Source organism: Takifugu flavidus, chromosome 20 (assembly GCF_003711565.1).
Source record: "Takifugu flavidus isolate HTHZ2018 chromosome 20, ASM371156v2, whole genome shotgun sequence".
Lineage (NCBI taxonomy): Eukaryota > Metazoa > Chordata > Actinopteri > Tetraodontiformes > Tetraodontidae > Takifugu > Takifugu flavidus.
The window spans coordinates 872798-1111262 of record NC_079539.1 but is presented as its reverse complement, the minus strand read 5'-3'; the positions used below and the strand labels follow the sequence as shown (position 1 = coordinate 1111262).

The 238465-nt window shown below is 48.3% G+C and overlaps 7 protein-coding genes and 1 long non-coding RNA gene across 22 annotated transcripts; 3 read left to right on the top strand and 5 right to left on the bottom strand.

Moving 5' to 3' along the window:
- Positions 1-2054: 2054 nt before the first annotated feature.
- Positions 2055-27000, top strand: LOC130517165 (uncharacterized). Its single transcript, XR_008947647.1, has 4 exons — positions 2055-2758; positions 3932-4010; positions 23776-23934; positions 26249-27000. It is a non-coding gene; the product is annotated as an uncharacterized LOC130517165 (long non-coding RNA).
- An 8017-nt stretch (positions 27001-35017) lies between these two features.
- Positions 35018-121774, top strand: unc5cb (unc-5 netrin receptor Cb). Of its 4 annotated transcripts, XM_057018828.1 has the most exons (17): positions 35018-35662; positions 84980-85210; positions 90151-90294; positions 94306-94409; positions 103566-103746; positions 105025-105192; positions 105431-105595; positions 108844-108900; positions 110709-110900; positions 111807-112169; positions 114376-114463; positions 114630-114801; positions 117114-117347; positions 117872-118021; positions 118097-118261; positions 119164-119342; positions 120180-121774. In XM_057018828.1, exons 1-17 carry the CDS (start codon positions 35551-35553, stop codon positions 120337-120339), a joined length of 2865 nt encoding a protein of 954 aa, XP_056874808.1. In that variant the 5' UTR covers positions 35018-35550; the 3' UTR covers positions 120340-121774. The 4 variants fall into 4 exon arrangements, with proteins under 4 accessions (XP_056874808.1, XP_056874810.1, XP_056874809.1 ...); XM_057018830.1 differs by lacking the exon at positions 105431-105595 and having other exon boundaries at positions 35020-35662; XM_057018829.1 differs by lacking the exon at positions 108844-108900 and having other exon boundaries at positions 35020-35662.
- Positions 121775-122548: 774 nt separating this feature from the next.
- Positions 122549-149601, bottom strand: bmpr1bb (bone morphogenetic protein receptor, type IBb). The gene is made up of 14 exons (XM_057018856.1): positions 149187-149601; positions 146653-146695; positions 145161-145300; positions 130010-130282; positions 126278-126440; positions 126077-126179; positions 125742-125844; positions 124759-124855; positions 124550-124694; positions 124223-124415; positions 123845-124142; positions 123594-123769; positions 123375-123505; positions 122549-123279 (listed from the first exon to the last, which is right to left on the bottom strand). The coding sequence occupies exons 4-14, from the start codon at positions 130095-130097 to the stop codon at positions 123154-123156; spliced, it is 1623 nt and encodes a 540-aa protein (XP_056874836.1). The 5' UTR covers positions 130098-130282; positions 145161-145300; positions 146653-146695; positions 149187-149601; the 3' UTR covers positions 122549-123153.
- Positions 149602-150349: 748 nt separating this feature from the next.
- Positions 150350-170279, bottom strand: pdlim5b (PDZ and LIM domain 5b). 6 transcript variants are annotated; one of them, XM_057018849.1, is made up of 13 exons: positions 170024-170279; positions 167356-167461; positions 162219-162370; positions 157864-157894; positions 157119-157633; positions 155065-155207; positions 154621-154648; positions 152884-153047; positions 151520-151700; positions 151005-151185; positions 150779-150899; positions 150591-150706; positions 150350-150495 (listed from the first exon to the last, which is right to left on the bottom strand). In XM_057018849.1, the coding sequence occupies exons 2-13, from the start codon at positions 167452-167454 to the stop codon at positions 150406-150408; spliced, it is 1821 nt and encodes a 606-aa protein (XP_056874829.1). In that variant the 5' UTR covers positions 167455-167461; positions 170024-170279; the 3' UTR covers positions 150350-150405. The 6 variants fall into 6 exon arrangements, with proteins under 6 accessions (XP_056874829.1, XP_056874828.1, XP_056874832.1 ...); XM_057018848.1 differs by lacking the exon at positions 170024-170279 and adding an exon at positions 168408-168428; XM_057018852.1 differs by lacking the exons at positions 157119-157633; positions 170024-170279 and adding exons at positions 156223-156245; positions 168164-168289.
- A 1532-nt stretch (positions 170280-171811) lies between these two features.
- opn4xa (opsin 4xa) lies at positions 171812-185205 on the bottom strand. 4 transcript variants are annotated; one of them, XM_057018861.1, is made up of 12 exons: positions 185113-185205; positions 177305-177387; positions 176400-176439; positions 175839-175974; positions 174813-174970; positions 174539-174742; positions 174295-174466; positions 173745-173906; positions 173520-173627; positions 173261-173435; positions 172982-173119; positions 171812-172905 (listed from the first exon to the last, which is right to left on the bottom strand). In XM_057018861.1, exons 4-11 carry the CDS (start codon positions 175970-175972, stop codon positions 172994-172996), a joined length of 1239 nt encoding a protein of 412 aa, XP_056874841.1. In that variant the 5' UTR covers positions 175973-175974; positions 176400-176439; positions 177305-177387; positions 185113-185205; the 3' UTR covers positions 171812-172905; positions 172982-172993. The 4 variants fall into 4 exon arrangements, with proteins under 4 accessions (XP_056874841.1, XP_056874840.1, XP_056874842.1 ...); XM_057018860.1 differs by lacking the exon at positions 185113-185205 and having other exon boundaries at positions 177305-177588; XM_057018862.1 differs by lacking the exon at positions 185113-185205 and having other exon boundaries at positions 174813-174946; positions 177305-177586.
- A 2943-nt stretch (positions 185206-188148) lies between these two features.
- gdnfa (glial cell derived neurotrophic factor a) lies at positions 188149-194416 on the top strand. The gene is made up of 3 exons (XM_057018864.1): positions 188149-188965; positions 189669-189899; positions 191837-194416. The coding sequence occupies exons 2-3, from the start codon at positions 189695-189697 to the stop codon at positions 192391-192393; spliced, it is 762 nt and encodes a 253-aa protein (XP_056874844.1). The 5' UTR covers positions 188149-188965; positions 189669-189694; the 3' UTR covers positions 192394-194416.
- Positions 194417-196402: 1986 nt separating this feature from the next.
- LOC130517157 (WD repeat-containing protein 70) lies at positions 196403-220403 on the bottom strand. Of its 2 annotated transcripts, XM_057018853.1 has the most exons (18): positions 220315-220403; positions 219803-219856; positions 219636-219719; positions 219451-219556; positions 219203-219368; positions 218440-218499; positions 217905-218038; positions 216854-217007; positions 215220-215296; positions 210414-210588; positions 204011-204110; positions 203528-203612; positions 203307-203445; positions 199816-199916; positions 199600-199679; positions 198335-198451; positions 196854-197016; positions 196403-196547 (listed from the first exon to the last, which is right to left on the bottom strand). In XM_057018853.1, the coding sequence occupies exons 1-18, from the start codon at positions 220337-220339 to the stop codon at positions 196460-196462; spliced, it is 1908 nt and encodes a 635-aa protein (XP_056874833.1). In that variant the 5' UTR covers positions 220340-220403; the 3' UTR covers positions 196403-196459. The 2 variants fall into 2 exon arrangements, with proteins under 2 accessions (XP_056874833.1, XP_056874834.1); XM_057018854.1 differs by lacking the exons at positions 219636-219719; positions 219803-219856; positions 220315-220403 and having other exon boundaries at positions 219203-219358; positions 219440-219556.
- Positions 220404-220624: 221 nt separating this feature from the next.
- On the bottom strand, positions 220625-235854 carry cplane1 (ciliogenesis and planar polarity effector 1). Of its 3 annotated transcripts, none has more exons than XM_057019229.1 (47): positions 235746-235854; positions 235272-235376; positions 235058-235193; positions 234857-234976; positions 234528-234760; positions 234354-234451; positions 234126-234282; positions 233938-234041; positions 233621-233803; positions 233168-233417; positions 232896-233078; positions 231985-232754; positions 231701-231891; positions 231539-231619; positions 231303-231458; positions 231019-231186; positions 230587-230946; positions 230291-230508; positions 230056-230211; positions 229778-229919; positions 229587-229696; positions 229364-229513; positions 229168-229279; positions 228736-229042; positions 227450-228508; positions 227141-227289; positions 226989-227065; positions 226840-226904; positions 226245-226698; positions 225812-226165; positions 224830-225435; positions 224580-224747; positions 224406-224492; positions 224257-224323; positions 223949-224134; positions 223793-223863; positions 223483-223723; positions 223139-223386; positions 222964-223060; positions 222703-222852; positions 222544-222583; positions 222282-222416; positions 222014-222191; positions 221879-221934; positions 221516-221683; positions 221293-221417; positions 220625-221210 (listed from the first exon to the last, which is right to left on the bottom strand). In XM_057019229.1, the coding sequence occupies exons 2-47, from the start codon at positions 235350-235352 to the stop codon at positions 220810-220812; spliced, it is 9648 nt and encodes a 3215-aa protein (XP_056875209.1). In that variant the 5' UTR covers positions 235353-235376; positions 235746-235854; the 3' UTR covers positions 220625-220809. The 3 variants fall into 3 exon arrangements, with proteins under 3 accessions (XP_056875209.1, XP_056875211.1, XP_056875210.1); XM_057019231.1 differs by having other exon boundaries at positions 222730-222852; XM_057019230.1 differs by having other exon boundaries at positions 224839-225435.
- Between the last annotated feature and the right edge of the window lie 2611 nt (positions 235855-238465).

Genomic DNA, 238465 nt, shown 5'->3' with positions numbered 1-238465 from the left:
TGTCTTACGTTTCATTATGTTCCTGACGTTATTTATTAAAATTCATTTAGCTAATAACGCCCACGCGCGCCGCCCCTTTTCCCAGCCACGCACCTATTCTCCTGCATTCCGAGCGACTCCGTGTCCCGGGGTAAAACGGGAAATGTTGAAAATTCACTGGAATATGAAAAGCAATCACATTTTCTGTATCAGTAAGCAGGTCTGTCATAGCTGGGGGTCATTCTCGCTCTCCTCTGTTGCTTGGGGAGGCATTTTATAAGAGCCCCCAAGGCTCACCTAGTTAATTAAGTTTTCCTGCTATTAGAACGATGGAACTTGGGATTTTTCTGGCAGCACAAAGCTGATTCTCTGCTACCGCTGAAGGTCTGATAGATGCTACTCTGTCTAGCGCTAACTAGCGCTAACACGCCACGGATGCTAAATGACCTGAAGGTTTCTGGTTCGGCACTGGAGTCGAGAGTCTCAGTTATTGTCCCAGTGTTGTTGTCCCTCATTGTTGGTGGTCTTCCTTCACATTCTACACACATTCAGGCAAATTGGCGACTCCAAATGGCCTCTAGGTGTGACCGCACGGAGTGTTGAACACCGAAGGCTCTCCTCCCCTCACCATAATTAGGAACAGGTGAAGACATTGTCTCTTTGCCCAAACCTCTGCTACTGTTTTACTGTTGTTGATATGGTATTTGTGTTTCCTATGGCAGCATAATCAAGGGCGCCCGTTGATGTTTACAAGCCTTTAACTGGGCAAAGCCTCTTCTTTTTGAACCAAAACAGATAAAACAATAGCCAGGCCAAAAAAGGGGTCTTTGCTTTCCAAACGATAAATCAGGGTTGTTTTCTGCACCACTCTGGTGTCTCCAGTCAGACAGAGTGGTAAAATAGCTGCTGCTCTGGGAGTTTTGGATCGGAAATCAAGGAGCTAATCTCATGAGAGGAAGAACTGAGCTCCCGGGAGGAGGAAGACGCCTCTGATGGAACTTTTTTGATGCATCAAGCGGATTCAAAGCAGCCGCGTCTGAATATCTGCCATCCCGGAGTCTACCTGGGCGCCTAAAGACGTGGGGAAGGTGTTTTCTGAGGGCAGGGTCCTGGTTCTGGGTCAGCGTCTGCAAGGATGGGCCGTTGGGCTTCTGTGGAGGGGGAACGTGCAGCAGCTGCAGGTTCATTATGTAACACAAAATGATCTAAAGTGCCACGTGTAACTGACAGAGGCCTGTTGACGGTGTAATTGTGCAGGATTGACTGGCGTGCCGTGCGTGTTTCTCCCACACTTTCTTGGCTCCAGCGTTCCAGTTTTGGTTGCATCTGCACCTTCTGCTGGCTGCTCACATGAAGCAGATGCCCCTGGAGAAAAGATGGGCGATGCGGTTTCCCACCAGTTGCAGCGCAATTGCTCAGGGCTAGGAGTTAAAATTCTTTCTAAATTTCACGGGGGTTTGGCACACTTCCCACAGAGCAACTGCTCCGCGGTTCTGGGCACAACGGAGGAACTGGGGCAACTCTCAACTGAGGCAACTTCTGGGCCTGACAGTGAAACGCGTCCTGAGTCGACAACAGGGGCAATAAAACTGTCCCCGTCCAGTTTATACGTCTCGGCAGGACGCAGCGGTGGCTTCAGTGGGACGAACACTCACTCACATGTGCCCACTATAGGAGCCATAAGAGGTGCGCCATTTAAAATGTGCATTAGAATAATAACGTGGTGTCAGCAGGGAAGATAAAGAGCACATTGCCGTTAGCATCGCCACCTAACTGGTATTAATCAGACTCAGTGTTGCACGCCACTTCCTGTGTATCCTAACGTACGCTGGATTGGTATTCCAACAAAGCTCGACAGTGATGCTAGATCGTAACGTGTCCTCACCTCCAGCGGGCGGCCGGAGAGTAAACCGAGGCGCAAACGCACACGGTTACAGTTGGAAAGGTGTCAGGTGGACCTGATGATCAGCGCCGTGCACCAGAGTAATAGATCTGTTTAGCGTTAATCAATGTCGCTCACGGGCTCATTGAGCAGTGCACTCAGCGTCCCGCTTTTGTGTCAGAGAAGCCTTTTAATCTAATTGGACATTAAACTCCTGTCATTATTTCTCATGCTGGGAGACGTATTTATGGCTCCCCCGCTCGCTTGTCTTTACCTTTTCATTACAGCATGCCAGTCTGCATCAGCCAACTCATTAAAGGAAATGAATCAAAGGAGAAAGCTGATGTGTGTCTGAAAAGTGTAATTTAATAAATGTGTGCGCGAGGCGGCACAGCTTCACACATCATTCATGTTGTTTACAGACTGCAGCGTGCTAGCAGGTGAGGGCATTTTAATAATCAAGGCTCTTTAAAAAGGCTAGCATCGCCGGCTGCATTTTAAAACAGACGCAACGCGGGGTTAGCGGTGCAACATCAGTGATCCCGGCTTGATGCTTCCGCATTGGCGTTCCTGCAGGAATGGGGCAGACGTGGCATTGGTTGGAAAAGATATAGAAAGACTTCCTGTTCCTCAAAATGGCCGCCTCTCAGCAGGAAACGGGGACCTTTTCTGTCATCAGACGCGTTCAGCTGCAACTGTCGGGTTGTGACAGTGATGTTCTTGGCAGCATCAGAGCTGCAGATTACAACAGCCAGGTGACAGAAATGACCTTGAGTGGGGACTTTTCCACCCCCCCCCCCCACCTCAGCTCCACTCTGACTCAGACACACCCACCTCTCACCTGCTTTCAATCAGCCTGGCTCAGTAGAAGGACTCCTGCTCTTGGCTTCTTCACAGGTGAGGCTCCAGCACTACCTTTAGCTCTTCCTCTGCCTCTACTTTTAGCTCCTCTCACTCGCACTGAAATTCCCACCTTGTCCCTGATCGTTTTGGCAATCTGAAAAGTTTGTCGCAGCGTTTCATCCCGAGGTCAAATGACCCTGCAAGTGAAATTGGCGGCAGGACTCGGCTCGGCGCCCGCTAAATTACCCGATGACGTTGATGCACCGCGGCTCTTGTGGCTGGGCGGCCTGTCAGCGGGTCGTCATCGTGGAAGCTCCGGGGCTACGAGAGCTGCTCACTTGGGTCTCAATTCAGCAAAGATTTTTGCTCCCCTCCCATAAGATTGGCCTTCCTGTCGGCCCCCTGAGACCGATCTCTGAAGGGTAGAGATTCTTGTTTGTATGTTATATCAGCGTCCACAAGAGGAGCAGATTCGGCTGCAGATTTCGGCTACTGTGCTGGCTAACACAGTTATTTACGGCCATATTTGGCTATACCTGGGGCGCACTGAGTGGCCTTATTATGGCCTTATTATGAACTCTGATAAACCCTCAGAGGGTCTCCAGCCCAGTCGCTGCTCCACCGGTGCCCTCCACCTCCCGCGGCACACCCCCGACAAAAAATGATGATGACACTGATGCCTGACGATGACAATATAGTCTCAGTTTATTTATACTTGTGGAGCTCGGAGCTGCTCAGATGAACTCAAAGCTGATCTCATGGCGGGAAGTGAAGGCTCACAGACGCGTGATTTGCGAACAAAGATTTATTTTCAAGAAGGTGTTTAGACCAATTTCTCGGAAAGAGCGGTCACTGGAGCAATAAATTTGGCCAACTCGCCAGGGCAGCATCGCCCATATTAACCACGGCGGAGGCAACGAGAGCAACAGCTTCAACGAGCCCTCTCCAGATTAGCCAGCGACTTCATTAGCGCCCGGACGTTGTTCAAGCCTGTATGTGTTGAAAGTTGTGACTATATAAAGGTGGATGCTGCATCGCGTCATTATTAAAACAGCAAAAAACATCGGCACGAAACAACCTTGTATATTGTATAACAGTGCACGTCTCTATAACTGATGACATCACCAGCCTTCTATTTGATGACATGAAAGGGCTTGTTTGTGCTAATCAGACATGGAACATTTTGCAAGCAACAAGAGGTGACGTGCACCATGCTGTTATTTTCAGAGCACAAAAGAAACGAGGGGAAAACGGAGCCCAGCAGGACGCCGCTGCAGATGGGTCGGCCTCACCCGTCTTTGGACAGGTCTGTGCAGCCTTTTTATATCCTCCTCTATGAGAAATAATTAGACCAGGGTTCTTGCTGTTCGCCGTCCTGTTGCAGGGGCTTTGCTTGCACAGAACGCCCCCGTCTGACTTCATTGTTGGGCCGAGCAGCAGAGAAAAATGTGAATGAATTCGGGCGCTTTCTTGTAAGGCGAGACCGCTCCAGAGCTGCATGTGACAGAGCTGGAAGGCAAACAGCTGCTCTCAAGGAAAAAGCCAGGGGGATGTTTAAATGACCTTTATAAGATGGCAGTTTTCACCACTTCCAACATCACAGCATCGTCCCCACGTGAAGGGGTCCATGCTGGCCCGCATGTATGTATCAGTGAGATGTTCCCCCAGAGCTTACGGTTCCGTTAGAGGGCCATTATATTGTTTAAAAGCTAAAGCAGATGAGGCCTTATAATGAGGAAGACGGTGACAATAGTGTGGCTGGAGGGTCTCAGAAGACTCCCCGAAGACTTGGTGCACACGCAGGCGAGGAACACCTTTTCATGGGTGTTTAAACAAGCACTTTAAATGGAAATGTACTTGACACTTTAAGAGATGCAATCATTTGGTGTTAGATTTGAACTCAGTTCTCCTCTAAATGTCTCCCTGTATCTCCCCCCCCCTTCCTCTCATCCTGCCATGATTTCTCACCTTTCTCTCCGCTCCTCCCCCCTCGCCACCCACGCTCTCTTGTTCTGGAATACTCCGGTTCACGGTGCGTTTTACAGTCTGTTAGTGTTGTTCTTGGGTCTTGTTCATTCTCAGAACCGTGGAAGTGCCCCAGGAAGGTGTGAGGAGGCACCTTTTATAATCTATTATAGGTTATTTACCGCAAGCCTGGCTAAAGATGGCTGATTTCCTATTTTCCCAACTGCAGAACTTTGGTTTCTCTACCTTCGGTGTCTCTAAACGGAATAACCACGACGGTATTAAACCTCACACATGCGCCTCTGCTCCATCGAGGCTGCAACTCCCCATCTGTGTGAGTGAATGTGTTAATGCATGAGCAGGTGGCACCTTGCATTGTCACCCACTCGTGTATGAACGTGTGACTGCACGTCACGTGTCGCGAAGGCTTTTAGTAAGTGCTCGGCGCCGTCCTCCTCCCCGGTCCTCCTCCCCGGTCCTCCTCCCCGGTCCTCCGCTGCTCTCCCATCTCTCGCCCTTCTTCGCAATCTGTCCGCGCATTACAACAATTACAGCCTGTGAACATTTCATTAACCTAATACGCCTTGGCTGGGACGGGGAACATTGTTGTGCTGAGCATACTGTTTTCCTCGCACCCTCATTGCACCAGCCCCTCCTCCCCTCGCTAACCTCGCACCCCCCCCCCCCCCTCTCCCGGCTGTCAGCTGAAAAGCAGCGAAATTAATTGTGTTTTTGTCCTGTGCCTTCTTCACAAATTAACTTATGAGACTTCCCTTGTACGGTCATTAAAGGTGGCAGTGATTCAGATCTTTCCCTGCCGCGTCTCGGGGCTCCGTCTTTGTGTGGATTCAAACCTGCTACCTGCTGCGTCCTGCACGTGTTCTTGATTCGGAAAGCGAAATCGCGCCGCGGTTGATTGCAGCTGTAACGTGAAGCTGCGCCTCAGAAAGGGGCTCTTGAAGTTGGACGTGCACGTCCTTTTACAGGCCTGGGTGAAAGCCGAGCGGGCGGTGACGAAGGCTGCTCCTCTGTGCGCCGCTCCTTTGTTCTTTCCCCGCCGTGGCCTGTCATTTAGAACAGTCTGTTCCACATTAACTGCTCAAGAGGTCAAACCAGCTTGATCATTAGCCCCGCACAGGGCTCAGTCTCCTTCCTGCACTTTTACACTTGTACTATAGCCCCCCGGACACCCCCTCAAATCCACGGCTGTTGTGATCTATGCCGTGTAATAGTGTCGCACTGCTGTATTCTATGGAGCAACATCCAAAAATACAAACTGGCGCCTTCACCTCCATCGCGGCTGTAAATCAATTAACCCTCACATGCATTATTAAAATGACAAATCACCTGAAATAGAGCTATTATGGTCATTTCTATCATGAATTCATAAACGTAACAATATGGTTAACAGCCTGCTCTTCTCTCCTCCTCTTTGGAAATGGAGCCTGCTCCTCCGCTCCCCGTGCCTGGTCAATCATATACACTTTGCATGGGAAATTAATTCCATTATTAAACATGGCGCACTTCAGAAATTTCAATTACCGATGGTGGCGTGAGGAGGAGGAAAGAAAAAAAGACTAATGCTTGCTTACTCTAATGCATGAATATTATATGAGGCCAAGAGAGCAATGGCGGCCGATGGCGGCAGCAGTCAAGAGTCTGCGGGTCCATTTATATACATGACTCCTGGCCAGATGGCCACCGCAGACAACAGGTTCATTTATGAAGTCTACTTATGCAGCGATGAAGAATAGAAATGGATTAAATTGGTCGAGAGCGCAGTGACTGGGAGCTCCGGAGCATAATGGCCACTCGGCGTTTTGGGTCAAGAGGTACAAAAGTAAAATGTTTCATAAGTGGGCAGCTGAATTAACTCCCCTGACCTGTTCGCTTCCTACGGCAGCAGTTTGTAATACAAAGCCCAGTGTTTGCTGCTACGGCCCGATTAACTGTTCCTCCGCGACACAATGTTGAAAAAGGCGCTCGGGGTTTTGTGCCGTCCGGAGGTGTGCAACATGAACGCAAGAGAAAAAAGTGGCTCGTCCTGACCCCCGCAGAGGACAAATCTTGTCATTTGTGAGTTCCGGGTTTGCTTTTTTCCCTGTGTTTTTGCCGACTGGAACTCTTTCCAGTTGGGTAAAATGTCCCCTGCTGCTATTGAGCCGTGAGCCTGAAAGGGGGAGAAAAAAGGTCAAAGCAATTTATACGTGACACACAGAGTTTGATAGCTTCGTCTTCGCCTCGGGGGGGCCCAGCCTGATGCTCTACGAAGTACACACGCTCACCTGCAGGCGGCAGAAAAACGCACGCCGGGGCGCGGCCACGTGCGCAACAACCGCCATCTGCATCAGAAACGGAGGGATTTAGCGTAGCTGCCTTCATGCTGCTGCTTGTCTTTGTGTGACACGGAGCAACAGCCTGACGAGGTTAAACAAAGGACTCATTTCTTATTCAAGAGCCGTTCCTACAGAATCTTTAATGACAGGCGCAGATTTATATCAGCCACTGTAGGTTTACTTTGGCCTGCAATGGAAATTAAACCACCATTAGGCCCATGTGATCTGGGTCGGACCCCCACGGCCCCTGAAGGCTCCAGCTAAGAGATTTCTGCCTTTCATAACAACATTAGCATCAACCAAGCTACCAGAATCTCTATTCTATGTTATTATCATCTCATCTAAAGCAGGTGTAGATTCACATCTATATAAATCAACGTGTCAGCGCGCGACAAAGGGGGGTAAAAAAAGAATGAAGACCTCAGGTAGCTTGACGGCGTCGCTGCCTGCTCCGAGCGAGACGTAACAGATGAAATCGTCCAGATGTGTCGTTATTTATTGTGCACATCTGCCTGGGTTAGGGGCTACAAGGCGGAGACGTGTGAGCGAAGGGACCGGGGGGCAGGAGCTGCCTCCATAAATACCCATCATGCCAATTCCACAGTGATTTATGGAGAGTCTCACCAAAGCAGGGAACAAACGACCTTCACACACGGCTATCAGAGGAAGATATCAGTGGACAGTGATTCCCGTATCGTCCCTCTGAGCCTCCAGGACACCCTCTTGGGCTGGCTGTGTGTCTGTGCTCAGGTGTGTACGTGTGTGTGTGACTGAGTAAAACTGACATTGAGCTGGTCCCCGGGTCAGAGGAGCGCTGCTGGTTGCATTCCACATGTCTGTCTGTGATCCTTTTACAGTTTGTTCCACAGAGCCAGTGGAAAGATCCAATAATTACCTTCTGATGTGATCTCTGCTGGCAGAATGCCCCCCCCCCACACACACACACACACACACTTTTATTAACTTCTTGTCCAAAAACTTTCGACGGGGGATGAAGCTGGCCTTGGCGGCGTGGAAGCGGCTGCACGCGACGGACGTCTTGGCCCAGCAGTGGCTCTGATTCCCGTCAGCCTGTCGCTCACCGGTCCCACCGGTCCTGGACGCAGGAGAACACGCTGCTGTTCTCACAAGTCCAGATGTCTCGTGTCACCGCTCTTTCCATTTGTCTCCGGCTGGGTCGTCCACATGCTCCGCCTCCTTCAAAAACTTTCCGTTCTGGCTTCCCGAGAGCGGCAGGACACGTTCTGGGCTTCGATGCCTTCGGTGATAGAAGATTCACACTTAACCCAGTGAGGGAGCCCTCTTCGCTATGTTGTGCACTTATTTGCTTTTCATTGTCAAACTCGGATGTCCCAGGTCTCCCTGCATGTCTGTCCAGACTTCCTGTCCTGCAGGACCATCTTGATCCCGCAGACAAACGGCAGAAACCGCTGGCAGGATTGTAGCGCTCGTTTGGATAAGCTGCATTTCCACTGGAGGAAAACTGCACTTTTCATGCAAATCCACTGTGCAAAGTCAATAAAGTGTTGAGGCATAAAGAAAAAGGCCCGAGAGGAAGCGGGAACGTGTTGTTACAGGGGCCCTCCGGCTACCGAGGCCTGCCTTCGTTCGACGATTCTTGTCGCAGAGACCGATACGCCTCTCGGATCTACGGATCAATGCTGCTCTCTGGTCGGAATTTTGGAGGATAATCGATATCGATAATCGATAATTCACCCTCCAGCCGCCGCGGCAGCAGCGGCAGCAGCAGCGATGTTCTCTGGTGTCAGTGTCCAGGGGACGAAGGGTCTGGCACGGCTCTGTCTCCTGTCCTCGTCTATGAATTTATAGCGGTGTGAAATGCTGCTGGAGACCCGGGTGTCTCATCTGTCAGCCCTCTTTACTGGAAGCTCCTGACGCTCCAGTCCACAGATCACGAACCCAATTAAAGCAGGCAATCTGTGTAAAAATTATGATTCCAACAGTTCGCCGCCATTGGCTCGGAGCTCATCGGGCTCCACCTTTATTACCATTACCAGTGCAACCTGGTCCCAGGGAGGACTCGGGTCATTTTTTTGTGATGCTTCATGTGATTTATTAGCCTCATATGTGCAGAAAAGTGGACAGAGGCTGCTGCCACTGCCTGCTGGGAGCAAAATAAACTGCCGCTCCATTATGAGCTCTCTGATCCTATGATGACAGTATGATAAAGACAGAAGATATACGGACTCGTTCAACTTTATCTGTGCTGAACTGGGAAGGGGGGGTCGTTTAAAGCCTTCCAATGAGGACACGCGGTACATCTTAACTCTGCCTTTCAACGTGGGTGTCACAGTGTAGAAACTGCTGTGCATGTGTGGAAGCAGGCTCAGGTCGGAGCAATCATGCCGTTCTCCTTGATTGCCATAGGATGTTTTTAGATGCAGCAATCTCATGAATACAAGTTATATAACAAATAGGAAGCCGCGCTGCCCAGGAGGGGAGGAGACGCCGCCATTGTTCCATTTCAAGCCTGTCAGTCTGACTGATGACTTCTGGGCCTCACATCACTCCTGTCTTTTCTTTTCATTGTATTTATGATTTGAAGTAGAGGAATTACAGCACAGACGGTCTGCAGCGGCGGCTACGTTTATTAGAAATCCGCCTTTGTCATCGGCAGGGTTCCGTCTCCTTTATTCTGAAGAGCATTTAAACAAGGCGCCTGCATTTGAATGTTTCGGTTCCACAGCTGTTTTTCTCTTTTCACCCAGCTCATATTATAGTAGAAATGCATATGATTCTTCTATTTCTTTCCTGTGAGCCTCCACTATCTGCTTGTTAACCACGAACAGATATGTTGTCCTCAGACAGGCTGCTGAGCATATTGCAGTCACACAAATTCCCCCAAACTGTTGTCCACTGTGATAAAATACCAAGCCCAAATGAGTTTCAGTGAGTTAATTTCCCTGCTAAAGACATTAATTGATGCCAAGGGCTGCCTGGATGGAAGGAACGGTGCATTAATCTATCAAAAACTCGGATGCGTGTCACAGGAAATTGAATATTGCACATGTAATTTATTAAAAACCTGCTAAAACACTGTTGGACTGATTAGAGACTCGTTCTGGAAGTGATGTTGTGCATCAGTCCCTGCCTTCATTCAGTCACACCTCCTCTCTCAACGTGTCCCATGATAGAAACATGACACATTTTTCTTTTTTTCTTTAATTTAGCCCCAGACAGAGTTAATGGGATGTAATGCTCCATTGGGTTTTTTGTCCATTTAATTGTCACCTCTCTGGTCCCTCCCTCAAACCAAACTTTCCATCATCTATTCTTCTGGGACGCAAGCCTGGAGGAACTCTTTCAGGTCCTGATTAATGGCTTTCGGATAAGAACATTGCTCGCTGGGTGATATAAATTTACAGCAGCGGGAAACTAAGCAGCCGGGTGCATGTATACAATTCTGACGGCTCCAGCAATGACGATTTCGTTTTATTTTTCTTGTCATGAGATCAATTTTCCAGCTCTGGAGATGAATTCAAGCAAAAGACGGCGGCCCAAAGTCACCAGGGAAGCTTGTCTAGAGAGCTGTCAGACAAATGATCACACATGAGCACCCCCACCGCTATTGGTAAAATAAATAGGAGATGTTAAGTCATTTTTACATAGGCAAACTCCCACGCGTGTGCACCCAGCCACTCACATGCATTAAGAGACCCATCTGGTAGCTGGTGCGAGTGTAGCACTCAGCGGACCCTGATTTCATTATCTCAGCTTGTTCTCTGTGACCCGGAGAAAAGTGACATCTGATTTACCTCAAGATCAATTTGTATGTAAATCAGTGAGAAACTGGAGGGCAATAGAGGGATGGCGACACAAAGGCTGTTCCGTGGCTGCTCAGGCAGCCTGGCAAGTTTTGGTTGCCACAGTTTAGCCCACAGAGACACTAATGGAGCTCATTGAAGTAATTCGTCCCTTCGGTCCACGGGCCACGACCTCCGAGTAGAGACCTGCACAGGCGACGCTGCTGCCTTTTTACATCAGCGGCGGGCAATTGATGTTATTCGCCGTTTAAGGCTGGCATAATGGTCTTCGCAGGGGCTGTCGATGCTAAAAACGACTGCAGAATTGTTGTGACCTTCGTACAAAAGTGGCATCTTGAAGAGGCCACGTGGCAATCATTCCTGCATTAGTGGGCACCCTGCACTCCCCTGCCTGTAAAAGATTACAGCCTCATTGAGAGAACACCTTTTTTTTTTATTTCTGCATGATGAATGCCTGCGCCTCGCAGATATTTTGGTCAATTTCCTCCCCCTTCATTCGAGACCCAAGCAGGCTCCTCCTGAACTTTAATGGATCGCATAAAGTGTCGGCCGGTGCCTGGGGGCGTGCGCTTCCCTCCGCCAGACAGAGCGCCGTTATCTTATATTTCCATCGCTGGTCCACGCCGGTGTGATGCTGTTATCTGACAGTATCTGACATTTTAATGGGCTGCTTCTTCGCTTTTTGATGTTATTACTGCAAAGATCAAAACCAGCTCATACGTTTCACTGAGAACTGTGATTCACAGCCTCAGGTGATGTGAGGAAATGGCTGTTTATTCTGTGTACCTTCATGGATGATCACATACGTGTCTTCATCTCTTTACAGAGGGAGCTGGAGATGTCTGTGAACATCTTACTTATTGCGTAATCTTCAGAAAGGGTGTGAGGATGAGCCCTTCCTCCTCCACCCTCCTTTTCAGTAGTTTTTTATTTTTAACACGCGTATCGTCTATAAATTAGGCTGCAGGTAGTTTCATTTCACCGCGTCATAAGCTGTGTCTGTGATTAAATGGCTACGGCAGCTCACGCAGCCGAGATGACACCAGCTGCACCTTTAGGACCATGGGAACTGACCTCACCCCTTTAAAGGATCCTGATTTGGCCCGTAATTAAACACGTTCCCTCTCTGTGGAGCTAGTTTGAACTAGAAGCTAGCAAGCTGCATCAACATCGGCTTCATTTGAATCTCTGCTCTACTCTACGCTGCAGCACATCCTGCACACACCCCCCGACACCTGCACACACACACACACACACACACACACACAGTTGTAATAGGCTGTTCCGCAGAGCTGTACAGAACACCGGCATGGTGGACCGCGTCCTCCTCAGGCCATTTAACTCCTGAGGTACCACTCACTCTTGCCTGCCCAGGGGATCTGTCAGTGCTTCCCGCCACACACACACACACACACACACACACACACACACACACACACACACACACACACACACACACAACACACACACACACACGCCCCTGTAAGGGCTGATGATGACCTGTTTCATTTTATATCAGCCATAAATTTCTCCATTAGCATCTCTGTAGGGCACCCAGAGAGAGTTCAAGCTCCTCAGGATGGAGCATTTTTTGGCTCATCACACAGGAACGAGTGACTCTTCTGCTCTTTGGATGAGAGGATGGACTTTGTCCCCCAATCACAACAGAAACACAAGCTCAAGGGCCCCTTCAGGGAGAGACAGGTTGAGAAACGGAGCAAAATGTGGCGATCAGTATCAATAATCAAAACGCCAAACGGCTGCAGTCGCAGGAGAAGGAATAGCTGGAAATCCAATTATTGGATTTGTTTGTCCTTGCAAAGATTAACAGAGGGAAAAAAACACAAAAAACAGTCTCGCAAAATGATTTTCACCCAGGCGCGGCGTGAAAGTCGCATTTCCAGATCTCTGCCCCTCAGAGCGAATCCAATAACGGCGGATCTCTGTTGGTTCATATTCGTTATTTTGCCGCTCGTGACCGGAGACGCTCAGCCCTCGTTTACACTTCTGTCTGACTCTGCAGGAAAGTTCGACCTCTTACAAAAACCGTCACCGCTTTCCACAACAAAGAAAAGCAGTCGATGGATGTTGCTCCTTGACACTGGATTAATCTCTCAAACTGTTTTGACAAGTGACCCTGTGGGGGGGCTACTAATGTTATGGTAAGGGACCCTATTTAAATATTCGACATCTCTCTCTCTCTCTGTTCCTATCTCTCTCTCTCCCTCTCTCTCCAAACCCAGTGATCTAATTATTGCATGTTAAATGGGCATCTGGTAAATGGTGCATATAATGATGCGCTTCCACAGAATTAAGTGCCTGCCTGCCCTGCTGCTGGGGCTAATGCACAAATTGGCCCTTCCTCTGTTTCCCCCCCGTCTTCCCTTCCGGGGGGGTAACACATCACAGAGACATGCCTCAGGTTCTTCCTGGATTGATGACAGCAGATCGAGGTGGCTTTCTCCCCGCTAAGTCTTCTTCTGGAGGAAACATAAAGCGCAAGAGGGTGCAAGAGGGTATAAATTCCGCACAAATAACGGTATATTCGCAACAATTACGGCACAAGTGAAATTAACAGGGGTTCGGTGACATTTACAGCGACTTAAATGACAAATTTACGATTATTCTCATTTTTTTGGGGGGGTGAAATAACATCAGAACCGATGTTGTCAGCAGGCCACGCATCCCTCATCGTGTAAATATCAGCGGTGAGTGCCATGTCGGCTCCGTGGCAGTGAAGCCTCCGCAGTGTCGCATGACATTTATCTATATCTGCTGCCAGAGAATAACCTTTCTGAGTTATGAGAGGCTGCCCGGGACCGCCTGTTCAAATGTCTTAACTCATCGGATCATTATCAGAACCCTGGGGAGGAGACTTAAGGGCACAATCTGTGATTTAAGCAGAAATAAAGAAGTATCCCCACGCTGCCAAAGCCAGGAATGCTAGATGATGATATTTATGTTGACGTTAAATCAAAATCACAGGTTATTTTCACACTTCTGAGGGTGTTTCTGGCTCTAAATTAAAGGCCACGCAGCTGTTTGAGCTCATAATAACCAGCATGTGGGTGTTCTGTGCTGCAGCTTTGTGTGAGGAGATGCTTTGTCTCCTTCACTACAGCTATAATTCATCGCTGTGCCTCGAGGGGGCGCTATTTTTACCATGCCATTAGGGAGAGACTGGGAGTGTGTGAGAGGCTTTCATTCTGTCTCTCACACACATACTGATGGAAATTTAGAACTCAAAATGTTTAGAAATGTGCACTTCCACCCTATCTGGATTCAATTTCCCCACTTTTGACGACTCAAAATAAAAGCACATGACCTTGGCCCCGGTGATTAATGACAGACTCGAGGATATCGCCTATGTTTCATGTCTCATTAATAGTCGGGACCATTTGTCATAAGCTGCACGCTTAAATTAGGCATCATTAACGACGGCAAGATTAGAGGATAAAGAGGGTTTGTAAGAAGGACTAAGAACATTTATTAACACGTTTTACACATGCGCTGAGCTCCGAAGTCTGCGCATGATCGCGATCACGAATCCACGAACATAAAGCGATTCATTTCCATTTTGATGAGCGTTTTGGAGGAATCTGTGAATTCGAACGCTTACGCCGGTGCCCGCCGCAGATGGGCCATAAAAGGGCCTCGTAAAGCACTAAGCAAACTATAATGTTTCACAGTTGTGTTTCTTAACCCCTGCCTGTGTAATTACCACATCATTTCCACCGAGAGCTCCAACATATAGGTACGCAAATAGAAACCGGTATTTAAAGATGAACAGAACCATACCATAAAGAGTAGAGCAGCGGTAATTAAAAGGGGATTAATTTTTGAACAAAAACAGAAGTCGGGAGCCCGAGTGGCGTGGCGCTGCCTCGCTCCCGTGCCTCGTCTGGCCCGGTCCGTAGGCCTCGGGGCGACGGGGAACCGAGCGGGGCCGAGGAGCAACAGACTGGAGCTGTACACTCCAGTGCTCCTGCACGCTGAGGGCAGCTGACGCTCGCCGGTGCTGACACAGACACATCAACGGCCCAGAGTCACAGAGAGACCGGGTCGCTCCAAGAACCTGCCTGTCCTCGCCACGTGTCTCACCTGTCTCCCAGGAGCGCCGCCAAGGCTCTTGGCAACCGGGACGCTGCATGGGTACATGCTTTGATGCGCAAAGACAAAAGGATATCCCACGTTCAACACACACACACACACAGTCAAAGCAAACAAGCCTTCCATACTTGGTTAGTCATGGTCCAACAGAACTGTTGAAGGGACCACATGTTCTAACCGCATGTATCGATCATGTCTTCTGACCTGAAGTGGCAGTTGCACCGGGTTCACCGGCTGTGCAGCCGCACCGGGCTGGATTAGCAGACAGCAGGCCCGACAGCTTGGCTTGGCGCTCTCCTGCGTGGCTGCCATCCTGCCTTCAGCCCTGCAGATGCCACCTCGCTAGTGGGCGCTGGGAACGTGTTCTGAAAGGTGATGACACTCTGCTGCTGGCCACTTCCTAACTTTAAAGATTCACCCTCCTCGTAGTAGCTGTTTACGAGGACTGTAAAGTTTTCACTGGCGCCGCTGGGCCCCCGTCGAGTCGGTATAAAAAAGGACGGGAATCGCTCCCGAGTCCGATCGTACTAGGTCGCAGTTGAAGCATGTCGCATCCAAAAAGCCACTGAGCAATTTTTTGCCGCTGCGGTAGATATCACACCGGCATTATCGCTCGCCAGGGAGCGTCTTAGCGAGGAATTTGCTGCTCAAGGTCGCTCTGGTTTACAGCGCAGACAACAATAACAGCGCCACAAACAAACAAGTCCGACATGGAAACCGAGGCCCTGCTCCGGTTCCTCGTGGGAGTCTGTATGTCTGCACGCACCACCGGGGAAGGCACCGCGAAGGTCACCTTCGCCGGCTCTCTCGCGACTTTACCTGCGCTCCACCGGCGAACAGGAAATCCATCACCTGGCGCCACCCTGGTAATGGACTCATTTTTTCCTGGTTGTCGGTGAGAGTCACGAGGGACGCAGGTGTGCGGGAGTTCCCGCGTGGTGAATAATTGACCCGGCGCCAGGGTCAGGGGACACGGGGAGGGGGTCATTGGGGCCAATGACAAAAAGGGCGCCCCCGAGCACGGTGGAAATGTAGGTGGACTTGAAATGTAAGATTACTTTTCCAGTTTTGCGTGAGTGAGTCTGTCAAGGCAGAAGGTAGAGTCATCCAAACTTGGGAATCTGGCTCAGAAATACCAGTTAAGACCTAAAAGTCCCAAAGTCCCCCCGTACCGCTGCAGAAATACCACTAAATTTCACATTTACACGTGATTTTTCTCATTTTTTCCCTTTAGTTTTGCATTGACGGGCGTGTTTAAACAGCATAAGGCACTTTTGCTCCTGCAGAACGCAGGAGAAAATAGAGCCGATTCACAGCCGGTTAGAAAGTCAACAGTCTTATTCCCCCCAGTCGAGCGCGGGGTGGATATTACCCGACGTTTTGTGGATATTAACGCTCAGCCCAGTCTTGCAGGGTATTTACCCACAGGCCACGGGGTCCCTGTGTTTATCCACGTGATGCTTGGTGGAAATCTGTGCATGGCAGCAGATCTGGCACACCATTGGGAAACAATGTTTGAGACCTGCTCTCTCTCTCTCTCTCTCACACACACACACACGCACACGCACACACACACACACACGCACACACACACATTTAGATATGTTGATCTATACACAAATATCACCTTTCATTTCCTTTATACCCCTTCCTCTCTTCTTTAATTATAAAGGGTTTTTAAAAAGGGAGAAATTATGAAGCCCACTGCAAAGATGTTGTATTTTCACGGTGACTCTGTGTGACCTAAGTTGCTATTAGCGCCGGTGCAAACACCAGAAACACGCCGATGAAAGATTTGCATTGTCTGTGAGCAGATTTGTTAGAGCGCCTCCTTATCTAAATGAGGAGGCACCTCCTGGCCCTCCTCTAAATCCAGCGCTGGCTAATGTAGCTGCTAACGCCACAAAAGCGCTCTGGGACAAAACAGGAAGCGTTCAAAAAAAAATAATGGGAGCAATATTCTAAAACCTGCTTGATAGCAGAATTACCCTTCTTGATTTAAGCCCCCTAATAAAACTGTGATTAACTGCCTCCTAAACCTGTCCAGCTTTTAAGTATTCCCTGACTATTAATCAGTCTAAGAGCCAAATAAAGAGCTTCCTTTCCTTGTTGATCTGCACCTTCTGCCGCTGTTCCCAGAGGTGTAATAAACTCATTTGTTGTCCAGAGTTAAGATTGTCCTCTGAATCTTTTGTAATAAGGCTGTTGCCGCGGGGGCTTCTGCTTTGCTTTTTGCATATAAGGGTTCTCCCGCTCTTGATTAAAGGAACATTCACGATTAGCTTGTTGCTCTGGGAAACAGAAACATCCCAGGCCCTGGAGACAGCTCCCCAACTCTTGTTTCATCGGCTCACGATAACGCACTGTTTTCAGTGAAAATCCAGGATTGAATATAAAGAATGGAGCTGTGCAGCAGCGGCCTTCTGCTGGGAACTGTGAGTCAGCTTTCTGAAAACTGATGATTAATACAGGCGTCCTGTTCAAAAAGATCTGATCGACACAAACGTAGGCGCAATATTATACATCTGATTAAAAATATTAATATGGAGGGTCTGTGGTTCATGTGACGCCATAACACAGTGAGTTTGTGGGAAATGATAATTCTTCTAGAAGAGCTCTTAGACTGGAGGCCCAGGCTGCCGAGCGCTTCGTGATAATCTACCTTATCGTGTCCAGCTGTCTGTATGGAGCCCAGCTCACAATGCGCTCTGTGCAGAGACCCCACACTGAGGCGGCCGCGACCGCGTCCGCTGAGCCACCGGCTGCAGGGACGAGCCGGCCAGCTCGCCACAAAGGGGCCGTTCCAGAAGATCCAGCCGGCGCTGGCTGGATAGCAGTGAAAGTTTCTCCTAAAGAGGAAGATGCTGAGCTGCTGCTCTGCTCACGAGGGGCGGACAGAACGGGCACACTTACAGTGCCTGATCCTGGCTCTGACTTTATCACATTTGGCCGCGAAAGCCGATTAGTGGATTTCAGCGCGGTCTGGTGGAGCGGGGACGGTGCGGCTGTCTTAGCTCTCCTCCCAAAAGAACTTTTCCGGAGGAATCCAAAAGACTGAGAAAGCTGTGAAGTAATGGGAGTAATGGGTGTAGGGTGAGGGAGGGAGGATGAGCGAAGGAAGTGAATCATCACATCCAAGTGGGAAAAAAAAGGTTCTGTTAGAAATAACGTCCTTAAAGTGAACTGACCAACAGAAGAGTCTCAGATGTGCCGACACGGTGGCCAATTTCAACACACGATATTGTCGTGCCATTCCTGTGCACGTGTGATGGATGCAGCAGCTCACGTCCTGTCCAACGTGTTCCAGACGCCCCGAAACGCTCCGCGCCGTGGTTGGGAAATACCCAACAATAACATAAAACATACGCAGCATGTGCACATCGCATTAATGCAGCGCACGTCCGTCCAAATGCTGAGCCAGTTCCCCGTCATCAGCATGTGGACACGACGCAGACGCCCCGACTGGCACCAGTTTGGATGTGATAGAATTCATGAGGACGCTTTGTGGAGTGGAGGTCATAAAACTGCCATTGATTTGCATCTTACTGGTACGACAACAGCTCGTGTCTGCAGATATACGGGCCTTCAGTGGTCCCCCCCCAGGACTAAAATGCTTGTCTGCGCGCGCTGCAAATATGCTTTTATAATGAAACTGAGCGTCTCTGCCCATTATCGGCGCTGGAGCGGCTCATCCTCCTCCTGTAATGGAGCGGACTTATCTTGGCGGTGGCTTTGCATGAACAGAACAATGGACCCCCCCCTCCCCCCGAAGTTACCGGGACTGTAGAGGATGGTCAGAGACTTGGCGCTGTGGCGTGGGAGGAGAAGCGCTGGTTCGAGGTTTCCTTCTGGGCTGTGACCAGATTGTAATGGTGATTAAAAAGGTAATATTCTGACTTTACGCAGCTGTTTGTGCTCCCAAAAGACAGACTTGAATTGATAAATCCAACAAACACATTAGCCATTCAGACAGCAACGTCTAGCTCATCTGCATAAGTTCGCAATAGAGATATTTCTCCCTTATTGTGAGGCAAAGAAGCTATTACAGGTATTAGAAAAGTCTTTGTCATAGATTAACTTGTCCCAACTATAATTATTTACAAAGCAGGCCTGTACAGCATAATAATCTCAATCTGCTGACTCTGCAACCATTCATTTGTATTTAAAATACTGGTATAGTGGCGCTGCTGCCTCCCAACCACCCTCTCATAGTGCACCAGATGGATTTGGTAGGTCGAAAATGGGTTTGTTTGCACCGCGGCCTGACGCTGGCGGTAGGACAGACCATCAGCCAGCCTCTGCAACATTACACTCAAATAAATTACTCTTTTAAAAGCAAGTCCCTGCTGTAAAAATCATCCCTCTGCGCTCAGGATTTAACAGTACTAATAGATCTTGCTGCAACAGTAGACCTTTAGCAGGTCTTCTGAGCATCACTCATGCTTTCCCTCCCCTCCAGTGAGCGTCAAAGTGCTGCCACGTGTAAATAAGACCATCTGTCTCCTGCTGCGCCGCGAAGAATTCAGCCGCCGCTGTGGAAGCGGATCGGAAACTCTCAACAACACCTCATTTATTTAAAGCAGGAATCATCTCCAGTAAAAAGAATCGTTATCGACGAAGCGACGTGTGAGATTTCCTCCTGTCATGCCAATTAAAAGCAATGATGTCACCAGATTATAGTTTTATAAGCACTAATTCAGCTCTGCTTGGTCCATTTCGCGGCCCCCCAACAGGCGTCGGTTACAAGGGAAGAAGGGAAATTCCAGCTTTTTGGCAGATAGAAATGCAGCTTCACTCACGCCAGGCTCGAACGTTGCAGGTATGGGATGTTTGACGTGTGCATCTTTGTCTTATGGTGGACATTTGATCAATAGGTCAGCTGGACTTTGACATTGGTGCCAAATGTAGATGAAATTACCTGGAATTGTTCTTCTGGTTCCCGCCGCAGGGGGACGGTGGCGGCCTGGACCCTGACTTTTGAACCCTGACCATCAGTGTGATTTTCTTCCTCACATTAAGATCTTTTTTTTTTTAAAAAAAAAAGACAAACTCCCTGAAGAGAGCAGACATTTGGACCTGGAAGTGGTTCCAGACTCGACTCTCACCTGCGTTAATAGTCGATGGAGTGTTTTTGGTGCAGAGAACTCACAGCTTCTCTCATCATCGACACATTTCCACAACGTTCTAAACAGGTGTTGCGCTTTTAAGGCTTTTACCTGTTAATGAATCACATTTGCGTTGGCTTAATAAAGAGAGTCGTGAGCTGCAGCCTGTTTCTGTGGTTGGGAGCCACTAAGTAACATCTTTATTCCCCTATTGATTTTAGATTTGAGTTTTTTCATTTATTAAAGAGATTTACTGAGCTGTAAATGCCTTCATACAGCCAACCATAACAATGCATCACATGACAACCCTTCAACACTTTATCATAAACAGTTGCACTTTAAATGCAGATACGCTTAAAAGGCACCAACAGCTCCAACAACTGTTCCAGCCTCCCGGATTTATGCAGGAATCAATGACCGTTAATGAATTATTCCTATATTTAGTTTTCAGTGTAAATTCGACCTGTTGGCCTCTTCTTTGACAAACGTCTGAAGCATCCTCAGGATGAAATACTCATTACCCAGATTGGATCTATAGGGGAGTTGAAAGAAAAGGTTTGCATTAAAGACCTCCAATTTGTTTAATTAACTCAGACATTTTCTTTTCCCTCATATCATAACATCAAATTAAGGTTTCTTTTAATAACCCAGTCTTGTTTTTCCAATATGAAAAGTTTCTGACTGTCAGGCGAGATAGGTCCTCTTAATTAGTCGAAACTGACTCATCCTGCAGTGTTATTGTGTATAATTAATAAGTCGAGTAGAATAAGTGGAACATGGTGTGTGGGAACAGGATCCCTGAATTAGAAAAGTGGAATAAAAATGTCAGGATTCTGTTTCAGGCCATCGTGAATTTCTGCTTTGTCGCCTAATCCTCACCTCAGAATTAACTTTTCATGCAAGCTATGCTGCGCTCGCTCTGCACTGCAGTGTGCTGAGTGTGTGTGTGTGTGTGTGTGTGTGTGTGTGTGTGTGTGTGCTCGCGAGAGAGAAAGACACCCTTAACACACCTAATTGCCTAATTGTTCTTTTTTCCATAGAAAACTCCTAATCTTTCCCATCCGTGGCTGTTTTTATGGACCACTAATTGATTCACTCTTCCCATCTTTTGGTTCCCGTATCAAGCCGGCTGTCAGGACGGGAGATGGGAAGCACTGACAGATTCACTGCTGCTTCAGCCGATCTGATGTGTGGAAGAAAGTGGATCATCTCCCAGGCTGCAGGAGCGAGGCGCGTCTCTGCCGAAGAACTCCTGCCATCAGAAACGCGGGAAAAGCAGGAGGAAGAAAAATAATGTCATCATTTCAGGTTGAGCTGCGCTGCAGAGAGGATGCAGCCTCCCTTTAATCACCGATGGTCTTCAGCTATATTTACACAGCCATTTCTGCCACTCACACGTGGGAAAAGATCAGTTTGCGTGACATTCACCCTCAGCCTTTAAGCATCCTTGGTTTTCCATGAGCACTTTTTGCCTGTTTTATTACCTCAGTTTATTTACATCCCTCTGTGATTGATGAGATTTATTTATATGCTCGGGCAGCTCATTTGACTCTCTAATAATGTTAAAACCTTCGGTTAAAACATGTAAACTGGAAGGATTTGTGGGTGTTAGGAATGGACGTCCGTGACGGCTCATTTTCCCTTTAAAAAGCTAATGTGCTTCACTAAACGGGCCCAAAATAAATGAGGAAACAAGCAGCCATAAATAGGCGGAAATGGCAGCGTGATGAATGCGAGCGAGTCAAGCTGCAGCAGGACGGTAACGGGATGACAATAAGTCACTCCTGGACAGACTCACACCCGGGTTTTCACGTGGCATCACTTTTAATATTCCGGAGACACAGTAACTCAGCTCCTTCCTCCTCAGTCTGCAGCTGCTGCGGCGCATACTTCATTAGAGGGCATAAAACTACACTAGAAACAACAGTAAAGTTGTAATCTATTGTGCCATAAACTTCGCCGTCCTTTGCGAGCGCCACGAAGCGGCGAGCGGCTCCAGTGAAGGCTTTAGTGGAACGTCCTCTTGGCGGTACATAAATTAGCAGGAGGACGCGCTTCGGCTCGGTGTGGGACATTATGCAGAGACCGGACCCGTCGCTGCCGCAGCATTATTGGGATTAATGCCGCGTTTCCCATCCTGGAGAAGTCGTCCTGAAAACGCCTCTCGTCCTTTCGCTCATGCAGCCGCTTTGACCTAATTGTGGCTCCTCTCGGGCCCCCACTCATCAACGCTCCCCTTGTGCATTTAATCGCCAGCGCTTGTGTGGATTTGACAGCGCGTGTCCTGTTGGGTTGGAGGTCTGGGGCTCATCTGTGCCACACAGCCAGTGTGCACCCATCAGCCGTTGCCGTGGCGCCGAGGACCAGCACGCATCCATACTGCATGATGCTGCGGGCTCTCGCTGCCTGCTCTTGCAAGAGCCCTTAACGAGCAAAGTCACTGAGTTATTTAAACTGGGACAATATGCAGTTACAGGTTCTCCCTGCCTCATTATGCCGTCTCAAAGTTTAGACCAAATGTCGGAATTCTTGAAAATTCCCTTTTATTACTGCTACGGAGGGAGTATGAGGGAAATGAAGTGAGCATGAGCTGGCTGGTTCCAGTCCGGTAAACACTCATCCAACAGGAGGAAATGCAAAGGTTCAGACTTGAACCTCAAGGTGGCAGCCACCCCCTCTGGGGGCGCCTCGAATCACCCAAAACACCCCGACAGGCACCCAAATAGGACCGACTGTTTATTTCAGTTCATCCCTTTAAATATCAAATGTGCACCTTTCAGCATATTTTGGCTTCTGGATGCTAAAATTGATGCCTGTCCTGGAAAAGGTTTGACGTTTTCCAAATAATCAGGATAGAAAGAGCCAGTTACGTTAACGTTACATTAAGATCCTTTTCTCCTGAGAGGCTCAGGTTAAATGGTAACTGTTTTATATTTTGAACATTTCCTCCTGCGTGTCTGGCTGCGCTCGGGGCTTTAAACCCTCAGCCTGTGGCCAAAAGCAGCTGCCTCATGTCTCCTTCACTCCTCTCGGAGGTTGATAAAAGTGTCCAGAAGCTCATGACGACAGTCCAGAGCTGAAATCTGATCCAACCTGCTCTCCAAACCTTTTCCACGGCCATCTTTCAGAGTACGAGACTCAAAAACAGATCCAACATTTAATGATTTTAGAGCTGCACGCGAAGAACCGATTCTCCTGTGAACACGTTGATCTCTAAATGTTTTTAAAGTATCATTTTGCCTTTTTCCTCTCGCCGATATCATCAGATGGCAGCTGTACGCTGCGATTCCAGCCCATCGGGAGGGTGACAGACATGCAGAGCACACACACTCCAAGAAATTTCACACTCTCAGGCAGCTCTCATCTTAATATTCAGCAGGGTCAGGCTGCCAAGAACCAGATAAAAAAAACAGAAAGGCAGAAAACATGCACAATGTGCCATCTGGTAAATTATTGTCCTCCATTCAAGCTGGAGTTTTCCCACAAACGCAGCCTCGGGCCGGAGGCGAACGGTCCCAGCGACACCGAACAGGTCGCACGAAGGAACAAATGGATTTCTGTAATAAAATCTTATCTTTCTGCCAGTTCTGAAGGTCCTGTAAGGAGCCTTCTTCACCAAAGCCGCTGAACATGAAGTTAATATTCAGGCAGGAGCGATTTTGGTTTGCTGATGTGTGGAAAAAAGGGTGATCCCGGAGACGCTCCGGTGCTCGGATATTCCAAGCTGCAGGATGGCCACCCGCCTGAATTCCTCTGGTCTTGTTTTGCAGGGTTGGGAGATTCAAACGTGACCCATAATTGGATGCAAAGGGCCCAGGAAACCGGCTTCTTTCCCCCTCAGGCGAGTCTCTGATGGACGAGCAGGAGGACGGGACGGATGAGGCGGGGGGGGGGGACCCTGAATGCAGCATGCGAGCGGTGGGAATGAGGTGGATGCATCTGATTTACATTTGCAGCTTTTAATTGCCTGTTTTTGAGTCAAAATATGGGAACTTTGTAGCTGTTTACATTGCCAGCGCCTTGTGTTCCTCTCCGATTAGGAATTCTCGTTCCGTTTCAATCGTCAATCACTCTGACAGTGTGAGAGCAGGAAGTGCAGCTGCCACAGAGGGGTTTTATTTATTACTCCAAATATGGCTTAAATTATAATTAAGGGAGCCATGGCACCTAAACGGAGGGACAAAACAGTTTCTGAACACTCATCTCTGGATTTACAGCAACAAACATGATAGAATTCCCCTAAACAACATCCCATAATTCCACACCTGAGTGAAATGTGGTCACTCGCGCCTTTGTGACGGTGACACCGAGTGTTTACTGACAGTGTTTGATGTCCCCTAAATCAAATGGGCTTTGCATGAAATATGTCACGCACACACACACACACACACACACACACACGCATGCATCAGGAGTGGAGATCTGGAGATTTAGAATATGATTCGGAGCTGGAAGGATCTTGGAATCCCTGTGATGCAGAATTTAAAAGAAGCCTCGGTGACACACGATCTGCTGATGGAAACGTGCCTCAAACCCGGAGCCTCAAACCCGGAGCTCTATAAAAAGATCAGACCTGGGATCATCTTCAGTTCAGCCTGAACAAACCTTAAAGGGAAATCCCACCAACTCCACGGCTGCACGTATTAAAAGTCAAGTTTAATCCCAGAATGAAGAAAAGAAAACCTCCATTCTCCACAGAGACGGAAGTCTGGTTATTATTTTCATTAGGATTTCTTGTTTAAGGTGCTTTTACTATTTTTGGCCATTTTTCTCTGGATCTCTTGGTGATTTTTCCTGGAATTTCAGGTCCACCACTTTATTCTTCTCACATGGATACGTTTTAAGCTAATCTTTTGTTGGGGATTAGGCTTTTATTTTGAAGGGATAAACTCAAAGTGGTCACAATCAGGTGAGTATTTTAATATATCTCCGTCAGGTGGAGCGGGCACACGTGCAGACACTTCCTGTGTCACACACTTCCTGTGTCACACACTTCCTGTGGCTGCACGTGCCGACAAAGCGGGAAAACAACAGAACTGAAGTCAGAACTCAGAACCTAAACTGGCAACCCGACTGATGTCTCGAAATGAAAGCGGCGAGCGGCGCCGCTCGGTGACTTTGGAGGCGGTTGTGAGAGCTGAATGACAGAGAGGAGGCAGGGAAAATGCGAGCGAACGGCGTTTCCCCCCAGGACTCAACATCAAAGCGTCACCAACAGGAAACACAGTTAATCTCCCTTGTCTTCCTCCCCGGTGGGGTACTGAAAGCACAATGAGCAAAAAAAAAAAAAAAGGGCCAAATGCACCAGGTTTGTAAAAGCAGAGATAAATTGCGCACAAGCAAAAGTGCACGCCGGTGAATCCAAAGACACGGGCTCCATTTTGTCTCTCACGCGTGGATTAAGCTAACGGCGGCTCCGGCTGCAGCCTCCTCTTTCCTTTCTCTGAAATGTCTACTTCAAAATGCTTGTCTCCCTCCCCTGGGATCGCAGATCTGTGAGTAACTGTCTCCAAGTGTTTACAAGCACGCCGAGGAAGAATAAATTCCAGCTTTCCACATATCAGAGCGGAATCCAGGCGTGACGCGGCGCTCGGAGCTGCACTGACAGAGTGGAGGACCCAGCCCAGCTTAATGGCCCTGCTCCTCTGAAAGGAAGCTATAATTAAAGCTAAGTGAGCAGATGCTGAAACAGAAGCTTTTTTAGATAATAAATGTGGTTTTGAATTTAACACCTCGGGGAAGAGGAAACTTATCTAAATGACCCCGAGGCCCCGGACACTTCTACAGTACGGCGTAATGCTGTAAGAGGCGGTGACAACACCCTCCTCCGCTTCCCCTCCACTCCCAGCCCGCTGGCTAAGGTTGAAACCCTTCTGTCTCCGGAGAGATTAAGTTACTGCACTTAAGTGTAGCAGCGCTGTTGATGAAACCGAGACCGGCGCTGTTTTCATTGTACCTACAAGGCAGCTAACGCCAACAGCAGGAGGAAGTGTGGGAAAATGAGAGTCATGAAAAAAAGACTTTACTGGCGACGTTTGCTGGAGAAAACTGTGGAAATGCAAAGTGTTTACCGGATTTAATGAAGGAAAATGTTTTAGCTTTATTAGCTCATGCTAGTTAGCGATATAGCTAACAATTGAGATGGAGAGAGTTTACTTTGAGGTGGAAACAGACAAAAATGCACAATAACGCTGGAGAACGAGGCGTCACTTTTAGGTTTCTTATCATTTTTCTTAAATTGAGAGTTGCGGAAAGACCCCCTGCTGACCTGGCGCAGAAATCACCCACCCTCTTACCCAGAAGACACCCCAGCCAGAACCTCCTCCCTCCTGTCGGTGAGCCTTAAAGAGAAGCAAGAGTCTCCCAGCAGAGCTCGTCTCAGCAGGGGTCCTCTGGAAAGCTCTCGGGCGCTAATCGGATGCAGGAAAACCAAAAAGGAAAACAGAATAAAGCCTCCTTTTGTTTTTTCTCCCTTCGCAAACTCCCCCCAGAAGTTCTTCTTGAATCACTTCCGTGATCTTTTGTTTTCACGTGTTTGGAATCACCCCACAGATCGGAGCGTCCAGGTGCTACACTATTCCCCTTCCCTGTGGGTAAATATTCCTCTCCCAAAAAAAGGAGAAAGAAAATCAACCTCATTACGTTGAACAAATTGGATTTGGGAACATTTGCTTTTTGCTTGTTATGGTGTTTTGATTTGTTCGCTCCCTCCGTGAAACAGCGTCCGCTCATTGCCGCGCATTAAATTCCAGTCTTTAAATAGATTTATGGAATATTATGCTGTATGTTCAGCGTATAAAAAGAAATCCCCACTTTACAAAATCTCCCATTAATGGTGTGTTTTTGCTTTTACCTTTTGACTGCAGCTCATTTGCCAAAGAAATGCGATTAAGTCCCGTCTTTCCTTTAGCTGCACGTTTTTGTTTGCCAATTTAAATCCGTACCTATGCGGAGCGTTTTATGAGCTGCATAATTTAATAAACCGTGACTGTGTGTTTATGTGTGTTGTGTTTGTGTGGGGGGAGCCAGATTGTGCCAGTGTGTGTGTGTGTGTGTGTGTGTGTGGGGGGGGGGAGTTATTGATTTACATTTTTCCTGCTTGGTTTGCATATCGCCTCCCTCTAGCAACAAGCTAATAATGAGACAAGCCGCTCGATTTTAGAGGCAGTAAAGGCAACACACAAACACACACACACACACACACTCACCACGCGTGACCTACTGATGCACAAACACACCTCTGCACACACACCACCCCGGAGGTACCACAGGCCTCTACGGTGACCGGACCCTCCTCACCCCCGCCGTTCTCCCTCCCCCATCTGTGCTGAGCAATGGGGCTGGGCTGGAGTTTAGCTCGTCGACCCCGCCCGCCGCTCGCCACCGAGAGCGCCCCCCCCCACCGGGATGCTCTCTGGGAAACGTCTGCGCCACTTATTGGAATTTCCGTGAAGCGTTTCGGGTTTCAGAAGAACGCGATACGGCCTTTTAAACGCGTCCTGTCGCGCCGTCGTTGAAAGCTGAATTCAACTTTGGCCACATTGTCCCGACAGCTCTCAGATGTGTGTTTCTCCCTCCAGGCGGCTCATTTGTGCGTCACCGGAACGCTGAACGGAACGTTTGGGCCCTTTGTTGTCCTGGAAGGGGACGTTTCTCCTGCAATAGCTTCAGAGTGGAATGTGAAGAGCTGTAATGGATTCCTGTGGAAGCCTTCGTAATGTGTGTTTACAGTAGCTTTCTGAGTCTCACACACACACACGCACGCACACACAGTGCTCATCAATCATTGTTAGCAGACAGAGTTGACGTCCCGCTCGTACATCATCTCGCGGGCCTTCACCTCGCTGTAATTCAGACGCCGGACGTGCATCTGCGGCGGAAACTCGAGGCCGTGCAGAGGACAGCATATGGACAGATCAAAGCAGCAAAGAAAGGGGGAGGGGCTTGGGTGTCTGCGCCATCAACAGACTTTAAGTGAGTTAGATAAAAATGCGATGGGGGAAAAACTCTCAACGCTTGAGGTTGAACAACAAGAAGCACTTTTTGGTTGACTCGCGATTTTCAGTTTCCAACCGACGACATGTGAGAACCGCTGTGGCTGACGTGCACTCAGCAGCACGTGCACTGAGGACATCTGGGGCGGGCCTGTCGGGGCGTCCGTCAATATCTGCGATGATTCTTCACCATTCCGGCCTGGTGATGCAAACCGACAGAGGTCTCCTCATTGATCACCTACGAGTGGCTTTCAGCCCATCAATACTCTTTAAAGCACCACTTAAGATGGACAACATATGTCTCCCTGCTGTCTCGCCCCGTCCCGCCGGCAGATACCCACAAACCTACATAAAACCACGTAAAGCCTGAAATATGAGACGCCGAAATGCAAAAGAAAAACTCAAGTCAACATGAATAAAGTCATCAGAGGAACTGAAGTCGCTGCTACCGGCAAAAAAAACACAGGCAGACGCGATATGGAGTCACACAGGAAGCGTTTTTTCAAATCGAGGAGAGGTTTCGTGATCAATACAGTCGCGTGAGACGGATGAGACGCTGATTGGCAATAGCTCAGGGTAAAATGTCCTCTGGTGATGAATCTGCTGTCGCCTGACTGACAAACACTTCATTTCCCCCCAAAAAGAAGACAATAATGCTGGATGTCAATTAGCTGGGTTCGTTTCTGGTGTATCTCTATGTCCTCAAGTCCCATAAAGCATGTCGTGGAGATGAATTAGCTGATTTACTTCAGTTTATTAACGTCTGCATATTCAAGAGAGCCACGCGGATGCTAAAGTGTGGCAGCTAAAAGAGCGGCTGTAAACGGAGACTAATATATGGGAACATTATTACCTGCTGTATTAAACGCTGTCTAATTAGAAGAATGCACCATTGCAGATGATTAAAATGCAGCAGAACGAGCAAATATCACTCAAATGTTTTTTTTACTTGCAATTGTTTTAGCTCAAAGTTCATTTTCTGCCCAGTGACGAAGGTTTGAAATGTCAAAGAACACAAACTCATAAAGCGCCTGAGTCGTTTGCTTCGCTTTTCTGACATTTACGGTGAAAGTGCCACGTTTGTCCCCCACGTGCGAATCGTGCACGTGAACTCCTCATGTTCTAAAAGAGGAGAGGCCGAAGACGGAACCAGCGTCCTCTGGCCGCCCTTGACACACTTCCACAAGGTGGACACGCTGACCCCATCAGCCGGTGCTCCGCTCTTCACCCCACTCCTCGGATGCATCTATCTCCTGGTCCCCCGTGCCCCCGCAGCCCCCTTCAAGTGCCTCGACACAATTCGCTCTCTAGCAGTGATTAATGCCTGTTTACTTCAGAAAGGCCAAAGCGTTTCCCTGCCTGGGAGGTGGAGACCGAAGGGGGGTAGCAGAGAGGAGGAAGCGATGGCGGCCGGGTCGACGTATCGATGCAGAGGTGAGCAGAAGATAATCAGAGGCGGGTGGGAAAGGCCGCGGAGGAGCCTCAACTCGTGCCGCGTCGGAAAAAAAGAGGAACGGCTCATCTTTCAGAACAGCTCCAGTCTTGGTTAAACAATATTTATCCTCTCAGTGGCCCGAGGACACCGCTGCACCGCCGGCCTGGAACCGAAAGGGGGCAAAATTCTGCCGCTAAAGGTCCAGAAAAGTCCAGAAATCAGTCCATCTGCGCCATCACCACCTGAGGACACACTGTGTTGTGCTTTGATGGAAGGAATATGGATGATATTTGGTGCTTTGGTGTAAATAAAAGAGCCACATTAGCCCAGGAAGTATCAACATGGCCAGAGTTCCTGTCTGGTTGGGGAGTTTGATGTTCTAGTTCTACCTCTCGAGCAACCGAGCACGTATTTCGGTCCCGTTGGTGCTCACGTGGGGGCGAAGCCTGCCGAACGTCTAATCTGGGAAGCTACGGACGGATGCTGAGTAGAGCAGAGCTTTGATCCCACGGCTGCAGCCGCGCCAAACCAGGTCAGCCGAGGAGGTGGGAGACTTGCGCCTGGTTTGGGGGGGGGGGGGGGGGGGGGGGATCTGCTCCGCTTCCTCCGGGCCTGCTTTCCAAACGAGAAGTGGGAAGTAGCGGCGGGTGGAGGCCTGGCTCACGTCAGCGGTTGCTCCGGAGCAACGTTGGTGGTCCAGAGCGCTGCGGCTACCATCACGCCGGCCCTGCTGGGCGCCTCCGTCTCAATGGCTGGTGTGAACGGCTTCAGCCTGCTTCCTCCCACACGGAGAGCTCGGTTTATTCATTTCATTGAAACCCAGATATTCTCTTGTCTTTCACCTTGGACAAAAAAAGAGACAAAAAACCCAACAAATAAAACATCCGCACCGCTGATGTTAATTAATTTTATGCAAAACAATCAGTTCGGAGGTGTTCTTTGAAAGTAGGGAATTAAGTTTGGAGCCTGTGTGTTGTTAAAAAAGAGCAATTAAATGTAACGTGGCTCTTTTTTTTGTTATCAAAGCAGCTTTCAGACTGATGCTGGTAAACAGTGGCAGCGATGGAAGGAAAAAGCTCCGGTCCTGCGTGTCGATTGTGTATCTGTCATGTAGAAACACACCACTGGCAGCCGCGGGTTCGCCTCCGTGTGTTTTACAGGGTGACTCACGACGGTGATGGACAGGCAAATCGATGTTTTGACTTTGGCCGCTGGTTTTTCTCTTCCAGGAGGAGAGGCGGTAATGGAAGAGGACAGTAAATAAGTGGAAGGTTCTTGACAAATGAATCCATTAACATTTGCCTGTGTCGCCTGGCGAGCAGATTTGCTGTTTTATGGAGCAGGAAAAAAGAGCTAGTAAATCTGAGGGCGCTGTAAGGGTGAGGAGCTGAGAGCAGCCCGGGGAACACATCTCCCATGATGCAGCACTTTATCTCCGTCCCGAATGGCATCTTTATCTGCCTAAATTAAGTTTTGATTCCTTGCCACATACGGAGCTGCAAATCACTTTTAATGCGGGTATCAAGAGCAGCGGTAAAGTGCGGCCAAAGAGACGGAAGGCAGCTTCATTGTGCGCCGCCGCCGTCACCGTCCGCCACGTGCCCGCGGCTCACGGTGACAAACAGAGAGATCGGCGCGATCATGTCGCGCCATTTGTCATCTGTCGGCATGGCGGCTGCTCTGCAGCTCTGCGGCTGCTCGGGAGATCCACCTGTGACTCTGCGCCAGGAAGAAGGACACCCCCAAAGGTGACTTAATTTATAGTTGTGATTCATTTCCAATTCCATTTTCTCCCGCTGATGTTTATCTTTAAAATTAGAAAAAGGAGCCGAGGCCTGTTGTGTGTGTGTGTGTGTGTGTGTGTGTGTGGGGGGGGGGGGCTGGAGCTCACGGTGGAGCCGCATTACATCGGCTCGACATTATCATCAGTCTGCCTGCATATCTGGGTGTGTTTGTCTGCCTATCAATCTGTCTGTCGCCTCGGCTAATTGATCAACGGGCCGGCAGGAGAGACGGCGGCCTTCCCGGCGCTCTAGCGTCTCACATGAGGGAGGCTGAGGAACATTTCTCTCTACAAGCACGATAAGCTTTTGCGGCAACAATAACAGCAATAAAAACAGGAGCCCGGATGGAGATGCCGGCTGAAGGCGGCGGCGGCGGCAGGAGCAGACACAGCCTGACCCTTTTAGCCTAGCATGCTTAGCCTCCCCTTCAGCAGACGCCTGACCAGCTCCACTCGGGGTAGATTTACGTGCAGAGTGGCGCCTCGCCCGATCATGACGCCTCACAGCGTCTTTGCTCATTTTAAATCTGTGACTCGGCACATTTATTTATCGTTTTTGCAGCGGTTTGAGGCCGCCGGGTAGCCTCTGCTGAGAGGATCATGCTCGTCCCGTTAAATAATTCATGCCAATCTTTGCCCGTTTCTTTAATTCTTTCATGAGGAAAGCCGTTAAAATAAGAGCAGGAGGTAGAATCCCCTCAAAGCTTATTTACACATTTGCAGCCCCCCCCCCCCCATTCACACCGAGAGTCACTTAACCACATGTTTACCTTTTCCCGAAAGAAAAACGGAGTGAACTCATACACTTCCTCTTTTGGAGGCAATAAAGTTGAAATACGTGAAATACACAAAGGCGCCATCCATCTCCTGGTTCCTTCCATTTAAAGCAAGCGGCGACTCGGACCGTGACTCACACATAAATAAAGCATAAACTGTGGAGACAAAGTTCAAGGATTCTGTTCCTTTAAAACGGGCCTCTGATTTAGGGCGTCTTACGCTCGCCGCCGAGGATTCCAGGCTCCACGTCTCACTTTGGGTCTGTCCCAGATTATTATTTTAGATTCCCGGAGCTTTAATCAAACCTAACGTGTGTTTTTTGGTTCTAAATGAAAACGAGAGCAGCGACAGAGGATAAAAACATGTGGAAGCAGTGATAATCCATGCAGGCTGTGCTGGGGGGCCCCGATAGCTTTCAGAGCCCCCACCTGAGCGGCTCCTGACAGAAGAAAGAGCCGCTCAGCTCGGAATAAAGGAGCGCTCCAAACAGGACCTTTCAGAGAGTACACCCTCCGATGAACTGGGCTGGGATGGGCCGCCGCTTTCCGCTCCAGTCAGCAAGGAGCGGGAAAATGAGGCGACGGGCGCCGGCACCGGCTAAGGAGCGGAGAAATAAAGTGTGATCTCAGGAATCCTGCCGGATGCGCACGAGGCGGCCTCTGGGGTCACGCTGCATTATTTAAATGAACACATGCGGGAAGATAAGATGCCATTTCACTCGCAGACGTGGCTGCGGGATTTTTTTTTAGCCGCGGCGCTGACCTCCCTCTTCCTCCCGGAGCTGAGCCGCTCTTCATATCTTAACCGAGCAGAGCACCTTTGGGATGATGTGAACCGCGTTGATAGCGGGATGAATGTGTCACTGTGGTATCAGCATGGGCGAAAACTCCCAAAGGACTGTTTACAACACCTTGTTGAATCCGAGCTTCCGCACAAATAGCAAGAGGAGCTAATCGCCGCGCGCACGCCGCGCTTTATATAGCCTGTGAAATATTTCCTCTGACCCAAAACACAAACATGGCCGCCGTCCTTGCCAAGAATTAAAGCAATTTCCCGCATTTCATATCTGAAATTGAAATGTCTGGCAGGGAGCTCCTTTTACACGTGTTGCTCCTCAAATTAGATTCATATTTTGAAAGTTATCGCGCTCCGTTTCCCTGCAGACGGCGTCGAGCTCATATTTCAGCTTAATCATGAGATATCAGGACCAACGTGTCAACGTTTGTCACGCATATGTAATGGCTCATCAGGAATCACCGTGCGTGTGTGTGTGTGTGTGTGTGTTTGTTACAGGCTGGGATTATTGATCAAGCCTTGCGACATGTTATTTACTACTTCTAAATAACAATTAGTGGCAGAAACGAGGGTGAGTGCGGAGCCCGTTTGGATAAATGATGTCTTCCGGCTGCTGCGGCTGCACTAATTAATGAGGATTTATGTTGAGAAGAGGCCAGAAAACAGAAACACCTGTTTGCAACACTGGACAGAACCGTGTTTCTGCCGCGTGACGCCAGCTCGGCAGGCAGAAATGAGGGAGCGGCGGGACCGTTTGAGACCCAAAAGGTCCCCAAAGGGCTCAGAAAGTGGACAAATCAGTGAAGAAATCGACAGAACGTCCCTTAAAATGTAGTAGAACGCATCAGCATTCAGGATTTAACATTCCGTGCATTAAGCTGTGGTTGTTATTGTGACGGGGAGACACCAAATGAGCAAAAAATGAGATTATGCCCAGCTGGAATTACTTTATTGACCTTTTGCAATAACGTGGCTTCCATAAAGCCGATGGTTCCAGCCGACCGCAGACATATCGGCACCTGATAATATGCTATTATTGAACCTAATTATATTTATGTGCATTTTGGGCTCGTAAAAGTAACAAAACTCTGCTGCTAAATGCAAATATCAGCCAAAGTAACAACCGTCCAGCCTGGGTGGTGCTGGGGTGTGTCCCAGCAGGGCTAAACCCTGATCAGGTCACCAAGCAGCACCCAGGATGGAACCCAGAACCTTCCCGCTCATGATGATGCCGATGCGGATCATCGCGCTGATGGTTCGACAGCACGAAGGCGCACAAACATGCAACCTCCTCCTGCATTTGGGAGCATTAGCCAACATTAGCTTGTTGAGTCTTTGTGTTGCTGATGGGACAAGATGATTGTTGCACCTTTAACAACACTAAGTAATTGAATCTTACCCTTTAAAATTCGCACACTACTTGTCCTTCCGTGTTTAGATGCTTCCAATTATGGGTGAAATGCTTTTCTGATCCATTTTTGCACAATAGAGGCCCAAAATATCCCAGCTTTGAATGGCAGCTCAGCCCACCACACAACACCAGATAACTATGGTTGATCCCTGACATTACTGGGGAGAATTTAGAATCCAGTAAGTACATGTTCTTTGAAACGTCTGCGTGAGGCCGTGTTGGACAGACGGACAAACGCAAAAGGTTCATATTTTCTTCACTGCAAAGCAAATAAAAAGGCTCTAATGACACTTTGGTGCCAACGAAAAATGCAGACCAGAGCTCCTCCTGTTGTGACCACATGCCATTCCGGAAGACTTGGACCACTTGCGCAACCGGATTGGGCTGCAGGCGCCGTCTCCCAGCAGACCACAAAGGAAAAATCTGTCAGGAAAGTGAGGACAGAGCAGCTCCGAGGTGCTTTTCCCATTTTCCATTTGTGCATCAATCATCCATCAATTGTGTGATCAGAATGATGGAGGGACCCCAGAACTTTTAATGACTTGGACTCATTTAGTGACATAATATAAATACAAACATAGTTGCATGAATATTGTTTATCTGCATGGCCATATGCCCTATTACACCAATTTAAAATCGACCATTTATTGATTCACCAACAATCTTTCCTTTTTTAGAGCAGATATAAAGGGAATGGTGCTATTCTTTGGGAGTTTAGGGCTCCGCATTTCCTGTTTTTCCCGGTCGGAGATGGTTGAAATCCAGACTTTTCATTAATCATGCAGCTGACAGATGCCATCCATTCCCCGCCACGTCCGGGCCAGGTTTTGTTACAGCGCCGCCACTCGCCGAAGTACTTGGATTGGCTGGAGGAGGAAGGTGGCCCGCAGAGACGTCTCCCCTTCCCCTGGTTCAGTCCCGTCAGTGGAGCGCAAGGCGAGGCGCGGCGCACACACACGCGTGATAAAGGTGCGACTCACCGGGGGACTTTTGTTTCTTTGCTGCGGGACGATTCGGAGCATGAATTTGCCACCAAGACGTCGACCCACGTCTGCAAGCACAAGTGAAGCTGGCCGGTGAGAGACGGAGGGAGGCAGGTTTGAATGCAACATCCTCCCCGGCGCAGCGCGATGCACCCGCCTCTCGGTCCATAAACTGTCACAGTGGTTCCGCGCGACTGCAAAAAGACCACAGTCGGATCTATTTCGCGCAAAGCTTCTCCGTGGCTGTGTGGATTTCTAAGGGGGAGATTCCGCCCGCGGCGCGCAACAGCGAGCAACATTAGCGCGCACTTGAGCGCAATTTCTCCGTGAGCCGGACTTGCCTCAGACCGGAGTTTGACTCCTCGTCATGGGCGCACAAACTGCTAAGAAAGAAAGAAGAGTGACGGGATCTGCTGCTGGGATGCTGAGAGGGTTCTGGTTCCTCCTGGTTCTCCTGGGAGACTTCGGAGTGGCTCAAGGTAAAGTTAACCTGCTTTCCTGACCTGGCGAACTGCTGAAAAGTTCTCGCAACTCCCGGAGATCGCGCACACGACAAATCAGGCTTAGACCCTAAAAATACTGCTCACTGAAAATGATTCCTGTCTGCATCCCTGTCGTGTACAGGAGGGATAATAATGATCGTGGAACTCGTTTCAAGGCAAAAGCAAATACCAAAATATGAGAAAAAACCCCATAAAATTTATGTGGGAACAAGATGACGTATTTGAATTTATGATTTTTCAAGATTTACAAGAAACACCCAAATCAAACTCCGTGTTTTGGGAGCCTGATGAGCAGCAGATGCTCAAAGGCACAACAGCCTTTTTAATCCTCATTAATCTGAAGTTGGACCCCACTGAAAATGGCCTGTAATTCACGGGATTAAAGGCTGAAGGTGCGCTTGAGCTCCATCTTTAGTCAAGAATTAGATTTGAAAAAAAGAATCCAGTACTTTGATTTCTGTTTCTTTGAAGCGTTTGGGCTGATCTTTGTCGAAAACCAGAACGCAGCCGCGTCTCTTTTTTTTCATTTTCACTAATAATGATGGAGCCCTTTGGCTTTGTCTGCGGGCGTCAAGTCCTGTGCTGAGCGGTGGTCTCTGGAAAGCGGCTCTAGGCTGTCAGGAAGGGAGAGCGCAGAGATAATGGCAACACCTGAAGACATCTACTGAAGCGGCTCTCCCCAGCCAGACTGTCTGTCTGTCAAACAAACGGGATTTGGAAGGAAGCCGCCTGGGCGAGAGCGAGCGCTCGTATGTGTTGTGCCTCTCGCTCTAAGGTAGGTGGTCTGCTGCTGCTGTTGCAGAGGACCGGGCTGCTTTGTGTCTCCGGGAGATGAGGGGAGACTTCTTTCCCCTTTCCGAGTCGGACCCACCGGGCGAGACCTGCGGTGCCGTGGCGTTTCTAAAATAAGAGCCTTAAATTTGAGGTCCAGCAGATCCCAGACAGGGCCGGCTGTCTGTGGGCAGCCTTATCTGGCTGCTCCAGAGCCTCCTCGCACTCCTGCATAGTTAATGAGCAGAGAAGGAGAGGAGTGGTAAGAAAATGGCACAGGTCTGGTTACTGAAGGGCAGGTTGAGTTGACATAATACCCTCCCCAAAACCCCAGAGGGTCCTGTGTCATTGCCTGGATGGGAATTGGAACAAGGTCCTTTTCTGTCCATTAAGAAGTCAATACAGCAGGAGAACATGGTTTGAGACTAATTAATGGACCCTGCTATTTTGGGGCGCTGATGAGCTCCACGCGTCTCCAAATCGCTGGAGATTCGCCTCCTCGCTGCAGAGCGACTGGTGATTAAAGTGGCTCACTTACCCAGATGTAGCAGCACGCTTGTCCTGCATAATTTGTCCCAGGCTCCTCAGAAAGCAAGAAAACCTTTCTCACGTTTCTTTTTGCCTTCTTTCCCTCACGAACTTGCTGGGTACGACTTGCTCGCGCCCCCATCTGCAGGCAGGAGTGAGCGCTGGGAAATGAGAGTGCTCATTAACCCGCTGAACTCTTGACAAAGAAGACAGGTTGAGACAGATATAAGCTGGGAGCTGCCAGAAAGGTAGCCGAGAGCTCAGTGGCAGCAGCTTGATTGGAAAGCCTGGGATGCAGGAACAGATGTACTCCTGCTCTTTTTGGGGGCGCGTGTGCAGCGTCTGTATCTGTGAACACGCAGCTTTGAAAGTTTGATGAAGGACGTCCCTTTCTTTCTCCCCAAATGTGCAAAAAAGGGGAAAAAAGTGTCCTCAAACGCTGTTTCAGCTCCTTTGGGTGTTTTCTAGTTCTCCCGAGGGTGAAGCTGAAGTGTGTGTGTGTGTTTTTACCTTTTCTTCACCCACCTTTAAAACCACTTTTGCCTTATTTCTGGGAGGGTTCTGCTCCGTCCTCCGGGCCGGCCCGCGACGGAGCAGCGCGGACGTGTACGCGGCGTCCAGATAATTCTGACATCAGTCTTCCCGGGATTGCTTCAGTTTTTCCGCAGTCTTTTCCTAACCTCCGCCTTCCTGCCTCGGCTGTGCTTTTCCTGATTCGGGATGACGTCTAAAGAGTGACTCTGCGGCGCGTGAAGGTTGACGCTGCTCCCTCGGCCTGCGAAGCTAAAAGCGAATGTTATTCCTATGGTTATTATTTTAACAAGCTTCCCTGTGGCCTGACAGCTCGGCTCCTTGGGGGCCACTAACATTAGAACCACCGCAGTCATTCTATAAACAGGGCCCGCGTGCACAATGAGTGCATTGTGTGTGAGGAGGAGTGTGTGCACATTACCTCCTCTGAGCTGCCGGTATCACACAGCTACACTCCAGCAATTTCATGTAATTGAGCAGAATTAAGATTCAGTAACACCCTCCCTCTGGCGCAGGTGGAGGAAGCGGTAAACGGGGTGTTCGCGGCCGGCCGGTGCCGAGAGGGGTCAGGGGTGCGAGATGGCTGCCAGCCCGTCCATAGGCGGAGCGAGGCGGAGTGATAATTACTGTGAAAAGTGGCTGCTGAGTTTGCCTTCCCGCTCCATTTAATGTCATATACTGCTGTTACGGGGGGGGACTATACATGCGCAGCTATTTTGAGGCTGGGGAGCAGCTCTGCTGGGTGACACCCTTTGTTGTAGGGCTGCGGGAGAATTCTGCCACCAGCACCGTCGCACACAGGCTTCCTTCACTACCATCCTGAATATTCACATCATTTTCGGTTGAATCTACAATATATGTCAGGAATTTGAGAGAGCGGTTAAATATTGTACTATTTGACTGTATTCATTCCCCCTCTGATGAAAGTCCTGGTTTTAAGTCTGTCAACAGCCAGGATACTTGTCATGCAGCTACCGTGGCCCCGGTCTTGGCAACCTGCGGGCAGGAGGATTAAGGTTTTGGTGCTTCAACTGGTGCAATTAGCTCTTCCTCTTATTTGCTCAGTGCTTCTGGCTCATTCACTGAGCGGCACAGTAGATTATTTTAATGCTAATGTTGATCCTAAGGAAGGAGGTAAAGCTCCAGCAGCGAGCTCGGAGCAGGAGGTGGGTGGGAACTAGTTATCAGTTTTGTGGATGTTTATCTCTCCGGCATTCGCCCCGGCCGGAGCGCACGGTCGGGGGTTTCCAAACAGCGACGGTCCGACACATCCATCACCAAACCAAAGGCATTCTGCTGTAATCAGCCCAGTAAGACGCGAGATTAAATGTGTGTACAACAAGGCGGAGAACAGAACCGCAGGACGGGCCGGAGTTCTCGTGTTTAGGTGACGCGCTGCAGTGTCCAGTTACCAGATGTGAGCGGTTAACCACAGCAATTCTGCTGTTTACTCAGCATATTTATGCTCTCCGACAAGCCTGCTAACGTCAACCGGGAAACTTTTCCCTTTCAAGCGCTCAAACTTGGAAACTGGAGCGTAATTACGATCCCGGCTCCCCCTCCTCTCGGCCAGGAAACGGGCCGCGACGGTTTGGGAAATAGGTGAGTGCAAGGACACGAAGGATGGGATGGTAAGAGGAGAGGAGAGGGAGAGAGGGGTGAAATCATGATGGGGCAGGGCAGACGGGGAGGAGAGGGACTCATTAATCAGCCCGTCTGACACCCTCAACTACAAGGGAGCTTCATGGTGCAACATTCTCTCCTATTAGCGTTCCATTAGCAGAGCCCGGCGCAAGTAGCTGCACTTGACAGGCAAGACTGTGTCCCACTGGCTGACCGTGTGTGTGTGTGTGTGTGTGAGAGTGTGTGTTTGCTGGGAGTGCTGGGAGCGTTGGGTAAGTCAGAGTGCACCGGGGTGGAAATGACTCCGACATATTGCGGCAAGTTTAGCTTTTTTCGGCTTTGGTCAGCAAATGAAAATAATTACATAAAAGGTCCCGCGTTCAATTATGCTAGCGGATAAGATAGTGGCACGATGATTACGGAGATGATGATGATGGCGGTGACCTGATTTCCCACCTGCCACGTCCCCCATCCGCCTGAAAATGGTTCTTCAGATTGGAGATGGCTGATGCATTAGCGGAACAGTCATTCCTCATTCAAAGGCTTGTTGGCCTCTTACTCGCCGAGAGCCCTGTGATTACAGGATCTCAGGCGTGGGGGTGTCGACCACTGTCCCTGCTCTTGATCTACAGTTCATATATGATTAGAGATCAGAGTCGAAAAGTGGCGGATGGAGGGGAGGGGGCTAGGAAGGGAGGACAGAGCCGAGGGGGGGAGAGAGAGGAGTGATTACGAGTTAAGTGGCCCTTCTCATACAGCAGGGCTGACAGAGCACATCATGAGTGAATTTAAGTACACACTCCACTCCTGCCCTTTCATTTGGCTTCACGCCCCCCCCCACGGTGCTCAACCGCTAATGTCCCTCTGCATTTTTTGCGTCGTGAGCAGGAAATTGGCTGCGGGCATGTCGGCGCGAGGCAGGTAAACACGAAAAGACGCTTAGACCAAAGTTTGATTTTTTTGCATTCGCGGTTGTTATTGGTTCCCGCTGCGTGACAACACCTGGCGATTTCACAGCAACCCAGCTGACGCCATCATCATCATCATCATCATCATCATCATCATCATCATCATCATCATCTGCCGATGCAGCAAAAACCGGCGTCCTGCGCTGCCGTTGTGCCTAGCAAAGCGGATAAGCGCACAAAACAGGCAGCGTTAGCGTGGATTTACGGGGGACTGCTGGTACGTTTATGTATGTGCGCGGACGCTGTAAAGAAGCCTCAGGTGCTGCTGATCAGGAAAATCACTGTGAATGCAGTTCATTTCCTAAATGTGCCTTAACACCGCTCCCACTTTCATGCTTTCCCGGCCCAGCATGGAGCGCGGAGCAGTCTGGCTAACTATGCTATGGATTCTGACACGGCACAGCGAGATGAAGGAAGCTCAGACTCCGGGGTGGAAATTTAGGCCAAGCATGCCCTGCATGCAGGTGTGAGATTATCCTGGCTTAGTTGGGTCACACATGTCTGCGTGGCCGCCCGGAGTGATGGAAACACACTTTTTAAACGTCCTCCAAAACCGGGAGGAAGTTCGCCGCTGTTTTTCCACGCCAGCACTCAGATCAGATGCTTGCTAACAGTCTCATTGGTAGATGTGAAGCTACGGTTAGCCGCTGCTGAAGAGGAAACAGACGAGTTTTGATCAAAGCTAACAAAATACGGCTAATTAAATTAGCTTCAGCAGCTTGCTGGAAACAGTAAGATACAGGAGATACAAGCCATTGATAGCAAAGCAACAATATATCTCGAGAATCTCACGTAAACCGAGTCTATTCGAAGACGCCGTCAGCTGGCAAGGTGACAGAATCCTCCAGATAGCGTCACCTTGTCTTAAAATCCAATTCTCCGTCGCCTTCGAGGTACCTTTTGATGTTAAGGCCGGCTGTATGTTGGACTCCGATGAGAACGGGAGGTGATAATGAGTGAGATGATATCAGCGGTGACTCAACACCTGAGTCACGCGTGCAGCCAGGAGGCTCTGGCAGTCACCTGGATTTCCACATCCCTATGGAAATGCGGGCTCCTCGCTGGCGTCGCTGCCTGTGACTGACAAAGCTAAACCCTAAATCCAGGCTTCGCCCCATTTTCTGACTCACGGCCTCATCGACTGAAGCTCTCCTGAAGAATCGGACTGGTGTTTATCTGGAGCCATCCGTTAGCCTAGCTAACGTCTCCGTCGTTAAGGGGACTTTTTAGGTCTCTGCAGGGGCTGGGGTGGGGGTGGGGGGGAATGTTCGCTCCACCCCGTCTTTTTCTGTCAGATCTCTGCAGCGTGATGAGGAGACGTGGGTTTCCAGACGCAGCACTAATGTCTGGCCGGGGCGGCTTGTGGTCTGTGTATGTCAGCGGAACAGAGGTGGTGGTCGGGGGGGGGGGTCGTACGAGGGGCCGACTGAAACACGAGAGCAGGGAGACCCACACTGGCCATTTCCTGTCTCCACTTTATCAGCATCTCACCCGCTGTTATTCCCGCTCCTAAAGCATCTGAGGAAAAGCTGGCCGCAGATAAATGTTTGCGCCTCCTGGTTCTTTAAGGGCCTCCGATGATCGACTCTGGCCCCGCCCCCCCCTCCCTCATCGCCGCGTCCGTTTCGAGATGCCACGACAGAAGTTACGGCCTCCGGTTTACTTTAGGGTTCCTCGGAGATGGCGCCGGAAGGACAATGCTTCTCCTTGTTCCTCTTTTACAAGACATCAGAGGCGGCAGCAGGGACCGAGAATAATTTGATTCCTTCTTTTGTCAGAAATAATTATTCCTTCTCATTTATTCATCCGGGGGAATCGGAGGCCATTTTAAAAACAAGCCGTTAAAACAGCGGCGTCCTTTACCGCCTGCACTCTTTCACCTCTTATCACCTCCTGCAATATTTTCCCCGTGACTCACATAATTCTGCGGGCTTCTGTTTTTCCCTCGCCGCTGCGCGCGTGCACGCGGCGCCCGTCTGCGCGCGCGCGCGTTTGTGTGTGTGTTTATTCAATAATAACAGAGTCTGAGAAAGTCTGTTTCAGATAAATCTGTGAGACTCCCAGACCATTCATCCCCAGGAAATCAATCTTTCTCATAATTCCCCTCATTTTTCTTCCATCTGTTATCTGCAGAGCTGCCAAACACACTTTTAAACAGGGCAGGCCATCACCAGAGGGCAGAATTAAACGTACGTCGCCACGCCAGCCTGCAAAGTTGTTGTTTTTCCCCAATTAAATGAGGTGCTAAATTAAAGCTCCGCGACTGCTATATGCTGTATACAGTATAACCCCCCCTCCCCCCACAGACCAGTTGAAATGTTTGGTGTCGACTGGTGGAGGTATTTGATGAATGGCTGCTTTTGTCTCTTTTGTGTAATTGGCAAACACGCCGTGGCGGGAGGCAGTCTGTAAAGGCAAGCGTTCCCGCCGCCGCCGCCGCCGCGCCCCCTCCCTGTGTGACCTCTTTTCTCCATTTTGGCTTTTGGTTACTGTGAGTGCAGTAATGGGCTGCAGCGTGCTGTTGGGTGTCAGCACTTTCCTGTGTTTGAACTACGTGTGTTTACGCCCGTGTGCCGTATCTCCACCATCAGCCTCTGGTGGCCCAAGTGCTGGCAGACAGCGTTTAACTGGGGCGGGCTGAATGGTCTCATTTAAATGGGGCCCAGACAGAAGCCCCACGGTGAAAGGTTACTTTATGACCGCCATCATATAAAATCCGGCTCCTGCAATTTGCGTGCTCGCCAGAGAAGCCGAACTGCACCGGCTTTTTTTTCATCAGGGCTCCTGTCAGGGAAGCAAAAAGTGCTGCGAAAGTTTAAAAAGTGCCAAATTAGTGGGTTCCACGCCGCTGGGATACGTGGCTGCGCTGCCTTTAATTTGCATGCATTCCTCCTTTCATGAATAGTGGATATGAGGTTGATTATGAGAGAGGGCAGCGCGCGCGGCTCGGAAAGTTCACCGCTGGAAATGTCAGAGTCGTCAACGAGCTCAAAGAGTCCGACGGCGCCCGTCCGACACGGTGTTCTAACACAAGAGACAACAGAAGCAGGTGTAAAGCTGCCCCAGCACGTGACATCGGAGGATGAAAGTGGCCTTATTTTAACACACTAAGAATTACGTATAGCACAATAAAGCGTGTTGTAATGATTGGTCGGTCCAGAGGAGCCTCCCGCCGGGGCGTTCGGCCCCATCAGGGAGCTCACCAGACAGTAGGCAGAAGGTGAATAATGGTTGTTGCTGAGGGGAATGTTCTGAAATGCAGAGAAAGACGTTAAAGACGTTAAAAAGAAGAAATCTGAATCCAGGTCAAATGTCTAAATAGGGCCCGCTTTGTGTACAGACGAGCATCCTGGATCTGATGTTCTCACAGTAAACACAGCTTTTGTTTGCTGCTGGGGGCTCAGACGTGCGCTCCACATATTTGCTGCAGACTTTTAACATTAAGTGAATGTTATTATGGGAAGGGAAGTTAGATGATGTCGACTAATGACTTACAAATAACCCGATGTTATCCACGTGTGTCACGTGACTCCATCTTGTCTGAGCTCCATTTTGGGTGATTTTGAAATTAGCTCCTGTACGTAGCCTCTGAGCTTTGAGGAAGAGAGACTAACTGATCAAAATAACTCATTAAACTAGTCCTACCCCGCGCCAAAGTGAGCGTGTGAAGCGTTAGCACGCCAGTAGCGTAGCAGTTGCTTGCAATGTCCTAATGTGAGCAAAAGACAAAAAAAAAACCTGTGTGAAAAGCCCCCACAGAGCTGTTGTAGTGAGTGTAAATAAGTAATAGAAAGTAATATTCTGTCATTCAATGGTAGCAGTTTTATTTTCTGCTTCACGGGAAAAAGCTCAGTAGCCGGCAGACGAAAACCTCTCAAGGCAGCAGACGTGCAATGACGCGTCGCCCTGGAAAATACAGACTCCTCGGGGCCGAGTGGCTGCTTTAGAGCAATGAGCGATTCTGCTAGCGTGCCCACTGTTTTACAGGAGGATCGCTCGCAGGTGGGTTTGTGCGACTGCTCCCCATCGTGGATAAAAACTGTCCAGAAAAAGGCCCAAACTGGGTTAGCGGCCAGGCCTTCAGTGTCCCGCAGCTGCTCTGGAGCAGCACAGCCTCTGGAAACGGATCCGCCACGCCGGCGATGCTGCAGCATGTGCAGCGAAAACCGATAATTCAGCGGTGACACGCACCGCGCACGGGGGTTCCCGTGGCTTTTAGGCTGACGCGGGGTAAGCTGATCTGTCAGGTAGAGTCAGAGGGGCGGGAGGAACACGGGGAGGGGGCGACACAGCAGGACTTCTGCTGCGGAGAGGAAGCAGATAAATCGTACCTCCCGACGACCTCTCGTGTTCAAATTCCACTTCCTACATTTAGAGCTCTGCTAAATTAACGTCTCTTTTCCACAGCCCCCCTCCCCCCCATTCCAGAGTGTTGAATTCAGCAACCTGCGCCAGTGTGATACCTCGCCAGGCGAAGAGTTTAGGCACAATACCACGCTGAGGTTGGAGAGAATGAGACAGATATAGCATAACCGACGCTAAGCCGCGTGTTTTCCCCCTCCGGCTGAGAGCATCCAGGCACATTAACCCACGGCTATTCCAGGGCTGCTTTGTGAGGCTTTATTGTTCGTGGAAACTCGGCAAAAGTCTGGTTACTGGCAACAATGCTGAGCAAACCAGCGTTACTGTAGGAACGGGAAGCTTTGGGATTTACCAGCTCACAAACACGCATAATAATCCATGTGAGATTTGGTGGAATCAGAACCTCATTGTTTGCCTCTTTACGGAACGCCAGATACGGGTGGAATGTGGTTTTGACCACCTTTTTTCCGTGTTTGCAGTTTGAGGAAGGAGGCACGAGGAGAACAAGGCGGGATATTTACACGGAGGCCTGGGTTTGTTTTAATAAGATCGTGACAGAATGCAGCAGAGGCACTGAGGCATTTGGAACGGCCGCGTCAGATCCAGGGAGCGTCAGATCCAGGGAGCCTCAGATCCAGGGAGCGTCAGCGGGCGCCCAGTCAAAGCGGCTCCGACACTCGCCGGCACCTAACGAGGGCCGGAGCAGGAGGACAAAAGTGATCAGCGCTTTGATGGATGCGTCAGACGGAGGGGATGTGGCTGTCTTACATCCATCAGCGGTTAGAGGTTTCAGCCGGTCAGCCTGTCACATCCAACTCGGCTCCTCATTCCCGTTTTCCTTTTCGCTGTCTTTTCCCATTTTGTCTTTGAGGAAACTCGGTGTCAGATGGATAAACATGCTGTCGGGGGCCCAAATAGAGAATTAAGTGTTGCTGAGGGGCCCCTGTGTGCACAGATCTGTGCCCTGCATCAGGTGGTGGTGGGGGTGATGGGAGGGGGGGGTCTCTTGGGAGTCAAACGGACATCTAAATTCAATCAGCGGAGGAATAATGCCCCCTCCCCGCTATATTCAGTGATACAATTATGGGCTGAGCTGCGTTAGCCATCTTGTTGTGATTTTATGTGTTTACATGGGGGGGGGTGTTTACTGGGGAAACTGCTGTGTGCCCTCCCCCCCCCCCCCCTTCACATTTAGCTCCCGGAGAAAAAGAGCCGCTGCGAGATTTAATTTACTTATCGTCTCTGGAAAAGGCGTTAGAACAATTCGCTAACTAGCAGAATCAGCGCGAGCGTAAAAAAACCAAACCAAAAACCGTCTTCAGAGACTCGAGGAGGTAAAAGAATATTTGAGAGCCTTCTAGTGATTTCCTCTCAAAAAAATACTCCAACTATTCATCGGTTTTCTGTAATCTGTTCCTTCCACTAATTGAATCTTTAGACCATTACTAAAGTACTGCGCTAAATAGATTTTAAGCAAACATATCTTATATAGTAAAATAGCCTTTTTTACTGATTGCTTCCACAATCAGGCCCTTGAATTGTGTGCGACTTTCCAAAACAAGCCAAATTGAATCATTTATTTCCCATTATTTAAGTCCCCTCCGCCGGCATCTTTGTGTTTTCCCATCAGCGATGCGGTAATACGGTTGGCGGGGTTAATCTTACTGATGGTCGCGCTGCCGTTTTCAGGCTCCGGCACTCTGTTTTATTGATGCGGCGTTATGCGCAGTGTTTTGACCATTGTTTACTCCACAACATGCCACTTGTTATCTCCGGCAGCAAATGGCCGCGTCCTTCCCAATCTCGTCTGGCTTTTGTCCGCCGCCGTCTTTTTTCCCGCCGGACAGGGAGCCATTTAGTGCAAGGGTCAGGGTTGTAATTGACAGCTACCACTAAACAAATCTGCCCGGCTCGGCGGTAGACCGACCCCACCTCCCGTCTCCTCCCGCTACTCTAATCTAACTAATGCACCCGTGTGTGTGCTGGAAAGTGAATTAAGCGTAGAAAACTCAATACCTGATCCATATGACAGAGCTGCCTGCGTGCACATTAGCAGTTTCTCTGCAGCCTCTGTAATTGTATTACACAAGTTGGTTGCTCTAATGATCGGGCCTTACACACACTTACACACTCACACACACTCTCCCTGTTGTTGTTAATCGCTGCCTCGGTTGGCCCCCGGAGGGGAACGGCGGGCCAAGAACAGAGCGCCGCAGAAGGAGGATGATGAGACGAGCAGATCGGCATCTCCGCGCTGACGCGCCATAAAGTCGGAGTTGTTCCCAACTTTTCGACCCGCTTTTAAAGCTCTGTTGTCGGGCTCTGGTGCTTCTAATCAGCGCCTCTCTGGGTGCTCCCACTGTGCGGCCCTGTTTTTGCACCCCCCCGCCTGTGCGCCGTTGGCCGTTCGGCCTCTTTCCACAGATGAGTTTACACTCCCTTCTTCTTCTCCTCCTCCCCACTAATCTCCCTTGACCTATAAAGACCCGGAAGGTTAGAGAAATGTACATCTGTAGCTTTGCCGTATGCAGCAGATGTAGGTTTAATGAACAATATATTTGATCCCATGATGTAGTTAAGACGTGCCTCTAATAAATCTCCGTTTATTGGACTTCTTCGCTGATAGCCCTGGAAGATACGAGGAGAACAAAAGGACTGCGGGGGTGATTAAAGGGGCCGTTGTGTTGATTTGCTGTGGGTTGCCAGGCGAGCAACCATTCGCTCCGTCCTCGCTAATGGAGACTTCGGTTTGAATTCACAGAGAGGCTCTTTAAATTTTTATTCCTCCTAACAAGCTGATTTATAATGATGAGCTGCGGACTTTTTCCACCGCAGAAGGACATCTCAAAGAACCCTGGGAAGAGGGGGAACTATACTTGCTACAGGCATGGGAGAATCCAGCAGATAAATGGTGAAAGATGACCTCCCTGTATAGCTTAGCTGAAGGCTGGCAATGTATAGATGTCCTGTGTCTTCCTCCTTGACCTCTGCATAGCCGCTAAGGTCAGGACTTCATATTCCCAGCTCCCAGAGTCCAGTGATACCCTACCTGCCAGATGACGCTCCATGAGAACAGGGCCAGTTTGTGTGCGTGTGTGGAAATCCCTCAGGGAGGGCTTGACAGGGAGCAGGTCATCAGATATGCCCGTGCGCGTGTGGGGGTCCGTGCACGTGCTCAGAGCTCAGACGGGCAGCTTTATCACGCTTATCTGAAAGGTCACTCCATCACTGTCGGACCACACTTTACAGAACCTCTCTGTGGTCTCCGAGAGGAAAACTGATCCGGGGGGGAATTAAAGAGCCCACAATTGAGATGAAGCAGTGGAATTTGGTTACAGCCGTACTAATGTCATTGTTTCAGCATGTTAAAGAAGATCGGGATGAGAAGTTCCGGGAATGGAAGGCGGTCCGTGATGAGGCCGTTTATGCTTGGAAGCGCAATAATCGCCAAGTGGAAAAAGGGTGGAGGTACACACTCGTCCCCCCGCGTCTTCCATCCACAAGACAAATCCGTGCCTAACACTAATCCCACTGGTTCTGCCCGTTGTCCCTCCTCCTGCCATCCCATCATCCCTCACCAGGTATTCCTCCAATGCCAAAAATCCCTGTCTGACGCTTTCTCTCCTTCCACTCATCCCGTCGCCCACCTCTCCCTCTGTTTGTTTTCACTCCTGTGTCTCAGTGACATTAGCCGCGGTAATCCGATTGAGAGCCCCTCACACCCGGAGTTGGGCTCCGTGGGTCTGTGGCGTTTCCATGGGGATCGCATGGATTCCTCATTAAGCTCATTAAAGCTCCTTATTAAAGCTCGTTAAATCCCATCCTGACATGGTGGCACAGCTCCTGGTGTCCAACTCCCAAGAATAAAAGTCTGCTTACAAACTCTCAACCGCCGCGCACGAGCGGCACTTTGGTGGGTGTGATTAAAGCTGAGGGAGCCCCCGGGGTGTCCCCGGCTGATAGCAACAGAACGAAGGATGATCCTGGGAACGCCATCGCTCAGTCTGCCTGCAACCAAACAACCTTTCCGCTCTCGTGCAGAACTTCCCGTCACGTCGGTGAGTGATGGGTCGGAGCCGAGTGTGAGGTCTGGGGAACAAGGAATATTTCACTTTTCGCTCTCTCGCACACATAATGAACCGTGTCACTGTGCGACCTTTGACCTCTCTCTGAGTTTACACGCCGATTCCAAATATTGTTCTTCGGCTGTGAGGGGGAACAGTAAACCATGATGTTTTAAAGCTCTTTTGGGGGCTCAGCGGAACTGTGTGTGTGTGCGACGGACAGAAAAGGAGTGTGTGTGTGTGTGTGTGTGTGAGAGGGAGAGAGAGGGATGCCTCTTGCAACCTGAATCAGCCCTTTGATGCTTACTGAGCTTGACATCAACAATGTGGCCTTTCACAGCCTTCACCCACCTCTCAGGAGTTTACCAAGAAAACACACACTAACACACACACACAGCTTCACACCGGCGCTCCCTTCTTGTATTTTGCCGTTTGGTTTTTGTAGCTTTTTGTGCCCGTCCACAAAGAGCTTCGACAGGAAGGAGGAAGAGCAGGAAACTGTCGTAAAAACTCGAGGATATCGGGTTCTCTCGCTGCGTTTCGGGAAGTTCCGCTAGGTTTCCCCAGCGGAATCGGCAAAGCTCAAAGATCTTGTTAAATCCTCTGCCGAAATTACATTGTAAACACCAGAGAAATAAAAAAGATATTGGCCTGAGCATAGGGAAGAGCCGAGCGATCGGGGCCAAAGGGAAACTAAAGACGGTGAATGTCTAAAGTGCTCCCTTGTATTCCTTTGTTTTTTCATTTGTTCCAGTAAAAGGACGGAGATCCCTCCTTTCGCGCACCCCCTTACGTCAGCCTCCCGACATCAAGGGTTTCAAACTTTTAAATGTATCCTCTGTCACAAGGACTGTGGTTAAACTGTCAGTCTCCTTTAAATGAGGTCTGTTCCAGATGAGCGCTGAAACTCTCGTCTGTGGGGGGGTTGAAGAATAGCCTGCAGAGGTACATCCATCATCCACATCGCTGTTAATTTCGGTGACATATAGTATTAAGTCAAACATGCCCAGCTGTGTGTGAGAGGAATACTGGACGTGAAGTCAGTGTTTCCGTGTTTTTCTTCACTCCGGTTTTCAGCAGCTCATGAAAGCGGATGGTTCCGAAAAAACGGTTCCGAAAAAATAAAAGAAACGAGAGCGATTTGAGCTGACGAATGGTCTTTCCAGATGTTTGGGGAGCATAAATGATGAGATGTTAATGTCTGCCCTGGTCAGGCTTTGGTGGCCCCGTTAGCATCAATTAGCATTAGCCCTCCAATAATGTGGGAATTATGCAGCTCGTGCGCTGAGATGTTTATGGAAGTTGGCAGGACTTGACAGAGGTGAAGATCTGACCCCCGGGGCTGGGCCCTGTGCCTCCTTTAATGAGATAATCTGAGAGCGCAGTGATGACCCTGATACTGGGCTCTCTAAACGGTGCCGCCATTAAAGCTCAACCGCAGCTGCATGTTCCGAATGTATAAGAAAAGACAGGGTTGCTCTCCCTCGTCTTTGTTTCCACTGACCTCTCTTCCAAACCAACACCGAGCGGCGGTCAGGACGCCGGGTCCGTTCCCTCTGACTCCCTCCAGTTAAACACTCTGCAGAGGGCGAGCTATTTCCTGAAGATGAATAGTACCGTGTGATGAGGGAAGCTAAATACATCCAGTCATTTTCCCATTCTGCCTCGCCGACTGCTTCCTGTGCCTCTTTGCCACGTGGACGCGAACCCATTACAGCAGTTGTTTGTCTTTTTTTCCCCCCTCAGCGGATGATTTGTGCGGCCAGACCTCAGCCAAATGAGTAACCTGGAGGTCGAGCCAGATGAAGCTCTGTACCTACCGAGCGACAGCAGAGAAAGGAAGCGTTCCTGATTTAGAACTTTTATTTTCTACTTTCTTTCATTTTTAATGACAGTGCTGGACCGCGCTGTCTGTCTTTAACCCTTTTCATCTAGTTTGTGAGAATATGTACATAGCAATTTGGCTTTTTTGGACAGAAACATAACGTCCTGTTAGCGAATCCTACTGCGACGCTCCGGAGGGAGCCTTTTTTATTTATTTTTTTGCTTAATATCTCTCAGGCGAAGCTGGAAGTGGCCTATCGGAGCCAAACCAAATTTCCAAAATGGGATTATGTGCCATATAATTGAAGATATTTATTGCATGACCACTGCCACCTTTGTGTCAGCAATGCAGCGCAAAAATGTTTGAGGCTGAATCATGATTTTCTGTGCATCGTATTGAGTTGCTCAATATCCAGACTCAGCAAAATATATTGGAGGCATTAAACACGCAATCTAACACGGCAATAAAGTGCTTTGACCAAAGGGTTTCTACTAATATTGATACATTTGATGGATTTATGTACTCTCGTAAAATGATTTTATCATTTCCAATAGACTTTTATATGAAAACTATAAACTTCCACTTCTGGCAGAATGCACATGAACGTTATTGATAGTTTCTTTAACGGGACCGTGCAATTATCCCAACGAGACAGGTGTAGTATTTAGATATTTTAGTTGACCTACATTTTATAATAACGTTAAAATGCTTTTGCTTTGATTGGAACATAGTGGAGATAGTTTATGGTTCTTAATATCTTATAGCTATGACTGGACACCAGGTGCTATTGTAGCTTTAAAAAGAATAATACAGCTTTTTCACGAGGAGCGTGTCCGATTTTGGGGTTTCTAATGTAAGCGTTGGCGTCCAGCTGGCAGTTTGGGTAATGAACAACATTAGGCGACCTATAGAATATACGATTACGGCCGTCGGGGAAAAGTTAGCAAGCGTTCTATTGTATTTTGGGCGAAACTTTGGAATTACTCAAATGTAATCAATTAGCAGCAGAGTTCTAATCGGGTTTGTTGAAGCCATTTCCCACTAAAAGTGCAGCAATTACAGTAATGGAGGACATACAATCCTTGTGCTGTCCAGTGATGATGTGGGGAATCACATTTTCGCAGCCTGTAAGCACTCCGTCAAGGAGGCTGCGAGGAGAGCGTTTGAGGTCTGCCCAGCTGCCGACTGGCCGCCTGTCTGCACCCACAGTGTCCGTGGTCAGAGGCTCATATTCCAGTCCTTCTGACTTGGGTGGTTTGCTTTGATAGCCGGTGCTGTTTACCGCTGCATGTCCTGGGGGCTAACTGGGCTCAGATCCCCCTCAGATGAACTGAGGAGTGAGGGAAATATTCAACACAGCTGTGCTTACTCTGAGGGCCGGGGCCAGGGCCGGGGCCGAGGCACGCTGCTACGCTTCCAGGTACAGGAGCTCCTCCTGCCTCTGAAGCCATCCACCGGGAGCCTGTTTGCATTTATAAAAATGTTTGCTCGTGTCCAGAAATGAGAATTTCCCCGGTGGCTTTGGAATGGGATCGTAAAGAGAGAAATTGAGCTGGATCGTGATAAAAGATTTGTAGCAGGTAGGGAAGCAGCTCACCCAGGAGCGAATGTGCCAGGGAATATAGCGGCAACGCATTGGCAAATCAAAGGTAGCCGTTTCTGAGGACTCTGGTGGGCAAACGATCTCTCGGTAAATCTCACCCGTCTCTTCCTCGAAGCTCAGGTGAATGCAGAGATCGTACCTCATTTTTGGCCACAGCCATACGTCTTCTGCTGCTTGAAGCGCAGTCCCGCTTGAATAAGCCTTTCTCTTGTCTTTTTCATTCACTTTAAAATGCACGCGTGACAGCGAAGCATTCAGCTCCAGCTCCTCTCCCAACATCAAGATCTCCTCACAGCCGGCTTTGTTGCTCCGACCAATTTACCATTTCTGTGCGCCTGCACACGGACCTGAGGCTGGCAGCGGCGAGGGAGACAGCCGTGTAATGAATAGAGGACACGGCGAGTTATTTGGCAGGATGGGGCAGATGGGCGGGGCCCGCGTACAGTACGCTGTTCATTTGCAGAGTTTTGTTTAGTAATGTGGAAACATCGGTGAGCTGCCAATAATCAGGCTCATCCGGGTTGGTTCTGTATTAAACCGCCGCTGTGACGCAGGTGTTTGTGCAGGATTGCATGTGATTAGCACCGGATTCTTAAATTCGGCAGATTAATGTATGTGATGTTTGCATAAGATCCATATCCTCATGTCTTGGGTGCAGTAATATAGATGTGTAGACATTTTACCCCCTTTAATGGGCAAAAATGTCGACTGATGTTAGTCTTCTGGACATAAAAAATGCATTTTGACTGATGATGATTGCACAATATCCTGACTGCGAGAAGCCATATGTGATTTTAATCTTGTCATAAATGTAAAACACATTGAACTGACAGCAGCCTGAAGCAGAACATAGAACAGTTGTTTGTGAGGGAAGTGAAAAATCAGCATTGAGCCGCTGCGTGTGTGTGTGTGTGTGTGTGTGTGTGTGTGTGTGTGTGTCCACCCTGCACGCTGTGTTGCTGGCGCCTGGTCCTGCCTGTTCATCCTGTACCCCTCTGTTACACCAGCCCTCCCCGTACTCCCAGTATTTCCACCAGTTCTCTCCATCCCAGCTCAGCCTAGTGTGAGTTCTGGCATGTAGACCCTCACCCCCCCACCCCTCCATCCCCATTCCTCCCCCCACCCCCGCCATCTCTGTGGCCTGGCTGCCCAGCGGGGGCAGCCTGCTCACCTCCGGGGCAGCTGGCATGCCTGATGGCCCCATTCATCAGACCCGGGGGCAAGAGTCGGGGGGCCCACACTGCAGAGTAGTGCTTTGCATCGTGGGCCTTGTTGTTGACTTTATTGGGATAGTTATTAAATAAGCCATGATGACAGGGAAGGCCGAGGAATGCTTTCAACCTCCTCTGCAGGAGATGTGCTGCACAAACGCTGGGCCTGGATGGAGGGGGGACACGGGCAGCAAAACAGTCATTTATGTAAAACACAGGAAAACAGGCAGGCGGATCTATTTACCAATACGGAGATGTTTAGAAAATGAATCAGGAACTGACACATTAGGGAATAAGCAAAGGTGGTGAGAAAGGCTGTGGAGAAAGGCCGCAGTTTGTCTCTGCAAGACAGATGACTCGCCTTGGGCGAAGAGGCCCGCGATGTTGAGGCTGGTGGTTGAATGGCTGATGACTGAATGGCAGAACACCTCCTGAGCTTGGCCATTAACACACTCGGCACAAACATACAGAGTCCATTGAGCGTCCCAGCAGGGAGCGAGGACACAGCCTCTGGGCTGGGGGCCAGGGGAGGGATCCAAAGGGCAGTGGAAGTCTCCCCTGCAGCTTCATATACAGCCAGCAGTCAACTATTGGCATGGGAAAATCCAGCCCTGCACCTCCGCACCCTCAGCTCATTGAAGCCCAACAGTAGCACAGACACAGTCTGTGTGTGTGTGTGTGTGTCTGTGTGTGTGTGTGAGACAGAGAGAGCGCGAGAGAGATTCCCTTGACCCCAACCCTGCTCCACAGCTGTTGAACAAGAGAAGAGGAAAGCTGGAACACCAGAAAGCAAAAGCAGGACACGGAGAGAATAGATGCCAAAGATGACAAAGCTCCAGTTTAATCCCGGGAGGCGAGAAGAATGACTCAGTGACATCGTTTTGGCGAGACTCTCATGTCTCCAAAGTTTAATTTCACTGCTTTTATTGCCACATTTATCATTCAGTTCTTTGTGTAAGACTTTTATGCTAATTCCCAGGACCCTCTCATGTACAGCCGTACCTGGGATGTGCAGCTGTAGCGCAGCATTGTTAGGGACCATTAACTGAGGGTCCTGCAGAAGACCAGACCCACTTATCTTTAAAATGTAGAACATGGCCAGAAAAAGCAAACAATTAAGCTACTCTTTGGAAAATACGGTTGATTTAAAAAAGAAAAAAGATCTTCCCTGTTATTTACTCCACTTGGATGAGCTCCAATTACAGGCCCTTAACTGTCAATCATCACGTCATTCCCGGCGATTAAATCGGCCTCCAGGTGCCAAAATGGAAAAGAACCAGAGCCAATGCGGCCCAACGAGCCCTTTTCTTCTCTTTTCCTGTAATCTCAAACACATTTTGGGGCGTGCGGGCCTCTTTCTTTGACACTTTGCGCATCAGCAACTTTGCATTTGTTCCTCTTGTCTCACAGAGGAGCAGCCCGGCCAGCGGGGTCGCCGCGGCTGGGGCCGCTGGCAGGTCTGGGGGGGGGGGGGAACAGCGAACGTAGACGGGGCCAAGTTTCCCATGACAAAAATGACCCACATAGTTGCTCCTTCTCAATAAACAAATACAGCTGCCGGCGTAATGAATTGCACTTTTAAGCAAGTGCACATGTTCAAGAGCTCATTTGCTCTTATGCTCACAGGCAGACCCCCTCACCACCCCCTCCCCCCCGACTGTCGTTTTTCATCCTCGGCTTCAGTCTTGTAATTATCTTGTCAATTAACCTGGAGGTGGAGGGATAAATGACACACTTGTCTGCTTCTCCGATGACACGAGCACTTCCTGTTTTCTTCCTGACTTTTAAATCAAACCGCAGGTGAAAGAGAGCAGAGTGTGTTAAGGTGTGTGTGTGTGTGTGTGTGTGTGTGTTTGAACCAAGAGGTATTTTAACTTCATTTGGCGGATAATTTCAGGCTTGCTGTTACTGCTCTGCTTTTTTTTTTTAACCTCCCGGTGTGTTGGTCCTCTTTATTTAACCAAGGTTTTTACACATGTTTATATATATTCTACGCCTTCCCCCTCCCAGACGCTTCTGCAGCGTGATGAACACAGGAAGCTGCCCGTCCGTCTGTCCGTCCATCAGATGCGGATTCTTCAACTCGTAGTCCACGGTGACTGTTGAATCGATGCCGGTTGCGGCGCTTTCATTTTCAACGGCGACAGCCGCGTCTTCCTGAAATGCCGTGAGGGGAGATGAGTAACCGAGCTGTATTTTTCATTTTTAACAACACGTGGAGTGAAACGGCCCGTGGCTCGGGGATTTGGAAGAAAGAGAAGGAGGCCGGGAGCGAGCGGGGAGTGATGCGCGCCACGTTTAATGCACTCGTGTCCGAGACGACAAGAAATCTGCAGTTTGAAAACCCTCCACGGGGACCCCAAGGACATCACACCTCCAACTTAAAATGGAACATCTCTGTTGTGGGTTTTTAAATATAAAATATATATCTGCTGTTGCAAACCCCTCCCTGTTGAGATACTGCGGAGGGCTCCTCTCATCTCTGTGCCCTGTTTTCCAGAGATAACTTTGAATGTAGATGGGCGAAAACATGCTCGTGCAGGCGGCGGAGATGGATAATCAATGAACGCACTCGTTATTCCGTATCAGCTGACTGGATCTCTTTTGTTAAAACATGTTTGTTTACTGACAGGCTGCCAGTGACCGATGTGGAAAAAAGTCTCTCAGTCGAAAACAAAGCACAATAAATATGCTTTAATCCAATAACCTGGAGCGTCTGATGGTAAATGCAGAAAATGGTCACATTAATATTTGTCAGAGCCAAAAAAGCAAATGCATGTCGTGTATATGCAGGATTCGAGCTGTTGAACTAAAATTGCATAATTAATGTGTAATTACCCTCTTATTACTGTGGAATCAGCAGTTCCTGTCACCACTCTATCCTTGCCACAAATTTGACCACATAGTTTCATGACTCAGAGCATCGCCAAGTGGAAAACACAAAGCCATAAATCGTTGTTCAGTCGACCTTTATTGAATATGTGAATATTCACACGTGTTTGGGAGGAAATTTGAACATTTACTCTTATTAATCAGCTTTTTTACCACCTCAGCAATAACTCCTGACTCCGCCCCACCAACACTTGACCCCGCCCTCACACTTGACGAAGCACAGCTGTGACGTCACGGCCTCCGTCCGTCCGTCCGTCTGGCGTGTACCTGCCACTTCCCCCTCCGGTGACGCTCCGTCGCTGGATGGGCCTCGGAGTCTTTGTGGAGTGAGTGTGTGTCCGTGTGCGTGGGGCCCGGTTACCCATGTGGAAGCTGATCTTCGCTCTGAGTGCATTAACACTAGCGCCACGCGTGCACGTGCGTGCGCGCCTGTGTCAGAGCATGGTGCGCTCCTCGCAAATCCTCCAGGTCATGCCACTTGTGTTCAGAGTGAAGCTTTCGTGAGCTCAACCTTTTAATATTTTAGAGGCTTGTACGCCTGTTAACTTAACCTCAGAGTGACCTCACTGATGTCGGGCCAAGCTCCGCCTCTCATTTCCCTCTTTTCCTTTTGAACCTAAAAAATATCAGCGCGACGACTTGGTGCACAGAGACGCAGTTAATTTATCATTATTGATCCGCTGGTTGGTCCCAACAGGCCCAGCGAGGGAAACTGGGATGTGTTGGTGATATAGTCTGTTCTTTTCTGTGCTCTAAATATCTGTTCATGTTTACTTTTGGTACATCTAAGTGCTGTAATTACTAATGAGGCTCCTGAATGGAGTGGGTTCCCTACGCCAGCTGTCTTTTCTCTTCCTGTCTGTTTCTTTGTCTGAGAAGAGATTGATGGACAATAGATTGACGGAGAGCAACAATGGAGGGGAGAGAGAACAGCGAGATGCAGATGAAATGCTTCTTCGTCTCTCTGGACGGTGAACACGCGCCGTGTTCTGGGGACCAGTACAGCACCGTCACGTTGTACTGGAACAGAATAAAGGGAGGCGGGAGGGAGGGAAGGGAGGAAGGAAGGAAGAGGGATTGGAGGGATAGGTTTTGACGTGCCTCCTCCCCTCCCCTGAGCCCCCCCCCAGTCATCCATTTAACCCTGCCACCGCGGCTGGTGCAATATTAATGCCCTTAAACGCAGATGAGGTGAAAATGTGTCTGAAGGAGCGGATCCCTGTAGGGAGGGCAGCTGCATGCAAGCACGGGGTTATGAACACACACACACACATTTACACACACTCACACACTCACTCACTTCCACATACACAAACTCCCTTTCCACATTCTCAAGTATTACTAATTCTTTTTAGGCAATTTCCATTCAGGTGTTCTTTACAGCCAGATGTACGGACGTGTAGCGTCTCTCTATTATATGTCGGCGATTCAATAGCGCGTCTGCTGAAGTGCTGGAGCAGCCGCTTTTAAAACAGAAACAGGTTTAGCTGTGATCTAGGGATCAAGATGTGTTTATTTGAAACCTTAAACCGGCTCAAATGTGGGCTTTTTTTCTCTAAAAGCGCCTCCTGCAGGCTTGTGAAGCTGCACGCCGCAGAGAGCGTTGATCCAAGGGGAAGGGGAGACGGGTGAAAGGTGAGGAGCCGGGGCAGGAAATCGATGCAGGCCCCTTCATCCTGAATAATGAAATAGTTGGATGAAAAAGTCCACATGATATTTTGAGGAAATGGGTGGTAATGCTTTTACCTCTGACGGGCTAAAGCGGTCAGGTGGTTTCCATTTGTGCAAACTGTTTAATTAAACATTTGCGTTGGAGGCCAGCAGACATTACAGCGACATAATGCTAACATCAGGCTAATATATTCTGAATTACCTTAACTTCTAGTGATGTCATCTCCATTTTAGTTTGGCATCTTTGGGTTAAATAACAGTATAATATCGTGCACTTTTGAGATTTTGTGACATTATATTCTATTTTTACATTTTGTGTCATTTTTACATTTTGCATTAGTGGATAAGATCGATCTGCTCTGTTTTAAGCAAAGCAGTTATGATGCTAATGTGCTCATAATGAGAGTGCTAACAGATTTGAAGCCATGTGTGCTCCATCTTAGATCGGAACATTAGTGTGCAAAAGCATTTGTGCTAAAAAGGGCAGAAACATTAAGTTCATGTAAAACCAGCAGCTCTGCTGTGTGATGAGTTCATTCATTTTGTAAGTTCCTTTTTACAGTGCAGTAGCTTTAGCACGCTAGCGCTGATAATGCCAGCAGGATGCTCTCTGTCATGCTTGGGAGATGGTCTGAAGACAAACTCAGTGACACACTGAAACCTTTTGAATGAAAAAACTTCAAATGAGTAATCAAAAACATAACCTTCCAGATATGACGTCTCTATAGCAACGCGTTTTTGAGCAGAACAGCTTCTGCAACATTTCCATTTTTCCTTTTAAGCGGCCACATGCTGCCCTCTGGATGAGCGTTCTATGTTGTAGAAAACCGGGTTCCAGTAACAGCGAGAGCTCACACCAATTTATTATAGTGCCTTAGTTGTGGGGAAAAAAGTGTCTTTGAGCTCCCTGGGATTGATGGAAGGAGCTGTGGCGGCGATGTTGAAGGGCGGGGGGAGGGGTCAATGCCGAACAAGAGAGAAGGGCTTTGGGGAGACAAGCAATTCTGCAACGCTCTGCAACCTTCGCTGTCACTGGAAAAAAGAGATTTTTCTGTGTCCCAAATACTGATCATGAAGTCTGCATGAACCTTGGGGAGCGCTCTGCCGACACCCCTGCCCTCCATTGGCTTCTCTATCTTTTGCTTGGATGTTAATTGCCAGAGCTGGGGAAGGAGCGGAGTGTTCTGTAGGGCATCGTGTCAGATTTGAGAGTTCTGCCGTGTTCAGAGAGCCTTTCCGATGGGTGGGGTCGCTTGTTTTGGTCACTGGAATGGATGAGGTCATCCCTGCAGGCTTGTAACTGTCCATAAAACTTCTCCCACCCTGGAGACCAGCGTCACACATCCAAAGCAAACAGTTTAAAAGCGTGTTCGACCCCACAAAAATGTAAAACTGAGTGAGTAGGTTCTTCTGTACAGTGACCGGTGGGTGAACTCTCGCGTTCTGTCTCCATCCATGCCCTTTACTTCTCACCAAAAGCAGGAACACGCGCGCTCCTTCTCTCACGAGGACGTTTGCTGCCACGGCGACGGAGGAAGGGTTAATACGACTCTTAATATTTGATGTGCTGAGGGTTTGCTTTTCATCGTGCTCTCCCATTTCTGCCTCTCCGGCTGCGTTTCAGGTCTTGTTTAAAGGAAGAGACGATGCGTAATCTGCTTAGACCATTGATTCATCTCTCGATCATCTTGAGTTTCCTTCTGTAACCCTACTCCAGCCTATATGTCTTCACAAGGCATCCTCTCCAATGTTTGTCCACAGAGGTGCTACATATTCAACGAGAAGCCCCCAGAGAGCCAAGACCTCCTGCAAGACCTCCTTGCCCCTCAAATTAATGTTCTGTATCAAAATCCGTATCCATGCCTCAATACTTGTACTGTTTTTGTTGGAATACTTACATTTACACAGCTTAATTTGATTTTTTTGGGTTTATTTTTTATTGTCATATGAAATGTATCCGCACAAAAGCAACAGACTTGAGTGACTGGTTTCTGTCTAATTGGTGGGGGGTGTTTTTGTCAGCAGACGTACAAAAAACCTAAAAAGAAAATGCACACGTACAGTATCTCCTCTAAGGAGGTAATTACCCCCTGCCGGGCAGGTATGGCCGACGATCCCGCGCTCCGCTGTGACGGGGCTCCCCTCATTTCATAGAGAGTTGTCAGTTTTATTTATTTATTTTATTTCTTTCGAGGATCCCAGAGGAGTCTGTGTTTGATGCCATTGTTTGCTGCGGAAGGGTAGCGCCCAAATAATGGGTGGAGGATCCTCAGCAGGGGAAGGTAAACTGAAAGTGACACCAGGGTGGAGGGCTCGGCGCGATGCCCGCTTCCTTTCAGCACTCGGGCTGAAGCTGCGGACCGTTACGGCTTCGGGAGCACGAGCGAGGGAGCTCGAGAAGGCAGAACTCAGCACCGACCCCCCCCTCCAACACAACCCCACCCTCTTCCCATTAATCTTTTATATCCAGGGCTAAATATGAGCCGAGCCGATGTGACGCTGCGTCTGTGCGGGGGGCAGGCGGAGCGGGAGTGGGGGCCTGTTGAGGTTAAGTGCTCTGGTGTCTGCCGCTCGGGGACATGAGGAGACGAAAGAAGGAGGTGTGTGTTCTGGGGGGAAGATTGGGGGTGGGGGTGGGGGGGCGAATAAGATGATCCCACGAGGGGAGTCCTCAACGCCGGGGCAGTGTTGGCCTGGTGCCACATGTGGACTCGCATGAGATACACGCGGAACAAAAGCTGAACCCGTCCAGATAGTTCTGTTCCTGTCTTTAAACATCCCATGTTGTGGCCATGCTAATCCAGGAGGCCATTTCCTCACACAGCAGAGGTTTCCGGGCTATCGTGGAGCTTTGCGGGGCGCTCATGACAGAGGCTGCCTGATTCTCTTGTTCTGGGAACGCACCAGTAACTCTGGCTGCCTCTTACTCCGTCGCTCTGCACCTCTTGGTGCGGCCCGAGGTTCCCGCTGTGACGCTAGATTACCAGATGCAGAGTGGAGCCCGCACTGTGTGCGCGGCGCACGCGGCCCAGAGCACAACGCCGCGCACGCGCGCGCGGGCGGTCGTATCGAAATAATGGAGAGAAAAATCAACATTGTTCTCTGGCACGCTCCATTAGAGACAGCGGATTCCATAATCGTATTCATTTTCTGCAGCTTTTCTTAATAAAATGGAATGCGGCTGGTATTAACATAATGCTTCTTAACATTAATCTGGGTCATTAAGGCGGACTGACGCCGTCCCCAGACGTCATTGGAATTAGGGAAGAACCAAGGAAAGAAAAGTGTTTATTGCTGTAGTAATGTGTTTGCCCCCGTTTCCAGATGGGAAGTGCTGCAGAATCCCAAAGAACCCTAATGTATCTGGAAGCATCGACGCCGCCAAGCGGGTTTTGATCTGCTGCTGTGGGTGTAAACAACTCATTAGAAGGAGAGCAAGATGCCGCCTGACTGGCAGGGACAGCAGGGGTGCTGCCGATTGTTGGGAAGGTGTTACCTCTCTATCGCTATCTCTCCGTTCTTTGCTCTTTCTGCTCCACTTTCATCCACTCATCAGCCACCAGAGGCTTCCTGGGAGTCACGGGGCTATAATTGTGTCTCACCTGCACCGTCATGTCTCTCTTTTCCGTCCTTTTACCTGCAGATCTGAACCTCATTTCAACTCCCCCTGTTGCACGTCCGCTTTTCTATCTCTCCGTTCTTTCATCCCGTTGTCTTACCTCCACCTTCCTCTTGCTCGCCGGGCTGCCTCCTCACACGTTCCTGAGCTCTTAATCAATAACCGCGCCGCTCTTGCTCAGCGTATCCTCCTCCTCTCCATGTTTTCCACTTTGAAGCTGATGTCAGACAGAGCTTCCATTTTCACTGGGCTCCGTCACTCAGGAGACGTGACTCCCCCGTGTACCCCTCTTTCCTCTCCACCTACGACAACTCTTCAGTGCGTTTGCGGCTCGATTCCTCGCTCGCTTTTCCCTCCTACGAGCGCGGTAACAAAGCAATTCCGCGGCCGTCCAATTTCCCTGTCTTGACCAGAGAGCTGTGAATACGATCCCCCTCGACGATGTGGATTACTGTGAAATCGTGAAGGATGTGGAGTTGGTGCTCACATGATCACTTGCAGCGCGTGGTGTGTGTAACATTGGAAAAGACGGGACAGATCAAACGGCCCGTCGTCACGGCAGCCATTGTTTACTCAGAAAAGGTGGCTGAGACGCTCAGACCTCCTTGGAAGCCGAAGTTCCTCTTCCTCTTTTCCTAATCAAAACAGTGTTTTCCTGTCTGAGACGCGACTCAACGCGTCACCGTTTTGATCGCTTAATTAGACGCTTTTATCAGTCTGGCGGCGTTTGAAACCGGTCCAAAGAAGACATCTATGCATAGAGACTCGCTCAGGTAAAATTAAAGATGAGCCAGTTATAATTTAGCACATTAAAGATTTGAGGCGCCTTTTCTCTTCAAGGCACTTTGATGTCTGCAGTATTTTGGAAAAATGCCTGATAATTAGTGCTCCCACACAGCCGGAAGAGTTGCCATTCCTGATGCATTGATTGGAAGCGCACGCTAACGAGTCCTCTGGTCAATAAAAGAGGAGCTTTTAAATGTAGGTTTTACATTCTCAATGTCAGTATTGATCTCCTGGCTGAAACCTACTCCTGGTGTTAGTCAGTAAAGCTGTGCCTTGAGTCCTCTCCTGCTAATATTCATTCGACTCAATGGGACTTAATACCAGTTTGACTGGTTTCAATTCACTTTCCTTTTACCTTATCTGGATCCTCTTTTCCTCTAACGGTATGTTAAGTTTCGCTGCCGCCTGTTCTCGCTGCTGCAGGCACTCAGTTAAACTAGGATTAATGTCTCTTTGTCCCCCTGACTGGCAGCGCCGAGTCTGAGACGGACCTGAGAGGCACCGGACTCCCATCAGAGCAACCACATTAATTAACTTGTTTAAACAAACTGGGGCGCGGGGGCCGAGAGAAAAGCTTTCAGCCCCTTTCGGAAAGCCATTAAAAGGAAGAGGGAGGGGACCGGGTGACACAAGAGGGGCGGCGAGCACTTTTGTCAACGGCCTGGAACCTGACTCTTTTGTATATGATTCTGTGTGTTTATGTGGTGGGGGGGGGGGGGGGGGGGGACTGAAGGTCTCTGTGTTTACGAGGCGGGTCGGTCAGGAATGAGAGGCTTTCTGAAGAAAGCCAGAGCTGAGCCACTTAACTTCTGACCCCCTGTGCACCGAGCTCAATCAGAGATCGCAAACAGAGATTCTGGTGAGAAGGAAAATCCGGAGAGGATAAACAGACGCCTAAATGCACCTGAGAGACAAGTCCAGCCTTTCCTTAATGGCACCGTTTCAGAACGTGGCCCCACATGTCGCCAGAACTGATGTTTCCTCCTACGTCTCTGTTAGGATCAGCGTCATCTAACAGGAAACCTGCACACCTCCACGGAGAATCGGCCTTTCCAGGGTTTCACAGGCCATAAAAACTTGATACTGTCAGTCATTTTTAGATGATTTGCGTCACACCGATTGGTTTGGACTGTCGTCATGATGTTCCAGCTGCATTCCGAGGGCCTGTTGTCAGCAGCCAGCTCATTGTTCTTCACTTCTTTACAGTCCGCAACCCCTTTGCACGCCCTCCCTCGCTGATGGGGTAAAATTGCAGGATTGCTCAAAATGATGTGAGACAGTGTATTTACTCACAGAAGATTGCCAAGCTGCCCAGTTACGGTCAGTGTTGCTGAAGTGAGGAACTCAGTAAATCATATTGATGTGACGTGTCGTGCATATTGGCACATTCTGAACTAATGAGCTCCACTAGCAGCGGCTGCAAGGAAGGGTGTCACCTTTATCTTCCTCAGTCCCTGAATTCCTCCTCTGTGTGTGTGTGTGTGTGTGAGTGTGTGTAATTAGACACAGGATTATTTTCCAGTAAAGATGTTTTTATTTCTCACACACCAGCGAAGCCTCGCCTTGAGGATTTCGTGGTGCTGAGAGTTAATAATAGAAGTGTTCAGGTTGAGCAGGGGCAGTTTTTCCTTCTTTTTTCGGATAAAAAGCCTCCACTCAGAATGTGGTGGACAGTCACTGTCACACAAACACACAGCCTGGGTGGAGGGAATGGTGGTTCCCGTGGAAACAAACGAAGCTGCTACAGTATGTCGCATTCAGCTTGGCTTGAATTTGCACTCACTGAGATGTTGCTATCGGATTATCATCTCCAAATGTTGCCTGTTTGGTGCACTTGAACGTCAGAGGAAGTGGCTGCTGGCGTTTGTCACTGAGAAGAACAAGCCAGTGAAGTCACTAAAAGCCCCACGCTACCGGAAAAATCGCAGGTCTTATCTCGCTCGGTTGTAAACGCGCAGAGACCTGCACATTTTCTGCCCTTTTCTGCTGCGCAAAGCTTTTGTTTTCCGGTTGAGTGACGGTTCAGTCGAGCTCCATTTGAAATCGGCACATCACGGTAAATCTGAGTGGAACTCGGTGTGAGTGGCAACAATAAAAGATGGATAAGTGCTGCTTGAATCGTCTCTTTAAGGAAATCTGGGCTGGCCGCTGCGCATTGATAGAGAAGGAACTGTTGCACGGACACTGGATGGTTAAAGATGGCGGAACACACGAGGGGCAGGTTGGGCTGACTAATGATTTGACGTCAATTCAAATGGCAGATTTGCCAGTAGAGGTCTCAGACGTGGAGCTTGAGTGCTCTGGAACCTCTACTGGAGCTCTCTCTGTCATTTCCTGTGGTGGCGCTTCCTCTTCCCTTAACGACTGCGTTGCCTCTGTCTGGAGGCTGGAGGAGGCAGAGCCGTGGCTTTGACCCGATGCCTGAGCAGCAGTCCTTTACTTCAGCCTGCAGCCCTTCTCTGCCGTGGACTGATGTCTCAGGGGCACCTCGGCTCCTTCATCCACCCTGCTGCTGCAGTCAGCCAGGCTAATGGAGCCACTTACTGCCCCCTTTAAATCTTAACGGTGCTGGTTAACCCTTTATTGATGTAGCTCGACCTTTCAGCTGCCTGCAGGCCGACCAGACTGTAAATCTACTACCTGGACTTGATCAGCTGCGTACAAGGAGGCTTTGACTGAAGGCAGGCTTGGTCATTAGACAGAAAGGAAGAAATGACCGTGACCGTTTGTCAGAAACTCTCTTCAACTGTTTCTTTTTAGTGTTTCAGCCTGCATGCCAACATCCAGTTCCTTTTAGCCCACGGCATGTTGCCTTTTGTGTGTTTCCGTGACACGTTAAAGCCCCCCACGTCTCCGCATCAAATGGTTCAGCCTCAGTGGCGGTGGGTAATCTGATCACACAGCTAAGACGTATACACATTAGCCGTAATCTTTCCGAGCACCATCCACTGCGATATGAGCGAGAGTTAAATGGGAAAAAATGAGAAAAGTATGTAAGAGCAGTCGTTGCGAGAGAACAATGACAGGCATCTAGATCATACTCCTCGGATCATTTCCTCTTCCATATTGGAGTTTATGGTTTGGAGATTCTCCTGCAGTAAAGACGCATTTTCCGAGGCAGATGTTAGCTTTTGATTGATTTCTTCTTCTCCACAGATTAGCTCGCAGATGCTGGCTCGCTATCCCTCGACTGTTTGTAGTAGGGAGACGGTCTAATGCCTTAAACCCATCAGAAGAGCTCCCCTGAGGCACGAGGAGATGTAGACCAGAGCACTTGTCCAAATATCTAATAACCCATCTTTGGTCTTTAGCCCACATCCCACCCTCATCACTCTCGTCTCCTCTCCCCCCTGAGGCCTCGGTGGGGGAAAATGTGTTTACCTAAAGGAAAATCAGCGAGGTCGTACGCAATATCGCAGCTGATCTCCACTGGTATTTACATATCTGTGCAAGTACCTCCAGAAGACAGGTGGCCCTAACTGCTGCCCATTAAACACCACAGCCCCCCCCCATTCCATAGGGCAGCCGTATTCTGTTACCTCGGGCCACATTGCTCTGATGGTCTGGGCCATGTTAGCCAGCTGTCAAATGAAAGGGGATAAATCACACAAATGAAAACAAATAGAAGCAGGTCTGCTTGACTTAATTAAAGCCGGTTCCCATCCCCTATAAACTTTGCTCTGCACTACATACTTGACAGTGCACCCGGAAACATGTGTTCCTCCCGAATACCTCCCTTTTCTGAAACAGAGCCATGTGTGGCTGTAAATGGGGGGGGGGGTGACCTTCAGGGGCTCAAACGCTTTCATCAAGGGCTTCGTTTTCTTCATCATCTTCAGGAACGTTGCCTTCGTTGTGCAACCAGGACGGCTCTCCACATGTGCCACATATTTGATAAAGACAATGTGTTGCATTGTTTCCACTTACATCCAATCCAGGATTTTGACCATTTGAGGGAGGGTGGGACACATTTCTGGCTGGGAAACATGCAAAATTTATGTGGAAAGTAATTAGATAGAACAGTAATGGCGTAGTAACAGTATAATCAATGCCTATAAATTATGCTGGGTGGATGTTGGAAAATATATCGAAAATGTATAGAAATCTAATCAGTGAGGCTGCAGAATTGCAGTTTTGATAGTTTACATGTAAATGTTGTTGGTTGATTTAGCTTATCTGCAAAACATGCTGATTTTTTTCTCCTTTCTGTCTCCCTCCGCCTCTCGTCTCCCTGCCTCCTCTGCCTCCGCTGCGTGTAGGTAAGTACAATCACACAAACAATCTTTTTCTGACACTATTCGGGGTATTTCCAACCATCTGAGGCACTCTCAAAGTTCACCGACATGAATAATTCACGCCTGCGCCAAAAGCGGCGCTCGCCGAACTTGCGTAACCGCGGAGCCAGACTAATGAGCGCTGGCTGGCTACTAACTTAATGAGATGTTCGCGCTATCCTGCGCGGCATGTGTCGCTCTACATTAAACGCGCGCCGTCGTTTATATTATCAACTCTGTGTCGCGGATAATTGCAATAGCGGCGAGGGAATGTCGAGAGGAGTGGATGGAGGATTTCTCCTTCTCCAGTATGATGAGACATAAGTGAAACCATATGGCCCCGACTGCAGTTATGCTGTCGATGTCAGCAGCACATCCTTATCTGTAGACTAAAGGAAAATAACAACATACCACTCGTCTCCTCCCCGACCCCCACCCCGTCAGAGGACCCAGAGCTTCGCCGGTTTCCGGGCCTTGTAGAGTGATTCCGCCGTTGCACGGTTGGCGGCGGGAGTGCCTCCCAGCCGCGCTGCTATCTGCTCAGCCAGAATGTATCTGCACACATCTGCACGGGGAAAACAGGAAGGCTCACTGACCCGTGGACCGGTTCAATTAACATTTGCCAACGACACCTGCTTTCACCAGCACAGCACCAGTGTGTGTGTGTGTGTGTGTGTGTGTGTGTACCGCTGGTATAACTGCTCTCATCCATTAAATATTAAAACATAAGGCTGAGAGTGCACTGGGGTAGACCTCTAGCTCCCCTCTGCTCATCAAAAATGAAAGGATGGCAACTAAAGAGACCGAAGGAAAAAGGATTTTACACTAGCTGGAGGAAGTATATGAAATTTCTGGGCAAAGCACTGGCAAAAGAGGTGTGTTATTGTACTGAAATATTAAAAGATTGCGAGGCAATAATTAAAATCCCATTGCGTTTGTGTGGCCCGGCGTGTGCACGGGACGGGCCGTAGACTTGATGACACCTGCCGACCAACCGGGGCGCGCTGCAGAGAGAAGACAGATAGCGCGCGGTGAGACGAGGGCCAGAGGTCAGAGAGTGGAGCCACCCAGCTCGTAATGGCTTTAACCTCTGACTCTCAGCCGTGTCCTGTCGTCTCTTAATGCGGCGTGACTGACAGCTCGGCGGCGCTCCGCATTCTTACGTCTCCGTCTTGAGTGGGCAGAAAAACTTGCTGGTAACTTTAACCTCCGGACGCTGGCAGTCGCCCCGCAGGACAACAGGATTCAAATTGTACGTCCTTGCCCATGATGATTCCTCGTGAAATGCTTTGTCGCCATGACGCAAGATGCTGAAAGTTTATTTCCAGGGCGAGCCCCGCTGTAGCAGAGCAGCTAGCTTCCTCGGAGCCCGGCCGTCACAGCGTCGCCTCCGCTGCAGCCGAGGACTTCAAACGCGCCTAATTGTGATCTGTTTGTTTGTTAATGTGCCCCTTGTGTGGTGCAGTGGGGAGCAGATGTGCCTGATGAGCTGCGTGGAGCGGCAGAGATGAGAGTTAGAAGTTGCTCCGTGCATCAGCCGCACGGGATGAGCAGGATGCTGATTCTGATCAAACGCCGTCCTTTTCCCTTTTTAGAGACGGAAAAGATTAGGAAGGAATGAGTGGAGTCCCGGCACCTGATAAGGCCGTAATAAAAACTGAGAGGAGAGGAAGAAGGGGAAGGGGTGTGGGGTGAGATGTGATGGGAATGAGGATGGATCTGCTGTTGAGGGATGGAGGCATCTGCAGCGCTTCCTGGCCTCTCATCTGACCCCGTGTGGCGAGGCCTGCAGTCCTGCATGGAGGTCGCGAACCCGGAGCGGCGTGTGTTGGGCGCCTCGGGTTTCCGCCGCACGTCGATCCGGATCTGTTTTCACCTGCGCTGCATCTGTGTTCCGCAGATTTTCATGATCCAAGGATGAATCCCTGGTCTGGTTTCAGTTTCCAGCTGTTGCCACCATAACGTCGCACTTGAATGTACGCTAAACCGTGGACGCGCAACGACGAGTCCGTTCGGTTGTGGTCTGGAGGTGGGCCTTTACCACAGCAATCCCTCTTTTTTCCATTCCTTTGCTTCCCTGCTTGACATCTTACGAGCCTGTGGATAAATATTTAGCGTGTGTATTGTTTAATGGAATCCATGCTTGCAAATGATGATGCGTGCAACACGACACACACAATAGCTCACTCGTGGAGAATAGTTTGTCTTTCCTCCCCTGCAGTCCCGCCCTGGTGGACCACGGTCTTGTTCCAGGTCCCTGGACTATGGTGGCTTCGCCACATAAACGCCAGACTGACGCACTCAGACACTCGGGCCCTTTTTCTAATTAGCATAATAATAAATGCATGTAATTTGCTCCGCTCGCTCCCCGCTGAATTGACAACACTTTTCTTAAAAAGAGGAAACTCGTCGTCTCGTGCTTCTTCTCCTGTGTGCTTAGGTAAACACTTGTTAATACCTCCCCTCACAAATGTAGAACTACATAAACAGCCGGGGTTTATGTGGATTTGTCTTCCTCTGCGTCTGCCCTGATAAGGCTTCTTTCAGCTCCCCTCCCGGCTCTATTTAGGTGTTGTTACACCAGGTGACGGTGAAGACATTTACATCTCTAATACACACTTTGATCTGCCTGTGTGGTCGTCCGCGTCGCTACTATCCAACCCGTTGACTGAAAGAAATAAAACTGTAATTGCTGGGTAATTTCTCAGCATTCATATGAGTATTTCCACGTACGAGAACAGAAACTCCGGATCCCTCCAATGAAAACACAGCTCTCGGCCGGCCGGCGTTTGAAGGCCACACGTTGAAATAGCTTTTTATTCCCTCTCCCAGATATCTTTCTGACAGGCAATCTGCATGCAGGGCAGCGTCCTCTGTCTTCTGTGGTGGTCATTTGAGCGTTTGATGGTGTGTTTCCTCCATGCGTGGTCCTGCAGCGTGCAGGAGATAAGGCCAGCGGACAGGTTACCGTACAGCCGCGCACGTAATGCGTCCTGTGGGAGAGCTGATATGAAACCTGCAGTCCAGCCATGTGGTATATTGCTTTTAATATAGCGCTGCTGACGCACTTTGCATGATATCTAAGCGTGTTTCGAGGGGCAGCGTGACTCGGACTGGTTGGGAAAAGCAGGATCCAGTCTGAGGGCGCGGCGGATCGACGGCGCATGTGCTGGAGATTTACCACAACCGCGCTGCTGGTCCGAGCACAGACGGAGAGAATGTAAATATACAGCAACACACACCGCCCACGTGTGTTTCTAAACCCCCCCCCCTCCCCCAGAGAGCTGGCGTAGCCCCGATGCGTTTTATTACCCCTCCTACCTTTGAAGATGGAGCTCCACCAGATTCAATGTTTTATCCCCCCCCCCCCAGAGAGATCTCCCAGAGCCCAGTCTGGATTTTGTGGTGTAAAATTTGAAGAAAAGTATGTGAAATTCTGCACTAGACTCACCTTCTTGTGAGAAATTTACTGAAATAGATTTTCCACAATGTTTGTGTAGCACCACCATCTGCTCCTTTATTTCAGGCGCTTTCTTGGAGTTAAAAAAAAGGGTTTTTGAAGTGCATTCATGCACATTATAATTTCGAGATATTGCCGTTTCCTGTCACATGGAAGGGGCGTGGCCATCCTTACTGTCACTGCATAGTAAAAGAAATTTAAAAAAATCAAGATTTTAGTTTCTAAATGTGATAAATATAATGTTAAAAATATTGATATACTGATATAAAAGGACCATCATTTCAAAAACAACCTCCAACAAGTCCCACAAGGTGTTTTCGTGGAATTTATTATACTTTTATGTATCATAATGTCAGACAAATTGGCAAAATGCAAGTTTTGATTGAATCGGTCCCGTGGAGGCCGATTCAACCAGTGTGATTATCGCACAAAAAAACAACCAAAAAAAGAAGTTATGATAATGTTTAGTGTAGACGGGGACAGTGGCGCTCGCATGAGCAGATCCGCCATTAATCATTCTGTCGGGGCAGGGCCGGAGAGGGGGGGGCGGCGATGGGGGCAGTGACAGTTTGGCAAGGTGATGTGAGCAGAACTACCCGCCTGTGGAGAGGCCCCTCCCCACAGCCCCCATATCACGCCACTACCTCTCTGCCTCTCTCCTCCTCTCAGCAGCCATGTTTCATCCCTCTATTTAGGGACTGTGTTTACCCCCTGGCCTGTATCTGCTGGGCCCGGCTGTCACTCACACCGCTGTGTGTCAGGCTGCACATATCATGGGGAGATCGGATATATTGAATTTTAAGAGGTGTGGTGTGACAACTGATATACTACACACACACACACACACACACACACACACACACACGCACACACGAATACAAACAGTTTTATTGGAAAGCATAACAAAGTTTATTTCTCAGCAATTGGTTGCAATTTCATAAAAGTTATATGATCTGTGAGGCTCTACGGAGACACGCTATCTTTCCAACGTGCTAATGTGCAGCAGCATTTTCTTTATTCAATGTTTGTGCAGAAAGTCTTGAAGCAGACAGAAGTAGGAATTTTTGTGATGTTTAGCGACCAACAGATGTTTAATATCGTAGCTCCTGTCACAGATTACACACTGGTCAGATCTGCCAGTCACCTTTGCACCGTATATGTGGCTGAATGCGAATAAATGAGGCTTTTTTTTAGCGCATAAGTAGAGAGTATTGACACAGATTTCATTTCTGCATGGCTCAGAATAGACCTTCGTTTTTTTGAGGCGCTACAGGACCTGATAACGAGTGTAGGTCATGTCCAAAATCCTCCTCCGATACTCTGTGTTCGCGTGGTCGCCAGACATTGTGCTTTTCTGTGATTACTGACTAACACGATCCGACAGTAAATGTCACCGCGGCGCCTCTTTGTCACAGATGTCGAGCGGAAACCTTTCATGTTATAAATTCGGGTCGAGGATTACATGCTCTCTAATGGGATGAGGGAAATTTGCACAACTTTGATTCGTAAAAGCGTTCCAAAGGCAAGTAGGTTGACTCAAAAAACACACTCAACCGGAACAAAATGAGGATGAAATGGAGTGTTGGTTGACAGGGTTTCATGTAATGATTAACCCATTTACGCCATCTTTAAAAACCCTACCGGGGAAACATGGGATGTTTGCTTTGGGTGTGACCGCCATCGTGATCTGTGGGGTCCTGATATGGGCTGGAAACAGCGGTGGTCAGTGCTCGACACGCCTTCCTGAGCGTTCCCCACCCACCCGTGGACGCTTTGATCTGTTGCCGTGATGCGCCTGTATTAGTCTCAGCCTCATCCACTGGCTGCTGGCTGTGTGTGCACGTACACTACACACGTGTGTCTTAATTTGCGACCAAAGGCCGTGTGTGTAGGAGTGTGTAACGGCGACATCAAGGGCTCGCCATAGACAGGAACCCTACGGAGTTGCATCAGCGCGGGCGGCGAGACAAACCGCTATCTGATGTGGGTCTAAATGAAGCTTTCAGTTTATTTCTTTAATCCAATATATAAAACAGCATGCTTCTTATAGCTGAATAGGCTTTTAAATCTAATACAATGACGGTAATTTCCCTGTTATTTGTTCCCCCTCGCTCTCGTCTGCTTCCTGTCTCCTCCCAACGAGTTTAAACGCCTGCTCTGAGAACAGAGATCAGTCGCGGGAAAGCCCAACAGAAGCCTTCAAGGGCTGCGGATCATATGCAGAGTCAAATATTTGGGTGTGAAACGGCAGGGAGGTGTGCGCAACATATCTTTTTCATCCCTCCTCCCCAGATGAGGAATTGTGCAGCTGTCAGAATACGTCTCTGGGTTTTGGGGAATGTGTCCCAGCAGGTGACAGGGTGAGATACCAGAAGCTGATTATATTATCCCTCACAATTCATGTTGCACATGCAAAGAATCCCTTCTCTATATCGCCCGTCCTCAGACTATTACATTTACCACAGGGTGGTTGAAAGCAAATCGCTTTGAATGCCGACAAGGCAAAAGAAGCTAAACCTAAATTAATTATACAGCACAAACGTTTGTTGTAATATCAGCAGTGTGTTTAGAGTCCAAATCAAATTTATAGGTTAGATGAAATCGTTGCGCCTGCCATTGATTACACTTAGTTCCTCATGTTTTATTGCTGTCTTTAGTTAACGGCAATTATTACTTATTAGCGCTGCGCTGGTTCTGGAGCTGATCGCAGTTGTCAACCAACTACAGAGATTGTGGGGGGTAAAAATGGAGAATAATAATAATAATACCTGCCTGGTGTTTAAGTTCCTGCTCCGTCTGGTGCTTCGGTCTGCATCGCCTCCTCTTTGGTGTTACAGATATCAAAAGTTTCCTCATTTGTATGTATTTCCACCGAAAAAAAAGATGCACCTTCAGAACCGAAGCTACCTCGAGGACCCAGGAGAGCACTCCAATTTTTATTAGCTTGCTGCGGCGCGCTAATAGCAAGACAATTACAAGGAAAATTACACAGATGGAGGATAAAATTACTACAGGGTGAATGTCACAATGTGGAGGAAAAGCAGGAACATCTTCCAACAAAAGATGGAGGAGCTGCGGAATGTCTGCAGTGATCTGCTGTACGTGGAGGGAAAAGCTGGACGGAGAGCATTTGTAAGGAACGGAGGTGCGCTGGAAAGAACGTGGGAACAAACTCTTGTACATTCCCAAATTTACAGCCAATTGACTGGCTCTAGCAAAATTTACAAGAGCACTTTATCTCCATTTTTTTTTAAAAAAAAACAACTTGACAAGCCTGAGCCTGTGCCAGAAGAGCACTTTGGGGATATTTCTGGAGGAGCTGCAAAGATTTCTGGAATAAAAAGACACCAGGGCTTGGAAACGGGCAGATATCTGCATGTCACCTTTAATCACCGTAGCGTATAGTGTCCATATTAAATTGTGCTACACTCATTTGCACTGAGGAGTCTGGTTTTATTTGGACCGAGGATCATCTGAAACCAGGATAATTGGCTGAGATTCTTTATGTCTGCTGCCTGCTGTCGTCTCTCCGCTCCAGTATTTTAGATATCCGCCATTGGGGAGTGGTTACGGGATGAATATGCTGGAGATGAGGAGGGGCGGCCGGGACTATCGGTGGCTATTTATCTGCGTTTGCCTGCTGATGGTGGGGAAGGTGTCCGGGTTGGACTCGGGCTGAGCTCCGTCCTTGAGGCTGAGCAGAGAGGTTGAGAGTCAGACAGATGCCCTCAGCTTACCGCAGATCATTTATGCATGAGGAAGATGGAGCTGGGAAAGATCCTGTTCCACCGGACAAAAGGTCAAAGTCGGTGAAGAGGACGGAAAGACAGCATGAGCCGAGGATGCAGTAAAACGCAAAGAGGAGGATGGAAATAACGGCGGCGTGCTGTTATGTATCACTCTGTCTATTCGAGTGTGTGGAAATGTGGATTTTCATGCATATTTTAGCATTTGAAACTCATATTTTATCACTTTAAAACAACACCTACATCCACACGAACCACCTAAACCACTCGATAGATTTTATTATACCAGACAGATTTTTAATAAATCTGTTAATCGAAAAAAAATCTGTTCAGGTGCCAAAGTTGAAGCTTCAGATTTTGTCTGAAGACTCGTTCAGCCTTGCGTTTCATATCTCGCTGCGGTTTCCACTGAAGCAGATCCTTCAGACGATTCTTTTTAAAGCACCACCTAGAATATTCTCTGAGAACATGTGAGAGTCGTTTCAGATGACAGAACTTTGGCAGAAGTGCAGAAAAGCGCACTTTTATGGTGCGTAATCGTATGTAATTATGTAGTTTATTTTACCAGCTAAACAAAAGCTGCTAGAAATAAATACATTCCATTATTGCCTGAAGGGATTCAAAAGAGGAGGGGCTTATTCCGAGTGCACGGCAGCTCACCGTCTTTGGTCTCACCCTCATCTACGTCCTAAAACCTAAAGGAGCTCTTCTTCTTTTGACAAATCCGTTTCTGTCAGTGCAGTTTGAATTAGAGGTAACGCTCCAGATCCCAGAACAAACAAAGGTGTGCGATCACGCTGATCTCTTTATGGTTGTGTGAGGTTTTTTCTGACCTTTGTGAGCAGAAGGGACCTTTTAAGGGCTGGGGCAGTAGCTGGGGCAATAGCTGGGGCAATAGCTGTGCTGGTGGTGATAGCGAACACTTTGACCAAAATACACACAGTATACATTATTCAGTGCTTTTCCCCGGGTGTTTTTCCTTCTCGTTTCTCGCAGGGACGCAGATTTTAGTGCAGATTTTTGATGTGGAATTTGCTCACGTAAGGTCGATTCTGCTCCGCTCAGGCGTGGCCGCCTGAATGCTTGTTGTGGCTGAAAGGTCGGGATGTTGTGGCTGGCTGTGCCTGTCTCTGGGCACCCTGCCTCTGTCGGTCCACGGGGGGGACCAGCTTGCTCTTCCTTGTTGCCACGGTGAAGGTAGCGGCGAGGGTGTGTGTGTGTGTTGTGTGTGTGTGTGTGGCGGCGGGGCGGGGTGGGGGGCTGCTTGCTCCTCGTTGCCCTTGCATTATATGTGGTTGACCTATTTCAGTAGTGCGAAGTGGAGACGGAGAGAAAGCCGGGAGGAGTACAGGGCAAAATCACAGGCTGACAGTGGTCCCCTGGTGAGCAGAGCTGGGTGTGTGATTGCCTAATGCAGGCGCCCCCGCCACCTCCGCCCCCTTCACACACGCTCGCCCGCTCACACAAAACAAACACGCACACACCACCAGGCCTCAATCCCACCAACTGTTTTCGCCTCTTAACACGTCCATTAACAGGTGTGAGGTCCGTGCGTGCTCACGCATGTCTTTATGAGCGCGCGCGTCTCACCGGGACACACCTCCCAGTAAAGTCACCTGAGACGGCGCACGCAACATGGATTTCCATGCATGGGATGGCACACAACGGAGCCGGCTCTTTTTAAAATATTGACTGGGAACGTGAGGGCTCACGAGCACAAGGCCAGACCACTTGTGTTACCCGAGGCGAGTTTGCACCCCCCCCCCCTCCCCTTTGTGTTGCTCTTCTTCTCTTCTGTCTCTGTGATTTGTAGCAGCAGTTTAGCGTCCAACTCTTTCTTTTAGTGTTTCGGTCCAATTCAAAGCACAAAGAGACTTGGAGCAGGTCAGCAGAATCAGATCACAAGTGGTTACTGAAGATTTATCTGAGATGCATTCTGGGTGCTGGTCTGATCTCCCGTCGCCATGTCAACCGGATATAAGGAACAGTCCTGATATACCCGATCCTGCGATAACGGGGCTGAAAAGGGTCAGCGCAATATGATCCAGTACAATAGCTTCAGACATCAGCTTTACTTTTATCATTCCTGCCAAAAAAGCTGCACAATTATTGTGCATCTGTACAGCTGGAAGCTCTCCGCCCATCCATATCACCCCACATGTGACTCGAGAGCAGAGATATCAGGGAGGGGCTGCCATTTGGCTTCGCGAGGATGCAATCGATCATCTGAGCTGGGTATGGTGTAGTGCACTGCATAAGAGCCAATGTGAATCTGATATCCCAGCCAGCGTGGAAAAGCAGCTATGCCGTCCCTCTGCGAGCCAACTGAACCATTTGAACGGCCCGAGACAACCGCTTTTTGTTGTTTTTTCCCTCCCGTTGCCAAGATTTGCAGTGATATTAGGTGGAAAAGTCTCGGCGTTTTGCAAGTCAGGGAGGCCAGTAAAACCACAGCAGGCCAATGCGTGCCAGTATCAAATGTGTGCAGTGTCTAACCTGTGTGCAGCATCCAGCGCCTTGTAGCTCTCCTGAATGCTTACAAAGCTCTTTTCATTTCAGGCATAAGCTCATTAAGCATCCTGCTACCCTTGAGTGAGTGTGCAGGAAGAAAACAGTCCTGCTATTGAAACAGAAGGGAAAATTCTGCTCTAAATAAGAGTTGGATTTGCTGCAGTTTAGCTGCAGCAGTAAATACGCATGAAGAGAAAGAAACCAAGCCGATATGTGCGCTTAATTAATTGCCGCACATGCTGTGGAATAATAATCATCATCTAAAGGGTAAAACACTGAACATACATACATGTTACCGGGGTTAGCTTTAGGGTTGGTCAAGGCTGGCACTCAAAAAGGAATGCAGGAAAAACCAATGGGGCATTTGCAGGAAAAAAGACCATTTGATGTCATAGCGACAGCTTTTACAGCGTTCAGATGGGTCACTCGTCAAAATCTGATTACAGTTCAGCCTTTCGGGGTTTATTAGAGCTTAGTTACGCTAGCAAGCTTCATCTGCGTGTTTGGAAATGTCATGGTTTTTTTTTCAGTGCCCCTCCCAATGCTTTCTACACAGTAAGTGAAGAATTAGCATGTTGTAGCACAGTGAGATTGTGTAATAGTATTAAGATTTTAACAGCATTACAGCCATATCTGACGCTTAAGCTGTAGAGTTCAAAGCTGCATAATAAATGGCTGGGAAAAGGGATAAAAGTTTGGCTTTGGTGTGTATTTGTATGTGTCTGTGGTGCCAGATGCAAGTGTGTGTGCGTATGTGTGTAGGTGCACGTTATAACCCTCAGGACCAGCTATGGAGTCATGTCTATCAATTGCCTATTGTGGCTGTGGTTTTGGGTTTACTATCAACGTTGTGTGTATGAGTGTGTATATGTGTGTGTGTGTGTGTGTGTGTGTGTGTGTGTGTGTGTGTGTGTGTGTGTGTGTGTGTGTGTGTGTGTGTGTGTGTGTGTGTGTGTGTGTGCACGCAGGGGTGCATGTATGCCCTTTAATATATCACCCCCTGCTCTGCCTCTGCTAATCCCGGGGCTAAGATTTATGATTCTGCATTACATCTGCCTTGTCACATTAATTCATCCATCACACAGACACATGTACACACACATGCAGTTACACCACCAAAGCCTGTATTACCCATGTTTGGTGCATTACCACACACGCTAAACCCTGATCTTCTCATCTGCCATTCCATCTGAGGTCGTTATGAAGGGTGCCGGGATTCGGGTACTGGGGACGGAGAGGGGGGAACAGTTCCAGAACTTTTGAGGCACTTCGTTGCTGCTCAGCAGTTTGATTGGCACGGTGACAAGAATCTGATTTGTGAATAAGGAGTGTGCACGACGGTGGCGCGTGTGTCTCAGGGGACCGAACATCGCAGCCGCAGTCATGGGGAATAGACGGTACTCCGAGGACCGTGACACACTTCCAGTCGATGGTGTCCTGCTGATGCAGTGCTGCCTGGAGTGTCCTTCATAAAAATTCAAATCGTTTCAGGATGCATATCTGTCGGGCTATAGTGTTGCTGCCACACGGGCCGACGATTATCTGCCGATTGCCCCAGCGATTATCCGTCTTCTCCAGCTTTACTTTTATTTGAGAAATCGGTTCGCTTCCAACGGGTGTCTCCATCTGCTGATGTCATTGACTTGCAGGTAGTGATGAAAGACCTCTAAAATGTCTTCCATATGATCTTCAGCTCGTGTAAACGCACGGATAATTAGCACGGCTCTTTACAATATGTTCCGTGTCACATGGCAGCAGGAGTTAAGAATAACCCTCACTTGTTAGCGCAGAAGGGAAATTGCAGCACATTTAAACTCACACCTGCATATTATCAGTGGCCGCAGCTCCCCAATAGAGTATTTCTCTACATTTACGCAAAGAAATGAAAGACCAGGCGTTACATAACGAGCCTGCCGTCCCTTTGACCTTAATATTCATCCACTGTTGACTGGGAAACGCACTCATCCTGCTGGGGAACATGCTCTGCTGAGCACATCTCCGGTAACTGGATGCTAAAATTGATTCGCATGCCTTCATTTTCTCAGATTTATAACCCTTTTGTCTTTTCCGGTAAGGATAATTAGCCAGGACTTAGTTAATGGTCACGGTATTGATTGTGGTTACTGATCATTTTCAGCGAGTACTTTACTGACTTTACGGTTTATTGTAGTCATCTTTTCGATGAGACGACCCGGACTTGTGGTCTTATCTGCTTTGCATTCTGATCCTTTGGCCTTTGAGCGGTGGCAGAATGAGGCTGCCTGCTGCTCTGGGCCAATTAGGCCAAAGTCGAGGCATCGCATCGAGCTATTGGGCACAGCGAGGGGTCACAGAGTGCGACACATCTCCTCAAACGGCGGCCCACCAGTCGACATGGGGTCGGCCGATTGCCCCGTCTTGCTTCAGGCGCCGAGGGGTGTGACATGTGACGAGTGAGTGGGCATGCCAGTCTGCGCTGAAAGGACCGGTCATTATGACCGCAAGTGTAGTCAAGCGGGAGCTTCCGATACGCAGCGGCTCCGCTAAGACCACGCTAAAGTGTTTGTGCATCACTGGCTGTCTGTGGCGGGCGGCGGGGGGGGCGGGAAGCAAGCAGGAGCCCAACACGCTCCAATATTGACACCTGTCATTGTGGCCTTGAAGCAGAAAGGCAACAAACACAAAAGCGGGTATTAATTGGGGTTCTCTGCCGTGGATGCACATTGGAAGGCCCTGTTCCACCTCTGCAGAGCCCTCCCTCACTACCTCTCAAGGAACCATGTCTGCTCCACACCGCGCCGCAACGTAAATTAGTCTCGGGTGGTGACACGGCGCTCACTGGGTAATTTGGACAATGGGGCGTTTGACAACTCACCCATCACAGCTACAGCACCCCAGGGAGCCAGCACTCCTCCTGAGCCTCTCTCTCTCCATCGCTCTCCTTGGGCTCTCCTCTCCTCCCTCGTCACCGATGAAGTGACTCTCTAAGTAGCAGCATCATTCTCCAATCAAGCTCTGAAATGGCCCCTCTTCCAGGGGGGGGGAAATGTGGGGCGGAGAGGACAGCGGAGGAGCAGGACGCCCGGAGACGGAGCACAGACGCATGAGGAGAGGGCCAAAACAGCCATTTTCATATCGCGAATGCAGTTGATTCACACACAGATAAGAGCCAGTTGATTCGATTGTGTCGTCCTTAAATACACTGTCACGCTCAAAAAAAGCCAACGTGTTTGTGCAGCTCAGACGTTGAGGAGAAGACCCTGATAAGGCGCCGAGCCGTGTTTTTCCCCTGACTTTTTGAATGTTTGCAACATTAAATTCCTTCCGAAGACAACATATTGAGCCGCGCCTGTCGCTGTCCTTTTGACCTTGCCTTCGCCGGCTCAGCGATGTGATTGGACCGACAGTGGCCAAAGCTTAGCGTGACACCGGGCAACCACCAGCTGCCTCCTGCCAGAGTGGACCGAGTGAAGGTCAGATCCAAGCGCTGGAGGAAGCGTCCAGACAGCCCACAGTGAGAAAGACGCTCTTGTCCTCCTCTGTGCATCTGCTCTTAAATTTACTGTAAAAAAAACCCTGAAAATAAAAGATTTACCTCTAAAATAAAGTAGTATGACCAGGAAGCTGAAGATCATATTGAAGAACAGTCCTGCTCCCAGACTGGCTCTTCTGGACCGAAACGGCTGCATTTTACTGCAATGGGCTCAATTTGTATAGATTATTTTTTTTCCAATTACTGTGTGCACTCTGGTAAAGATAACTCTATAACGCCACTGTGTAATGATTGAATTATTCATTTATCTGTGGTGTCGTTGGTCTGCATCAGGACCAGGAGCTGTGAGCCGAGACACAACTACCAGACTTTTAACTTTAGGGAACACGTGCTTGTTTTTTTCCTTTCCTTTTTGCGTGCGCGTGTGATGGAAAGATTCCCTGGAGGTGAAATATGACTGTGCTTAGCGGCACGCATCAATGGAGGCACTCTGATAGGATGGGGGGGGGCGAAGGATGGGTCAGTGGGCCAGAGAAGTAATCAATAAGTACCTGCAGCCGCCGAGCGTTAGATGGGGCCCTGAGGACGATGTGTGTGGACACATTAGTATATAGAAGCTACTCAGCTCAGAGGAGACAGCTGTTCCTCATGAAGCTTCTGGAGGTTCTTAAAACAGCGGCCTTATATTGATCTGCAGCGCTGGGATGTCTGGAGCCAATACGTTAACGATTGATTAACGTCCGCTCGATATAACGGGAAGTCCTGCTCGGTGGATGTGATTGACATCGTATTTATCCCGCTTCAGCTGCCACGACAGCTGAGTGGTTTATTATTCTGCTCTGCCGCTCATCTGCAGCCGCCGCCACTCCCTCCGCGCTGCAGCTTAGCCGAGCGCCGCCGAGTAAACCTGCAGACCACCGGTTGCCAGAGTTGAGGAGCAGAGCGACGAGACAAATAAACACAAAGACCGTGGAGGAGGAGGAGGAGGATGAAGGGGGCAAACAGGAGCGAAGACGGAGATTTCCGCTCCTTGGGAGCAAAGGGAAAGATTGGCCGGGTGTTGACGGCGCTCGCGTCTGGACTGTAAATCTGCATGAGCGCAGATAGATGAGAGAAAGCTTATCTTCCACAGTCCCGTCAGGCCCTGGAACATTATCACACCCACTCACACACAATATGGAGAATATAGGGGATATGTGGAGGAGGCACAAGTGATATCCTGAGTCTGGAATGTTCTTTTATCGGTTTGCTGCGTTTAATAGCTTTAGAACTGTTGTTTTGATGGACAAAAATGAGGCTAAATGACTGAACGTCTGTAGAAATATCTTCAGATGTTGGATGTAAAGCCTTGTATGTTCAGATATGGGGATGGTTTCCCCACACCTGTGGTTTCCATCCAGAAACATGATCCCCGATGTCGCGTCGCAGATGAAGCCGGATTGAACAGAACATTCCGGTGCGCTTTGAAACGCTACGCCTGCTCACTCCGGAGATATCCGCACAAATCCTTCTACGCCTCCAGCTGGCGGAGTTCCAGAGCATCTTTCATGCTGAAATCGACTTTGGCTCCTGTTTACGCGTGATGTCAATGTGTAAAATTACAGATGCTTTTATGGTCCGAAATGCATCCGTGCAGAGGTGATCCGGGAGCCGGCGGAGCCCGAGATGAAGGCAAGGCGGCCTGAAACCACCGCCGATGATGGCTGAAGGGCGGTGGATGTGATGCTGATGGTTGAGCTGTAGTCGGGGGCTGATCCTGGACGTGTGGAGGAACCGTGAACTATATTGGCTGAGTGATCTGATAAAAAAAGGGGAATCGATCGGTCCGAGCGTCAGTCATCAGACGGTCCACTTTAAACCGCCTCTGAAGCTGTCAACCACAGCGATCCTGGTAAAGATGCACTTCATTTGTAGACGAGACCAACATCAAGAAAATTGCCCGTTTCATTCTTCTGATATCTGCTGCTCTGATCTCTCGGATGTGACATTAATGTACACAATGTAGAAGCGGCTCATTAGTCTGGGCCGTCCTATTCATTTCCTCCAAATCTAATTTGATGATGTCATAGCAAATCTACCACAGGCTACTTGAGGCTGATATCAGCTCCCTTTCAGGCCTGTTAAAAGAAATCTTGTGGAAGAATTGAGCGCAGAGCAGCGTTGGCTAATTGGAAGCCTGCTGGTGTCTTTGCAAGCTGTTTACCACGTTCTGAACAGGCTGAACAGTTTGCCTGCTCGCGCTCCCATAATCCCCCACATTAGAATTTCTGTTTGTTTTGGGTGTGGGCGTAGCACGCTTACACCCTGCGTAACAGTTTTCACGTTTATGTAACGCACGCGGGCTTTTTATAGACGCGCCTCGTTGCGTGTGCACGTTTCTCTTTCAAGGACTTGTGTTTTTGGAGGTGCCACGTGCGCCCGTTCGCCTCTGTCCAACATGCAATCATCCCCACATATAGCTCCACTCCCCCAGTTAGGGGAGTAAAAGCCAAAGAAGATCTGGTTGCCAAGCCTTCACTCCCTCTCGCTAAGCTCAGATTGATTTAATTAATTCCTCTGCTTATTTAATTTGCTTGTTTCAGCCCATTTCTCCGTCCTCTACCTGATGAGTTTGATGACAGTGCGGGCATCGCACACAGCATTCCTTCATTAACTTTATTTTGACGCCCTGCAAACACAGCTAATTTCTCTCTGCTGCATCATTTTGAAGCTGGGATGTGGAGCCGGTTTAAAATTCATCTAATATTCAATTTGGATTAAAAAAAAAGAAAGAAGGAAAACACAGAGCCGACTGTAGGAATTAGGAAAACTTACCCAATTACAGAGCAAAATGCAATTTAAATAAAACCGCTGCAAGGACATATTTCATTAAAGTTTAAACACTCAATATCGAGGCAATTTCTGACTAAAATCAAGGCAGAGAATTGCAGTTACTCGGGAAAAAATCCATATTGCATATCAAACAATGTAGTCATGCTGTATTAATGCTCCTGTTAAAGAGATATGATACTATAAAGGAGAGGCAAAGTTATTTCACAGAGGCCGGGGAGGCTTGTTAACGCGCTGCTGCGATTGTTAGCAATTATTATTAGCTGTGGGTGTGTAGCAGTGAAGGCTGCGTCGCCTTGAACAGAGTGAAAAAGGGAAAAAACTTCCAATTTTAATCACAAATCTTCTCAATGAATATGAATGAAAGGACAAAATATGCTTTTGCTCTCAGTTTCCTCCTCACCAGGGACGGGAGAAGAAAAGATTTCAGGGAGGAAGGAATGCTACCACGAAGTGTGTTACATACGTGTTGTTTCTGCACATGGGATGCATGCATCCATGCGCGTGTGTGCGCGTGTGCGTGTGTTCAATCCCCCTCCATCCAAGTCTGACAGAGCAAAAGAGTGAAGGAGAACAGACGGAGAGAGCGGAAGCGAGAGAGAGATAACAGGAACAGAGGGTGAACGACGGCTAACACAGTCTTTAATGACTTTCTTTGGCTCTCTTTGCCTGTTTCTGGGTCAGGGTCCCCTGGCTGAGGATGTGGGTGGACTGAGAGCTACAGAGCAGAAAAGAAGAGATTAAGCTAAGGTCTTCTGAAATGGACTATACATTAAAGAGTCCATAAAGTCCAGATGAAAGCGGGAAGGCGATCGTTTGCCTTGTTTATTTTCCTGCAGCACTTTCAGGCGGCTACTGCTCAGCGTCAAAGGTCACTTCGAACCTCGTGGCTTCGCTCAATTAGCAGCAAGTGTCGGGAATTTTTCGGATAAAAGTCAAACCCGCTAATGATTCCGTTCCAAGCTGTCACAGCTGGCGAGGACCTCTCGGTTTTAGTGAGAAAGAAAATGGCAATTTGAATATTTGCCACAGACAAACGGACCACTCTGGGTTGGCATTATGGATCACATCATGCAGGGGTAGATCGGGGTGTGCATCGTGCCCCCCCCCCCACCGTCACCGTCCGGAGAGGCGCAGAAACAAGAAAAAAGGGATAAAACCACAACATGCAACCAGACCCTGCAGGTTCCACACAGTAGAACCCCCCCAAACTTTGGGCCTGGTTCCAGATAAACATCATTGCCTAACAACATACGCACACTGGATCAAAACACCCTTTCATAACTACGCCGACAGGTTGCTCCACCCACCCACACGGCGAGGACACCTTCAGCCATTCCCCGATTGCCCCCCCCCCATCCCTCCACTCTTGCCCTTTCATTTCCTGGCAATCGGCTTCAATCTGCTGCAGGTATGGAGGGAGAGATAACATGAGAGAGACATCGTGTGGAGATATCTGCCCAGCTGAGACATTATTTGGTGCTCCTGCAGCATCCAGCAGGCAGACAGCACGGCACCGGCGCGTCCACACAGGACGGCCAGGCAGGCTGATAGGACAGAGAGGGATCGGCCGATAAACTCTTTTGTTATCTGGACAGTCTGTCTGTCCGTCTGTCTGTCCGAGCTGCTCTCGGTTCCTTCCCTTTCTGGTTGTATCTCCGTGTTCCTCTGCGTTCCTCCTTTCACACTGGTGAATAATTGATGCGCGCCGATTCGCTGGTAAGAATAGAACAGTTCTGGAGGTGACAAATGGGTTGGTGAAATAGGCTGCGCCCCCCCCCATCGCTCTTCAAAGAGTTGGAAAGTTAGCCATGCTTGCTCGTGGGCGTGCACCCCTGCCTGTTTGTGCTCACGGTGGTTTGCGAGCGTTTGCTCGTGTTTGTTTGCAGGCGTGCGCGCGCGCGGGCGAGCGGCGTGCGTGTGATTTAAGACAGGGAGATGAAAGGCAGTTGTAATTACAGGGAAGCATATCTGTCGGCTGCAGAAGTATCCGAGGAATGGCACAAACTGGGCCAAAAGCCTGAGGTCATTAGATCTGCTCCGTGCGTGCGCGCGGCGTGCACGCCTGTAATCTTGTGTGTGTTTGAGGGGGAGAGTGACAAAGCAAAGAGAAAGAGGCACTCCGAGCGAGAAACAGGGAGAGAGAGATCAGCTTATGACTTTGGTTCCTCAGAGTCAACCTCTGAACTCTGCTTCTCATTATTGCCTCTGCCAGGCTCTCCGCTCTCAGCAGGAGCTGCTGGCGGTTCACTCGAGCAAGGCCCGCTCTCTGTAAACCCGGAGAGGAATCCCAGAATTTCCTCTGCTCTAAAATACACTTGTGTAAACATTCCAAAATATCAAATGATGGGGATTTCAGTCTGCGAATGGCTAATCCGGTGCATAGACGGCGGTTATAATGACTCCCACTGTCTCTGCCCTGCTCTCCTTTCGCTCCCAGCTCATCCTTCCTCTCTCATTTCTGCCGTTCGTGTTTATTTTCTCATGTCCCCCCTCGAAATTCCCCCCACTTAATGTTCCCTGCCGTGTCTTTCTGCTGTGTCACAGTTGACGATGACTTCATCGGTCTGGGAGATCTGCCAGAAACCTTCCCGTCGGACCCCCCGGAGCCGCTGCCGGTGTTTTTGATAGAACCAGAGGAGGCCTACATAGTGAAGAACAAGCCCGTCAACCTGTACTGCAAGGCCACCCCGGCCACTCAGATCTACTTCAAGTGCAACAGCGAGTGGGTCCACCAGAAGGAGCACACGGTGGAGGAGCGGGTGGACGAGAACTCCGGTCAGTATATCTGCAGGGGTCAGATCGGCAGATAATAACAAGTCTTACTGGGAACATCCCAGTGGATCTTTGCTCACCGTCGAGCACCACCAGAACCACAAATCTTTGTTTGCGCAGGTGTGCACTCGTGCACTTGTTTCCCAGTATCTAGAGAAAGTAAAAGGCAGTGAACCTCCAGCAGGGCTGGTTTCGACCAAACGGAGCGCCTGAAGGCAGCACGGCCATTATACACAACAGGCCGGCCCTGATTGGCTGCTTTCAGATGCTGGTTTGGAAATTGAGTTCTTTCTGTTGCCCACAGGTACCAATCACTGCGCATTTACCCTTTTCATCCTGCTTACACACACACACACACACACACACACACACACACACACACACACACACACACACACACACACACACACACACACACACAGCCCTATTTACACACGCTCCTTTACTTTAATGTTTAAGCATGCCTTCTTTATATTCCCGCTCTCTGGTGTGTTGTATCAGAGCTAGTTAACAAAGGAAAGGCTGTCTACATGAATTATGGGAACAGAATTGTTGGAGCACAGCGGCAGCCAGCAAAGGGAAGCAGTGAAAAGCGTTTTCTAACCTGGAATCACCTTTAGTTTTAACCTTGTGTACTTTAGAAGGAACGACGGTTCCTTTTGAAGAAAGGAAATGATGCGTTTGAGTTTTTGAGTTTGGGAAAGGCGAGGGTGAAGGTGGCGGTGGTCCTCCGCCTTCGTGTCAGGAGGTTCTGCGCTAAAAGCATCAACACGGAGAACAACCCACGCTCCATGGCCGCGTCCTCGGGCTACTCGCTTCACCGATATTCATTCATATGTGCCTTCTCGTGCACGCACGCAGGCGGCGCTCCTCTGGGTCCTCCGCTCTTTGATTTCCCCAGATTGACAGCAAAGAAACACAGATAGAAACGGGTCAATACCAGCGACTGCGTAGCCCCAAGAAACGGGATCCGTGTCTTGCCGCCGCTCCCCGTCCCGCTCGGCTTCTCCCTCTTTTCCACGCTGGTCAGGATGTTTGTTACGACAAACAAAATGAGACAAAATGAGATTAAAAGATCCCAAATGATTAAAAGACAGCAACCATTGTCCCTTGGCCCCAGTGTTTGTGTTTATTGCTTGTTTTGAAATATATTTGAGGTTCCAAAAGGGTTTTTTTCCCCCTTCTGAAGTTAAAACCACAAGAATAATTTCTTTCTCACAGTATTTTTTAGTCCTCATCAAAAGCAAAACACAGTTACAATTACTCGTCCTTCCCAACCACTACTGGAAGGTATTATGTTTGATTCTCTTGCAATGTGGCTTTTTAACAGACAAAAATGCTCAAAGTGAAACCAGATTTCCCACAATTGTGACTTAAATCTGGACTGGGACCAAACTGCAGCCTCTGTGTGTGAGTGTTTTATGTAGTTTCATTGTAGTTTTATGTCTGTCATGTGTTGTTAGTTAGAAATAATAACTCCATCTTCATTCTAGTCCTTATTTTAACACAAGTACGCCTTTTAAAGAGAGAGAAATAATTTTTACCTATGGAGAGAGGGTTCACCAGTCTCATCATTACCTCATCGCATCAACGGTACCTGTTAGAGGTGCAAATTGCGCAACAGCACCGAAAATCACTTAATCCGCCAACAAAGACCCAATGATCTTGATAATGAGCTTTACAGTGAAGCTTTCTCAGGTTACTTTCTGAGGTTAGTTGCATTAGAATTTGAGGTCTTTCCCACATTTTGGGGTATTTGTTTGCGGACCTGTTGTGATGCTACATTAACCCTCCTCAGTTTGCTTCCTCCAGTCGGAGAAAGAAGCATCACCCACCTTTAGTTTAGCTTTATCCCACTTGTATTTAACGCTGGTTGCCACTGCTTTAATTATTGATTTCACTGCTCAGCACAACAAGCGTCCTAAGTCACTATTTACTTTCAGAGTGGATGATTAGCATAATAAATCATCCTCAAGCTAAAATGCTCGTGGCGGACCGTGAGTGGGACCCTGGGACGCATAGTTCAACACGAGAAATAATCAGGACATATGAAAAAAAAAGCCAAATGAGACATAACAGTGCTGGAAGGGGGTCGGTGGGATGAAGTTTCGATGAGATTGTTTGTGAATGGTCTTGGGTTTCACATCCGTGCTGGGCTGCTCTCCATTTATCTCAGTTTAAAAGCAGAAGCTCTGCCCCTGATACCAGACTGAGCATTGTTCTGAACAAATGAGCAGCAAATTAATTAGAAGCTGGAGCAGCTAGTTTAATATACACAGGAGACGTCTCGTCACTCTCTAAAATGAGAGCTGGAAGATCAAGCGGGAGTGCTCTTCATCAGAGAGTCGGAGCACTTTCCTCCCATCGTCCTCCAGTTCTCCTTCAGTGACCAGTGCCTCCAGTTCTTCTCAGACAGTCTGATCAATAATGTTTGATACCATTAATAGGGAGCAGCTAGGCTAGCTGGCTCTAATGACGGCACTGATAATGAATCATCTTCAATGAGGTTCTCCGCTTCAGCCGGCTATTAATGGAAGCTATTGTAGAACCATTTCATGCCATTAGTGGCAGCACAGACGGGCCTAAAGTAGCTCCTGATGAGAGGCGTTCTTACGTTTCCCCTCTCGATTGCAAATGGAAGCCTGCGTCTGCTTTCTTTTTCCTGCTGTAACGTTACACAGCGAAAACACATGAAGTCACCGGGTGAGGTCAGCCGGCTCTGCTGAGACCTCTGATCTTCTGCTCGAGCGATCCCTGTGATGGGCGACACATCGAGCTTAATCCGACTTCAGAGGCAGCCGTGAAGTCACTCTTAATGCAGTCGAACAGCAAGTCGGCGGCGGCGTCATGCAGTTTTCGGTAAAAGTCTGAAACACCGGCTGGAAAAACTTACCAGATTATGACGTCTGTCTTACACCTGCTCTTACGAGCGTCTGTGGTTCCAGTGTGGATTTGGCCTCTGCTGGGGCCTGATTTTAAGGGACTAGTTGATGATTTACCTCAATTAAGCGCAGCAAACAGGCTATATTAAACACAGAACATACAAGTGACTCAATATTAGGTTGGGTTTTGTTTTGGGTTTTAGCTTTTTACTGTTTTTAACTCCGCCAGAGACCTTCGCAGACACCCGCTGATGCACGCGGAAGCGCACACAGCCGACATGGCTGCTCGTCAGCCTGTCTGTGTAAATAATACATGAGAGTTAAGCTGGCGTGTGGGACGTGTCTCTACTCGGAACAAGGAGGCTGTGTGAGTGCGCTGAACCTGAAGGGAAATTCCACGTTTATTTGCTCGAGACTCTTCTGTTCCAGAGTAACCAACCTGAGGAATTGGTTTTTGTATGTTTTGAATAAAACTGTTGTGAGAGCTAATGGGCACAAAAAGGCATTTATGGGCCTTACAGACACCTTTCAGCTAGTAACCGTGTCAACCACAGCCTTTAGTTTAAAATCATTGTGAATCCCAATTAAAGTCTGCTTCGTCAGTTCAGACCGCGTCATTTGCTTATTCTGGGCGAGGATCAAAGGGCCTCGTGTTGGATCGATATCTTTCTTGAATCTGAGTAAGTAGTGAATCATTTTCTAATGAATTAGGTTTTCGGAACGGTTGGATGAACATCGAGCCTCCGATGAGTCGCTGACCCGTGACGCGCCGCGTGATAAATGACGCCATGGCAACGGCGCGTGGTATTGCTTAGGTAAGCTGGTTTACGGGGAAACAGGTACCGCAGGAAACAAAAGCTCTTTTCAAAAGGGCATTTCAATCAGTGGCGCAGTTAAAGTCACAAAACACAAACAGGATTAAATGGTAAATGCGTTCTAACAGCCAGCAAGTCACCGTTACAAGATTTCATCAAGCGTAATATTGAGTAAAGGAAAGATAATTCATGGGTTTCTTGTGGAAAAAAGGGGTCGGCTAACGAGAAGCTCTCCGCTAATCGGTCGTCGTGCACACAAACCCCCCCTGCTGTAGGACGGTGTGCACGCTTCAGCCTGAAATGGCACCAACACAGGTGAGCTTTTGTAATTCTGTCAGCTAACAATGAGCAATGGGCGCGGTCGCAGAGGAAATGCAGCCGCGAAGGAGCGTAATGATGACGGCGAGCGTGACTTTGGCAAACATCAGCGGGTTGGCAGGCCGGTCACGCCGGCGTGGAAACACAGACGATGCCCCTCCAGTAATGACCGCAGATAATTGGAATGTGACTGACTTTTACATGATCGCTGCTCAGTTACACGCACAGGAAGGCTCCCGACAAATGTCAGGCCAGAAAACGGGAGTAATAGAGCAGAACACGAGGGGAAGACGTGGCGGATGCCGGCTGGAATCCTGCTCGAGCCTCGACACTCCGGGGATAACTTCTCATTTTAAACCCAAGTGTTAATGGACCACTTTCCATAGGCATCCCGCTCGGGTCGGGTTCAGATGCTCACGAGACAAAATGGAAGCGTTCATTCGCTCATAAACGTGTGGTTAATTCAAAGGAATTCTGTTGGTTTCGGCCGGAAAGGGCAATGCTTCATTATCCATACGTGCAGCCTCTCCTCTTCTGGAGAGGCAGCTGTGGGTAGGAAGCATTTGTTTTTGGCCCTGATTTGTTTATTTGGGCTCCGGCTCCCGGATGAGCGGCAATCAGCAGGGTTAGCAAATAGGATTGTGTTCGCCATGATGCCGAGAATCCTCCCCCACAGGGCCCGGACCCAAAGGTTTGGGATTGGGAGTCGGTGCCAGACTGACAGACGTAGAATCACAATTAGGCTGTGTCAAATCCGGTGACACGGCTGCAGTGTCAGAATCTGGTACCGAGGTTGGCGCCGATCCCTCCCAGGTGAAGGAAGGCGGCGTTTAAAGGCGTGGACGCCGTGAGTTTTCCCCGCCGATGCTGGCGGACGGCTTCCGGGATCGCTCCCCGTTGTTCAGCCCTTTTCCATGTGTCCTCGCAGGCTTGGTGGTGAGAGAAGCCAGCATCGAGATCACACGTCAGCAGGTGGAGGAGCTGTTTGGGCCCGAGGACTTCTGGTGTCAGTGTGTGGCTTGGAGCTCCGCGGGGACCACCAAGAGCCGCAAAGCCTACGTGCGCATCGCCTGTGAGTATTCCCATCCCGCGCTTCATGGCATTACTGGGACTTTATCTTGTTTCTCATCTTTGTTTTTCCTCTCTAAGCAAAAGCTGCTGCCTGCCAAGTAGCTGCGTCTCACAGAGACTTGTGTATCGCCGCGGCTTTATAGATTCTGGAGATAGAGGCAGTGAAATAAACGGTTTACTAACGTGGGACTGGAGTGTCCCTTTGAACCTGAGCTGAGAGAGAGGCTCATTTTGGAGTCTACAGTGCAAAACTCCACCACAAATCTGGAGAACAGAGGTATCTCCAGGAGCGTGCACACATCTAAGAGGCTGCAGAACATGTTTATGCTTGTGCTCCCCTGTTTTCCTGCAGGTGGTCCTCATTTGTTCGCCAGCGTGTTTGTCCTCCCACTGAAACCCAGTCGTCTCCCAGTAATGAGGAGCCTTCCGTTGCCTCTAAAGTTTGGGCTCATTTCCTAAACTCACCAGAGCATCTGCCAGTCAAAATCTGACAAAAAAGTAACAAAACCCCCCAAGAATTCAATGGCGGATACGGAGTTACATAACGGCTCTCACAAACTCCACCTGAAGGAGCCTCTTTATGGAGGCAGCTAGCTCATTTCAAATTGAATGACTCAACAAAAAGGGAAAAAGTCTCTTGACATCTATTGTACAGCAGAAAATAGAACCAACATAGATGCTCACTGGCCACCCAAAGTTGTCCATCCATTTGTGACTCATGTGGGTCCTGGAGCAGAGTCCATATGAGTGTCAGTAGGCATCGGCACATCCTGGTCGGTTCCTTTAGCCCGCTCAGTCTGATCCACCCCACAACTCATAGATTTAGTGTAAATGCAAATAATATTCTGTGAATAAACCCAAAGGTGTAGAGTCGAAGCTAGAGTGGGAATTACTCCCATTTGAGCCCAGCACGATGCTGCCGTGTCTCTCGCCGTTGCTCTTTTTAAAATAAACCAATTTTATCTAAAAATACCGGTGACGGGGGGCTTCAGCGGTGTACAATGCACGACCTCTCTGAGCCGGAGCTCCAGCGTATCCGGCTGTGTTTGTTTTGTGTGTGCAAGAGTCTTTTTTGAATTCAACATGTACGCTATCGCCCAGCCAGCAGCAACGCTTCTGATTACTGCCTCGGCTCTACCGGCGCTGAATCAGACTCACGCCTCTCAGTCTCCCACTGAGCCCACTCCCGCTGCTCCACCTCCTCTAATCACCCATGATGAGCAGCCTTCCAGTGCTGAGCTATCCCTCAAATCACAATGGACCCCTCTTCCCCTCCCATTAGCCTCTCCTGAATGGATTAGCTTCTCCGCTGGGCTCTCCCTTTTAGGCCGGTTCCATGCCAAAGCCGGCCCGTTAGGCTAATGGAACCTGCGTTTGTTTTCCTCTCCTCATGCACAGTTTAATCAGCTGGCGGTTGGGAATCAGCGCTGGTGAGTGAATAGGTTGTCGCGTCGAGGGCCCCGCCATTAGCCCCGGCTGGGTTAAAAGTATGGTCAGAACTTCCTCTCATTGGCTGGTAGCGTTTACTGCGACGGATGAATTTTGATTTTCTTGTTTACAGTCTCGTCATTTTTACAAGGAAGTTCGTGGCTTGTGTAATTGAGCACGACATGCAAACATGTCCGCCGAAGCTAATGATTGTCACGTGTGTGTTCCTCTGAGCCTGAGACGCCGACGTGTTTGTCTGCTGAGGAGGGAATGGTGCAACTCCCACAGGAATGTCAACTCAGCTGGTCCCACACCCTTCAGGGTCCTGCAGCACCACGGAGGCTGACAAGAACTGAGTGGGAAGCGCTACACAAACCCACGTCCTGAAAAATATACAGCGCAAAAGAAATCAGTTTCTGTGGTTTAGTAAAGAAACCTAAGAGGACAGGCGATGTGTGTAGACGGGCCTTGGCAAAATTTACAGTCAACCAACTTTTTAGAGGTTATTTTGGTTTATTTTGGCAGTTTTCCAAGTTTTAAGAAAAAGAAGACAAAGAAAAATACGCATCAACAGGCAGGAGCTGTCTGAAGTCGCTAATGCTAAGTGGCTAAAAGGGATAAGGAAGCTGGTAGAGCTCATGTGACTTCAAAGTCACCTGAAAAAAGGTTCTGTGGGCCTTACCGTGTAGCCCTTGCACCAGTGAGTGCCTGCTGGGTGCTGTGGTCTTCTCTAAACCACCAATTGGCACCAAAAGCTGCCCACTGAGCAGCCAGACTAGCACCCAAAGACCTGCTCACTCGCAGTTTTATTCGTCTGAAGGTGGATATTTTTGTGTTTAGCAGACGTTTCTGACTCTGCTGTCACCTGTCATCCCTTCATATTATAGTGCTGACACCAGTTGAGCATTTTTTCCACTTCAAATGCTCCCAGTTGAGGTTGTGTTGCTACCTCTCCTCCCTCTTCTGTCAGAAGATAAACTGAATCTGCCACCGAATAAAATTACAACATAAACAAATTCCCCTGCAGCCATTTCCTCTATTAATTTTGTGCCGTGTGTTTACCAGAAATAGCTTTTAACACTCACCTTTTTCTGCTTTTATAATACTTGGAAATTTGCAGCGTTTTGACATGTTGCCCCGGACGCTCCTACTCTGAAGTGCAATGAGAGCTCTCACTGAATTAGTTTTCCAAATGATAAATGAGCCTAATACAACTGTGTTTTTGGAGTTTCTCCTTTTCATGCACGCTGGAGTAAGCGGATCCATTCGTGGTTTTCACCATTTGAACTCGTTTTGATCAATTTCTGGGCTCAATCTTTGGCAACTGAAACCAAGGAAGCCGCTCGGTCCCTCCAGACATGAAGGAAATGTCATTTATTTTCAAAGACGTGGGTGCGCTTGAACATCTATTATCCCCAGCAGCAGTGGTCCTAATGGGCGCCTGTTTGGAGCTTTTTAGGTTCGAATTCCAGCGTGTGATCCGTGTCAGCGCACATCTGCTGCTGTGTTCAGGCTCGTTGGCACGTCCGCTCTCGCATGTAAAGTCGGCGCTTCCTATGTTCCATGGGGTAAACCCAGAAATGACCCGGTTTTCTGCACACAGTTGGGTCCGTTTGAAAGAAAACCAGTGGGGTTGGTGCTGTGCTCAATGCCAGCGAAGAAAATGTGCGTCTTGTTTCCGCTAGACTGGTGAAAATGCTTCTAACGTGTGCGCTAATGCGCCTAAAAGGCCGATGGAACGCTAACAGTGAAAGAAGCCTGGAGCCCGCGTCCTGTGTAGCGTCCCCTGTTTCTGTGTTTTCCCTTAATCTCGGAGTGGGCGTGTAAAACAAACAGCTACTGGTGGCGCTGATACCGTAGACTCCAGGCACCGAGGTTGCCCTGTGAATGCGTCTTTATTCCAGCCATCTCACACTCTCTCTCTCTCTCTCACACACACACCATCTGCCTCTCTCCTCGGGGTTGCTTCCCCGCCGTCACTTGCGGCAGGAGTGTCTCCGGGTGTCAGCGGGGCGACCTCTTGGCGCACACTGAGCTCAAGAAGAACAATAAACGCAGCAACCGCCACGTGGTTCCTGTAAAAACAGAGCCGGGACCTTCGCGATGCTAGCGTGTAATACTGTTGCAGCCTACCACCAGAGGTCAGAGGCTCTTCGGAGCTTTACCGTAACGCACGTGACAGTCCCAGCAGCCCGACGCTCAGCCCTTCGCTGCCCTTGTGCTGCGTCATACTCCTCGCTCCCGTCTCAATCTCTGCAGCAGCAGACGCGACGCGTCTAAAGGGCTTTAGGTTTCAGCGTAGCGCGACACTTTCAGTAATCCTGCCCTGTCAGCTCCATCATTCCCTCCCTGCGCCGCTCCATCAAGGCCTTTCAGCCTCAAAAATATCGTTTTTCATCAGAGGGCGAGTGATCTCATCCTGTCTATCTTACTTTCCATCTGCTGCAGGTGAGTTTATCTGGACGCTGACGGGGGGGGTAAACCTCAGGCGCACTTTGACTTTTAAATGCACGTCGATATGTGGAGCAGACGGTTCTTTTGTTGATTATTATCCACACCTTTTATCCGTTTGTGTTTCTCACAGATTTGAGAAAGACGTTCGACCAGGAACCTCTTGGAAAGGAGGTGTCATTAGAGCAGGAGGTGCTGCTCCAGTGTCGCCCACCTGAAGGCATCCCAGCTGCTGAGGTAAGATCCCGCAAGGCTTCAGCTCAGCAAGCACTTGCTTCCTCCAAGGGCTCCAGTTTTTGTCTTTGCAAACCTTAATGGGATGTTTACGGTTGCTATATTTCATGATAAAATCATTTAATGCCACGTGACGATGTAATCTGCCGCTTGCAGGACGTTGCCTCATTTCAGCGGTTGTAATGAAATAACGCTGAATAAATCGGACACAGTCCAGCTCGCAGATAACGCCATTTTTTCCGCCGCTGGCTGGGCTATTTAGGCCGTTCGGGTGGTTTCTGGACGGCGGCCAGCCGCTGCATTTCGGACCGTGTGGAGAAAATTGTAATTATCTGCGGCGGTGGAAAAAGAATAAGAGCAGCAGTGTCCCCGTGTTGCCTGAGCCCAGCCAGCCTCTCCGCCCCGCTCCGCTCCGCTTCCTGCCTGCCTGCCTGACAGTAGCACGCTGTTACGGCTGCGTTTGAAAAGGATCTGTTGAAATTGCAGCAGCATAAATAGAGGATGAAAGGGGGGTTTGATAGGTATGGGGGGGGCTTTTAGGGTGTGGGGACTGAACTCTGGAAAGGCTTGTGACTGACCTGGAAAAGCTGAGTTAAGTGAGTGGAACTGCGCGGAATTTATCCTCCCTGAAAGCGCTGACAGGCTAAATGGACTGAAGTTTGGGACGGTCCAGGCTGATCCCGCCGGTCGCCGCCTCCTCCCGCCGCTCTGACAACTCTCAGTCAGCCCTGTGTTAGTTCAGTGCAGCGATCAATCCGGAAACATCTCTGGTTTCTGTGGAGTTGCCTTGGCAACCCAGATGTAAAGTGAAGGGTATAGGAGACAAGTTAATAGCTTTTTAAGTGTGGATTAAGGTATGAAATTGTGTGTAGTCAAGTAGAACCGCTGCTATTTTATTGGTATTTGAACACCAAACAATCCATCTCCTCAACAAGTTGGGGGGGTTAAGAATGGAGTTTAGTTAAATTCTGCCCTGGAACAGGAAGAGGATATGAAATGTGATGTTCTTATCTTCTCACAGGAAAAAAAGCAGAGCTTGTTTACAGCTCTCTGGGCCGGCGTCAGATTCTGCCGCTAAAATCGATGAGTGCTTTCTTTGTCCGCCTCTCCTCCCCGTGATCCCGCTGAAATTTGATGTCTGCGTACGCACGAGGATTTTTCCTCCCATTAACTACGCACACTTACCTCACGGCTACGAAAAGACAACACTTTCTTTCCACAAGTTGTTTTTCCTCCCCTCCCTTGTTGTTTTTTTTTTTTTTTTTTTTTTTTCTGAAGGCAAACACAGCTGCTTCAGTGGAAAGAAGGACAAACCCAATCCCTCGCTCTCGGCCTGGTTTCTCTCCTGTATTTGCTCGCCAGAAAACGCAGCTGTCGCTACATATGAATCTGCAGCGATCGGCCGCGGCCATTGCGAAGGAAAGATCTGTCACAATTTACTCCGAGACAGAAATATAGAGAGGCGAAGGGAGAAGACATGTTGAGGTTTGAGGGGGGGGGGAGGGTTGCAGCCAGGGTTGTCAGGGCTCCAGCGGCCTGTCAGCTCCCTCTGGGTTTCCTTGTCAGGCCTTTGCCTGGCGAGGCAGCAGGATGGCAGCCTGGCGGGACGGCGAGCTGCGGCGGGGCCGTAAAATCCCAATCTTTATGGCAGTTTTGCAGGGTTGCGTGTGATGGACGTTCCACGCTGCTGGAGGGTTACAGAGATGTTCTATCACATAAAAGACACAGATGACGCACTGATTGATGTCACCGGTCGTGACCGGAAGGGCATTAACAGTCCTTCAGCTCAAATGTGGGAAAACCGCTCGAGCCCTTAACGATCCGCCGCCGATGTGGAAGCTGCTCTTTGTGTTTTTCTTCAAGTAGCATAAAAGACGTGTGATTTCATGGTTCGTAACAGCTACAGTCAAATGGCTGTTTCCATTTCCACTTCCCTGATGGTCCCCATGTTTATAGCAGACAAAAAAAAAGGTATTTTGTTGGAATCGGCCATTTTTCATCAGCGCTTTTTCTTCGCCCACATTCGACAGACTCAAAGATCGCAAATTGTTTGTTTTCATCTCCGGTTACAAAGTGCCATTTGATGTTATCCAGTAGGAGCTCGGTGTTTCCCTTTGCCTTCCCAGTGTTCAGATGATTTACATGACGGCTCCTCGGGACGGTTCGCCGCAGTAACGACATTCTTTCATTCTGTTTAGGTGGTTTGTGGGGTCTGCGACTGCTTCCTGGGGGGGAAATAGGACGAATCAGCGTGATTACTGTGGTGATGATGCAGCTCCGCTGTAGAACCAAGGAGTTGCCATCCCACATCTCTGAGCTTTTCACATTTAGAGTTGTTTTTGATAAGGTATGCGCCCTTAATACGTTCTTTAATACGTTCTTGCGCAGGAGCTTTTCAAACACCCACGGACGGGCGGCAGGAATTTATTTTCACTGTCCTTGTGAGCATTAGCCACGGAGCTTTGGCCTCACACAAGTGAAACACAGACAGTTTCTGGAAGAGTACAAAGATTGAGTCGTGCGGCATGTTGTATGGGCTGAATATATTAAAACGCCGCGCTCCCTTAAAGATCATTGTTACACATTTCCATAGTCATGAATATTTGATACACGCTTAATCAAGAGCAGAAGGAAAACGTAACTGTTGGGGCTATTCTGGGAAGAAAAGGAGCCGTTTGGCAGGAAAAGCTCAGTTCCGTGGGCTCACGTGCTGTCTGTTACCCATAGACGTGACAGTAAACGTGAAGGGATGGAGGACTTTGGGTTCAATGCCGATCCCTCCCTGTGAATTCCTCCAGGCTCTTTCATCAGCAGGTAATAGGCCCCTGCGCATGTAACACGGGGCCTCTTTTCATAATAAGGATGGCAGGCTCATAAAACGGACTTAAATCTCCGTTACTTTATTGTTCCTCACTTTTTTTCCTTGGCAAGGCCCTCCATCCCTGTCTGCACTGCTGAGCGCTTGTCACAGCCCTGACGGGAAGACAAGGGTTCAGGGGTGATGCAGTGCTGTGAGCCGCTGAGCCCGTTTCCATGGAAGCCGGATTTTCATTCGGGCATCTCCTGAGTCAGCCGGGGTCCTGCCGCGTTATCATGGGTAACGAGTCATTTGCGCTTTGCGGGAAGGAGGCTCCCGCTGCCCCGATTAAGTCCCCGGCTTTACCGAGAATAAAGCCGGGAGACACAAAGACCTTTACTTCAGAGTTTCATTACTGAGTATAAATCGGTCAGATGAAGCGAGACGAGACAGTGTGAAGTTTAGGGTTTCATTTTAAAGGTTAAACCAAAAAAAGCGTTTCCATAAAAGTTCCCTTCGCTGTTTATCTGTAAACAGCTGTTTATCTGTAAACGGTGTGTTTTGAAAGCCATAGCAGAAGGAGGAGTTGTTTTGTCCTACTGTAGCCTGTCACCAGGGGGCGATGGAGTTCAGCTTCTCTACCTGCAGGCTGTCTGTGAACGCTCCAAAGGTCATGACCTTGGCTTAACCAGCAGCAAAAGAAACCAGATAAAAAAACAACAAGATACAAGAAGCAACACAAACTGCCCATAGCTTGTTTTTAGATGTTTTTTTGATGAAATATCAACTCTTCAGCTGAAGAAAGGTCCACTATTTCTCAGCTAAGAGGGGCTTGTATCTACTTACTGTAGCAGCTTCAGACAAACCTTTGTCAATAAATCAAGTCTGTGCAATGGGACAAGGAAAATAGTCCATTTGAAAGCATATCTAGGCTGAAATGCTAAAATACATTTGGAGTCTTGGCTTCCAAGCTGAGCTGCTCATCACTAGACAGTTTATATGTAACTGAAATTCTCTGTCTACCAACCCATAACCAATAAAAAAAAGGACCTTTATGAGATGACACCACCACAAATGCTACATTAGCATCATTGTGCTGAATCTAAGTTATTCATTGTGTGTGAATCCACTGAGGCAGGAGACGTGATCAGGCTCAATTCTCGTTCCATCGCTTTGCAAATGAAGCCGTAATGACTCTCATCATCGACTGTTGTGTTGGAAGAAAGAAGATCTAATCCCGCTTGGATAGTTTGCACCCCGGCATCCACCTTCTAGCCACGGCGAGCCATTGAGACGGCAGCGATTACTGCTGATTTTGTCTCGATCCGGGTAATAAGGGGAGGAAACAACAGTTCATCAGGTGACCTTGGTGGGAAAAAAAGAGCTGTGTGTGAGTATTAATGAGCAGAGGGGACAGGAAGCTGCTCCTCAGTCAAACAGGAAGCGTGTTTTTATTAGCATTCCCCCAGGATGGACGGCGTAGGGAGGCCAACTGGTGTCCCAGTCTGCTCTGTGGGCACTCGCCTGTCACTCACCGGATTTTCACGCTGTAGATTTGTTTTACTCTAACGGCTCAACAGTCGGAACCGTTGTCCTCGGAGGCCTTTCTCGTGTTACAGCCTAGCATTCACGTGTAAACCCGAAGGGGGAAGGTGTTCTTGGTTCATATCCTCCATCAGACCACCTCGGAGGTGGAAAAGAAAGAAACATTTGTCTCAATTTGGTTTCAGCTTTTTGGTTTTTTCCTGAGTTTTCTGCTCTGCTTTACTTGACTATTGATTCTTTATTTCAAACAGGCATCCGGAGTCCCACTGAAGGTGATTTGCCAGGTTATATCTTAATGAAAGAGGAAGGAGATTTGGACGAGAGATCTCTCATTTTGGGATCAACTGTATTTTAATTACCTCCCAATGATTATTGAGCTCCTCGCAGCGAACCCAAATGAGTCGATTCCAGTCTTCCTCTCCTTCTGAAGGTTGTGTTATCCCGCCCGCTCACAGGACGCTGGCATCTCGCTCCCTGCCTGCGTCTGCCTCTCTCCCTCGCCGGAGCTTATTATCTAAGCTTTTCATAGATTCCGGAAAAGATTTTTCGGGGAGGGGAGATCAAGGGCAGCATGTACAGTGAGGTAACATACAGACTTTGCAGCTTTTCAAAGCTGCAGCCTTGGCAACAAACTCGAAGCCACTGTAAATATTTCACACAAAATCTGTTTGCAACTGCGGCCAGCTTGTGTTTATCCTCCCCGCCATTGATCTGCTGTATTCATTCCTTGAGAAAAGGGAATTTAAGTTGAATTTAATTACAGTCGTACTGTCTCATCCACAAGGAGGCCGTGATACAAATTGAGGACCGCGATAACAAAGCGCTAGCTGGTTGAGGCTGGTTTTAAACACCCGTCACCTGTCTGCAGCTCCGTCTGCAGGTCCATTGACGTGCACGTGAAAAGCACGTGGCTCATTCCCTCATAAAGGGACAGAAGAATCCGTCTTTTTGAAGGTGTGTCTGACGTGGCTGGAGCAGACCTGAGACAGGGTTTTCTTCCCATCACCGAGGATGCAGAGCTCACAATGACTTCTCTGTAGAGGAGTCGTGCACATTTATGTAAGACATTTTTCTCTCTCCCTGTTCACACCCACCCCCCTCCTCCCCCACTCTCCGCTGTACACTCTATTTTCTGACACAGCAGCCATGACTAATGACGGGTTTCGCCTTCCACCATTTCTTAACAAGTACGTAGGTAGCGTACAATGAGTCCTGTATACTGGCGTTGCCATAGCAACACACGCAGGGCGTACACCCATGGCTCTGTTGGGCGCAGACCCAGGACCAGTTTAATACTGAGGTGACTGATGAGGAAAGTTGAAGGCAAAAGTCAGCGGTGCTGCTCTACCTGTGGCAACATGAGCAGGTAGAGGGTGAGTGGGGGTAATCCCAGGGGGATTACACCTAAAGTATGATAGTGGGGAGCAGAAATATGCTGCCAGATATAACCGACCTGCTAGGACGCTGCAAAAAATTAACAGGTTGTTTGCGGGCGCAAATTGAAAGAGACTTCAAGCTTAATTAGATTTTTTTTTAAAAACCTGAACCAAAATGAAATTAAACAGATTAGATCACAAGGCTTAACTAAAATAAATGTCAGCTATTCAGCTAGTGTAGAGATTTGTGAGATGAGGGGGGGGGGGGTTCATTGTACATGCTCAGATCCAGACACCTGAACCCTCTCTGTCACTCTGGTATTTCAGTGTTTGCTTTAAACACTGATAACTTGTCATTTACAAGAAGAGATTAAAGAAACACCCCTAATCCCGTTAAATCCTTAATTCCATCACCTGAGGAAAGGGCTGATTTCAGAAATGACCTGAAATGAAAAGGCTGGAAAAGCTCTTTCTTCAGGCATCTTCCTTTAATCTCCTTCTTTGAACATGTTTTGTCTTCATCCCTTCAAAATAAAGTCCCCTCTTGGATTAAATATCCTGTCTGAATCCCTCCCACCTCTCCTTGATGGTGCAGGAAGCGTATTTTTGCACATCGTCTCTGACTTCCTGCCCCCTTCAATCCTGCCGCTGCCATCTTTCTTTTTCTCCCTGCCTTGGTGTGTTTGCCCCCCTGTCTGTCACCCCAGCGCCTCTCTATGACAGCTGACATGTGGCAATATTCCTGCGTTAATGACAAGAGATGTGCCAATTACCTCTCCGCCTGTTTCCGTGCCAATCAGACACTAACGAGCTGCGAGCGTGTTTGGGCGCACGTTTGAGCCCCTCGGCATGAGGGGACAAGCGCCCGGGTGAATTTTAATGATATGAAATCTCGGCGTGATTGCAGCGTGGAGATCACCTCTCCTTTGAATTCCAGGCCGTTTAAACGATTCCCAATTACAGGCCAGAGAATAGACGACGTGTCAGCTAACTTCCCGCTCGCGTCGAAACTTTTCCCCGCTCCGCCGCTCCATCTCGCTCCCATCGCATCTCCGTCTGCGCTGAAAAGCTCTTTTGTTCAATTTTTAATTACCTCCTCATATAAAAGTGCCCTTGACATATGAATGCGGCACGTCGGGATTGGTGCAAAATTGGATAACCGCCTCTTTGCGCGTCACTGTCAATCTGCGCTCCTGGAAACAGATCTTATACCTCCGGGTGCCGCAGGTGCTCCAGTGAGAGTCCTGGAATACAAAATATCCACGGTTGGGAAAACTCCCGTCGCCTCCCTCGTTTACTCGCGGTTATTTGTTGCTCATTAGTTGACATCGTGATCGGGGAATAATGGACACTAAATGAGCGGATTCCTTCATAAACATGCCATCGTGTTTGTCATATTGGTTTTGTTAAGTCACATTAGTCATAATACTTTTATTCAGTATTAAAGATGAATGTTCATATTATGTCACAAGAGCCTGATTTCATAAATATAGTGATGAATTCACAATAATCATTTTAGAGTCCTTGTAATCTAATATATCGCTGGGGTGAGGCATCATGCATAATTTACACAAGTTATTTATTTGTGCAGCAGGATGTTCATAAAAGATGTTTTGAGGAGAAAATGTCTTTTTCATTATGAAGCGGCGTGGCGCTGATTTATTATTGAATTCTTCTGCTGCTCTGGAAGTCGTGACAGATGTCTAACCGCCACCTCAGCAGATGTCACAACAGATTAGGCGAAATGAAACTGAAGCCGGAGCCAATTCAAATAGAACAATGCAGAAGTGTCTAATTATATAAGCCGACGGTGCAGGCGGAGGCCTCGCCGTGGCGCTCCGTGTGAGACCCCCTTTTAAAATAATAGCTGTCAATCAAACGGCAAGAAAAAACAATCGACGTGCGAGTTTTCTCAGAGCGACTCAGAGAGTCGGAGGCTTTTAACACCAATGCTGTTTGTTTTCATTTTTTGTGTTTCCTTTTCACGTGTTCATGCGTCGCTCCTCGGTGATTGGTGTAATAATAACCGTGACAACTGGGTTGCAGAGACAATCGGAACGCCGGAGTCACCTTCCCGTACGGCTGTAAATCACATCACGCGGAGCTTTATTGCTCGTGGTGGTGAAGACGCGGCGATTGGTTTCCTTTTAGTCTCGGGGAAATGGATTCAACCGACAGGGTAGCGGGAAAGAAGAGGGCGTCCTGCGCTGATATTAAAAAGAAAATTAACATTTGCTCGTTCCTGAGTTCATAAGTCACTTTGGTTTCATGAAACAAAGCTGGTGGGACTTTGGACGCAGCGTAGGCTGTTGCTATGCTAACAAACGCTTGGACGGCAGCGCCGGAGCAGCATTAGAGGGTCATTTATATTGGATTTGGCTGCGTTTCACCAGCTAACTTCTAATTAAAGTGGTTGTGGTCTGTGGCGCCTCCTCCAGCCCTCTGCTCACGCTGTAGTGAGGAGGTGATTTCTGGGTGACCCGTTCCTGTTAGAGTTCCCGCCGGAGGCCGCGCACGGTCGGAGGCTGTGAAGAGGTCAGAAATGAACCAGAAGTCTGACGATCTTGGTTTCCCTTGCGGTCAGGCCAGCCAAGCGCGGGGACCTGGACCGGGCCCCAATCTGCTCATCTGCACTTCTGAGAAGGTTCTGGCAGTGCTGCTCCAACAATGGCGAGCCCTTTGGAGGTGCTCGCACCGCCACGTGTTGCTTCTACGATGCGTTAAGCTTCCACAGCAACGAGCCCACATGCTGTTTTGTCTTGGCCGATTCTATATCAGGTTATTTTGGAGATACTTTATCTCTGGTGAGAAAGACCCTTTATAAACATCCAGCTTATCTCCGCCTGTACAGCTCTTTTAGACTTATCTCCCATCAGCCACTGCTCCTTGTGGGATATCTCGTAATACACAGGAAGTTAGTTATTTTCCCAGCATCACTTTTTCCGTGCTGGGCCGAGAGACAATGTTTGTGATTCTTTTTCTAAACCTTTACACCCCTTTAAAAGGCAAGAGATCTTGGTGATTTACAGCCAAATAAAGGCTGTAAATGGTCCCTTGATCTGCGCTAGCGCCGGGAGTTCAATATCGCCATCATTTAGAGAAATGAACCTCATAAGGAAAGGTCAGTCAGCCTCTCAGCTTGGGGAAGCGTGTAGACGCTCGTTGTAAAGCTGCTGTTACTGTAGCGCTTTGTTCTAGCGGGAGTATAAAAGAGCATGATAGATATTGACTTTTTTCAGCGCCACCTTGGAGACATAAACAATTGTGCCTCTAATCGTGGCCCCTAATCGCAGCTTTCAGGGGCGAGACAAGACAAAACCGCCGCTGTTTAAGCTCTTAACTGTGGGTTTTTTTCCCCCTGCAATGTGCTGAGGTTGTGGCGTGAAAGCGCTTGTCTTTGATGCGTCCTTCCTCTCGTGTCGCCCTTCTCCTCTTCCTCAGGTGGAGTGGTTAAAGAACGAGGAGGTCATCGATCCAGCAGACGACAGGAACTTCTACATCACCATCGACCACAACCTGATCATCAAGCAGGCCCGCCTCTCCGACACGGCCAACTACACCTGCGTGGCTAAAAACATCGTGGCCAAGAGACGCAGCACCACGGCAACGGTTATCGTCTACGGTAACATTCCGCCGTTTTGACGTTGAGAAGTTGTTTGCATCCTGTGAGACTAAATATAGAGCACACTTTAAGAAAACCCCACTCTCTGCTGGAGCTTAACAGCCATTTTGCTCCGGGATGAAGATCTGCGAACGCCCCGAACTGCAAACGCGCTGCTGATGTGGCTGAGCCGTACTTAAACAGACCCCCCGCTGCGGATTCACACAGGCTCGCCCACCTTCTCCCTCGCGTCACATAAAATGAGCGGTGCTGCGCCGCAGGGCGCCACAGTCTAACTTCAGCGTCTGCTGGAGGCCATGCATGCTCCGAGGGGGTAAAGAGGCAGAACACAGGCAAACTCCTTCAAGCCCTGACAGTCACCAGGCTTTTCTACACCTGACATGTCCGACCGTCATCAATGAATCACTATTAACGAATTCTGACATTAAATTAGCTGAATAAGGAAGACCTGCCCCTAGAGGAGGAGAAAAGCACTGCAGCTGTAGGGGGAGGCCAGAGTAGTAAGCTGAGGAATCACGGCACCTGAAGGGAGGACGCCGTGCGCGTGAAGAGCGTAACGACGAGCGCGTGATTTCGGGGACGGGGATTGCTGCGTAAGTGTCGAGAGGCTGCTTTGAAGTCGGCTCATCCTTGAGAGAGCAAACAGCCGCCCACAGCAACATCCTGCGCCGCCCGTCCCGCTTTAGTCCAAGCGGGACGCTCGTGTGTTAACGCGGGCTTCTGCCGCACGCATCAGCCCCTCAGAAGTTTTAAGAGCAATATTTTTTTTTAGCCCCGATGTCTCCGTGTCACAATGGAAGAGGAGCTGGCGGAGAGGAGGAGGAGGATCCGTAATCCGTGGAGGAAACAAAGCGGGCCGTGAAGAAATGTTTGGGCTTTGGCCGCCTTCCCCACTCAGACCAGCGTTCTGGGCCTCGCTCATAAGCATGTCGCTGTTGAAAGTCGCTGGCTCCGGGGGAGGGGGCCCCCCGCTTCCACCATCTGAAATGCCACAGACTCGTTCTCAGCCACAAGCTCTGGTGTCACTCCGAACTGGATTTAGCCGTTGACAGAGATGGATGAGAGAGGGAAGAGGGGCGTTAGGAGGAATCAGTGAATGGAAAATGCTGCAATCTGACCGGGAAGGCAAAGTAGCCGATGAGGATTTAAGGCTCAAATCAAGTCAAAATATACACATTAGCAGGGGGGTGGGGGTAGCCTTTGGCCCTTAAGACCTGAGGAATGTTGCCCTTACCAAATAAATATCACGGTAATGCTCCGTCTCTGTTTAACCCACAGTTAACGGAGGATGGTCCACGTGGACCGAATGGTCCGTGTGCAACAGCCGCTGCGGCCGTGGTTTCCAGAAACGAACGCGCAGCTGCACCAACCCCGCCCCGCTCAACGGCGGCGCCATCTGTGAAGGTCAAGGCATCCAGAAGCTGGCGTGTAATCCTCTCTGCCCAGGTAACAACAGGATATTGCAATAATGTTGTAAATAGCGGGGGGATGGCACCCTAACGACTTTTAAAGCATTTGATGAGGCTCTGTGTCTGCGTATTTCGCCCCACCTTTACGTGTGTTTCTCTCCCGCGTGTCTTCTGATCGCACCTCCGCCCACCCACCTGTGCGATCCGCATTTTCCTCATCCCATCTGCAATGTCATCCGCTCAACCCCCGTCCGTCCTTGTCTGTCGCGTGCTAGTGGATGGCCTGTGGACAGAGTGGAGTAAGTGGTCCACCTGTGGGACAGAGTGCACCCACTGGAGGAGGAGAGAATGCAGCGCTCCGACACCCAAAAACGGGGGGAAGGACTGTGAGGGCATGGTGCTCCAGTCCAAGAACTGCACCGATGGGATGTGCATGCAGAGTGAGTACCCGACTGATCCTCCGCTCCGCTCCGCTCTCTGTCCGGCGCTCTGTCCTGTTTCCCTCTGCTCTCTCATCGCCATCACGCCACCACATGACGCTCAGTCACGTTGTTCCGCCCAGGAACAACAAAATCTGCTCAGAACACATTTCTCTCCATTGTCTCGGGTCTATTTATGTCAACGTTCTTGCGTGCATGCGCGGGTTCAAATGTTAGTGTGTTTGGGAAAAAGAAAAAGCCTTGACCACACGGGGAGGCTAAGCAATTATCCCTGCCACAGGGGCAACGCTTGGCTGTTGTTTTGGAAGTAATAATAAGTGCTGAGGTTGTAATTGCTCTGAGCGGGGGTCAGCTACCAGGCAGCCTTGATCACCACCTTAATTCTAAGAACTCCTCGCGTCCGACGAGAGGATGCGCGAGGCCACAAAATGCCGACAATTACATGTGTTGGAAGCAGCCAGCCAGCATTGTGTGTAATAATCTCCTCAGAAACGGCTCCAGGACGGGTTTTTCGTCTCTTAAATCAAATTTCTTCTATCACTTTTATTGTTTTGTTGCTTCACAAAAGCGAAAAGGCCAAGTTTGTGGTGCAGCCAGATTTTTTTTTCTCTCTTCCTTTTCTCTTCAGGCAAGCAAACGATTTTCTGCTTCTCATTCATCCACGCAAGTGGTTTAGGGGTGCCAAAAAGCCCACTGCTTCCTCTCTGCACCAACAAACAGGGACTGGAATCTTGCAGCGCTGTTGAGAAGCTACACGTTTGACACCTTTTAATTGAGCAGAAATACACTTTTATTCTATTTTCCAATACAGTAAATGACTTCATCTCTGCACCAATGCTAATAATAAAATAAGCTGCTTGGTGTAAGTTTAATCCATTTCTCTAGGACAGTTTCCATCCAAAGCAAACAGCAGAAAACTCTGACTTCAGTGTGCGGTGATTTCATTGAATATTGCCATCAGAGGAATGCATTAGCTAATTTTATAGCCAAGGTCATATGTCTGCTGTGTGGAGGAACATTAGGGAGCAATCTTTCAGATGATTTACTCTTATTTGTCCTATTCATTTTATTTGGCTTCCCTGTGCGGCACAACACGGGCTCGTCCGGTACTTCCCCGCCCAGCCGCACGCCCTCTGCGCCTCAGCCCATCTCTGAAGCATTAGTTTGCTGCAGATGGATGGCCAGCAGAGAATATAAAGCCGTAACGATATAGATTTAGGATCATTTCAAGGATTGATTTTTTTTTCAGGAAGCTAAGAGGGTGAAGCCACTTATGTCAATGCTAATGACCATTTCCACTAGCATTCAGGAGATCGGCCCATTATCTAAAAGCCCACATTATGGCAAATATGATTGGGATGGAGGTTGTGTGCAATCTGAACTCACCCCGGCCTGCTGATTTGCTGCCTCCCGTGGAGGGCTGGGCCCGGAGCGAACGCGCCTGTGGATTCCGTTGCACCTTGATCTTATTTTCACATGTTTGAATTTATTTAAATCACTCGCAATCGCGATCCACTGCAGAGATCTGCCGCAGCAATTTGATACGGCCACAGCTGGAGATAGAAGTTGCGATGCTGCAGCCTCCGGTGCTGCGCGCCGACAACACGACCCGAGTCAAAAAGGAAAGGGTTTTGTCATAATTGACTTTGCAGCTTGTTTATCGCATTTCGACAGGCGAGAACTTTGGGAGCCGGCTTTAACAAAGTTAGTCAGATTGATCTGGAGAGGCTGCAGTCTGCTCAGACAGAAGCTAACTCGACACAGAAATGTAGTTTTCACAGTTCACTGGCGCTGACCCCACCAGATCCCCATTTGGAACTCCCTCTGTCTCCCTCTCCTCCGTGCCGTTGTTGTTTTTCAAGTGTTTGGTAACCCTGCACCCAGACATGACGTTTTCTTGACATATTGATGTTGGGAAACGGGAGCACGCACTCCTGCAAGGGCAAACGCTCCATAGCAGGACTGGAAAAAGCTCAGCTATAAGTTATTGGCACCACATTTATTCGTCCTAAAACGTCCTGGTTAATCAGGATCACCAGACAGTCAGGATAAACATGCGATTATGTTATTGCTAACATAGAAGAGGTCGTCATTAACGGGCTCAAATGCTGGTATATGGAACGCGTTTTGAGCGTAGCAGTGAATATCGCGTTTGGCCAAAAATCCCCCCTCCGAGACGCAGGAATAAACATATGGCTCCCATAAAGATGACATCATTTTTGGAAGTCTCCCCACTTCAAGGAAGTCATGGCTGGAACACAAACAGTGATTTCCTGTCCCCCTTCTTCCCCAGATCTGTGTTGTCAGGAAAGAATAATCTTTGTCTGTGTGGCGACCTGAGGTTTCCCTCCGAGCCCACCCACTGAAGCGGGCTTTTACTCCAGTCCTGCTGTAGGCGGACGGATGAATAGGAACGGCGCGGGATGGGCTGAAATGGGCCATCAGTTAGAGGGACCCGGAGAGCCACTGGGCCTGCTCGGGCCCAGCCTCCCCACTGCCTGATTACACGTACACGCCAGCTCCATCTATCACGCCATTGATTTTGCTGTCGGCCTGCTTGTCTGCCCATGGCTCTCTCCCTCACCAATAAGGTCTTCATTGTTTGTATAGATGTTTATGGATGTCCTGGAGAGGCTGAATATTATGTGTGCTGGCGCGACGCCGCTCTCCACTTTTACATAATCTGACCACAATAAAAGCACCAAGATAGGCGGCTAAAAAAAGCCCCTCCGTGAACAATTGTTTCCCAAATCTGCGTCCCTCAACCCTTGTTTTTCTGTCTCCTGCTGAAAGTGTTCCTGTGGTTCCGTGCACTATTCCTCCATCCGCCTCCTGGTGACAGACGCAGGGCTGCTGCTTCTATTGACTCTGCTGGAGCTCACACTTTATCAGCCCCCCCCCCCCCCCTCACCTGCTGCCGCCGCCGAGGCACTAAGCCAGGTTGATGGATCGCGCCACTCCTGCACGGATCTCCGTGCCCTCCCAGCACCCCCCTCCTCCCATCCAACCCACTCCTTTCATCCATCTCTATACTCTAAACGTTCTTCTGGAGAGGAGGGGGGTGAAATCAAGAAAGATCGCTTCCCGTGTCCCATCGCTCCCGCTCACGAGTTCGTCGCTGTCTCATATGTTGAGTTTGTTTTTCTGTTGCTTTACATTTAATTTTCATCATCCCTCTCCTGTCCCTGCCACCCCCCCTGCCCTCCTCTTCCTCCTCCTTCCACCCGAAACCCCCTCCTCTCTTTAAGGTTCCTTGTATCAGAAGTCATCAGAGGCAAAAGACAGGAGTGATTTTGGGAATTCATGTGAGTTCTTTTACTTTCGTTAATATTATTTCTTCATCTGGTGTCTCTTTAATCCCTTTTTCTGTCAGTGTGTGTGAGCATCTTTTATTTTTCAGTCCCTTTTGTTACAGATAACAGCCGGAGGGCATTTCTCCTCTTGATTTCTCTTCTTTCTCTCCTGCCTCTGCGCCGTCTTAGATCTGACGCTGTCCGTCCTGTTGCTCCTGACGTTGCCATCAGACAGTTTAACCCGCCGCCACCGTGCACATCCCCCATATTTCCCCTGTTCCTGTAGCAAAATCTTGGCGTCATCTCCGAGGATGGAGTGTTCAATAATCCCTTTCATTTCCATTTCTTGTACTTTTCCCTCTCCGACAATGGCTCACGTTCAAAGGGACGTATTAATCTAAGCGCTACATTTTAATGCGCACACTTAGCAGGTTGCTGCCTTTATCATCAAAGCGTGGACGGGGGAGTGTTGGACCGAGGGGATATATGTTAAATAACTCGCAGTTGAAGACTTTCATCACTGCCAGTCTGTGTTGGAGGATTAGGAGGGGATATATCCTGACACTCGTTTTTAAGGTGACGTCTTAGTTGAGACTGCAGAGGGGAGGATGAAGTCCAGGCTGAGGACTCAATGCTTTCAAACACAGCAGCTAAAAGAACGGTGATTAAATTAAATTTATTTAATGAGTAGATTATGCATTTAATACACTGTGACGGGGAGGAAGGATCCGTCTATGCGAATAAAAGTAACTAGAGGTTAAAACAAAAGCTTCTTGGAGACCTTGTGGCAACCTGTCACAAATGCTCGTCTTTGTCTCGTTTCCTCCTTTGTGAAGGAGAACACAGGCGACACAGATTGAGCGCCATCTGTATTCCTGAGATGCATGAGGCTAATTTGCACAAATTCCCCACCATCGCCGGCCCTCAGAGCCGTGCATGGATCTGCCTGATGCTGCCATCTACTGGCGCAGAGCCACTCGCCTCCTCAAACACACTCACAAATGCACGATTCCCAAATATCAAGCACAACATTAGCTCCTCACAACGAAGCACTTTTATGGCATTTGCTCTCAGAAAGGCCCCTGATGCATTTTTTTTAACTTCCAACCGTGCAGACGTGCAGGTTCACACATGCCTTCTGGCATTTCACTGCCGCTAAAGGACGGTTTCTGGCCATTTGTCAGCTCAGTGACAGTTTACCAAACACCACAGAGGGTTTGGGCTGTCAGTAGACTTCCATTTAAAGGTCTGAACTGGAGAGATTGCCCATCTCTGTCCGTGTGTCTGACAGTTGGCAGTTCCATTCCAGGGCTACTAATCACAGAGGTTTCTCCAGCTGGAAAATGGACAGAAAGTCTCCGAGAGGGACGGAGATGAAAGACGATTTGAGAAATGCAAGCGATGTCTAGATTTTATCTTCAGAACAAAGACAGAGCCGGGCTCTGAGCTCCATCACGGCGCAGTAATTTGAAGATGAAAACATCTCTATCTGGGTCTTGAGAACATTTGATCTGGCTTCTGAGCCTGCTTGTTAGGACAGTGTGTCATTGGGTTGCAGCGGCGCAGCTGCCCTTATCAGACGCGCGGCTGCGCGGCGAGTTTATCGCCAGTATCTCTTACTGATCTATTATCTTTATGATGCATGTGGCACAAAGACCTCTCCAAACCACCACAAAAGAAATACAATTGAGCAAAAAGTTATCTGTATGAATTTATATTCCAATCTATAGTGGCTAATATGCAATTGCTTTGCCGTTAACTTAAAGACCTTTTCTGCCCTTTCCACAACCTCCTCTCTCTTTCTCCCCTTCCTCCCCCAGTGGCCCCCAGTACAGATGACGTGGCTCTCTACGTGGGCATCGTCATCGCCGTGATCATGTGCCTGGTTATCTCGGTGGTGGTGGCGCTCTTCATCTACAGGAAGAACCACCGCGACTTTGACTCTGACATCATCGACACCTCCGCCCTCAACGGAGGCTTTCAGCCAGTCAGCATCAAGAACGCTCGCAAAGGTAGAACAGGAAGTCCAGCTCTGCTTTATGTTCCGAGCTCACATGACTGCGTTGCAGCAATTATTATACCATATCATTATCATGTGCGTATGTGCATGCGTGTGTGTGTGTGTGTGTGTGCATGTGTGTGGCACATCTGGCTGGTTTGGAGCTGTTTGTATTGGCACCGCTGAGCTGGGAACACACGTACTCTAGAGGATATGAATGCAAATGTGCCACTTTGCAGATGACCAGGGACCTTGTGGAAGAAGTAAACACAACGCAGAGCAGAATAGGTGATGATGAAGCCATTAAAATGCCTGTCCTCCAGAGGGGAGGCCCTCACATGCCCCCTCATTAGGGTGTAATAGGGCCACTGTGTATGTTGCATATTATTCTGTAATTAGTGGTGGGCTGCTGACGCGGGGCTTAAACGGAAGCCTGTAAGGACGAGGACGGGAGGCAGCGAGCAGGTCAGGAACGTGGCTGGCTAAAGTTCCTATCGTTCTTCCATTTCTGTGACATTCTCTGGCGTCACTTGGAACTTTGTGTCTAAAGGCAGCGGAGGAGCTGGAGGACAGCAAACTCCCACTGATAGCGCTCAGCCCACTCAGCCCCGCTCCTCAATGCTCATCTTTGTAGCGGGTAGAGCGAGCGCTCCCGCCGCCATCTGTTCCTGGCAGATCCCAGCTGTGTCTTTAACTCCTCTGACTGAGTAATGTTTCATGGTGCTGAAGTGGACTTCCCTAATGAGTGAAAAACAAACGAGTGTACAACCGCGCAGCCGTCTTGCTGATTGCTGCCAGCACTTCATTTCCTTGTGGTTAGTTTGGTTGCGCGCTGCCAGTTCTTTGCGATCACATTTGGAACGAGCGCGCTGACCAGACCGTTCAGATTTTCCAGTGATGGTGTCCCTTTGTTTCGCAGCTGAACTGCTGACGGCGCCCCCCGACCTGACCTCGGCGGCCGCCATGTATCGCGGGCCCGTCTACGCCCTCCATGATGTGGCTGACAAGATCCCCATGACCAACTCCCCTCTGCTGGACCCTCTCCCCAACCTTAAGATTAAGGTGTACAACTCATCAGGACTTGTGACGCCCCAGGATGACCTGGGGGGGGAATTCTCCTCGAAGCTGTCACCCAAGCTGCCCCACTGCCTCCTGGACAACAGTGACAGCACGATGGGGCGCCGCGCTCAGACGCAGACGCTGCTCCGCACCCGGGATCCGTCCTGCACCGCGCTGGGCTCTTTCAGCTCACAGGGGGGGCAGCTCATCGTCCCAAACTCAGGTACCGCCCCAAACAAAGCATTTACATGTATTTTGATGCTGCGAGCATGCGTAGATGTAGCCCTACACTTCATTTACTCCTGATTAATGTCCAAAATGTTGCCCTCAAACAAAATGGTTGCTGAAACTGGGTATTTCTTCAGCGGCTGCAGCAGTTTCCTGCCTTCCTCTCTGATTGCCTAGCAACCTCCGAGTGGCAGCACATTTCCAAGAAGCCTGCCCAGAAAAAGAGACTGATCTGCTCCAGTTCATACACCAGCCACCCAGACGACCGCATCGCATCAGTTTCACACACCTGAAGAGTTAATGAGCTCCAAAAACGATGAATCACACTGTTAATAAGCTTTTAATAACAAGGTATTTTCAGGCCTGCTCATCTAAATGGCCGTAAAATCACCAAGGGGACAAAAAAGACCAAAAAAATGGATGAGTTTTAAAATGATATTTGATGCATTTCCCATCAACTTTATGCACATGGTGTGTTCAGTATTAAACCTTTTATATACACCCATAATCTCCCCAGAAGTAAGATTTTATAAAGAGAAGCCATTACCGTCGACATGTACATCACAGCAGGAAGTTTGATCTGAACAGACGAGCACATTGAGAGAGAGGACGACTGCGATTTTAATTAGACAGCATTAACACAGAACGTTCACATTCCTGTCTCAGTCTTAATCCATCAGTTTATGAAGAACATATTACAACTTTGCAAAAAGTGAAAAGCCTATTAAAGCGTTATCTGCAGAAGCGCGTTCCCCCAAAACCAAGTGTTAATGCGCCGTTAATGTAGGAACCGGATGACACATTAATCATGCGTGACACCCTTTAATCTTGTTTTCCGACATAACTGCCTGCTGCGGCTGTATTTGATGCTATAGTGTACAGTGTAGATGATCCAGATGTGAGGTCAGAGCGGCAGATTAACCTCTACGCCAACACAGATGTGATATTATGCCGGGATCCATGCGTAATCCATCACCTTATTGAGGCGCCGCGTGAAAGCGGTTGATGGATCGTGGGGCCGCAGCAGGAGGACTGACGGCGCCTTGTTTCAGTCGGCTCGCATTCGCCGCGATGTCCTCGCTTCAGACACACGTGGGCCGTGGGTAACGTGAAGCGGATGCGCGTTGACAGTCTCAGCGCGACCAACCGAGACGTTAAAGGATGCGCGGCCGTCTCGGGTTTCATAAGTTTGTCTTCCCCTGCGTTTGATTGCAGTAAAAGTGTTCTCAGCTGCTCACCTCATCACGTTACATAGGCAGAGCGAGAGGAAGCAGCACATTAGATATGTGATCTCCTGGCGTGCGTGCGTGCGGGCGTGCGTGCGTGCGTGCGGGCGTGTGTGCGGGCGTGTGTGCGTGCGGCACCGTCAGCATGGCTGTTGGGTCCAGTAGTTTGCATCCTAAAATGCTTCTCCTCCGCACTTCTTTGACGTGTTGCTGTGAGGGAGAGTGGCAGCACGGGAGACGTCCTCGTGGCAGATTTATGATTGCCTTCCGAGCCAGCAACACAAGCTGTCTGTCACCTTTTGAAAAGTTCAGTACAAGGACATGGAAAATCAATAAGCTCTCTGAGAAACCCCCCTCAGCAGACCGAGCGCGCATGTGTGTGCGCATGAGGGACTATGGAGGGGTGGGGGGTGTAGACCATGAAAAAAAACGTCACCAGGCAAGAAATATCACATCAATCTGAGACAGAAAACTGCAAATCTTCCTGACAGTAACAATATTAAAGCATGAAAAGTAGATGCCAACTCCTATTTCCCATTTCTATGAAATATACATCAAATAGTCGTCACTGTGCACACGGCGACGAGAGTTTATCCCTAAAAATCAATGAAGCGGCTCAGCAGGAATCCTGTCAGCGTGCTGTTGGGAGGTGTGTGATTGATTAGCATGTTGACTGCTCCAGATTGCTGAGGTTGGCACGTCCAAAGACATTAGGTGTCTTAAACGTCCTCGCGTGCTGAAAATCACATTTATTCTCTATGCCGTGGACATGTCAGCCCAGGCTGATGATGTCACAGATCGCCCAGGATGGGAAAAATAGTCATGGTGCACCTCTAATTTCCTCTGACTTTGCATGCATCGGGGTAAAAACGTCACGTTCGAAGCACGAACGGTGGCGCTGAAGGCTCTCGTCTACCTCACAACTCTCACATATGCCCGTCTGTTTGTCTTCCTGTCTGTTTTTGCGCTCCCCAGGGGTGAGTCTGCTGATTCCGGCGGGGGCCATTCCTCAGGGCAGAGTGTACGAGATGTATGTGACGGTTCAAAGGAAGGACAACATGAGGTAGGCAGCGCCGCCTGGCACATCAATGCCCTGGAGCTGTGTTTACCCCTGTCAGCTCCGTTGTGTCACCCACACACCGAGAGTGCTGTCACACTGCCACTAAACCCAGTCTGTGTGTGTGTGTGTGTGTGTGTGTGTGTGTGTGTGTGTGTGTGTGCACATCCAGGCCCTCGGTGGATGATGGCCAAACAGTGCTGAGCCCCGTGGTGAGCTGCGGGCCTCCCGGGGCCCTGTTGACTCGTCCAGTCATCATCACCATGCACCACTGCGCCGTGTGCGACGGCCAACAGGACTGGCTGATCCAGCTCAAGAACCATTCTCAGCCCAACCAGTGGGAGGTGAGGCGTGGGAGGCGAGGAGAGCGGCGCTAACGTCCGTGGTCGGGTTTGCGAAGCGCGCATTCGGCAGCCGAGCAAAGCGTTAAAACTATAGGTACCCCCAGCCCGCCCCCAGCCCCACCCTGAACTGTGATCGACTCGTCAGCGAGATCGTTCATCCTGCCGTCGCTCATGTGGGAAATTCTGCTGAGCCCGGTTCAAAGGGGAGAAAAGGGAGGAAACAAATGATGGAACGGCAGCTGGTGATGGATGTAAAGGTGGAGAGAGGCTCCAAGTCAGACGCTCGATTGCAACCAGGTGCTGAACCTGGGGGGGGGGGGGGGGGGGGTGCTTTTTGATTCTCTCCGTCCAGTTTATTTTACTGATGGTTTATTTTACTGACGCGTGAGCACTTTTGTTGTTGTTTGTTGTCGGAGGTCTGTGAATTCGGAAGCCTTCTCACCCACAGACTCGGTCGTCACCAGCGAGCGCTGATGATGATAAGTTGGGTTTTTGGTGGGCGGGGGGAAGGGGGGGGGGCGGATTCCGCGATTCGATCCTCATTTTCCGCCTCTGTCAAACACAATCACGAACAGAAACGGCCCAGTTGCCACGGAGATCACGTCAATCCCGACCTTTTCATGAGAAAGTTTGCAAAACTACAGGAACGCGGTGGTGAAGTGGTTCACAGCGCGGAAAAAGTGGTTTCTGACAGAAGAGTTCCCAAAACACACCCTTGACCTTTCAGCATTCTTGACCAGCTCTGGTCAGTATGAGGGTTTTGGGTTGTCTTTGCTCCTCCGACGGCCCTCAGCACAGTTCCTCAGAGGGAATTTGGTTTTTTTGGGGCACTTTAGCAGCAGCAGTTGGACTCTTCGCAGGTCGGACACATATTTAAAATCCTCCCACTTAGCGGCGGCCTCCATCCGACGCGTCCTTCTGTCGGCTCATCGCTCAGCAGCAGCGTTTTTCGGGAACTCTTTGCGCGATCTCTGAGGTGGACGTGCTGATATGACTTATGGAGCAGAGAGGAGCTGCCAGACTGGCCTCGCACGCCTCCGCGGCTTTGACGAAGGACTCGGAGGCAGCCGGCGAAGCTCAGTTTAAACTAGTCCCACTATTGATCAGGGGAGGGACCCCAGTCGAGCGTGAGTCAAGACGCTTGGCCAATATTGAGAATAGAAATAACTGGATCTGCTAACGCGGCTGCCCTTTACGCCGATATGAAACACATCAGAAGGGGTCAAATTTCCATATTTCATATATATTGAAGGGGAAGTGGTCCCCCAGTAGTGATTACATGGCTGCATGATTACATCTCAGACCTGACAGAAATGTAGGTTTTAATATCCAAGGTGACGGCAACTTCCTCTGCTACCCCCCCCCACCGGGGCGCGCCTCCACGTCGTGCGCGAGAAATATTGCTTTATGTGCTCTGTCAACGTGTGCGTCCATCAATCCAGCAGAAACTGCGGAGATGAGGGCAGGAAGGACTCTAGATATTTTTAAAGCCACAGCTGAGCGAAAATAATCAGTCCCATTGGCATTCGTGATGCACGTGTACACACACACACATTGGCATTCGTGATGCACGTGTACACACACACACATGCACACACACACAGAGCAGAGCTCGTGCAGAGGAGACAGGCGGTCATATCATATAATGAGGAACACAGTGGGCTTTCTGCTTCCATAACTCTGATACAAGATTTACTGATAATGTGAAAATCGGAATTAATTAAGCTGTCTGCAAACGTGTGTTTGTTTGTGTCCCCCCGCCCTCCCCCCACACACACACACACACAGCCACAGAGCAACAGCCTCCATTTCCACGGCGTGTTCTAATTATCTCCCTATAAGGAGGCCCGGCGCCGTCCCCCCGGAGCAGTTAAAGACTCTAATGATCAGCCATAATACTGCTGTTAAACGGCCGAGCTCACAATAAAGTGCTGTAATTCCTCTTCTGTCTCTCATAATAGGCTGAATTAACGCCAGTGTGCGGCTCACAGGAGTGTTTGGATTAGAGCAGGGGCAGGCAGACGCAGGGGCTGGGAGATAGCGAGGAGGCCACATAATCGGCCTGGGTCCAGACGTTCCGAATGAGAGAGAACGACATCCTGGCTTTGGCGCTGACGCAGGGGTCAGACGCCAACGGAGCAGGCAGCCGCCGGCCCATTATGGCAGCGTGCTGTACGTTAGCAACGCTAAGGCTAATACCCAGGCGACCTCTGTGGCCCCGGGTCATATGTTTGTTCTCAAAATGGCGCTTCGATTGGCGGCAGCTCGAGCCCATCGAGGAAATGTCCTTATGTTTGGTCCTTCCTGTCCAGGACGTGGTGGTGGTCGGGGAGGAGAACTTCACCACGCCGTGCTACATCCAGATGGACGAAGAGGCCTGCCACATCCTGACGGAGACGCTGGGCACGTACTGCCTCGTGGGCCAGTCTCTGAGCGCCGCCACCATCAAGCGCCTCAAGCTGGCCATCTTCGGGCCCGTCACCTGCCCGGCCACGGAGTACCACATCAGAGTCTACTGCCTGGACGACACGCAGGACGCGCTCAAGGTGAACGCCGCGGCGCCGCCGCTCCTCCCTGCGCGTTATCGGAGGGAAATGAAATATGCTTGGTGGCGTTAATTATGTTTGTTGTGGCGCGTGGGCGCTGGCAGCAGATGAGACGTGGGAGGCTGGATGAGAAATCGCTGCATTTGCGTCAGCGCTGCTTCTTCCTAAAAAGACGCGGCTCCTGCGGAATAAGCCGTCTTCTTCCCTCCGACTTGGCTTCACCCCCCCCCCTCTGTTTAATACCTCCATCTACCTACACAGAGAAACGATAAGAGAGGATTATTATACCGAGCAGGGATATTAAACACGGTTATTAAGTTCAGGAATGGGTGGAATAGTGATAGCGATCCCGCTGCAAGGACACGGAAGTTAGATCCAGACTCGGCTTCATCAAATCCAGAGGGAATAAGATAAATATGATATCGCACTCAATTCATTTGTGATGCAAATTGGCTGGAGGAACTAGTCCCAGGGCGGCACAGGTCGCAGTCTGGTCCTGAACCGGCGTGTGTTTGTGCACTCAGGAGGTCCTGCAGATGGAGAAGCAAATGGGTGGCAAACTGTTGGACGAACCAAAGACCCTCAATTTCAAAGACAGCACCCACAACCTGAGAATTTCCATCCACGACGTCCCCCACGCGCTGTGGAAGAGCAAACTGCTGGCCAAGTACCAGGTACGCCCTCGGAGCCGCTTCTTCATAGAAAGATTTGCTGGGGAATGTTCACGTTTGCCTTCTCCCTGCACGCAGGAGCTCTCCTTTCAGCACGTGTGGAGCGGCTCCCAGCGGAACCTCCACTGCTGCTTCACCCTGGAGCGCTTCTCCACCGCCACCATGGATCTGGCCTGCAAGATATGCGTGCGCCAAGTGGAGGGCGAGGGCCAGATTTTCCAGCTGGACACGACGCTGTCGGAGGTGGGTCGGGGCCCCTTTTGATTCGGGGGCCGTTGGCATGGTTGATGTTTATTCCACCGGCGTAATCAGGACGCAGAATTATCAGATCCACATTTCTGGGCTGAATCTGGGGGAATATTCAGCACCTGTACCTGAGTTTGGCGCTCTAATAAAGCAACCGGATTTTGGGCTCCGACACATTGATCATCCTGACTTCCTGACAGGCCAACGTCTGTGTATTTCCCCCCGTTTATACTCTGCAGCGTCTGATAGTTGCGTGCGTTCCGCAGCCGTGACAGGCCTGACAGCTGACAGCCCCCCCCCCCACTTTGAAACTTGTCATTTTATTTTAAAAATGCTATTTTATCTTCTTTTTTTTTTACTCCAATAACTTCCGACTGCGGTAAACTCTTAACCTGCGTGAGAGTCGGGTTTTAAAATGGCTCCCCGTCAACAGTTCTCGACCCTCTTCCAGTTTTTCCCCCGTTTCCGTCTCTCGGGAGTAGATTTCCCTCTTTTCGTGCTGTTTTTGGTGGAAAACTTTCAGAGCCACTTCTGTCCTCACATCCAGACTAATGCAGGGCAGAGAGGAGCAGGGGGAAGTAATCACCCTCTAGTTGGGCTGCACAAAAGCCATCTGAGGAGGAGAATAGAGCCTGAGTGATGGAGGAGCAGAGGCTTTGTGCTCAGTAATGAGAATGATTAACGGCGCAGGAGGGGCAGCGCTGCGGTCCTGCCCGGCCTCGCCACTTTTGTCTCCAGGTCCCGCTCTTCTTTCCATAGACCTCAAGCTTTGAATCCTTTAAATGTAACATGCATCAGTTGGCAAGAAGGCGAGTAGCCTCTGGCGCTGAAAGCCGGACTGTGTTTAGTTCTGCTGGACGCTGTCGGATGAGTCAGTAATCCGCCTCCGTTCTCCGCAGGATTCCCAGAGCATTGACACGTCCCTGCTGGACCCGGCCAGTAACATCACCACACTGGTGGGGCCCAACGCGTTCCGCATCCCAGTCTCCATCCGGCAGAAGCTGTGCGGCAGCCTGGACGCACCCCAGACCAGGGGGAACGACTGGAGGATGCTGGCCCACAAGCTCAACCTCGACAGGTGGGTGGAGGAGCTGAAAAGGAGCGAGATTATAATCTGGGAAATTAGCTAGCACGCTAAATCTGCATGTTCTTCAGAAAAGTTGTCCTGGCTTCATTATAAGTAGGCCAAAAAAAGATCACATCGTGACTAAAACTTGCAGATAAGGATCCCATTTTTATTGGATTTTGTCTGCAGTTTTTGGGACTCATTTGGATAAACATCTGTTGAATGGAGATTAATTGAGTCCGACCACACGGAGACAGCGTTAAAATGTTGCTAATCTTTTCAGAATGTCACTGCAGTGACTTTGATAGTCGTGCGTGCGTGTGTGCGTGTGAGGAGGGGGGCGGGCGGTACGGTGTGTAAGGTCCCAGCTCAGCGGGGCGGCCTTATCGCAGGCAGCAGCTGCAGACTGATGAGACCACTGACGGGCTGTGGCAGGAAGGAGGATGGGGGGGGGTGCCAAGTCATCCTCACTTCAGAGAGATGACACACGGAACACCAGCACAGACCTGATGATTATTACTTCACTGATTCAAACAAAAGAAGTCATTATTTTCCACTTTGTTCAGGATGCACAAGAGTTTAAACGGTCTTGCTAACATGCTAACCTTCAGCCACAGCGTAAACAGAGCAACGGCGCCGTTGTTGCTGTAGCGACCCAGTCCTGAAGTCACCGCGATACAAAAACGATTTGATTTTAATGGAGTAATTTAGGTTTCAGTTGCAATAAGACCTTAAAGTTTTCATTTTTCTTGTCATTTTTAATCCCAGACATGCTAATCTGCACTTTTAGGTCGCAAAACCTGCACGAAAATTCAGTGAATTTACTCGGCTGCTGTCACACTTTTTCAGATATCTCAACTACTTTGCCACCAAATCCAGTCCCACGGGCGTGATCCTGGACCTGTGGGAGGCGCAGCACTTTCCAGACGGCAACCTGAGTCGTCTGGCCCAGGTGCTGGAGGAGATGGGACGCCACGACAGCCTCGTTCCCGCCGTGGGGGAGCACTGACGCCGTGCCATCAGGGAGTGAAACATTCCAGGAGGGAAGAGCAGGTTCAAGAAAGGGGGGAAAAAAGAAAGAAAGAACAGAGCGGTGATGAGATGATAAGCAGAAACCCGGCCTGCCAGTCATGATCCTGATCAATTTTTGGCAACAAATGGTGTAAAAACTTGAAGGGTAGAAAGAAAACTGCCAGTCGTTTACCCCTGGCTGGTCCTTCTCTCCGTCTCCTCTCTCTCTATCATCACACGATATTTTTGGCTCAACAGTTTCCTTGGAAACAGCTGTCTGGTAATTTGACAGACTGTGCAGATGTGAAGATCTCCCTCTTCCCTATAGACGACAGCGCGCGAGGAGAGAGGTGTTATTTTTAGAGGTCAAAAGATTAAAACAAGCAGCTTTCAGACCAGATGAAACACGTCTCACTCTCCAAGAATCAGCCTCCATATCAAATCCGTGGACCAGTGTGTGTTCTGTGACTACATAGTATTTAATAATATGCCTATTTATACATGTGGGTTTTTTCCTTCTGTTTGGATTTTCTCCTGTTTTTTTTAACGCTTCCACTCTTTGGCTGCTTCATAGCGCCATCTTGTGGCCGCCGACGGTATGACCGGTCCTGTCAACCGCAGTTTTGTACAGAAGGAAATTTTCCTTTTAAACTCGTGTTGCTTTAGTATTGATATCTTATATTCGTGTTTTGTTTTTAATTCGTGTGTTTAAGTATTTTGGATAGGTTGTATGATATTTTTAACCATATTTTCCTTTTTTTTTCTTGTTTTTTTTTAAAATCTTGGGTAATTATACAAGCCTGTTAGGACCATTTCCCATACTGACTTTTAGTATTAATGTTGATAATTTGTATGCTGTTCTTCGTGATCCATTAAAAAGACCGGACGGGAGAGGAGAGATGAACGGGAATCAAAAAGTCTATTTTTATAGAACCAATGCAACTGAATAACTTTTGCTTTTTACCAAATAAATAATTGACATTCTTGATTTTGAAGTTGGCTTTGCTAGCGATGGAGATCATTTATGGGATGCCACGTGTGTCATTTCCTGTGATTCGACCTGACTGATATTCATCTGTGATTTCTGGACAGTTCTGACTTCATGAACAGAAGCCATCGATGTTACAGTGACACCGTGTTTTTGCATAAAATGGTGATATCTGCCCCCCCCCCGGCCGTCTATGCAAACTTTGCATCTTTCTGAACCCGTCGGAACGTTCTCAGTGAACTCGCCTTTTCATAGTTGTTCTCCAGCTTCATGATTATTATTGTGTATAGTGAGAATGTAACTTGTCTGTATGCACACACGCGCGCGCGCACACACACGCTGTTCCTCGCAACTGCTTGCATTTCATTTGTCCAGTTATTGTACAAATTGTAAGAAAGAATTTTTAAGACTAATAATAAATTATATTTATATGCAACATTGTGAATGGCGCGTGAGGCTCTGGTTTCTTCAACCTGTGGATAAATTCCCATAATTAGCGTCCAGGTGCTTAGTGGGCGTGTCCAGACACCAGTGCCCAATAAGGCTCCCCAGACCGAATACTAACACATAAGGGGCGTGTCCAAAAACATCAGCGCCCAATAAGGCTCCCCAGACCGGATACTAACACATAAGGGGCGTGTCCAGACACCAGTTCCCAATAAGGCTCCCCAGACCGGATACTAACATATAAGGGGCGTGTCCAAAACATCAGTGCCCAATAAGGCTCCCCAGACGGGATACTAACACATAAGGGGCGTGACCAGACACCAGTGCCCAATAAGGCTCCCCAGACCGGATACGAACACGTGAGGAACGTGGTCAAGGCGCAGAGCGACTCTAGAAAAGATTCAGTTTAATGTTATACTCCCTTATATCAAACCAACACAAACGTCACAGAATCTTGATTTATTAACACATCCTGAACGTGGATGATTTGTCAGAACTCTTCAACAATAAATTTGGGAGAGTTTTGCGATCATAAATCCAAACTGCAGAAGAAATTAGTTGAGAAATATGACGTCTGGTCTGGAAAGGAACAAGTGATTTAATGATGAGACTGGAGAAACAGTTGAGTTCTCACTTGTGGGTGTAAATCAGAAATATATTAATAATGTGTGGTGTCCTGGTCCAACATCATTCTGGTTTAAACAGATTTAATGAGGCTGAACTGATTCATGACAATAAGAGACATTGATGAAAGTTAAAAAGGCAAAAGCAACAAGATTTACCAAGATCGTTTAATTTTTGAAATAAAGTGTACATAAGATTTTATATAAAAACATCTGTTAGTTCTGCTCGACATATGTGTTTTCTGTTAAATTAGTTGTACACAACGTTCATAATAATAATAATAATAATAATAGTGAGGTCACTGAGCATGAATTCAACATTCCTTTGGATGGTGTCTGTCATGGGTGGAAAAATCTGCAGCTGTGACAGTACAAAAGTCTGCACACAGAATTCTGCCGTATGGCTTTACGCACAATCCCAGCCAGCACCCCCGTCCTCCCGGGGTCCCTCTACACCTGCCCACCGGGACGTTCTGGACCCGGTAAATGTTTAGCTTTCACAGAAAGCACCACACCAGCACCCCTTCCCTCCCTCCGCAGGAGGGCAGACCTCCACTGCTGTAATAAATCTCCCACCTCTCGTTTTTCTGGCCCCCCCCGACCGTTATCAGTCATCCACCCCCCCCTTATCGGGTGACTTTGTCCCATTGTTGGCGGCCTCTTCTTTCTTCTGTCTCCCGTCGGTCAGCGATAAGTGGTGTCGGGGCCAGTGGCGGTGGCGCGTCTCCGCGGATGGCGCCGTTTCTCTGGACTGTCACAGTTTGATGTCTTGGGACTCCAGCATCTTGGCCAGGGTCTTCTTGACCCTCAGGGCTGTGAGGCGAGAGGCCGGACTGTGAGCCCAGCACTCTGACATCAGCTTCCCCATCTGTCGCAGACACTGGGGGCACACAAGTCCAAACCAATGTGTTAGAAGACAAGCTTTTTCTGTAAACATGTACGCATTTTCCTCATTTGCATGCGGTATGAGAGTACCTCATCACTACTCCAGCGATTGGCAAACGAAGGTCTTTGTTTCTTGATGCAGACGACCTCTTGCATGTCCTCATAGGATGGATCTGTGGGCACGAGGTCATGATAGGGCAGCTGATACTCCTCCACGATGCCTTCAGGAGCAGCAGAAACACGTAGGATTCTTTAATTCATGTCTGCACGGGCTGTGTTTATGATGCGGAGATATAAACTAGTTCCTACCCCCGAAGGTGCTACGCCGGGCCATCTCCCACATGATGAGGCCAAAGCTGTACATGTCAGCCATTATAAAGGACTGGAAGTAGCTCCTGTTCAGGGACTCGTCCAACACTTCGGGGGGCATGTAGCGCTTGGTTCCGACTCGCAGGTTTGGAGGAATGTCCACCTCGTTACTGTCGCTGATGGATAAAAACAGGTTTAAGATATTCAAGCAGACTTCCATACTGACAGTAGCTCAGCTCGAAATGGTGCACCTGTTGAATTTGACAGCCAGTCCCAGGTCCGCGATGCAGCAGGACCCGTTCTTTTTCACCAGGATGTTTTTGCTCTTCAGGTCTCTGTGTGCGATGGCCGGTTTGCCCTGCGTGCCGTAGATCTCGGTGTGCAGATGACACAGGCCTGATATGGACGAGTAGGCCAGTTTCAGCAGGGCTTTGACGTCTAAGGTGTTGGACTTGAGGTAGTCGTACAACGACCCATTTTCGTGGTAGTCTGTGATGAGGTACAGCTGAGTCCACGAGCCGGTTCCTTTGATATCTGCTGCTATAAACCCTGCAGGACGGGAGAAAGAGACTGAGTAAAGAAAGAACTGTTGAACGCGATCCAGAACTCCAGTCCTTGCATCCCCTCACCCAGTATGTTATCATGTCTCATCAGGAACGTCTGATATATTTCAGTCTCCCTGAACCAGCTCTCTTCTTCTGTGGTGAAGAAAACTTTAACGGCCACTCTCTCGCCCCTCCACTTGCCCATCCAGACCTCCCCGTATCGCCCTTTACCAATCTGTTTCACCATCTGGATCTGCTTGGCGATGGTCCGCTGCACCTGGAAACAGCAGGTACTAGAGTTTCTCTCATGCACATGTTCACAGTCACATCCTAATACTGCAATTAGGAAACATCTGATCGTAAATGACCACCTTTAACAAAAAAAGACACGTTGTAATGACGTTCATTTACCAGCAGAGGGAGCCCTGATCCAGAACCTGAGCCGATGCTGCGGGAATGCTCGATCAGGTCTTTCAGGGACTCTCCTGGGGGGATGTAGGTCTCCTCCTGCTCCAGATCAATACTGTAGTGCGGCCGTGACTCCTGGCGCTTGTATCTGTCACAGGAAAGAGTGTTAGCGCTGACCGGTGGCACAGAAGCGTGACAGCGGTGATTCTCACCTTACGTAGCAGAAGAGGAGGATGAGAGCGAGGATGACGATGCAGACGGTTATTGAAATGAAGAGAGCCATGTACTGGATTCTGCTGTCCGCAAAATCTAAAAGAGAATAAGTTGAATATTTACTCTTAACATCTCTATCTGATTTAATCGGGTTCATTCTTTCTCATTTTCTGCCCCCTCCTCCTGCCTCTCACCCCCTCTGCACCCCCACTCGCAGTTTGATCGATCACATCCCTCTCCTGGATCTCACAGATCAGCTGTCACTCTGACACCGTTACAGAAACTCCAGAGCCCCAAAGCGGCTCCGAGGCTCTGGCCTTTCTGCTGTGCTCCTGTCAATCATACACACAGCCAGGACGCCTCCTGACGTGCCCGCAACCACACGTGCACGCACTGGTGGCAACAGACGTTATATCCAGGACTGTCCTGTGTTAAAAAGTGTAAAACGTCACATTACGTTCAGACTTTACGCTTAATCTCATGTTTCCCTGAGGCGATCCTGATCAGGAATTCTGCGGCCGGTCCGAATTCTGAGAAAATGAAATAAGTTGCTTATGTTTTTCCCCCCCATGATCCCAGACTCAAAATATTTTCTCACTAATCCTCTTTTGCGACGCTGAAAACACCCGCAGGCAAAACGACTGTAACGCAACGACCACAGCGTAAATGTGATCTCTGCTGATCCCGTTGTCTGCCCGGACAAACAGACTCTGAGGCTGACCGGACGGACGGACGGACGGACTGACAGAGCGGGTCTGCAGGCGCAGGCAGCAGATGGACAGACATCCCACATCCATCCCGAGGCAGGAAACTGAAGCGGGCCCCGGGGAGCGGCTGTCCTTTTCATTAGAGGGTGAGAGAACAAGCCAAGGCCACGGGCTGTGTTCCACCTGCCTCTGGGTGGCTCCAGCAGAGCACTGTGGTGGTCCGCAGCACCTTAATGCCACCCCCCCGGTCACAGGATGGGCGCGCACCAGCTCACCTGACGACACCAGCGGAGGCAGAGTGGGATGCAGGTTTTGGTTGCAGTAGTCTTGATCCGTGCAGCACTCCAGCGCTCTCCTCGAGCGCACGTTCCAGGTGTCCTGTCAGACAAATCCACATTCAAGATGCCAACATAAGGAATGTCCACAATCACAATCCATCCCAAAGAGGTCATTCAGCAAAATTAGTGCTTGTTTTCACACGTTCTGGCCCTCAACAACTTAGGTAGTTCTCATAAGGAGCTGCAGTCAGTCAGCTGGAGCTCGTAAAAGGGGGACAGGACTGCAGTTATTCACACAGAGAGACGCGCACGTGTGCACAGAGGTGACTTACTCTGCATTGGAACTCAGAGCCGGCGAGACCCAAACATCCAGCGGTGAGGACCGCCTGGCCCCCCTCCTCCTCCTCCACCATGGTGAAGCAGTACCCGTCAGTCCTGCACAAACGCATCAAGTCAACGCCGACCGCCGGTGAGCTTCCTTCATCTAATCGCTGCTGATCTTTAAGTCTGGTGGAGCCACAAGGGATTCTTACACGCAGGTGTTGTTGACAGAGTCTTCGGGGCAGTGGTGGTAGCAGTGACACCAAAGCATCCTGGGAGCTAAAACGGTGACCGTGCCGCCGCTGCTGTCCTCGGGCCACCGCTCAGAGCCGCCCTTCCCTCCGTTCCTCAGCAGCATGGCGTCCAACATGTTGGCTGTGGACACAGAGACGGAGACACGTGTTCCAGATGTGATGATTGGCAGTATTAAAAGCAACGATCTGAACGTTGATGCTGTGGAGGCGTCTCCAGATGAATCCACTGCTGTGCGGCATAATTATGTGCTCATTATCGCTTAAAAACAGCTGAGCGAAGACGCCCGTTAGAGGAGAGTGGAAGCAGGATGGACAGCAGCATGTTCCCAGAGGGAGCTGAACAGCTCTGTGTCACCCTTGAGAGACGTCTTCTTTCCCCTTTTTCTTTGATTTTGCATTGTTTTCTCCTCTGTTTTACCAGGAAGAGCATCAAGATTTCCTTTATTAACCTTCATGTTATAATTTTCATGGTATAATGTAAAAGACGACGGATGAACAAACACTTGAAGTTAATGATGAAAGCTGCATGTGAGACGAGGCGTGACGCCACTGAAGGAATAGTGCATTCACACACCGGAGGCAGTTACTGTAAAAGAAATAAAGCCATGAAAGGGAGGAAATCGTTAAAAATAAAAACAAAATGTGTTCATGAAAGAAACACGACAGAAGATTCCGGAATTCTTTCTAATTCGGGCAGAAAAGAAGTGAAATGATGCAGCTACAAAAGCTGTGATTAATGATGCATTCTAGTTACCATATGAAGGCTTTATTTTCACTCTCCGACACACACACACACACACACACACACGCACACACACACACACTTGCTGTGTCAGCTACGGGGCACACTCAAGGTCACCCCGAAATCTGATCTGCATCCCCCACACATTCCACAAGCTGTTTCTCAAACACACACACGCACGCACACACACACACACACACACACACCGTGTGCTAAAACAATTAAAAGCAACAGTGATTTCTGTCTGTAAAGCTTCAGACGGGCTCTCGTCTCCTTCTGCGGTCTCATTTCTCGCCGCCGCCGCCGGCTGAATCGCTGTAATCTGTGACTCACTGACTGACTGTTACTGTTGCTGTCGATATAAATGACGGATGCTTCAGCTCTTCAGCTGGTTTCAAATAAACGTGTGTGTGTTGCAGTTCCTGTTGCTGACATGACGCAGGTTAAAATCCTGATCATCAAATAAGAGTGAAAAGTTATTGTTCCTCTTCCAAGCATCTTCCCCCTCTATGATCCATTAAGTGAGAATAAAATGTCAAAGAAACACTTTATAAAAACACAACTTGCCCAGCTTTGTTCTGAGATCATCCAGAATAAAAGAGAATAGATGTGGAGATGAGTTAGAAGCGCGTCCAGTTGAAGATTGAGACGTTTAGAGATAAGTTGAAAAACAGACGCCCATCTGAAATTATATATTGGATGCTGGGGCAGCTCCTTCCAACAGAGGATATCGCAGACACGGAGGAAAACATGAGAGCCGTTCCTCCAGGTGGCCGTGATAAATCACCCCCTCAAAGCAGACGGCTTCCCTCCAGAATGCTCTCTGACCCAGAGGGGGTCACACACAACCTGCCAAAGGGCCATACATCCTCCTCCAGCCTGCCACTGTCCCTCTTAACCCCCTACAGTCTTCAAAGCTCTCTGCCACGCTCACAGGAGGTTCGCATTGTGCACGGAGAACGTCTGAGGAGCACATTCCTGCTTCTGATCCGCACCCACATCAGCAACCTGCCCTGCCTGCAGACACCAGCCCTTCACGCTGCAGTTCGGAAGAACTAACCTGAAGACTTTTCACAGAGGTGTGAATCCAGAAGAGAGATGCCACAACAACCCCCCCCCCCCCCACACACACACACACACACACACACACACAACCAGCCTGATCTGGGCGAGATGCTGGCCTCCTTCTGTGTGGTGCTAAAGATTCTCCAACAACATCGACTGATGTGGGGCTCCGGTGCGGAGACATTCCAGCCCCACCGATGTGGAGGAGCTTTTGACTGATGAACCATTTGCAGTGCAGCTAAGGAGGGTTGAGCTTCAGTGACCCCCCCCCCCCAGCAACACCGAACCGGCCAGAGAAGAGTTCAGTTTCCGAGCAGATATCATCAAGTGGTGCAAAACCTTTGCACAAACACAAGAGATCGACTCCCGTGCTTGACCACCGGAGCAGCACATCTGCCCGGGGATCAAATTCTGTGCCTGGTGATTGAGGGGGTGGGGGGTGGCATAATGGCAGGAAGTGGAACGGAGAAGGAGGGGAGGACCCCTGGAATCTGAACGCTGCACGCTTGGTGCCTGTTTGCCGATGATCCGCAGGAAAAACGGTGGAACAGCATCACAAAAGCACTGATCCGTCATTTCAGCCAGAGAGAAAAGCTAACTGGGCAAAACTGCCACCTCCCACAGAGACACGCTGACATCCCAGAAATTCAAACATCCCGGCAAACGAAAACACATCAAGCCGCAGATGGAAAAACAGCTCCTTGGAGTCCTGTCGATCAGAAACGGCTGTCCAAAAAAGAGCAGGAGATGCAAAGTCAGAGACGGAGGAGGCCTGAAGAGAGGGATAAGGGATGTGTTGGGGTGTGTTCTGACAAACAGGACCAACGCGACAAACAGGGGGAGGAAACCCAGTCAAAACTGTCTTAAAAGGAATTTCCACGGTACGGTAGCAGTGGCTGTGTTTCCACTCAGGCCCGAAAACAGAAAGCAGGGCTCCTCCACTTCATCCTGCAGGAACAGGTGGCAAATTGACCGTGATACTTAGATTTATGGAGCACCTCCCACCTGTTATAGTCATTTAGGAGACCTTTTAAAGTTCAGCTCCCAAGAAACATAAAACACGGCAGCTAGCATCTTAATTATCGGTGATAGGAGGATGGAAGGAAGGGTTTTATTACGACGCAGCCGCTTCTTGTCAGGCTGATAGGAAAAAGCAGGACTGTTGCTACTGTTGGGAGACGATCTGCAGCCCAAAAACTGCTGAAGCAATTTCAGATCGGAGGTTAAAAAAGGAAAATTCTTCAGTGTGGCTGCACAGAGAGGAATGGAGGAATCTCTCAACAGCAGCCGAGGTATTTTAGTGACTGGCTGTGAAAAGTAACAGCTAGCTCTCAACTCAGTCAGTCAGTCAGTCAGTCAGTCAGTCAGTCAGTCAGTCAGTCAGTCAGTCAGTCAGTCAGTCAGTCTGGAGCTTCACAGCTCACACACACTTCAGTGAAGCGGCTCTTTTAAAAGCACAAATTTAAACTTTAAATCTTTAAATATTTCACTGAAATATTTGCCTACCGAAGCACGCTCAGACGCGAGTGCATCAGAGTCCAGAACAATTGTTTCCCCGATCGGCACCAGAGCAGATGCACAAGTGTCATCTTCGTGCTGACCCACCCCGCCCGCCACAACCTTGCAGGGGGAACCGTGAAACGGTTGGCATTCATCGTAAAAGACAACTGGATGTCCATCTTCAAACAATGCAAAACATGAGCACTGGGTGCAGGTGGGGGTGGGGGTCAGCTCAGGCGGGGGGGGGGCAAACAAATGCACTAAGGCAGATTGTGCTCATCATAAACTCAAGAAGGTAAAATACACAGACATTATGGGTAATCTTCCTCCTAAAATGACTTTTTCTCCTCAACAAACTGCCCCAACTCTGCGTTTATACTCACCATGACCCACGTGGATCAGCGATGCCAGTCCAGTCATCACCAGAACAGCCTGCCAGGCCCACTCCCGTGGCAGTGGCACCGCTGCCATCACGCCAGCGCCACCTCCTCCAAGTCCCAGAGGCAACGTGGGCAGATTGTGGTTTTGGGTTGTTGGGGGTTTTTTTTGCTAAAAATCCTTCAGGGAAAAAGCGCCAGCCCCTCTTTGTGTACGCTGACTCTCAGGAACTTCCCACAGGCAGCCTGCAGCCCCCAGCACCGCTCTGCAATGACAGCCTGGGAGACATGGGCAGGGAAAGAAGAGGGGGAGAAAACAGGGGGGAGGAGAGTGTTACTAAGTTGCTGCCTCGCTCTGCTATTTGTCCGTCCCTTTCCACGGCCGGTGGGAGCAGCTGAGCGTATGCAGATGAGAACATATCGCAGACGCTCATATCACACGTTGACAGAGACGGGAGAGGATCAGAAAGGAGGGTGGGAACTTCGGCCGCACGAGGAGCGCCAGGAAACGGCGTTAAAAACTTCCAACGCAAACTAGAATTCAGCGACACAAACTAGTTTTTCAAATGTTAAAACAGGTTGCAGAAGTGGCCTTCCTCCTGTCCTCCATAATGGATAGCTGTAGCAACATCCTATAATCTATGGATTTAAGGAGGCCTTCGCTGACGGAAGTGGAATAAAAGGGGAAAAACACTGTTGTCTGCAGCAAAGCTGCTGAAAACAACCAGATTTGTTTGCTTATCCTTCATGTTCTTCAACATACATAAAGATGAGATGTGAAAGCGCACAAGTGCTCCTCTAATCAAGAGTTAAAAAGAAAAATATCAGGCACACAATGCCTCGACAATAAAGCCACAGCAGTTGTGTGAATGGCAACGACAGTCTTAATTGGTAACCCAGAGTCTGGTATTAAAGTTCAAGCGCGCGCGTGTGTGTGTGTGTGTGTGTTGTGTGTGTGTGTGTGTGTGTGTGTGTGTGGTGTGTGTGTGTGTGCTGCAGGGATCAGGCCGTCACACGTCAGGTGATTAGAGGTGATTAGAGCTCACACCTCCAGGCACGGCCACAACTTTGCAACTTCGGCCTAATCTGACGCACATGGACACATTTGCCAACTTGCGGCAACGCCGGAAAAAAAAAAAAAAGCCACAACAATGGGGAGACATTCCACTGTGGGAAAGATTCACGCGGGTTACAAGTTAAGAGGATCAAGTGGGCTATTAGACAGATTATATCAAGCCTACTACAGCCCCCATGCAGACCATAAACACGTCAGAGGCAGATCTCCACAGTCACACATCCTTCTGAGACGGCGGGCTCCGTCCAAATGGTTCAAGAGGGGGGAAACTAAGGTCCTGGTGGCATCCGGCACCGATGGGAGGGCAAAACAACACCAGCCAAATGGGACAGTCCACCTCACACCTGTCGCCATCTCACAAGAGCACTGGGTGGAAAGAGCGGCCCCCAGAAGCCCCTTCGCTCTGCTGTCACCTCTGATCTGAGCGTCTCTGCGTTCGATACGTCAGCGCCTGCTGGAGCCTGAGGGTTTGTGGGAGCGGCGTGAAAGGGTCAGTGCACCTCGCACAACCTTCTGCGCTCCATCAAGCACACAGCGTGGAGCCCGCCTCTAGTCTCAGACGGCCCGCTCAGGCCCGCGGCGGTCGGGGGGTCCGGGGGAGCGAGCAGCTCCGTAGGTGGGGGTCACAGCACCGTTTAAAGGGGTTGGAAGTGGGGCAGGCTGGTTGGAAGTCAGTTCCTCTGGGAACTTAACTCTTCCCTTTCCCTCGTTCCCCCTGTTTTAGACTTTAGCTGCAGACTTTAGCTCGTCCTGACGCCATGACGCCATGATGGTTCGCAGCACTCAGGAACACACACTCACACACACTCAGGAACACACTGACTAACAAAGCTGCCCTGAGGTGCTCCAGTGGTGCCACCTCTCTCAGATTTGATCCATCTCCTCCCACCTCTTCAGTGGGCGCTGGCCTTTTATTTGGATCTGGAGGTGTTGAACAGGTTCTTTTCTGTTTGCCTTGCTGTCTCAATCCCCCCCCCCCCCCCACATTTCACTCTCTGGCAGTCAGAGATCAATTATTGCAGCCTGGATGTTTGTAAGAGTCTGTCTCCATTTCAGAGCAAACATTTTCTTATGAAACGGAGACTTTTCTCCAACACTGACGGCAGCGTTTCAAATTAGCTCCGTCTTTTGTTTCAGGGACGGACTTAAGGAGAACAAACACAACTTTCCCCGCAAAGCAAAGGCCGGGGGGGGTGGGGGGGAAGGTGGGGGGGACTGTGAAAAATCAGCCTTAACCTGTGAAACAAAAGGCCCCGACAGAGCACAGATGATGAAATTACTACAGGCAGAAAAGGAATGCGTATCATGAGCGATGTTCCAGTCGGGGCCAAACGGACCTGCAGCTTTGAGAAGTCAAGAGGAGTTTCAGCAGGTCGGTGTTTTAGCTGCTGCCAGAGAACTTTGGATTAGTAACCGTGTCCGCGGCCACACTGTCGGACACGGACACGGACAAGTGGAAGCGCGATACCATCTTCATCATCTGTGGCTTCGGCTCAGCTGATGAAGATGATGAAAAACTCAATTTATTCGACACATTTGTGTCTTAACACAGAATAACTTTTGATCACTCGGCATTAGTGTGAAAATCAGCCAAAAAAAAAAAATCTAACTGTGGCAAAGAACAATGTTGAAAATTAATTTGGGTCGCATTTTTACAGCAGAAGTGTTTTTGTCTGGAATTAAAGGTAATCTTACTGCAGTTGTCTCAATTTGTCTGAAAATGTAGGAGAACAAGTTAAAGGGAGGAAAGACAGTGTGTCCTCCCTGACAGTAGGTGGCGCTACGCTCGGCAGAAACCTGCCTCTATTTCATCTCTGACAGCTTAGCAAGCAGTCATGGCAAATAATGTAGAACCACATTAATTAACTTGATGAACTTTATCGAATAATATCCTGTCAAATATACCATCCTGATGCTAAAAATAGCAGCAAAACAAATATAAGGGGCAGAAGAAGTGTATATCAGTAGAGATTTGAGTAGCTCTGTTCCACGTTTATGTCTGTCTGGACACTAATAAATTCACCACTGTTATGTAAAATAGAAAAATGAATGTGAGATCCTCGCAGATCTCCAGCAGAGACTCCACCCTCCCGGTAAAGAAAGCTCTTGATGAATATTAATATTATTATTCTAAGATTTGCACAATAGCAGAGCCCAGAATCACTCTGCTGAGATTGATGCTTTGATGTGCTGAAGAATGCCGTGTGGGGGTGGGGGGTCATTCAGAAGGCCTGAAAAGACTGTCACAGCAAGCTTCACCCTCTGCCCCCTCCCTCTGTCGGTCACGCCGGCGAGATATTGAAACCGCCGATGCGTTTAGAATGATCGTACGCCGCTTAGCTTGAATCTCTCAGCGGGATTTTAACCGACAAAACTGCCAACACTTATTTAATTTCACCTTTTAGGCCGTGGCTCGGTGAACATGGAGCCTCCCAGGTAATAAAAGGACTTTCTGAAAGAGCCGGATTCTCTCGTGCGATGGAAATGAAGCAGGAGCAGAGCCTGGGATGGCGGCTGGAGCCTCGCTGCAATAAATACAGCAGCAGCAGTGAGGCGGCGGTGGCCGCGGACGCTCCCTGGCCTAGATGAGGGTGAAAGGTGCAGCGCCACAGCTGATGGGGGAGGAAAGGAGGAGGAGTGATTCTTTCCTTTATTCGCCAACCTCCGTTTAACACCTCCACCTTCCCCACACAAGCCGATTGAGCTGTGCAGGAGGTCTCGTGGGCTTTGTCTCCAGCGGCTCCAGCTGTGCTGAATTGTAACAACGTGCAAGCTAAAATATCAGCTCGGCTGCCAAGAAAGAGGTCGGGTTTCTTCTCAGAATATAGGTTTCCCTTTCTTGCTGATTCATCGAGTTTCTCCGCGTGAACCTTAGAGGGAGAATATCGTAATCCCCTCATTTGTCCACTGCAGAGAAGCTACCTGAAAGGCTGCGATTATGCGAGGGCCTTCCTCCGGGCGACGCCTGAAACACCTGTGTCTCGGGTTTCACCCATGAGGACAACGGTTACAAAACAGCCTTACAGACGGGCTCCATGTGAAGCATCTGGCTCTGAAGGAGATGTCAAGAAGCCCTTCTGTGATTTTCCACAGCCGGGGCGGTGGCGTGCACCAGCCAAGAACAGCAGAATGAAATCCTTCCTGTCTGCTCCCTCCCCGACTGACACCCGGGGTCACTGGATCAGGTCTCGCAGGGTCTCCGCTGAGCAGGACCGAGCGGTGAGCCGTACTTCCCTGAATTCTCTCTCTGCTCTGTTCTTACTTATTTTCCAGACACCTGATCACTCCTGCGTCACACAATGGCTTTGTGCTCATACTGCACGCACGCCGAGCAGAGGCCACGGCAAAGTTGTCCACGGCGAGCAATAGTGCACGCGTTTACCTGAATAAATGAGCAAATAAAACGCCCATTTCCAGATCTTCCGCAGCGACCTGGCGATTTTCAACTGTCTGCTGGACGTGTGCTGGTTTCTCTTCCTCACACTTCAAAGTTGAAAAATTGGAGGAGACTTTCCTAACGTGGCCTTTGTGCGGCAGGAAACAGGGAAACCGAGGCTCTCTTTGCCAAGTCAACCAGGAGCATTTAATGATGGGATTGTTGCGGAGGGTCTGCTGCAAAGCCGAAGGCTCTAATTAAGGGGTTCCTCTGACGGTCAGACAAAGCAGACAGCGGGGGTTAAGACCACGGCCCACAAACTGGCTGTGACCCTCACACCTGCCTGGTTGCATTACACCACAACATTTCTTTCTCACAGCGGACGCGCTCGCACCGACACATCATTAACGAGCTGGTGCCTTCCTGCACACGCCGACAAGCAGAGAGACCGAGGCCAGAAGGGACAAGCGGGCGTGCAGGGAACATCGGACGGGGTTCCTGCACCGAAGAAGCCACATCTGTATCGAAGACGCATATAATTTGTAAGACAACGCAAGTATGTTTCACAAGGGAGTCAAAAGCATTTTGCTAGCTCAGATATACAAGAAGCTGCTCAGTTCTTTAGAATCTGCTGCCATCATTGGGAATGTTGACCAACTGTGAAATAAGGCGTGTGTTTGAAGGGATTCCAAATGGGTTTAGGGCTGTTGCAGGCTGTGCGAGGCCTGGCAAGACCACAGGTAGGAAAGAAATTCCAGGAAAAGAATTGAAAAGACGTAATTTTGATTCACACCGAATGATGAGGCACATTACAACACACAGCTACAGTTTTATTTTTAAGAACGGCTCCATTGGAGCACAAGAAAACAGCTACTGGGCTACATTTACAGGGCCCGATTCTCCCCTGGAGGGGTTGGCACAGACCGGCGGGGGTTCTGCTAGCTGAAGAGCCCAGAGATATCTCCCCAGAAAGGGTCCGTTGAGTCGGATGAATGCTCTTTGAGATGAACGCTGTTTGGTTTAGCGGAGTTTCTAATTCACAGGTGTCTAATAGACGACCGCTCCCGGTCCAACTACCAACCTTGTGTTGTTGGGGGGGGAGGGGTTGGGTCTTCTGTGCATACTTTCCGTGTGCACCCACACCCCTCCAGCCGCTGTGGTGCTGAAAGCTCTTTTGTGTGTTTTGTGAATGGTGTGAAAGCAGCACTGATAGAGAACTTAAAATTATTTTTAAGGTCAACATTTCATTGGCAGGCGGCCGCTGAGCTTGGTAGCTTCTTTCCCCGTCTGAGGACTTTAACCTGCCCCGGTGGGCACAGCGGACAACGCAGGTCTGTGATGGAGACATCAAAATGTGACTCCAGAGAATGTGGAGCAAGTTCAGAAGCACAAATCTGAAGACCAAATTCCTTTTTTTAGCTGGTATTCCGACAGAAAGAGACGAGAAGCTCCGGTCTCCTGCACTCACGTCGGAGCGAGTGTGAAACCATCTGATAGGAAACCCAGGGGCCTCTTCACTCTGGAGAGGGTGTGTGTGTGTGTGTGTGTGTGGGGGGGGGGGGGCGTCACTGGTTGGCTAGCTGACCCAAAGCCCATTTTTCAATCAGGCATCTTTTCCCATAATTAGGAGAAACAGTCCAGGAGCTTTAGTCGAGTCTCCACAGAAACATGGAACCGTGTAAAAAGGCTGGTTTACAACTGTCGGCATTCATTTGGACACACACACACACACACACACACACACACACACACACACACACACACACACGCACACACACACCTGCTTTTTTAATAATTCTTTGTAATTATGAAACATGAAATGATACGCGGCAGCCTTATTTTTCAACCCTTTGATGCCGTTTGATGTGGGATATTTCTTACGATAGGCGGGATATTTGTTTTTCTGGGATACGTGTCTGATATAATTGAGAGTATTTCAAGTCTGGGACATGTTTGATGTTTCTGTGAGGGACGGTCCGAGTTTCTGCATGTGATACACAATAGTTTAGCCTAATTGTGCACATCTGTGAGAGGTTACCGAGCCCTTTGGACGTAATTCATGTGAAGCCATGTGGAAACTGCCCGAAGAGGTCTGGATTCCATGAAAGTGCTCCTCAGACCAGCTGAACCACTGTCATTGATTTAGTCTTTTTCTTTTCTTGCGTCACCGATTTCTGGCCGTTGTTTTTCCTGTGTTCTGTCTCGTGTCATCATTTCCATTTTTATCATTTCATGTTTTATTTTGAAGTTTTAATCCTCCTGTTTCTTGTTTCACTTTACACTTCCTGTATTTATTCTTTTCCCCTCCATGTTGATGGTTCCGCCTGTCCTGATTCGTTTCACCTGCAGCTTGTTATCCTTCCCTTTCTTGTGCAGTTGTGCGCCGTCATTCCAGTAATTGCGATGTTTGTTATCCTTCATATTTCTTTTTTTTCCCCCTGTTGTAACAGCTCAGAGTTACACGCTGTGTTTAGACTGAATTGAGGTTTTTGCCTTCGACCTGTGGATTCTTCTGTCTGCTTCGCCTGAATTTGGCTCAAAACCTCCAGCCTGGTGCTTTTGGCACATTTGTGTCCCAAGTTTTTGGCCAAAAACGACGTAATTATCAGACAGCAGATCACATTTACGCCATTGTCTGCAGAGTGAGTGACGCAGATCAATATTTATCTTAAATCAGATTTAATCGTCAGCACAATCACAAGAACCATTTGGGAGCGAAATCAAAATAGAGGGTAGCGTGACCTCTACGTTTGCAGGAAACGGTTATTTTTTCTAATTCTTTTATGATCCTTTTTTTCCCGGAACACTAAATAATGACGGCAGCGTAAAGGTTCACCGAAGCAGCTGAACATTTATTGTCATCGAGGTCCCTTAAAGTGGTTTTCTTACCGAGATTCAATGAATCACCATGGTAACTGCTAATTTAAGTTATCAATAGGAAATTGTGGAGCATTGTTTCTTGGGAAATCCATCTTGACGTGCTTTAGTGTTTTAGACATGTGAATTCCAACATCAATGGTACAAAACCCACAGTTAGACTGCAAAAGTTTAACACAGAAACCATAAATTTGCATCCACTTAAAACACAAATCCGTAGATTTTATAGGAAAAAGGCAACATGGACGAAACAGGGCAGCCAACCATTAAATTGTGGCCAGATTAGAACTCAAGAGTTAATGTCAGATTCATGCAGGTTAAATATCTGCTCCAACAACAGCCAAATGCCAAACAAAGCCTAATATGATGCTACTATTATTCAGTCCACATAAATGCAAAATCCATCTTTAATCATGATTCCTTCTCCCAAGATTCAGAAAAAAAGCTGTTTTACGCATGAGTCACATCGTTGGCGAATGTTTGGAGACCAGGATCCTGAAGGATCTTCCCTGGAGAATGTTCGCATCCTCCCTGAACCGTACCCTCTCTCATTCCATCGGCGCTGTTCTTTGGTGCCATTCAGACCTTCTGTACATTTTAAGACGCCGTTGGCAGCCTGAACTCGTGTTTCCTGGACATCCGCCTGCCTTCAGCTATCAGCAGCCTCTCCCCTGACAGGGATGTTTGCAGTCCCAATGATAGCCCGATGAAAACACAGGAAGCAGTTTAAGGAGCGATGAGGCTCCGATCGATGTCTCCGCGTCCGACGCCGGAGCATGTGCCCTCCTCACTTCTCCGCCCCTCCCTGCTCCCTTTCCTCAGACGGGCCGTCAGGTCTCTGCACCGCTAATGCATCCGAAGGCGGCATCACCCGCGGCCGCAGCAGTCGATAAATACTGGAAAGGCTATCCATCCCTGAAACACCACTCCCTCACTTACTGTAAGCCTGCATCACGGTGGGAACAATGCTGACAGGGAGGATACGGAAAAGCACCTCGGATGCAACCGCAGCAGCTTGTAAAATATGAAGAATTGCTCCTCTTTTTCTGTAAAAGCTGTCACACTTTGGCAATCCCCACGCAGAGAATGCGCTAGCGTAGCTTTATTGCTCATCTAACCCTTAAATCTCCATTAGCACCTGCTCCTTTTATCTGTGCTCAACAGCGCGGGCCATTAATCACACCCAGAGAACGCCTGTACTTAACGCAGGTTATTAAATCCACTCTGACTGCATGGAAACGTGCTGATTTTCTGCAAATAAGTGGGTAATTCGGTTGTCTTCTGCACTCTTGACTCATGCGGGTTGGCTGTGAAGCCTGGAAAAGTGTTGGCAGAGGAATCCCATTAGGCGGTTTCCATTTTCACTCCTGGTCGCGCCGCAGTTTTCACAGGGTTATGAGACAATGGCAGAACTTTGGGAAACGCAAAGCTAATTACAAGCATATTGGCTTTTGTGAACATGCTTGTAACGGAGTCAATGAGAGAGGTAATGAAGGAAAGTATTACGCGCATGAAAGCGCACGCGAGGCTAAAAGCGTGGAAACGGTGGAAATGTCAAAATCCAGGCGGCCATGTTGGATTTGGATGTTAAATGCGTCACGGCTGGTGTAATTCTGTACCAAGCGCTGTTATAAAACTCTACGCTGTATTGCTTTGGGTGATTTAAAAACATACGGGGAGAAGATGGGGGCACCTGTTCAAACCTGTAAAGCCACCATGATGTCACTCGTGGCGTCTCCGGTTCCATTTGAAGCCGTTGGTTCGTTTGGCTGAGAGGGAGAGGTTTCAACCACCTTTTATTTCTTTTCCAGAACCAGCCCAGCAACAATAATGTTTTGCTTTCCCGTACTTTGTTTCGTCAAGGTTTCCCACTTTTCCTTTTCCCTTCCTTTGCTTATTTACCCTTCAGGTTGATTATCAGCTCCACTTGAATTCACCTTAACCCAGTTGGCCTTTTTTCCCTTTATTCTGTCTCCTCCTCTCACTTGATCTGTGTCCGTAGTTGATGGTATCTGACGGCCTCGGCTTTGAGCGTGTTACCCAAACCTGAGCGGAGCTCTAACTGGAGGTCTCGCCGGAGCTCTAATTGCAGGTCGTTTGACAAGAAAGTGCAGGCTGATGTTTTTTCCAGGCGTGTTTGAAATGTGGAGTGAATTACATGCAGCAAACATAATGTGGGCAGCATTAGATGACTAACAAAAGCTTTAAAAGGATGAAATCCCATGAAACCTGCTATTCACATGGCCTCGGCCCTCATTGGCAGAGCCTTCGTGGCACAGATTCAGGCAGCTGGGCGACTAAATCCTCATTAGATCTTCGGTTTTCACTTTTCTCCGCACTCCAACAAAAAAATGCTTTCATCCCTCACTTCCCACAGGACCCCCAAATGTCTTCATTCTGCAAAACTAAAACAATACAATATATCTGATTTCCACCGGAGAAATGAGGAAAATGCACATCTGATATTCGGAGATCGCTCGGTCTAATTAATGGCGCCACGGGTCCTGGGAGCCTGGGACCAGCTGCGCGTTATGTCTTGTCAGTGCGCCCGCGCCGTTTGACACCTTCGGCCAACGTCCCTCTCGTCATCCGCCAAGAAAGCGGGTGCGCTGCTGCTTCTGAGGGCTCTTTGTGCCCACCCTCAGAGAACAAACACTAATAAGACTCAACAACAGTGCCCCGCTGCCCATCCCTGGAGTGCAGGCCGTGCCAGCGTCGGTAACTGGAGAACGGGGAGCAAAACAGCTGCTCCCAGTCTGTCCTGCATCTGCCACAACTGTGATCTCATGGAACAAAGCGGGAATGCAGTCACACGTTGGGGCTGGCTGTTCCATTCTCACTCCAGCCATTGTCCCCGCTCTCTACCTTTGCCCACGTGCTTTAGATTACACACTCGGCTTCGGTGGATTGCGAAACCTGGAGTTCTCCTTTTCTCCTCCAGCTGGATGATGGAGTTTTGCACGTCTGTGTTCACCCTGGGAAGTTATATTTAGCATAAGTGAAGGGGCACTTGGGGATGCTTTCAAAGGCTAGCTTAAATTTGAGCTAATTTACGGACTTCCCCAAACATCTCAACCCTTTTCTGATGTAGTTCATCTCTCCCACTGGTGCAGTTTAGCATGATCATAATATATATGTCAAACTGCAGCCGTGAAATGAAATGAAACACGCAGGTTCCACATACGTTATATTGTTCTCAATCTTCTGGGACTGGCACCTGCGGTGGAAAACTAAAGGGGCGATTCTTCCATTCTCGATCCAACATAACAAGATGTGAGTCATTTATGTGTCATTGCTTGGCCTGGGAGGCGTGCAGCCAGCGTGTGATCCTGCTCCGAAAGGCCGAGCACGGTTCCACCAGATCTGACGCGGTCTTACTAAAAGCACCATCCAAATGGGCCGTTCTCAGTATCACAGTGAGAAAAGGGTCAGAAAAGAGGTCAAAGCTCATCCGTGCTGCACATTTGACATCGCAGCGGAATATTTTGCCTCTGCAGGCTTCCTTTGGTTTAAATAACCAACAGGAATGATTGGCAGAATGATTGACACTTAGAGGTAAAGGAGGAAACGTGGCCCGCCACGCCTGGAGACCAGCAAAAACCTCCCAAGAGAAGCAAAATAAGATATGAGGTTTCATACTTCATGATGCTGGCGGCACAAGGAAAGGTTCCCCAGTTAGGAATTCCTACACCAGCACAGAGAAGCTTTTTTTAAAACGCTTAGAAAATAAATGGAGGCCTTATCTTTGGTCTGTCTCGTCACATAACTCCAACCTTTACATGCAGGCGGCCGCGGCGTTGCCGTCACCCGGCTAAACCCGGAGTTTTTCAGGTCTGAAAACACGTCTGCCTCGTCTGTCAACACATCATATCTGCAGCGGTAACGAGCGGGGGTGGCAGGGAGGTCAGCGGCCTGCGTATGTGTGCGCGTCTGAGCAGAGCGGTGTCTATTCGCAGCACGGATCAGTCCTCCAGGTCTGCGCTCGGGCTGCTTCGACCCCTCTGGGATCCGAAGCCACAGCAGGCAACCTGAAACCCATGATGTCATCCTCAGAGAGTGCAGGCTACCGGCACTCAGCGCGAAAGTGTACAAAACCCAAAGTCAACATCACTCAATTACCGGGGTTAATTGTATTTACAGTTACACAGCTGTGGTGGATTAAAGGGTTCGCCGATAAAGTCCGGTACATGTGTAATGAGAGGCCAAATGTCCTGTGAGCGGAAACTTGCCTGACAAGGATTCTATATTTGACTACAGTGACCCACGAGATGTTCCTATTATTCATCGCTGACCGCAAAGGTAGCAGTTAAAAATTGCTTTCTGACCGTTCGCTTTATAAGGTAAAAGTTTTCAGGCTGTGGGGGGGGGGGTTATAGGGGTGGGGGAAGGGGGGCGCTCTTCTGCTAATGACACATCCGCTGGACCTGGGCCAGCATGGATCCAATTGTGGAATGGTTTACATCTATTAAATGGAGTTCTCAAACAAACAGCTTGATTTCCCCGATTATTATTCTGGGTTTGTTTTCAGTCCATTTTATTACCCTGTACATCTGTGATGTCTCTGGGCGACGGAGGCCAAGTTATACGTGGAACCTATGAGGACTCGCTGTTTTCAACTCTCCCTGCTGACTTTTTGGGGGATGTAATGAGTTTCAAATGCATTCCTCTTCCCCGTGTCAGTGACACGTACTCCCCGGCCACAGCATGCAGATCACCCTTAATCAGCAGTCCTGAAGCTCTGGGCTTCTATCTGGAGGTTCTGTGCTGCAGGAATGTAAACAGCCAGCGAGTAATTACATGCTTATTATTTTTGTTTATGACGCTTATCTGTGGCTTTTGGCCTGCGAGGTGATGGAGTCCCGCCTGTTCGTCCCTGTTTCTCCACGTTTCCCAGCAGGAACTCTTTAGACTTGGACTCTATTGACAGGTTTACAGCTGCCAAACTGACTGAGCGCTCACGCTCACGCTCACGCTCGCCCGTCCGGGTGATACATTTTGCGCACTTGTGTTGCATTACCCGGTTCTTCGTCTGAAGTGGAGCGCGTCATGTCTTCTCCATCACAGGGTGCTTTAACCCTTCACCCCCAGCGGACTGCGCTGCGTTCAAAGCCAGTGCAGATTCCTGGGTGATTATTCCCCTTGTGGGTCCAGTGTCAGGATCAGAGGCTGGAGCGGGGAGGCAGCAGACCCGGTCAAACAAGCCACATAACATTGATTTTCCATGGCTGATCTGTTCCAAAGGCACACATGCATCATTGTGGATCACGCAGTCATCGGGATGAGGCGCGGAGGCAGCTGTCTGCTTGCCCCGCGTCTGACACGGACGGGCCGTGCACGGGGGGACAAAAGGATTGGACGCAGTGAGACGTCAGCCTTGAGAACTTTGGGCTGATGATGAACTCATCCCGCGCCGTGTCGTGCTTCGGTTCCTGGGGAGATCTTCACAGGGTCTTCGGGAAAATCAGATTTATGACGTTGCAGAGCTGCCGCTCTTCTCTCGCATGCCAATAAATCAAATTAGAACAGGTTCTGATTATGGGCGTGTTCACATTTTTGCCGAATGAGAGAAGCAATATTACTTAAATATATGAACCTCCTATAGATGCACATGATGCATCATATACTGTGAAAGTCCGATTTCAGATCTCGGGCACCCCGGGCTCCTCGGCTCAATCACCTTCTGAAGCCCGGTGAAGTTTCCATTTTAGCCACGGAACTCCTGCTCGGCCCCTCCGGAGCGTCTGTCCCCCCGTCTGTTTTTCTTGGTCTTGACTGATTTACTGCCTGCAGTCAAGCCCACCAATCCAGCAACCTTGAGAATATTCCCACAATGCACCCATACAGACCTGATTAGAAGCTGAGACTGACACTGAAACCCAATGACACAACGGACCTACAGGCCCCACTGACAAGGGAAAACCATTAGATTTACTCTGTTGTTGACAGAGCGAGAAGAGAAGGTCGTGTTTCAGCTGCAGATCTGGATGTGCCTTGGGTACGAGCCAGTGATGAGCTGGTCATGAATCAGGTCTGGATTCCAAGTCCCGATAACCAATTTGCATGCTTCAACGACCAATTCTGTTTGGCCACAGTCTGGTTTTGAATGATTCCGGATCTGGACGCAGGAGAGAACGGCGGAGAGGAACGACCCCGACTGAAGCTCATCTGTGGGCAGGACTCAGCTAAAGAAGGAACCACGTCTGCCACCAGTTTATGATCGATGGTCCAACTCCTGCAGGTCTGAGCCTCCGCTGGCAGTCGTCTCTCCGCTGGTTCCTTGATATTATTCTTTTCATTTGTCTGATGTGTGTGCACGCGTGTGTGCATGAGCAGCGAGGGTTTTTCCATGGCCTCAGCTGCCCAGGTATGTTTCATGAAATCTCGAGTTCTGTTTCTGAAAAGCCATTTTCACATTTGAGGTTTTTCCTCTCGGCTCCCTTCTTTACGGCTTCCCTCCCACCCAAGTGTTCGCCCGTGGAACAGTCCACCCAAGGTTACTAGTTGGCTTCTTAATTGCAGCACTTTTCACAAAAGTAAAATAAACACAGGTTGTAAAAAGTAGGGGAACACCCACCGGCTTGGCCACTTTCAGTCCAGAAGGAGAAAACAGAACCTAATTGTAGAATCGAGAACTGCGCTTCAATTCAAATAAAGTCAACCAGTGAAGCCAGTGAAGCCAGTGAAGCTGCGAGCTACTGGCCCCTGCAAGAGGAGTTGTTTATCGTACAAAAGCCTCTCCCCCTGCTCCACAAACAGTGGACACAAACCTTCACCAAAAGCAGGAAGGAGGTCCCGCTGTGCTGCTCGACGGCACGCGGCACAGGTGGAGGAACCAGCTGCTCCCAGATGCAACTGGGATCGTAAAGTGTGCCTCATGAACTATTAAAGAAAGCTTTAAAAAGAGGCTAAAGCATGTTTGGAAACAAAACAATGCTATTTTGCTGGATCCAAGATCGAGTATTTTCTATAAAACAACCAAGAAATAGAATTGTGGCTCGGACTTTGTGCTGCTCCTATAACCGAATGCGTGTGTTTATACATCATTAGTGACGGCAGAGCTGCACGTGCAGCAGCGCCACCGCGCCAGCAGCTGCGTGTTCTCCCGAACACCTGCAAAAACAAGCCGGGCTGCAGCAGGTTAGCGCGACGCTACGCTCCCCCTTTCTTTTCATTGTAATCCAATCCTCTGCGCGGAGCTGCAGGAGCCACCGGGGAGGCCGGACGGCTAAAGATGAAGGAAAAAGGGCCACAAGCTCCTCCGTCTGCACGGGGCCGCAACCAGGGGCCAAGGGAAATTGAGTGTTGTAGAAAAGTCAGCGAAGGCATCGTGCCGAGCTTTAACATTATTTGGAGAGTTAACTCGTGTTAGAAAAGGAATTATACAGTTGGGAACATTGAAATAAACTGTGACAAACTGCAGGAAGACTGAAAAAAAAAATTCGAAATGAGCCCGACGAGGAGCAGAAGCGGTGCCGGCTTCATTCCAGCCATCAGAGATTTGACAGACACTTTGGGCCGGCGCTCATTAATCCGAGGTCGAAGCACTTTGGGTGAAGTGTTGACACCAGCGGTTCACCTGTCACCTGTTTTGACTGGTTCTTTAATCCTGAAAGTGACGCGTGCACGAGGAATCGCAATATTTGTGCAGCGGACGTTCTTTCCAAATAAAGCAGTGTGTCATTGGAAAACATGAGAAACTTAAAACAAACTCGACTGGAACATGTGATTCCTCCAAAAAGACACAAAAACACCTTGTGCGCAGTTTCCCAACAACGGATCTTTTCACTTTTAGGCAACATTGAAGCATTAAAGTGGAATAAAAGACTCACCTGATTGGATCTATGCAAAACTCAGCTCAGAGGCCAGCAGCAGTCCTCTTCCCGTCCTTCAGAAGTCCAAAGCTCCGATGTTGGCAGGTTCCCCTGCAGGAGGGCTCACAGGAACCACTCTGAAGGCCCCCTTCCCCAATCTACAGGGGGGAACAGGCACACATGTAACCATTTAACAATCTGTCATCGGGAACGCGGGGCAACAGGGGAAAAGACGGAACAGAAATTGATCTCATGTGTTCCTCATCTCCTCTCACGGCCCGAGTGGCACTGGCTGTCGCCGCCAATTCAGCCGAGGGGCGCGAGGCCCCGGTTCCAGAAACAGCAGAGAAAAAGTTCGGGAACGGGCCGGAAAAGGCGAGAACGCAAAGCAATTCAGCCTCCGGCGGCTCAAACGGTCCTGGGAGATCACGGCGGCGAGGGTGGCGACACGGCGCCGAGCCAGCGCACCTAAGACGGACCGGGGACTTTCCCCTTCAGCCCGAGCAGGTGAGTCTGGGTGGTCTCACGGGCTGAATCGCCTCTTCTTAATAAACCGCCGAGTGTTACAGCATAATTATGGGCTGTCGGCCTCAACGCCACACACACGCACACACACACACATGTGCGTATTCTTGCCGTGTGTGAGACACATGTGTTAGAAAGAATCTAATCTTTCATCTGCAAACTAAAGCTCTGCATCTTTTTTATTTAAGACATCCAAACAGGCAAACGTGCACACACGTGCGCTGCCCCACACACAGCTGTCTTTTATTTGCCAGGTCCCTGCCACAGATGGTCATACAGTGTGAACTTTAACACCGGGATTCTTGGCATTCTTCACGGGTGTGGGTTACTCTCCGACTCAAACCGCCGCTTTGGCCGGGCCTCCCTTTGCTTCCCTGCCAGCAGGTCGCTGTCACAGAAGGAGCGCCAGCAACAAGCCCCGCCCACCTCAACAGGCTGCTATTGTCCACTGTAGGGACACTGGCTCTCTATCTGCCCGCGCTGCATGGGTTCAGCTCCCGCGCCTCCGTCTTCAAGCTGAGTCAGCGGATTTTTGCCGTTTCTGAAGGCCAACTCAGGAGTGTCATCAGGACTACAGGGTCCAGCAGAGCTCCGTCGCCCCCCCAGGAGAGCCCGATTTTACAGCTCCAGGGATCTGACAACATCTACAAGAGGAAAATCCTCTGTTCTTCAGGAGGGAATCAGCGGGAATTACGTTTCCTTCGTTTCAGACAGAACATCCATCAACGTGTCTAAATTTGTTAAAAAGTAAAGAAATTCACCTAAAATCCAGCAGGAATGTCTGAGGTGGTCTTCTACACGTTTCCCTGCTTTAATATTCTGGGATGTATTTCAGCTTTAAGCCTGTCCTGCTGTAAATACGCATCCATATTCCCTTTCCCACCGCTAGGCTTCACAATGTTTTAATTTTTATTGATTTAAAAACATTTTTATTTTAGACAACACACGACCCACGTTGACCCAAGTAAAAAAAAGCAAGACTCACCATGTGGAAGCATCCTTTTCCTTTCTCCAGCAGGAGACGATTCCTTTAGAAGAAGACAAAAAGTAGAATTACTAGAAGGAGCCCCTGTGCTGCACTATGAAGTTCACCCAGTCGTGTTTCGGGCCCCGTCAATCCTCAGCCCCCCCCCATCCTCTTTTTTTCTGCCTCTCTTCTCTAATAACAGGATGTATCTGATGATTGCAGCAGCCTGTTGTGCACTGGAACGCGGCTGGAGTTGCTGCATTTATCCAGATGTGCAAAGATTTTTAGGAACAAGACTCATTAAACTGACACTTTTAAGCTCACTGCATTGATACCCAGGCTTTTATTACGGGGGTGTTTCTCTCCAATATGGCAGAAGCCAGTGAGTGAATGACGGACTGTGTGTCTGCACAGAGCCCGAGATGTTCCTCACTCACTCAGGAACAAGAACCAAGGGGAAAAAAACATCCTGGCAGCTGGAAAAGACATTGAATAAAGTCTGTCTGGGACCAAATCTCTCACACTTTCTTTCTCGATACGCCATTTACGCCGCCTGGCAGCCGCTGTGCTCGGATTACAGGATAAACTGCTTAGTGAGGTGATCAACTGAAAACCTGAAGGCGTTCTCCTGCCATGATGCCCTCGTATTTACTCCATTACTGTCCTAAAATGGTACTCCGATTGAATTAATGCCTCTACTCTGATTGGCTGGATGCATTTCCTGTAATAAGAAGGGAGGAAGTTGGTGAGTTAAAGCAAGATTCAGGCCAATATCTACCAAACCATGAGCGTGGGTTTGTGGGAATGTTTGCTGAAGGGAAGTCGTTGTCCTTCCAGCAACACATCACCCTTCTTTAAACATGCCCGAGACGTTCCAAATTAAATAAATTCTGGGTGCAAAAATATGTACAAATCAGAAATGTGATTTAAATCTGCCCCCATGTGAGTGGTTTAATTTGAATTTACTACATGTCAGCCAGCAGGGTAGCTTTTTTGGTGGGAAGAGGCTGAATTCAGGTGAAACAGGTGGACGGGATTTCACCCACGTCTAGATGGTTTCTCACACGCGTCATAAATCACCATCCTTGTGAGTACCGAGTGTGTGTAAGGAGAAAGTTGGCTTTTGTAGAGGAGTGTTGAGAGCATCCAAACACCTGAAGGGTTTAAAACCAGAGAGCAAACAGGAAAAATCTCCCCAGGATAGGGAAATTCAAATTTTGGCTCAGTTTTGAGGTGATAAAAAGTCAAAACTGGGACTGAGAGGACAAACGGGTGAATTCTAGTGGGACGGACAGGAAAGTTCAACTGGTTTAAGTGGGGAAAAGAGACAGTGAAGTGTTCAGGTGGACCAGACAGGCTAAATATAGTGGTTATGGTGGGAGGAAGAGGACAAATAAACTGGCTGGAGTGGGACAGACAGGTTAAATATACCGTGTGAGGACAGCATGGGATTAATTATGTTGTAGGACAAACACCAGGTGAGACAGCAACATCCCATAGATTCTGAGGAGGAGCTCGGTGAAAGTTCAGGCTCAATAAAAGATCTCGGTCCATTTCAAAGAGCAGCAGAGTGGAACAGAGCGACAGCAGGAGCTCAGCTAACTAGACCCTGGAAGCACGAGTCTGTGGTAGACCACAAACTGCTGCTGTCCGACGTTGGCTTGACAGGCCGCCTCCATGCTCGGAGTGCACCGAGGTGCTCCTGCTGCCAGGATCAAGCTCAGGCAGGAGTGGCTTTGACAGCGCCTCTACACCCAGCTCTGGTGTAACGGGCCGCTCGGTCCTGCACGGTTGGAGCGCTGCAACGTGGAGACCAGGTTCTGCCTCTGACACCAGCGTGCTTTCTGCCTTCAGGGTTGATCAGTGATCATCAAAAGCAAAAGCCAACCTTCTGGAGCGGCAGCCATGCGCACCGACAGGTGATGTGTGGAGCTCCGGGTCACATTTTTAACACTCCCAATCAGGGTAAAAATAGTTACAAAAGTCTTACTCAGCATTCCCAGATGACACTAATGACACATTAGGATTAAAGCCCAGGCTTAAAAATTCAATCTTGACCCTTCAGAGAAAAGCCAGGAGGAACTTTTGATTGTTTAACAGCTACATTGCAAAAGGAAGTTTAATTTTCAGCCTCTAGCGACGCTTCGTTTTAAATAAGAATTAGATTTATGAAACACTGACTGTGTACAGAGATTTTTAATGATATTACTGGACCTTTGGCCAGTTTAAAGACCCGTGAACGATTAATTGATGAGCTTTACATGACAATATATTTAGTTTTAAGCGACTATTGTTTCAATAACGTCATATAGCTGACATCATAGCAGTGATGTCCCTCAGATATGACGCGTCACACCGACTCAAACGTGCGTTAGGTGTGGATAAAAACATCATCTTCATCATTATCATCTTCCCCAGCGACAACTCTGCTGTCAGCCAGAGGGACCGACGGCAAACCTGTCTGGAGTTGGATCGAGATGAACACCAGCGCGACCTGAACTGCGCTCCGACGCAGAATCTGCTGCGTTTGGAGGGTTTAAAAGTGTCCTTACCGCCTCTTCCTCTTCCTCTTCCTCTTCCTCCTCGTCGCTTTTCAAGCAGTGGTTGATCAGAACTCCGCCGTGGTCTCCTCGTGTATCCCTGTGTTTTGCTCCTATCCGACTGCACCGCGCATGATTCCACTCTGGGTTAAATTGGAGCGGCTCTGCGCACAGCTCCCACCTCCGACGCCGTGGAGAAGTGCACGCAGCTCGTTCGCGTCCACCCCATCAGGGCAGACACCAGATCAACACGGACCACGTGGCCCAGCCCCGAATAAGATGGAAATAACGCCGGAGTACTTTACTGAAGTTGTTGTTGTTTCTGCTATCCTGAGTGCGTAATTCGATTCTAGCGCAGTGCTGCGCATCCTGGAGCCCTTTCAGACATTACAGCTACAGATTTATAGGACAGGATGCTGTCGTTCTCAGCTGCATGGCACCTACAGTTCAGCCGCACATAAATCGTCCACTACTTTTAAAGGACCAATTTATTAAAAACAGGACAGACATTGATAGAAAATGTTTTTTATATGCTCAGTGTTAGCATCCTGGTGTCCACAATAAATGAGCTTTCAAATTTCTCTCCTGTTTAAATCACTCCAGTCGCCAGTAAACTAAAAGCACTTAACTAGTACAAATACTTTTGATGTCTCTTTTGTGTAATGATCTTTGAATGGTTATATAGATATTTTTTAAATTCCTTCGTATTAGCAATTTTCCTGCTGTCGCACACACAGTAGAGATAAGATAAGTAGAAAGGGAAGTAATACATCAGGTATTAAAACACTACAGTGTGGACACATATGGGGTTATAAACACTTTGATTAAGCTACACTATACAAATGACTTTTTTTAACTGGGAATGGACGCATCACCGCAAAATAATAATATTCATAAATCTGCACAATATTATAAATTCTAAGAAGAGGACGTCCTAAAGTCCCTCAACGATGCTTCTTACAAATAAATACCTTTTCCTCTTTCTGTTAAATAATCATTTCTATATATTTTGCTATATTTCTTGCTTGTACAGACTTTGCTGGGCCCAGCTGGTTAGTAAAGTGTGTGCTGCTGTAGAGAAACTAACATAAAATTCAATTGAAAATGCAGTTTGGCCATCGTGTAAAACAGCTCGGACATGAAAGTGTGAGGGGACGACAGATAAATGACAACAGTTTGGCTGCTGAACTGGTTTATAGGAGCTCGTCCCGTTCGCCGACGTGAGGACCGGTCAGATGTTAACGGAGTGGGTGTGCTTCTTGCACAAGGGTTTGTCTTTCTTGGAGAAGAAGGCCTGACCCTCCAGATTCGTGGAGCAGACCTGACAAAAACAAACACGCAGAGAAAGCGTCGTTGAGCGTTCGCGCGTCTCCTCGCAACATCCCGGGGCTTAATGAGACTTTCTGCTCCACCTACCGCGCACACGAAGCAGGTGTCGTGCCAGGTGAACCCCAGAGCCTCCAGGAACTTGTCCCCGGCCTCGATGGGGAAATCGCAGCCGTGGCAGTTGGTCCCAAACAGGTTGTAGAAGTCTGTGCGAGCGGACCAGAAACTTTAGTTTGTGTTGCTAGACGACGGCGGATTTTCTTATTGTGCCTTCGTACCTTTCTCACAGTACGGCTGCCCGTCCTCCATGTGAAACATGCTGTTCCCGATGGGCTGCTGACAGGCGACGCAGACGAAGCAGGACATGTGCCAGGTCTGCTTCAGGGCGTTCATGACGTGCTGCGCGGGGGACAAATAAAGACGAGCACATCCTCGGGTTACCTGAACGTGCAGCCGAGAGGTGCGTCAACGTTCTGGGGGTCGGACCCACATCCCCTCACTCACCCCCAGAATCTTGTGCTGGCAGCGGGCACAGGTGGGGGCGAAGTACTGCCCGTAGCAGTGCTGACAGTACAACTGGCCCTTCTCCTCCACGAAGCCATTTTCCACCAGGGAGGAGTTGCAGTGGGCACAGGTGAATTCCTCCGGGTGCCACGACAAACCCATGGCCACGAGGAAGGGACCTCTGGCGGGAGGGGGTGGAGAAAAGAGCTACCTTTACATTTCTTCAGTCTTTCTCTTGGCACAAGTAGGATGGGGTTGTGTCAGGCTCAGAAGTTCTACTGTTGTTCCCCTCAGGCGCAGGTTTGTGGTCAGATTTGATTTAATATGAACGCCTGCGTCCCTGGTGCAAATGGCACCTTCATTTTATACCTCCTCAACTCTGCGAGAGCACATTTTACAGGGTATTCTGTAGTTTATCTTTGGTTCTGATGGTTTTAGGTCAGAAAAACATCTAAAATGGTGCATTGGCCTAAATCAGTCAGTTCAAAAACGCGGGAGCTGAACGGCTGATTTACCGAATGACGTTCTTGCACTTGTTGCACACTGGAGTCCGGGTACTCGCTGGCATGTGCTCAGCCCGCTGCACGATGGGGTTCAGGTCCTGTGGATGAGGCTGAGGGGTGGGGTGGTCGTGACCTTTAGGAGCAGCGCCGGCAACTTTGCCAAATGAGGGAACCTTTCCGCCCTTTGGAAAACCTACAGCGGCAGGAAACAGAATAGGTCAGTGTCTCGCTGGAGCGGCCGAAGTGGAAAAAGCTGTGGCAACATCACGAAATGGACCAAAGTCTCAGGAAAAATCCACTTTCCCGAAACATGAAAGCCAAAACAACACACGGTGAATGGTAATCATTTGGTGACCTCTGACCTCCGTGCCTGAAGCATGAGACAGCTCAGTTGGACAGAATGGTCCCGCCCAGCTCCAGACAAGGGATCAATTTTTCCCCACTGAGGGAAGCAACACATTCCCAGAGTCACGAGGAGACACCTGGAAAAATAATCCTCCCCTCCCGCTCTCATCCCCAAACATTTGGACGCACAATTTTTTTTAATTTTTTTTAAAAAACAGTTCGAGATCGTATTCAAAAGACGCAGGGTCAGAGGTCAAGTGCTCCCTAAATTTCCCTGGAACAGAGATGGCAAACTGAACAGTGTTGAGGGAAGTGGGAAGACTGGGAATGAGTTTCCCAGGACACAACCAGGCTCTCTAAATTTAAAGCCATAAGGGGGAAAGTAATTCAGATATATACTTTTTTTCTTCACAAACACACCGCCTAAATATTATTCTTTGCCGCCGGCTGTTGAAGCACTGAAACTATGAATACGTGCAGCCAAAATTCAAGGTCACGGAGCACATTTCACACGCCCAGCCCGATTCGACATGGCCGCAGGAAATATGTCCCTGTTTGCCTAAGGTCAAGTGTGTGTTGATCTGATAAATAACACAGGCAACAGTGAAATTACTGTGGCCTCTCCTGCTGTGTGGTGCCTTTCAGCAGCCGTCTCCTAAAGGGCCTTCAGGGGAAACATTACACCGCGCTCCGTCTGTTAATGCATACATGCAGATTTGTTGGTCGGAACTGCTAATAATGTCCCCTGACTCGCGCCTTTCACGAAATGTTTACCCTGATGGGCGGCTCGCAGCAGGGTTCATTTAAGACAGGAGCTTTTCTTAATATTAAATATATAATCCCTATTTTAAAGTCAATTCAACTAATTAACAACAGAACCATAGTACAATGTTTCATAGCTAAATATCAGGCGTAAAACCCGCAGCCGTGGTTTAATACTGTAGAGCGGGTCTGCCCCCTGCAGGCCTACTGGCGGTACTGCAGGTCCCATTGGTAGTAGCAGACGAGCGTTTCTGTGCGCGTTCCTTTACCTGTTGGACCTCCGAGATGGACGGGACGCTGGTCCGGGGCTGTGGGGCTCTTGAATGCAGTACCAGGACTGATGCCGCTGTTCCTGGGCACCGCTGCACTTTTGGAGAATGTTTTGGCCGCCGGTGACGTGTGCACGGCAGGGGGGGGTTTGTCAACAGCCTCACTAGAACACAAATACACACTTGTGTCTAAATCAAAGCCACACTTCTGATTTCTCTTGTGAAGGACACGTTTCCTTGATATTTCAGCCAAAGTTGCAAACATTTACGTTCAGTGGGTTGGAATCTGGGAGACACGTGGAAAGACTCACAACAAATGGATCACTTTTCATACGAGTGTGCACGTTTCCTGCTGCTGCCAGCCTGTTATTTCAGCCCAGTACCCCCCGGGTGGGGATGCAAAATATTTTAAAGGTAGTCATTTCTCTCAACAGATGACCTTTGGGATTATTTCAGTGCTTCGTGTCACAGCGAATGGACCTTTAGGGCCACTTAGATAAAAATTGCTGCGCAATATTTATCACTTTCATCTAAATGTGTTTATTGGATCTACATCTTGAAGCATCTGAATGCTGGTACAGCATTAAAATAACATAATCCCAGTGGCGATCACTGTCCAGCTTCGGATCACCGTTAATGTTTTCTAACTTGTTACCTATGGACACAGGAAATGCTTCAGACGACTGGTGGAAAAGAAGAAGAGAAAGGCACAACAGAAAGGAAAGAAATTTATTGAGGTCAAAGTTTGGTTAGGGCAGAAAACAGAAAACAGATGCAGAGAGAGAAAGAGTACAGACAGAAAGTGGACGATATAGTTAAAAGCTACAACACACAAAAGAACATATGTACACTAGAATGCTGCCCTTTGATCATATTAACATAGCATAACATGCAATTATGCTTAAATATAACGGCAGATCAGCATATCTTAGAACTGTCTGTGTTTGAATATTTAGGCTGAAACCATGTCAGTTTGCAAAACGGCAGCTTTAAAATAGGAGCAAAATATAATAAATAAGTCAAACAAGTGAAAAGAGGAGAAAAGAACGTGCGCTGGCTACACGTTCAGCAACCGCGCTGAGACGTCATGATGCCAGTCTCTCAGCTTGTTGTACTTGTGTCCTATAACTTCTGGGTCCAACTTGTTGGCTCTGATTTGGCCCGTTGGTGAGGATTAAGAGAGACAGAAGAGAAGCAGAGTAAGCGGGAAGGTTGAGATCACAGCAGGAAAAGAAGCAGTTTAAGGAGCAGCCTTTCTACACGTCAGCCATCTGCTCTTATTCGTGGCCATTTCACGGTGAGGACAGCAGAAATGTCTTTCTGGAAAGGGTGCCATTACCCACAATACCACCTAATTACTGGTGAGTGACACTCAGTGTGGTTGGATATGTGGTATTCAGGCCAGGCTGCATTTACTGCAGATTAAATCCAGTTAAAATCAAGAGTGTAGCAGAAATAACAGCCTGTAATGTGTCCACTGCTGTCTCCACTCACTTCTCAAGCAGCTCTTAATGTGGTTCCTCCAAATTAAGCCTTAAATTAAGCATCGAACTCCAGGACCATTGGCCCGAAATCTTAATTACAGCTCCTGAGCATGATTACACCAGAGCTATTAGGCTCCTTCCTGCATTAGAAGCCTCAATGCTGGAGAGAATAATGTTGCTAAAGCTCCTGCAAAAGTACTTAAAGAGACAGACATACCAGATCTGATTGTATCATAACCCCAAAATCACTTACTTCTTTCCACTGGTTTCTGGAACTTGCTCTGCAAAAAAAAGAGAAGAAAAATCAAGGAAAGTGAAGTTAATTGTCAATAAATGCCACAAGAACCTTTTTTTCCACAGTAGCTTCTTGTCATGGTAACTGAGACCCGAGAAAGACTTTGTGAACCTGAAACCACCCAACCCCAGAACCGACTCCAGTCTGGTAGAATCTTTCCAGAGCGATTGAGTGGAGGACGGCCCAGAAACCTCATTCTCCTAATGTAACCATCACTGTCACGTACACTCAAGAAGCTAATGCTACACCATGTGGTGATGAAAGCTCGTCACGCTTCTGACTGCAGGGTATGATTTGAAAACCAATGAATAATTAAGTCACCCACAAGCGTCCAAAGCTCTTCTCACAGTTTTGCTATAAAGATGGCGCTCCAAGCCATCGGTGACCACAGAGGCTACGCACCGTTTTCAGTGCCGGTGAGTTGGGCCAGGATGCGAAAAGAGCGGGACTGGGAGGTGCCGGTTCTGGGATGCCAGTCCTCGGTGTCCTCAATCAGGCGCTTCTTGCTTGGATCGCCGAGCGTGTGATTGTCCGCATTAGCTTTCCTGTACAGATCGATCAAGAGCAAATTAGCAGAGAGCGGATCGTCTCTACACCGCTCAGTGGGCAGGTAATAATAATGCTGCAGGCACAATCATAAAAGGTGGGAACAACACAGAACACGACACTACTTTTCCATGAGAAGTGCATTGGTAGTTTTCTGTAGTTATCTTTTAAAATGGGAAGTATTGCAAGCCTGCTATGAGTTACTTCAAGTTTCCCTGGAATCCACTGATGGAAAGAGGCACAGATTATGCATCTGCACAGTAATTAATTTAAGATGTCGAGATTAGACTTGTTACCACAGCAAAACTGTGACAGTAAAAACACCTGGTTTGAGGTTAAAGCAGTGACGAGATCTGACCACACGGTGGCGGTGACGAGCTTTTAAATACTTTCAAATACTATTGGCACTCAGGAAGGCAATAATATTTATGTCCAGTGTTTACATGCCCAGTTTAGTTCAAGTGCAAATGAAAACCATGAGCCAACATATGCTAAAGCCCCAATAAGTACTTCATAATAAACATTTTTAGAGAGAGGGTGCGTGCGCGTGTTGAATGCGATCAAGCCCGATTATTCTTAGCCAAAGCCGAATATACTTGTTGGCAGTGATCTGGATGGCCTTGAATAAACACTGACAACGGCAGCAGATGTGACTTCAGCAGCAGCACGTGTTGACAGGTCTCCCCGCGCCCAGCGTAAATACAGTATTAGCTAACACGGAGGCCGCTGTCACCGGCAAAACGAATGGCTTCGCATGAACCGACCCCCGGCGGCTGTCCCGTGGAGTTTCAGAGGTGGATTATTTACGGGAGGGGCGGCAGCTTGTTCAGGCCTTGAAATGAATGTGTGCTCCGAGGGGATGAGCGGCTGTGAGGGTTGTGGGGGGGGGTGACTCAGAGAGGTGCCAGCATGCCTTCGGTAATCATAAACCAGAAGAGACGCAGGGGGGTGTAATCACATTCTACATGGTTAGAAAGCCGCTGAAGCACACGTATTATCATTAAGGGTACTAACTTGGTGTCTGTTCCGTCTCCCTCCTGCGGGAACAGAAAGGGCAAATGGAAAAGGGTTGAAGCCAAGATGGAGGATGAATAGACCTGCTTGTGAAATAGTCTCAGACCCTTTTTGTTTCGTTTTTTTAAGTGAAAAAAGGCCCTTCTGAGAGAATGTGCCTGACGGAAACCACGCAAACCACAACATGGCATGCATGCAGGGCAGGACACAAACTCAAGCATGCTGCCACGGACGCGCTCAGACTCCACAGGTTCAGACAGCGAGAGGCTGCGGTGATGATTCACTGCAGCTCTCTTTCAAGAAAATATGACTGTTCACTTCAACATAACTACAGGCAGGTGCCCTGTTACAATGCAGAAGCCAGTCTGCAGGTCTCGTGTTTTCAGGTGACAGAGGAAAGGAAGTGGCTAATCCTTCGTAGCGATCCCTCCTCCAAGTCATCACCATGACCCAAACAGTGATCCAAAAGCTGCTGATGAAACCTGGACCAGGAGGACGCTGGCTGATCAGGAAGCAGCGTTACACCGGCAGGGACGGCGGTGCGTTGGGCTGAGCTGGCGGCGTAGATTGGGGAGCATCAGTTAGCATGTCGTCTAGACTCTTTTCCACCCGTGGAGGATTTAAACAAGCTGTGCAAGTTGCCTTCGGTTTTCCATCTAAGGGCTGTGTGACAACTTCTATTATTTTTAGACCCAATTATAATTTGAAATGAAAGGAAAATACAGCGTGGATTATTTCATTTTCCTTCCTATAGGCCCGTAGGAAGGCCAACTCTCCACAGATTCTCTGAACAGTGATGCCTTCTGGCGCTGACAGAGTCAGCAACATGCTGTTGAGGTTGTTCCAGATGTGTGCACTTTCAAACATGTGGTCAGAGTGGCGGCGGCGGTACGTACCCGTTGAGCTGCTCAGGCAGCCCCCGCCTCTGCCCCATAGCCACCTCACAAACGTTGGCATTGGAGTAGAGGTTGATAGGGGTGTTATAGACAGAGGGCTGTGGGACGTTAGGCTGGGTGGAGGAGGGGGCGGTCACTCTGGCTGGAGAGGACGAATCAGATGAGGAGGACGAGGACGAGGAGGCGGCATACGGGGACGTGAAGGCGGTGCGGCCAGGGCTGGGCCTGGAGGTGGCAGGGGCTGCGTCAGGGGCGGCTGGGCTGGATCTCAGTGGAAAGGGAGGCTGAGGCGGCTGAGACGGGGCAGCTGGTGTGAAAGCAGACGACGCGGAGGGAATGGTGGCGACTTTAGGGGCTTCCGGGGATAAAGAAGCGGCGACCCCCGCGCTGCCGCCCCCGAAGGGCCGAGCTGTGCTGTTGTACGCGGGGGTGGAGTGACTCGTCGGCTTGGTGTAAGTGGTGCATGTGGATGGGTGAGTGAGTGGCACAGGTTTAATGATTTCCTGGGGTTCACCCTGGTGGAGACACACAACATGCACAAACCAGCAAATAAAAATAAAGAAATAAAATCAACTCATGCGTGAAATCCAGCATTGCAAAACTGAAGGTGTTTAAGAGGGGCAGGCATGTGCCACACAACTCCCACGCATCAGATGTGCATGCACACTCATCTCAGAAGGGCTCCGTCACTGTGCTCATTTTAAATTAATGGCTATCATTTCTATTCAAGTACTTGGATTCTCACCTCAGATGCTCCGTCATTAGAGGTTTTGGATCTGCAAAAAAAAAGGGATAATTATATAAAATTCATTCAAAACTCAACAATAAATGAGTCACATTCAAGGTCCAACTGTCCAATGCAGAGACAAGAGGTCACACAGACCCACGTAAAGGAGGCGGTGATGTTGTGGATGATAACTGCTACTTTTCTCTACAAGACTGGACCCTCAGACAATCCTTCTATTCTCACGGATATATGATACCAATGAATGTTGGTCCAGTCGTCTCCAAGAAGCACACAATGAAACTAAATTGTCCAGGCAGGCCCGAGCTCTGGAAATTGACATTTATTGAGCAACAGGTTCAAAACCGTTATCGCTAATTATGTTGCGAAACCGTCCAAAAACAGCAGCAGATGAGAACAGGCTGTACAGTGTGTGTGTGTGTGTTGGGAGGCATCTCCGCGTGCTTCGCTCTCCACATGCCTCCAATAAAAACCAAGCACAGACTTTTGTTTCGTCAATATCTCCACTATGATGTGAAAACGTGAAAGGCGCCTCCTCAGACGTGTTCTGCAACTGAGACAAGCAGCCAAATGAATCAGAAACGTCTGTTAGCGACGCGTGCTGTATTTGGAGCAGACGTGCTGACAGCAAACCCCCCAATTCCTCATTAAAATGTGAAAATGTGACTGAGTGACTCACCGAGACTCACAGAGAGTCACAGAGAGTCACAGAGAGTAAAGATCCTGCTATGTGCCTCTGCTGTCTTTATATTTTCCCATATTAGGGAAGCCGCCAACACACACTTCCTCTCTGACCGAGCTCTTCTGAGAGGCACCAGGTTATTAAACGGCCCCACCCGCCGCCGCCGCCCCGCTGACGACATCCGCGCTCTTCACACTTTCCACGCAACCGTTGCTTTTCCTCGTTGGAGTTGTGGCAGATAAATCAGTGTTTTTATTAGAAAGCAGGGTTCTTTTACAACGACGGTGCGAATCTGCCATCAGCTGCCTGCTGTGAGGCGGCTGGGTGGGTCCCCGTGTGTCCTGTCCAACAGCAGGCTGAACAAACACTTGTTTGGGTGGTCTGGTGAACATCTGCACAGCTGGGGTCTGGCTCTGCTCTGCTGTCAACAGGGATGGATGAACGTTCTGGCACCTCGCTTTCATAAACACGCGACTGCAGCATTCTGAGGAGGATCTCACTGCGATGAGAGACGCCTTTGTGGAATCCTGGATTCGGGGTTCTGAAGAACCTCTTCCTCTAATAAAAACCCAGTCAGTGCTTCCCTTTAGAGCTCCGAATCCAATCAGGAGGCCTTTTTCATTCAATTCCAGAGCTCTTCAAATTTGATTGAGCTAAATTCTGCACTTTTACAAGATTATAAAACAATCTTGACCGAATTGTAGTTTGACAGAGAACATGCACACGCACGCACGCACGCTCGTGCACGCTCCCGTGTGTGAAAGCAGAGCCTGCTGCAGACTGACACGTTTCCACACAGCCTGTGTCTGCGTGAGCCAACGCAAACATTCTGGCATCTGACTGAATGATGGAAAGACTAATAGGCGGCGTTCTCACCACCCAGAAACACACCGACGTGTTTTACGAGCACGAGCTCGCACGAGCTCGCACGACACTCATTGATAACAGCGGCCCACCAGCTGCATCGCGTTGGGTTTCTTTCCATTTTGCAAAGGATCGATAGAAACGAGCTCCCGGGTTGGAGTTCAGACAAATGTGATATATGGGAGGATGTGAGAAGGGAAAAAAAGAGAGGAAATCTTCCCCCCAGGAATGTGGAATAAGTGGGTGTGGAGATAACATCAAAATTCTCACAGCTTTGTTTGGTGCCCTTGGGTCAAGGTCAAAGGGCAACGTATGTAAAAGAGTGTGAACAAGGGGTAAAAACTTTAAACTATGGAGAAATATGTGAAGACATGACCATACGACCACGGTGGCGGAGCTTCTGTCACGCCGCTCGGTTGGTGTCCATATCTCGTATGTGCACTTGTCCTCATCAGCACTCACGTGCACTGAAGTGATGGGTGGCATTCACAACAGTGGCTCCCAGCAGCCCATCTCTGCCCATTTAAGTAGCTGTGCTGGGTGCCCGAGGTCTCCCAACACGTGTGCTTATCTTGGCAGGCAAAGAGCGAAATAAATGTAAACGACAGGAATAAACAGAAGTCCGATTTAATTGTGCTGCGCAGCTCAGCGGGGAAATGAAGGAGATCTTCTCTGTGGACAAAGTGACCGCGGAGGAATAAACTGGAACTGTAATAAAAGGATCCCTTCTGATGCAGGCCCAAGTCAGGCAATAACAAGCCACCATCTTTTCATATTTCCTCTGACAACCACACCACATCTGGCAAAGTTTGCCAGCGGACGGGGGGGGGGGGGGGGGGCTCTGCTGTGCGCCGTTATTGCCATTCCACAAGAACAAGTCTGCCTGTAGATCCATCCTGCAGCTGCCATGTTGAGCAGTGATTGCCTCTCTGTCTGCAGGATATGAGACGGCCAGTTTGGTCGCTCAAATATGAAGGCGGATTGAAAAAGCTGTACCCCTCCGATACCAGCGCGCATTCCTCTATGAAACATCAGACAGCGGTTGGACTGCAAGCGCAGCACTCTGCCTATCTTCATTATTATGGAGCTCTTGGACCCAGGTGCAGGCGGCCACAGGCCCGTGGCTCCACTACTTGCTCTGCATATTTCAAAACAATGAATAAACACCAATTATCATACTTTCCGAAAGACACTAACGGCCTGTTAGCCGCTCGGTGAACAAGTCTGCCGCGGTGAGAGAACAAAAGGCGGAGGACAGAAGCGGTTGAAGTAGCTAACGTTAACATTTCAGGGATAATCGACGTGCACTGAGGACGCAAAATGGCTTCCTGATCGTCGGGTGCTGTAGACTGATTGCATCCGACTAAAGTCTGGTCAAGAGATGGACCCCAGATGCTCGCTCTCCTGTAGAAGCAGGAACAGGCACCATGTGAAGCCCATAAGTGCACGTATGGAGCACATTTGAGTCAAATTGCATTACATGGAGGCACCATGTTGCCGGAGCAACTGGACAAAACAATGCAGGTCCACATCAGTGGAGTTAGAATTCTGATTATCAGCTATGTTCATATGAGCCTGTAAGGTGTGTTTTTACACACTTGCAGGGTCCTTAAAAGGAAGTCTGGAATGTGAAATATGCCTGTGTGACATAATGTTACTACTGAGCTGTCGTCGCATTAATCATCTTCTGGAATGCGACTCCCTCCTGCCCCAGAAGCCTTATCAGTCATCATCAAATCATAAATCATAAATCAAAGGTCGGAGAACACGGACGCAGAAAGTGCAGGTCTGAGAAAGTTCCACTTGTTAAACTGTGTTTTTATGGATACAGTAGTGTTGCAGCCTTGTAATAGGAAACAGCCACGACGTGGCCGTAAAAAAGTGGCTCCACGCAACATCGACGCCAAACCATCCCCGAAAAAATGCAGCGCAAGTGGAAGCAATTAAAAATCATGTCTCATTTGTCAGGAGGAAACCCTTTGTTGTCTAAGGGGCAATTTCAGTTGCAGTTTGCATGTAGTGTGAGGCCCGAATGTTTTGAAGTTTCCCTGTGAAACGCAGATTACAAGCAGCTGGAGGACCAGGCTATTTTAGCTCCATTTGTCTCACAATTAAAGCTCCTTTGACAGAAATTCCAAACAAAGTTTCCTTGTGATCCTTGCTGCCATTTCTCTTTATTTTTCTTATTAAAAACACTTTAAAGTTTTTACACTCAGCTGCACAAAATCTGCCCGGCCAAATATTTGGCAGCAGAGATTCATGGAGAAGAATTCTTTTGGTGATTCTCTTCCAGGGTCAGATAAAATCCACAGAAAATTCAGTCTGAGCTCGTCTGGTGTCGCTCCAGTCAGGTTAACCTTTACTGAGCTGGAGCTGGAGCTCTATAATCTCAACATTGGGCAACGGACAGATCACATTTAAAATGCTCGAGGGAAGTTCTTCCTTTAGTCTGATGCAAAAAACAGAAGAGCGTTTAATGAACTCAGCAGTCAAGCAAAACTGACCTGAAGACATTTACAGATTCTGGACCACACCAGAAGAAAAGACACATATACGACACATGAAATGACATTTCCTGAAATAATGTATAGAAGATTGTTCTCTGCCTGCTTGACAGCCCTGATAAGACAGCCCATTTCTAGTGATTAGCACTGATGCTAATGCTAACAAGGGAACATCTTAGGCCCGGAGATGCAGCCTTTAATTAGGATTTATCATTTTTGCTCCTGCATTTATTGGATCACTTTCCCTCTATTGGTTTACTGTGTGTGTGTGTGTGTGTGTGTGTGTGTGTGTGTGTGTGTGTTACCTCTGCAGAGTAAGGCTCAGACTGTCTATGCAGGCTTTGATGAGGTTCTGGGCCTCTAAGTGGTTCATGCTGTCGGTGGAAATGCCATTGATGGATAGAATGACGTCTCCCACGCTCATCTTGGCTCTGGCTGCTTTGCCTCCGTCGGTCAGCTGCAAAGACGTCAGCATTATCTTTAATTCCACCCGGAAACCTCAACTGGACACGTCACCTGTGTTCCTGAGCGCTGGCGACGAAGGTGTGCGTTAATGAAAAAAACACTGATTCAAAACTGAGAATCCTGTTTAAGCACTTTGTGGATATCAAGAGGTCAGCACCGAGCTATCCCCACTTTTCCTGTCTGACGTAAGCGGGAGATAAGGCATCTTATTCCTCACATCCGTCAGATAATTCAAATTTGGGGCAAAAGAAAAAAACCACCCCTATTCAGTGAATTATGTCATCTCTTTCCTCTCGAGAACATCCAGTGCAGCCGTGGAACGTTCAGGAGGTTCATTTGCTTTATTCTTTTTATGTGCTTAATGTATTCGGCTCTATTTCTTGTCTTACTGCTTATGCAGTAAATTCAAATAAAATCAGGTGAAACCTGAACATTTTAAGTATCACTAACATGAGCTGGAGGGCTTAAACCTCCATCTGTGTCTGATGAATCAGGTGAATCAGATTCCCCCCCGTCGCCCCCACTGATGAGACGCCCTACACTCACAGGAAGGAAGGCAACAAAACCACAACGATGACGATTTCTGGACACGCGCCGGTGTTCCCACGGTAACGACGACCTTAAATTAGGCCATGAAACACCGCAGCGATTTTTATCATTTGGGCTTTTGGAGCTTTAGCGTAGACAGAAGAAAAGCTAACTGTGGATGATTCCTTCCACGGTGATGAACCAGGATGAGTGAGGCAGATGGACTCTGCGTCACCTCTTCCGTCCCTAAACTCCTGGTATTTGGGTGTTGCCCTGGCGACATCATCTGACACCGCCCACATACTGCGCAGAAGCAACCAGAAAGCAGAGCGAGGACCCACCTGCTTTACAGTACAGTAGCGAACCTCTCATTTACCCTTTAATTAATCCTCCTTTTTGTGTCGTGCTGCAAGGAACAAGGAAGGTTTGGATGAGAATATATGGAGGGGGAAGAGGAGGAATGAGGAAGTGACACAGTGGCAGAGACCTTTCCATTGTGAAGTAAATCAGTTGCGGGAAGCGCACAGAGCCGAGGCTGACGTGCGCATACCAACACCGGGGGAAAGCAGCGTGCAGCCACATGCCGACATAGAACCTGGACACAGCTTTGACTGACTCATCTGCCCACATCAGACTGGTTGGTAAACCAGCTGGCGTTTAACGAGTCTGTCGTGATTCATTAGTCTCAGTAAAGTAACTCAGGCCTGTAAAGACCCCTGACTGGCATGTGGAGGCTTGCTGGACACACTGCTGCTGCACAGATTCCTGCTGGTCCTTTCAGTGCCCGCCGTCTCCCCCTCTGCATGCCTTTGAGATTGTTTGAGAGGAAGCGGAGTTTAAAAAAAAAAAAAAAACTAAAAAGGGGCTCTGTCCTTGTATGGATGTAAGACAAAAGACAATACTATAGAGTTCTATATATGGTAATCCCTCAGACATGAAATGGGGAGTGATGAGTTTTGTAACATGCTCAAAAATCTGTCACACCGACACAGAAGAAATGGATATTACGGTAAGAATGTCTGGCATTTGGAGTCTATAAATATAAATCAGGAGAGGTCTGAATCACTTGTGACGGAGAGGGGATAAATAAAGAAGCTTGGCAGCGGCGCTGCGGCTCAGGAGGTCCTTCAAATCCTGGTACCGTTTCATTGCTTTAAATTCAAACACAAGCTGCTATTTTTAAACCTAAACCAGCTACAATACCTGGTTTTTAATGGCCGCCTGCAATGGAAAAAACGCATTGGGATAAATGGGACCTCTTCCCGACTGCGTTTTCATGAATGGGGCTCGAGCCGCATAATAGTGGGGCTGCTGCGGTCCGCTCAGCACGGCCGATTCCAACCGCCGTGCACACATGGAGGGACCGGCGCTCCGGGATGGCAGATTTCAGCATTCCGCTGCGTTAATGCAGTCAAATCCTCCGATAAACGACAGTAAATATTGCTAAATTACTGCTCCCGCTTTATCGGCACAATTCTGAAAGGACTGTATTCTGAAATGTTGAGCAGAAGCCTGGAAAGTGAAGGGTGAATTGTCTCCATGTGTCTCGGAGCCATCTTTTAACTCCAGCCATAGAAGTCAAAATGTGATTCATTTATGGTGATTGGCTGAGAGAATTTACCTACGTGGAGCCATGAATATAAAAATATACAGCCGCTCCAATCAGAATACTGAAGTTTTACTGAAGTAAAACTTACAAATAAACGACAACAGACTGCAAAAATCTATTTTATGCAAATGCAAGAGCTTGTCTTCAGTCCAGGTTCAAAAAGAGGAAAATAAGTTCTGCAGATATTCAGCCTGCAAAAGTTATTAACTAAACCTGCTGGATGTCTCAGGAGGTAGCGGGCACAAGATGGAGTCTCCCTGCACCACCTTGTTTAAATAAAGGATATAACGAGGAGGTTCCTGGAGCCAAACGTCACAGTTGAGGCCGTTTGAATCGAGGTGGACTCGTGGTTGTCTTGGTTCGACCACTGTCTCCACTAAATCAATCAGGGCCGCTGAAAAGCACGAGATGCCAGCGAGACTTCAACACGGGCCCTCAGTCGAATCGCCATGGCGACATAAACAAAAACAACACAAAGCGGTACCGGCTCAGCACTGAATGCTCCCATTATGCGGATCAGACACAAACTCAGGCTGAGCAGAACCGCTGAGGAAGGTGACATGAAGCAGAGTTTAACGAGTCCTTCTGGATGGAGACGTTCGAAAAAGCTCGATAATTAAAGCTGTAAACACAGAGATTATCGCTGAAACGGGTCTGCTGGGGCCTAAAAGTTGAAGCATTGCTCCTTTAAATATCCTTCAATTCAGCAGGAACATAAATCGACAGCTTGGCAGTTCTTAAGAAAACTGTCTGGTGAGATTATGGAGATTAAAATCAAATGTACTGTGTCCAAATCAAGACGTGGAGACCGCCGCCAAGACAATCAATCCGAGGCAGCAGCTAATAAATCCACGCGTTGAAGCATCTCAGGGACCTTGGTAACACGTGGATTCGCCAGGAAAGGCCGCAGCTAACTTGACCACAGATCATTTCAACCGGAGAGTTCTGATTTCGAGTGTCAGTCGGTGAAGAAATCAGGAATTTAGAGTCAAAGGGCTCAGAGAATGGATGTCTCCAACTGAATTTAATTTACAACACTTCAACAAATCAGAAGCAGCTGTATTATTGGTTCTCTCTGCACATAAAGAGAGCTCTACACCATTCATCTCACTATTTTATTGTGTTCTTTATTACATTTCTTTGCAGAATAATCCATTTCTATAGGATAATCTTAATCCTGTCTTCAATTTAGGACCAAAATTCACGTAATCGTGCCACATCGTTCGAGTTGCTTTCCCCTTCGATACATAATGGCCGAACACAAAGCTAAAATTAGATTTCCATGTTTACACAAAGTACTGCGTGTCACTAAAACAATAATCAACCGGACATGGAAGATAAGACGAGGGGATATTTCTCCACCAATCTCTTAATCAGCCGGGAATAAAAGGACAATTTGGCTCTGCAACTGGCACAAACTAAGCAAACATTTAGGTCCAGAGTTGTTTTAGCTTCAGCAGCGAAAAAGCTAAAATAACAGACTGAGATTTTTCCACTTTAGTCTAGATTTGCACATGTGGAAGCCAGGCAAGCAAAAGAGGGGGAGAACGCAGATGAGAGAGAGAGTGTGGGTTTACACAGACGCATGCACATGGAGCTCTGTTACATTCCTCTATCGGAACAGTAATTAGCTGCACAAGGCGATGCTACGGGATTGGGTGGTCTCGGGATATAAATCATGTGACTGACATCGATGAGGCCTCACTTTGTTTCTATTAATGGTTAAAATGCTAAAATATCAGGATACATTATTGTGCGTCGTGTAGTAAAAATAAGTTGATTGGAGCTGTTGACGGAACGGACCATTCTTGGCGGTCTGACACTGTGTTAGACCTTTTAGGAATTGTTTTTTTTTTGAAGATAAGACGTCCTCAATGTCAACAGCTATGTGCCATGAACGTGTTTTTGAATCATAGCCGCGAGGCCTTTCAAAACATTCAAGGCAAGATTGTTGACGTTCCCACACTTAAGGCAGCTACTGTTAACACGGACGCTCATGTTCTGTTTTTTTTTAAAATCCTGCAGCCAAAACTCTTTGAAATCTGTAACTGATGTGAACAAAAACACACAAACACAGTCCTCGACCTTGGTCGTGACATGAGAGGTTGAAATGACACAACAGGAAGCAGCAGGAAGTGAGTGACGCCGCTCCTCCGGAGCTGTTGAGAAGCTGCTACAACGATAGCAGATCGGTTTCCGACGTCTAATCCCGTTTGACAAGAAGTCGTGTTCTTATGCACGCTTCGACACTTCACACCAGGCCAGTGTTACAGGTCAATAAACAATGAGGCTGTGAACGGGGCTCATAAATGCCCCTTCAGAGCCAAGTTCTGGGTTTATGTGGCACCAACTCTGACGGTTATTACAGAACCGCTGTGGTTTGGTTCCAGTTGCAGCTTGTTAAAGGACACGTTGTGACGCAGTCGCTGCGCTAAACATAGTCCCCGAGGACGTGCGAGGGGACAAACGGCCTGGACCTTTAGCACTATCCGGCGTCTGAATGACAAAAACGTCAGCGGACGTTAACAGCTATCGGCTTCGTCTTCCAAACGTGTCCCGCGAAGGCTGCCGGGGAAATTTGCTTTTTTTTAAATTTGTCGTTGTTGTGGTTCCCTTATGTAACTGCATGAAAATAGCCCTGGCCTTGACAGGAGGGTCGCAGGTCGTGAACTGTTAGCGTCTAAACCCAGCGATGGCCGTCACGCACAGTCAACACTGACTTGGCAGAGAGCAGAGTGAACATTCCAGGGAGGTGGCCACCACAGAGTGAAGGGTACCTAAGATTGACTGTGTGTGTGTGTGTGTGTGTGTGTGTGTGTGTGTGTGTGTGTTGCACTCACTCGTGAGATGGTGAGGGGCACGCCAAAGTCCTTCCCTCCTTGTAGTCTGAACCCCCAGGGGGCGGGGCCAGCCAGGGAGACGCTGTAGTTGGTGCTCATGATTCCCCTGTTGACACAGGAACAGATAGGGTGTTCTCAACTTGGCCGTGCATGAACCTCGCGTTAACGAGAGGCCGCAAGACATCAGGGACGCGAGGGCGAACGGATAAGTGGCAGAGAATAACAGGAAAAACAGGGCGTGAACAAGCAGCACGTCATGCAGAGTGCGAGCAAACAACGGGTATTTACTGGTATCACCATAGTCGAGGCGGAGCGACGCAGCTGCTAATTAACCCAGAACAAGCGGTTCAAATGTCAGAACTAGCACGGTTTCGGCCTTTTCCTCTGCACGCTACTCTCTACATATATACAATATGCCATCAGCTTGGCCAAACATTACTCGCTGCTGCTGCACGTCCTCTCCTGAAACGGAAATGGGGTTTGCAATAAGCCACAGGAAGCACCGGCAATCCTTTGTTTACCTTGAAAGAATCTGAGATCAGCAACTCTGGGCTGCACTTTGAACCCATTATCCCCCCCGTCCTTTCACTGAACCCGTCTCGCCAGCGACGCGGCCCGAGAAAAATGTCGAGCTCCGAGAGCTGGAAAAGATAATATGAAACGTCGCATCTCGCTGGGACCTCTGCTAATCCACGGGCGACCAAACATTCCGCAGGAAGGACGCGAGATCTGATCTGGACGGCTGCAATCGCGACCATCTGCATCACCTGAAGGGAGGATCCCATTACCGCATCCCGATTATACAGACCTGCGTCCAATTTTAAATAGGACGGCTCCAGAAGGAAAGCAGAGCAGAGGCTTTATGGTGCGGCGAAGAAAGATTTCACGCACGATCGACTCGCACTGGTTTGAGTCAGTCATGCATTCCTGCAAAACTGAAACTGTGAGCATTAATGGCGAGCCCGGCCAGGTTACGTGCGGTCACATGATGGACTTTAAACGTATTTGGTCGCCTATCAGAGAAGAGCCCAGATGATAAGGAAATGTGTCACCTTTGCCCTGCCCAACAGGAGCGGCCGGACACGACGCCAGAGCGAAAAACTGAAAAGAAAAAGCTAACGCTGATGTGCTGGAGATCATCCCACTGCCTCATTATTTCAGACCTACAGGTATTTCACTGTGAAATCCTCCCCCGGAGACGCGGCGTAACTGGCCGTGACCCCGGCGGGCCACAAATCAAACCGCAGCCGTTGGCCGACGGAGGCCGGAGGGGAGAGAGCTGTTTAAAGAGAAGAGGGGAGCCACAATCAGGGCGTGTGGGCAGGGGGGGGGGGTCGAAATGACACGTGAAAGCGAGGACCTGAACACCTGGAAAGCTCCGCTGGCAAACATACCGCAAATAAACACGCACGCGCGTGCAGAAGAGCCGGGTCTATTATGGGACGGCGCTCGGAGCAGCTGTCTCCGACTTCAAGGTGACCGGGCCTTGAGATGGAATTATTATTTCATCATTTTTAAAAGAAATCTGCAGGGCCAATACGAGAATTCAGTAAATCTTTCGCAAATCTTTGGCCTCAGCGACGACCAAACAAGCCGCAGAAGTCACTGAATAGCCCCTTTATTTGTTTGTCTTCTTAACCCCGTATTAGAGTTCACAGCTAGATGGGATGTGACGGCGAAGGTACATTAATGTATGATCACTCTCAGGCCCACGTCCCACCCACATTTCTTTACCAAATATGGTGAGAACAAACACTGAGCACATCTCAAGCCCCGGCTTGTTTTGCAATCTTTAATGATATCATGCATTGACATGAGCAGACACACCTTCAGATATTACAAAACAGGAAAACTGGAGCTCTGCATTTAAAAAAATAAATAAATAAATAAATAAAAAAGTTGAAAAAAGCATCAGCACAGCCCATCGCCGCTCTCTTCGAGGCGGGTTTAAATATACTCCAGCCTGTCTGTTATGTCCGCATCATGACGGCACTTTATGATCATTTCAGCACTTTCACACTGACAACACAGTTTAACCAGCAGGTTCTCTGGGCACGCTGCAAATGGGATTTACTGACAGGCACTAACATCAGATACCCTGGAAATGCGGTCTCTTTAAAGTCAATAAGGCCTGGAAAATGACCCCAGAACCTGGTCCTCGCATCACAAGAGCTGGAATAATTTGGAATGCGAGTGGTTCCCAGCCTTGACCCCGATGCCCTTTCGGCCGTGTGGGGGTCACAACAAAGCGGCGAGGAATGATCTTTAGGAGGGTTGGCGAGGAGCAAAACAAGCCATGAATAGAGCGGATGACAGGCAACGGTCCAGTGGTCACCCACAGGAGAAGTTCCTGGTGACATCACTGCAGGAGAATGATTAACTCTGGATTATTACGCCTTTCACCACCCTGACACTCGAATGACATCTCTAAAGTGAGGGGGGAAACATGCTTTCTGCAAATACCTGCTGAGAATAAGGTTGTTTGGATGCATTTATGCCTCCGTAGGCTTAAAGTGTTTTCACAGAACACACGTGTGAAAGTTGGTTCTCAGTCCCGTTTACGGTTTGACCCTGTTCTTACAAAGACTTCTTCACAGTCAAAGGAAAACTAAAGTGTCTCCTCTTAATCCTGCTATTTAGATCCACGTGAAGAGGTTGCGGGTCTCACCTTTATGCTGAAGCCGGGTCTGCTGTTCCGAGAGGAGCGTCGGTCTCTTCTGCGCGAAGTGAACTGGACTGAGCGGAACTGGGACTTCCGGATTTAAGCCAGCCCCATGTGGCTGCGCCGGTAGGAGGGCTCACAGCGGCGCACGTCCGGCGCCGGGGACTCGGCCCCAGCCAGCAAGCCGGGGCTTGTTGCCTGGTTGGACCGTACAGGTGAGCCTCGGTTCACCCCGAAGCTCCGGTAGCTCCACCCGCAGGTGAAGTTAAACACCCACCCCCACAAAAAAATAAAAATAATAAAGTGTTTAAAGGCAGTGAAAACTACGAATTCCTGCTGGTGTTTTGGTTGATTTATGTTTTAACAAACCTTTATTTATTGAACAACTTCCGGTAGTTGTTAGCTGCACTGACCTGCTAGCTTAGCCAACCGTGAGCTTTGTTTACAAAGAGCAGGCAAAGCTTCGTCGCTTTAAGTTCGCTCATTTAATACAGCAGGAATTTAAATATCAACACCGATGTGCGTCTATACAAGACGCAAGAATGATCTTGCGAAGGATCTAAAAAAAAACCTTAAATTAATAATCAAAAATGTCTTTTTTTATTTTGTTAACCCCACAAAACCCCCAACGCCATCATTTTGTTCCTCGGTTATTTCTGGCAGTTTAATTACTGTATGTGTTTTAATCACTGTACAGTTACGTAAGCACTTAAATAACACCTGTCACAAATCACAGCTTTGCACGAACACACACCTGCGTCACCTGTGCACGCAAAACCGTTGGTGCATGAATTATCTTCCTCTACGCTTAATACTATTTTAAACAGCGTATTATTCTAGGACTTTATTATTCTTATTTTTATTATTTTTATCATTATTAGTGGCGTCATTTGAAAGATAAAGCGATGGGTTTATCATCAGTTTAGCTCATTAATTACATATTAATAACGGAGCTAGTCTGCCATCTAGTGGCCAACTAGGGAGCACACGCCCACCCAAATGAATGGCCCGAGGAAATGGTGGAATAATCCCCTGAAAGGAGTCATGTTCTCACATAAAATGTGTTTTTCATTCTGCTTGAGGTTTCCATAAAGCCAGCTCCAGACTATGAAGGTTAAAAAAAAAACAACCTGAGTGAACAAGTGTAAGCTTATATAACAATGATAAAATCGTGATTACCAAAACCTATTTCTCTCACCAGCTGCAGCTTGGATTTTAATTTTCCTTCTTCCTGACCTCCATAAATCTTTATTTATCATCCATTCAGTGATAAGGGAGATAATCTGAACTTCCTGATGACACAAGCACACCTAAGCAGATAGAGCAAATGCCACTTTAATAGCCACATCATGATTTCCTCACATTCCGCTTCGCTTCACTCATCCCCTCCAAACCAACCACTAACAGCGACAAATCATTTCTGTTAGGAGCTGGAATGTGTCACTGCAGGGGCAGCAACACTCCCTGTCAGCAGCAGATCAAACATGACTGTTTGAACCTTGTTCCGCAAAGTGTTTTTAAATAAAAGGAAAAAAAAAACACACACACACACAACTTGCGAGGCAACCGTGTCACATGAAGAAAGTGTTGCTATCAAATGTGGACGGGTCTGATAAGAGCTCGTGTTTTGTGTGTCCTCATTTTAAATCCAGGTCAGTATAATTGTCCAATGTTCTTATCTCGCTCTTTCTGCACCAGAGGTGGTTTGCAAACTTCTAGTGATCCTCAAAAAAAACCTGTTTGTAATGGGGATGTTAGCAGGTCTGCAGACACAAAAAGGAGAGTCAAAAACAATAATATCTCACAGTTTTATTTCCTACAAAAAATAAACGTGTTGAACCATTAAGTTAGAGAAAAGTCTGAGCAGCAAACTGCTACAGGAAAAGATGCAAACGCTACAATTGACGCTACAATGCCAATCCTGCAACAGTTAATCTTACTGACACTCCAAAAAAACTAACAGTTTGTGTAATAATGAACAGAAAAGCACATTTCATCAGTGTGACATCATCGGAGGAAAGAGCATTTCTCTGGCCACTATTCAACACGGTAATTTACTGGGAAAAAAAGAGGTTTTTCAAGATTTCCTGCAGGTTAAAGATGTGTGTGGCTTCCAGAACTTGGAATGTCTTTGCAGTAATATTTAGAAAACACTGTATCCCTGAGCCCATTAGTTTTACTGACATTAAACGCATCAGATGATTGCTCACGCACCGCGAGTATGAAATCACGGGGTCGGGTCCCAACAACGACGGTTTTGAAGGGTGGTGCTTCCCTCCCTGCCTGGAAAGATCACGCAGCAGCTTCAGCAGTGAATAAAACAGAGCGCGGCAATGTTGCCTCTAAATTCCAACCCCAGATTAATCTAACTGTAATCTGTAGTCTGACTGAGTCTTTTGATCACTGAAACTAAATATAACATTAATAATATCATCGGCAGCACCAGCTGTTCTCAATGTAAACAACAACTCCCATGATCCCACAGTGTCTGCTGTCCAACCTGATGGGGATGGGGGGGGGCAGAGCTCCTGCCCGCTGTGCATTTTTAAATCTCCCGACAATGTGAAATACAAAGCCTCTCCATCCATCATGTCTTCTCTGTGTTATGGTATGTTGTTCCTTACAATAGAAGCCCAGGAGGCCTTTCTCTGAGTGGGGTCAGGTGATAGCTGGGAGATCACATGTTATCCAGAGGCTCCGGCTGAATATGGAACTGCAGCCTCTATTTTTCCACTATCTTTTGTGCGTTTTTTCCCCTCCCACGTTCCCTTTCCCGTCTCTATTTGTTCCGCTTCCAGGAGTCTGATTGTTGCCCTCTTCTGTGCCAAAGTGCTTCCTCTGTTAAAGACTTGGATGATTGTATTCACGTCTGGTCGGCGAGCCTCCGTCTACAACGTCAGCCAAGAACAGAATTTAGCTTTAAACAAAGACCAATGCGGCTGTTGATACCAAACCTGACCGTACCTGTTCCCGGCTTTAGCTTCCCTTCTCCTCTGGTAACGTCGTCACTGACTTATATTCTTTGTCCTTCAGAGCTCTCAGTGAGTAACTGGCCTGCCGGGGGTGGCTGATGGGGTCCAGCTCCACGTCACTCCAGATGTGCTGCAGGTGAAGATCAACCTCGTCATTCGGAAAAATAAAACTTGTTCTGCAGCTTCCCGGGAACCAAAATACTCCCAGAATAAACAATGATGGCACCAATAAGCATATTGGGTCCACGGTGACATCAGAACAGGGACTGACCGTGTCTGTCGTAGACATGGACATCACCCTGTGGAACATGGGTTTGCAGCCTGACGAGTGTCTTCTCAGCATGGAGTCCCTGAGGGAGGATTCACTCTGGGACACCGAGATGCACTCCCGCCTGGTCGCCTGGGACAGGAAGTGCAGACAGGGAACTTTCTCTGCCAGCGTGTTCCTGTTGGAAATAACCAGATTTCTGCAATTAGCGCATCTTGTTCCCTGAGTTGAGGCGATTGCTGTGGCGACCGGCTGCCCTCACCTGTATTTGGAATGAATGATTGCATAGATGAAAGGGTTGTAGATGGCTGACGCCTTGGCGATAACAGCCGGGACAGTTTTAGAGTAGGGATCCAGGATGCTTCCATATCTGGAAAAGAGCAAACACTCACGTCCTCACTATTTCCTGCAGATTCCTTCTGTATTTTTCCTCAATCTGCAGGCGTTCTGCTCTGTCCAAGGCACCAGCGGGGTTCTGTATATTTACCCAGCCCAGGCGATGAGCGTGACGCATGCATAGGGTGACCAGGACAGCACAAATACGATAATAACCACAAAAGCAATCTTGGCCAACTTCCATTCAGTCTTGATGGATTGCTGCTGAATGATGGCCGACTTCCTCCTCTGAGAGCCCAACTTCTCCACATCTCTGAGGGAGAGAGAAGAAAAGGAACCAACCAGACGAGCAGGTTCAGAGCCGAAATGAATGAGGAGGAGACAATCTGAGAGGTTTAGTGTGTAGAATCTAGATACTTGACAAGTGACTCTCTCTCTTTCAGTTTCTTCCTGCTCTTAAAAGCAACTGGACACCACTTTAATTTAATAACAGACGCTGTATAAATGAAGGTGATCTGTTGTTGTCCACCTACCTGCTGATCATTCCCTGATTGGTTTACCTTATTGGATCTTAAATTGTACACCTGATATTTGCTAGAGATGATTTACGGAAGAAAACATCATCCGCAGGCGAGCAGTCACTCATCATTAAAATCAGCCCCTTTATTGTCGTTCATCTCTCCGAGGCTCGTGTCTCTCACCTGCTGGTGTGCCGGATCGCCAGGAACATGCAGAGGTAGCAGTAGGATATGATGCCCAGGGGCACGAAAAATACAAAGCAGCACAACATCAACGTATAGCTTTTATTGGCAGGCGTGGAGGTCATGTAGTCCCATGTGCATGAGGTCATCAGGCCCTCCGGTATGTAGGAACCTTCAAGCACAAAGGTAAGAATGGACTGTTGGATTTAACAGTAGCAATCAGTGGAGAGGAGGAATCACTTACTCCACCCCAAGAGCGGAGCAAGGCTCCAGGCCAGCGAGTACAACCAGACGAGCGCGATGTAGATGCACGTGCGCTTCTTGGAGGTCCACTGTATGGCCTGCAGGGGTTTGGTGATGACAATGTAGCGATCGATGGCGATGGTGAGGAGGTTGATCATGGAGGCTATTCCAAACCAAGCTCCGCAGAAAGCATAGATTTTACAGCCTGTGGAGAGATCGGACGTTGAGATCTTCCTTTTATTCAGCAAAGCTTCGCAACAGTTGGAGTGAAGTACCTGCTTCACCGAAAATCCAGCCCTTGTAAAGGGAGTTGATGAAGAAGATGGGCGACTGCGTAATAGCCATGAGGAAGTCGCTGACGGCCAGGTTCATGATGAAGAAGTTGGGCGGCGTTTGCAGCTTCTTGTTACTGAAACGCACCACGATTGAGCAGCTTCAAACACAAATGGAGACCGAAGAACTGCGGGATTACTCTCGAGTTCCAATCAGATACAGATGACAGATTGTGTCACTTCAGACGTGCGCTGCCAAAAATTCAATACGAATGGAGTCCTCCTCTCCCCTGGTGACTCATTATGGTGAGCAAAAGGCGCTTTAACATTTGGAATGAAGAATAGTCTGGTAATTTAGACACGTCATCAATAATCAACAGAGCAATTAAAATTGACCTATACGTTGAGGCGTACTCTCTGGGGAAGAATCAGGAACCGCCATTACGCAGATCTAAAGATCCCTTCATTTACACCATTAACCTTCATTGAACTGATGTTTGGTTTCTGCTTTGCTGTGGAAAATCCACATTAAAAGTCTCTCTAGCTCTATTACACGTCTCTCCATCGTTGCCCAGATGGAGAGTTCGGGTTGTTTACTGAACAGAGGTGACTAAAGCAGCAGGGCAGCTATCAAGTGATAGCTGCCTGAAAGCTAGATGCTAATGCAGAAAACATGTCGGCACAAGGAGTTGACTTTACACTCGGCTTTTTTCTGCATTTAATGGAATGCAGCAGGCCCATGAGAATACCACAGAGATACTCCTAACACCCAGGAAGGGCACACTGGTGTGTGTGTGTGTGTGTGTGTGTGTGTGTGTGTGTGTGTGTGAGTGTGTGTGTGTGTGTGTGTGTGTGTGGACGCTGGACTGCCTGCAGAGAAACCTAACAGGACATTTCAGCCTTTCAAAGAGAGGTTGTCACGACTGTCATATATTTTCATTTTTGATTAAAAAAAAGCAAAGATAAGACAGCTGTGTGTGAACATCAGTCTTCACAGTTGTCCAAACGGTCCTTTTTGCCCCCACTTACCAGAAAAAGGCATACATGACCAAGGCATTCCCAGTAACGCCCACTGTTCCGATGACCAAGACAAAGAAGGCGACAGTGTAGTGGACGTGATCCTGCACGGCCACCTGACGGTAGAACCCATGTTCCACGTTCATTTCTGCGGACAAACACACGCAGTAGAACATCAACATGTCTGTAACTCCCCCCCACCCAACACACACAGACACACAAGCACACGCACACATCCTGGGAATCACCAGTTGGGAAACTCCGGCACTTTCTCACATGTTTTCATTGTATTTTGTTTGTCAGACTGATTCTTTCTGGGCTTCCTCGTCCGGCCTAAATCAGGAGAACCCTCTTGTCCAGATTCTGAGATGGACGCGACCTCTGTCGCACGCCTGCCGCGAGCGACAGCAGAATTCACACTTGCTAACACGACTTGGGCTATGAAATGGTTCTAAAAGGCTAAAGTTGAGTTGGCTGAGCCCGTGTGCGTTTTGAATGAAAGACATTTGCTGTGTTGTTTATTGACTGGGAGAGATTATGACGTGCATTTTAATATGAATTATTAAAGCTTACCGTGTGGTCGGCCGAACACTAATCCTGACCGGCAGTCAACCTGCAACGAGGGCATAATTCAATATCTGAAGCAGTTATTTAGTTGTTTATTTCTCGTGCAGCAGAGGGACAGAACAATATAGGACAGATATTGTTGAAGCTCTGGATGGAATAAAGAGGTTGTGTCAGTGACTAAAGGTTGCTATTATTTGCTATTTATATAATGAAAATGGCTGAATCTCTTTTGCTCAGCCGCCGTCGTGATTAAATGCTGATTTCAGATTTATCAGTGCGATGACCTCAAATGAATTCAAGCGTTATCAGCAGCCTTCACTGGTCTCTAACACACGTGAGGAGGAGCAGGGCTGACGAACGGCGTCTTCACGTGTCGCGTTTCCTCACATTGTGACCCGCCGGGAGTGACTTCAATGGAAAAGGCCGTCTGAGGGATCTTCTGGAAGGACTTGCGCTAATTATGTTGTGTTATTATAAAGACGTGATGAAAACACAACGCTGAAGGAGAGCATCGGTGCGTTCAGAGTGTCAGGTGAACACTCAGAGCTCTTGCTGTGCTCATTGAAATGTCGTGCGTCACAGGAACCCTCAGTCACCTCTTGCTTCCTCTTTTGAGGCATGCGGCCATTGTGTGATGTGAAAGGCTAATGCCACATTGAAGTGAGCTTATGTCCATTTATTTTGACTGTGTGCATGCTGTCTCAGACACACAAAGGCTTTAAAAGGATTTTTAAGCAGTTACGGTGCCTTATTCAAGCGCTCGAGTCAACAAGTGTGGCATCGTAAAAGACATTTCAAAATGACGTTTTAAAATGCTGCTGGATATAAACATCACCATCACAGATGCACGACATTAAATTCATAATAAGTTTGCCAAAGTTTGCCAGAGGAGCATTAAAGGGTCACTTTACCTGGTGCAGGGACTGGGAGCCCTTCTCCTCCACAGGTCACCTCTAACTGAAGTGAACTGCTAAAGTGGACCAGACCAGACAACCTGTGCAGGATATCAAAAACATCAGCTGGTGAAAACAATCTTCCCCACTGACTGAATCCGCTTCCCTCGTGCCAAACTTGGATATTCTCTCATGCGGTGCAGCAACAGTGAGCTGCTGCTCTCAACACTTGAGAAAATGTGCGAGTACAGCCAGAGCTGGTTAGCGCGCCGCGGCGGATTGACCCATCCCCCTGCTGGCTGCTCATCACACACAGCTCCTGTGGAACGTAATGCATCGATCGGGCCAGCATGTGGTGCGTGCACATGCACGAGGAGCTTCATCTGTTACCAAACGTGTGCATGGGAACGGTTGGAGGAGACTAAAATGTTCCTTTTGAGCACCACAACTGCAGCTTCTGCTCATTCAACTCTATGTTCTTCACATCAAATTAACCCATTCCCAGTGACACGGATGCACGGGAGCCCCCGGAGCAACTAATGGATGACATTGGAAGTGAGAAAAGGGACACGGCCCAGCGTGTCGCTCCGTTCTCGGCGGTGCTTTGAGAATAGTGGAGCGAGGTCTTGTGGGTTCTTTTTAAGATGCGGCAAACCTTTTTAAAAGGTGGTGGGCCTGTTCGCTGCTCGTCCTCCTGTGAGGAGGACCTTGGGAAAAGCACTTGGATAAAAGCCTCTCGGTGTTTAACATGTCATGCACAACTGAGCGGACAGCTGTGACACCTCCACTATCCATTAATATTTTCCCTTTTCTCTCTCTTGGTTCTGGTTTTGGTCTTTTGGTTTTTTTTGCCTTGTTCAAGTCTTTGCTCGGGTTAGGTAAGGACACGCTACATCTCTGCGACCAGCTGATTCCCCGGAGGGCTGTTCGTGGCTGTCAGGAAGAGGCACAATTAAAACAGAAAGCGTTGAGTCATTTCTGCATGCTTTTACAGACACAAACAGAAATGTGCCAGAAAATTAGGAACGGGAAAATGAACCCCACCCATCCACCCATGTTGATGCTACAGTTATATTTTTGCCTTTGCGGTGCTGAGTTTTATGGCATGTCGCACACGGAAGCATTTGATTGTCGATCCTTTCAGGATCCCTTCTGTCTACAACACTGTGGAGTCTATCTGCAAATAACAGATGTCTGTTTTTGTCGACTGTTTAGAAGAACGTATGAGTGCTGTGTGCCTGAGGCTGACCCAGCACAGCAATCAAACATCCAATTACTGTCAGAATGGTCTGTCACTTCTGACCCCCCCCCCCCCACCCGAACCCCCAGTCTGAGGTGTGAAAAGGACAAACACATCCTGCAAAATATATCTCATCAAACGAGGTGGTACTTTAGAATCTATTTAGGGCTTTTCAATGCCACAAAACGGTCTAGAGAGAATCATTTATGGAGAAAATGTTGGGACTGAAGGAGCCAGGAGAACAGAGACATCCCAGCTTTTTGGTTATCCCCCCCCCTACAATTGTCCCAAAGACTCAACCTATTGTCATGCGTCACATTTGTGAAAGTCACCTTCACAGTCTCTGCTCGTTGATCTTTATGTTGATTAGATGTCAGCATTATGTAAGGATGGTAGCGGGAGGTTGGAGCTGTCAGGCAGACACAATTAGAGATATTATCTAATGGGACAGAGGATCAAATATTCATTTATGATCATGGCTGATGCGGAACAACACCTTTCAAGACTGAGCCTACTTATGAACCACAGCTTAGGTGATTAATATGACCTCCTCTGAACATGTTAAGGTGCTCTCCTGAACCCAGATAACTGCTGGAAACTTGCTGAAACTGCATCGTTGACCCATTTTTTCAGTAACTGCTGCACAATAAGTGGCATGTTTTCCTTCTAACAGTGGTGCAGTTCTTTTTTTTATTGTCTTAATACCTCATGACTGTTTCCTCCTGGTGATCCATCGGTTCCACGTCCTCTTCCTGTTTACTGCACAGTTGTTTCAGAGTTCTTTTGGATAATTTGAGGGTTACATACAGACTGGTTATACATTACAGGAAATATACGAAAAATATTGTTGGGTTTTTTTTTTTGCCTGAGATCCTCTTAAAATCTAATTACAAACTTTAAGAAAAGGACGATTTCAAGAGAAATCTTTTTTCTTTTCGCAAACATCCTTTAGTGCAATGCCTCCTCTCAACCACCAGGGGGCAACGTGCTATTTATTTTTCCCCAGCCTCTGCGGGCCCCGCCCACTTCCCAGAGGCGGAGCTCCACGCTTGTGACACTGTGGAAACCTCTGCAGATCTGGATGTGCACGGTCCCTCTCTGGAATGTGGCCCTCATACATTTGGAGTAGATTATTTCACGTTAAATTGGTGACATGACTTCTGATGTCAGGCCTTTAGAAAGTCTGCATTATATTTTTGCCCCCCAAATCTCTGGCACTCTTTTTGTTTTTAACCTTTGGCGTGTTTGCTCAATAATATGTACTGTTTCTTTTTTGTTTAAAACCCTCCTATAGTTGCACAATTCACTCAGGAACAGAGACGTTATTGCTGAACTCCTGTTTGAGATTTGTGAGGGGGGATTCGGAGGGCCAAATCAGATAAGTAGGCTTGTTTTTGACATTTTATATATCCAGTCTTTTTACGCTGCTGTCTCTGAATTTTGTGATCATTAAAAACAGAAATGCCACATAACCAAATCAATGGAACCTTTTCTGCACAACCGATGGAGGTTTCCTGACAGGCTGTATTTGGGGCTTTACTGCCACCTAGTGGATCTCGCTTGAAGGTGCCTCCTGCAAATCTACAGCATTACGGGGGGGACAGAGGTAGGTGGTCTGAGGTGGGCCTCCCCAGTTGTAAATAACCTTCTGACAAGTGTGTGTGACCACGTCGGTGTCTGCGACCTCTGACCCCTGAAAGCGCAGCTTTTCCACCTGGGGGTGAATCTCGCAGCACCATCGGCAGACTGGCATCCAGCTTTTCTCGCCCCCTCCCCTCTACGGAGACTCCAGTGTCCACTGTTCCCACACATACAGCTGTAGCCAGTAAAGAGAGAAGAGTTTTGCTGCGCGTTAGTATCACTGTGACGCCACACAGTAAAACTGGCTTTATCTCCTGTTTATTTGGGGATTAAGCACATCTGGGGTGTGTTATGACTAAACCAATCGTTTCTGCTTGGATCCACGCATGGACCCTCCCTCTTTCTTTTTCTTGCATTGTGAAAAACGCAACAGTTGTTGTCATCTAATGTCCTGGCGACTTCTCTTCTGAGCTAAAACTGCTCTGAATGAGGCGTTGCGGGTGCGATATCCCGTCTCCTGACAGGCTTCATCATCTGAAGCGTGTTTCTGTCCTCTCCTGGTCACTCTCTCTATCTCACCAGCGAATGGTCCTCAGAACCCACCAGAGCAATCACGCACCCCTTTGATCACCTCTTTATCGCCATTATCGCATTGCCAACAAAAGGCAAAAACTTGGCTCACTCCCCCTGCCAAGCCTACTCCTTTTTTCATTATCTTGTCCCCTTTATTCCCCCCTCCACTCGCGCTGTGGGACAATGCGGCGCAGGCGTTCAGGGTGGAGGCTTTTGACAGGACGGTAACATGATGACACACCAAAGTCCTGGTGAGAAGAATCCCCCTCCGCATCAGGACATGTGTCACAGCCCGGCCTTTTTTGTGGGTTTCTTCTGCCCCCGGCGACAACGATAAAGCCCCCATCTGCTGCGGGGACGCCGGTCTCGCTCTCTCTGAACTGCGCCTCCGCAGCAGCCCCTTCTTTGTCAGATGTGCTGATCAGGTTTCACTTTTGACACCTCTCTGTTCAGCAGTTGCAGCAGGTAAGAAGGTTCCACTCTTCTCCGGTGAAATGCCGTGGAAATATAATAGCCTTCTCTTTTTCCAAAGCCTTGGCCTCTGCCCCCCACCGGTGAAAACAGCATTTCTTTGAAACCCAGAAAAACTATTCTAAAGGAGCGCGCGAGTGTTGATCCTCACTCAGAGTTGCATAGTTGACCTCTCGGCCGACCTTCACGTTGCCACAAAAGGTGCGATGCGGAACCTGACGCAGGTCTCTGCCAACCCTGACCTTTGACCCTCCGAATCCCCCCCCATATCTTAATTCTGAGGCGTCAGGAGGAGCTGTCGCTTTCACTTTCACATCCCCCCGCGAGCCCGTTTCCTCCTCCATCACCTGTCCGGGACGGCCGTACCGCCGTGGACCTCCGCACCAGCCGCGTCCGCGAGGCCGCCGCCCGTGCGCCGTCCGCTCAGCTGTCACGCCGCGTCAGCGCACAAACGCGCCCGCACAAACGCGCCCGTGCCAATTGTTGGTAACATGAGCAGCCTCAGCATCCTAACCTGCAGCCAGATAGTCTGCCACAGGTCAGGAAGACAGCTGTGGCGCTTGCAGACTTAAACTGATAAAGCGTCTTGGAATGAGAGTTATGTGTGATGCCAGGCCAGATTATCTGGTTACAGTCACCATGAAGTTCATGTTCTGACGTTATTACCGCCGTCTTGGATTTCATGAATGGATTTACTGGTTAGAAGGAAGATTTTAAAAGAAAAAAGTTCAACCGGATTTTTAAAAAAAATCACTTTTTCGTGACAAATACATCCCCAAAGTAATTCATGGCCCACTCTTGAACCCCGACCTTTGAACCCAAACGTACATCTCCAGATGCTTCAGCGGTCGACTCAGAAACGCTGATGAAAGGAGGCTTTCCTCGGTTCCATGTGCACATTTCTTGTCCTTGGTGTTAAACCTGAGTCACTGATAAATCCACCTGGCCTGGATCATGATAACACGCAGGTCTCTTCACGCCTTTAGTTCCTAATTTTCTGCCTTTTATCGGAAGCTTCGACTGAATCAAACGTTGTCAGTGAGCCTGTAAATTCTTTAAAGGGAGCTACAGGAGCCAGTTCTCCAGCGGGGTATTAAGGGGGTTTAGTTAGGAGTTGACTAGCATGTTTACCCTCCTTTTAAATGTTATAATTATCCCCCGAGGTTATAATAAGTTGTTTATTTAGTTCAGATTTAGAACCGCATGGCAGCTGATTTAATCTGGGATTCAAGGATCCATCTTTACAACTAGTAGCTGGGTATGACTAATTTATTTGACCTTGGAACTGAATTCAAACTGCAATTCAACTTTCCCATAACCTTTCCTCCCGAGTGGACTGATTAGATTACAGCAGTATTCCCTCCAACGGTGTCTTCATAAGCTCCGCGCTGTTTGTTGTGGCACGCCGCTCGTCCGAGCTCTCCGAGAAACAAAGTTCAAGGTTGCCGCCACATGAGACCGATTTCTTTTTAGCACAAGGGCAGCGTTTGCTCCGAGGGAACAGCAGCCCTGCGGAGGCTGGCACTGACGCCCCCAATGCAGGGAAACGCCACTTCCTGTTTCGCATATTCACGACTCAGCGTTTGTTACAGGCAGAAATGTCCACCTCTCTTTTGTCCACATCTGTCTGGAACACCTGGGAAGAGCAGGACTGAACCGTGAGCTGAACACGGAGCTTTGCTGATGCGTTACCTAATATTTTCACACTGGCAGTAAGGTGCACGCAGAAATTCTATTCTTTGATTTGCATTTCTTGGTGGGGATTGGACTCACAGAGCTGTGTCTAATTTTTCTTTTCAAGCACCTGGTGAACATTCCTGATCTCTGAAATTGTCATAATCTGCTCCAGATGTCTCGATACTTCCAAAAAAACAGAAAAGAAGGAAAACCGGAAAAAGGGGGAAAAAAACAACATCATCAATATCAAAAGTTCCTACTCATCCAAACCTCTAATGGTATCAACAGCGTTGTAGATGTTTTTCTCTGGACTGTGGGCCATTAATGTTACGATGTTGTTAGGAACTGGATCACATTTGGCACCTGGAAACGTGACTTTCAACGCTGAACCGGAATCTGAAAGATTCTGAACGATGTGATTTACAACAAAGCCGTCATGTGTTCACGCTGCTCTGACCAACTCTGCTGAGAGAGACATAATATCCTTCGGGTGTGTGTGCGTGCGTGCGTGTGTGTGTGTGTGTGTCTGCGCCCATGTGAGTGCACACTTTTACACATGGGCCCACGTGTACAAGTGTGAATGCGTATGTGTGTCATAGTGTATTTATGTAAGTGGCTGACATAAATAACATCAAGGGGAACACACAGCTGTCCAGTGCCATGTTTCTGATGGGGTTAGGACCTGAAATTGACTACAGGGCTCGTTTTTTTTTGGTGGGGGGGGGAAGCGCTTCATTTCAGGTCCGTCAGTGAGCTCGGGTCAGTGCCGTCAGCACATTAGTCGAGTGTCTTCTGCAACAAAATCGTGGCGGCAGAGGAGATCAGACCGAAGCGCAATAAAAGAGAGCCGCTCTGATCTCGACACATACCAGGCTGGATTAGAATGAGGAGCCGGAGCAGAAACGGGATCCGGCGCCGCTGCTATCACACTTTAACCACTCCCGATTTCTCCCAAACGCCTCTACGGCACCTCCTTCTCCAATTAGTCTGACCTCATTACTTTGGGGACCGGGACGCTTCGTCAAAGTCAAGACAGAGCCCGAGGAGCGCCGCTTTAAAGCGGCCTTGGAGGCTAGAGGTTACAATCGAAATAGCTCACCTCAAATCTGTAAACGGATCCAAATTCATAAAGCAAATGAACAACAAGCCACGTAATGGGGTCCCTTTCCTGAGGGGGCTTTTCATCTGTTCCCACTGGTGGCGATGAGCAGTGCCATGTTTGTTTAGTAACACGGTAACAGGAGGCCCCGGCGGATGTTCTTTGAATGCTAAAAGCTGTAAAGCCGGTCTCATGCAGGCAGCAGCGGCGTGAGAATCCCACGCGGGCCCTCTTCAACGGGACAGCTGCCGGCAGCCAGAGGTGAAAGTCACTGCAGGTAGATATCAGCAGAACCGCGGAGGGCTGCGGTGATGAAGGACAGAACCTGGATGTGGTCCGTGGACCAGACCGGTTCCACTTTAACATCGTTTGAAGGCTTTGATTGTGTTTTTACAGTTTCAGGGCACCTGCACACCCTCCCCCACTGTCCTCCCGCCTTTATCAGCTTGACCCGGTCCGTGCGCTACATTTGCAGTTTTGGGTCGGAACGCAGATCAGGCACATGTCCTCTGTAAATATCTCCATTTGCAGGTGTGTGCACAGCGGGCTGAGGAGGGAACCGCTTACGCAGCAAAAACATTTGCACAGCAATAACAGAGGACCTTGAATTGATCATTTCCTTCTTGCCCAATCGAGTCAGCGTGACGTGGAAGAGAGCTCGTCGGATTCTCCTCCGGTCGTGAGGCAATAATTCACCCTTGGCCAATAACGAGCCGTTCACACAGGCCTGCATCTCCAGCCGCTGACACCCTGACACCATTTGAGCTCAAAATCAAGATTTTTCAGCAGGAAACCATGAGGTGATGAGATTATATTTCTAGGAAAATGGGTGTAAAAGGGAGCGTGGGTCTTTAAATGACTCTCAGCTACACATTTAGTATCTGTGTCTGAGCGGTTTAACCTTGCTTACTTCCTTTCTTCTATTTATAACGGTGTCATAGTCCTGCCTGCACTTTGATAGTACCAAGTGATCTCATTTACTCACACTCGCTCCCTCGCTCGCTCCCTCTCCCCTCAAACGCCCATGCCAGCACATATTTGGTGACATATAAAATCTACACGGGAACAACGCCAATCCTAATAAAACCCTTTTTCAGCAATGAGTTAAATGGATGGAAATTCTGCACTCGGTGCCAAAATGGCTGCACAGAGGGCAGCGTGCCATGTTCGAGTGTTGTAACGTACCCTAATGGAGCAGTCAGGAGCTATGCCAGTCCTCCAGTATCTGCCCTGACTGCCGGCCCTCGGCCTCTCTGCGTCCGTGCCAGGGGCGATCCTATCCGCGGCGCTCCTGCACACGCAGAATGAGGAGCGCGAGCTCAGAGACGGGCGAAACTATGAGGAAATGATGAAGCCCTCAGTCCGCCGCGGCCCTGGGATGGAAAGGAGCGCAGCGCCACGGGCGAACGGCCGTGTTTACACTGATAATGACTGTGTAAACAGGCGCCTGGCCAGCTCCATGTTTTAATTTAGACCCCGTCCAAGAACGCGGCCTGTTTATAATAAGTTATGCCACATTGTTATCCTCGCCCTGCAGATGCTGCATCAGGGCTCGTTTGGTTTCAGCTCTTCGTCCTCGCGGCCGCACCGACGATGTTCCGCGGCTCTTTTGCCATTTTCCTGACAAATAAACTGAAACGTAACAAAAGAAGCCAACGACAGACTCGATACTGTCTTTGTTAAACGCGAGGTGTCATGTTTGTAAAATATTAACAGTAAGAACATTTGTTGGATTAAAGCCGACACCAGATACACGCCGGCAGATTTCCTGCCTCTTGTCCTCTTCGTCTTTCATTTTTGCCCTTTTTTTCCTACTTTTTGGGGTAGAACGGCTGCAATTTTCCGTCTAATAATCCTGCATTTATGGTGTAGCGGGTCGCAAACAGGCGTCCATAAAGAGATTACGATCTCTTTCATTCACAAAATGGCCCATTAACTCGGGAAAACCAACAAGGATGACGCCGGCGGCGGGGAAGGCGGTGGGTTAGTGTATTTACGATTCTTTGGAATTCTTTGAGACGTATTAATCATTCGCCAAACCACAACAATGCTTTGAATGAACACGGCGGTTGTTGCTCTCGTCGTTCATCAAAGGCCGCGTGAGTCGTGTCCGACAAGCTGCCAGACGCCACGTCTGAGCGCGGCCACATGCAGCAGCGTCTCCGTGAATCAGAGAGCATGACGAAGCGGGTCATTATCGGGGACTCTGATGAGTCAGGACACGTGTTCCGGGTGTTATTTCCACTTCCGCTTTGATCAAACCTGCCTCATAACATCAACCTTTGTTGTTGAAAGGCCCATTTGGGCTCCACAGACATCAAAAATGGCGGCGTCCGTTCCCTCATAGCCACGATGACAGGAGAGCCGTCTGTGCGAACGATGACTCCTCGTCGCGCCTCGTGGGGCGGTGATTCTTTCTGCTTACTCATGTTTCTCCCCCAAACAAATTAATATTTGATAATAGTCGCTGGAGCGTTGAGCACAGGGGCCTCGCCTCACCCGCATAAAGGGCCCCTGTGAGCCGTGTCTATTCTGAGGGTCCGTTATCTTCACAGCTCTGCCTGGATGAGGCAGAGGAGAGGAATCCACGGTGACAATGCAGCGCCTGTCCGGCCGAGCTGTGAGCAGAGCTGCGTCCTCCTCTGGGATGTCTCATGTGTTCAAGACCCATATGATGCCTGAAATGTCTTATTACATGGTAATAATGGCTAAAATAGGAAGTCCCGATTAAAAACGATGCGCTTATTCACCTATGACCTGGTTTCTGGAAAAATCGGCCAATTCCCTGAATGATGATAAATTTTTTGTGAGTCTGATTAAAGGCGACACCAACAAGCCGAAGAAACAGATTTACAGTTCCACATAAATCCTCCTCAGGAACTCGAGTTAACCTCCACTGAGAAAGAATTCTGCCCGAGATGAGGCGGCCTCTCCTTCGACATCATCGCTCTGACATTTCACCTCACATCCAAGGGCCATAGAAGATGTTTATATTGTGCGATTTCCCCCCATTCACTCTTTACCTGTTTATTCCTGTTCACACTGAATGGGAGCCTGGAGGCTATCCCTGCGTGCACGGACAGGGAGACACCCTGCGTGGTGTTGTTTTAGAAACAGTTCATTAGTTAAACCGAGAGAAGGGGGGGTAAAGGATGTAATTGATTCATTTCAGGTTATTTGTAGAGGTGATTATGGTTTGGCTGCGGAGCTCCTGCGGGGAGGGCAGGGACATGATCTCTGCATCACCTGCTGCAGCTCCTGTTTTATTGTCAGAGATGCCTGAACAGCTCTCCGTGGTTCCAGCTCGGTTTCAGCCGGAAAGTGAGATTTCATTCGGTTTGGCTGACTTATGTGCGGAATAATAAAGCGCGACGCCGATTGAGAGGCCTGTATCGTGACAGGCAGCTGCTGCTGTTACAATGGAACCATGTGGGGACATGACAGAAAGGAATCCATACAATGAGGAGGAATTGGCACCGGACCACGCGGAGAGAGGGCAGGGCGCGCATGAACGCTCCGAAGGAAACGTGTATTGACAAGAAGTTTCAGACCGTGAGCAAACATAAACGAGCTCTAGTACCACAGCATAAAAGATCAAGTCAGTGAGGATTTGAGGTGTCACTGCTGGGATTTCTCTTTCAATGAACCGCCACCATTAGTAGAGTTTAACGTGTTAAATTAAGGCCAGAACGAGCTGTTGGAGAGGACTGTAGGCTCATCGGGATACGGTGATTAAACAGGCTCTTAATTCTTAAGGTGACGTCGACTGCTGCAGATAAAAGGCCAGGTAAAAGAGCAGCTTTGTGAGGCATGATGGGTGATGGAAAGCTTTCTCTGCCGATCCTTTGTGGTCTGCGCCTCGCCTGGAGCTCTCCTTGACAAACCGTTTACGCGCTGACATGATGCTCCGCCGTGTCTGAGCCACACGGGGGGTTTGGGAAAGGAACCGCCCGCCTCGTGTATTTACAAATACGTTCTGTTAAATGGCAACCGAAGCGGGCCCGTGTTGGAGACGTGTGTGCCGCGCAACCTGACACCGTTGCGCAAAGCGCGGCCGCGGAGATCAGGTTAGAAGTATGCGTCGCAACAGAACATCTCAAAATCGCATTCCGCATACTGAAATCTAATCCGGGGACATCAGGATGTGTGACATAATCCTCGAGACATCTGAAAATTGCGCTGTTCTGAGCGGGGCTTCGGGCTGGTTTGCAGAGATATGCGGACCTCTGCTACACGCTGCGTGCACTTGCAGGGGTATATAAAAGAGGGGCGGACACGAACTGGCCAAAGCGTCAGCGCGCACTTAACTATAAATCTCTCCAAACTGCCCTCTGCACCCGGCGCGCTGTTATTCACAGACATCTGTCCTACTCCGAACCAGTGCGAGGGCAGTGCGTGCGGGAACTCGACAGACACAATCTCTGACCTGGAGAATATGGGAAATAAACTCTGTGAATGGTATTTGCGCAGTGCCTCGCGTTGGCGCTTTTAGACATTTTTACGCATTTGTGGATGCAGCTGCGGTTCTACAGTTTAATCCAGGAGCAGCTAAGAGCTACTCGTGGCAGAGAGAGTGTGTGAGTGTGCGTGCACCTTCTGCGCCTCGCTTGAGCGCGGGAGACGCTGATGTCTTCATCGGACTGCCTTTTTTCCGGAGATGGTGGATCTCTCTCGGATTTCCAGTTTGGAAACGTAGCATCCAATTAATCAGCGGCTGCAACTGTACCCCTGAAGGCGCAGCGGCACTCGGTGCGCTCTCTTCAACACCTACCTTTGGACTCTGCGTGGAAAGACGCATGCATTGCTGGGTTGGGGAGCAGGATCGGAGTATTAAACAAAACAGACAACCGGTGCGGTGTTTCAGCCTTCTTCTCCTGCCGAGACAAAGTCCGAATTTGAAGGATTTTTCCCGGATTGTAGCGGTTGGAGCAGTTTAAGCAGCTGATCCACCGCGGGACACTAAATGAATCGCGTTTTCTGTTTGGATTTTGACACCTACAGCCAGGCGACTTTAAGGTCTGCATGGGCCGACTCTAAGGTGAGTTGAGCATTCCGTAAATCTTCTCTTTTTTTCTGCAATCCTGTAAAAACATTAAAAAAATAATAATTTCTTTATATTACGCGTGCGTAAAGAAAATGCGTTGAGTATTTAAAACATGTAAAATGGGGAGCGTGGCACGTTTAAGCTCAGCATTTATCCACGTATAGCTGGTTTACTGCCAACATGCCATTAGACAGTCGCGTAAGCCCCGGAGATCACCATCTGGCCAGCTCGCCACCTTTCTTTGGGCTAAAGTTGCCAGCGCGGTTTGGTGCGCGCTTGAAACTCATGTTTAGTGGTCGACGCGCCCTCGGAGCCTCATCACAAGAAGTAACACCCAGCCCGATACCACAACACGAACCCAAGTCTCTTGTAATTGTGTCTTTTTTTAAGAAAAATATTGCGCATCTGCGGGAGATAAGCAGCGGGCGCCGTTTGCACAGTTACGCACTTGCATCGGCGTTTGGATTGTCTATTTATTTTTAAAAATCCGGTTCCCGAGACGCACAAACACAATCTCTTGATATGATGACACAGTTATTAATACAGACCGAGTCACACTTCGCTGACTTCATTCTAACTGGATTTGGCCTACATTTGGATCGGACCCTGCATGTGCACACGAGAAATACCTCTATGTTTGTTTTACTCAGATGCGCCCCCCCCTCCCTAAATTAAATATCCTGTCGTACTGTCTCAGCTTTCTTCATAGGAACTGAGTCTAAGATGAAGTTATGGGATGTTTTGGCCACGTGTTTGTTGCTCCTGAGCTCTGCTGTGGCGCGGCCTCTCTACCAAAACACTCAGCCAGCCAAGAGGACTTATTTTCCCGGCAGCTCCAGTGATTCTGCCTCGCTTTCTTCGGAGGAAGAAGAGCAAACGTTCCGGCGCGAAAAGCACAGCCTGCAGGAGCTCTCCATGGAGGATCAATGTAAGACCTGACGCTTGTCGACCACATTCACTCTCATGCGCTCAAACAGCCCACAATCACTCTCATCCAATTGTTCATTTATTTGTTCTGAAACCTTTTCCCGACTAAATACCCCCGGAGATCCAAACGTAGAGTGACAGTCAGTGGATCGTCTCCGATGCACCGATAAGAGTTTCAGAGCACCAGGTTATCAGAAGGAGCTTCATTTGCTGCTTTTATTGTGGCGGTTACATCATACTGGTGTCAAAACAAGCCGGCAGAGCCAATAAGAAAATGAAAAGCATTTATCGCAGGTCGGAATCCACATTTCCCCAGTGTGCCTTTGTTTACATTCACCTCTCAGGCTTTACGGCTTTAAGAGCTGCGACCTCTGCCCTCCGGCCCCCCCGGAGTCAGAAACCGCGGTGCGTTTTAAAGAATCCGGCGCGTTCCGACTCCCGGGGCTGGAAAGTCTGAGGCTTCAGTGTTTATGTTCATTGTAACAGCGACGGTGGGCAGGAATTTATTTTGTTTGGATCAGAGTGACACTGGATCGTCTTCACACAGAAATAGACGCAGCCGAGACCTAGATAAGGAATGGAACGTTCCGACAGATGTTCGTCCTGCCACCTCATCCTCTCTTGGGTGACATCACCGATCTGCTTTCTAACAACTTAAATGAGCGTCTGCAAACTTACAAAAGGAGGATTTGATCTGTTATTAATCTGCAGCAGATTGTGGAGCAGACATTGAGATTCCTCCATCGGATGGACGCCGCTCACCTGCGCGTTGCTTTCTGTCAGCAGGCGCTCGGCGTGGCCGCCTCACCTGTCAGCTGACAGGCGGTACGAGGTGTCTGAAATCAAAGGGAAGCTGCCTCTAAACGAGATTGGCCGGGGCTCATTTGATATACGATCAGTGACTCAATCAGCTGTATAGCACAAGCGGCTCGGGTGACCTGCGCGCTGCCAAAGGAGACGGCAAGAAAGACGAGATAGGTGACACCGACACAGAGAGGCCGTGTTGACCACGCCGCCACCTGCCAAACATCACAGCCAGCCGCGCCGTATTCTTCACGCGCTAACAATCACCCGTGCGCGGGTAACGCGAGCCGCCAGGCAGGGATTGATTAATTGCACAACGGTCTGTCTTCATATGCAGTTTTAATGGCTGACCTACAGGCGCTGGAGCAGCAGAGGCTCCATAATGGAATCAGCATGTAACACAGGACGCTCCAAGACTTTGTCAGTCCTGATCATTTGTGGCGGCAGATGGCAGCTGGTGTGCGCGCCGCCTTCTGAATAGGCTACGATCACTAGGTGGCTTTTTCCTCTGCCTTTGATGGATTGTTATCCCTGAATTACCCCCCCCCCCAACCCTGGTAAATTAGAGCGTGCGTGCGATTGGTGTGAGTAAGAAGCAGAGTAAAACAGCCCACTGGTGCCGTCGCTGATGCAGAATCAACTGATGACAACTGACTGAACAGAACTGCAGACACCCTCTGACCTTCAGCCTCTGACTCATCCCCCGACAGCCATCTTGGAAACGTTGGAGCAGGACACCTGCAGATCCATATGAACGGATCTGGACCGCTGTCTGCATTCCTCCACCTGAGACTAATCAGTACATCAGTATTTCTGGTCTCCGGGTTTCTCAGTATTTATGGACTTCTGTCTGCGTATATCTTCACCCAACAGAAGAACGTGCACATTCTTTTCAGCATTGAGAGGCGATCGGGTCGCTTACTCGGTCCTCTTGTTTAGGTTTTAGTTGGCACCACTCTCACATTTAGCCTTTGAAAGAGATGCTGCAGCTAACTGGTTCTTAGCATAGTCTCATAGAATCCGGAGGTCGTGACCTCACTGTGGACAAAGAAGGTCAAATCTGCCGGTCACAGTGGCTGGATAGTTCTGTTTTTGTGCTTTATAATTAAGTGTGAACTTCATTGTATCTTTCAGATGACAACACGGGTCCTTATCCAGAGCAGTTTGATGATGTGATGGATTTTATCGAGGCCACCATTGGTAGACTCAGGAGGTCGTCTGAACCCGGAGGGGGCCCCAGGGGGCAGAGGGAGCAGAGACAGAGGGGGGCAACAAACGCGGGAGGGGAGTCGAAGGGACACGGAGACAAGAGGCGGGGACGGGGGCGAGGGGGCGGCCGGGGAGGCAAAGGAAGCCGAGGGGAGAGGGGGAGAGAGAGGGAGAGGCTGTCGGTGCAGACCCGGGGCTGCCTGCTGAAGGAGGTGCACCTCAACGTGACGGATTTGGGGCTGGGGTACCAAACTAAAGAGGAGCTGATCTTCAGGTACTGCAGTGGCCCCTGCGCAGAGGCGGAGACAAACTATGACAAAATCCTCAACAACCTCACGCATAACAAAAAGCTGGACAAGGACACGCCCTCCCGCACCTGCTGCAGACCAATCGCCTTCGACGACGACTTGTCGTTCTTGGACGACAACGTCGTGTATCACACGCTGAAGAAGCATTCGGCCAGAAAGTGCGCCTGCGTCTGAGGACGCCGGAGAACTGGGGCCGCCCTTCGACAAGCACGGTTGGAATTTACCCGTCACGTCTCTCGACCTGCAGAGGCGGCGAGAAAGGCGCGTTTACCTCCGACAGCGGACGCTCAGCTCCCCGGAGACGGCGACCGGTATTTGTCAAGCCAGACACGCGCAGAAATAGACGAGGCGTGCGCTGGTTTGCAGAAGAAACGATGCTGTTACACTTCCAGGTTTGCTAACTGCTGGCAACAACAGGGAAGAAACTCCGTAGTTGGCCTCTTATCCGAGAAGCAACGATTTTCCCAGGAACATCAGTTTTTCCACAGCTAGCTCCTAAGACTCCAGACGAATGCTGGGATTTGAGTATATTCAGCTGCAGTCTAAATCACTTCCACTGCATTGTCTGAATGTTGACATTCACATTCAGAGCCAAGGACGACAAACACCACACCTGAGCTCCGTCAAGACTGCGTTGGTGCAAAGTTCTCTCCATAAAAACCCAATCATATATAACACGTGTAAGAGGAATATTTATTAAAAAAAACAAGAATTAACTTATTTTTTATTTATTTCAATCCATTTTATGAAAGTCTTTCCTTATTTATTGTAAAGCTTTGTTTGTCCTAAATGGTGCCAAATTGGAGCCTTTTTCTCAAGCAAAGTCTAAAACCGCCGATCCAGAACTGCTCGTCTGCGCGTCTTTACACTGCTTATTCGCTTCGGTTAGATTCCACAACTCGCTCCTAAAGACCTTCGTTAGACAGATGGGCAGAGGGCGAAACAGAGGAGGGGACCAATAGAGAGCAATCGGATGGAGGGCAGGTTCAAGTTTAAAGAAGCTTTTTGCTTCCACGCCAAGTCGCCTGGGTATCGACCTCATCCACCCACATTTTACTGTTTACAAAGGTTCATTGCTGCTGTTTCTTTTCTTTCTAAGTCAGTAACTCGACATCAGTCAGACGTGTCGAATCGGCTCAGCTGTAGAATCTGCAGGTGTTGTTAAGGACCCTTCCTTTGAGTCACAGAGGCTACGAGCTACTTGAAACCGCTCCTCAGTCGGGGCTCTGCGGCGGTTCCTGTCCCAAACAGGCTTTAAAGTTCAGGGGACCGTTTGTGTTTCTGTCTCGTCCATGACAGAGAGGTCTTACTCAGTGAAAGGGGATTGGAAAATGATCCTCTAACACGAGTCTTAACCAAACATCCCCCTCGCCAAAGGCACTTTGGTGACAGCGGTTTAAGGAACCTCGCTACTGTAGCAGCTGCCGTCGCCCGACTGATACAAATATCGCACGATTGGACCTCGCAAACAAAAGAGCGTGCTCGCGAAGAGGGCGGGGCGGGGCGGGGCGGGCTCGATGTATGCGCTGCGTGTGAGAACCTGCTCGGCCGAGTTTATTCCCAAACTGCACACATCCCGGAAAACAACACATTCTTTAAAAGCGCGTTGCCGTGCCCGTCGGGACCCCGCAAGGCCCTCGTTTAAGGGGAACAAAGAGAGCCCTGGGGAAGGTCTTGATGTTAGCACGGATTAGGGACCAAGGTATCTGTGCCCACCAAGCCAGCTTTGCTGTGTAATCCGCCTGCACACAGAACAAATCCACTGCATCGGGCTGAATTTAGGCCAAACACTACGACTCCAAGCTTTTATCACAGCATACCTCATCAATTGGATCATCTTCCCCTTTACAACCGATTCGTGTGTAAGCCTTTCCAGATGAGAATCCAGTTCAGACGCTTCCCAGAAATCTCAGAGTGCCCGTTACTCGCGCGCAAACTAGCCGCCCCATCGTCCCGCGCGTTTCCCTCCGCAGCCCCTCGGCGACTGAGTTCTGACGAAAGAAACGCCTCTCTGCCGACGGCGAGGGGAGAATCTTGGGTTCATTTTGGCTTCTTGTTTGAACACCTCTGTGAAAAAAACCTGTCCTGTTGTCTCACTTGTTTCATGTTACAGAACCAAAGCTCGCCGCAGACTTTATTTTTGTACAATATTCATTTTATAACTTTTTACGGAAATAAACTTGTTTCTATCAAACGATTTGCTGGTGTCCTGCCTTGTACTGTGACGACAGCGCGGCCCGAGTGCACGAGCGGGAAGGCCTCTACGGTGTCATTAGCTCAGAGTTAGACTGTGAAACACTTGCTTTCCCAATACGTGGAAGTGAACGGGACTAATGAGAAGCCTGAGTGGTTCCACAGGCTGATCCAGGATGTGTCTGCAGGAGTGATTATTCAGCCCGTCACAATATGTTTGTCTGGGGTGTGCAGCCATTTCCAACGCTGCATTGGGGAGTGATGGTGGGGAGTGATGGTGAGCAGGCCAGCTCTGAATCGTGGAGAATGGCGGGGGTCCGACGGTCTGCGAGCATGGAAAGGTAATTCTCATCGGTCCGCTCCCGTTATCATAAACACCTGCGTTTCCCGGCTGCACAGACTCCCCAGATGGACGATATTTCTCCCTGAATATATGCGGAAACGGCTCCAAACTCAATCATCTTTAAAGCCGATGACGTTCGGATGTGTTCACAGCAGGTCCGTCGTTTCCCCGTCGGTGAAAGACACCAGTTGTTGCAGATTTATTGCACTGGACCCAAATGCTTTTGTGTCCGGACCGAGGATTCTGGATGCTAATTTTTGGTTTTTTTCCTCAGCACTTGCAGCAAAAGTGAGCGAGGGAAATTTTGAATTTGGCCAGTTGGTTTCCTTCAGATTTGAATTCCCCATATCTGGGTCAGAGTGGTTTGTTTTAACTCATTATATTTCTTTAATTTAAACAAGGTGACATCTGGGGCCGACGCCTGAAGGCTTTTGGAGTCTGTCCTCAGATGATCCCCGTGTTTGGAAGTGTTGTTATCGGGAGGTCGCGGCCTCTGCGCCACACGCGCCGCCCCTGGCGGATTGACCTCCCCACCCGAGTTAAACAGCAGTCACTCCTCACCTCCTTCAGCCTGAGAGGCTCTCAGCTTCCCAGTTTAAACCATCGCCTCCTGTCTCAAACCTTCCCCGTTCCTGCTGCTGGCATGCTGTGGACGGACTGGTTGCCAGGTCTGATTGTCTGCCTGCAGCTTCAGGCGCAGCTCTGTGTGTGTCCAAGTTTGAGAAATACCAGCAAGGCGATTGTGTCTCTGAAGAAACAAGTGGAGCAAAAAAAAAAAAAAAAAAAGGGCCACTGAAATTTACAGTTCAGAAATAATCCGATTCGAACTCCACATGTTTGGTGTTACAGCCAGAGCACAGAGCTGTGTGACAGCGGCATGTGTTGTGGTTTCCTCTGTCGTTTCAGCGTTTCCAGGGCGACATAACTGCTTCCTGTTGTATGGGAATGTTGCGCAATCAGATTTGATTCACCTTCAAAGTCGGTGCTTCATGAACGGATGAAGGTTCAAATTTCTTTAACACACCAATTGGGGGGAAGATGGGGGGGATCTGGAACCAATTTATGAGCCATTAACACACTCTGACTCTGGAGGAGTGGGAAAAGAGGATTAAAGAAGTGAAATTCAATAGAGTGAAAATGGATTAAAGGTGCTCTGGTGGTGAATAATCACACTGAGACGAGACACAGTTGCATCCGTTGGACCCTTCATGCAGGTGTCGATGTTACTACGCAGGTTGCTGCGTTTGAGGGATTCCAGTGGAGCACAGAGAGCCAGCAGTCCCAAAAATAATGACCTCAGACGATTTGTTTACACTTTGCAGTCTTCAGTTACAACCGGTTGGTGCTGATCCAGACAGAGAGGCAAACGCGTGTGCAAGGTGCATTTATAGTCCGGCAGCGTGAGGCTTTCAACTGACCCTCTCAAGGGACCTGCAGGAAATCTCCTGTCACGTTAGGACATGTAACACATATTTATCATCAAATTCAACCTCAACAATGTCGCAGGTAACGTGCACCTGACTGTGAGTGGGAGCTAACACACAAAAGGGTTTCACTTCAAGCTGTCAATCACAACGATTTACTTGTAAATAAATGTGAATTACTTTGTGACAAGATCGGACTAAAATGAATATATTAACCAAATGGTCACCTGCGAATGCCAAATATTGTTTATTGTTTTCTTTTAAAAATGTAAAAAGTGCCTCAGATCTTTCGCTTCTTCCACTCTGGTTCTTTCTCTGCTTCCTCATCTTCATCCGACTCCTCGGCAAACATGGGCTCTGGCTGGGTCCTATAGGAGGAGACGGGTCAACCAGTTCAAAACGGGAAATCAGAGACTAACTTGGTGCACAAGGAGAGAACAAAACTGCACATCAGACTATTTTTCCTCCAGTCTGAGGTGCCCACCTATACAACTATACATCCCTCTTAAACATTTATGGAAAATTAATGGAAAGACACTATAATAGGCAACAGTAGCGATGCTCGGCTTACCGAGCCCAGGAAGGAGAGACGTGTGGGTGAGAAGAGCAGCCAGCTGGACAGGAAGCCCGTAAATGATTAATACCTCTTGTTTTCACAAATGACTGCTGCTTACTTTTTGTACGCGGGGGCGATCCAGTAGGGGTTCTCTGCGGCCTCCTTGGCGTGACGCAAGATGGCCTGTCGGGCGTTGCTGTCGTCCGTTTTATCCAAAGCGATATTTTTCACGATGAATGAAGACAGAGTGCCGCCGTGAGCTGCTACTCTTCCGCCACGACCTGTCAGGAAGCAGACGGAGCTCAGACGACGTACAGAAAAGGATTTCAGTGTCGTAAACGCTGGTATTTAAGGCTGCGCGCTCTCCTGTTTGTGAAGTACTTTGCTGTTTTTGGCTGGTCGAGCTGTTGGAGGAAAATATCACGACCAAGGTTCAGATATGTGGATTTCCTGCTGCCGGCGGACTGTTTTTGGGAGCGACCAGCCTGTTTATATTGCTTGCAAGCGTCAAACCAAGCAGCAAACATCACGTCATTGCAAAAGCAGTGAAACGCTGCCGGGACGCTTTAATGTCATTTAACTGAGCTGCATGGTTAATTAAAATAAGCCCTGCGATTTTAATTATCATTTCGAAAACACAATCTTTTTTTTTAGCCCTGCTTTAGTTTTTTTTATAACCGTGACTCATTTGTCTCAGAATCATCTTAATGTTAATAAGCAAGTCATCCACAGATTGTCATCATCATCATCATCATCATCATCGTGTACCTATAATGCATGGTCTGCTTTCACTGTTCACCACAGGTCACCCTGGTGACCGAGCCGTCACTCAAAGCTGTGTACTCCGTGTGTCCCAGTCTGACCTATGATAGCTGCTTTCCCTGTAGATTTGGAATGTGTGTGTCTGACCTGGCATCAGAAAAGTACAAATATCTGGAGGAGATCAGCCTAAAAGGCTCCATCTGGAGTGCTACGACAACAAGCTTTGGGTTTATTACCTGAATTATGAACTGAGCTGCATTAAAGCTACGTTAGCTAGCATCTCAAGTGGACCAGAGCTAAACAAATAACCAGAAATAGTCGAGTCGGGTGACGTACTTCTGTAGAAATTGCGGTTTTGTGCCGTTTCAGTGGCAAACTGTGTCGCAGTCATGCGTCGATGCGGTTTCTGCCGACACATTGTAGTGAAACCCAGACTGTCGGACCATGTGGTCGAAAGATCAAATGGGTCGTTCTGTCCCGGCAGTTAAAAAATACGAGGCAACAATGAACCTTTTTAAAAGGCCAAGAGGGAGCAGCGCCGCCTTAGCTCCCCACTTCTTTGGGATTGCGTAATGTGGAATCACAACATCAACAACTGTGGATTCGTACATCTGTCTCAGACAGAAAGAAGCATTCATCTAGTTAAGAACATGACTAATAATATGCTTAAAATCGACTGCCAAACTACGTCTGTGTCTCATTATCACACCAGCATTGCAGTGAGTTTTATTTTGCTTGGTATCCCAGAGACATCAGTTAATTTCTAGATTTGTTTTTGCTTGTTGCCTTTGTTTTAATTTCTAACAGTTAAGGAAGAGGAAAGGTTGGAAGCTGTACCTGGTCCAGCCACGGGAGGCTCTGGTTTGTGGGATTTCTTTGGGTCGAGTCGGTCCTTCTCCAGCTGTTTGCGTGTGCTTCTCTGCCGGGCCTCTCTGAACATGGGTAAGGCGTGGGCTGGAGGAACGGGGAAAACAGGGATAACTCATCACAGGACAGAGCTGCTGTCAGCGGCTCAAACTGAGCCCTGCACTTCTCCTACTGCAGAAGATCCAAACCCACGAGCACCTGTTGACCTCTGGTGGCAGCGGTCCTCTCGTGTGCGCCTTCTGCCTTGGTGCACGCTAGCATATTTATTATTTCACATCACTCTGTGCCTCTTCACAATTTTGTTAACAATACCCCAATAAAAGGCCCCCAGCACTTAAATCCACGAGGGTGTGTGTGAGCGTGTGCCCGAATACGTTTAAATGAGTGACGGGGGGTGTGTGTAAAGCGAGTGTGTGCTCTGCTCTTATCCCCGAGGTTACGAAGAGACACTTGTAGGGCGAGATGGAGCGAGTTTCCATTCAGCCGGCAGCGTCGCTGTTGGCCGTTAGTACTTCTCTTCCACGCTACATTAAGCAAAAAGGTTACTGTTAACAGATTCCCTCGATTTTCTCAATGGGCCATCGCTTGTTTCCTGTTCCCTCTAATTTTCCAGTGCCGGGGCATCAAGTGCGTCACTCACCGCCCGGCGCAGTCAAATGCCTGTCTGCTTCACGCCCTGTTGACATGGCGAGGAAAATCACATGATGCCGCTGTGTGAAAAAAAAAAAACCCTGCAGAAACCCAAACAGTTGCTGTTTGGACTGGTGTTTGCAGCCAATCAGGGAGGAGGCGACAGCGGCTGCTCTGGACCGGGGCGGAACTGTGAGCCACGCGGAGAAGAGATGATGGCCTCGTGGGTTGTTGATACGACGCGATGACGGGTGTGTGTGTGTGTGTGTGTGTGTGTGTGTGTGTGTGTGTGTGCGGAGATCACGCCAGCAGAAGTGGGAGAGGCAGCTGTCCCTGGCGTGATCCGGCGTGACTGCCGACCACATGGCCGCTGCGTGTCACAGTGTAGCGTGGCGGACCAGCCACTCATCCACAACCTACTTCATCAGCTAATGGGCCCTTAAAATCACTGTCCTCCCCCCCCCGTTACAGGAATGAGGCCGAATTATGTTGGGAACAAGCTCTGCTCGTCGCACGATGAAGCTCATGTCGTGAATCGGGTCTCAAGTCCGCAGGTTTAGAATCCAGTGGATGCGTCTCCAGGTACACGATGAAGGAAAACTTACGTGTGATGATGTAATCTTGCGTTAACGCCTCCGCGTGTTTGTCTTTCCGTTTGCTTTTCACCACACACAGCATAGCCCCCCTAAAAAGCCAGATGTGATGGTGAGTATGGCCTGGCATGACTTAAAACACATAAATGAGGAATTTTGGACTCCTGCACATCATAAAATTACCAACTTACTGGCTTGACTCAGGGAAAAACCATCAAGTAGACCTACCTGTGGCTTTTAACAGGGTCATAGTAGACTTTGGCCAGTCCATTCCCAGTTCCCACCATTATTTGGTTTAGTTTTGGGTGCCACAAGCAGCGGATGACGCTCTGGGGGGGAAAAAAAGATGTGTGTTGATGTTTTGTTGAACAGCCGGGGTCAAACCTGGATTGTCGGCCATGTTTATAGTGATGCTCCTGCTGTGTGACTCAGGGTGCTTGTGATATACTGGGGATCACTCCCAGCATGCTCTGCTCTGTTAGTTGACTATATTTGGATGTTGAGGGCTGGATCCTTAAGTCTGTGTATGACAGATGGCACATTGCCAATAGGAAAGTGTGTGTGTGTGTGTGTGTGAGAGAGAGAGAGAGAGGAAGGGAGGGGGGCAAAAACAAAAAAGGGCAGAAGAGGAGTAACCTCTTATCACAGTGATGAAGACCGCCATAGGCCGCAGCGGAGGACATTTCTGCATCCACATTATGACATCACAGGCGAGGGCAGGGTTTTTAAAATGTGGAACACATCATAAATACAGTGGTGGTGACAGAATGGGGGGTGGGTGCAAGTATGACTGGGATGTCCGCAGACCGTGGAAGGGAAAGCAGCTTAGCGCCCAGCTGTTGTGCATCCCACCAGGACACCAGGAGAAGAAGTCACAGTCGCACACCATCCAACGCACGCACGCACACACACACTCAAGGGGATGGACACATATCTGTGCGTCCATGTCATGCATTGGTAGTTTTATGATTTATTTATTAGGCACCAACTGGTGATCCATTTAGATTTAAGTTGTCAGTGTCAAAGTTAATAACTGTCACCTTTAAAATATATATATATACATATTGTTTTGGTTCTAGAGTGACTTCAGTTGGAAGCCGCTCTGTTTAAATTTGTTTTAAAATGATATGCATAATATCTGCAATAGGAGGCCAGCAGCTCTGTGGAGGTCACGGGACAGATGATGGTTAATCTGCTCAACCAGATCAGGCTGCCTGTAATTGATCGAGAGATCAGGAAACGCTTTAAACAGGATGTGCTTAATGCTGAGCCTCGCATTCAAGTTCAGAAATCCCACATTTGATATAAACCACTTAATACGCAGGAACATAAATACGTTGGCGCCGCAGATAAAACACTGTGATCTGTTAATTTTAATACACAGTGGACAGTTTTATATGCGTGATTAGGTCTAACAAATGCGTATTTCATTTCATTCACATAATAATCCCATAGTTTAACCAAGCTCTAAACCTCCGGTCGACACTGTAAAGACAATGTTGTTATAATAACTACAGTAACCGACCGCCAGGTAACTGCAGGCTGGTGAAACTCGGAACCAAACAAAACTTCCTGTCATCGGTGGAACGAGACAAACAGAGCGAGCGGAGGTGCCTAAAACGGAGCCGTCCAGAGGGGCCCACCCCAGCTGGATCTGCTGAGAAACCCAGAGCCGAGCAGCGCTCGGCTCAGTCCGCTCAGATTGCTTTCCAGATATTCCGAGCGGTGTGTTTAGACTCTCGGAACCCCTGTTTACGCTTCGCCTCCACCCGATTACATCACAGCGGAACGTTTAATCATTCGGTTCTACGGTAGCAGCTTTCTTTGTCTGATCAGCCTGAAACGCCAAACAGTGTTTTAGAATAAATAAGGCACCAGGATGGTGCGGATGCAGAGTTCACAGGACAGGAAAAAGCCATGGCAGCTGTGGTTCTCGTTAGGTTAGGTGGCTGCTTATTGGGTAGAAATGTGGGCCCTCCCCTTCTACTCTTGGCTGGTTTATCCATATCTGTCAGGAAATGACAGAAATTAGCACTGCAGCCACACAGTGAGTGAGCGAGTGAGTGGAAACGGGACAAAGAGCGGGCGAGTAAATCGTATAAACTGCTTTGGCGAGTGGAATCCAATCACATGCTCGCTGCTGTGATCGTCAGCAATGTCTCACCTGGTTATTGCCCCGTTTGATGGACCAAAGTAAGTGTCAGACATAAAATGAAACAGCATTAGCTTCTCAGCACAGCACGGGGTCCAGGTCCGGGCTGGTGCGGTCTGTTTAGTTAGAAATGATTGGTGGTCCTTCCTTTCACTTGTCTGCCTGGTACGCCACTTTAAAAAAGGCTGCACTTAAACGTTGGGAGCCGTCGGAGAAGCAGGTGGCTGATGTAAACACAGTAAATAGCACTTTCATCAGGGTCACTGAGGGCATGTCAACCAGAAATAACCAGTACGCCTCAAAGTCATCAGACTCAAAAATGAGCAACTGTCAGACACTCAAACAAAATACTTCATGTTTTGGTCAGCTAATATGAACTTAGGAACTAGAGTATTTGTAGAAAAAACCCAGAGATTGGCCACTTTTCTGAAGTCCTCCAAGACGCCAACGCCATACGTGGAGGTATTAAGGCTCCCAGGAGATGGAGGTCACACAGGAAGAGGCTTTTAGTCAAACTTAAATCAAAGCTTACAGTTTTTCACAAAGGTAGATGGTGATAGCAGTGAGAGGCCAGTGGAAAAACCACTTCCAAATATTTACATTCTTTGGTAAATAAGTAAAAGAAGAGTAACGACCACAGGGCGAAACAATGGGGAAAGACTGGTTTAAGTGCTAAACACATCCAGAGGCTTTCTCTGCTGCCTGGGATTCCTGGAATCAAATCATCATCAAATGTCTTCTCATCTTTATATCTTCATGTTGAAGTACTACTACATGTTATTTGACCACCTTAGAAATGCAGTAAAAAGCAGAAGGCTGAGCTCTGGACTCAGAAAAGAGCATTATCATTCATCTGAACTGAGCTGCTCGAGCCCAGCGACTCGAAAATGGTATTTTAAGATAAGGACTTAAACAAAGAGCAGACTTCATTACAACTATATTCAACTCTGATTAAATAAATGGGTCACCCAAAGCCCAGATTGTCCTCCCCACTGCCCGATCGCAGGGGTGTGTATTTAGCGTTGATACCGTGCCAAAGTCTGCAGCAGCTGGATGACAGAACGGAGGGATGCAGACACACAAACCCAGCTTCTGTCTCTCTAAAAAACATTCCCTCTGTGGCCATTAGCGGTGGTTACAGCTCTGTTATGAACGGCGAAGGGCAGCATCTCGCTCCCCTGCTTCAGCACCAACGGCTGCCTTCACCAGATTTTTGGAGATACGGGATCAGTCAAAAGTGCAACGTACGCTCACACATGTGACAGCGCGCCCCCTCCCCGTGCATGTGGATGGAACATAATTAAATTTTGGGTTGCGACTCAAATGCTGCGCGCATAAATGTGTCAGACGCCACGCTGCCAACGCTTTGTGGGAATGACAAAAGGTCACATAACTCCACTTTCCGCCTTTTTCCCTTTAACCTTTTCAAGCAAAACTCCTCTCTTCTGGTTTTTTCCCCCCAGATCGTGCCACCATCGGTCTACATCCAGAAATATGATGGCTAACAGACCTCAGGTACCAACGCATCGCATGAAGCAGCTGAAGAACAGGCAGGGGCAGAACTTACAGCGTTGGTGACCTCTATTTCATGGACTTTCTGAAAAGACGTTCGGTCGAAGAACGCCAGCTTCCCGTTTCCCTCGTCTTTCTTCACCGACGTCCCCGTTATGACAAGCCTATCGTCTGGGCTAAAACAGCAGTCGGTCCTTACAGGGATAGACAAACACCAGCAGTTCAGAATCCAAAGTTGCCAGTAATCAAGACCTGTATTCAAACTGAACGACTTACATTGCGAAGTAGTTGGTCAGCCCCGTGGCCACGTTCACGGGTCGCCTGAAGTTCCGTATGTCCCACAGTTTCAGCGTGTCATCACCTAGAAAGCAGAGGGAGACATCAGGTAAACTAAAAATGAGGAGATTTACTCTACGGTCACCGCAGCGGTGCCGCCATGAGGTTATTTACTTGGCGAGACAAAAGTAAATACGGCTTTGCTTCACTGTCTAACAGGGCTGGAAGAGTTACTTTTCATTTACATTGCAGAAATATGCAAAGTGAAGGGCTCTCGCTCTGAGTTATTCCTGTTTGTATTAGAAATCTTCTGGCTGGTGTCTATACAGAATTTCCTATTGTGGGCTTTTTCCTGATATTTTCTTGGTGGTGTTTGGTTTTACTTGCTTATTCTAGAGGAGTTGAACCTAAAACCTTCATTCCGAGAGCGCCGGACCTTTTATGAGTTTGCGTGATTGAGTAAACAGGAGAGTTTATTCTTACCTCCACGTGAGGCGAGACTCATGCCGTCATAGGAGAAGGCGAGGCAAGATGTGTCTGATCCTGGAATGTGTGCTTGCCGACAGTGAAATTTTGTGTGGACCTAAAAAGACATAAAAAGAGGTCGAATACCTCCATTTAATACAGCGTCTGGTATCGTTTATGCTTTCTTAGTGATGTGGTTTGATATTAACCGGTAATTAACCTGCAAAGGCACGAATAAGTGCACGGCCAGGTTAAACGCCGTTCCATTAATTCATGTCATGCACGAGGTCTAAGAAAGTATAAATGTAGTGCAGATGTGATTTACTCCTCTGTGAAAACAGTCCCACCGAGGTGAAAACTGAGCAGACGCAGAATCCGGTTTATTAACAGATCAGTATCACGTCATTATGAGGACTTTAAGAAGTCCAAAAAACGATAAGAAGGTATAAATCATCGGTTTAATTGCCAAAATATTAAATGGAGCAGCGCTGCTTTCTGTCTGCTTAAACAAACACCTACCCTTGGTCACTACTGATCATCATTAATAAAGTTTTATAATCTCCTGATACAGAGCAGAATGCAACTGTCAGAACACCACTTTAACAGAAGAGTCATCTGCCCCTTCAAAATAAGAGCATACAGGACAACCGGCATCAAACCCCATTGGCTCCGACGTCTGTCCGACACTGTAAACCCAATAAATGAACAGACTTTCAACTGTTATTCTGAGTCCAGTCCAGAGCAAACCCGATCTGCTGCTTTTACTTTTGTGCGAACATCACATGCTGACAAAAATGGCGGGTTAAAAAGTATAAAACAACTAAATATTTGTGATAACTTTATAAACTGGACAAGAGCCACGGGAGAGATTTGCCTCAACAGAGCTACTTATGGTCCTTAACTGCTATTCAAGCATGCCAACACACTCATTAAGTCATTTATTTGCACCGAATAAGAGATTTTAGCTGCAGCTGCGAGGGGATCTGCGTTACAACGCTGAGAGCTGGTCTGCACGCTGCAAACAAACACGCCGCGGCATCAAGGTCTTCGTCAGGCTAATCGTGGGTTTACTTTTGCCCTCGTAACCATCTCCCCGGCATGCTGCTGTATATGAGAATGTGATCTGACTCAGAGCGGCTGTGACCATCAGCATGTATGACTGGAAACCAAGTAGGCTAAGTGACATTTCAGCCGAGGGTCATTGTATGGAGGTGAGAACATACTGATTACAAAAGCCAGAGGGGATGGAATCCAACCCTCACTGCTATTCAGGGGCTATATAAAAGATAATGTGTTTGTTAGATTTTAGGGGTGTCATTTAAGGACATTTGGAGATTCGCAAGGCTGCACCATTGGAGAGAATAACTCCCCAGCAGGCCCCCCTTGTGCAAACAGAGATGTTTAAATCCTCGTCTAAACAGCTGTTTCCAACGCTGCCAGCCTTTCAGCGGACTTTCTCAAATCGGCCCGAGCCGACTACTGTACTGTGGGGGTTGTGTGAGAGCCAAAACTGGAAGGAACCCAACTCAATACCCCCCCCCCACTCTTTCTCACGCACAAAAACGAGCGAGCCGAAAGAACGACAGAGCCAAAGCCTAAACCTGTGGGGTTGTTTTTTACGTCAACATAACCCAAATCCAGTTAGAAGATCCGTCTGTAGACATGGGAAACGCCGTCTTGTTCCGCTGACATGTGCTTCAGTTTCACCTGCGGAACCTGAGAGCAGCGATCGATCATTAAAAGGAGCCGTGACGCAATAGTCTGGCAAGTAGGCTGGCTAACGCTCAAACAAACATAACCTTGGTTTATACGGCTACATTTTCATTAATTTTAAACGTAATGCAAATAAATCAGTGAAAAGAGAATTGCAGCAATACAGGCTTTTGACTCCGCACTGGATAAGGACTTGGAATTGAGTACACAGTGTGGAAGACAGATAAGATAGAAAAACCCTGAGAGAATGTTGGCAACAAAAAAAAAAGAGCACGAGAGTGCAGAATGAGTGACGTGTCCTTATGGGACGAGACGGAAACAAGGACAGCACTTGTAAAGTAATTGAAGGAACGTTATTAGCTGGACAAGGCAGATAACACGGTTACCTTGAACTGCAGATAACATGGATTATGCTTATTCAGACCTGAGTAATTTAGCCTCCCCAGCCTTTCCAGGAATAATTCCAGGGTTTCCATTTGAAGCCAATCCATTCTCTTCCTTTCATATCTTAGATTATCTTCCCATTTCTTTACGCGAATTAAGAATTAGCTCGAGAACTAAAAGTCAAGAGGTGAAATTATCCCATCAGCACTTTCTCTAATCTTGCAGCAGGTGTCAGACAGCTCTGACCTACTAAAGCGCAGCGAAAGCAGAATATGCACAAGTCGGATGTGAGCTACTTCATTCTGAGGGTGCACGTGCATTCCATTCATACAACAATACGCAAATTTTTGGCCTTTTGGCCTCAACAGTGCGTGTGCAGGATCTGTGGACCCGACTCTGAGCATGAGGGTGGGCTGATGAACCCTTTTCTTGTAATTATCTTGTCTTATTAGCCGGCGCTTCAACGTCAATTGTACAAACGGTGCAGAGTTGAGCCCGGACTTGTTTGCTTTGTCTCAGAGATGCGGAGAGGATCTGGCACAGAATGCAGAGGTAGGAGACCAGAAATATGCTGGGAGCAGAGGACGACAAAACCTTGCACCTCAACATAAAAAGAATGCTTTTAACTGCTGCCACAGAATTTCTCACGTCAAATAGTAGGAAAAGTTAGGAGCCGTTGTTGAATCATTCCACAAAGTTTCTTTTCCTTTCTGTGACGTCTCTTTAGATTAACACCATCTGCTCTTTCCACAAACTGGGTTTTAACCCCTTTTATGCACTCCTCTTATGCTATCCTGTCCTCGGGGTCTGGTTGGTTTACACGGAGAGGAAATGTTTTTGGTTTATGTATTTAAGAAATATTCACTCATCCAACCAGACAAACGGGCCCGAGGAGGACCAGACAAGCCCCGCGTGTGCGATCCTGGAGTAAAAACATTTATTACATAATCCACCAGTGCTGTCATCGGCGTGTTCTCTGATTGTCTGTCCTGCAAACGCATCTGTCTCCCCTGGATTATCTCTAAAGTTTTCCCTCATCTTTGTTGAATAGAGATTTATGGAAAGATAGTCCATAAATCAACCTCATCCACAAAAATCTGGGCATATTTTCTAAGACCAATGCCTGCCTGCACTGTGACATGCTTTGGTGGCTATCTGAGATGCTCACTGCAAACGTATACCCACTCCAGCTATTTCTAGAACATTTACTGCTGTTGTGAAGCTTAGGTGTTTATTTACCATCCTGATGTTGGCTGGCACTGCTAGATGCCACCATGTTTGCTTCCTGTGATAATCTACACAGCCGGTTTATGAAACTGGAATCCAGTGCACTCTTTCTCATGCACCCCTCAAGCCTTCTGACATCATCTGCAAACTGCGCCCTTATTCCTCACCTAAAATTAGCACCAATCAGCGCTTCGATGTGCATATTTGTCATATTATTCCATGCCTATGCTGCGTGCACCCAGTATTCACCTCTTCCCATTCAGCAGCAGAAGCTGATAAATATCTAAAGGAATAGAGGATTGGGTTTCATCTCGGTGGGCTATGATAACAATCTCCCACTGCGCCAACTGTTCCGAACCACCATTCCAAGTATTATTATATAAATACTGTCAGGTTCTTTGTCCAACTCCATACGAACCGCAAAGCCGAGACCGTTTTTACCGACGGAGCGTCTGATTTTGACCTCTGCTGCTGTGTGCGGATCGCGTGGCCAAACCGCACAAGTCTTTAAAAACAGCTGCTCTGATCTTTCATGGAAATCAACAAGTGGTGGGGACGCTGTGTGGGTGTGTGTACGTGTGTGTGTGTGTGTTGGACGCCCTCACTGGGTTCTGTGAAGACTGTTTTAAAACGTGGTCGAATATGCAGAATATTCAAATCATCGCATTAGCAGCACCTTTTTAGGCCTGGAGGTCTGGAGAAAGGTAGATTTGTCTCTGCGGCAATTACGGGAATCATAAGCAAGTCACAACGATGGCTACATGGCCTGTGTCCAATGTAAATATTTAACCAGAGTGTCTATAGATATAATGGTGGTCCAGTATGATTTAAAATATTCAACACACGTTCGTGCCACTTTTTAGACCGCCGACAGCGAAGAAGAAAACACCAGTGGGCCTTCTCGTCTCGCTACAATGGTCTGCTTCTGTGTTCTGACCTTCATGTGGATGTTTCTCTGACACATACCATCCACCTAAACTGTATAGCAGAGCAGCCCCCCTCCCCCCCATCAGCCATATCACAAGGCTTTGGCGTGGCCTTCAAACCCAGCCGCCATCCCAGTCCAAGAGAGCATTCATGGGATGCAGTTAAACCATGGATGTATTAGTCCCAGTGTCCCAGTGCCAGGTCCCACAGACACCGTCCCAGCCCCACTGGAAACGTCTGGACAAGTCAGTGCAGTTTTGAGCAATAAAGTGGGAGCCAGTACATCAGGCAGGTTATTTTATATCTGTGTCTGTAATCTGCAACTGGCAGAGAGTTTAGCATGAATTATTCCTAATTAATAATCATTTAGAGTTTGTTTCCTTTGAATTAGAGAGCATATAAAGCAGGATTCACATTACATTTGGGATTTCACCCCCTGTATTGCTCCCAGACCGGGCGGTCCAACAAAACCAGCACATTTGGGGTCCTACTTTGAAGTCTGGAAACATCCAAGTCTACCAATGACATCATAGCATTCCCCGGGTGTCTGTGGTCATGTTTCTGGCCTGCGCCTCTCCACGCACCAGGTTTCACGGGGTGCGCACTACCTGGCAACCATTTCGACGCAGCCTTGTAATTCTGGCACCGACCCCTCTTGTCTGCTCAGAGAATGAGCACGCAATCACTCTGTGGCAGTCCCCTAAAAAAGACCTTCCTGACTCCCCCATTGCAGGATCAATCAACTCATGTCAGGGTTCAAGAGCACAATGTGTCAACCTCAATAGCTTCTCATCAGGCTGATCTTTAGATCAAGGTCGCGTACGTGATTGATTATGATTGATCTGCATATTCTAGCCATGAGTAATAGAGGCAATACAAGAGATTGGCCTCTACTGAGCGGGGGGAGGGAGCGGCAATAAAAGCATCGGTGGGCCAGCTCCTTTTTAGGCATGTGTCTGAATTCAAGTCAGCAGCACAGGTTGCTGATTAGGCCAGGGGGCAGCGCTTGAATTCTTGAGCCATTCAGACGGGACAGGCTCCAATGGTCAGGCAACAGACACGACTATTGTAAGCTGCTACGCGAAACAGGGTAAATATTTAGTTTGGGAAAAGAGGGGCAATAAATGTGGAGAGCTTTAACCCAATCAGGACTGTTGCCCCGAGCAGGAAAGTCAGATGGGATTCTACCCCTCGGAGACACAACACAAGTAGGCATCGGACAAAAGAAAAGATTCGTCCATCTACCAACATTTTCTGCGTCTTGTAATTAAAGTTGGCTGCTGGAGTAATTATCATGTCGCCTACTTCCCATTTTACTAATCTGGATAAGCCCTTCGCTCCAATCAAGCTGTTCCAACTCACTAACTGCAGTTTAATTGTCACTGTGTTCCTCATCCACATATGGGGACGGACCGATGAAAACACTGGAGTGGAACAAATGAATTACAGCCCCGATGTGCCAAATACTTGAGGAGAAAAACAACAAGACGGTTTGCACCAGTACTGGACTGTTCAGCCCTCTGACGTTACTTTCCCATATTAAAATGAGGGTTTGTGGAGTTTTAGGCGTCACAGCTCAGCGAGCACAACTCATTTGTCATAATCAGGACAAAATATTCAAATAGAGAGTCCTTTGTCTCCTTAATGCCTATTTTAAAACCTAAATAGACTACAGATAGCTACTGTTTGGTTAGCTCCCTTCAGATGTCACAAAACCTCAGCTGGCCATTTCTCAAATAACTCAAGTGCGTGTAATTCACGTTTGGAGCCAATGTCAACCTTTGCAGCCGAGCAGATCTCGAAGAACGGAATGAACACTTTGATCGCTTAATTACCTAATTATCCAAAACTGGAAGATATACAGTGGAAAGCTGCAAGCGAGCCTCTCAATTACCTTTATGTAACACCGCTCGATCATCACACGTCACTTAATTTAGTTACATAATCAGGAATCGCGAGCGAAGCTACTGTGCTGCCTGACAGAATCTCTAATTCGGCTGTACAGACTCACCGTCCGACAAATGTCAAACATTTTGATTTCTGGTCAGTGTCGGTCAGCGACACATTGAACTCTGGCCTGTCTGGCGGTCCGGCGACCCCAGGTCACGGCCAAACAGACGGCTTGTGTTTATAATCTGCTACACATGCTACAGTGAGTTTGAACTCTCACGCTGAGGTTTCTGTCCCAGATCTGGATGGTGCCGTCCTGGCAGCCTGCTGCTATCAGCTTCCCGTCGCGGCTGTAGGTGCAGCACGTGGGCACCACCTTCTTCCCCTGAAAGGAGCGAGGTTTGAACACGGCTTTGTGCTGCTTCTCTGACTTCACGTCCCACGTGCGCACAGTGCTGTGAACAGAGAGAAAAGGTAAGGTCAGAGAGAGTTTTCAGCCATTGCAAAGGCTAAAATCATTTACGCATTACACAACCAGGACAGCTGAGGAAATAAATAATATCAATATAGCTTACTCTACATGTGACATGGATATGGAGGAAGCAGTTTATTTAAGTCACTTAAGTCTGGACTTCCACATTCTTTAAATTTCAAAGTTGAGTGGATGATGATCTGAGAACAGTGATGTTTAGATTTAAACAAGGTGGAACATTTCACCTTTGCCCCCATTGCTATGACCTGTTGTCAGGCTTCACCCACCTGACCCGCCTCATTATTCTTACATTCTTGTATTTTGAGCTCGCAGTTAAACCATTTTCAGAGGCAAATGATGCAGAATAGAGGCCGAGCGATTAAAATAACAAGACTACAGACTAAGTTACCCTGTCACAGTAAAATTGACCTCAGGTGACCTCCAAGTTTATTTATGGAACTACCTGACTACACAGAAAGATGTTTCTGCACACCTCTCACACCCCCTCGCAAACACTCGTGTGAGACCGTGTGTGTCCACAAGTGTCTGTTAGCCAGCTTTAGTGAGCGTTCTGACCTTTGGGTTACCAGGTCACCAGAGAAGTGTAAACATGCAGGCAGGGCTGCTGCTCACAGCCAGGCGAGGATTCTTCTGTGGACAGCTCCAAAGTCACAGACACACACTCAACTGTGTTTAGATAAGTCCGACATTGTGATACAAATGCCAGCTGAAGACATATGGTCGGAGTGAGAGCTGGCAAGGCTCAAATTAAACTCTGTGTGATGCATCGTTGTGTTTAGGCAATGCTGTTAATAAATCACAAGATTGCTCGCCTGAAAAAAGAGGATGCCGATGTCACATGGAATAAATTTGTCTAATACAACCTGGAGGCTGCTGCAGTTAAAAATAAGTGTTTACACATGCAGTTATGAATATTTATGTGTTAGGGTGACTGACAAAGAAATTGCCAAAGGACTGGATGAGAAATTGGTCCACCTGCTGCCTCAAAACACACTTGTCTGTCTTGTTTACAGAAGACGGGAGGCATCTGTCAGGCTAATAAAGAAAACATAACCTTTCATGCAGCGCAGAAAAACCTGGAACGCTATTTATCGTAAGGGCACTTTCCAAAACATGGCAGTAATGTAGGGCAGGCTCTGAGGGGGGTGGTGGGCCCGGAGCCCACCGGCTCAGAGCAAAGCGCGCGAGGCCACACAGCGTCACCTGTGAGGGGCCTCCAGGCTCCAAGATGTTATATTGTAGCAACGGCAGAGGGTGACAACACACCATAATTAAAAATAAACCACAGGTGCGGAATGGTCCCTTCACCTTGAAAAAGATTGTTTTTGCAATATATAATGATGATGAAAGAATGAAGAATTGGGGCAGCAGCTTTACTCATTTCCTGCCGCCTCCGTTTCCCCCTTCGCTCTTCCGCCCTCATCTTCCCGCCGAAACGCCTCAGAGACCGAGAGGTGAATGTAATGAATGAAGACCCATGCATCCTCATTCATGCGTGTGCACTTTACGGGGTGGCACGGTTATTTGCACGTTTACTGAAGAATGACAACTCCTCAGACTCCTGATTTTATCTGTCTGTCGGGTTATCGTCCTGGTGGGGGGGTGACAGCTGCTGGGATCTCTTAGATAGATGAGGGGAGATAAGGAGGGGAGACAGAGGGAAAGAACAACGGGTTTAAAGTCAAATCCCTGTGATGGGGATCGACTGTTCGCCCTGATAGCCAGTTAACTGACTAACTGTCTCACTAGATTAGGAGGGAAATCTTCCATTCTCGTCCCTCTGGAAGATAAAGTGAGGAAATACCAGAAAGATTTTGGAGAACATGCAGTGGCAGTCAAGCAAGGAGGAAGATAAATGCTCAGAAGCAGTGGAGAATGGGTGAAATACAGCTGAAGGTAAATTAACAGAGGTGTTAAAAGCCTAAGGAGGACAAATCCAACCTCAAAACTGTCCAAACGGGGCAGATGGGACCACACAAAAAGAGAAAATCCAAAATCAGACGAGATTAAATCAAGCAATCTGATTGATAATCTGACTGATTCAATAAACACTGAGCCCCCGGACTAAAGAACCAGAGGCTGCTGTCAGTCAAACAGTCAACCATGAGTGGAGAGTGAATACGCAGGATAAATGCACTCTTTGAGGGGATGGTATGTGCGTTCCTGCGCAGGATATGGAACAGTTGCACTGTAAGGAGTCAGACTGGAGCTGGACTGTGGATGAACTTGGCGTGTTAATGGTCCCTCGACATGCTTGGAGTCACAGTGTGATGTCTGTTCAAACCCCTCATCCCCATTCTGTCATGAATCTCGCACTCCCTTTCTTTTCCCCTCATTACTTCACTAAAAAGGTGCTGCCTTTAACCATCACAATATTTGACAAGAGACATTTTATTTCTCTTGTCAAAACCATTGTTGGATGATCAAAATAGTGACTATTATTGTCTATAATGTGGTCATGTTTTGGGCACACTAGCAGACGTTTCACTGCAGTAGCAGAACATGACATGTCCGGTAGCCTCTTCTTTAATACCGCTAAAATAAACAAAGGGAATCCCTGGTATTCAAACTTCCTGAGAACATTCCTCTAATTGTGTGTATTGGTGGGTGCACATGCACATGTGCGTCTCAGGATTTGTGAAAAGCAACATCTGGTCTCAATTAAGAAGTCGCCGTTTGTCCTGTCCGCTGCTCTGCCAGCTGAAGTTTCAGTGAAATCTTTGAGGTTTGATCGGTCTTTTGGGGGAAACTGTCATAATACATAAGCAAGATTTAGCCACCTCATTTCACCCAAGCCACAAATGCAAGGTATCCCCCAGTGTTAGTCACGCTCTAACACGTTTATATGAAGTGGTGGCTTTTGTTTACCCTTAATAACCTTTGTTTAAGAATTTTCCGATTCAAAATGTCAAGGATTTTGTTCCGTATAGGAAAAAAAAAACCAAAAACTGCAGCTCGCAAACCTCAAAGTCATATTTGAACTTCATTCAACTGGCGAAGAAATGCTTCCACGGGGAGAAAAGTAGACGCAGCACGTGTTGCCTTCACTGTCGGAGAAATAAATCTGTGGATTTCAAACAGGTGTTCGGTGTTCCAGCAAATAGTTTAAGTGGCTAAGTGCTTACGAGGAAGTTGCCGCCCCTCTGATAAAACATGAAAAATGTTGGACTATATTTAAATGGCAGGACTTCATGAAGCATGAGAGAAGAATCTGAAACGAGCGTCTCAGCAGAACCGTTTCAGAACCTAACGCTCATTGTGGAGGGACAATCGCCTCCACCCTGCTGCTGCATTACTACGCTTCACCAGCACTCCCCTCTCGTGCACTTCCTGTCAGCAACAAAACGCAGAGGGTGGATAAATGAGATCATTCAAGAAGCTGGGAGGTCGTTGGTATGAATAAGCTTCCATACAATTAGGGGGGCTCTTTAATTAACGAGCGGGCCGGTTCACTGATCACACTTAAGAATCCTTTTCAAATAAACGCAACAAAAGGTTCCCGAGGAAAACTGAAAACCTGCGTGTTGGTCTGGCATTTAAAGAATTATGGGAAGCAGCAGACACCCACTGGTGCTATTTGCCATCTGATGAGCGGTTCCCAACAGTGTGGCCCCTCACTCGCCTCTTCTTCAAAGGACGTCAACGACATGGAGGGAGCAGAACCCGTCAGGAGGTGGTGAGGCACCGCAGGAAAAAAGGAAATGTTGTCTGAGGTGAGCCTCAGGCGCTCTGGTCAGTCGCACCGATTTACTCCCAGACACTTTCAAAGCTTGTAAGGAAGGACGTGGGACTGGGCAGAGACGAGATATCAACACGGACACCACATGTTTACTCCAGGTCTTGAATGTGATGAAGCAGTACGTCGATACCCCAACACTGTGTCACAGCAAAGACTTACAAAAAGAAGCTGTCAGCACCGACACAGAGAAGAACATAACCCACCACATGTTCCACCACAATGTTCACATTCCTCCTGAGTGTTTCCCTCCGTCCTCCTGTTAGCGGGCCGCGGGCAACACCCGGGGCTAACGTGCCAGGGAAGACTTTCAGAGCCTGAGTAAGAGCTAAATAACCCAGCCTCCACATCTGGGTGCGCAGTAACGCTGGTAAACACTGGAGCCAGGTGTTTGTTTTGCCCTGGTGATGACAGCCACTCGCTTCCTTCGCTGCTGCCCGTCACACTCACTTGACTCATCGTGGTGTTGCCGCTCAAGGTCGCACCTTTTCAGTAACAAATGCTCATTCCCACTTGTGTGCGGGGCAAAAGGTTACGGGCGAGGAGGTCAGAACCCACAAATTCCCCAGATGAACCAACAGCAGGAACCTACGGAGGAATGCTGTTCTCGTTGCAAGTGTGTTGTAAATTTAATCCCGTCATGGTTTTTCCTCAGCAGAATCAGGTTTCTGCCTGAGTGAATACAATTTTTATAAGGTTCAGGAACTATGGGATAAAGGTTGGAGAGCTCAGACACATCCAGTAGATGTGTCCTTTTTACTCTTCACAGGAAGAATCCAGACTAGAGGATATTAACCACTTGACACAGGAAGTTCCTGTTCACTCAGAGGTTCATTTAAACATTGTTTAACACTCACCCATCATTGGAGCAGGTCATGAACTCCTCTTTAATCTTGGGGTGCCAGCAGCCACCATTCAGCATCGCTGTGTGGCCCTGAAATGAGCAGAAAGTGAAAATTAACCAACTGTCCACTAACTAGGTAGCTAGGTAGCAGGTAGCTTCCAGTCAGCACACACTCTCTTTCTCATGTACCCCAAAGGTTCTGTGGGGATACACAATCTGTCTCTGCTTAGACCCAACCTCCCCATGAGGAAAACGGTGTTTCTGTAGCTTTGACTCCTGGACCTGCATCACTCGTACGTTTGCCTGAAAACCTTCTGTGGAGAGTGAAGCTGTGCAACAGGCTGCGTCTCGGCTCCAACCAACACGCATCCCTAACCTGCAGGCGTCTCCTCTGCTGGAATTCCTCTTCAAAAGAATAGATAGACCAAAAAAAGTGGCCTCCGCCAGTGTTTCAGGGTTGCAGAGAGGCTTCAGACATGACGTACTACTATTTGACAGGACCCTTAACAAAGCAGAGCCTTGCATGAGTACAAGTTGAGCAAATGTCAGTGGTATTTGTGTGCGAGGAAGAGGGGCCTGCCTGTTCACTGTCAAATACTAAAAGCACACCACTTCAATAATCGATAAAAAGCAAGTGCAAGAGACTAATAATACGCTACCAAGTTGTTAAATTTCATGGCAAAAAAGGCCATTGCTTTATAGTGGGTCTGAGGCTCAAAGGGGGCACGAGTGGCTGCTAACACACAAAGATTAATCAAGTCAGAACACAGAAATGTTCCTGATGAAAGCTTCAGGATGTGATGGAGGTGATTCTCCTTGATTTTACCGACAACGAGCTGACGTGCTGTGAAGCGCCATCATTTAACAGGGACATGTCGGACAAGCCCGTGTGGAACTGAGGAAGCGGGAGAGTAATTGTCAACAGCAGAGACATAATTATCACATGAGACAGCTAATCGTCTGGGGCACCATCGGCACGCCAAAACACATTGCATTGAACCAGTCGCACCAGATGGGACTGAGCAAGAATACAGGACATCCTGGAAAACACTTGCAATCAATGGGCCTTCACTGGTACAAGTAATTCCTATGGGTGGTATTAACAATGCCTAAATGGGCTGCAGCTGGTACACATGGTGGTTGACCGCCAATACTGTGTACTTCTACGCAGTGAAATCCAAACATGGCCGTTTCATTAGGATTCTCCTTTGTAGCTGCAGGTACAAGCGAGACGTGAACCGCGACACTCCTGAAAACATGTGCTGTTCCTCTCCCTGGAGACAGCCCGCAGCCAGTCACATGGTACAAACCATTATCCTCACGTCCAAAACAATGAGACATGTTGGTGGCTGCACCTTGCTGCCATTACGCATTGGCAGGATCGACCCGCGGAGCAGCCGAACATCCGTCCTGTGTTTAGAAATACCACTTACTCTTGGGGATGCATCTGTTACTATAGGAGAGTAAACATTTCCTTCATTCTTTCCTTTAGGATTTATCCCTTCTTCTTTGCATCCCTACAGAATCTAACATCCTATTCTCTCTGGAACGCCTTCGCCTGAATTTGAGACGTCGACATCATCACGAATGATGAAATCAAAAGGTTAAAAAGACAGAAGCAAAGCCACATATGCAGCACCACCTCACCTTGGTGTTGGCCATGTCCACAATGTACTGGTCTCCCTTGATACACTCCATGACGTTGAAGCCGTCCCGGTCCAACACTTTGGCCTGTGCGTTTCCAGAGGCCACCAGGACGACGTCGCCGGTGATGCTGTACTGCAGCGACTTGATCTGGTGGCTGATGGGACACACGGCACATGTTCAATCTCTTCATATCGCCGCGATGCTGATAAGCGCCGTGCTCTGCGTTTGCACGCCACCACCCAGTTGTGATTGTAAAAGTCTGTTATAACACTGTTATATAAGCAGCGTTTAGTCCTTCAGATGGTTCCAAAACAAAAACAAATATAGATGTAGCTATAGGAACAAAACAGCAGAACATCTGATGTACATCTGATGGATGTTGCTTTGATCTCTGACAGACAATGGGAAATAGTTAAGTTCAGAATTGAAAACAATCATAACACACATGATAATCAGAGGCAGTGATGGGAAATCAGCATAATGAAAAACAAAAACGCCGGTTATTACACATATTCACCACCAGAGTTAACTTTGGAAGGCTGATATCAGGACGCGAACGTAAAAGCTTAATGGCTCTCGTTCACAAATGGGTGTACAGGAGCAGAAACTGGACCTCGAGGTTCTGTCAGGCCATTTTTCTAGAGCCTGTTCATCGTTCCAGCATGCTAACCGGTCACCCTGTAATCACATTAAATGTTGCATCCATTTCTGTTAATAAGCGGCGGCCTGCTCCAGATCACCTCACCGATTCCCACAACCAAAAAAAGAACTTGATCTCTGTTGATGGAACCGGTGAAACACAGAGTAAACACACACAAACACTCACATAGCTCGGCCATCTGCTTTGGAAAGGCTCATTTTGAATGAAAAGAAGAGGATGCCACCGAGTTAACATGAGGCTCAATGAAGCACAACAAATGTGTGTGCGCGCTGTTTGTGTAGACTTTGGCAACCATAAATGTAGCGAGTGTGCTGGATGTTTGGATGAAGCTAATTTGCCACATGTTAAGCAACTGTGTTGATATTCTATGTTTCTCAGAAGTGAACTCACCACTCACAGGGCTGGAGCGATCGGAAAGCCTGCAGGGCCTGGTCCATGCCGGCGAAATCCCAAAACTTCACATCATAATCGCACCCTCCAGATACCAAACGGGCACCAGAGGGGTCTAAGGCAAGCGCCGATACCTGCGGAGACAATCAGCGTATTTAAAAACACAAAGCTCAACAGAGGTAATCACACTGCCAGGCGGGGGGGGGGGGGGATAAGGAAAATATTTAAAGTTTGTTTCGACCTAAGTTGTTTTAAAAACAGTAATCAGCGCTGGATACCACAGTCGCTTTCTACTGAGGACAAAGAAAAAGGAGCTTGAATCTGAAGCGCGTTCACTGACGCTGCTACAGATGAATTTCTAAAGATGCTCAGCTTCATTCAACGCTGGTCTCCGATACTGGATATTTTAGGGTGCCTATAATGTTAACTAAATATTTCAAGCTACTTATGACAAATAAAATATGTCTTAGCGTTCTAAGGAATGGTCTTAAATGAATTTCCACTGAGGGACTATTTTAAATCGGGGAGTGCTTACTGTCTTGGTGCCGTGCTGCAGAGTGATCTCATGGCTGTCTGGAATCTTCTTGACAGGATTCTAGATTGGAAAGATGCGCAAAGGAAAACATTGAAAGACTTAAAAGGACCGAATTGGGTGTGCAGTTACAGTTCTAGACTTAATTCCAATATTAAATTAGATGTGACATTTTCACTTCAAAAGCCTGCATATCTAAAATCCCTGGAGCCAAAGTCACCAGCTGCAAATGGATAACGAAGAACAGTTGTGCTGTTGGATGTAAAAACTTAGATTCTCCGATATTTCACTCACGTTGTAACTTATGCTTGTGTGTGAGGCAGTGTGAACACAGTAAAACAGCAGCATTTTATTAATGCTGTATTTTTTAATTTTAAAATGTGTTGTTGGAGTGAGAAAAGCACAAAGTAACAAACTCCTGGTCAGTAATTCGCTGCTCGCGGGTCAGACTTGCATGTGCTGCCATCTTGTGGTGAAACTTTAGAAGTACCCCTGACAAGAAGCTGGCCAGATTTGAGCCTGTTTAGTGATATTTTGACGTTATTATCCCATTTACACCCAAATAAACACCTCTAACTGGATTTTCCCTCATTGCATTTCATCATTAAAAACATTCTTAGGAATAAATGGTTAAAGTTAAATGTTTCTGTGCCTGAAATCCCAGAAGGGGATTTGTGCACAATTTTTTTTTTCAATTTTGAATCTGTGCTTTCGGTCAATGAGCCCTTCATCAAGGGTCTGACACCTATCACATGATGGGACTTACATCATCTTCATCATCTGAAGCGTCGTCATCATCATCATCATCATCACTGCCTGTGTCACCTTGTTTCATCTGCTCATCGAGATATTGGGGAGGAACTGAAGGCCCAATCAAGTCAGAGTCCGAGTCTGAATCGCTGCTGCTGCTACTGCTGGCACTCTGTGGTTTTCTGAGAGGGTGAAAATGTTTTTAGCCAAAAAAAGAATAAAACTAGAATGTTAAATTGACTTCAATAATAACAATCGAATTACTTGAAGGACGGCGCTGCAGGGTTTTTTTTCTGAGGGGGCGCCGAGGACTGGACAGCTGTGGAGCTTTCACCTGCCTCTTCCTGCTCAAAGGCTTTGTGTCGCTCCTCTAAGGAAGCAACAATATTGTTCAGGTCAGACACTTCTCTTGACAGAAGAACAGATTAAAGGACTGAAAGCCAACCTACCTAACACCTGCTGACTCCTCTCAATGGCCGTTCGACGGGTCTGTTCAAAAATGGCTTCCAGATCAAATGTGCGGGCCTTTTTACCTGGAAGGACAAAAGCCATCTCAGTCAATCACTGACACAAACAGCAGACTTTATAATAAAGCAAAGGAAACTTCTGTACATACCAAACCCAGAGAATCCCATCACAGATGCTATTTCTGCATCACCACTCATTTCATCTGATACAAGAAAAGAATCAAGTGTGATCTATTTACTCAAGTACCATACTGCAACGCTAGACTTTCTTTAAAATAATAAGTTTTAGTACACTTTAACAAATGAGTTACATAAATGCATAGCTATTGAGAATTGTCTTACTTTTAGCTTCAATTGGAATATTTGCGAACAATTGTGACGACTGAGACTTCTTGTTTATACCTTCTAGGCATAGATTAAATTTAAATTTGATTCTAAAGCTCTGTGTTGTAGAATGGGAGAAACAGTAAAGAAAACTACGTAGATCAGGCTAAGCTAACAATATATAGCAAAGACGCTAGGCTCTTTTCTTTGACAGGATAAAACTCCTGAGCTGGTAAATTAAAGTTAGCACAGAGATATTGTATAATATAGTTTCACGTACACGCAATAAAGTTTACACAAACATATAATAATTTAAACTGCCTGATAGATCTGTTACCGTTATTCATTTTGCTAGGATCCATGTTTTCAAATACAACGATGCTCTTTAACCTCCGGAAGTTTTTGGCTTCTTCTTCTTCGCTTGCATTAACCAATTAAGTACAACTCAGCGCCATCTAGCGACAACATTGGGAATTTTGAGCACCAGCCAGACAACAAAAATAAAGAAATGTCCTTACTGCAGTACACTAAAGTTGCACGTCTGATTCCGATTCAACAACACCAAACTGTGATGAGGGATGTATATATAACTGTGGGTCAAAGAAACCATTTATGAACTGTATAAAAATAATGAAAAACTATAAAAATCATTGTTCAAATAAGCCACCCTTTTAATGTGCAACATATTGAAACACAAATACAAAAACGATTGACAACAATTTTAAGATTTGACATGATTTTAATATATTTCAGATAAATAAAAAAGGCATATATTTTATTTATTTGGTTGTTGTTTTTTTACTAAAAAGTACATTTTAAGTTGGTTTGAAGCTCAAGCCTCTGCAGTCATCCTGTCAATAGCAGCCCAGTCTATTTTGCTCAGACAGCTGCTGGTCTCAGACAGATTGTCCAACCAGTCCATGTCTGCATCACCACGTCTTGTACCAGTGTCTTTATCCAACAGATACTCCTCTGGGCCAAGAAGGTTCCTGTCTCCTGAGGTGGACTCCAAAACATTCATGATGTTATCCTCTTCCATCCTTGTCAGCTCTCCAGGGATCCCTCTCCCTGCAGGGGTTCTTCCTATAGATCTGCTTAGCTCCATCTTTCTCTGGTGTCCAACAAGTCTTTCCTCACTCTGGTTTGCTGAGTGCAGTTTCGTTTGGCTCCTCGGGTCATGGAGCATACCCCGTCTGGTCACCTGAGACATACGGTCCTTTGGCAGAGAGGTCACTGATGGAAAATTGAATGCCATAAAGCGAGTTTAGAAAATATCTCAATACAGAGAACCGTACGGAGCTAAATGTGGTCTTACCTGGTCTATGTAGTCCCAGCCTCTTGCGGTAGTCTGAAATCTTTGCCGCAGACCAAAGAGCAGACTGAGACCGACCTTGTCCAGAATCAAGATTTTTTTCAACACAGGTAGTTTGACTGGAATCCCTAAGAAGAAGACTAGCATCATCACTAAATCCACTGCAGGATTATTCATGCTGCATGATAACACAAGCTCCTGATCAGATTTCCACCACAGCGGATACCTTTGCCTGTCATTAGGGGGAAGAGCAGAGCTGGATCTTGTAGCTTTGGACAGTGATGGACCTTCAGACATGGAGGAGTTGAGCAGAGCTACAGAATTGGAGGAGATGCTACCGACCAAAGAGCAGGCCTCACGTGTGCGCTGACTGTACTGCTCCAGAAGCAGGTTCCTGTTAATCAGAGAAGCTTCCTGAGCGCTGGTGCGTCACAGGACTGGAATATCTCATTTCACAAAGTCAGCGTGAAAAAAGATTACCGTAATTTCCCCTGTTATTTCCACAAGAAAATTGAACTATTGAACATTTACATTTAATTAAATTTAGGACTTTTTTCCTCTTGTACAGACAATACGAAATTGCACATACGTCTCTTTTTCCACTCTCATTTTCTGAATAGCTGCTAGATTCTTGGTTTTTGGCTTCTGTAGAGGAAAAAAAAGGAGTGTTTCTGAAAGTGATTAAATATGAACTCTGACATAAAATACTGGTGATCGCTCTCACCACAGTTACAGCTGTAGAAAAGGGCTTGTTCTCCCTCTGCCTCAGGCTTTCCCTGTGTTTCTGATAAACAGCCAGTCTTTCCCGCTGTTTCTTCCTCATCCATGTCCTCAACTCTTTCCTCTTGTCTTCCTGGAGGGTGCGATTCTGCGGCATCCAGCGGGTTTGCTGTCGATCGAGCCTGCAGCGAGTTACATCAGCTCGCTGGTCAGTCGTGGTCACGTTTGTTTCGGCACATTTGGACAGGACGGAATATTACGAAGGAGCTCACCTGCTGTCTTGTTCAGTTTGTGAATCGGTCCAGTCCAGGTCAGGTGGAGATAAAAACCCTTCTCTCACCAACTCATCTAAGATTTCAAATGTATCAGATAGTCCAGACTGACCCAGATTCTCAGATTCCTCCAACCTAGAGATAAACAGGGGGAGGGGGGGGCTGTGTATCATCTGACTGACTTATGGGTGAAATGTAGCCTGACTCCACCAACGTCAACAGAAGTTCTAATTTTTATTATTATTATTATTATTATACTCACAGTGAAGATATTCCAGATGTGTCAGGCTCAATTCTTGTTTCTGCAGGAATAACACAAACGTTAAAAAAAACAGCTCCGTTCCCAAATGTGTCCGTAACCAGCTTTATGTCCAACCCAAAAGTCAGTTTTATAGAAGTGATCATTAAATTGTGTCTTTACCCTGAGAGTGGTGGCGGTTGGAAGGACCTTGGGAAGACGTGGGATAAAAACTCCACAATTTGTTCGGAGCCACAGATTCTTTTGCCAGGTTTTCTTCACTATCTTCAAAGACACTTGCATGACTGGAAATGCTCTGTCTTGGCGTCCAGGCTGTTGTAAAATAATGATCATTAAAGTGTGTCTTTCTTACAGAAAAAAGTTGTATTGTTTCTGTTTGGGAACATGGAATGTAACTATTCTTGATGCAGTTTCAGGATGTACCTTCTCGTGGAAGAGCCAGTCTGACAGTTTTCTTGACTGCACCAGCGTTCTTCACATTCAGAGGGGAGACTGATGTCGTTTCAGTAGACTTCACCAGCTACAGGCAGCAGAACAAACAGGAAATGACATATGTTGTATCAAAAATATACATTTTTGATATGTGATTATTTGATACCATTTTGGTGTTAGAAAAATCCTTCTCCAAAGAGTCTGCAATTCTCTGTACAGCAGCTAACTGAGCATCCATCTCAGTCAGATGAGAAGAGAACCAGGCTGTAGAAGGGTTGGATGAGGCGCGGGGGGGTGCGACCATCTGGCTGTTTATTGCCCTACAGAGTTCAGATTTCACCTCTTCTGCTGCGACTTTCTCCGCGTCTCCGTTGGTCTCAATGTGGCTGAGTGATGGAGACTCATCAGCAACAACTAGTGTATGATGAACGAGGAAATGGTCTAATATTAGCACAGCCTCTCTTAATTTGTACACATCTGACAGGCAGTAGTGGACCTCAGAACAAATACCCGTGTGAGTGGTGCGTTGCTGGAGATCAGCTACAACTGGAACGTTGGGTTGTGGCTCAGAGGTGGCAGCAGAACTCCGAAGAACAGATGTTGCGAGCAGATGAAGCTGAGCTGATGTCGGCGAGGATTTGTAGATGGGAGTGAACTCTGTTCCACCTGGGCTGAGGTGGAGCGGCAAATCCTCGTGTAGGGTTTTACCTTCCAAATCCACGACACTTAAGAACTGGCGGCCATTGCTAACCTGAGAGGGGAGAAGTAAACTAAAGGGCTCCACTCGCGATGCTTCAGGCTAATATATTTGGGGACTTACCAGATCCTTTTCTGGCCACTCTGGGATCTTCTCTCGCTCGGTGCAGAACTTCAGATTTCCTGGACTTTGTGCTGGACATGTAAACATGCTAGATTAAAATGAACGCTTCATTTCCAAATGGAATGACACGGATCTGTAAATTTCAAATCTACTTACATGTGGGGCTACTGACAGACACAGCTTTGTCCACAAGCACAGGAGAGCGAGCAGGTTCCGTGTTTGTGAAAGCATCGTGGCACTCTGGGGGATTTTTACATGTGGAGGCAAAGGCATGGAGCTCAGCTGAAGTGGACATGGCCTTGTCCAATAACATTTGACCAGTCAGCAAAGACTCAGAGGACCCTGGGAAACAAAAGGTACATTTAGCACAACTGAAACCATCACATCCACTTCTTGATGGGAGAAACAGTTCCTGGGGATCCTTATTATTTGAATATGCAATCAGGTGTGAGAGAGACACAAACCACAGGGAATGGAAGCATCGCCTCCACGAGTGACTGCTTCTTTAGCTGCAGGTTCTTCATTTACTGGCTGCGGATGTACAGGAACAAACAACAGAATTATACTCATTTCCATAATGATCACAATAAATATTTAAACAAAATAATTTTACCTGTGTTGCAGGGATGATGGAATCATTTGGTCTGAACGTGACCTCTGTTTTTGACCTTCCCTCCTTCTCCTCCCTCCTCTTCTGCCTGTAAATGCAGCAGAAACGCACAGTGAGCAACAGAATCCTAACTAATCCAATAAAATGAACAACTTGAAAAAGAACATTGGATTTCCTCTTGCTGGAGATGCAGCTTGGCAGTGTGTCGGCTGCGGCATTAGGTGTGACGTGCAGCTGCCCTTGAGCTGCTTTAGCACTCTGTTTCCTGCCAACCGAAGCCTTAAACTCTTCCTCCAGGGACATGAGTGGAGTCACTGAGGCTGAAGGAGGCACCATGGGTGACATCTGTGGCAGATAAGTCAACATAAGCAACGATGCAAATTTACAGGAAGGCTCATTTTTTAAAAAGTGTTGACGTAATTCTTGCCATTCTCACTCCAGATTGTATCTGCAGCAGTTTGAGCATTGGCACTTCTCTAATTGGAGCTGCAATTAGAGCGCAAGGTCTGGGGGAAGGTGCCGGAGCTATTTTAGGGAACATGATGTTGCCTTGTGGAGCAGATGTACAACGCAGCAGACGGAGGCCCTGCACAGGCGCCGGTGTGTGAGCGGTGGTCACTGGAGGAAGTAGTGGGAACTCTTGCTCCCTTGTTCTTTCTGATTTCTCAATCCTGGGTTGAGTTGGACTAGGTAGAGAAATTAAACTGAGCAGCCTTTTTGGGATTGAATAACTTGTTTTTTTATCTTCGGTCCACTTTGACCCGGTGTGGGTTCCGGGGTTTGTAGCGTGGCCTATCTGTGTTGGGGGGTAGTGTGAGGCGGGGTGAGATGTTGCAGAAGGATGGAGGTTGAGAATCTTCACTCCCCAGACTTGGGCGGCAGGCTCTTTTTGGGGATTAGCATTAGCAGGCGGGAACACTGATGTGTCATGACCATTGTCGGTCGTGGCCAGAAGCCCCTGTGAGGGAGGGATTAAACTCCTGCACTCCTTAAAGTTCAGCTCTGCTGCCTGGACAGAGAGGGGCTGGAGATCCTGAAGAGAAACAAGTTAAGTTATCCTGGCTGTTTCCAACTGGCATGTTACTCAATATCTTAATGAAAGAATGCAAATAAATGCTAAAATGTAACACCAGCTATCACGTATGAAGTTATAAATGTTAATTGCTGGGGGGGTTAATGGCCTATGAGTCTGACAGGTTAAGGTCTAACAGCACAACCAAGTGGTGGAAGGGGACGGCAGCTGAAACGCCGCCTGGACAGACAGGACCCACCTGCCCTCAAGCAGAAATAAAAGCAACCAGCAAATATAACCATCTAGGAGACTTGATCCTCCAAAGATCAAAACAAACCCTTTCTAGTAAAGATCATTCATATGGACTCATGACGTGTCATAGGCCCAACAGTTATACCTGATGACCAACAGCTGCATCAGCTGTAGAAGGTGGGTAGATTGATGACTGATTATGATCAGGATGATGACAGCCTGGTGAGGAGAGGTTCTCTGTGCTGTGTCTGGCTGCCTGGTTTGTGGCCATATTTGCCTTGTGGCTGAAGCCTGGTTGAGGACCACACGCTTGCCTCTGAGGTGCTGTTTGAACAGGTAAGGTGCTTGGCTGAGGGAAAAGACTGACAGGCTGTGACGCTGGCACATTAGGCTGTGATATGTTCACATTAGACTGGGACAAAGAGTAGCTCTGCTGAGCTAGTTGCAGGTTAGAATACGAGGCTCCCAGAACTTCCATCAGGCTCATGTAGTTGATGTTCTGTAGTCAAGGACAAACAAAAGGGTCGGTTTAAAAAGTGAGCAGTGCAACCTTTTACTTTGGGTCAGTCTCTTCTTACCTGAACCAGTCTGAACAAATCTTCACCAAGGCGCTGTCTTAATGGCGGACACTGTGTAAATGGTGTCTGATCGGGGCCTATAAAATCTGAAGCAGGAGCACCAGTTGTGGAGCTTTGTGGCTGAACATTCAGAGGATCTACTGGTGTGTTGGGGAGAGACTGAAGTCTTGGAGGATCTACTGGTGGTGTGGGGAGAGACTGAAGTCTTGGAGGATCTACTGGTGTGTTGGGGAGAGACTGAAGTCTTGGAGGATCTACTGGTGTGTTGGGGAGAGACTGAAGTCTTGGAGGATCTACTGGTGTGTTGGGGAGAGACTGAAGTCTTGGAGGATCTACTGGTGTGTTGGGGAGAGGCATTTGAGCTGAAGCAGAAAGCTCTGCTTCAGAAGAAACAGTGGGAAGATCCTGTGACTCTGGTGTAAGGCTGCCTTGTGTCTTTTCAGACTGGTTGCTCCTGGGGAGAAAAACAACACCCAGTGAGAACAACAAGACAGAGACTATTTGATGAGTTTAGAAAATGCCTGTGCATGCAGTTAATGAAGTTACAATGCAGGAGCAAATAATGTCTTCAAATATGTTCTTTTAAAAATCTCACAGGGAGGAAGTGCTGGATATGTCTTCAGCATTTTTGGAAAAATCCAAATCTTGAAGTTTTAAACTCTGAAAAGATAAAAAGAAAAAAAAGTGACCCAAGTATTTTACAAAACAACGATAAATGGAAAATAAAGGCCGGGTAAACCTCACCGTTTCTTGTATTCCAAATATGTTCCCACTGGAGGTACTAGAAGGTGTTTCCAGGTCCTCACTGCCACAAAATTTGTCTACAAAAATCCCGCAGATGCCTTAATATCTTATGTTCCATAATTCTAGATTAGAGATTAAATCCATAATCCTACCTGCCCTTTCAGGTGAAACATGTAAGTCATGGAGGCAGAGCTGGGAACTGGCCTCCCTCTGCTGAGCATCCAAGGTCACCTGATGTGGCTCATGAAAGAGAGGAGTCCTGACTGATGCCAGGTCCTCTGCTTCATGTGTGGGAGGACCACTGCAAGGAAGAGAATTATGTAAAGATTCATCAGATAAAACAAGGTGAGTAACAATATAATGCGAACAAAGCAATGAGATGTTGCTTTGTTTGCGGCATAATATAGAGCTGTGACATGTAGTGATGCCGTTTAGACATATTCTCAACGTGCTGCACTCACATGAAGGGTTCGGCTTGCTGTGTGCTGTCATCAATCCCAGTGATGGGTGTGTTGGCCGATCCAGGGTAACCAGTATCAACGCTGCTTTCTCTCTCCAGCTTCCTGTCCACATCAGGTTGCAGCACTGGCGTGACAGTCCGCCGTGTTGGTGGAAGCGGGATGCAAGCACCGAGGTCATCGCCGAGCAGAGCGGCGTGCCTGTGCCAGAGCAAGCTCAGGGATGTGAGGATGGCAGGTGCTGAGGCTTTGACACGAATCATTACTCCTTCTTTGGCTGTTCCTTCATTCTCCTCTCTTTGGCCGTGGCTGTTAGGTGGTACTAAAACCCTTCTGTCGGCCCATCGCACCATCCACTCCAACAGTCTGCCTAACTGGGGAAACTGCGCCTCCAATTTAGGGTCCAGGCTCTGCTGCAATTCAACTGCAGCTTCCATTGATGTCGAGGAGCCAAATATTACACTCTGTGATTGGCGTCCTGCAGGAAATGCACTTTGGAAAGGGTTGGTTTTAAACCCAGCGTTACCTCTTTTCATTCTTTGGGCTAAAGACAGGCCGCTCCGCTGATGTTGGCCAAACAGACCTTTTTTGCCGACGGCAGCCCTTGATATGGGCTCTTCAGTCGAGACAGCCGAAAGTTGCAGCTCAGACTTCACATCTTGTTTCACAGGTTTGTAGCAGCAGCCAGCTCTGAAGACCGGAGGATCGCTGCCAGGATGCTTTCTCACCAGGTGATGAGTGTCTCTCTGACGGCGATGAACGGTTGTGAGCACATCAAAGGTGAGAGAATGCAGCTCTCGCTCCTTCAGTTTGGAAGAGAAGCTCTTCAACAGTGGAAGCTCCCCTTCATCAGCACCACCCTTCTCTAGCACGTAGCTGAAGAAGAGCTCCAGGAAATTTAGATACTCTTCATCTTCTAGCTCAAACTCCCAGACTCCAAACACTGGTGGGGAGGGCTGCTCATCCTCACTGGAACCGCCTGGGTGACATTCTGACTGGACCCTTTTACTTTCAGCCTTGGCCTGTTTAGCATCATCTCTACCTCTTTTTGCTTTTATACCCCTGCAAAATACAAACCGCAGGATAAGCCCACAACTTATGCTTGCTAACTTTTAGGGGTATAAATATTGAAATTTAGATATAAATTTCAATCCTTAACATCAAAAATATTTAAAAAAAAAAAAAAATACTGATTGGAAAAAAAGAGTATTCAACGGGAACCTGATAATATAGACCGAATCTTTAAAATATCATTAACTATTAAAGATCTGTAAAAGCTGAAAATTCACCTGGATGTGGCTCTACAGTGCGTCTCAGGAGGAGCAGCCTCTGATGTATTATCTTCTGTGTCTTCTTCACTGCACATTTGAGGACTTCCGGGGTCTGATAAGGTGCAGGAGCTCAGGCTTGTGCCCAGAGAGAGTTGCCTCAACAGAGCCATCCCATGTTTGCTTTCTCTGTCCTCCTCTTCCTCCTGCTTCTCCCAAAGATGGAGCTCAGGTGGAGCCAGGTGCCTCTGCAAACGCCTGAGATGTTTCTGCCGGAGTCTGCGTTTGTCTTGAATCAGAGTCATCAAAAGCTCCTCATCATCACCCTCTAGTGACCAGACAAGGAAGGGAAATTTTAAACAAATATCTGGAGTGGGAGATTATCCAGAATTATTAATAACCATCTTCTTGTCTTTTTAAATCCTAAATGTTAAATGTAATCTGCTTTCATACCAAGGACACTGCATCGCTTCACTCTCTGCAGCAGTGACTTGTACTTTTCTCTCAACGGGACTCTAACTGACTCTTCCTCCTCTAGGAAAGCTCTCACCAGTGTGTCGGCCACCTGAAACACAAAGTAAAGGATGACATTCAAGCTCACCTCAGTTCAGGCTAACATGTAAAAACGTTTGGAAAAATGTGTTTTTACCTGAGAAAGAGAGGGAAGTTCAGACAAGAGGCTGAGCAGCAGGTCTTGCAGCATCTCTTCAACGCCGAGGAAGCACGAAAAAGGCAGAAAACGACAGGCCCAGCTCAGAGCATCAACACAGGCAGATGTCATTTCTGGACCAACAGGGATCTGGGGCAGTATAAAGATAGTTAGGAGGCACCATCAGCTGCTCACATTAACACGCTCAAAGACAAACGGCTACCTCTTCATGTCTACCATGCTGCCTGAGAGCCTGATACTTCCTGCAGGAAACAGAGAGCTGGTCACGGATGTGAAGCATCCAGCACAGAGCACAAAGTTCTCTGAAACAGGCTGTTGGGGAAAGAAATAATCATAGTTAGCAATTTTACAATTAAAACTTTGCGCTTATTGAGTCTGAGAGGTGAAGCATACTGATTATATGAATTGTATCGGAGTCCAGGTGTTTTTTATCAGGAGTCTTTCTGAAGAATCCAGCATGGGTGACAACCTTCTTCAAGCCCTCTGGAAAAACATACTCATCATCCAGAGATGGATAGGCGTACTTCTTCTTCATCTGAAAAACAAAACAACAGTTAGTAGCGTCAGTTAAGCCGGCATGGCAATTACCAAATCAAAAACCAAATTTCCAAACGTATCACCTCTTTCCACCACACAATTTAATCATTATAAAAATGGAAGTTATAAAATACCTTAAGCAACATTCTTCTAGAATGCCACAAATGGCCAATGTACCACTGGGCGGCTGGATGGCAACAATGTGCAGATCTCAACAGCAAAAGTAATCTTTGGAGAACTCCGGATACTTTGTGACGTAATGCAACTTCTGAAAACTGCCCAATGTGGTCCTAAACATTAGACACACATGTAATGTAGAATTTAGTATCAGCAGGAAGATCAGCATGCAGCAGCTGTCCAGTGACTGACCTGCGTGCTGGGGGAAGGCTGGGGACAATAAAGAGGTGGAGAAGGCAGATACAGTCCATTCGGCACCAAAAGAGGGAGAGACACACACAAGGTTTTGGCTGCGTCCAGCAAAGAAGACAGAGGTGAAGATATAACATCCACTCCAGCCATGACTGAAGCTTTCAGAATCTCCTGGCTGGACAGCTGCAACACGTCCCAGTTCTGTCCTTCCAACGGTTCTAAAAGAATCATTCAGAGATGCGTCACCGATGCAACAAGCAACTCTTTTATTTTATTTCTACGCAACTGTCACCAACCTGTCAAGCTCACGTCATCTTTGCATTCTTGTGAGTTGAACCGGCTGCCGAGAAGACGTTCCAGCTCAACTTGAAAAATGGTTTTTGCTTCTAACTCGACCGGAAGGTGGAGTTCTCGCCTCCTGAGCAGGATGGAGTCAGGTTTTTCACAGCAGTAGTTAGTATAGGCTAAACTCAAAGAGACCGCCGTTTTCCAGTCCCCGAGATGATAAGCCAGCCACACAGACTCGGGGAGAAGACCCCCAAGCAGGAGCAGGTCTTGGGCGTACTCCACTGTCCACACCTCTGACAGCTGCTGCTGTCGCACTGCTCTGGACACCTCCTCCTGGCACAGTGGCACCAGGCGCCCGACAGTCAGGGCTGAGAAAGCACATTATCAAATATAAGTACGGGTCGTAAAATGACTTCACACAAACAACTGAGGAAACACACCGCGAGGCAGATGCAGCGGGGGCAGAAAGCCCACGTGGTGAGGGGGGCAGACGTAGAGGGGTTGGTTGGTGAAATAAGAGGCCATATATCTCCCGAGGTTCTGAACCACGGCACGAGCTGCGTCATTGTGAAGATCCACTGGCAACCAGGGGCAAGGGAACCAGTCGGCTACATGATAACAGAGTCATGCAAAAGAGAAATGATTTACACTTGAGTTTCAGGAACGTATTGAGTGCAACGGAACACATATAAACTGTCATCATTTTATCTCAACGTTGACTCACAGCTCTGGGGGCTCTTCTGGTGTCCTGCCCTTTCTAGTATAAGTCTGGACATGTGGTCTCCAAACTCCTGGGCGTCTCTTAGTCTGTACTGGGACAGGAGACTGTACAGGAGTGCCAGGCAAAGTTGGGTGTCTTTGAAGACTCTACGATCAGAGCCTACCGACAGACAGGAAGGTCGATCATGTCTGAACGTCAACACAAGGCGAGGTATAACGGATCAAAATAGTTGTTCTTACACTTGAGGTTCTCTTCACAGATCTGTGATCGCCATGCTTTGTCAGATTTTAAATAAGAGCCAAAAAGATAAAGTTGTTCCCCTGATAGTGACACAAGTGAGAAAAAAAAGAGCACTAATTAACTCAAGCCCACCACACCCCACCAGCCTTTCTGCCACCGACCTGGGCAAGTCAGCAACACTGGACCCTCCTCCAGCGTTGCCCCCGTCGCCTGAATGGCTACTTGGATCTGGGACATGATGCCAGTAAGCTGATGCTGCTCCTCCTCCCAGCCTTCGCAGTCTTTAAGGTTTCTCAGTTCCTCCACGTACTCCTGGGTGACCCTATAGACCCACTGCCACACCCCCAATAATCTAGAAAAAGAAAAAAATGTGACTCTTTCCAGCCAAAATATGAGGATTCATAACATCCATAAACAATGATGGAATATTCTTGTGAACTCTGACCTGCTGGATGGCCGATGGGGAAGAGGCTGTGCTTCACGCGTAACACTGGTCTTCTCTTCTTTTCTATCCTGTAGCTGAGGCACATGGTGCATATCTAAGGTGCAAAGATGTGGCTGAGAGTCCTTCCCTGCAGACAACCACACTACTCTTTGCTGCAAGCTGTAGGCGTGGTCGAGAGAATCAGAGACTTCTTGTAAGATGAGCAAGACTGTGGACAGACTGCAAGAGGATAAAATACATTGGCCAGTCTGCAGGGACTCGGGTTTGGGTGTCAAGAGGAGGCGAATCAGCTGTTGACTGAAGCTGACCAGCAACCCCAGGCAGTGGGGCCCGTCTGAGTGAATGCCATCCCATGGAAGAAAGATGAGAAGAGCTTTAAGAAGACGCAGAAGGCAAGCTTGAACTGAGATCTTCTTTTTCCCTGCGTGGACCACAGAGCCGGGAATTAACTGCAGTAATGCAGCAAAGCGCAGCATGCAGCAAAGGTTGTGCTTCAGCAGGAGCGGTCTGTTTTCCACGGTGTTTCCGAGAGACATGGCAAAAGCCCAGGCTGTTAACAGTTTACTCTGGATCCTCCCGAGTTCTCGATGAATACCGGGAGTCTTGACGCACTCCTTTTCGAAATCAGGACTGGCAAAAAATGCAGCGTCAGTCTGTGTGTCCAGGGCATGGACTGTGTCAAACATCGAGGCAAATTCCAGACGACCACCGTCCGCCAAATGAGAACCAGCAGGTGGTCCATCTACATCAGAGTCGTCCTCCAAAAATGTCTAAAATATGAGAAAAAATATGCATGTTTTAGAAAACCAATAATGGGAAAATAAGACGCAATTAAAATACCAGTACTGGAACAAATGCGTTAAAAATCTAATCCAAAGTTTGAAATGCATGTTCTTGAATATTCTACTCACTTGGACTTTTTCAAGAAGCTCCTTGGTAGCATTTAATGTCCCCTGCTCCTGCAGGAAAGGTGGTAAATTGGATCCCTCTGTGTTGGTTGAGAGGACCGAATCAGTGGGATTTGGCTTGAATTCCTCAAGACTTCTTCCAAAACTCAGGCATGAGACAGAGTTCAGCCAAGCCGTCACACCACCCTGGAAATGAGGAATATTAGGAAATGTGGGTTTTTTTCTACAGAAAGCTGCATCATTGATATCATCTTAACAAAGTCCTGATTTTTCACCTGTGATTTCTCCAGTTTTCCACTGGCTTTTTCAAGGTCCTGAGTCGTGTTTTTTAGAAGATCTTTCAGCAGGAGGGCAGCAGAAGGTTTACCCAGTACCCTCATAACTGTGGCCATGTAGCCATCAGACACGATGAGATATAACAGCCGTGGATGCCAGGTCACAGAATACCGCTGCCTTAAGACATCCCGTACTGACTGGCTGGAGCTCGACAGAGATGCCTCCCCTTTCCCAGGGGACAGGTGTGGCCTGCAACAGGACCGGACAATGTAGTGGGAAAACAGAGACAGAAATATTTGGATGACAATCATTTTCAATATATGTGGGGCAATTTAAGTCATTTAGATCAGAGTGAACAGCTGCAGAAATTATATTATAAATAAACATGTCCTGCCATTGAGAATATGACTTGATATAGCAGCTATTACAAGTTAAAGGGCTCAAATATGTACCTGTAAGTGACCAGAGGGTGTAGAGGCAGGAATTGTGCAGGACCAAAGTCCACACTGCAGCCAGAGCTTGTTAGAGTGAGAAGGCCCGTGAGACGAGAAACCATAAGAAGGGATCCTCTTTTGAGAACACAGGCCAAGAAAAGGCTGTCTGGTGACCAGCAGACACTGCCCACCCAGTAGGACCTAGAGGAGTCACATCCATATCATAAAAGCTTCATCGGGCTCTTCTACAGAATGTGTAATTTTAATAAAGCAACGTAGAGCTTTAAGCTGGGCACAAGAGACAACCTATAGCCAACTCTTTTTTAAAAATGTACCTTATATATTTAGAAGGGATCTCCAGTTTCTTGCTTCCACATCCTCCGAGGCCACTGGACACCGAGACGAAATTCTGTGTGCTCACAAACAGCATCTGCGTCGCCTACATTCAACAAGTAAAAACAAATCTGGATTTTATTAACTAGACATGACATGCTCGGGAATAGGAACTTAGTCAGACACTCACTTTTGGCTGTCTCTGGTTCAGGACCACGGCTAACAGTCTGCCATCTGGGGAGAAAGCTGGCACCAAGGCCCCTCTGGACCTCACTGGTTTGCAGGGCGGGGTCAGACAGGACATTGTGTATGTCTTTGTGACCCACTCTATGTTGTATCCCTCTGAACTACAAAGTTAAATGTTCAACGTCACAGTACTCTGATTGAGATTGACGTTTAGAAGAACCCGTTCACCTACCTCACAGGAGCCTCCTCCCAAACTATTTTCAGGCAGGTGATGATTAATTTCACCCCAGTGGTGAAAACAAAAGCTGACAGGCAAGAATCACCCATATCCTGCCGGAAAAATTAAAAGGTGAAATACAGAACGTAAAACACGCAACATGTCAAATATGTCTTTTAACATAGAGACCTCTGTCTTCACAAAAATGGTGTGTTGTGATGCTTCTTTGTCTTGTGCAGAGGGCAGAATGGAGTCTTCAAGGGGGTGAACATGTGACCACCGTCCCCTAACTACGCCATCTCGTACCCCTGCCAAATCCTGAATGCTCATGCACTCCCACAAGAAGACTTGCCCAGTCACGGCTACCACAAGCACACGCAAACCATCGCCTGAGACCTGGAGAGACAGTCGTGTTGCGTTCCCTGTCAAAACACAAACACAGCAAGAATGGCTAAAGGCACAATGATCAAAGTTAAAAGTAGCCATGTGCATGGTCGCTATTTTCTTAATGCGTCTACCTTGAAGAGCAGCAACCAGCTGAAGTATTTCTGGGACCGCTGGAGCAGTCTTTAACAGGTCTTTATCCCTGTTCCAAAGAAACAGTTCCCCTGAGACCAGAAGTCCACAAAGCCACACACCTAAAAATGGACATAGTGGACAAACCATTCATAGTTTTGGCAGTCATATAAATATATATGACATAAATGTGTTAAGCTCACCATTGTGTGATGAAGCCATTGTCACCACACGATTGAGGAATGGGTGGATTTTAGGAATCTTCTTTTTGGTGCGCCCAGACACCATGTTGATTTCACTGATCCGCTTGTCATCTAACAGGAACACTGACTCTTTCTCCTGAAGCATCAAAGCATCAAAGTCGTGTCATTATGACCACACGGGTGAAACTGAACTCATTCTTCTTCGCATATTCACCTTCCCGAGCCAACAGAACCGCGGCCATGGTTTCTTTCTCTTGATGCTGGATGACAAAACTACCTCCAAATGTAATTCCATATTCCAAAGCCGACATCGGTTCTTCTAAGATTGGAACAGGCAAGACGAAACAACGTTAAATAAAGCATTTAACCATGTAAAAAACCTGGTTAGCTACGTTACTGTCTGGGAATAGTATGAGACGAACCATGGAACGTTTATGTTTTGATATTAGTATTTGCTTACGCTATTACAATTACATAAAAATAATGTTATAAGCTCTAATAACCAATTTATTTGCATCGTAGGTCATCAATTTTAACTATTCTGTTATTGGTGTTAGCATCCTGTTAGCTGTTAGCTCTTTCTACTTCCATCGCAGGGCAATCTTCCCGAAAAAAACAAACTCTGAGCACTTTAACCACATTCCTAAGAGTCATACGCCAACATCACACAATCTGTCTTCACACTTACTTATATTATCGTACTAGTATGTAAAATAACCCTGCAAATGCTGAAATATTTCGAAACTCCCTCTTCTACAGCAGCCACAGAAATTTCCCATGATCCTTTGGAGGGAAGCCGAAGCACGTTACCATAGAAACGCTGAAGACGCCCATAGACGAAATAATAATAGTGCTGATGATAACGACAATGGTAATGACAATTATTATTATTATTATTATTATTTATTATTGTTATTATTATTATTATTATTATTATTATTTATTATTATTTTTATCATATAATTGATCATATTTACAGTATTTTTACACCGCGGACTTTTCATACAGTTCATCATCATGCCACCTCCAGAAGTTCTCTGACGACTCTGCTGCTGTCGGCCTCATCACTGATGGGGATGATGGGGAGTACAGAGGACTTCTTCAGGACTTTGTGGACTGGAGCCTGCGGGACAACCTCCAGACCAACGCCATTAAAACCAAGGAGCTGGTGGTGGACTTCCGCAGGCGTAACAACCCCACTGCCTGCACCGGTGAACATCCTGGGAACGGATGTCGACGTTGTGAAGTCCTATAAGTACCTGGGTGTTCACCTAAACAATAACCTGGACTGGACACACAACACGGACGCCCTTGTCAAGAAGGGCAATAGCAGACTGTTCCTGCTCAGGAGGCTGAGGTCTTTGGGAGTGCAGGGACCCCTCCTGAGGAATCTCTATGACTGTGGTGGGATCAGCCATCTTTTATGGGATAGTCTGCTGGTCCAGCAGCATCATGGACAGGAGGAGGATGGACAGACTGATGAGGAGGGCCAGCTCTGTCCTGGGACGTCCCCTGGACTCAGTGGAGGTGGTGGGAAACGGGAGGATGATGGCTAATCTGTCATCCATGCTGAACATCACGCCCCCCCCCCCCCCCCCCCCCCCCCCCCCTACCAGACACCCTGGCAGCACTGGGCAGCTCCTTCAGGGAGCGGCTGCTCCACCCTCGCTGTGTGAAGGAGAGGTATCGCACATCTTTCTTTCTGCCGGCTGCTGTCAGGCAGCACAACAAACAAATGGACATAAATAAATAACTGCTTTTACCACTGGACTCACACAATAACATTACAATTCTCTAATAGCATTTCAACCATTTTGCACACAATGAATATTAGATATTCTGATATGTATATTGTACACTCTCTGTACTATAAAGAGGCTAATTATCCATTTATCTTGGATTATTATATATATGTATATATATATATATATATATAATATATATATATTCTTTTTTATATATTTTTTATTGGTTTTGCTGCTGTTGCGCTGTAAATGTCCCCGTTGTGGGACAAATAAAGGTATCTGAATCTGAATCTTTTCCTTTGTCGCACTACACAGTTTTGCCAGCAGATGTCAGTGTTTCCGCAGAAAAGCCTGGGAACCTGAGCAAAACACAATGTGGCACTACAAACTCCAGACTAGACCAGAAAAAGACAGATCCCTCGGGCAGACAAACGATTTTGCACTCCACATTTGAGCTATGGTGGAGATCTCTATTCAAGGTCAGCTTCCCCAGAGCGATACGCATGTCTATCATGTACCCGAGTGTTTGCGTGCACTAAATGATCCTCGCTATTAAAATTCTCTGGGGTTGTGAGCACTTCAGCAATAAGGTCCCTTATTGGCTTGTTACAAAGCATTATTAGGTTTTGCCCCCCAAGCCCCTGTTGGTATTTAATTACCCTTGCTCTCTCCCCTTTTCATTGTGATGGAGATGACAGCATGCAATTGCCAATAGGTGAAAGAGGAGACTTCACCAGACCTTAATTGCTTCATTTACTCCAGTGCCAGATACAGATGGAGCTCTTTATTACTGTCACTTCCAGGTTCATTCTGGTCTGATGTGAGCCACTTTGGGAGGAAGAGCTTGACATCAGAGAAGGACGGGGTGACATAAAAGTGGTACAATAAAGTGATAATCAGGTCAGGTAGGGTTAAAAGAAAAAGCAGTATATGGACATTATCCATCAAACATTTATCTGGGAGGTTTTTATTTCTCTTTTGCATGATTCTCTTGCGATCTAGGGATTTTGAAGCTTGTATCACGTACATGACCACAGGGGAGCAGTGATATTAGCATAACGATCCTCCTGCACATGTAGCTGCTGGACTTTCCAGGCTAAACTGAATAGCATTATAACAACGTGCAACCGACTTGAGGACAACAACCCATCAATGTATTCAGTGTTCAATATAGGGACATTAGTTGGCATGGTAATGTCATTTGCCATCTGCAGGCCTCATTCATACTGAAAAATGACACCCGGGAAGCTGTAAAGAAGCAATCCGCAGTCTTCCTCGCAGCAACTGTGGGTCGGTGTGTCTGCTGGCTTTCAGCGTCACACATTTACAGAGATTCATGGGCGCGTGCTGGGCAGAAACGTTGAGCAATCACCTGTAATTCATCTTGAAAATGTGTTTTGGACGTTTGCCTTCTGTTGCTGCAGAACAGTGTTTTAAGTTCTCCTGGATCTTCCGAGCGGTTCCAACAGGAACCTAGTTTATCCTGTGTGACAGCACCTGACCAGGAGCAAATAACTGCTGCAGGGGCTCCCTCCTGTTGTGGGCTGTTGACAGTAAAAGCTACAGTTGTGGAATCTCAATGCAAGTCCAGAAACCATCTCTTAGCCAAGACTTTATGGGAGAAATGCAGGCGTTGTAGATAAACTGAGCCCTGCGGGCAAAT

Excerpts from the sequence above, each read along its gene's own strand:
- unc5cb (XM_057018828.1), top strand. The coding sequence starts at position 35,551 with ATGGGCGCACAAACTGCTAAGAAAGAAAGAAGAGTGACGGGATCTGCT. Across the intron at positions 85,211-90,150 it reads GCGGGTGGACGAGAACTCCG|GCTTGGTGGTGAGAGAAGCC; the intron begins GTCAGTATATCT and ends GTGTCCTCGCAG. Across the intron at positions 110,901-111,806 it reads CATCAAGAACGCTCGCAAAG|CTGAACTGCTGACGGCGCCC; the intron begins GTAGAACAGGAA and ends TTTGTTTCGCAG.
- cplane1 (XM_057019229.1), bottom strand. The coding sequence starts at position 235,352 with ATGGAATTACATTTGGAGGTAGTTTTGTCATCCAGCATCAAGAGAAAG. Across the intron at positions 235,194-235,271 it reads GGTTCTGTTGGCTCGGGAAG|GAGAAAGAGTCAGTGTTCCT; the intron begins GTGAATATGCGA and ends TTGATGCTTCAG. Across the intron at positions 234,977-235,057 it reads AATGGCTTCATCACACAATG|GTGTGTGGCTTTGTGGACTT; the intron begins GTGAGCTTAACA and ends GTCCATTTTTAG.
- LOC130517157 (XM_057018853.1), bottom strand. The coding sequence starts at position 220,339 with ATGGATCCTAGCAAAATGAATAACG. Across the intron at positions 218,500-219,202 it reads CTTCAGATGATGAAGATGAT|AATCCTGTCAAGAAGATTCC; the intron begins GTAAGTCCCATC and ends TTTCCAATCTAG. Across the intron at positions 204,111-210,413 it reads TCTGGGACAGAAACCTCAGC|GTCCACACAAAATTTCACTG; the intron begins GTGAGAGTTCAA and ends ATGTCTTTTTAG.
- opn4xa (XM_057018861.1), bottom strand. The coding sequence starts at position 175,972 with ATGAACGTGGAACATGGGTTCTACCGTCAGGTGGCCGTGCAGGATCAC. Across the intron at positions 173,907-174,294 it reads GCGATCCGGCACACCAGCAG|AGATGTGGAGAAGTTGGGCT; the intron begins GTGAGAGACACG and ends TCTCTCCCTCAG. Across the intron at positions 173,436-173,519 it reads ATCATTCATTCCAAATACAG|GAACACGCTGGCAGAGAAAG; the intron begins GTGAGGGCAGCC and ends TATTTCCAACAG.
- bmpr1bb (XM_057018856.1), bottom strand. The coding sequence starts at position 130,097 with ATGGCAGCGGTGCCACTGCCACGGGAGTGGGCCTGGCAGGCTGTTCTG. Across the intron at positions 124,856-125,741 it reads GCCTCCGCTGGTGTCGTCAG|ATTTTGCGGACAGCAGAATC; the intron begins GTGAGCTGGTGC and ends ATTCTCTTTTAG. Across the intron at positions 123,770-123,844 it reads CTGGCTGTCAAATTCAACAG|CGACAGTAACGAGGTGGACA; the intron begins GTGCACCATTTC and ends TTTATCCATCAG.
- pdlim5b (XM_057018847.1), bottom strand. The coding sequence starts at position 168,276 with ATGACTGACTCAAACCAGTGCGAGTCGATCGTGCGTGAAATCTTTCTT. Across the intron at positions 151,701-152,883 it reads CCATCTCGGAGGTCCAACAG|GTTTTCCAAAGGGCGGAAAG; the intron begins GTAAAGGAACGC and ends CTGCCGCTGTAG. Across the intron at positions 150,496-150,590 it reads ACACCTGCTTCGTGTGCGCG|GTCTGCTCCACGAATCTGGA; the intron begins GTAGGTGGAGCA and ends TGTTTTTGTCAG.
- gdnfa (XM_057018864.1), top strand. The coding sequence starts at position 189,695 with ATGAAGTTATGGGATGTTTTGGCCACGTGTTTGTTGCTCCTGAGCTCT. Across the intron at positions 189,900-191,836 it reads GCTCTCCATGGAGGATCAAT|ATGACAACACGGGTCCTTAT; the intron begins GTAAGACCTGAC and ends TGTATCTTTCAG.